The sequence below is a fragment of the Canis lupus genome, chromosome 6 (genome assembly GCF_048164855.1).
Source record: "Canis lupus baileyi chromosome 6, mCanLup2.hap1, whole genome shotgun sequence".
Classification (NCBI taxonomy): domain Eukaryota; kingdom Metazoa; phylum Chordata; class Mammalia; order Carnivora; family Canidae; genus Canis; species Canis lupus.
In genome coordinates, this window is record NC_132843.1 from 16,184,250 (window position 1) to 16,411,932 (window position 227,683).

Genomic DNA, 227,683 nt, shown 5'->3' on the forward strand with positions numbered 1-227,683 from the left:
TGTGTCTCTCCCTCTCTTTCTCTCTCTCTGTGTCTCTCATGAATAAATAAATAAAATATTTTTTAAAAATAAAGGAATAAGGACTTTTTATTATTTTTTCAGATATTTATTTGAGAGAAAAGGAACACAAGCAGGGGGAAAGGCAGAAGGAGAGGGAAAAGTGGACTCCCCACTGAGCAGGGAGCCTGATGGGAAGCTTAGCTGGGCTCAGGACCTAAGCTGAAGGCAGACACTTAACTGACTGAGCCACCTACATGTTCCATAAATAAAATCTTTGAAAAAATATAAAGTTCCAGATATTAGGATGAGACAAATCTAAGAAATTTCGCTTAAGCAACAGAAAACTAAGAAGCAAAATTTTAAACTTCCAGCATCCCCTTGACTAAAAAATTTTGAGCTGGCTAATGATGCATTGATTTAGGTAGAATTATCAAGTTAGCAATATTTGTAAGATGATTTTTTTTCTTTTTTTTTTCCTTCTTTTTTTTGGGGGGGGGGGTCAGGAGTAGTCAGGCATCAAGTGTACAAGAAAAAAAAATTCAGTAATCTGTTATAATATTCCAAGCACAATAAAGAGCAGCTAGGCTAAGATGATGGCAGGAGGAATGGGGGGGAGAATGTAAGCAACTACTTCATGGTTGTAGTTTACTGTGGCAGCTGAGGATACAAAGATGAATATGATACCTATCACCAACTTAGTGCTTAGAAGGGATATCATGAAGTAAGAATCAATTGGACAATGTCTCCCACTGGAAATGAGAAGAGACGCTTGCTCCACATGGTATTTATAATGGTAAAACTTTAAAAAACAGATGAATTCGTCTGTAATTCTGAAGTGAACATTTTAACACATTAAAGAATTCAGCAACAATGACATAATAGATATTTACCCAACAAAAAATAATTTATTGAATCATAGGCCAAAAAAAGAAAAACCCCACAAAATATAGGACAATTTTATTGGGCTGTTAACAGTTGGCTTGGAATATCTCTCCTAATGCATTCCCTAGTATTGTTGTTACTCTCCACTCAAGCTCAGGAGTACATATTATCATCCAGTTGGAGATTTGCCCAAGAGATCTGCCTTTTTTTTCTTTTCTTTTATCCTTTATTCACTTATTCCCTCAGCTAATCATTCATTCACGTTTACTGACTCTGGGCCCTTTTCATTGTCCATTAACATTTCCACCAAAGGCTGGCAGGACTAATAAATGTGAAACTCAGACCAACCTCAGACCATCAATCTATTTTGACAAGATATTTGGGAGAAAAAGTGCTCTCAAAGTATGAAGGATGACTTGGATTTCCAGTGGACCAGGCAATGGCCTAAAAACTTAAGTCAATAATTCTCGGGAAAATAGAGATAAAGGCAAGCTAGAGAAAGTCTCTAAAATTAACTTAGAGAAAGGTATTCAGGTTTCCAGGCAGGATCCATTCAATAAAAATCACTCTTTAAATGCAGTAGAGATCTGCTGAAACAACCCCAGATAGAGATTCTAAGGTTCCAGGGAGAGGAGATCCCTTGAAGAGGGAAGCTGACAGTGTTTCTATGGGATGGGAGGCTGAGCAGTCCAGGCTTCGTCCATCAGAGGAGGCTGAGAACCCAGTGGAACTGCTGGTAGTCTCACAATGCTGGACGGACAACCCTGGAAGCTTTACATTACAACTTTTCCCTCAAGATGTATATCAAATGTTGAAATAATACAGGATGAGAGGCTAAAAGTTATACTGTAATCCTCTTTTGGGGAAAATTATTAAAATGGTATATTTATATTTTACCATAATGAGAAAATTTTAAAAACAGTTTTGACCAGACTCATTCTGCTAAAGAAAGCAACAATAAAGTTCAGGACCTGCCACAGGAAGGTGCCTGGTTAATGCCCCAGACTTCTAATTGAAAGACCAGGAGGGCTATGATGTCGGAATCGGCTAACAAAGGCAGGCTTTGCCTCGCCAGCACTGTAACCCCACTTGCCCTCCGCTTAGTCCCTGGTTGGACTGAGATGCTCAGTCTCCACCCTGCCTGACAGAGGAAAGTGGGAGTCCTCTCTGGAGGAATATAACATCATATCTGGAGCCTCACAGTGTTCAGCATTCCATTAAAAAAAAACTCTAGACAGGTCCCTGGCTGGCTTAATCCATAAAGCGTACAACTCTCCACCTCAGAATCATGAGTTCAAGCCCAAGGTGGGTGTGGAAACTACTTTAAAAAATAAACAAATTCTAGACAAGCCAAAAGACAGGACCCTATAGCCGAAACCCAGCGGCGAAAACAGACTCGCAGGTGATCCAGATACTAGAGTGAATAAAGACTTCAAGATCACTGATGAAAAGAGAGGAAATCTGAGAAAATCAATTTTTTTAAAAAGACAATTTCACCAGAAAATTGAAATCTATGTTAAAAACCTTTAAAAAAAATTCTAGAATTGAAACATATAATACCTGAAATTAAGAACTTGATCACTTTAGACACAGCAAAAGATAAAATCAGTAAACTGGAATATAGGTTAATAGAAAATTTCCAAACTGAAGCAAAGAGATTAAAAAACAAGAAGGGTAGGGGCCCCTGGTGGCTCAGTCAGTTAAGCAGTCTACTCTTGTTTTCAGCTCAGGTCACGATCTTGGGGTCGTGAGATCAAGTCCCACTTAGGGCTCCATGCTCCACTTGGGATTCTCTCTCCCTCTCCCTCCACCCCTCCCGCTGCTCGCTCTCTCTCTCAAATAAAAAATAAATCTTAAAAAAAAAGGAAGATAAAGAGCCTAAGAGACCTGGGACTCATTGAATAATTCAAATGAGCTATGAGAATAATTCAAATGAGCACATGTAAATGGACTCTCAGGAGAGAATGGGCAGAAGCCATAGCATAGTTCTGTTGAGCCTTTCCTAAAACGAACAAATGACACCAACCTTCAAATCCCAAGCAGCAGACACACAAATCCAACCACAGCTGGCCATATAATGGTGAGACACCAGAAATCATGAGAAAAATCTAAAAGCAGCCAGAGGAGGGAAAAATACATTACCTTCAAATAATTCACAATGAGATGGCTGATTTCTTAAACTGGAATCCAGGTTACAGTAGGATGACTAATTTAAATTGCTGAGAGAAAATAAATGATAACTTAGAACTCTATGCTCAAAGCATCTTTCAAAAGTAAAAGACAGTTTCAAAGAAAAGCTGAGAAAATTCATCACCCAGCAGACTTGCACTAAAATAGTGTCCTAAGTCCTTGAGGTCAAAGGAAAATGATTACAAACAAAAACGTGGAAATACAGGTAGGAATGAAGAGCATCGGAAATGATAAATATGAACTTAATATACTGACTGTCAGACATTTTAACAAGTGGATTTTTTTTAAGAGATAGAGGATGGGAGGGGCAGAGGGAGAGGGAGAAGGAGAGAGAGAATCTTAAGCAGGCTCCATGCCCAGTGCAGAGCCCAATATGCGGGCTCCATCTCACAACCCTGAGATCATGACCTGAGCTGAATTCAAGAGTCAGCTGCTTAACCAATTGAGCCACCCAGGACCCCCATCAAGTGGATTTTACAGGAAGTTAGCATTAAGCTCAAGAAAACCACAGATAAAAAAACTGCAAAATGGGGATCCCTGGGTGGCTCAGCGGTTTAGCGCTGCCTTTGGCCCAGGGCGTGATCCTGGAGTCCCGGGATCGAGTCCCGCATCAGGCTCCCTGCATGGACCCTGCTTCTCCCTCTGCCTGTGTCTTTGCCTCTCTCTCTCTCTCTCTCTAGTCTCTCATGAATAAATAAATAAAATCTTAAAAAAAAACTGCAAAATGTCCTGCTGAGCAAGTATCTGATGGGAAGTTTCAAAGTATCATAGGATAGGGGTGCTCATTCAGTGAAGCATGCAAACTCTTCAAAGGCTTTAAGTTTGAGACCTCCATTGGCTTTAGAGATCACTTAAAATTTAGGAAAAAGTATCACTGGATAAAAAGTGAATGCTGGAAATAATCTAATTCAACTGTTCATAAATAATTTGAGGGTATGTGATTAGTTGTCTTTTTTTCTACAGGTGAAGAGATAAATTTGAAATTTGGAGTTATAAATGACAGCTGCAATGTTATGCCAGCTTTATTTAGTATAAAAGTTATTTCTGGGGATGCCTGGGTGGCTCAGTGGTTGAGCATCTGCCTTTGGCTCAGGCCATGATCCTGGAGTCCTGGGATCTAGTCCCCACATCAGGCTCCCCACGGGGAGCCTGCTTCTCCCTCTGGCTATGACTCTGCCTCTCCCTCTCTCTGTCTCAAATAAATAAATAAATAAATAAATAAATAAATAAATAAATATCTTGAAAAAGAATAAAAATTAAGGTTATTTCCATATTTTCATTGCTCAGCATCAAGATTATCTTGATCCACATAGGTAAGTTGTTGTTAATGGAAAACATTTTTAACATCTATTTTGTATCACATAGGACGCTATTCTATTAACTAATCCAAAATCTTGAAGAAGAAGAATAAAGCAATTTCAGGGCAAAGGTGAATCATTTATAATACCAAACAAGGGGGCAGCCCTAGTGGCTCAGCGGTTTAGCGCCTGCCTTCAGCCCAGGGCGTGATCCTGGAGACCCAGGATCGAGTCCCACGTTGGGCTCCCTGCATGGAGCCTGCTTCTCCCTCTGCCTGTGTCTCTGCCTCTCTCTCTCTCTCTCTCTCTCTCTCTCTGTGTGTGTCTCTCTCATGAATAAATTAAAAAAATCTTTAAAAAAAAATACCAAACAAGGGCTTATATTTCTTACATAGATAGAACAAGTCACATAAGTAGCCAAAACTTTCCAAAACTGTGTGTATTAATACCCACTTGTCTAACGGATTATAGGATGGTAACAAATGCAACAGAGCCTTGTTCACTATTGTTCAATACTCGTGGTACAGTTGTGACGGGTACCGTCTTTGTTTTGCTGTTATCTGTGAGCAGACATGACCAGGCCAAATTTTTTAAATGGCTGTGTAAACTTCCTAATTGATTCCACATTTTTTAAAGAACTTCTAATATATGCCCAGAGATAGTAGGGAAAGCTTTATTCTGAGTTGCCACAAAATTTGAGTTAATCTAGCAGTACAAGTTAACTCCTTGCTATCCAATTTATCAGAATTTTATATATAACATGGTTGCATGGCATTTTTTTAAATTACAAGCTTTTAATAGTTTTAAATGTGGTTTTTAAAAATAAAGTAAAAAAAATAAAAATAATAAAGACAGAGTTAAACACTTAGGAGCCTGAATACCTGTATTCTTTTTGAAAACTATTGTTTCTTTTTTATAACAATTTTTAAAATATCAATTAGGGGCACCTGGCTGGCTCAGTTGGTAGAGTGTGCGACTCTTACTCTCGGAATCATGAATTCAAGCCCCACATTGGGCACAGAGCCTGCCTAAAAAAATAAATAAGTAAGTAAAATTAAAAAATTAATTAGGGGCACCTGGCTGGCTTAGTTGGTGGAGCATGCAACTCTTGATCTCAGAGTTGGAAGTTCGAGCCCTATGATGGGTGTAGAGATTACTTATTAAAAATAAAATCTTTTTTAAAAAATAAATAAAATAAAATATTAATTAATTAAAATAAGAATATCTGAAAGCTGAAATTTACACTGAAGAACTTATTACCAAAATGGTGAAAAAAAATCACAACATATCACCTATTTTACTCAGAAGTCCAGGGTTCATTTCTTTTTTTTTTTTTTTTTAAGATTTATTTATTTATTCATTCAGAGAGAGTGAGAGAGAGGCAGAGACCAGGCAGAGGGAGAAGCAGGCCCCATGCAGGAAGCCCAATGTGGGAATAAAATCTTCAAAAGCAAAAACCAAATATTTAGTGGGCACCTGCATGGCTCAGTGGTTGAGCGTCTGCCTTTAGCTCAGGGCATGATCCCTGGGTCCTGGGATCGAGTCCCACATCATGCTCCCCACAGGGAGCCTGCTTCTCCCTCTAACTCTGGCTCTGTGTGTCTCTCATGAATAAATAAATAAAATATTTCTAAAAAAATTAGTAAGTGACAATGTCCCTGTCACTGTTGTAGGTGCTGGTGATTCAGCAGAGAGCAAGCGAAAGCAAGTCCCTGCTATCTCTGAATTACATTCTAAAAGGTGGTGTTGGCTCTTTTGATAGGAGCCTTCAGGGAAGGCTTCAGTAGGGAAATCAGAATGAAGTGAGGCACTGAGCCACAGGAATACCTGGGGGGGGAAGAGGTTTCCAAGCAGAACAGTAGCATAAAGGCTTTAAGGTAGGAGTATGTAGTATGCTGAGCCCTCATTATCTGGAGCAGAGCAGATATCTGGGGTTATCTGGTGGGAAATATGGTCAGAAAGGAAAGCAAGGACAAGATGGTGTAGAGCTTTGTGCCCAGAAAGGACTAGATTTTTAGTCTGAGATGAGAAACCATTAGGGGATGGAATGTGATGTGACCTGACCTGTTAAAAGGATTATTCAAGCTGATGTGAGGAAAGGCTGAGAGGGGGTAAAAGTGGGAGTGGGGCGTCTTAGATGAATGCAGCTGGTGGTGGTTTATGAGGCTGAGCAATGGAGCTGAGCATCAGTAGGAGTCACCAGGCGACTTAAAAGGGTGCAAGGGAAACCGAGTCAAGGATGGCTCCAGAGTTTCTAACTTGCACAGCGAGGTGAAAATGGAGAAGTGAATTTGGGATGGCGTGACAGGAATTGGTCTTGGACATTGAGATGCACAGGCATGAGGCATGAGGCTTGCCAACTGAATGGCTTCCGACTTTGAAGTTCAGGGAAGAAGCTAAGGTGGGAAAAGCCAGCCTGGGAGTCATCTACCTCCAGGCACTATTGAAAGCCTTTGGTGCATGAGGTCACCAATTTTGGTTGTAGATAGAAAAGAGAGGAGTCTGGAAAGCTTGAGTTACATTACGGATGTGTCAGACTGTACCCACGGAACAGTCTGGATGGGAAGGATTACCAGAGGCTTCTAGCAACAGAGACACTAGATTATAGGACAGGATGGCAGGAATCCTGATGGCCCCTTAGGGCAAGTGGATAATTGGTTGTAATTATAGCCTCCTTCTTGTCCCTCTCAGGAAGTTTGTATGGAGGGTGGGTAGGGTTGGAGGGGTGTTGGAAATAGAGGGTGCTCTACCTGGGGCAGACTGGGTTTCCCAACCATGAGGCATAAGAGCTCGAGTCCAAGGGTCAGGCTCCCTCCCCTACAGGCTGAAGTCTGGCCTTTCTAAACCACCATAGGCTGCACCAGCATGGAATGAACAACAGGGAGCCTGTCCCTCAGCTACTGCTTCTGTGCCTGTGCTTCCGTACTAGACACACTTGGAAAAGGCCTGTTTGTGTGCAGTTGGGTCAGACAGCCTTGTTCGGGTGGCATGTGGCAGGCTGCAGTCCAATACTGCTGGCCCCGTAGCCCTCTTTCTCCATTACATCAGTGTGCGTGTCTATCTTTATTCTGATCTAGTATGTGCTGACATTACCGTTTGAATCTCAAGGAACAATGGCATTTCCTTTCCTTCCAAGTTCCTAAACAGGATCTCACTGTGGCCCCCAACTCCTGCTAGCTCACTTGAGAGGGTTTGTTGGGCATTTCCAGGGATCCTTAGACAATACCTGACCGTGAAATAAAAGACAATAATACAGTCAGGTAGTGATGTCAGGAGGGGAGACAGCTAAGACAAGCTTGGTGACTTCTACACACACACACACGCACACACAAGAGCAAAAGAGGGATACAGTCTTTTGGAATTGGATTAGACTTTGTTGGCAAAACTTGGAGTTATGCTTCCTGTTTTCTAATGCTCGTCCTTAAAATAGCTACTTGAACAATATTGAATTATCTTCATGGGATCCCTGGGTGGCTCAGCAGTTGAGTGTCTGCCTTCGGCCCAGGGCGTGATCCTGGAGTCCCAGGATGGAGTCCCACATCGGGTTCCCTGCATGGAGCCTGCTTCTCTCTCTGCCTATGTTTCTGCCTCTCTCTGTGTGTCTCTCATGAATAAATAAATAAAATCTTTTTAAAAAAAGAATTATCTTCATAAGCAGTGCTTTTCTGCACCCTCCACATGACCCTGCAAACACCCTGCCCTCCGGTCTCTAACACACTGCTGCTGCTGAGAGTGGGTCAGACCAAGGACAATGGTACCATGTTGAAGCTGGCAGTGGTGTGTGGCGCTTCTGCACAAAGCCACACTAGGAGGAGGCAAGGGCTTGCTCTTTCTGATCCCATTTTGTTTTGTTTTGTTTTTTAAAGATTTATTTATTTATGATAGACAGAGAGAGAGAGAGAGACAGAGACAGAGAGAGAGAGAGGCAGAAACACAGGAGGAGAGAGAAGCAGGCTCCATGCCGGGAGCCCGATGCAGGACTCGATCCCGGGACTCCAGGATCGCGCCCTGGGCCAAAGGCAGGCACTAAACCGCTGAGCCACCCAGGGATCCCCTGTTTTGTTTTTTAAACATGAAACACTTTATGAATTTGCGAGTCATCCTTGTGCAGGGGCCACGCTAATCTCTGTATGGTTCCAATTTTAGTATTTTATGCTGCCAAAGCGAGCACTCTGATCCTGTTTTAAGACAGCTTTTTGGGAAGGTGGGGGGGGGCACACAAAAAAAAAGACAGCTTTTTGTGTAGATTCATTAAACTCACAAACGGTACAGCAGGAATGATGCTCAGGGCCCAACATAGTGCCTTAAACATAGAAGGCTTTAATATACTTTTGTTGAATGAATGAGTGATGACTGAGTCTGAGAACCAGAAAAACTGGTACTTACTCCGAGTCTGCTAACACTGCACTGTGTTACCTGTTGTCTCTTTGCCTCTTTGGGCTTTAAGATCCTCATCTATAAATGAGGATTAGATAATATGACCTTTGAGGCCCCACCTAGCTTCATCAGCTTCTCACAATTAGATAATCAGCACCTTTCAGGAGGGCAGAATGGAAGGGGTTAAAAGCATGGCTGTCAGGGCCAAACAAACCAGGACAGTAGTTCCAGCCCCATCACTTAGAGTATAACATGGCCAGTGCACTCTGACTCTCCGAGCATTCTGTACTTCCCAGCCACAAAGCTATCATGAGGACTGAAGGAGATGCTGCAGGAGTCTCCTATAGTGCCTGGCACACAGTTACTATTCAATCATTGAGAGTCGTTGGTACCATCATTGTCAATATTGAAGAGACAGTGGTGACGAATCAGAAAGGAGGCTTCTTGGAGAAGTCAGAATTTGAGCTGGGCCTTGAAGACTAGTTAAGGTATATAGACAGACTTGAGGAGCAAAGTGGGAAAGGGGGTTTCATAAGGGAAAGGGGGTCATATGAGCAAAGGCCTGGGAGCACTAGAGGAGGAGGGGTGCCAGGTTGTGATGAGGGCTGCAAGGAGATGACAATTAACCAGGTAGCAGTGTCCAATAGGGAAGTCACAGCCCATGGGACACACAAGAATGCCCCTAAGTCAGGATCTTTAAGTAAAATTGAACAAATGATACTAAAACTCTAAGGCCCTGAAACCTCCCTACATTCCAAATGTTCACACTCTGGAGGAGGGCCACAGAGCAAGTAACACTTGGCCATAGAGTCATTTCATACACTGTGATTTTTTTAAAGACTCCCATCATTTTTTTTAATTTATTTTTTATTGGTGTTCAATTTACTGACATACAGAATAACCCCCAGTGCCCGTCACCCATTCACTCCCACCCCCCGCCCTCCTCCCCTTCTACCACCCCTAGTTCGTTTCCCAGAGTTAGCAGTCTTTACGTTCTGTCTCCCTTTCTGATATTTCCCACACATTTCTTCTCCCTTCCCTTATATTCCCTTTCACTATTATTTATATTCCCCAAATGAATGAGAACATATAATGTTTGTCCTTCTCCAAATGACTTATTTCACTCAGCATAATACCCTCCAGTTCCATCCACGTTGAAGCAAATGGTGGGTATTTGTTGCTTCTAATGGCTAAGTAATATTCCATTGTATACATAAACCACATCTTCTTTATCCATTCATCTTTCGTTGGACACCAAGTCTCCTTCCACAGTTTGGCTATCGTGGCCATTGCTGCTATAAACATCGGGGTGCAGGTGTCCCGGCGTTTCATTGCATTTGTATCTTTGGGGTAAATCCCCAACAGTGCAATTGCTGGGTCGTAGGGCAGGTATATTTTTAACTGTTTGAGGAACCTCCACACAGTTTTCCAGAGTGGCTGCACCAGTTCACATTCCCACCAACAGTGTATGAGGGTTCCCTTTTCTCCGCATCCTCTCCAACATTTGTGGTTTCCTGCCTTGTTAATTTTCCCCATTCTCACTGGTGTGAGGTGGTATCTCATTGTGGTTTTGATTTGTATTTCCCTGATGGCAAGTGATGCAGAGCATTTTCTCATATGCATGTTGGCCATGTCTATGTCTTCCTCTGTGAGATTTCTGTTCATGTCTTTTGCCCATTTCATGATTGGATTGTTTGTTTCTTTGGTGTTGAGTTTAATAAGTTCTTTATAGATCTTGGAAACTAGCCCTTTATCTGATAGGTCATTTGCAAATATCTTCTCCCATTCTGTAGGTTGTCTTTGAGTTTTGTTGACTGTATCCTTTGCTGTGCAAAAGCTTCTTATCTTGATGAAGTCCCAATAGTTCATTTTTGCTTTTGTTTCTTTTGCCTTCGTGGATGTATCTTGCAAGAAGTTACTATGGCCGAGTTCAAAAAGGGTGTTGCCTGTGTTCTCCGCTAGGATTTTGATGGAATCTTGTCTCACATTTAGATCTTTCATCCATTTTGAGTTTATCTTTGTGTATGGTGGAAGAGAGTGGTCTAGTTTCATTCTTCTGCATGTGGATGTCCAATTTTCCCAGCACCATTTATTGAAGAGACTGTCTTTCTTCCAATGGATAGTCTTTCCTCCTTTATCGAATATTAGTTGCCCATAAAGTTCAGGGTCCACTTCTGGATTCTCTATTCTGTTCCATTGATCTATGTGTCTGTTTTTGTGCCAGTACCACACTGTCTTGATGACCACCATCATTTTTCAAAAGTGAATTTAACTCCATAAATTTTATTTCATAGATATTAATTGACCACTACTTATTTACTCACAGTGAATTTAGCAGAGACTAGAGGTAGACATTAAACAGGCTTCCTAGGTCCAGATGAGAACTGAAAGACCAAATCAGTACTTCTAGAATAGTCTAGAACACTCACAAGAGGATTTTCCAAAAAGTGCACAACGTGGTTTCATATTTCAGGACTTGAAAGAGAAGTCAGTTTGGTCATCTACAGATGCAACACACAAAAGGCTGATAGCTGGGAATCCCTGGTGGCTCAGCAGTTTAGCGCCTGCCTTTGGCCCAGAGCCTGATCCTGGAGACCCAGGATCGAGTCCCACATCGGGCTCCCTGCATGGAGCCTGCTTCTCCCTCTGCCTGTGTCTCTGCCTCTCTCTCTCTCTCTCTCCCTCCCTGTGTCTCTCATAAATAAATAAAATCTTAAAAAAAAAACCCTGATTGCTCAGCTGGTGAGTATTTCAGGTACACAGATCTGCTCGGCAGTACTACCCGTCCTCCCAACTTATTTCCTAGACACCCCATTTTTTTCCAGACAAGAGGAAGAAGCCAGGCAAACCTGACACAGCTGCTGAATTATCCAAAGATGTTCCCTGGCACACCCCTTCTTCATTCTCTGCCTAGAAAACTCATGAAAGCCTCCTTAAACCGAACAGTACAGTGGGGAGTCTTGGTGAGACTTGCCCCCTAAAATACCAAAACATTACCTACTTAGTAATGTCCTAACATCAAGGGGAAGCCACATGGAAACATTAGAAATAGAATTATCGCTGAGTGAAGTAAGTCAGTCGGTGAAGGACAAACATTATATGTTCTCATTCATTTGGGGAATATAAATAATAGTGAAAGGGAATATAAGGGAAGGGAGAAGAAATGTGTGGGAAATATCAGAAAGGGAGACAGAACGTAAAGACTGCTAACTCTGGGAAACGAACTAGGGGTGGTAGAAGGGGAGGAGGGCGGGGGGTGGGAGTGAATGGGTGACGGGCACTGGGGGTTATTCTGTATGTTAGTAAATTGAACACCAATAAAAAATAAATTAAAAAAAAAAGAAATAGAATTATCTGTGAAATGAGCTGTATAAACTGAGATGTATATCGTGGCTCTATTTATCCTCTGACAATGTAAACATTGCATATTTTTTACCCATTAGAAACTGAAATAAAAAAAACCATAGCCTTCATCTCTCAAAGAGATAAACCACTGCTATGTGGGTTTTGTCCCCTTCCTCTGATTGTTTAATCATTCGATTCCTCTGACTTTGTCTCAGCTGAGTGGAAAGAGCCTTGATGTAACTTCAGGGGCCCCAGAAATCACCCCATTTACCTATGACCCTAAGCTGAAATGCTCCTCATCACAGAGCTATTTCCTCACGTTAAAGCGTTCTACAGAACTCCAGACCTCTCCTGTTAAAATGTGAGCATGTGGGACCCCTGGGTGGCTCAGCGGTTGAGTGTCTGCCTTTGGCTCTGGGGTTGATCCCGGGGTCCTGGGATCGAGACCCACATCAGACTTCCTGCATGGAGCCTGCTTCTCCCTCTGCCTGTGTCTCTGCCTCTCTCTGTGTGTTTCTCATTAATAAATAAAGTCTTTTAAAAAAATAAAATGTGAACATGCCTACCTGCCACACTGAACAGTGTAAGGGTCATCCTCACCTGGGCAGTGACTCATTTCTCAGGTAATCAATTGCCATGTTGTTAAAGAAGGACAGGGTCTTGGAGAAGGATTTTCTAAAAAGTGAAATGTCCGAGAAAGGAGGGAAGAGTCCAAGACACCACATACTCCCCACGGAGTGGACAGACCAGGCATTGCTCTAAATTTCAACAACTTTTTCATATTCTGCACGGGGATGGTTGTCTTGAGGGAAAGCACTTGTACAGTGGAGTTGCAAGCTGAACTAGCAACTCTGCATGAAGTGGCATTTCAGAAGGACCAAGAGAAATGGTTCTTCAGACTCGACTATTTCACAGTCTCTCTAAAATGAAGTAAGCCTGTGTCCTCAGGGAAAACAACTGCTGGTATGTGTTGCCAATGGTAAAACATGAAGTTTCAAGTCAAAATTAGAATCTTGGGAAACTTGTATCTGCTACTTAAAGACTTCTTGATAGACTGGTGATGTGGCATTAATGAATGTGATTTTTCGCCATATACTGAAATGGGTCAACATCGAGATCTGCATACCTCGTGGGACCAATATTCTGATTGAACAATGATTTGTTACAATCAGGTATGGGGAAAAGATTCAAATCGCAAGATAGACCTATGGATTTTAATGCAAATTTTCATTGATATGGTTTCATATGCTACATTGCAAACGACTTTTAAGAAACTACCACTGGGGGGGCACCTTGGGTGGCGGTTAAGCAGCTGCCTTCAGCTCAGGTCATGATCCCAGGACCCTGGAATGGAGCCCAGTGTCAGGCTCCCTGCTCAGAGGGGAGCCTACTTCTCTCTTTCTCTCCCTCTGCGGCTCCCCCTGCTTGTGTGCTCTCCCTCCCTCTTTCCCTGTCAAATAAATAAAATCTCAAAAAAAAAATTATCACTTGTTCAATAGGTTTGTTGGGGTATTAAAGACTAATACCCACAACTATCTGAAAAATCTGTATAAAGACTGTGATTCCTGATTCCTGACTGTGATTTTCTTTCTATATCTCAACCAAAACAACAAATCACAAACCAAATGCAGAAGCAAACATGATAATCCAACTATTTTCTATTAAGCCAGACATTAAACAGATTCGAAATATCTCTTTTAAGTTTATTGTTTGGTGATAATACATAGTTATTTTTCATAAATATTTTCTATTTTGGGGTGCCTGGGTATCTCAGTTGGTTAAGCATCTCTTTATTTTGGCTTGAAATCAAGATGCCAAAAAGTTTGGCAATTGCCAGTATGGTGGAGAGAGAATGCGCTTGGGGTCAAATCAGCCCAGGTGCCAGTACTGACTTATAGTCACTAGCTATGTGACTATAAGCAACTGGCTGGTCCTCAGTTTTTTTATATATATAAGACAGCAAAATTAATTCTTCCTTGTAGGCTTGTTAAGATCATGAAACAAAGCAAAGGAATACCCCTATGGTCTGGCACATGGTAAGAACTAAAAAAAAATTAAGAAAATTTAGTCTCTTTCCTTTTTTTTTTTTTTTTAAAGATTTGTTTATTCATGAGAGACAGAGAGAGAGACAGAGACATAGGTAGAGGGAGAAGCAGGGTCTCTGCAGTGAGTCCATTGTGGGACTTGATCCCAGGGCCCTGGGAACATGACCTGAACCGAAGGTAGATGCTCAATCACTGAGCCACCCAGGTGCCCCTAGTCTCTTTCCTATAAACAGACTTTATTTCCAAGATATGAAACCTCTATTAGATCAAAAATCATAATCTTTTTAATCTTTTAATCATAATCTTTTTAATCCAGGCATCCCTGGATGGCTCAGTCGGTTAAGCATTTGCCTTTGGTGTGGGTCATGATCTTAGAGTCCTGGGATCGAAACCTGCGTCCCAGCTCAGAGGGGAGCCTGCTTCTCCCTCTTCCTCTGCTCCCCCACCCCACCCTGTTCATGTTCTCTCTCTCTTGCTTTCTCTCAAATAAATAAAATCTTAAAAAAAATAATTGTCTTTTTAATGCTCCATGGATCATCTGTTAGATAATTTCAAGACCTCTAAGAAAGGAAATCTCTTTGGAAGAGATTTTAGGAGCCAGAGAGTAGTTGAGGGCTATAAGTCTCAGAGTCATATTCGCTCCAGGTCAATTCATCAGCATGCAGAGTACCTAAAGTCCAGTGTCAGGCTCCCTGCTCAGTGGGGAGCCTACTTCTCTATCTCTCTCCCTCTGCCGCTCCCTCTGCTTGTGTGCTCTCCCTCCTTCTTTCCCTCTCTCTCTCTCTGTCAAATAAATAAATAAAATCTTGAAAAAAAAAAAAAAAGAATGAAATTACCACTTGTTCAATAGGTTTGTTGGGGCATTGAAGACTAATATCCAGAACTATAATTAGTATGGGGAGGTAGGAGTGAGGACTGTAAAGAAAAAAAATGTTTTAGGGGGAAAATATGTAAATACATCTGAGCAGTGTAGTGAAAAACACAATCTAAGCAATGTGAAGTTCTGAGAAAGACATGTGGCATCCCATAATAGAACTGAAAGTTGGGGCGGGGGCGGGGGGGCGCCTGGCTGGCTCAGTCAGTAGAGCAGGTGACTCTTGATCTTGGGATTGTGAGTCCAAGCTCCATGTTAGGTGTAGAAATTACTTAAAAATAAAATCTTAAAAAAAAGAAAAATAATAATATAAATAAATACATACATACATAAAAGAACTGAGAGTTTGGCCTGGAGTTTTCCCCGACTTAAAGCATTTGAAGGAAAGTGTTGTGCTTGTGATTCATGTTTTTTTTTTTTTTTTTTTTTTTTTGTGATTCATGTTTTTTAATGAGAGAATTATAGATTCACATGCAGGTGTGAGAAATAATACAGAAATAGCTCCTGGATCCTTCACCCAGTTTCCCCCAATGGTAGGATCTTGCAAAACTGTAGCACAATATCACCACCAGGATATAACTTTGATACCACGCCTCTCTTACTCAGATTTCTCCAGTCTTATCTGTATCCATTTCTGTGTGTGCATTTAATTCTAGACAATTTTATCACGTTTGGGTGTCCACCGCAGTCACCATAACAGCCAACAATCTGTCTTCCATTTCTAAAGTTTTGTCACCTCACAAATGTTAGATAAATGGAAGCGTACAGTATGTAACCTTTGGGATTACCTTTTTTCACTCAGTGTAATTTATCCAAATTGTTGCCCGTCTCAGTACTTCCTTTTTATTGCTACTGGTATAGTATGGATCTACCACAGTTTGTTTAAACTGTTGTAAGACATCTGGGCTGTTCCCAGTTTGGGGGCTATTACAAACAAAGCCGCTGTGAGCATTCGTGTAGTGGTTTTTGTGTGAACACACATTTTCATTTCTCTGGGAAATTGCCCAAGTGTCATTACTGGATCATATGGTAATAGCAGATTTCGTATTTGGAGAAACTGCCAAACCATCTTCCAGAGCGGCTGTACCATTTTACATTTTTCGAAGCCATGTATGAGGGATCAGTTTCTCCACATCCTTGTTGGCACTTAGTATTAGCGACTATTGTAATAACAGTCACTATTTTTTATTTTCACCACTCTGATATGTAGTGATATCTCATTGAGGTTTTCATCTGCATTCCTCTGAAGGCTAATGATGCTGAACATCCTTTCACGTGGTTATTTCCATCTGTATATCCTCTTCAGTGAAATGTCTCTCCATACATTTCGCCCATTTCTAACTGGATTTTTTTAGCTGTCGAAAATGGTTTACATTGAAATGGAAATCTGCTTATTTTTGCCAAGAGGAAGTCCATCTTGCAAAATTTATTTAAATGGAAGTCAGCTTTACCTCATAGCAATTTCAGAGGTGCTAAGGCTGTTTATGGCTACCTGGTGAGTACCAGGGTTTTTTTTAAAAGATTTTATTTATCTATTCACGAGAGACAAGGAGAGAGAGGCAGAGACATAGGCAGAGGGAGAAGCTGGCTCCCTGTGGGGGACTGGATCCCAGGACTCTGGGATCAGGAACTGAGCCAAACGCAGATTCTCAACCACTGAGCCACCCAGGTGCCCCTGAGTACCAGTTTTTAAGATAGGATCAGAAAAAAATAAATTGCGTGCACTCCCTGGATACTTAGGATTTTACTCCCTTCTGGAGCTAATGCTTCACACACACACACACACACACACACACACACACACACACACACTTTCCACAGGTCTGCTTGTTCATATCCATTTTTTCAGCAAACGGGTATCAAGCCTATATGAACCGCTTCAGGTGAAGGCATAGACTGAAGTGGCTTGTCTCAATCCAGAGCATCTATCAGCCCCTGTTCCATGGTGAGGACCTTGAGAATCAATCACCTGGGCACAGTTAGAGGGTGAGTCAGACATGACCACTAGATTTTCTCACTTCCAGAGAGTCACTCACTCTAGCAGCAGGGGCTAGCACTCTGGGGCTAGCAGGTGTGCCCCAGAGTCCAAAAAGGGGAAAACAAATGCCTCCAAACTGGGCGTCTGGGGGGGGCGGGTAGGAATCAGAGAGCAGCCGCTGGGGAAGGCCGAGGACTGTCCAGCCTTCGTCAGCAATCGTAAGCTTTCAATGTTCTGCGCCAACCTACCTCATCAAAGCTCTCAACATATCAGCCCAGGCCAGCACTCTACAACTCGCTAAGCTGTTCCAAGCCTGACAAAAGATTTTAAAAATATATCCGAAAGTGCTCATTCCAAGCTTTGATTCCACTGTCTGCACATCCTTTGATGTCACATAAAAACTTTTGTCCCGTTGCCCTTGCCCTTCTGAACACAGTTCTGTTTGCTCAGAGAAACCTAAGATGTCTGTTTTCTCCTTCAAAAAGAAGAAAGAAAGAAAGAAAGAAAGAAAGAAAGAAAGAAAGAAAGAAAGAAAGAAAGAAAGAAAGAAAGAAAGAAAGAAAGAAAGAAAGAAAGAAAGAAAGAAAGAAAGAAAGAAAGAAAGAAAGAAAGAAAGAAAGAAAGAAAGAAAGAAGAAAGAAAGAAAGAAAGAAAGAAAGAAAGAAAGAAAGAAAGAAAGAAAGAAAGAAAGAAAGAAAGAAAGAAAACTTTTCCCATTTCATTTTATATTTTCAGTTCCTTTTAGTCTATAAGCTGACATTGGAGCACACTAATTGGTTATGTTATTTTTAAATGAATTTTTAATGGCAAATAATTTGTTCCATCTGGAAAGAGGCTGATGGTATTTTCAGCAACCAGGCACAAATCAAGATGGATTATTTCCAGCATTTAAAAAAAAAAAAAAAGTTTATTTAGATCCACATCATCCTGGTCGTTCAGTGTCAGTGGCATTTCCTGATCCTAAAGAGGGCTGAGCCCTTGGCTGCTTCTGTCATCCCTGAGGCCACCTGCCTCTCACAGTATTAAAGACTTTTGCTCACCACACTCTTGCCCTTCCATGGTTTCTGTCAGCCAGTTTCAGGTGGTTGCTGGGGACTCCTGTGGTTCACACTGTGGTGGTAGTTCACACTGAGCTCAACCCAACCATCAGCAAAGGCATTAGGTGGTGTTTTGCATCAGCCACTGAACTTGGCTTCTCCGGGTGCTGTTCCCATAGTACACAACCTCTCCTGTAAGAGGAGGGAACAGAAAGAGCCATCAAGCATTTAGAGAAAGCAAAGGATAAGATAATCCTGGGGTCCTGTTTTGATCCATCCAGCTCTCTCATTTGCTGTCTGGGAGCTCCAGAACTAAAGGCATTCATAAAAGAAAGGAAAGAACGGCTGTTTATACACATTCATAGCAGCATTTTTCACAATAGCCAAAAGGGAAACAACTCAAAGGTCCATGGACAGATGAATGGATAAACAAAACGTGATCTATATGTACAATGAATTATCATTCATCCAGAAAAAGGAAGGAAATTCAGACACATGTTACAACCATGGGTGAAGACATCATGCTAAGTGAAATAAGCCAGACACAAAAGAATAAATGTTATTATATGTTTCTTCTTACCTAGGGTACCTAGAGCAGTCAAATTGACAGCAACCGAAAGTAGAACAAAGGTTGCCAGGGGCTGGGAAAGTGGGAAATAGAAAATTGTTTAATGGGTATAGATTTTCACTTTGGGATGATGGAAAGTATGGGAGACAACAATGTGAATGGATTTTATGCCGGTAAACTATACACTTAAAAAATGATTAAAATGGTAAGTTTTGTATGCTTTACCACAATAAAAAAAAGGGGGGAGGGAGGAAAAATGTTTGTGTTCCTCACTGCCCCCAAGTCCTTTCTTAAAGAAAGGCAATGGTTAGCAACCAAACTAGACAGTGGAGTGCTGGTAAGTGTTTATCAACTGGCTTCCCAACAACAAAATATCTGTATGCAAATATGTGTGCAGAAGTTTATTATAAATTTTATTGATATGAAGGATGTCAGTGATTTACAAATGATAAAATATACAAGCTCTTGGAGATCAATTATTTCTCAATAAAACTGAAAAAATAAAAAAAAAAAAAAAAAAAAAAAAAAACTGAAAAAATATATACAAACTTTTCATTTTAAATTCTTCATAGGCAACTAATTTTCACAAAATGATTTCGTTAACTTTTGCTCAACTCTTGTATCCACAGCCAACAGTGGTTGCAACGGATGAACAAATATAGTTCTGACATGAATATTGGTTGATGTTTAATTTAATAAGACAAAAATGAGACAATAAAGACAGGTGAGAATATCACATCAATGATGAAAGCAATTTTTTTTAATGAATTGGATGATAGTTTTTGTACTGTGTTGTTTTTTTTTTTTAATTTTTAATTTTATTTATTTATGATAGTCACACAGAGAGAGAGAGAGAGAGAGGGAGAGAGAGAGAGGCAGAGACACAGGCAGAGGGAGAAGCAGGCTCCATGCAGCGGGAGCCCGACGTGGGATTTGATCCCAGCTCTCCAGGATCACGCCCCGGGCCAAAGGCAGGCGCCAAACCGCTGCGCCACCCAGGGATCCCAGTACTGTGTTGTTTTTAAGTAGGTTCCATATCCACATGGGGTTTGAACCCAGAGATCAAGAGTTGCATGCTCTATCAACGAAGCCAGCCAGGCATCTCTTCCCTCTCTTCTTGACCTAGCATAACAGGGACTTATGCTTACAAGGGAAATTAGACAAGCAGAAAAGAAGGAGAAAATCTACAGGATGTATCTTAGGTGGGAATCTTGGGGTTGCTGCCCATTAAATGGGATTTTTTTTTAATATTTTTTAAAGATTTTATTTATTTATTCATAGACAGAGAGGGGCAGAGACACAGGCAGAGGGAGAAGCAGGCTCCACACAGGGAGCCCAATGTGGGACTCGATCCCAGGTCTCCAGGATCACACCCCAGGCTGCAGGCGACGCCAAACCGCTGCGCCACCGGGGCTGCCCTTAAATGGGATTTCACTAGTGAGAAAATCATATCACAGAAGGTGGGAAACCTAATAAGCCCAATGATAAAATGAGGCAATAAAAATAGTGCAAATTTCTATTTATTTTTTAAAGATTTTATTTATATTTATAAATATTTTAAATATTTATTCATAAATATGTATTTATTTATTCATTTATTTATTCACAATCACCTTTGGCTATTGTGAATTTACTTATTCAATATTTATTCATATTTATTTAAATATTTCATTTATTTATTCTGTGTCTGTGAGAGACAGAGAGAGAGAGGCAGAGACACAGGCAGAGGAAGCAGCAGGCTCCACGCAGGAAGCCCGATGTGGGACTTGATCCCAGGACTCCAGGAACATGCCCTGGGCTGAAGGTGGCGCTAAACCACTGAGCCACCCAGGCGTCCCTATTTGTTTATTTTTTAGGTAAACTCTACACCCAACGTGGGGCTGGTACTCACAACCCTGAGATCAAGAGTCACGTGTTCTACTGACTGAGCCAGCCAGGTGCCCCAGAAAGTATTTAAAAAACAAAACAAAAACAGAAAACTCAGTGACATCTGGTCATCAAATATTATGTAATTCATGGGCCCTTTTAAAGAGGAAAAAATGTTGCAGACTTAGGTTAAAAGAAAAATAATTCTCATGGACCCTCAATATTGCCTTAAATGATTATTATGTTTTTTAAAGAGTATGAACATAAACTAGGCATAAAGTCCATATGCTTATAACCCTCATATAATTGTAAAAATAAATAAAAAATACAAACAAAACCATCCATAATACTTTAATAAACAACATTAATTTAATTAATTTAATGTGATGAATGATATTCTTTTTTTTTTTTGATGAATGATATTCTTAAAAACAAGTTGCCACTGTTGGGGTTTAATTGGCCTGTTGGGAAAAAAAATAATCAGTGAATAAATCTTTTTTTTTTTTTTCAGTGAATAAATCTTGACCTAATCAGTGCCAATAGCAGGCAAATTGTGGCACCCCTGATCCTTCCAGCACCCCCAGCTCTTCCCTGCTATATAAATGTCAGGGGTGGAGAGCCCTAGCTCTCCTATAAGGAAGTTTCTTCTCTCTTATGTTTTCTCACATTTGTCACTATTAATAAACAAACAAAAGAAGAAAAAGCAGGGAGGTCACATTCACCACTTAGCTCATAAATGTATTTGGAATTTAATTTTACAGTATGAAAGGTTGCCTGGGGAAAAATTTTTCACTTGCTTCATTTTCCTATAACTGATTGTATATTGCTTGAGACCCCACTCCTGTCCAGCAATGAGAAATACCTTACCAATACAGTCCCTCCAAGGGGACAATAGTCTCTGGTGGTCTTCCTGGCAAGTAATCCCTCTCTCATTGCCATTCCCCAGCAAGCAGGTGGCACCATCCAGCATCACCGTAAACAGAATCTGCCCTGGGACTGTGTCTGTAGTAGAGGATGGTGCTAACAACAACTCGCACCCCACTTTCTCTTTTCTACTGGAACTATGATGTGCTTTCCTGCAGGCCCCGGGCTGCCCTGGCACCCTGCACTCCCCCCACCACCACCCCCCTACCGGGGTAGCCCCATCTTGCCCTCAGGTCTTTCCTGCCAGCAGAGCTTTGTGCTCGCACCCAGGTCCCTGACTCCCTACCCCCACTGAACCAGAGCCACTTTCTTAGCTCCAGTCTGAGGGCTTTGTCCTCTGCTGCCTGGGTGGAATCTGGAAAGGCAGGAGGTGGGAGGAGGTGTCATAGTCAATGCCCGACAGAGACTGGGCATGGGCATGACTTTGTGTTAAGTATTAGCACTACAGCAAATTCCAGCAAATTCTGTGGACTTTCAAGGGGAGCAGATTTTGCCCACCGTCCCCCCACCCCAAGATATGCCTCTTTGGCATAATTATCTTAAGCTGATTCTTCTGGTTTTTAAAGATTTACTTATTTATTTGCAAGTGGGCAAGGGGCAGAAAGAGGGAAAGGGAGTCTTAAACAGAGCCCGAGGCTGGGCTCGATCTCAACCACACTGAAATCACGACCTGAGCTGAAATCCAGAGTTGATCACTTAACCGACTGCACCACTCAGGCGCCCCTTAGGCTGATTTTTTTTTTTTTTTTTTTTTTTTAAGAAACTGCAAACACAGGGTAAGCTATGAAAACTGAGAAATGACCCTTTTGTAGGAAACATTTACAAGAGAAATCTCCATTTGTAAGGGTGTCTCCAACAGGACCCTGGAAGAGGAGGATATCTAAATCTCTAGAACTCTGTTATCAATGGAGAATGCAAGGACTTCAATCTACAGGACTTTACCTCTGCTTCTCCTGGTCCCCTCCCATAACGCACTCTCCACCCCCCAACATCTTTAGTTTTAAGCGTATTCGCTTTGGCCCTTTTGGGGGGTTCTGTTTTCTTGGGCCTCTCCCTTTCTATACAGGAGGTATATATATCTGTTATTAAACTGTCGTTTGTTTTTCTCCAGTTACTCTCTCATGTCACTTTAATTATTAGACCAGCCAAAGTGCCTGGAAGGGAAGAAGTAAAACTTGTCCACCCCTACGTCCCCCATGACAAACCAGCACTGGGAGTACTCCCTGAGCACCGACCATAAATGTTTCCTTGGTGGCAGATGCAGCTCCGGGGAAACTTTCATCTAGGCCACTACTAATCACAATCGAAGCTAATCGAACAAGAATCAACACAGAATGGGTAAGATCAACCATCTCCAGAAGCAAAGCACTTCAGTCGTCAACAGGAGCCAACAGCTCTGCCAAATATAATCAGGAGACAGAGCACCTCTGAAGCCAATCAAGAGACCAGAGGTTCTCTATTGCGTGGGCCACTGCATCCTTACGCCTGGAGTCTTTTTTATTTTATTTTATTTTTAAAGATTTTATTTATTTATTCATGAGAGACACACAGAAAGAGGCAGAGACACAGGCAGAGGGAGAAGCAGGCTCCCTGCAGAAACCCCAATTCGGGACTCGATCCCAGGACCCAGGATCACTCCTGAGCCTCTGGGGATCACGCCCTGAGCCGAAGGTAGATGCTCAACTGTTGAGCCACCCAGGCATCCCAGGAATCTTTTTTAAAGGTGCTTGGATGGTTCAGTCAGTTAAGCATCCAATTCTTGATCTCAGCTCAAGTCTCGATCTCAGTTTCGTGAGTTCAAGCCCTGCTTTGGGCTCCACGTTGGACATGGTGCCTACTTTTAAAAGACTTCAAAAATTAACCTATTTTGGGATGCCTGTGTGGCTCAGTCGGTTGGGCGTCTGCCTCCGGCTCAGGTTAGAGATTCCAGGGTCCTGGGATTGAGCCCTATGTCAGGCTCCCTGCTCAGTAAGAAGTCTGCTTCTCCCTCTGTCCCTCCCCTCCACTTGTGCTCACTCTCTCAAATAAATAAATCTTTAAAATAAAATAAAAATTAACCTTTAAAAAAAATTAACCTATTTTATCACATTGTGACTGATGACCTGATAGAAAGCTGGTGTGCTCTGTATGCTAGAATCTAGGAGAGAGAGCCAAAGAGTAAATATTTATCAGTGTTCATCCTGTGCTGGAAATACTATATGTTTGACATGTCACTGGATAAAATAAAACCCAACATTTGCAGGACACTTGCTATAAATGCCTAGCCACAGGTAAGGAAGCTTAAAATCCACTCTCAGTTAATCCTGACAAACACATAATGAGGTAGGTTTATTCATCAGGCTTTTGTGAGTTTGATTACTGTGAATCAGTCTCCTTTGGGACTGATTTGCTCTGAGGGATCAAATGATACCCAATATCTGAATTTGCAAAGCTAAAAGTTTGGAACATAGTGACCCCGCCAACATTTAACTACCCCGAGGGTGCCAGGCTGAAACAGATGGCTGGACTGTCTTCAATCATCTTGATTACAAAAGAGATCATCTGTTCCAGCCCTTGGTTGACCCAGGCAGCTTATCAAAGTCATGTTTTTATTGCAAGATGCTAGATTCCAAATATGCAAAACCCAGATTGGAACAGAGACGTGACATGGAGTTCAAATGGGCCAGTCCCTGCAGAAACTGGAACTGTTTTCATCATACATGCTTTACTTCAAGGACTCATAAATAGAAACAAGAATGCCTTTCACTAAAGACAGGTGACGTGTCTAGAATGGCTTTTAGGGAACAAGAGTAGGCACAGAGCGGGAATGCATTGTCAAGGATTCTAAGTGCCAAAAAAATTAAAAAAAAAAAAAAAAAAAAAAAGGATTCTAACTGCCAGGAAAGGAGTGGAACCTCTGCTCCCAAAAAGCCATCTTTTTTTTAAAGATAGATTTATTTATTTAAATATTTGACAGAGAGAGAGAGAGCACAAGCAGGGAGCTGCAAGCAGAGGGGGAAGAAGAAGCAGGCTCCCCACTGAGCTGGGAGCCTGATGATCTGGGGCTTGATCCCAGGACCCTGGTTTCATGATGGAAGCCAAAGACATATGCTTAACCATCTGAGCCACCCAGGTGCCCCCCCAAAAGAAGCCATCTTGATAAAAGATTGAAAACTTGAATTGGGCAGCCTGGGTGGCTCAGCAGTTTGGCGCCGCCTTCAGACTGGGGTGTGATCCTGGAGACCCGGGATCGAGTCCCACATCGGGCTCCCTGCACGGAGCCTGCTTCTCCCTCTGCCTGTGTCTCTGCCTCTCTCTCTCTCTCTGTTTCTCATGAATCAATAAATAAAATATTTAAAAAAAAGAATACTTGAATCATCAACATTATAATCTTACTGCAACATGTAAATATCTAAAAGAGGGAATTATAATTATTCTGACACAGCCTAATGTCAGTCTGAGCTGCTGACTCTAAGACAAGTGATTGCCCTGTGGCGTGGGGAACACCCATCCACTGCCCTCACATAATCTAAACCAGCAGGGCTGGGGAGGACTGGCATGCTGTTATTGCACCAGGATGAGAGTGGCTAAGTGTGCCTGGTTTGGTAATTAGACCCTTTACTACAGCTCTCAAAAGTAAAGCCAGATCCAGCAACTTTTTTTTTTTCCCCAGCAACTTTCTTTGATAACAAAATATTCCTGCCTTCTTCCAGACATGGAAATATACAAAAGTATAAAATATGCATGTGTACGTTTATAAAATATGTATAAAGTAATGTATTGAAAATCAGAGAAAACTTATATATATCTATGATCTGAAAGACAGTGAGACAGCCTCAAATACGTACATACAGATGAATAAATGGGGATCTATGTTGCATCAATGTGGACGCCATGGAGATGTGGGCAGAAAGGGAAAGGAGGGGCGCCTAGGTGGCTCAGTCAGTTGAGCATCCAACCCTTGGTTTTGGCTCGAGTCAATGATCTCGGGGCTGTGGGACCGAGCCCTGCATGAGGCTCTGCATGCAGTGCAGAGTCTGTTTGAAATTCTCTTCCTCTTCCCCCACCCTCTTTAAAATAAATAAATAAATAAATAAATAAATAAATAAATAAATAAATAAATAAACAAACTTTAAAAAAAAAGAAAAAGGAAATAATTTGTAAATATTAAATATATATTTATATTTTATTAATACCCATTTTTTTAAAACACTGCTTTTACATATTATATATAATATACTCCTCTTATATATTATATATAATATATTCATATTTTATTTATACATATATATTTTTCAATATTCCTTTTTCTTCCTATCCATGTCTCCTTAAAGTCCATGATGGTGCAGTATCTTGGGTCCCCATTCATTCATGCCTCCTGCTTTCTCCTATTCTTCCATAATCAGATAAGGGAGATAAGATTTCCAACAATGAGCATAGTATTTGCGGTATTTTAGTTTAAGGATGTGGGGAGTAGTACAAAAAGGCAGCTATTTCCAACAGGACACAACAGTTCCAATGAGTCCAACCATCTCTTTCTTCTTCTTTTTTAATTAAAACAAAAAATATTTTTTTTAAGTAAACTCTATCCCCAATGTGGGGCTTGAACTCATGACTCATCAGGAATTGCATGCTCTACAGAGGAAGCCAGCCAGGCGCCCCTTCAACTGTGTCTTTCAATCAAACCAAGCGTGATCTGTCCATACCCCAGTGAAATCAGAACATCTAATCCTCACAGGTCTCCATGGCTGTGTGGACAGAAAACATTGACCAGTCTGACCAAAAGCTAGAGCCAGGATAAATCTCAGAATTTTCCTATTGCAATTTTTTAAAGAGACAGTTTCAGAACAGTGGCAACGATAAATTGAATGAAAGTTTGGGTGAGCCTGTGGACCAGTGAAAATAATGCTTTTTAAAAGATTTTATTTATGTATTCACGAGAGACAGAGAGAGAGAGAGAGGGAGAGACAGAGGCAGAGGGAGACACAGTCTCCCCACAAGGAGCCCAATGAAGGACTCGATCCCAGGCTCCGGGGATCACAACCTGAGCCAAAGGCAGACGCTCATCCACTGAACCACCCAGGTGCCCCCAGTAAAAATAATTTACAGGCTGAAAATGTTTTTTACAATTTGACAATTTTCTTTTTTTTACTGATTAGTAAAGTAATATAGCTCATTATAGAAAATATAGCAAAGCATAAAGAGACAGAAAAGACTCCAATAGCCCTTCTCCCACCGTGGCTGTGAACAACTGTTTGAACCTAAGAGGTGGAACTAAATGAATCTTTCATGATCAACAAATGTCCTCAAGTATTCTGGTGTCTGCCCCTCATTCTAAGAGTTTCTTAACCACACTCTCAAAGTCAATGACACTTCTTAGGCCAGCCTTAGTCTTGGACAGAGTGGGGAACCCCTCTAAAGTGAATGTTCAGGGCCCTCAAGGAGGCTTCTGCCCAGAAATACTCTGTTCCAATCTGCTCCCCAGAACCAGAACTCAGGGAACAGCACCTGTTATTTCATGGTGAAAGTTGGTTAAAAGTAAATACCCATTGCCTTAAACTCATTCATGCTAAAATGTAAATAAGAACTGTTTGATGTTTCTACAAGGCATCTGTGTTAGGAGCAGGGTGCCAGGAAAGACTGCCTTTCAGGAAGGAGCCCTATTTCTTGGTGACTCTTTTAAAGCCTAAGCGGGGCCCTATCATAACTTGAAGCATGGCTGTTCTTTGAGCAAAAGCCACAGAACTGGTGCTTGTTCTACACTGAAATGGCGCTATGGCACCTCTGTCAACTGGGAGAGAGGCTCTTGCGCACAAAGTCAAAACACAGACATCCTTTCACGTCTACCTTCCCCCCCCCTTTTTTTTTAAAGATTTTATTTATTTATTCATGAGAGACAGAGAGAGAGGCAGAGACACAGGCAGAGGGAGAAGCAGGCTCCCCACCAGGAGTCTGATGCAGGACTCGATCCCGGGACCCGAGGATCACGCCCTGGGCCAAAGGCAGGCACTAAACCACTGAGCCACCCAGGGATCCCCACCTTCTTCCCTTTTGAAAATAGCCTCTTACTCTCACATCTCCTAACTGTTAAAATTAATTTAAAATAGCAGTGAGACTATCAGGCCAAGTTGTCCAGTTTCACATGAGAATTTTTCATCAATCCCCAGGACACAATCTTCCACGGTTTGCGTCCATGTCTGAATTAGACATGGTTCTGAGGTCATTGAACCCCAAATGGGTTAAATCCCTTGAATTGGCTTGTAGAAAGAGTTATCCTGTGTATTTATTAAATAAAATTATCTAGTGTCTTTCAGATTCTTTTACAATGAACTAATTCCCTTGCTTCCTGGGAATTCTTTGATATTCCCAAAGCTTCTGGCACATCTTACATGAGACTCTTCTAGGTTCTTCTTCCTTAGAAACAGGAAGTTGACAAAAAGTCCCAAACATTTATTTTAGTTCCCAAAATTGGGATGGATGTGGAGCGAGTTCCAAAAATAGGAATAGCCGTTCAACATTGAATTTTGCCTTTACCAAAATAGATTTAAATTTAGTCTGAAATTTATCCAAGACTCACCTGACTAGGTTTAGAGGCATCTTTACACTCACAAATATTCTCAGCTCTGAAAATATTATCCCCGGAAAATTGCTTTATTTCCATTCTTTGACAGTATAAATGATTATAATAACAACAAACATCACTGATGATGACAGCATGTTTTCATTGAACTATTCTATTCTCTTTCATAACAGGAAGTGCTTGCTATATTATCATCTATGGGTCGTTACACCTTGTTGCCTCTTTGCTTTTAATAATTTGTTGAGACGAGGGATGCCTGGGTGGCTCAGGGCATGATGCTGGGATCTGGATCAAATCCCACATCAGGCTCCTTGGGGAGCATGCTTCTCCCTCTGCCTCTGCCTCTCTCTGTGTCTCTCATTAATAAATAAAATCTTTAAAAACTTTTTAATAAATAAATAACAAAATAATTTGTTGAGGCGAAATTGTTATAAAATTAAAGTGTTTTCAGGGTCTAGGTGGCTCAGTCCATTTCTGCCTTTGGCTCAGGTGATGATCCCAGGAGCCTGAGATCTAGCCCTGAGGAGGTGTTCTGTTCACCTGGGAATCTGCTTCTTCCTCTCTTTCTGCCCCTCCTCCCTGCTCATGCTTGCTCTCTCTCTCTCTCTCTCTCATTCTCAAATAAATAAAATCTTTAAAAAAAAAATTAAAGTGTTTTCAAGGGAACTGTTTCAAAGTGAACAGTTCAGAGGCATTTATTGTAACATTCACAATGTTGTGCAACCACCATCTCCATCCAGTTCCAAAACATTTCCAGCATTCCAAAGTAAAACCCTGGGCACGTGAAGCAATTTCTCCCCATTTGCCCCGCCTCCCCCCAACCTCCCAGCCCCTGGCAACCACCCAGCTGTGTTCTATTGCTCTGGATTTATCTATTCTGGATCTTTCATATAAATAAAACCATACAATATGCAGTCTTTTGTCTGGCAAAAGACTTAGGGTCATGGCAAGAAGTTCATCCACAATGTCAGTACTTCATTCCTTTTTATGGCTAAATAATTTCCTATTGTACATACATATAATAATTTGTTGATCCATTGATGGGTATTTGGTCAGTCCTACCTTTCACCTGTTATGAATAGTCCTGCTATGAACATGTTTGTACATGTGCCTGTTTAAGTTCCTGCTTCAATTATTTTGGGTATGTATCTAAAAGTAAAACCGCTAAGTCATATGCTAATTCTGTTTAACTTTTTGAAGAACTGCCAACTGCCTTCCCCAGTGGCTATACCATTTTATGTTCCTACTAGCAATGTATGAAGGTTCCAATTTTTCAACATCCTTCCCAACGCTTTTTAAGATAGATTTATTTATTTATTTATTTATTTATTTATTTATTTATTTATTCATTCATTCATTCATTCATTCATTCATTCATTCATTCATGAGAGACACAGAGAGAGGCAGAGACACAGGCAGAGGGAGAAGCAGGCTCCATGCAGGGAGCCTGACATAGGACTGGATCCCGGGTGTCCAGAACCATATCCTGGGTTGAAGGTGGCACTAAACCACTGAGCCACCCAGGCTGCCCCGCCTTTTTTTTTTTTTTTTTTTTAATAATTGTTACATAGAGTACCTGGCTGGCTCCTTTTTAAAAAATTATTGTTATATGGGGTCAGTGGAGCATACGACCTCTGGCCTTGGGGTTTTGGGTTTGAGCCCCACGTTGGGTGTGGAGAGCACTTAAAAATAAAATATTTTTTAAAATAATTAAGAACAGGGATCCCTGGGTGGCGCAGCGGTTTGGCGCCTGCCTTTGGCCCAGGGCGCGATCCTGGAGACCCGGGATCGAATCCCACGTCGGGCTCCCGGTGCGTGGAGCCTGCTTCGCCCTCTGCCTATGTCTCTGCCTCTCTCTATTTCTCGCTCTGTGACTATCATAAATAAATAAAAAATTTTAAAAAATAAATAAATAAATAAAATAAAATAATTAAGAACAACATTTTTGGGATGCCTGGATGGCTCAGCGGGTTGAGCGTCTGCCTTCGGCTTGTGTCCTGATCCCGGGATCCTGGATCGAGTCCCATATCAGGTTCCTTGCGGGGAGCCTGCTTCCGTCTCTGCCTCTCTCTCTCTCTCTCTGTGTCTCTCATGAATAAATAAAATATTTTAAAAATAAATAGATAAAATAAAAATAATAAAATAAAATTATTGTTATAGCCATCCTAGTGTCATCGCCTGTTTTTTCTAAATAAAGTTTTATTGGAACATAGCCATGTCCATTCATTTACACGTCTATGGTACTTTTTTTTTTTTTTAATTTTTTTTTTATTTATTTATTATGAGAGTCTCACAGAGAGAGAGAGAGAGAGAGAGAGAGAGAGGCAGAGACACAGGCAGAGGGAGAAGCAGGCTCCATGCACCGGGAGCCCGACGTGGGATTCGATCCCGGGTCTCCAGGATCGCGCCCTGGGCCAAAGGCAGGCGCCAAACCGCTGCGCCACCCAGGGATCCCTGGTACTTTTGATACAATGGCAGAGAGTGTATGACCCATAAACCTAAAATATTTACCATGTGGCCCTTGAGAAAAAGTTTTCTATACTCTGGTTTGGACGATTAGCCCTTCTTTTTAATTTGTCATTTCATTTGACAGCTCCCTCAAATAAGACCAACTAGTATTACGACCTTGGATAAGTTAACTTATTTTTAGTCTTACATTTCCTTATCTGTAAAAGATACAGTAGGAAAAAAAGATACAGTAGGCCTACTTGATTTCTAAGTTCTCTTTTGGAACTTTATAATAATCTGAAAAACTATGGTACTTCCATGATGGGCAATTAATTTGCAGTTTATATTTTTTGTAGTCTGCAACTTGCTCGGCTTTCTTCTGGCTTAAATTAATGGTTTCCTCCATAATTCTCTTTGATCTTTTCATCATGCAAGCATAGGACAGTAGCCAGTTCCCAGCTCAGGCTGTTCCTTCTCTGTACCAAGATGCAATGATTTGGTGGGATTGTCCAGGAAGGTAAGGACAAGCAAGCAAGTGAAAATTCCTGGCTCCTCTAGCAAGGAGAAAAGAAACCCTATCAAAACCAAATGGGGGGGGATCCCTGGGTGGCACAGCAGTTTGGCGCCTGCCTTTGGCCCAGGGCGCGATCCTGGAGACCCGGGATCGAATCCCACGTCGGGCTCCCAGTGCATGGAGCCTGCTTCTCCCTCTGCCTATGTCTCTGCCTCTCTCTCTCTCTCTCTCTGTGTGACTATCATAAATAAATAAAAATTTAAAAAAAAAAAAAAACCAAATGGGGGACTCCTGGGCGGCTCAGCAGTTTAGCTCCTGCCTTCAGCTTAGGTTGTGATTTCAGGATCCAGGCTCGAGTCCCACACCGGACTCCCTGCGAGGAGCCTGCTTTTCCCTCTGCCTGTGTCTCTGCCTCCTTCTCTGTGTCTCTCATGAATAAATAAATAAATCTTAAAAAAAAACAAAAACAAAAACAAATGGCATCAGGGGCACCTGGTGGCTCAGTTGGTTAAGCATCTGCCTTCGGCTCAGGTCATGATCTGGGGTCCTGGGACTGAGTCCTGCATCAGGCTCCCTGCTTAGCAGGAAGTCTGCTTCTTCCTCTCCCTCTGCTCCTCCCCCCCTCTCGTTCTCTCTCTTTCTCAAATAAGTAAACAAAATCTTAAAAAAAAAAAAAAAGTCTTCATTAATGGTTTCTAAAATACACAGCTGTGCCCAGTTTAAGAGAAAGGGAAGGAGGATAAAGGGAAGGAGGGATCCCTGGGTGGTGCAGTGGTTTAGCGCCTGCCTTTGGCCCAGGGCACGATCCTGGAGACCCAGGATCGAATCCCATGTCGGGCTCCTGCTGCATGGAGCCTGCTTCTCCCTCTGCCTATGTCTCTGCCTCTCTCTCTCTCTGTGACTATCATAAATAAATAAAAATTAAAAAAAAAAAGAGAAGGAGTGAGGGAGAGAGAAAGAACAGACCATTTCATGGTATGTTGCTAAAGGAATGCTTGATGGGATGAGCACTGGGTGTTATTCTGTATGTTGGCAAATTGAACACCAATAAAAAATAAATTTATTATTAGAAAAAGGAATGCTGACATTAGACACCTCATATTAATAACCTATTTACCCCCTTAGAAGGCTGTAAGGAGGAGTGAGATACTTAGCAGGCATCTCAATATGCCAAGAGTTGGGTGTGGATGAGACCCCAGGGAACACTGTAGCCCCGCCCCTCACTTTCAAAATGAAGAAACAGAAGTCAAGTTCCTGGCCCACATTCACTGAGGGACTTGGCTGCAAACCATGGATAAGCCCAGGTGCCCTGACTCCAATCCAGAGAAAGGAGGTACCAGTGTGGACAGAAGAGCGGATGCTTTGTAACTCATCGGATGACATGTATATGGTGGCCAGGAAGTAAGGGGGATGTTCTGCTGGTGTGACCATTCTGACACCAGAATAAGTGTTGCCTGCAGTGGTCAGGAAGGACATACCTGGTCCACGGAGAGCTGTAAAACATACCTGGGCATTTCTTACCCTTGGGTCTCTAAGATGGTTTACATGAAGCCACACCAAGAATTGAGCCCTGTGTTACGGTTTACTCATCAACAAGCTGGAGTGTAATGGGTAAACAGACTATACACACTCCAGAGAGGGCTCAGAAGGTGGGTGTCCAACCTTGCACACACAGAACCAGGTGTTCTTAGCCAAGTACAGCGGGTGTCCCCAGCTTGGCCAGGTGTGACTCAGTTGAACCAACTTCTGTCATCAGCAAGTCCTGCCCAAATGTCCCCTGTGATCCCACCAGCGGCAGCACTGAACTAACTGCTACTTGATATGAAGCTCTTGTTATTATTGTGGAACATCCTCTAGTTCTGAAATTGCTCCAAGTTCATTTTCTCGGGACGCCTGGGAGGCTCAGCGGTTGAGCGTCTGCCTTCGGCTCAGGGCGTGATCCTGCGTGGGGATCCCCACAGGGAGCCCGCTTCTCCCTCTGCCTAGGTCTCTGCCTCTCTCTCTGTGTGTCTTTCATGAATAAATAAAATCTTTCTTAAAAAAGTTCATTTTCTCCCCAGCTCTACTGAGGCATGATTGACAAAAATTTTATCAATTTAGGTTGTATAACATGATCTTTTTTAACGCGTACCATGAATGTGTGGATTGATATATGTGTCCATTGTGAAAGGGTTACCACAATGAAGTTAAGGAACACATCCACACCTCAATTAGCTAACTTTTTTTTTTTCAAACTTCATTTTTAAAATCCAGGGCCACCTGATCCCTATTCAGGTGCCCTGACTCTCTTGCTGGTCCCCCTCCTTCCTCTCCACACTTTTGCACCGTCTCCTCTGCTGGAAGGCACAGGTTCTATATTTCGGCCAACTTCTACAAATCTCCCAGGACTCAAGTCCCATACCACCTCCTCCAGGAAGTCTTCCCTGACCCCATCGCTTTCCCATCTCACATTTACCACAGCATGGATCATACCCTAACATGCTTTCCCGTTTACTTGTCCTCCGTCACAGCGAGTCTGTCTCTGGAGGCCAGACACTGGCTCTTCCACCGCTGCCTCCCTCACATTTAGTTCCCTAGCGACTTGCAGCAGGCACTCCAGGATGGAAGGGATGAAGGAATCAGTGATCACGGGGTACCCGCCTCTCCCTGTGAGCACCTCTCCCTGTGAGCACCCCCCTGATGAGGCTCTGGGAGGGGGCTTCCCTCATGGGTGCTTTTCAGAAGAGGGCAGACTTTTGTCCCCATGACCCTGCTGGGGTGTGAGCCAAAGCTGTCCTCATCTGGCTTTTGTTCAATGGTCACCACCTACGCAGTCCCTCGGCTAGAAACCAGGGCGTGATTCTTGGCTTGAGTTTTCATACTTGCCTCAATAACTTCTCTTCAATTCTCCCACTGTCACCTGCTGCAGAGGGCATGTACCCCCCAGAGATGAGCTGGGGAGCCAGCCTCCTGACTGCGCCTCTTCCATAGCGCCTGAACCTAACTCCGGAGCCAGCGCAGCCACATGGCTCCCCTCCTTAAAGTCTCCCTGGCTCCCCGCCCCAGCGATCTGCAGGCTCCCCACCACCACCACCACCACCGAGCCTCCGTTCTCCCCAGGTGCCCACTGATGCCACCTGCCCACTGGAAGTCCCACACTCTCTCCTGACTCTGGGCCTGTATCTGGTTGTCTCCATTTCCCCCCTCCTTGAACCCCTTGGACTCTTCCCCAGCTCAAAAATCACCTTCTCCGTGAGCTTTCCCAGTCCCCCCACACACTGAGCAGCCCCCTCCCCCTACCACCAGTCTGGCCCCTCTGGGAGCACCTCCACCTACCGGACTACCTTCTCCCCAGTTACCTGTCAACTCCCCAAGGGCTGTCCCTGCTTTACTCACCTCTGCAGCCCTGACAGCTGATGAGCAAGAGAGTTGCCTTTAAATGGGTGTCCAGGCCAACTGGGCCTTGGGGTCCTCCTTAGGCAGGCGGTCGAGGGAGCAGAGGGCAGGACTCCAGCCCGAGGGAGGCGCCCCGGGCTCGCGCTCCTGGTTGGAAGCCAAATACAAACATAGGCAACACCTGCCTTCTACCACCTGAGAGTCAGCTATGGCTCTGCTAATTTTGCATGCAAAACAGCCGCATATCATGCCCGCCCAGACCAGACCAGACCAGGCATTGGTCCTGTTAGCAGAAAAGGGACAGGGCTGAGTGGGGAAGTCTGGGTGACAGCAGCAGCTGGGCAGCAGAGGAGGCCAGTGGCTGGTGATGAAGGGGCCCCAGGCAGCGCTTGGTGGGACTGCTACACTCCTGGCCCCGCTCGGCTGCTATCACCGAGCAGGAGTTCCATCTCATTCTGGCAGGACACATTCGTCTCCCCTTCCCAGCCAGCACCTTCTGGGAAGCATTACGGGTTTCCGGGAAGGCCAGGCCTGGGAGCTGCGGAGACCTGGGCCCGGGTCCCAGCTCAGCCACTGCTAGCTGTGTGTTCTCAAGCAAGTTACTTAACCTCTCTGGTCTTCACACTCCTGAAAAAATTAGGAATTAAAAAAAAAAAAACTTATTTCACAGGATTATTTACTCCTAGAGAAAATATTTTTTGAGTCATTTGTATCATCTCTTATCTAGTCAATGGGAATATATAAGTCTTTAAACATTAGTTCCTTTTCTTTCTTCTATTGATTCCCTAGTCTAAGCCCAGAATCCTTAGAGAAATCCCCTTCATTCCTTCTCTCCTCCAGGGCATGTTATATTTCCCCCAAGGAAAGATCATCTGATAATAATAAAAGATCATCTGATTAGTATTATATATATATTTCTATATTATATATATTAAATATACACTTCTATATTATATATAGAAAACTAAAAAGTGCTCTTATCGCTATTCTGTAATGTTTATAATAAATATAAATATAATAGTAACACATAATACTTGTGAGGTATTTCCTATGTGCTAGGCACTATTTGAAGTACTTACATACATTTACTAATTTAGTGCTCTTAACACAAAGAGGTGGAGATTTTACAGGTAAGGGAAAGGAGGCCCAGAGAGCTCAGTAAGGAATTTGTCAAGGTCACGCAGCCAGTAAGTAATGAAGCTGGGATTTGAACCTGAGCAGCCCAGTTCCAGCCCATATGCTAGAGATCATACAGTTTAGCCCCTCTGGACGATAACTGCGTCTGCCTAGCTGTCTCTCTCCCCAACCCCTTCTTTTCTCTTCTCTCTTCTTCTCCGCTGAAGAAACTAATGGGCAGGCACTTAGGGCAGGGTTAGGCGACATGCTCAACGTTACGCGACTACTATGGCATTTGTCCTGAGCCCCCTCCCTGTGCCCTTCCTATGACATTGGGCAACCCTAGACAATCACTATGAAAGCAAATGGCTGAAATTAGTTACTATATTGAGTAAATCATTTATACGACTTTATAATCATTTGAATGTATCAGATCTGATGGTTAAGAAAAATATATTTCCATTAGATACCACAATGTTTTTGTTTAATTAACACCAATCTGAAATGCATTCTTTGTTTTTGCTAGTGTTTCAATTTCCGCCCCCAGAAATATTTGTGCTGTTGTCTTAGTTTCAATTAGCTTTTGCTGTTTTCCTTGGACTGGGTTGTTTTGATGGGATGGGGGCGGAGTATTTCTAGTCATCTTCGAAGCTCTGCATCCCCAAAACCACAGGAGCCACAGCTCAGAGATGACATCGACTTCAGTCAAAACAAGCCCAGGGTGCTCCGTGAGCTCAGCAGCACTGTGTCTCAGTGGCAGGGTGACCCTAAAGCTGAAGACACCCAGGGGCATCCTGAACACCAGGAACAAACCTTCCCCTGAATCTTCATGAACTTTGCTCTTGAATCGACTGGGGTCCCCACAATCCAGAACCTAAGTCTCCGGACCAATGCTTTCTTGTGTCAAAGGGGTTCATGACCCAGCAGATGAGAGTAAGTGGGTGGCATGGAGAAACTGGGGCTTAAGTTTACAGAGGGCAGGGCAGCTGGTGAGACATGGTGGGAAGAAAACTGCAGATAGAAGAATTTCCCAGCTCACCTGTACAAGTCAATGCATTCTGAGTTTTGATTTCCTCATCTGTGAAATGGGAATAATAATACTTGTCTTGCTTCTTCCCCAGGGACCAAATGAGGAAATTAAGTAAATGGGATCAGTTTGAAAACTATGAAGCGCTCTGGAAATGTGATCAGCTATATTATTGCTCTTCTGTAAGGTTTATAATAAAGGAAGTAGCATTTCCCCAGAATAGCATATATAAGAGTGATTTCCACTAAAATGCACTAGAAAAAAAAATGACACAGCTCATTATGAGAAATATCTATTGCATTTTTAAACCTAGGAAAAGAGGGACAGCTTTGCAAACATAATAACAACACAACAAAACACAACAAGGTAGTGCTGGATGGGGACTTACCCATGGGCACCAGCCCTAAGTGTTCCAGACACCTGGAGGATGGTAAGGCCAGTGACATGCGCGCCATGGAAGAGGCAGCTCCTCTATGCGCACAAGGCTGGACCAGACAGAGTCACTGGGGCTCCTGCCCCAGGGTAAGGGTAACCCAATGTCAAGGCAATGTTAGAGCACACTATGGATATGTTGAAGCCCCAACCCCAAAGTGGCCATATTTGGAAATAAGGTCTTTGAGAGGTAATTAACATTAAATGAGGGCATAAGGATGAAGTCCTAATCCACTAGGACTGGTGGCTTTGTAAAAAGAAGAGCTGTCCCTCTCCTTCCCCCCATTCCCTCTCCCTCAGACAAAAGGCCACATGAGGACAAATCAGCCAAGTGCAAACAAGGAAGAGAGCTGTCACCAGAAACCTAACCCTGCTGGAACTCTGATCTGTACTGCTGGCCTCCAAAACTGGAAGGAAATAAATTTCACCCAGTCTATGATGTTCTATTATGGCAGCCCCAGTAGACGAAGGCAGTGACAATGTCTTCGTTTTGTTTTAAAACTAAAAAGAAAATCAGGTTTTCTTTAAAATACTCTGAAATTGGGGATCCCTGGGTGGCTCAGCGGTTTAGCACCTGCCTTTGGCCCAGAGCACGATCCTGGAGACCCGGGATCGAATCCCACGTCGGGCTCCCTGCATGGAGCCTGCTTCTCCCTCTGCCTGTGTCTCTGCCTCCCTCTCTCTCTCTCTCTGTGACTATCATAAATAAATAAAAATTTAAAAAAATACTCTGAAATTTCTACCCATATGTCAATAAAAACGAGAAAAACACAATTCCAGTGGAAAAGTCTTACTGGGTACACTTTTGTCTCAAGGTGATCGCTTAGAGAAAAAGTGAGATTTCACAGTAGCCTGCCCGCCCTTTCTCCTCAGAATCAGTCTGCTCTCTCTCTTTTTTTAAAAAATATATTTATTCAGAGAGAGAGGCAGAGACACAGGCAGAGGGAAAAACAGGCTCCATGCAGGGAGCCTGACGTGGGACTCGATCCTGGGTCTCCAGAATCACACCCCGGGCTGCAGGCAGCACTAAACCACTGCACCACCAGGGCCACCCAGTCTGTTCTTTTAAAAGTTCACAAAATCAGGGGCACCTGGCAGGCTCAGTTGGAGGAGCGTGGGGCTCTTGATCTCGGGGTCAGGAGTTTGATCCTCATGTTGAGGGTAGACTTAAATAAAAATTTCTTAAAAATTCAGAACATTAGGGGGCACCTGGGTGGCTCAGTGGTTAAGCATCTGCGTTTGGCTCAGGAAGTGATTCCGGGATCCGGGATCAAGTCCCCACATTGGGCTTCCTGCATGGAGCCTGCTCCTCCCTCTTTTCTATGTCTCTGCCTCTCTCTCTCTTTGTGTCTCTCATGAATAAATAAACAAAATCTTTAAAGAAAAACATTAAAAAGTTCACAAAATCAAAGTAAATAAATAAATAAATAAATAAATAAATAAATAAAAATAAAAAGTTCACAAAATCAGAGGATACCAGAGTCGCAGAGGATCTTAAGTGTTACTGGTCTAGTCGTGCAGCAAAGCTTTAATTTTCATTCCTACAGTGAACACACTGAAAACTCACATTTTGGATTTTGACCACCTGCCATCATATCCTGGCTCTCTCGCTTCTTGGCTGTGGGACTGAGAAACTTGAAAAATCTCCAAATCCCAGTCTTCTCATCTGTAAAAGGGGAATCATAACAGCATCCAGCTCAGGCCTGTTGTAAAGAAGAAATGAAATAATGTACCCCAGGGGAGCGTCTGGCACCCAGTGAGGGACCAGTTAATGTTAATTTATTACTATCAATCTTAGAAAAGTCAGACCCAGGATACAAAATCCTCTGCGATGAAGCTAAAGCTACAGACCTCCCATTGGAGAGTCAACCCCAGGGCCTCCCCGCCCGCCAATTAGCTATCTATGGCTCACTAAAGCCAATTAACTGAGTTTCTGCGGAAGGGGAGGAAAAGCATTAGAAGTGAATGAATAGAACTAATTTAATGAAATCCAATTCAGGAAATCCTTTCGCCCAAGACAAGTGAAGCCATTGTCTCCATGACACAGAAACGTATTATTTGTGCAAATGGGCCCGCTGCTCCACACAATGAGCACCCCTGCTGGAGTAGTGTGCAAAGGGATGTCAACAGAGAGGCTTGCAGGGTGCAGGCCACTTCCCAACTTGGAGAATGGCTGGCCCTGGAGGATGCAGAGGATGCACCCTAGGCTACGGGGCATGAATATGGCCCAGCTTCCTGGAGCGCCAATTTTATGGAGCAAAATGCAAACATTTGCATGAATTTTAAGACAATGTCTTGGGACGCCTGGGTGGCTCAGCAGTTGAGTGCCTGCCTTTGGCTTGGGGTCTGGGGATCAAGTCCCACGTCGGGCTCCCTGCATGGAGCCTGCTTCTCCCTCTGCCTGTGTCTCTGCCTCTGTATCTCTCATGAATAAATAAATAAATTAAAAAAAAAAAAAAGACAAAGTCTAATACCAGAAAGAAGAACTTTCTGGCATGTCATATTCTGTTTCTGGCTGAGCGTCCAGTCCCGCAGTTGCCTGTGAACTAGGCTTTGCCAGGGAGCTCTGGGGCAGGGGGAAGAGCCCAGGACCTGGAGGCCAGTGCTTTCTGGACTATCCCAGCAGCCTCCCAGCTGCTTCCTTCTTTCCCACAGAGCGATCTTTGTCAAACTGGACAGGCTCAGCCCCTCCTCCCTGAGGAAACATCTTCCACACCTCCCTCTGGCCTGTGCAATGAAGTCCATGTTTCTTTAACTTGTCACAAGGCCCCACAGCCTCACTCCCCACGGCCTTTCAAACACCTGGCTCCCTCCACACCTCAGCCCCCAGGTCTCCAGCAGGCTTTCCCTGTCCTTCCTGGGCTCCCCTGCAGGCCTGCAAAACCCTGCTGTGGGAGAGTTTGTTAGCAACCCCCTCCCTCCACCCCCTCCTCCGTACCCCCCACTCGTCCCCTACCTCCCCTACCTCTGTCTCCCTCCTGACCCCCCACCCCTGGTGCCCAGAACGCAGAGCGAGGTTTACCACCCTGAATACGGTCAGCACCCAACTCCCAGGATTCAGGGGCAACTCAAATTCCTATTTAACTGGCCAGTCCGTAGGTAGGCGCTATGACTAGGATTCTGTTCTCATTCGCTTTTCCAGTTTGCAGAGAAAGTTTCTTGATGAGGTTTGAATTGCTCTTTTGAAGTGAAATCTCAGCAGATTTCATTTCCAAACAATTAAAACAGGAAGTGAAATTCTAAAGTGCACTCCACTGTGACAAAAGTCACATTACGAAACCCAGATGTCCTTGTCTGGTAAGTGGCTCCAGTGGCAGGGGTGGCATGACTTCCCCGACTGCCCACAGCTGAGATTCCCTTGAAATTCAACCCAAAGAAGTTCTCAACGCGTTTATTTCACTCGAGACCAGCAAGACGTCTGAGGGTCTTGGATGCCAAAGGAAGCCCCTGCAGCCGAGTCGGATGGCGGGAAGAAGGGGCTGCAGCGAGCCAGGCCCGTGGAAAAAAAACAAAGTTTGGGGGAGGAAGTTTGGTGTCCCCGGGCAAGTTCTGACTTCACTAAAGCAGCTGAGCTAAGCTCTGCCCGCGTGTTCCAGAAAGAGGGACAAGAGAGAAGCCTGCCTGCCCGCACAGCAAGGCGGAGAGAGCTGACACCCTGGGCGCTGTCCCGCTCCTGCAGCAGCCCGGCCACCGGCTGGCCCCGCGCTTTAGCGCCGCCTCGGGCCCAGGCCGCGATCCTGGGGCCCAGGAGTCGAGTCCCGCCTCGGCTCCCCCGCATGGAGCCTGCTTCTCCCTCTGCCTGTGTCTCTGCCCCTCTCTCTCTGTGTCTCTCATTAATAGATAAATAAAACCTTTAAATAAATAAACAACAAACCAACCGCTGCCCACTCTTATCCCAAAGAATCTGGCAAAACCTGACTTGCTGTCAGGACAGCACCAGTTCTCAAATGCTTCTGGTTTTGTCTGATCCTATTCATTTCTTTATTTTGTTGTTGTTTTGCTCTTCCCACAACCGGAAGTGAACAATCATCAACAAACAAATGAACTACAGAAAAAGAAATCAACAGCCACACCGGGGGGTGCGGGGCACAGGCGCCTGTCCCAAATGTTGGGGTTTTTTGCTTTTTTGCTTTTTGTCATCCATCTATTCATCTGACAGTTACTAAGCTTTATTGTATGGAAAGTCACTCACTAACACAATGGTATTTTTTTTTTAAGATTTTATTTATTTACTCATGAGAGACACACAGAGAGAGGCAGAGACACAGGCAGAGGGAGAAGCAGGCTTCCAGTGGGGAGCCCGATGCAGGGCTTGATCCTGGGACCCTGGGATCAGGGCCTCAGCTGTAGGCAGACGCTCAACCCCTGAGCCACTCAGGTGTCCCAACAGTAATGGTTCTTTTTTTTTTTTTTAAGATTTATTTATTTATTTATGATAGACAGAGAGAGAGAGAGAGGGGGGCAGAGACACAGGAGGAGGGAGAAGCAGGCTCCATGCAGGGAGCACGATGCAGGACTCGATCCTGGGACTCCAGGATCGCGCCCTGGGCCAAAGGCAGGCGCTAAACCACCGAGCCACCCAGGGATCCCCAACAGTAATGGTTCTTATGCTGTAGTGCTTACATTCACCCCAAGACTTACTAAAATGCAGACATGGGACCAGAATCCCCCGGTTTCTGCTTGTGTAGAGATGGGTTGGGGCACTGCAATTTGCATTTCTTAAAAATTCCCATGTGTTGCAAATATTACCAGCACTAGGAGCACAATGTGAGAAGCCCTGCCTGAATATATCCACCATCAAATCCCTAGAAGGCCCAGAACTTAGGCGATGGTTCAATAATTACTCATTAAACTAAATTGGAGCTACTTTGAAACATTCCTGGACTCTCTGAGATAACAGGTTGGCTTGTGCAAATATTTACACGCGTTTTCGGCTGAGACAGACGCAACCCTGCAAAGAACAACTTAATAGAGCACAGTGCTCTCATTGTGTGTCAAGTATTCAGTTGAGAACAGGGTAATTCGCAGCTGATTTAGTGGTGAGTCGACACAGGTGTGGACATCCTGGGAATTATTGAGAAAAATAGGAAAACTACTTTCTCATTTTTACCACCTGTGCCTGCAGGCTCGTCCTCCTTTACTCTTTTTCATCCTTCCTCTCCACCTTGCCCTTTCCCTACTCTCCCTCTTCCCCACCCTCCCCCCTTTCCTCCATCTCCACAGGGCTATCAGTGAATATTTGTACAAATACTTCGAGTTCTTTGGAAGAGAGAAACTGTATTGTTGCCAAATGAAATAAACAATTCCTCTGTTCTTTAAGAAGGTAGATAGGGCAATAGTATAAAAAAACAAACACCCCAGCCCCCCAAATTGTCTTCCTTCTAACATCTTATGTATCAAACTTCAGGGTAAACAGAAAGGCTCACTTTTTTTATGACTTTGAAGTCTATAGTCAAAGGTGATTTGTAGAGTGGGTTTACCAGTTGGCTATTTTATATAATACTTTTATACTTCTAATGGTGGCTCGTTTTCTATAAATAGTGTCATATCAAATATCTTCTTGTGTTCTTGAGTTCTCTCACTATTTTCAAGTTTTTTTATTGCTACTCACCAAGTGGCAAACCTGGAGAAGTGTAAATTACATAGGCTTATAATTTAGCTTTTGTTCCCTCTTGGTTATCTTGCAAAGAGAGAAAGTAACTTTATAATTCTTACAATTTGAAAAATATTCATCAGCCATTAACTTATTTGTATTTCAGATTACCATTCCAGGTAAAAAGTAAGTGAGCATTTTAAGTGCAATGTGTCTCTTATACTTCAATCTGGTTCTTTTTTTAGTGTTTTGGTAACTTTTTTTTTTAAAGATTGTATGTATTTTAGAGAAAAAATGTGCAAGGGTGGGGAGAGGAGCAGAAGGGAAGAGAAAGAGAATCTCCAGCACACTCCATGGTGAGCATGGAGCCCTACTCAGGGTTTGATCTCATGGCCAAAACCAAGAGCTGGATGCTTAACTGACTGAACTACCCAGGTGCCCCCTTTTTTAAAGCTTTCTTTTCATTAATCTTTAAAAGATGCACCATATATATGTACCCAGTGGGGGAAGCTACAAAGGCACCTAATGAAATGTCTGGTAGCAGATCTTTTTAATATACCTCTGTATCGGAATCACAAATAGCACATTTAACTACAGGAGCTCTAAAGTTTAACCTTAGCTTTAACCTTGTATATAAGGAAAGGTTGACAATATAAACTGAAGCTGTCCTCTCATTAAGCTGCACAAATAATCTAGAGGGTGGCCATCAACCACTCAGAGGCTTAATGGAAAAGAAACAGACCTCCTCTGCTTCCCAATACACAGCATCCAAACCAAAATCAGAATGGTTCATATGAGAGCCAGAGAATATTATTAGCTCTACGGTCCCTACACACTTTCATAATGGTGAATGGGAGATCCTAGAAAAGTGTACAATCTCCCAAAGGTCTTTCTTGTTTTTAAGGATAAAAGATAGGAAGAGATGACAGATGGATAGATGATAGATAGCACCTATCATTTATTGAGCACTTATTGCATGATAGCTGCTGGGCCAATTGCTGAATCTTTTTTTTTTTCAATTGTGGTGTAATTCACATGCCATAAAATTGACCCTCTTAAAATTGTACAATTCAGTACGGTTTAGTATATTCACAAGGTTATGTGACTATCACCACTATCTAATTCCAGAACATTTCCATCACCTCCACAAGATAAAACTATTATAAAATTAATTTTCTATGTAACAAGATAAAGACAATTTTGACCTCTTAGTGGTGGTATAAGAATTCCTTACAGGAAGAACCTTGCTTTTGCTGAGGAGATGTTTTAATAAGGTCAAGTTGCAGAGCAAGCGGAATGTGACTGCATGACAGAGGAAGAACTCACTGTGGCCTCCTGAGAGCAAGGGGCCGAGGGCAGGGAGAAAGGACCATGCTGGAGCAGAGGTTCTATTCAGTTCACTGATATAGCTCCCAAATGTCTGGAACAGTGCCTGGCACATAGCATATGCTCATTACGTGTATGTTGTCTGGTTTCCTTCTACATGTATTAGATTTCAGGCTCTAGTTATATCCATATCTATTAGAGCATGTTTTATTTTATTTTTAAGATTTTATTTTGTTATTATTTTTAAAGATTTTATTTATTTATTCATGAAAGACACATTGAGAGAGAGAGGCAGAGACACAAGCAGAAGGAGAAGCAGGATCCCTGCGGGGAGCCCGACTTGGGACTCGATCCCAGGACCCCGGGATCACACCCTGAGCCAAAGACAGGTGCTCAACCACTGAGCCACCCAGGGATCCCGAGGACAGGTGCTTCTAACAACGAGTGTACAAGCTCTCTTAGGGCCTAAGAGGCAAAGCAGGCCATAGGGGGTATGTCATTTCTGAGACAAGTAAGCAGAAAAGGGGAAAGGGACTTTGATTTGGCTTGGGTACTTATACCAAGTATAATCCAGGTACATAGATAAAAAAAACTATTACCTACTTAAGACATACAAAAATTTAGAGGAAAATACAGGCGACACTGTATATCCAGTCTCTTAGCTTAAGAAATAAAGCAACTTTAGCCCTCCCAGATCCCACACTTATCTTACTCTAGAAGTTACCACCGAGACACATTTTTTAAATCATTTATATGTGTGTTTTAAGATTTTCTATGGATGATAGCATGTATATGCATTGTTCTGCAACTTGTTTTTTTACCCAATATTGTATTTGGGGAACTTATCCATGTTGACGAATGTAGCTCTGATTCCTTTATCTTAGTGGCTAAATAGCACTCCTTTGTATAAATATATCACAATTTTAAAAATTCTCCTGTTGATGACCATTTCAGTGGTTTCCAATATTTTGCTATTATACGCCATGCTGTTAAAATAATCTCTTCTCTCTTTCCTTGTGCATATATAGAAAAAAATCCTAGGAAATAAATTACTTGACTTGAGGGTATATACACTTTATTTTTTTTTTTTTTAAGTAAGCTCCACACCCAGCATGGAGCCCAATATGGAGTTTGAACTCATGACCCTCAGATCAAGACCTGAGCTGAGACCAAGAGTTGGATGCTTAACCAACTGAACCACCCAGGCACTCCTACACATCTTTAATTTTGCTAGTGATAACTCAGTTGCTTCAGTGGTTATATCAATTTATTTGTTTATTTATAAAAAGTTTTTAAGATTTTATTTATTTACTCATGAGAGACACAGAGAGAGAGAGAGAGAGAGAGGCAGAGACACAGGCAGAGGGAGAAGCAGGCTCCCTGCAGGGAGCCCGATGTGGGACTCAATCCCGGGACCCCAGGATCACACCCTGAGCCAAAGGCAGACACTCAACCTCTGAGCCACCTAGGTGTCCCAATTTATTTATTTATAAAATTTATTTATTGATTTAAGCAATCTCTGTGTGCAATGTGGGCTAAAACTCATGACCATGATATCAAGAGTCACATGTGATATCAAGGCTGACAACTGAGCCAACCAAGCACCCTAGTTGTACCAATTCCACTTTCATGGTAGTTTGTTCCCAGAGCTCCATATGGTCCCTAACCTTTGTAATTATCAGCCTGCTTTTTTTTTTCCAATTTAGCAAATGTGAAGTGTCATCTCACTGTGGTTTTAATTTACATTTCTCTGATTACTGGTGAGGTTGAGTATCTCTGCATATATTGGTCATTGTCCTTTTAAAAAATCTTTTAAAGATTCAGGATCACACCGTGAGCCAAAGTCAGATGCTCAACCACTGAACCACCCAGGCATTCCTAAATGGTATTTTTTAGATGTTTATTACTGGCATATAATAATGCAATTGGATTTTTGATATATTGATATTATGTCCAGCAACCCACATATGTTCTTAAAGTTAGAACTTTAACGTGTGATCTTCCTGCCAATTCTTAGTGCTTCTTGGACACAAGGGACTCGTTTCAGTTTTCAAACCTTCCTGTGGATGATTTTTCAAGTCAGTACTTTGCAGAGTGTCAGGCATATTGCAGAACACATTCAATAAGTATTTGTTCAATAAATAATGGTCAAAAGAAGATATTTGCATTTGAAGAATTATGCATTTCTCTATGATCTGCAAGTTCTGTATTCAGCTATGTAAGCATTAAGAATATGATATATGCATCCCCTCTCTTCCAATTTTATATAGGTAAGATCTGCTTGAAATAAATATTGAGGGCAGCCCCGGTGGCTCAGCGGTTTAGCACTGCCTTCCGCCCAGGGCGTGATCCTGGAGACCTGGGATCGAGTCCCACGTCGGGCTCCCTGCATGGAGCCTGCTTCTCCCTCTGCCTGTGTGTGTGTGTGTGTGTGTCTCTCTCTCCCTGTGTCTCTCATGAATAAATGAATAAAATCTTGAAAGAAAGAAAGAAAGAAAGAAAGAAAGAAAGAAAGAAAGAAAGAAAGAAAGAAAGAAAGAAAAACATTGAGGGATGCCTGGATGGCTCAGCAGCTGAGCATCTGCCTTCGGCCCAGGGCGTGATCCAGGAGTCCTGGATCAAGTCCCACATCGGGCTCCCTCCCTGTGCCTGTGTCTCTGCTTCTCTCTCTCTCTCTCTCTCTGTGTGTGTCTCTCATGAAATAAAATCTTAAAATAAGAATAAATAAATAAAATCTTTAAAAAAAAAAAAAGAAAAATATTGAGAGCAACCCTGGAAAGAAGAGAAGAATGGAATACCACAAGTTGATATCTAGGGGGAGGTGAGGAGAGAGCACTGTTGCTAGGCAACCGACTTCATTCCAGGCAGTTCTACCAGCAGCATCTCCTTTCCCTCCCTCCTCTTCGTCATCTCCTCCTCTTCTCAGGTTATAGACTGAGATCTACTTTCCCTCTTGGAGAAGGCATGTTGGCACTAAGTTCAGGTTGTGATATAGTGTTCATTCTGTGATTATAGACCTGGATTGTTCAGACCTAAAAGGAACCTTAGAGACACAGTGGCCCTGTCTCTGAAACCAATTATCCCCTGATGAGGAACTCATAACAGAATGTGGAATCAGATGGGAACTTCAGGGTAGGAATTATGGGTTCTGCTTTGGTATTTGAAGTGATTGTGGAATATCCAACATGCATACCGAGAGTGGCAGCAGCTGAACTGTTTGAAGAAACCTACATTTACAGGTCATCAATTCTGTGTGAGTGGAGGTTGATGTCAAGACAGCAGACAAATCACTGCAGAGGGTTTGTAGTGTGAGAAGAGAAGAGGCTGGGCATGGAGCTCCGAATATACCACCTCTTAGAGGAAGGAGGGCATGGCCAGAGGAAGAGATGCCCGTCAAGGATGCCTACGGGAATGAGCTGGAGCAGTAGGAGATGAAGGAGGGCAAGTTTTTGAGAGGAAGTGGGAAAGGGGCAAATGCCAAGGAGAAGTCAAGGACTATCAGAGAATGGACTTAGTGCAAGACGACCACAGGTAAACATGATTGGTGGATGAGTTCTTTGCTTGTGCCCCTTGTCCTTGGAATGATGAGGCCCTGATCTGGCTGGTTTGGTCAAGCCACTTAGCCTCTATGGGTCTCTGTTTGCTCATCTATCAATCTGGACATGCTAACAACCTCCTTCAGGACTGTTCTAAGGATTACTAAAAAGATGCTCAGTGGGATCCCTGGGTGGCGCAGCGGTTTAGCGCCTGCCTTTGGCCCAGGGCGCCATCCTGGAGACCTGGGATCGAATCCCACGTCGGGCTCCCGGTGCATGGAGCCTGCTTCTCCCTCTGCCTGTGTCTCTGCCTCTCTCTCTCTCCCTCTGTGTGACTATCATAAATAAATAAAAATTTAAAAAAAAAAAAGATGCTCAGTGTGTTGGTGATATCTCTACCCTTCACTCTTATCTTTGTCTTCTCTCACCCAAATCTCACCCTTGGAGCCCATCTGACAGCCTCATATCTCCCAGATCATCTGAGTTTCTCTCTGCAAATTCCTTTCTGCTAATTCCTAAGTGTTTTCTGAAAACCTTATTCTGATTCAAGCATTGCATGGTAGGAGAGGGCTGCACGGCTTCCCTCATCCTGTATTCCCCAACCCTCCTGCAGAAGCACAACCCCACCCCATTCAGACCTCAGCCATCCCTTCTGAGCAACTTGTATTCTCTGGAAGTTGAGGGAACAAATGAGGCAAATGTCTCCTTGAAGATACACTGTCCTTTGAGTGATTCTAAACAAAGATATTATATAAATAAATAAATAAATAAATAAATAAATAAATAAACAGATATTCAATTGACCCTTCTGTTTTCTCCACTGAAAGGATGTATGGTTGCTAGGAAACCAACAATAGGTGTTAACCACACCTGGCAAGAAAATGCTCCGAACCTGAAGAGGAATTATATTCAGAAGAAATATTAGCTGCTGTTTAATGATCATATTTCAGAAATTTAATTTCACGAATACTTATCGAACTTGTATATGCAAGGAACTTGCAAAGCACGGATCTGATCACACCATTCCTCAACTGAAAGCCTTCCATGCCCTTCTATTCACAAAAGGAAGTCAAAACTGCTTGACCTACAAAGCCAGCCTTGCCTTACCACACTCCCTACTCCAGCCTCACCTGGCCACTGCTCACGCTCTTTCCATTCTACCTTATGGGTTTTCCTGAAATCCCATCCTGCTCTTGTCTCCACAATGACTTATCATTGCTTTGAAGATACTATTAAGTCCAAACAGAATGAATTGCTTGTTCCCGTTCACTGATGATTTCAGTGCATGCATTCATTCAAGATTTTCTCTACTATATACTCAGAACCTACTAAGTACTTATTTGCCTTCATTCTTTATAAGACACAGTTGGTTACTGTTCTATTCTTGGCTCTATCATAAGGATTTCCAATTGATGACAAAACTATAGCAACTGGTAATTCTTTGATTTCACAAATTATGGTCCTGACTTAATAAATACAGAGTTGAGAATTTTAAAATTTAAAAAGCAGCTAGTAATTATCCCAGAGTGGTTTTTAAAAAATTAAATACACCCTGTTACCCAATCATGTTTAGTACAGCCATGGGAAATGTCCTCCTATATCAAGGCTTTATTTGGGTTTCATTAAATTTGGATGTCCCCAGAATGTGTCTCCTTAAGAGAACAGATATTGTGTGGGTTTTTGGTTTTTTTAAAGATTTATTTATTCATGAGAGACACAGAGACACAGGAAGAGGGAGAAGCAGGCTCCATGCAGGAAGCCCCATGTGGGATTTGATCCCAAGACTCCAGGATCATGCCCTGCGCCAAAGGCAGATTCTCAACCTGCTGAGCCACCCAGGCATCTCTGAGAACAGGTATTGTTTGATGCTCCCTAGCTCATTCCTAAGGAAAGAAACGGCTTCCCCTCATGATACATAAACAATTCACTAGTTATTAGCCATCAAACCAGGATTATTAAGATAGCCAACTTTTGTTTTTCTTTGACACATGCTGAAAATTCTCTCTAAATCTCTTGGCACAAATGAGCCCCATTTCATGCAGCCCTACATTTCACTGGCTGCCACTGTGACAAAATATCTGATGGTACAGTGGGTCTTTGAATGTCTTTACTTTGCCTCCCTTAGTATGTTCCCTTGAGGTGGGGTGCATTTCCCAGCATGATCCTAAATTACAACCAGTTGTATTGCCAGAGTCTAGTGTGAAAAGCAGAAACCAATTTGAGTATTTTGGAGGGAACTTAATAGAAGGAATCCAATATGTAAGTGATGAAAGAGTAGATAAGCCAAACAGAATAGCAACAGCTGGAAGCTGCTAAAGCTGAGAGGGCAGAAAGGGTTCATGGAGCTCAGGACTTGGCATCACCTGGAAGAAGCCTATACCAAAGAGGAGAAAAAGCCATAACCAGAGACAGCCCAAGGTAGACACCAAGGGAAGAAAACACCATGGCTTCTCCCTTTCTCCCAACTCCAATCTTCCAGGAGTTTCTGTTGGTTAAACGGAAGCTACATCAAACCAGAGGGCATGAAACCTGAGAAATGTTGTTCCCTGAAATAGCAGACTTATCCAGAGGCAGGAAAAGAGCAGGGGAGAGGCAGGGAAGGGATCTGACTGCAAACAGGAACACAATCCATGTCTTGAGCCCCAAGGATGCAGCTCTGCTGCACCAAATGTTTTTTCTGATTACGTTAAAAAATCCTTTTTCTAAGGGAGAAATTAATACCTCTGCATTATAATCATGTCCCATATTTACACTTTAAGTGGTTTTCAAGGAGTTTATCTCCAATTAATAAATGTCTTTCTTTTCAATATTTAATATCCAAATACCTGCTCATAAAAATGCATCTTACTCCTATTTTTGCCAGACTTAGTCCCTAGAGGTTTTCTTGGTATGGTTCTATGTTTAGCAGAACTTTCAAGTAGCACGTTGAGAGCTTTAGGCAAATTTAAATAATCTCCTTTAAATTAGAAGGAAACTCTTAATGCACTGCAGGATCCCTTTATCGAGGCTGAGCTCCAGTCATCTGAAAGTCATTTGCCCCAAACATTCAGCATGTACTCCTGCGAAATTCTGTACATGCTGGGAAGGTCAGAACCATGTAGTGCAAGTAGGAATCTGCTAAAAAGCACCTAGAATAAGGGGAAGCAACATAGAAAGATCATATTTCTATTCACAATTAAATAGGAGTATTAAAATCATATACTTACTTTTGGAAACTATAGTCTTCAGAAACTCTTGCCTACATTTAAGGCACAATATATAACCCCTTTACTATCATCATCCATCTTTTTTATTATAAAAATTATAAATGTTCATTATAGCATATTTGAAAAAAGAGGGAAAGTATAATAGTTAAAATTTTTGAAAACTAATAACTTCAACATTGAAAGTTAACCTCTATTCTCATTTGAATGAAAGTTGTGTGCGTGGGTGTGTATAAAAAAAACCTGTGGACATACTGTACAAGCAGTTACGTATCCTGATTGTCATCCTTTACCATTTTATTCTGAGGATTTCCTCATACTGTAATTTTTCTCATCGAAAAATTATTTTAATTGGTTCATAATATTCCATTGTATGACTGTACTATAATTTATTAAGGTATTTCCCTTTTGGTAGACATTTAGGAACCACGCTGCCACTTATGTCTTGACAAGCCAACATGAAAAGACGTGGGTTTAGTTTATAAAAAGGAAGTACATCATCTTGAAAGAAGCTGGCATTTCCTCTTCTCAGGCTCTGATTATCCCTCTTAGCTTTGGTTCACATTAACTGCTTCCAAAGGCTTCTCTTTCTGTTATTTTGAAGAATAGGGGTGAGAAAAGAGGCCACCATCCAAGGAACTCAGACCCAAGGGATGGCTGTGGATAATTATCTGAGTGATAATTGTGAGGAAGATAAGCCTTGTTCTTGTTTATAAATTGCAGGTCACTGCTGACATACTTTCGAGTTTATTTATTTATTTTCAGATATATGTGTATTTATATAAAATTTAAATGTTTACATGTAACTTCATGAACTAGTGATATAAACATGGACAAAAATATAGACATAAAATTATTTTTTTAATTTTATTTATTTATTCATGAGAGACACAGAAAGAAAGAGAGAGAGAGAGAGAGAGAGGGAGGCAGAGACCCAGGGAGAGGGAGAAGCAGGCTCCATGCAGGGAGCCCGATGTAGGACTTGATCCCAGGTCTCCAGGATCATACCCTGGGCTGAGGGAGGCGCTAAACCACTGAGCCACCTAGGCTGCCCTAGACATAAAATTAAAAAATATTTTACAAACAGAAAACCATTGTGCACGGTTCTACAGACATATAGGCATAAATATAAACAAAAATGTAGACTTAGAAACAAGAGCCTAGCCAGGCATATAGATATGGCTTTTTGTTATTGGCCCATCCTCCTTTTTCTCTTCCCTGCTAGTATTTTACCTTTATTAGGAGAACAGGTGAAGTGAAACTGCTCAAATATGACTTAACTGCTGAGATACTTCAGGAAGGTATAATTATGTGCTGCAGATATGCTGCAAAATCCCGCAAGGCAGTACGTAAATCTTCCTGAACCCCTTGTCAAGTGGCTTGCTTTCTGTAGAGATGAGAGTGATACAGAGCTGGGCGAGGTGCCTTTAAACATTCTGCATTTCTTCTCCTTGTGTGCATGCAGGCCAGAGGAATTGCTCACTCAAATGCTCTGCCTTTGCTAACATGACACACAACCAGATTTCTTGCCCAGATGAATAAATGTTGGCCTTTTCACTTGGGCAAACTTTTTAAAACAAATTTATTTTTTACTTTTTTTAAAGACTTTTATTTATTCATGACAGACAGAGAGGCAGAGACACAGACAGAGGGAGACACAGGCTCCCCACGGGAAGCCCGAGGCGGACTCCATCCCTGGATCAGGGATCATGCTCTGAGACATGTGCGTGGGTGTGCATAAAAAACCTGTGAACATACTGTACAAGCAGTTACGTATCCTGACTGCCAACCTTTACCATTTGGAGGATTTCCTCATACTGCAATTTTTCTCATTAAAAAATTATTTTAATTGGTTCATAATATTCCATTGTATGACTGTACTATAATTTGCTATAACTTTCTCTGGCATTTGTAATTCATCACTCACTTCTAAGCATCGAAATATATATATACTCGTATTTGTCCATCGCTTTTATCCATCGCAAAACACCCTGAGACGAAGGCAGATGCTCAACCCCTGAGCCACTCAGGCATCCCTAAAAAAATTTTTTTTCCTAAAATTTTTTTTTAAAACAGAGAATATATGCTTGGGCAGCATGAATATGCGTCTTCTCCTTGGTGTCAGCTTTGTGCTCTGCATTACTTTTCCAGGGCAGTGCTAGAGGTATCCACACTTGCCACTGTCTCCTGCACTGATGGTATGTGTTGGGAGGTAGCTAGCTGGATGAAAGTGTGTCTCAGACTGCAGACCCAATGACGTCATTCCCATCAGTCCTCTAGTCAACTAACTAATCTTCATATATTAAATGAACCTCAGTTTGAACTCAAGACCAGGTCCCTGGAAGAAACACTACGAGGCAAATAATTTTAGCTAAATTGCTGATCCTCTGGGGGCACCTGGATGGTGCAATAGGTTGATCATCCGACTCTTGGTTTCATCTGGGGTGGGGATCTCAGGGTCCTAAGATCAAGCCCCCTGTCCCGCTCCAAGTTCATCGTGGCGTCTGCTTGAGATTCTCTTTCTCCCTCTCCCTCTGCCCCTCCTGCTTGTGCCCTCTCTGTCTCTCTCTAAAATAAATAAATCTAAATCAATCAATCAATCAATCAATCAATCTGATCAGATGGAATTTCCCATCTTGGGAATTCCTAAGACATTCAACCCAGAGATGCCTGAGAGTTGATTGAGGTGTGTGTGTATGTGCAACAGTGAGACGGAATGGAATGGGAAATGTGTGTTGAAAAGAATCTTGTCATTTGAAGAGTTATATGACAATATTCTCACAGGTAAAGAGCATGCATATCTAAGTGCAAATTAAAAGCGATGGACAAATAAGAGTATATATATATTTCGATGCTTAGAAATCCCCATTGAGTGATGAATTACAAAGGCCAGAGAAAATTTTGGCAAAGTGCCTGATTTGATTTATTTGGGATGTCCATTGGGTTTTTTTGTTCCTTTTGTATTGTTCTAGCAAACATTAATGATTTGGAGTGGGATTGGTCCCGAGTAGTCTTTACAGCACTAAAAAAGAGGAGTAAGTGAGATGATGCATAAAGAATTCAGCTCAATGACTGATACACTGAAAATACTCCACAGATGTCAAATGCCATTAGTATCCTCAACAGTATCTTCATTTGAATAGGACCTCATAGCTTACAAAGACCTTTCACATTCATTTACACTTTCAGTTGCGACAACAACAAAGGGAAATAGGCAAGGATGAGGATCCTTTTTATCTGCAGGTACTTCTACACTGTAGTTCATGATGATGACTTGCTTGCTTGCTCATGGCATTTAAATAGTCACTCAGACCTGAATTATTATAGACTTTGATTTTTGGCAAAAGCAGATAGGCTGAGTGGACAAGGGTGGCAAAGTACTCTTTATTCTAGCAGACCTAGGCTCCAGACTCCTTGCTAATGAACTGTTTGATTTTAGGCAAGTTACTTAAATCACTCAGGGTTTGGCCAATGCCAATAATAATGATAATAATAATCCCTCTGTGCCCTCTGCCCTAGGGTTAACGTTAAAGCACAAAGGAAGATAAAGCAGTCAAAATTATGTCTTTTTAGGAGTGGAACATAGGAAAGTGTTTGGACAAGACTATTCTAAATAATAGTGCACTTGCAAATTAAATATAACAATTTAAGCATTCTTACAGGGTGTTTGATATGAACATTTAACATCCCCTTTCTTCTGCTGGATCTGCTTGCAGTCCGGGTATACAGTAATCCTTCAAAGTGTTCCTAACATAGACTTACTCTCTTTTTAGAACTCAACTAGAGGCAAGTACCTCTGGGGGAAAAAAAAACCCCAAGAGGATAGCCATGATTCAGGACAGACTGGCTGAAAAGTTGCATCCAGGTCAAGGTCATGGCTCCCCATATAAGCTGAAGAGCCAGGGGCCTCAGTGTCAATGGTTTGGTACTTATGATTGCTCCAGATTAAGGTTCATCAATTTGTTTTCAAAGAGCTGCCCCCGAAGTCAGCAAGGCTAATCCGTTCTAAGCACTAAGCAATCAAATAGCCAGCAAACACATCCCACAGGGGTATGAAGGAAGAAAGCCGGACGCACTGTCCTAATCATTTAAGAACCAGTCATAACAGAACTAATCATCCCAATGTTCTGTTGAACATTGGCACTCAACCGTGAATGGACTCAGTTTATATTCCCCTCATTTTCTTTCTTTTCTTTTCTTTCTTTCTTTCTTTCTTTTTTTTTTTTTTTTTTTTTTTTTAGATTCTGTTTATTCATGAGAGACACAGAAAGAGAGGCAGAGACACAGGCAGAAGGAGAAGCAGCTCCATGCAGGGAGCCTGACGTGGGACTCGATCCCAGGACTCCAGGATCAGGCCCTGGGCTGAAAGCGGGCGCTAAACCGCTGAGCCACCCACGAGCCCCTATTCCTGTCATTTTCAAAATATTTTATAAACACAACTGAAAAGCAATCTTTTTGGTTCCATTAAATGCTAGGATGAGGACTGTAACTTGAGGACTTCAGAAGGACACACCTTTTCCAAATTAGCAGGACAAGCAAGGAACAAAATAAGAGGGTTGGTTAAATCATGGGCTCAGGGTTCCCAGCCTGGCAGAGAGCTTTCCAGGGAATGCAAAGAGAGGCAGAAATAGAAGCAATATTTGGATGGGGTTAAACTGTATTTTTCTTTCCCCAAGAGAAGATGTGGCTATCAACTGCCTACTACAGTTCACCAAACTAGCACGTGTATGATACAAACAGCTGCTAAAACCAGAGCATGTGACAAATTCTTAACTTGGCTTGGCATTCTTGTCTCAGAAAATAGAGGAAGCAAGGAAGGTAAACCCGGGGTAAACCCCGGGTTTATGTTTGGTGAGGCAGAAGTAATGTGTGGGTGATATAGAAGGGTGGATGGGGTCCTGGAGAATAAAGCATATGTTTCACCTTACCCTTGTTGACTCAAAACACCCACAAAATATGTCAAAAAATTTATCAAAAAGATACATACAATGAATGAGGTCTGTGATTTGCTTCAAAATCATCCAATGGCGGCAGGGAATAGGTGGAGAATGGGAGGTGAGGGTATAGAAATTACTGGAATGTCTATAAGCTGGTCATTGTTGATATGAAGTGTTAGATCCATGGGGGTTCATTATGCTACTCTCTCTATTTGTGTATGTTTGACATTTCCCATAATAATAAGTAAAACAAAACAAAATAACATATGACTCATTCCAAGGCTAAAAAAAAAAAAAAAACTTTAAAAGGAAGAATGACTTTAAAATATGACAAACTTTCAGAAAAGAAACAGCTTATTGATAGAGGCACAAACAATCCCATTTAGGGAGAAAATGTGTGTTTTTGGAGTGTGGGGTGAGAAGGCAGCATCTAAAGCAGTGTGACTCAAGTAGGAGCCATTTGGAAATTTGTGGGGACATTTTTACTTATTGTAATCCCTGGCAAGGCTGGCTCTCAGTGCTAGAAGGCCAGGAATGCTAAAACTTTCATCCGAGGAGCCCACAACTGTTTCCTCAATGCCAGTAGTGCCCCCACCGAACAGCACTGATGGAGGAGACCAAGGACCAAAGTGATCATTGAGATGCTCTTCTTATTAATCTGATCTTAAAATCAGACTGTGGTCCATAAAATCATGGTCCATGAATGGGAAGGATAAATAGTAAAGGTGGAATGAGAAAGGCCCACATGGAATTGTAAAAAGTGAGTCAAGAAAGCCAAAGACTGAGTGGTCAGCAGTATCTTTAGGTACAACAAGAATATAACATTTACAGGTTTCAGAAAGAGGGGATAATTTCCTCTAATCTAGAAAAGGTAGCACAACCATAGTTAAAAGAGAATTGGAGAGCAAAATAATAAGAGGATGAAAGCCCCACCAGGAATTTCTACCCATATCCCAACAAGGCTGCATCAGAGTCACCCTGGAAGACTCAACACTCACCTCAGCCTCTGGAAGTAATCCTGTCCTTAGTTTCTGCTTTGTTTTTTAAGATTTAATTTATTTATTCATGAGAGACACACAGAGAGAGAGGCAGAGACACAGGCAGAGGGAGAAGCAGGCTCCATGCAGGGAGCCCGACGTGGGACTCAATCCCATGACTCCAGGATCACGCTCTGGGTGGAAGGCAGACGCTCAACCGCTGAGCCACCCAGGCGTCCCTAATCCTGTCCTTATTAAGGAAAAATCTAATAAACTACGGGCCAATGGCTCCATCGGGGGTTGAGCAGACCTGACCTCTGGAAATAGTATGCCTGGTCTAGCCATGCACACTGTTGATCTGGCCCTAGTTTCAAGGAGCTCTTAGAGCTCACAACACACTGAAACATCAATTCCAAATGTCCAAAGACACCAGAAGATCGAGTCCTAAATGAGTTGCACAGACAGTTAATGGCATAAGTCAAAGAAAGGAACAACAGTGGCTCAAGTCGGTAATGGAGAAAAGGGATATAACCCTAATATTAAAAGAGGAGCAGGTTTTGAAGAACCATAGGGAAAAAAAAAAAAAGAGGACGCATTTGTGGAAAGTAGAGAACTGGGGAGAGGAAAGACAACGAACAAAGGCCTCATGCTTTGACCATGTCTTAGTTTAGGACTTCATGTCTACGAACTTTCCTAGCTGGCATGTGACCTTCCTGTCTCTCTCAGCCCTTGGTATTTCTGAGCTCTCCACTTCCACAGCACACCTGCCTCTGACTCATCGCTGTTCAGGCCCTCAGGTTTCTGTGTACGCTGGCCTCACATCTCTCACATCTCTTGGCCAAATGCCCTGATATCTCGACCTCCTACAAGGCGGTGTCACTGGCCACCCTTGGACAAACAGCCCAGACATGTTCCCAAGAAAGGGAATGAGCAGTGTTTCACTATGAAGCAAATTCATAATCTTCGGGTGCTCTCATGTATCATGAGAAAATTTGTCTAAAAATGTTCTCTTTTTCTCTCTAGGGATAGATTCCTTTTGATTTAATTCACATTTTTAATTCCTAAAAATTGGTACCAAACCTGACAAAGAGAAATTCACTTAGACGCATCATGAATGATAGACTGGAATGTTTTCAAATAATATTTGGTAAAATTTCTGATAACTGAATTGGTAGCAGGATGATTATCCGGAATCAGCTTAAAAAGCTTTGATCTGGGACGGCTGGGGGGCTCAGTGGTTGAGCGTCTCCCTTTGGCTCAGGTGATCCCGAGGTTCTGGGATCGAGTCCCACAACAGGCTCTCTGCATGGAGTCTGCTTCTCCCTCTGCCTACTTCTCTGCCTCTCTCTGTGTCTCTCATGAATAAATAAATAAAATTAAAAACAAAAAGCTTTGATCCATCGGCTCCACCCAGAGTTGATACATCTATATGAGCTGTGATACAAACTATGCCCAAAATACCTGCTTTGTAATCTATGTGTATGTTGGGGTGTAGTAATCATGATAACCTAAAATAAATCATCATGATCCTTCTCAACGTGATTTTTAAAAACTGGGTATCATACATCTTTAATACCTTAATTAAATTTCTGACATCCACAGTCTTGTAATTAAGGGAAGATTTTTTTTCTTCTAAAAATTAGAAATCATACTTCCTGATAAAATGCCCAAGTACTAATAAAAATGCATTAAATTTTTAAAATACAGTTCTCTTGGAGGCATATGAGGTAAGGGCCAGCAGAACACTGTTTTTCTTTATTTACTGGCTCTGCCAACACCATGTTTGGGTTCTTGGGTTGGTGCTTATCTGAAATCATGTTGACACAGGCATGAATGTTCTGAATTTTTGAAGTGTGTGTGTATGTGTGTGTGTGTGGCTGTTGTTGCTTGCTGGAGCACATTTCTCTTAATGAGGAGCTTTTGAGAAGCTGTAAAAATTTCACAACATATAGACATTTGATAACAACAGCATGTACTCCTTGGGAAAAACAACTGGAGCTTCAAAGCAGTTGATACTGTTCACGTCCTACTGTTTAGTATAAAACACTTGGGAAGGAGGGGATAGTAGAGAGTTTCAATGAAGACAGTTTTGTAGACGGTTTCTAGGAAGATCACAGCTTAGACACATCTTTAGTGTATTGGCAATTGAGTTTTTAATTAATTAATTTATTTATTTATTTTTAAAGAGTTTGTTCCTTTATTCATGAGAGACACAGAGAGAGAGGCAGAGACATAGGCAGCGGGAGAAGCAGGCTCCCTGTAGGGAGCTTGATGTGGGACTTGACCCCAGAACCCCAGCATCATAACCTCAACCTAAAGCCACCCAGGTGCCCTGGCAATTGAGTTTTTAGAAAGATTGTACTTAGCTCTCTATTTCGAACTTTCAGACTTAGTCTGTTCCACATTTTAATAGATTCAAAAATACTAATATCAACATAAACTGATGAAAGGATTTCTTCTGAACTAGAAAGTTCAGAAACTAGAAAGAATACTTTTCTTTCCCATAGAGTCTGAATAGGACATGAGATCATGACTCTAGCACAGCGTATTGTATATAAAGGGTTTTTGAAGTCATCGCTCACATGTCTGTTGATGGATCATTAGCAAAAAGCAGATCAAAGAAAATATTAACATAAACTATGAAGTTCAGACTTCTTCAAACCCCAAACACATGGAGTCTGATTCATTGAAAGCAAGGATGCTTCTTTCTAAATTCTTATTCTGGTCTCTTAAAATTCTTCAACTATGTTTAGAGAATATGTCATCGGCTCATCTTTGCATAGCAAACACACTTAGGTTCTAAGAAACAAATTGTAAATATGATGTTAATTTTATATAACATAAAATATGTGAAGAATGTTGAATGTTATGCACATACCATTGATTTATGGCCTCCATCTCTGCTGGACTCATCTCCTCTGTTGGCTGCAGAAAGCAGGTCAACAAGCCAGGACAGATGTGCAGCCTCCCTGGGCCAGGCTGAGAAAACATTCCTTGAGTGTGTTGTCTCCAGCCCAGCTGTTTGTCCAGCGGTACTGACAGAGCCAGCAGGTCACTTCTGGATCCCGGCCTGCTGAGTCCTTCCTGCTGTTGATGGGCCAGGCACAGCACTGTGAGTTATGGCTCTGCAATTCTAGGTATCAGTTAGCTTTCGTTTATCTTAACAAAACAAAACAAAACATCCCCCAAAACTCAAATAAACAAATGGCTTCATTGAACAGGCTACTTAAAACCATTTTTTAAATCAGCTTGTCCAACAGTGAAAGAACAGAAACAGCCAAAAGTTTATTAAATGCCCCTCCTTTGTTCCATCCTCACCCCTAGTGCTAATTTTTTCAGTGTTCTGGAATTCTCTGTCCTTAAAAAAGAACACTGGTAATGAGTTTTCACTCATGCTCCTTTTGACACCAAGTGAGGATGCTTTTTTCTCCACATCAACCAATTCTGCAGCTCTCTGGACACCTGTGGATGTCACACAACTTAGTTCTGTTCTGATGCTACTCGGAATTGGTACAGACTCCACAGGTTTAAGGGTTCAGTCCCACAAGACTGTTCCCACTTCAGATGCCAGCCACAAATCCCAATTTGTCGCTGGTACTTCCGACCAACTGGCTTTAAATTCAGTGTTCTCACAACCCCCCTCCCTTAGTTTTGATAATTAACCAGAAAGGTTCGCAGAACTCAGAAAAACACTTTACTTGACTATTTCTGGTTTATTATAAAAGATTCAACTCAGGAACAGCCAAATGAAAGGAATGCACAGGGCAAGGTAGAGGGGAAGGCCCTGGACCTCCCGTGCGCTCTCCAGGCACGCCAGTCTCCTGGCACCACAGTGTGTTTACCAGCCCAGCCGCTCTCCAAACCCACTGTCAAGGGGTTTTAGGGAGATTTCATTGCACAGGCATGATGGATTAAGCCATTGGCCACTGGTGTTTTTTTTTTTTTTAAGATTTTATTTATTCATGAGAGACACAGAGAGGCAGAGACACAGGCAGAGACACAGGCAGAGAGAGAAGCAGGCTCCATGCAGAGAGCCCGATGTGGGATTCGATCCCAGGACTCTAGGATCACGCCCTGGACCAAAAGCAGGCGCTCAACTGCTGAGCCACCCAGGTGTCTCCCACCTTCTGGATCCCGGCCTGCTGAGTCCTTCCTGCTGTTGATGGGCCGGGATCCAGATGGTTGAACTCAATCTCTAACCCTTCTCCCTCCATGGAGGTCCAACTCTTTAATCATGGCTTGGTCTTTCTGGAGATAAGCCCCCACCATGAAGCTATCTCAGGGGCAGCCATGAGAAGCCTAATTAGAACAAAAGAGCCTCCTATTACCCAGGATATTCCAAGGGAATTAGGAGCTCTGTGTCAAGAACTGGTGACAAAGACCAAATACATATCTTTATTGTAATCACACAGGTTTGCTACTTCTATTGATTCAGAATACAGGAGAACAAACCCCATTACTCCCATCTTTTTGCTTCAGTGCCACCAATCCCACCTGGGAAGCTTGCCAGCAGATGCTAGCCTTCACAGCCATGAGAGATGGTTTTGGTTTAGGGAGCATTGCTTTCTAGAAGCCTCCTTCAACTTACCTTCCATTCTGGCTCTTGTGAGTCAATTGTCTGTTGATTGGTCACTGTGCTAAAAACAGATCAAAGATGGATACTAAAAATAAGTTAGGAGGTTCAGGCTTATTCAAGCCCCTGGCACACAGAGTTTTACTCATTTAAAGTGACTCTTGGTCCACAGATGAAGACAGCTTTTCTCCTTATCCTTGCTATTTGCCTTGGTCATGAGCTTCCCTGGGGGTTTGGGTAGGAACCTGTGAGGACCTTCGACCATGGGAAAGTGGAGTTCTGACTCTGTTGGGCCCAGCAAAATCGGGGAGACCTAGCCAAGAGGGAGCAAGGGGGGGAAGACTCCCATCCCCTCCAACTGTTTCTACAGGAACCCTGAAGTCTCCTTGCTGCTCTGTCCCTCCTCCACTCCACATTCCCTAAGGTGTCTCACAGATTCTCATCTAAAAGTGGCTGTTTTTCCAATTTCATTTAAGAGTAACTTCCCAAATGTGTGGGAAATATCAGAAAGGGAGACAGAACATAAAGACTCCTAACTCTGGGAAACGAACTAGGGGTGGTGGAAGGGGAGGAGGGCGGGGTGTGGGGGTGAATGGGTGACGGGCACTGAGGGGGGCACTTGACGGGATGACCACTGGGTGTTATTCTGTATGTTGGTAAATTGAACACCAATAAAAAATAAATTTATTATAAAAAAAAATAAGAGTAACTTCCCCAGGGCTCCTGGGGGGCTCAGTCAGTTAAGCATCTGCCTTTGGCTCAGTTCATGATCCTGGAGTCTGGAATGGAGCCCCACATCAGGCTCCCTGCCCAGAGGAGAGCCTGCTTCTCCCTCTCCCTCTGCTGCCCCCCCTCCCCATTCATTCTCTCTCTCTCTCTCTCTCTGTCAAATAAATAAATAAAGTCTTTAAAAAAAAAAAAAAGAGTAGGGTCACCTGGTGGCTCAGTGGTTGAGTATCTGACTTCGGCTCAGGGCGTGATCCCAGGGTCCTGGGATAGAGTCCTGCATTAGGCTCCCCACAGGGAGCCTGCTTCTCCCTCTGCCTATGTCTCTGCTTCTCACTCTGTGTCTCTCATGAATAAATACATAGAATCTTTAAAAAAAAAAAAAAAAGAGTAGCTTCCTGATATATAACCATGTATTCACAAGTACATTTTGGGATACTCTTTTCTCAGAGGCTCTGAAATATTTCCAGGTGTATAACAACTTGAGTTTTAAGCTTAGGTTGTTGGTCACCTCCTAAAAGCATCAGTGAGAAGTGGCAAGAGGAACCAGAAGCTACAGCCCGGGAACAGATGAGGGCTTTGAACCTCAGCAAGGCTGGGAAACACTCCAAGAGCAGATGTCACAGTTCTTCCCCCCCCAGACCTCCTAAATAAAAAGCACCATGAGAAATCCAGGAACCTCGTAGCCAGGGCCCCCGCCTTACACAGCTCCAGGGGGAGCCATTCAGAGGCAAATAGAGTGAATGACCCTCCCTTCCCCCCTGGGCTGTGCAGAACCGGCCTCTGAGAATGAGAATGGTGACATTCTCTGGAGACACACACCACAGGGAGCTTCCTGGGAGAAGGGCTGTTTCCTGTCCTGGGCCTGGAAGCCCAACCACCACCCTGAGAGGATGTGGCCCTTGGTACATAGGACGGAATTCTGTTCTTCATCCACCCAGAGTCCTCTTGGAAGGCCTCCCCTCCTACTTTGGGAATAGCTCAAACTTTGGGATGAGGGATTTTGAAGCCTGGTTCCGCTACTTGAGAGTGCTGTGGCTTTGGGGAAGTTAGTTAACTTATTCTCCAGGGTCTCATCTGTCAAGGGAGTTAACTGTGTCTAATACTCTGTTATCACACCCAAGAAGGACAGTTTTCCCTCTCCTGGTAGATTCTGGTCCTTTGTTGTGGGGTTTGGGTAGGGGAGGAAAATGAGAAGGGCCAGGGTAAGCTGATTTGACTTATACAGGAAGAACAGAGAGCAGATATAGGAAGAAGGAAAAATCCTTTGGGAAAGAAGGAGCAAAAGAGGAGAGAGAAATGCCAGAGTCGGCTGAGCTGGGGGAAATCTGGGGGGTGTGAAGAGGAAAAAGAGGACAGAGATTCAGGGGAAGCCGAGGACAGGCAGGACATTTGAGGCATGTTTAGAGAGAGAGAGAGAGACATGGGAGGCTTTGTAGGATTATTAAACTTTAGGGATGCCTGGGTGGCTCAGTGGTTGAGCATTGGCTGGGGGCATGATCCCAGAGTCCTGGGATCAAGTTCCTCATTGGGCTCCCCACAGGGAGCCTGCTTCTCCCTCTGCCTACATCTCTGCCTCTCTCTCTCTGTGTCTCTCATGAATAAATAAATAAAACCTTTTAAAAACAAATAAATAAAAATAAAATGCAGCAGGTCAAGGGCTCAAACACACCATGATGGCCCTGGTCCCTAGCAGGCGTGGCTGCAGGGCAGGGAAGCCACCCATTGGATATGTCCCTGAATGTATTGTTCTTTGTGGTGGTTCCAAGTTTCAAGCCTGAACAAGGGTGATAGAGAATTACAGCCTTCTTTGACTTCATGATCAGGGGTCACGGGTCCCATGAGGTACGATACAGAGACGACCACTCTGGGCATCCCTGAGATGGGTCATAAACTTTCTAGACATCCACGCAGAGCTCATTTATGTTATTCAAAGCTTCCTGTATCCAAAAGAAATCTCATAAAAAGTCAACTAAATCACTCATACATTTTAAGACATTTCCTATACTTTTGACACTGGTCAAAATCATACTAAAATGCAAAAAAAAAAAACAAAAAAAAAAACAACCAACTTCAAAGTCAAAGGAAATGTCTTTGCTTATATTTATTTATTTTTTTAATTAATTAATTTATTTATTTATGATAGTTACAGAGAGAGAGAGAGGCAGAGACACAGGCAGAGGAAGAAGCAGGCTCCACGCACCGGGAGCCCGATGTCTCCAGGATCGCGCCCTGGGCCAAAGGCAGGGGCCAAACCACTGCGCCACCCAGGGATCCCGTCTTTGCTTATATTTATGGCCAGGTGGGTATTCTCCATTGTGAACTGACAGGCTTTAATATCTGATGCAAGCATCTGAACACCCATATATTTTAAAACTTTTCCTTTTTCTTTGTTTTTGGTCCTGTAATATTCACTGGTTTAAGTGGTCCCCAAAGTGCCATGGGATAGTTTTATATCGGAATTATATTTGGAAATAGAGTCGGAGGAATTCATAAAGCCTGAACCATAGGCTTATGTTACTTTTTAGTTTTAGAGACAATTCCCATCAGATTTCTTTGTCTGATTTTTGTGTATCCTCATAAAGCCAGGAGCTAAATAAAGAAAAAAATAAGTAAACTTTGTTTCCTTCTTGTGCTCCAACCCTCACACCCATCTCATTTTTACTCTGTTGCAGGATGCTGTAATTCCCTAAACCTCCAGCCCCTTGTGCAGTGCACAGAACAAACTGTATTGTCCCCTTCTTTCTGCCGAGACAAAACAAAGCAAATAAAGTGAATCCCTTGCCCATGAAACAAATGCTCCTGACAGGGTTGACATTTAGATGTCGAAGCCCCCCCACTCACAGATCTCTCTGCATGATGCAGACCCAAGGGCAGAGAACCTGAAGTACATTCGCCAGCCCGAGGGCACACAAAGCACCTATTCCCACAGTCTTAAAAGATTTACTGCAGGACGAGTTACAAGTACAAACATTCACCCAAATTCCTCCCACCCCCACTCTATCCTCAGGAGAGAACAGGCCTTGTAAATGTGTGCCTATGGGGCCCCGAGATGTTTTCAAGGGAAACGGCTAGAACTTGCATTCCCATCTATATTTCAGGGGCAACTTCCACACCACTTACAAGAAATAATTTTTTTTTTGCCCTGAATGGAAAAAAATGTTCATGCAGAAAGTTTAAAAATGCAAAAAAAAAAAAAAAAAAAAAAAAGAGATCTGATAAAGGAAAATCACAGAATTCTAAAATTTTTGGTGGTAAATCCTTCTAGGATGCTTTTATGCATGTTTATATTTATGGAATATATATATGATGGGGAAAAAGTGACTCCACGTTTGCTAGATAAATTGATTTTTTTGAATTAACTATATGTCATGGAAATGTTCCCACTTTATTCGATATTATTTCGTATGAGCATTTGAAATGGCGATTTGAAATGGTTGCATTAAAGGGGCACTATGATTTATTTAACCAATTTAAATTAATCCCCATTGCTGGACATTAATCCCAATTTTCTGTAATTAAAATCAATACTTCTGAGGTATCTTTGTATAAACTTCAGTAATATGTTATTTGGCCTAAGTTAGGGGATGTGGAAATGCCAGGTCACAGAGCATGCCCATTTTAGGGATTTTTGACAACTTTAAATGTCAATTTTCAGTGTTCCTAGTCTTGCTAATATTGCAAATTATTTTAATAAAAATACTTTGCCAATGTGATAAAAGAAAACAATGGTTTCACTGTGTTTTTACTATGAATTTATATGATTGCTAATGAGATTGAAGGGCTTTCTTCACTGTTCATTAACCATTTATATTTTTCTTTTCTTTTCTTTTCTTTTTTTTTAAGATTTTATTTATTTATTCATGAGCCTGATGCTGGACTCCTCCAAGGTCCCTGGGACCATGACCTGAGCTGAATGAAGGCAGACTCTCAACCACTGAGCCATCTTGGTACCCTATTTTTCTTTTTGTTTTGACTATATCCTTTCTTTAGTTTTTTTGCAAATACTTGTCTTTTTCTTACAGATACAGAAGACCTCCTCACATGTTCAGGATAGTAATCCCCCGCCCCCTTTTTTTTTTTCTTGATAGTAACTCTTTTGACAGAACATGAGAGACTCCTAACTCTGGGAAACAAACAAGGGGCAGTGGAAGGGGAGGTGGGCGGGGGGATGGGGTGACTGGGTGACGGGCACTGAGGGGGGCACTTGACGGGATGAGCACTGGGTGTTATGCTATATGTTGGCAAATCGAACTCCAATAAAATAATATACAAAAAGAAGGATGGTAACCCTTTGTTAATATATTGGCAAGTTTTTCCAGGCTTGCCATTTGCCTTAATTATATTTATGATTTTTTTTAATGTACAGAAGTATTTTATTTTTATGTTTTATGCAGTAGAAACTATTAATCTTTATGTTTTCTAGCTTAGCCTGTATAGGCTTACAAAGTCTTCTCTGTAAGTCCCACAGACTTTTGTCAATAAATCATAGCCATGTACTATACTGTCTTGTCATAGCTCTTCTATTTTTGTGCAAGGTCAATAGAGACTCAAGGCCAGGAAGAGCTCTTATGCTTACTTTCTGCTTACATGTCCTGTGCTTAGTCGATTACAATTCATTCACTAAAAACATATTTTAAGGGATGCCTGGGTGCCTCAGTGATTGAGCATCTGCCTTTGGCTCAGGGCGTGATCCCAAGGTCCTGGAATCGAGTCCCACATCCGGCTCCCTGCATGGAGCCTGCCCCTCTGCTTCTCTCTGTTTCTCATGAATAAATAAATTCTTTAAAAATATATATATTTTAATTGACCACCTCCTGTATTCCAGGATTATCAAATGTAGATGACATAGACACCTGTACACAACTACTTCTTTGTGAATTTTACCAGCATGGACTGAGTAATTTGCGTGAGAACATGCAGCGACAAGGGCGGGAAGGGAAGCGGATGAATTTTTTTAAAGTCCCTGCCCCTTGGAAATTTAAAGTTTAATGCACCCTTGAGGTTTTAAAGAAACGAGATTTAGAAGGCATGTGAATAACTGCAATACAAGGGAGAAAATATAAGTAGCTTGGGAGATGGGTAAAACTTCTCAGCACTCCCACACTGGGGATCATGGAGGGCCTGTAGAGAAAGTTGCCTCTGAAGTAAGCTTTCCAGATGGGAGTTAAGGAGAGAGCACTCTCTTCCTCCTGCCCTCATGGACGAGGAAGCAGGCACAGTTGACCCAACCTCTCCCTGTAGTACTATAAAAAAAGGTTACCAGTGAAATATGTTTGTATCAACCCACAATGCCCAGAGGAGGAGCTCAGAGAAAAGAGTTAGCACTTCTTGGTACTGCCTTTGGCATTTACAATTGTTTGTGGTATTGTGGGGGGTGTAGATAATTTTCTTTGTTACATAGTTAAATCTTCTCATTTTGTGTTTTCCAAAGATGGCTGCACTAATATATATCCCACCTCACATGCTCTTCTTAGAATGTGACTGTAACAGGTTTCATTGAGAGATGGAGTCTATGTTCCCTCCCACTGAGCCTGGGTGGGCTTCCCTAATTGCTCAACCAGTAGAATGTGTCAGAAGTGCTGCTGCATGATATCCAAGGCTAGGTCCTAAAAAGCACTCCTAGCTGGCTCTCCTCTCTCTTGAGACGCTTGCTCTCTAAACCCAGCCCAACGTTGTGAGGAAGTCCAGGCCACACGAAGGCCACACAGGTCTCATCAACAACCCCTGCCAGGTTCCTGGTCAACAGCAAGACCAGTGAACAGGAGGAGTTGAGGCTCATGATGTGATTTACATCTTGGAACAAGTCTCCTGAAGATTTGGGGTGGGGGTGAGGGGGGTGGGGGGGTGGGCAACAGATCAGGCAGGGAGGCAGGGAGAAAGATGGCAGGCTATAGCCATAACCCAGCACAGAGATGATGTGGTTAGGGTATAGCAGTGGGGTAGGTGAGAAGTAGTCCTATCTGGGAAATGCTGTGAAGGTAGAGTTGATGAGATTTGCTGATGGATTGATGGGAGTTGGGAGGCAAAGAGAGGAGTCAGTGATAATGCCTGGATTGTTAGCCTGAGCAGTTGAGTATTGGGTAAGTGATGGTGTCATTTATTCAGATGAGAACAGCTGAGGGAAGAGCAGCTTTTCAAGGCAGGATAGTCAATAATTTGATCCTGGGTGTGTTCTAGGAAGAGCCTGTTAGACATCCAAATGGAAAAGCTGACTAAACAGTGGGAATTGTGAGTCTAGGGCTCAGAGTAGTTTAAGCTGGAGATACAAATGTGGGAATCATGGCATACAGATGGCATTCCAGATATTATTGCCGTGTAAGAAATCACCCCAAAACTTGGCTGTTTTAAGTGGGGTCAGGACAGGTTCTTGCATTGACCATTGGCTGGGCCCAGAACCAGGCCTCTCTAAGGGGCACTACCTGGGGGCTCAACTGAGCTCAACTCCTCAGTCCCACAAAGACGATCAGTCAGTACCTCCAGGCTCTCAAGTGCTCAGTCTTCCATAACACAAGGCAGGGGGGATGGTGGTGGCCATAGATGCCTCCTATAGAGAGGGGGTGGCCCCAACCCAGAAAAACCTTCCTTTTAGATTTATTTTATTTTATTTTATTTTATTTTATTTTATTTTATTTTATTTTATTTTATTTGACAGAGAGCACAAGCAGGGGAAGCAGCAGGCAGAGGGAGAAACAGGCTCTCGGCTGAGCAGGGAGCCCAACTCTGGACTTGATCCCAGGAGCTATAGGAGCCTCCATTTTACTCAACTTAAAAGAAAACTTAACATCCAAACAGTAGCATCTCGATTTAAACTTAACCGGACTTCAGTTTCCTTTAAAGGTACTTGGTGAATGTTGTCTTACATCCTGGAGCATTTCCTAAACTAGGAGAATCCAAAGGTAACGATGTTCTCACCTCCAGGAAACGAAACTGCCAGAAGTTCCCTAAATGGCAGGTCCCGGAGAACAGCGCAAAATAGTTAAGTCCCTCTTCACAGAGACCCCACTAGAATAGTTAAACAGTCCGTGTGTTAGAGCTGGAAGGTCCAGGATTGTGTAGCTGCCTCGCTGAAACGGGTTCTAGGCTCTCCGGAGTCCTAAAGAATGAGGCTGTTCCTGTTGCTCCTGCTCATGCAAATGATGCCCCTATTACACCCAGCAGCGCTTAACTACTAAGCTCAAAACAACCACATAGCAATTGGGCCCACTCTAGGGGGTGGAGTAGGTCCCCTCGCTGTTTTGTGGTTTTATGCAATTCGTAGGTTGTGTACAAGAAGACTTGACCTGGGGCAGGCAGCAAGAAATGTGTAATTAGAAACACTTCCCAAGGAAATTACGGTGACAAGTGGAGGCTTGAGGATTTGCGCGGGAGCCCGGAGCCGCAGATCCTCATTATAGGTACTTGGGAGGCGCAGCTGCTCTGCTGAAAACCGTGTCTAATTGCTGAGCGGCTGGATGCTGGACGCGGGCGGGGAGGCCAGCCCAGGGCCGGAGCCGGGGCCAGGAGGGGTGGCTATGGCAACACAACGCTCCGTTTTTAAACTTTTCATTGCATAGAAAGGAATTGCTTACGTTTTTCTTTTTCTCCCTTTCTCCCTACCAATTTCAGAGTTTGCACCGGCGGTGAATCCCCTCTAGGTCTAACGTTTCCTGGTAGCTAATGACTTTCTGGGTTAAATGCTTTTGGCTTTACCTCCAACCAGTCATTAATTAGGGCTCCAGGAAGCAGTTTCCAATCAAATTATTGTTTAACCAAAATAAAAGAAAATGGACTTTTACTGCTGTCAACAACAATTATCAACCCTCCCTCTGAGTCGAAATGGGGATGGCAAAGTTTTCAAATTTCAGAAGTGTCCCTCTGGGGCTTTCTCTAAATACGTCGAAGTTGCTCTGAGTGCCCTTGAGACCGTTCGCTGTGGGCTGGAAAGATGCTGACCCAGTGGCAGGAAGACTCCAGAAGTTTACACGTTCACCTCCCTGGGTCCCCTGTCATTCTTTGTCAGTGTCCTAACTTTGCTGTTCAGCCAAACGCCCTAAATGCTACCATGGGGGTGCCTGAGGGGGAAAAGACTGCTCCCCTGAGCAGTGGATATGCAAAACCCACAGACGATAATAACCCCAACTCCCTGAGTCCCCACAATGTGCCTGGCAGGTGCTCCGCCGCATGGTTTACGCACACGGTCTCCAGGGAGCTCCATCGGCCCCGTGGGGAGAATTCAATCATTATTCCTGTTTCACAGTTGGGGAAACTGAGATTCAGAGAGGCTAGCTTGGCCAAGATGTACCACATCCTGGTGAGCGGCAGAGCCAGAACTCGATCCCCAGTCTCCCCGTCAGAGCCTTCACTTTTTTTTCTCTAAATGTTATTGTCTACATTTCCTCTGATTTGTTACCTATGTCTTATTTGTGGTAAAATACAGATAACAGAAAATTTACCACCTTCGCCGTTTTGAAGTGTGCCCTTCTGTGGCATTAGGCACCTTTGCACTGGTATGAGGTCATCACCACCATCCATCTGCAGATTTCCATCTTGCAGAACCAAAACTCCGTTCCCCTTGAAATACAGCTCGCCATCCCCTCTTCCTTCACATCAGCCCCCGGCAGCCACCATTCCAATTTCTGTCTCTCTGAATTAGGCTACTCTAGGTCATGGGCTTATACAGTATTTATCCTTTTCGGGCTGGCTTATTTCACCTAGCATACTGTCCTCAAGTTTCACCTACAGGTGTCAGAAGTCCCTTCCTGTCTAAGGCTGAATACATTCCAGTGTGTGTATACAGCACAGGTGTTTGCCATTCACCCCCAGGTGGACACTCAGGTTGCCTCCACCTTTTGGCTGTTGTGAATAATGCTGTTGTGTTTAACTCTTAACCACTAAGATACATTGAGACTTGGAGCGACTCTTAAAGGGGGGCACACAATCCTTGGGTTGCCTAACATCCCAAACTGCCTATCGGCCTGGTAGCATGTGGCCCATCAGCTCATCCAGAAGGCACCACCTTGAGGGAGAAAGGTGCCTGAGGCCAAAACCACTTGCAGTTTGGCTACCTGGAGCTCCACAGCTCCTACTGGCTTCTTCCACCTGGTGGCTCCCAGTGGGGTCAGGGGTGAGCAGTGGTTCCCTTTCCCTACCATAGGGGCTTTGTGGAAGTGTGAGGGGCATTCCGGATCGTTCTATGGCCTGGTTTGGGGGCACTACTGATATCTAATGTGTAAGGCCAGAGACACACAATAGGCTCCCTGCCATGTGTGAGGCAGTAGCCCACAACAAAGAACTGTTCTGCATCCTGAATCACTTGCAAATGTCCCATTAAAATGTATCTTGTAAGTGAAAACCTCATTATAATTATCTGAGCCTGAAACCTAATTATGTTTTACAAATGAACACGCAGTAATTTTGCATGGTTTTTATATGATTTTCCAGGAATGCAACTATTGAGTCAATTGAGAGAGACTGCCTTTTATACTTGTAACTTTACCTAGAGTTGTTCACTATTTTGGAAAATTCACTGCGACACGATTCCCGGTATTTTGGTTGCAAAAAAGTATATACAACTTTATCAGTTACATTCATTTGAGTTTTTTCTTTCAAGTTTCTATTTAAATTCCAGTTAGTTAACATCCATGGTAAAATTGGTTTCAGGTATAGAATTCAGTGATTTATCAGTTACATACAACACCTAGTGCCCATCACAGTAAGTGCCCTCCATAATGCCCATCACCCATCTAACCCATCCCCTACCCCCCTCCCCTCCAGCACCCCTCAGTTTGTTCTCTATAGTCAAAACTCTCTAATGGCTGGGATGCCTGGATGGCTCAGCGGTTGAGCGCCTGCCTTTGGCTCAGGTCGTGATCCTGGATTCTTGGGTTCGAGTCCTACATCGGGCTCCCTGCATGGAGTCTGATTCTCTCTCTGCCTGTGTCTCTGCCTCTCTCTCTCTTTGTGTCTCCCATGAATAAATAAATGAGATCTTTTTTTTTTAATTTTTATTTATTTATGATAGTCACAGAGAGAGAAAGAGAGAGAGGCAGAGACATAGGCAGAGGGAGAAGCAGGCTCCATGCACCGGAAGCCCGATGTGGGATTCGATCCCAGGTCTCCAGGATCGCGCCCTGGGCCAAAGGCAGGCGCCAAACCGCTGCGCCACCCAGGGATCCCCAAATAAATGAGATCTTTAAAAAAAAAAGTCTCTTATGGCTTACGTCCTGATCAGTTACATTTGAATTGGCACATTCAGGAGAGTCTACCTTCAGGAGTAAGTGCCCAATTCATTTTTTAGGTCTTTCCAGTGTAGTCCTGCCCGAGTATTTACATACTGAAATATACACTGTATTACTAAAAATTTCAAGTTTTAAAAAAAAATTCTAGTCTTTTACTTCTTCATTATACACTCAAGGCCATTATACCACTTTTATTTTTAAACATATGTGTTAGTTGATTATATTTGACTATAACTCCTCATCCAAAATTCTTGAGGCCAGACGTGTTTCAGGATTCAGAATTTTTCAGATTTTAAAAAAGTAGTGTGGTGCACACACGGTATATTATATAACCCCTCAGTGGGGTCTGAAACAGCATCCTATAATCAAGCACACTAATATTTCTACAGTAAAACATAAATAGACAGCGTGGGATGAGTAAAGTCTATATGTAGCTTTGGAGGTGTTCAGGGCAGATTTTGCTGAAAAAAAAAAAACAAAAACAAAAAACTTTGAGGAGGCCTGGGTGGCTCAGCGGTTGAGCATCTGCCTTCAGCTCAGGGCTTGATCCCGGGGTCCTAAGACCGAGTCCCACATCGGACTCCCCAAGAGGAGCCTGCTTCTCTCTCTGCCTGTGTCTCTGCCTCTCTCTTTCCATGTCTCTCATGAATAAATAAATAAATTTTTTTTTTAAATTTCAAAAACTTTGGATTTTCAGCTTTTGGGATTCTGGATTAGGGATAACAACTTCAATTACATGTGGCTCTCACTTGGCCAAATGAAGAGGAATGAAAAGCCTTTGGCACTGAACCATGGCTCCACCCACCACCTGATGTCAGTTTCCCCCAGGGGGAAACTCCTTCCTTCCTTCCCAAAGCCTCTTCTAGGTTCAAGTGAATGCCAACCTAGAACCTTCTTTCCTGTCTGTCAGCTCCTGGATCTTTATCAAATAACTTTGTCAGGTAAGGCATCACAGGTGGTGCTGCTGGGATGTCTGCCCTGAATCCATCACTGCTCCCAGCCCGGCAAGTGGGAGCCCTGTGTGCTTCCCAGCCGGCCTCCTTGCCTTCCACTCTCATCCCAAAGGTAAGCTGTTCTCTCTGTCTGAAATGCCTGCTTTATCCCCCTTTCCTCTGGGTGAGGGATTCCTTCTTTAAGTCCCAGGTTCAATGTCACCTATTTAGGTGATTTCCCCAAAGCCTCCAAACAGCTAATGGCATCTCTCAGGCAAGATCTCATAACTCTTGGTATGTTCATTCATTACAAAACATATATATATATATATATATTTTTAAAACATTTTATTTATTTATTCATAGAAACACACACACACAGAGAGGCAGAGACACAGGCAGAGGGAGAAGCAGGCTCCATGCAGGGAGCCTGACGTGGGACTCGATCCCGGGTCTCCGGGATCACACCCTGGGCTGGAGGTGGCGATAAACCCACTGAGCCACCAGGGCTGCCCAAAACATATATTTTTGAGTGTCTACTATGTGTCAGGCACTGGACTAGGCTCAAAAATGTGGGCCCTGTATAACCTTGGATTTCACCGGATTGTGTCTCCCAAGGCCTCGCCTCACAGCATAAGACACTCATCAGCCTTCTTTTCTTGGCAATGGAACAGGGGTTCCCTCCAGGGCACCCCTCCCAGGAACAGTTCCGTTCCCACAGAGACAGGAACTCGCATTTGTAGGGCAGTTACTTAATGTGCCAAACACTGCAAAGTTCTCTTCTCTTTAGAAAGGGGACACTTTTCTGGTGTGCCCAGAAGACGGAGTCCCAGAATAAATGTGTCATCTTTCCAGAATGTTAATTTCACTCAAAGATTTGAGAGGGAAAGTTAATCGTGTAAGGTAAGTACTTTAAGACATTTTTTACATGACATCAATTGTTGGAGATATTGTGGAGCAGAGTGCTAAATTAACACATTTTTCTTAATTTAATTTATTAGTGGAAGAGGTAATAATATATGCATGAGACAAAATTTGAAAAACATGAAAAAGAGTTTAGAATGAAACTGTAGCCCTCTGTTCTCCAGCCACCTGGCTTTACTCCCAGGAGGCAACTAGTATTCCCAGGTTCCTGGGAATCCTCCAGGAGATTATCTATAGGTAATACAAGTAAGTGCTTATGTACATGGTTGTCGTTTTGTTTTGTGTAGTACAAATGATAACATAAAACACACACTACTCTGCAACTTGCTCTTTTTAGATAACACTACATCTTGGAGGCCTTTTCATAGCATGTTCATAAAGAATTATGTCATTATTTTAACAGCTGCACAGTATCTCACTGTATGGATGTGCCAGAGTTTCTTAACCAGTTTGATGATGGCTATTTCTAGTAGTTTCCTTGTATAAACAATACCTCAACAAATATGACCCGGAATATTCTTCATCTGTACATATGTTAGCATATCTACAGAAGACTTCCTAAACGTGGATCACAAGGTATGTGGTAGGGTCCAGCTGCCCCAGAAGAGCTTTTCCAATCTCTACTATATCAGAGTCTCTCTTTCCTCATCCCTTAGCCAATACACAACAGACAATAATGTGTTCTCAAACTTTCTGGCCTTGGCCAGTCTGATGTGTAAAAACTTGTATCTCACTAGAGTTTTTATTTGCTTTTCTTAAATTATGTAGAAACTTGAGTATTTTTTTTTTAAGATTTTATTTATTTATTCATGAGAGTTACAGAGAAAGAAAGAGAGAGAGGCAGAGATACAGGCAGAGGGAGAAGCAGGCTCCATGCAGGGAGCCCGACGTGGGACTCGATCCCAGGACCCCAGGACCACGCCTTGGGCTGAAGTCAGGCACTAAACTGCTGAGCTGCCCAGGGATCCCTCTCTCTTTTTTAATATTTGTGATCCATTGGTATTTCTTATTCTAGGAATATTTTTTCATATCATTTGCCTATTTTTCAATTAGATTGTATACTTTTTTGTCAGTATTTAGGAATTTTTTAAAAGATTTTATTCATTTATTCATGAGAGACAGAGAGAGAGACAGAGAGAGAGAGAGAGGCAGAGACACAGGCTCCCCACAAGGAGCCTGGATGTGGGACTCAATCCTGGATCCCAGGATCATGCCCTGAGCTGAAGGCAGCCGCTCAACTGCTGAGCCACCCAGGCGTCCCAGGAATTTCTTTCAATATTTAGGAAAGGTACCTTTTGTGATTTGAATTACAAATATTTCCCTTCAGTATGTTTGTCTTTTGATTTAGTTTGGCCCTTCCCTAAGGCCCTCCCGCCCATATAGTTACTTGTAATTTTTTTTTTTTTTTGGTAGCTGGATTTACCTTTGCTTTTATAGTTTCTGAGTTTTTTCTACCCTCATTCTTTTTTTTTTTAAGATTATTTATTTATTTATTTATTTATTTATTTATTTACTCATTCATAGAGACACAGAGAGAGAAAGAGAGGCAGAGACACAGGCAGAGGGAGAAGTAGGCTCCATGCGGAGAGCCAGGATCACACCCTAGGCTGCAGGCGGCGCTAAACCGCTGCGCCACTGGGGCTGCCCCGTCTACCCTCATTCTTAGAGAGGCTTCTCTCCTACCTGAGATGATTAAAAAAATATTTGCTCATTAATTCATGCCTCCAACGATGTACTGAGGTCTGACTGTGCCAAGCACTGCTTTAGGTGCTGGAGTTGCCCTGCTGAACCAAGCAAACTGTGAATGTGTGTTCTGAGTTCCTAATACTTTTCTTAAGTACTTTCATGGTTTCTTTTTTTTCTTTTTTTTTGCAGTTAAATCTTTCTTCTGTTGGGAACTGAATCTGGTATAAACTGTGAGGGTTCTTTTCTTTTTTATAGATTTTATTTATTTATTCATGAGAGACACAGAGAGAGGCAGAGAGGGAGAAGCCGACTCCCTGTGGGGAGCTTGATATGGGACTCAATCCCAGGACCCTGGGATCATGACCTAAGCCAAAGGCAGTTGCTCAACCACTGAGCCACCAGGTGCCCTGGATCTTTTTTTTTTCCTTCCCAGCTAGCAACCCAGTTGTCCCACCATCACTGACTAAACAATTTAATTTTCTTTACTGATTTGAGATGTCAGTTTTATCACATGCTAAATTCCCATAGTTCGTATATTTTTAAGTTAAAAAGAGGACGTCAAAGAAATGTCCTGCTTTGGAGCACCTGCTTCTCTCTTGCCCATGGAGGGAGGCAGAAGAACCTAATCTGTAGAGGGAAATGAGCGGGAATCAGGCACTGGAGGTTACCGAGCAGGAGAGGGTAAGTCCCCAGGCATTCATGTCCAAGCTTCTCTGTGTGTCTGGCTGGGCTTTAGCTCCTACCCTATTTCCTTGAGACTTTCCTATATCTTTAGAACAAATTCTCCTTAAGCTGTGTTGATAGGGTTTCTGTCATCTGCAATCAAAGGGATCCTAGGAAATGGCTGAACTAGGCCTGATCCTGGAAAGGTTTGTTTCCCAAGTGTTCACTTGGGTGTATCACAAATAGGAGCCAGAAAGCTATTTCAGCTTTGAATTATGCCTCAAAGGGCAAATAGAGTGCGTGATCTTGGCTGGCCTAGGGGCTCCAGTGGTGAGTGTTGCCAGCCATGCACCCTGTGAGCCCATCTGTAACCACATGACTGTGCCCATACCAACTCAATGCCTACTTCCCTTTCAGTGGGATAAAGACAAAAAAAAAAAAAACCTTGTGATTTAGAAAAATAAGATCTTAGGGCACCTGGGTAGCTCAGTCAGTTAAGCATCTGCCTTTGGCTCAGGTCATGGTCCCAGGGTCCTGGGATTGAGTCTCCTGTTGGGCTTCCTGCTTAGTGGGGAGTCTGCTTCTCCCTCCCTCTCTGCCCCTCCCCACCGCTTGTACTCTCTCTCTCTCAAATAAATAAATAATCTTTTTAAAAAAATAGAAAGAAAAATAAGACCTTAGCCTTTCCATGAGGCCACTGTGTGATGGTGTAGGACAAGGACTCATGCCAAAATTTAGCCTGCATTTTCCCCTCTCACGTGTTCTCTTCTCCCTAGAGTACTCTTGGTTCTTTCAGGAATTACAGCTGCACCCCATCCCCCTGCTGTTGGAAATCTGGAAGCCAGTTTCTCCTTAATGTCTCTTGCACTTGACCCTACTTTTCCATTGTCTCTGCCAATCCCAAGTCTTACTGCCTGTTGTAATAGTCCTACATTATTGCCCCCGTGCCTTTGCATGACCCAAAATGTTCCTTCTCACATGTACACTAGAGTCCAAGTTCAAATATCACCTTCTCTGTGGGGCTTCCTTGACCTCTAGGATTTGGCTGTTCCCTGCTGACGCAGACCTCCACCCTGAGATATTAGAGAAGGAACTATGCAGGGATCAGCTGTGTGACCAGAGGCACGTCACCATGCTTAACTTTTCTGAGCCTGTGTCTTTATCCATCAGGCAGGATAAACAGCAGGGCTGTGCTGAGAATTCAATAAACTAGCATGTAGAAATGACTATTTCAGGACTTGCACGTAAAAGGGAACCCACTCTTGTTCCTTTTGCTCTATCTCCCCAATTTTCTCAGCAGGTTGTTAACTCTTTAAGGCCTGGGACTTTGCCTCACTTTGAGTGCCTAGCAGAAAGCATGGCATAGAGCAGCTTAATAAACATATAAATGGAAGAATGAATAAATATCCCTCTTCACTCCTTTAGACTCTCTGTTCAACCCCAAATGCACATTTGCCAAATTAATGCTCTGTCCATTTGGCTCTTGACACGTTACTTCTTGTTTAAAAATCATCTATGGGGGCGTCTGGGTGGCTCAGTCAGTTAAGCATCTGTTTTTGGGTCAGGTCTTTTTTTTTTTTTTTTTAAATATTTTATTTATTTATTCATGATAGTCACAGAGAGAGAGAGAGAGGCTCAGAGACACAGGCAGAGGGAGAAGCAGGCTCCGTGCACCAGAGCCCGACGTGGGATTCGATCCCGGGTCTCCAGGATCGCGCCCTGGGCCAAAGGCAGGCGCCAAACCGCTGCGCCACCCAGGGATCCCTTGGGTCAGGTCTTGATCCTGGTCCTGGGATGGAGCCCAGCAACAGGCTCTCTGCCAGGGTGGGGGTTGTGGGGGTGGGAGGTGCTTGCTTCTCCCTCTCCTTCTTCCTATTGCTTCCCCTGCTTGTGCTCTGTCTCTGTCAAATAAATAAATAAATTTTTAAGAAAATCATCTATGGCTCTCTACTACCTATAGGCCCAAATTCCTTATTTTATCTTATTTATTTATTTTTAAGATTTTATTTTTAGAACACCTGGGTGGCTCAGTGATTGAACATCTGCCTTCAGCTCAGGGCGTGATCCCGGGATCCGGGATTGAGTCCCACATTGGGCTCCTTGCACAGAGCCTACTTCTCCCTCTGCCTGTGTCTCTGCTTCTCTCTGTGTGTGTCTTTCATGAATAAATAAATAAAGTCTTAAAGAAAGAAGATTTTATTTTTAAGTAATCTCTATACCCAACTTGGGGCTGAGACTCACAACTCTGAAATCAAGAGTCACATGCTCTGCTCACTGAACCAGCCAGGCGCCCCTCAAATTCCTTATTTTAGATTCAAGGGTTTCATGATGTGGCCCCTATATTCTGTTTTTCAATTTTATATCCCACTATTCACTGCTACAATTCTTTCAATGTAACCGTTCTGGCCAGTGTACTCATTCCCAGGCACATCCAAAAAGTCCTTTCCTTTCTTATCCTTCATTCATTCTCAGCCCCCTTACCAAAAGGCATTTCCTTCATCTGCATCCTACTCAACAGCAGCAGAGAAAGCTAGATGCCACTTAATATCCATAAAGAAACAGAAAAAAGTCCCCAATAATTCCACCATTTCTTTGGGCACATTTTATTCCAGAATTTATTTCCATGCATTTAAAAATATTTTTAAAAATTGTTAATTGAGAGGCACAGTTCCTACAATGACCACACGCTTATTTATACTTAAACAAAACAAGCAAATAAAAATCACCATAATCCTGCTGGCCAGTGATTTAACTCTGGTCACAATGTAGCCTTTAGATACATATTAGTATTTAAAACAATAATTCGGGATCCCTAGGTGGCGCAGCAGTTTGGCGCCTGCCTTTGGCCTAGGGCGTGATCCTGGAGACCCAGGATCGAATCCCACATCGGGCTCCCGGTGCATGGAGCCTGCTTCTCCCTCTGCCTGTGTCTCTGCCTCTCTCTCTCTCTCTGTGACTATCATAAATAAAATAAAAATTAAAAAAAAAAAAAAAAAACAATAATTCCATTCATTGTTTACAAAGTTGAGATACTGTGATCTCTCTAGTTTCTATTCTGCTTTATTTGGTTAGCATTATTTAAAAAAAAAAAACATTGTTCATGTCATTAAGAAAGCTCAGTAAAGATAATCTTTTCAAAAATAGAGGCACAGTATCCCATTGTTTGAGTAAACCATAATTTACTTAGTGTTTCCAATGTTCACATTTAGGGCTACTTTTTTCAAGTTTCCTTTATGTAAAATAATGCTGCAATGAATATTTTTGTGCATAAATCTTTGACCTTGTTTCTCAATAGCTTCTGAGGATTATTACATTAACTACATTACTGGGAGCCTGGCTGGCTTAGTTGGAAGAGCATGCAATTCTTCATCTCAGGGTCCTGAGATCAAGCCCCACATTGGGTGTGGAGCCTACCTAAAAGAAAAAAAAACAAAAAAAAACAAAAAGCAACAACACATTTCTGGAGTGCTTACCATGTACCAAGCATTTACTGTACTGTTAGTGCACTGAATCCTCATAACAATGCTAAAAAGTAGATAGTATTCCCATTTCACATATGACAACACTGAAGTACAAATCAGTTACATGCTCTATATACTCAAAGCATAATAGTGGGGGCAAAATTTAACCTAGCCAGTATGACCCCAAAGCTCATGCTCTCTCTCTATCATGAACTTTTTTTTTTTTTAAGATTTTATTTATTTATTCGTGATAGACATAGGAGAGAGAGAGGCAGAGACACAGGCAGAGGGAGAAGCAGGCTCCACGCAGGGAGCCCGACCCGGGACTCGATCCTGGGACTCCAGGATTACGCCCTGGGCCAAAGGCAGGCGCTAAACCACTGAGCCACCCAGGGATCCCCTATCATGAACTTTTTTTTTTTTTTTTTATAGATTTTTTTTTATTTATTTATTCATGATAGTCACACAGAGAGAGAGAGAGAGAGAGAGGCAGAGACACAGGCAGAGGGAGAAGCAGGCTCCATGCAGGGAGCCCGACGTGGGATTCGATCCGGGGTCTCCAGGATCGCGCCCTGGGCCAAAGGCAAGCGCCAAACCGCTGCGCCACCCAGGGATCCCTATCATGAACTTTTTAAAGCTCTTCATACATATTGCTACCGGACTTTCCAGAAAGGTTGTTCGAATCGACACCACCGGCAGTATGAGTGTCTATTACTCTTAATCATCTGTCTTTCTTCCTTCCTTGCTTCCGTGCTCTTTCCTTCTTTCTTTTTCTTTTTGAAATATTTTATTAATTTATTTGAGAGAAAGAGAGAGTACACGCAGAGGGGAGGACCAGAGGAGAAAGAAGGAGAAGGAGATAATCTCCAGCAGACACCCTGCTGAGTGCAGAGCCCAGACAACAACCGACTTGGGTCTTCATCCCAGGACCCTGAGATCCTGACCTGAGCCAAAACCAAGAGTTAGATGCTAAATGGACTGAGCCACCCAGGTGCACCATTAATAGTCCTTCTTTCGAGGGATTGCCAGGCATTAGCATTTCACCTTCTGTGAGTCCTCTCTTCATGTCATTTGGGCACTTACCAGTCAAGGTTACCATGGATCACCAATCGGCCCAGCTGAACTTCCCAGTGGCAGGCAAAGTGGTGCTGTTTCTCCCAGAATCTGGGCACATCCAACCCAGTCTGATGTGACAATGACCTAAGGAAATGCAAACACTATAAAATAATGCTGTTATGGGGGTTTGGGGGGGACAGAGAGCCCTGTAGGCCTGCCTGTTTATTCAGAGTTTAGAGGAGCCTTCATCCGAGGCCTGTGCTCGCAGGCCGTATGTCTGTTGCATGTTTAGCAGCTGTGATTACAGGAGAAGTGCTTTCTTCTTTGTTCATGAGCTAGCTGTGCATGCATACCAGTATAATTTTTTTCAAAATGGTTTAATTTCAAAGAAAATGAAATGAAGAGTTTGCTATGATTTAGGTATAAAGGTACTACAACAAAGATAATACATTGATTTTTTTTTTCTTTAAAATACTAATACCATAAGAACTCCTCAGTTGGATGAGGGGTGGCATTATGGGCATGAACAATGCCCTGCTGGAAGCCTGAGGACATCTCATGGAAGCATCTGAAATGTATTTACCTAACACAGTCTGATGCCAGATTTCTATCATGTCCTCTGCCCACTTGCTCAATAGCATGCCTCTCTGGGGTTCCTTGTAGAAAGACACACACAGCCACCACTCACAATCACCCACTATGTGCTAGACACTTGGGAAATGTTTTACACATGCCGTGGGCTCTAACCCGCACATGTAAGGTAGGTAGGACTTGCTTTTGCCTTGAGATGGAGAAGCTGAGGCCCAGGGGTCATGGGGTTAGAGAGAGAGTTGGGATCTACAAATTCAAGCCTGTGTCCTTTGGCTGTGGCCTCCTCCTGTTATGTTTGTGGGATCGGCCACTTCACCCTAGATGGCTCTCTCTTCTCCTTAAGCTTCATTTCTGATGGATTCCTGATGGATTCCTGATGGATCAGAGGAATTTGAAGAGTAAAGACATTTGCACTATTGTCTTTGGATATCTACCCTAAAAACATTGTGGATATGAGGAAGGGTTTTACTGAAACACATCTCTCCAGATTCATGAGATACCTAAATCCATCCTTGGCTTGAACTATTGCCCTTAATAAATTAGTAACACAGGCTTATGTGACTATTCATACAGTCTAAGGACGTGCCCCATCACCTATGTTTCTCAGCTTCTCATATAAGTTATAAAAGCCTGGAGGCCCTACATCATCCGAGGCAGGGACTGTAGTAAAATACCATTCTCCCTCTGTCCTCCGCATAGTGTGAGGGGTCTGGAGGCAAAATGCTCCTATGTGGGCCTAGGTGTGGACAGTGGCAGGGTCTGCAGGTACCAACCACGGAGGGAAGGGCAGGACTTCATGCACGACAAGGAGACTTGGAGGATCGCACTATGGCAGGAAGTCGCAGGAATGCATCTTCCCTGGGCATCTCCTGTGTAGGAAGAGGAGGGTGTCTTAAGTGGCTGGTGGTAGGGGCAAAGGCTGAAATAACCTCTGTTTTAGGAGGTATGCTGGGGTTTAGCTGAACCCCATGCCTACACTCTTTCTTTCAAATACTGATGCATTTTCGGTGACAATATGGACGTAGCTTTCTTTGCCATTAGTTTGAGGGCTCCAGGACAGGATCACACTCCGTTCTCCTTGGTATTCACAGAGCCTAACACAGAACCTAGCATGGGATTGGCATTTAGTAAATACTGAGATGAGGACCATGAGTAAGTCACCTTTTATGATCTGCTATATGTGACTCTATGTACTCACTGACTTCAATTCTTCTTTAAATATCTGAGCTTCTAGTCAAGTCGAATTTAGATGTTGCATTTGGTCTCAGATGTCCTGGAGAAATTAAGGAAGGAAATTAAAGTATCTGTGCCAAATTGTAAAGGGAAAACAGTGACACCCCTCGTAACTCACTGCCCGTCTCCCTGACCAAGAGAAGCGAGAGAAACCATCAAAAATCCCCATGGGAAAGGTAATTGCAGGGAGAAGAGCCGGGGTGTTGAGGGCCATGTCTTGGGCATTCTCCACTTTTACTCTTGGCAACGGAACTTTCATTTGACGAAGGGAAGCAGCAGTTTCCCACAGGCACTCTGCCTGTATTTTAGACCTACTAGCCTGGTGTGAGTTCTCGCCGTGCGCAGCAGCCTGGGCTTTTACGGAACATGCAGTAATAGAATCTGATCCAAACTGAAGGTGGCATCTGAAGTTTCTCGTGGTCTTGCCTCTCTGGCAGGACTAGTGAAAACAACAAAAACGTGGAACCTAAGATACTCTGGTCTTTGTTGTGTGTACCTTTTTTTATTTTGCGTTTTTCTAATAATAGCTGCCTACTTAAGATCCTCTGCTAGTTACATAATTTATATGATCACGAACCCCCACAACTCTGCAAGGTAAAATATTATGAAACCTACCTTTACAGATGGAGCAATCCATGCAAAAGGTTTATAATCTTCCCAAGCTGGGGCCCCCAAAGATCACAAGTCTGAAAGAACCTGAGCTGGCAGCAGAGCCCCTTGTTTCCACAGTGTCAGATGGCTTTTGTTCTGAGCGCCATCCACAGTCATCTCTTTTTTTTTTTTTTTTTCACAGTCATCTCTAAGCTAATCTTCAGACCTCTTGTTCTGCAGAATTATTTTTTTTAAAGGGTCAGTGATTATTTGTAGGTTCTTTTTCTAATTGACTCCCATCCATGTCAATCAAAACCGTTGATGCATGCAGAAAAAGTTTTCAGAATGGGTACTGAAAAGGGGCAATATGAAACAGGGTGGGGGTGGGGGGATCCAAAACACAAAAAACCTTGGCAGATCAAGAATTACATTTCAAGTTCCAGTCCTCTTTGCTTGAAATCCAGGGAGGAATTTGCATGCAGAACTTCCTCTCTCTGAGGTGTCCTTTCCCTTTGCTCCTTAGCATCCAGGTCAGTTGAAATTCTGGCTCTTGGGCAGCCCCGGTGGCCCAGCGGTTTAGCGCCGCCTTCAGACCGGGGCGTGATCCTGGGGACCCAGGATCGAGTCCCACATGGGTCTCCCTGCATGGAGCCTGCTTCTCCCTCTGCCTGTGTCTGCCTCTCTCTCTGTGTCTCCCATGAATAAATAAAATCTTAAAAAAAAAAAATTATGGCTCTTACCTCAGGCCTCCCCCGCAGGACCTCACTTCAAATAAAAGGGTCCTGCCTCATATTTTGATAACCTTCACAGTACTAGTGGGATTGCTCATTTGAGCACTTAATCAGAGTCTGCCTCCCATTTTTATTTAAATGTGCCCTGAGCTTTGGCTTTGTTTTCCACTATTTTTGCTCTAGGGGGCACAAGGGCAAAGGACTGCGCTTTTTTTTTTTTTTTTTTTTCCTAGAGCGGTGGTGCTATGTTTCACTGTTCCACAATAATATTTAATTAGTGATTAAGTAGTTGAAAAATAAGTGAATTTGGAATAAACCCGGGAGTAGGCAGATTGTGCTGGTAGAAATAATAACTGACTTTTTTAGAAACGATTTTATTTATTTATTTAAGGGGGGGTGGAGAGAGAGAGAGCTCAAGCACATGTATAAGCAGGGATGAGGGGCAGAGGGAGAGGGAGATGCACACTCCCCACTAAGCAGGGAGCGGGACTCTGGGGTCCATCCCAGGACCCTGAGATCATGACCTGAACCGAAGGCAGATGCTTTACCGACTGAATCATCCAAGTGCCCCAACAATTTACATTTTTAAAAGTACTTTAAGGTTTACAAATACGTCTGAATCGGTCTCATTTGTACCTCGGGATAACCTGCAAAGGGAACTGGCTTGGAGAAGTTGCTCTTGAAACTCAGATCCTCTTCCTCCAAAGTTTGTACTGCTTCCATGACAGTTGACTTTGAAGTTCAAATATAAGATTAAATCTGGAGATGGACCTCCCCATAAAACATCCTCACCAGCAGAGGGCGCAGGACCACGTATGGGTCTTTGGATATGACAGGTTTGTGTACTGGCTCAGCTATGAGCTAGATGTCATTGGGCAAATTATTTAATTTTACTGAGCCTCATCCGTAAAACATTGAGAATAACACACCACCGCCCCTCCTTGCAGGGTGCAAAGGGTTGGACGTGGAAATATTCTGTGGCTGGCACACAGTAGGTAAACAATAAACCGTATCTCTCATGATCCCTATATAAGAGAATCGATCACAGGAACAGTGTGGAGGTTAAATAAGATATTGATTCTTATTTGATGCTTTAATAAATATTTGAGATTAGTTTGCATGTTTGACACTTAAAATAGGCAAAGAGTTATATGAGATGGAGAAAGAAATGAAGATGGAAGAAAAAAATGACATTGCTGGCAGGAGTGTGAAGAAGCAAATTGGAACCACCTTTGGATGGGAAGCCTTGAAAACATGATGCTCCATTTGCCCCAGCATCTATTTAACCTAAGAAAATATTAGTGGATGGCAGCAAGATTTAGAAAAAGGAAGTCATCACCACTTTCTTTATAACAGCAAAAATGGAAACAACCTAAATATTTATTATAGGGTACAGGTTTAATAATTATAATCTCTCCATCGAACTGAACATCATGCAGTCATTAAAATGATTCTATAAAAGAAAATTCTAAATGAAAAGATGATCACAACATAACAAGCAAAAATCACAAGACGCGAACAGGATGCTTTGACTTGTTTAAAAATACAGGAGAAGTAAAAAGTTGAAGTTATCTCCACAGCAGATGAGATTGTTAGTGATGGGCAGCCTGGGTGGCTCAGCGGCTTAGCGCCGCCTTCAGCCCAGGGCCTGATCCTGGAGTCCCAGGATCGAGTCCCACAATGGGCTACCTGCATGGAGCCTGCTTCTCCCTCTGCCCCCCTCTCTCTCTCCTCTTTCTCGGTCTCTCATGAATCAAATAAATGAAATCTTTAAAAAAAAAAAGATTGTTAGTGATGCTTTTTTATTAAAGCTCCTCTTTACCTACCTTATTCTCAAAATGTTGTACAATTAACATTTATCATTTTTGTAATAAAAAACGGGTATTTAACATGAACAGAGTTGGTGTCTTTCATTTAATACTGCCTGCCAGCACAGCCAGGCCAGTGGTCACACAAATTAAATTAATTGTAAGAAAGCCACTTGGAAGTTTCAAGGTAGTTAAACAAAACAACTAAACTCCTAATGAAATTTCACAGAGCTGGTCACCGAGTTTTGACTTAGCTGCTATATAAGGCTGCTATAAATAGATTCCCATTCTCCACTTTTTCAAAAAGGCCTAAAAATGGCATGAAATGCCTAAAAATGCCTAAAAATAAAGAGCCACACGCTATGTTTGTCCTAAGCAAATGTAACCTGAAACTCACCCATATCTCATATACTCCAGGTTGGCTGCACATCTCTGGACAGGGTGTATTTGCTCTACATTACTCAATTTACTTTCCTGAACTTGAAGTGGAGTGGAATTTCAATGTAGTGTTACCCATTAGTTCCAGGGCTAAATTTAAACCTTTAATTAAATTAATCCCTTGATCTTAAACACATTGCTTCTCCCTCTGAAAAGTGTAGAGAGGTGTCTTAGATGTCGCACAGCTTAATAAAGTGCATTTGGTAGTCATCTCAAACACATAGGGAAACAGGTACTCGTTTTCAGATCGCTCCCGGTGCCCCCCCACCCCCATCCCGCCCCAACATACTCCTCTGCCAACACAGGCATTTGTTGGGGGTTGGGGCCGAGGTCCAGCATTCTCTGCCTCCTCCCAGTCTGCTGCTCTGGAACATCACCGAATCCTTGGGCAGGTACACATCTTAAGATATGGTAGGTGACAAAGGGATGTTTATTTTAAAAGATGACAGAAAGTAGCGGTCCATATCTTCCCCAGTTTATATGGGATAAAAAGAGATCAAAATCCACTAAATATGCAGGGTGACAGGGGGAAAAGGGTGTGAGGCCATCATAGCTTATCTCGGTCTTCACAGTAAAAATTGATGTTGGCCTTTGCTAAGAGATGAAAAGTGACAACACCATCGAGTGGGGATGTGTAAATCAGCCCGCCCATACGGGAGATGTTCAGATGCGCCTGGGCTCTTATGCACCGAGGTGTGTGTGTGTGTGTGTGTGTGTGTGTGTGTGTGCGCATTGATCCCCGGGGCTGTACCCTGGGCCCCTCGGCCTGGGAATGAACGAGACACAACCGTAATAGTTCAGCGACCGCTTGGAGGTGGGGCTGTCCACGTAAAGGGCTGTGGATCCCCGCGCCTAACTATTAATAAGGACCTACTTCTCAGCGCCCAGGGGCAGCGCGGGGTCCAGTTAACAAGCTCGTGGGCCAAATCCCAGCGTCCCTCCAAGCACCCACCCTGCGCACCCACAGCTCTCCCGGACCGCATGCTCAAGCCCCGACCCCGGGCTCCGCTCGCACCACCAGCGCCCCCAATTCCCAGGGCGGGCGCGGCGGCAGAACGTGCTCGCCTCCCTCCGCCGGCCCCCGCGCGCCCCTGGAGCCACGCGCTCCCCCGCGCCGCCGCCGGACCCCGGCCCCGCCACGCGTTCGGCTTTCCCTTCCTCCTCCTCCCGCCGCCTGCCTCCGCGGCCGCCGCCTGCGGCTTTGTTTTCCTCCCAGGTTCCATTCCCCACACGTGATACCGTGTTATTGCAAGGAGCGCTTCGGAGCGCGAGCGCAGGGCGCGCGCACCTATAAATACGGGCTCCCGGGCCGCGCCGCCAGAGCCCGCGAGGCGGCCGCGGAGGCGGGGAGGGCTCGCACCGGGTGGCCGGCCGGCGGCGAGCTAGCGCGCGACTCAGCCGGGGGCCGGGAGCCGGGGGCCGGGAGCCGGGAGCCAGCCGCGCGCGTGGCCCGGGGCGGCCGCGTCCCCCGCCGCAGCACCGAGGGCCGAGCATGGCCCGCCCGCGGGGGGGCCGGGCCGCCGCGCACGCCGCCCGCGCCCCGCGCCCTGCCCAGCCCGGGTCACCGGCGCTCGCGCTCGCCGCTTAGCACTCGGGCGCCGCTCGCTTCTCCGGGCATCGCGGAAATATCGCCGCAGACGGACACAATGGCGGCGACTGCCGCCACCACGGCCGCCACCGCCGGCACGGCCGCCTGCAGCAGCGCCAGCAGCAGGGGCAGCAGCAGCAGCGCGGGCACCGACGCCGCGGGCACCAGCGGATTGCAGCCGCCGCCGCCGCAGCCCCAGCCCCAGCCCCAGCCGCAGCCCCAGCCCCAGCCCGCGGCTGCCGCGCCGGCCCCGCCGCCGCCCGAGCCCCCCAGGAAGCCGCGCATGGACCCGCGGCGCCGCCAGGCTGCCCTCTCCTTCCTCACCAACATCTCGCTGGACGGCCGGCCGCCGCTGCAGGACGAGGAGTGGGGCGGCGGCGAGGACAGCGGCGCGGCCAAGCCCGGCGCCGGCAGCGCCTGCGGCGCGAGGACTCGGCTCAGCCTGCTCGCCGCCGCCGAGCGGGGCGGCTGCAACGCGCTCACGGCGGCGGGCACGGCGGCGGGCACGGCGGCGGCGGCGGGATGGGGCCCCTGCCCCCCGCAGTCCGCGCCGCTGCCCGCCCTGGCCCCCGGCGGCCACGCTGCGGGGCTCGCGCCCGGGGCGCCCCGGGGCTTCCTGAGCCCCCTGGGCGCGGGCCGGGCGTCGGGGGAGCAGCCCCAGCCGCCCCGGCCGGCGCCTCCCGCCTCCTGCGCCCCGCCGCAGCTGCCCGACGCGCCCGGGAACGCCGGGCAGGAGGAGTTGGAGGAGGACGATGCCTTTTGCAGCGTGCAGGTGCCGGCGGCCGCCTTCCTGGGCTCCGGGACCCCCGGCAGCGGCAGCGGCAGCCGGGGTCGCCTCAACTCGTTCACTCAGGGAATCCTGCCCATCGCCTTCGCCAGGCCGACTTCGCAGAACTACTGCGCCCTGGAGCAGCCGGCCCAGGGGGCCAGCGCCAGCGCCTTGGAGCAGCTGCAGAGGTCCCGGTGAGTTGCAGGACGCGACGCGCACCCCCCCCCCCCCCGCGGCCCTCCGGCGGGCTCTCGGCGGCGGGACACGGGCCGCCCCCGCCTTCCCCGCGCCCTGCGGGATCCGGGGGCTTCGGGCCGGGACCCCGAACCGGGAGGGCGCGCGAAAGAGGCCGAGTCCGCAGGGCGTGTGCGGTCGCAGGTGTGTGCGCGAGTCCCCCTCGCGGGGCGGCGGCGTCACGCTCGGGCTGGAAGGTGCGGGAGTCGGTTCCAAAGCCGCACCCGGACCTCCCATTTGCAAGAGAGAGATCCCGAACTTCCAGAAACCCGGTCGGGATCCGGAGGCGCGCCCTCCCCGCGCCAGGCAAGACTTGGCGGGGCGCAGAGCCCGGCGGAGGGTCCGGCTGGTGGCGGCGCGGCGCGGCGCGTAGGAGCCCGAACTCCTGGAAGACACGCGGTGAACCCCTCCAGAGGGGAGTTCCTGCCTGCGCTCAGAGTTGTCCCGTGTCCCAGGAAAACGTGGGACTTTTCCTCTTGCTTTCCTGAGAACTAGAAAAGCCTTACATTTCCTAGCACCGGGCGGGCCTTCCGAGTTTGGGGACTGGGAATAATTGGGCTTGAAGGTGTTTTTTTTTTTTTTTTTTTTCCCCCATCCAAGATGAATTTGCTAGAGCTCGTTTAAAGCTCGTATTTGCCAGTTTAAGTCATCTGCAGGTTTTAGGCATCTCAGCAAAACTATGAACATTTGCTTATTTTGAAGGAAATAGCTGGAGTTTGTCAACACATGTTCAGAGGACAGTTGGGAATTAGGTCTGTGTAAGGAGCGGGACCGAGTTGGGAAAAGAAGCGAGTGGGGAGCAGTGGAGAAATGCAGGCCTGTTTCCTGGGAGGGAGTATCCTCTCGTTAGTTAATGAGGCCTCCTGTGAAGTCACTTCTAGCCTGGGCTCCACCTTGGCTCAGTTATTTTAACCTCTGGGGGCCTTAATTTCCCCTTCTAAAATGGAAACATTTTGCAGGCTTGGAGGGAGGAGAACATTTTCTGTTACAGCCTCTCTCCTGTACTGCTCTCCCCAAAAGCTCGGGCTTTTTCTGGCCTAAGTAAGAAGGTGGCCTATTGGAAAACTTAACTTCCTCCCCCAACGGACAAATGGGGAAAAACAAGACAGGCTCATCCAGAAATTTGCTCTTGAGTTTCCTTCTTCCACACGGTGAAATCTTGACCCTGCCTGGTGTGTAGCCTCACGGTGTGATTGCTCATGGTTGCAGGGAGGCGCGTGGAATGGAGAGGCAGCGTGGTGATTGCATGGATGAATTAGCGATGCTGGCCACAGGTGACAGTCTGGCCCTGGCATTTCTTGTCAGAGCACGCATCTCCCCGCTAGTGGGCAAGTGCACAAGAGGGGAATCCCTTCTGGGTGATTGGTGCACACTCAGCAGCTTCTGGGCAGTTTGCTGTTACCGCTTGATACCACACACTGGTTCATAATGACTCTGTAGTTTGAGCGTAAGCCCAGCCAGGCCAGGGGGTCATGACAAGAATTGTACTAAACATACATGTTATTCTAAGCCAGTATGCAAGGCTGGCCTGTGTCTCATGGTTAGACAGATGTGTTCCTGCACTAGAAGCAGCTGGAGATCAGATTACCTCACACTTTGTCTCCAAGAATCTCATTTCTGGGGATATGGAAGATTTTGTGTTGCTTTTTTTTTTTTCAAGATTATATTTTTAAGTAATCTCTACACCCAACATGGGGCTGGAATTTAGAACCCTGAAGTGGAGAGTTGCATGGTCCACCAGCTGAGCCAGCCAGGCGCCCCAGTGTTAGTATTTCTGATCAAAATAATAGCCAGAATTCAATCTCCAGTCTCATAAATATGAACTCCTTGGATGTTGTAGTGATCTCCTCACCCTCCCAGCACACACATTACGATGAGTCAGTCAGTATAAGGTGCTTCCTGACAGTCACATTCGTCCTACTACTTAGGAATTATCCGTATCTGGCAACTTGATAAGAGGCTTTTTTTTTTTTTTTTTTTTATTACAGCTGTCAACAGAAACAGCATGAAATTTAATGTACAGAGAGGTGGTAAATGGGTAAAACAGGGATTTAAGAAAGGCCTTGAAGAGCCTTGCTTGGCCACAGCTGTTGGAGTGGTCATGAACTTAATCTTCTAGGATGCTTTGTTTCCTACACCATGCTGCTTTTGAGACTTTTGTCAGAAGCGTGCTGCTTTTATGATCACTACAGCCTACTTCCACCTGCCTAGGCTGTGTGATATAGGGTACAAACTCCTTGAATAGGGCCCAGGGCCAATTTACAAGAAAGCCATTGGCTTTTCCTGGTGGTCCTCCTTCAAGAAACCCTGCTAGCCAGGGTGGTTCCATATACTACTTCATGGGTGTTCTCTTGGGATGTCCTTTTTAAATCAAATTAAACCTTCCTTGGATGTGTCTCTTACTATTTAAGGAATTCCATAGAACCTTGCTGCTCAAAAGCGTGGGCTCTGGAACTTGAGCTTCACCAGAGTTCTTAGAAATGCAAACTTCTCAGGCCCCACTCCAGATTACTTGAGTGCAAATCTGCATTTTCACAAGATCCCCAGATGATTCATATACAAATGAAAGTTTGGAAAGCATTGCCATAGTTAACCTGAAATCTGCCTTTTAGAATGAACTTGAGATGTCCTCTATTGGGTGTGTTATGATTATATAAAAATCAGAATTTCTCAGTCTAAAATCGTGAAACACTTTGTGTTCTTTCTGCCTGGACACTTGTAAAAACCAATCATTGCTTGTACTTGCAGACTTTAAAATATGACAGAGGAAAATTTCTGTGCCTAGGCCTGGGGACTATTTCTGTGCTTAGGGCTGGAAATTTGACATACATGTCATTGACTCTGCACAGCCACCCTATGTGTAGATTGTGCCACAGACCCAGTGTTGGCCGAGAGAGGAACCCGAATCTTTGACATCCAAGTCTGGATGGTGATACCTTCCATGTGGAAGGCCCTAGAACAGTTTTGGAGCTGTTGACTGTAAATGTTTGGAATACAGCAGGTCAGTCATTCTAGTGTGATTCTCTATTCTTTAGCCATCCCTCCCCACCCCCCACATATTTAATCTTTGTTTGGGCCCCTACCTTTTGCTCCTGTCTCCGTTGGACCGTCTGGGGAACTGTGTCCTGCAGGCCTGGGCATCTTCCAGCCTGGTGGACAGGGCTCCAACCCTGGGAAGCCAACATGCTGGGGTTTGCTCTCTGGCTAGGTGTCAGAGGTGGGAAGCCAAAAAGATGCCTTCTAGCTTGACATCCCGTTGTGTTCTCTGGGTGGTGCCAGCTGCATGGGGAAGGTGTTAATAGGTGAAAGGGAGTGTAAATTTATAAGGTGTGTTTTAAGGCTTCCTTTCACTTTAGAAATTTCATCTCTGGCAGCAGTCCTGGGTTGCTCCACCTCCTTGATCTTCTGAATGGCAGACAGCCTCCCAGAAGCACAGAGTCGAGCCTAGGTGAGCCAGCGGTGTGCCACCGGGCCTGACAGAGGACCCTGCACAGTGATCTGGGAATTAATTTAGAAAAACATGAGGGTTTTGCTTCTTCCAGCACCTGTGTTAGCATCGTGCCTTATGGGTGGAGAGTTAGCTCTTACATGGGAAAGAGGGTGCGTGGTACAAAAGAACTCCCAAGTCTTGGGTTCAAATTCTGAAGTTACTGCGTGATCCTGGGCAAGTAATCAACCTTTCTGATTCCTCTAGAAAGCCTTGGCCTGGTCTTTGGCCCTTTCATGTGTGAATTGGGCTTACATAATTGCTGAGGGCTGACTCCGTGTGGGCGTGTCCTAAATGCTTGATATCCAGGCTTCTCAAATGTAAATATTTTTAGAATCATCTGGGACCTTGAAAAAAAAAATAGGGAAGATTCTGATCCTGCAGGTCTGGGAGAGCCTCAGTTCTGTATTTCTGACAGCTTCGTGGGATGCAAATGAGCACAGATTTTGAAAAGGAAGGCTTTACTGGGTACTGTGATTGTCCCGGTTGGTTGTAAAAGCAAGGAAACCAGGTGTCAGAAATATTAAGTAACATACTCAAGGTCACTCAGACCAGTTGGGGCAGAGCTCAGGCTGCTTTGGATCTTCTAACCGCCCCTCCCTCTCCTTTGCCCCATTGGGGTGAAGGTCCATGTGCTGTAACTGTAGTCCTTGTCTTCACTGAAAAGAAAAACACATGTGGGCTCACCAGGGGATGGACGTTTCCCCTCAACTTTGTCACCTCCCTGCTTTGTGACATGAGGCACATCACCACTCCATGTTCCTGTTGTAAGCCACCTGACCTGTCTGGATTTTAGAAATCCGTACAGGACTTTGTTCTCCTCCGGCAATAAGCAAACCCAGGTTATTAAGCCATCTTTCCAGCAACATGAACTGTAGAGGCCAGAGCTGCAGTCCCAGGCAGGCCAGGCCCTGGTCTGGACGCTTACCCAAGACTCTGCGGAGGCTGTGCCCTGTCGGGGTCTGAGGTCAGTGGCCCGAGGTTCACCCGCTGCCCTCCCTCGTGCACTCACAAAGCCTGTAATGTTGTGGGTGAACTCAGAAGGGGAAATAAATCGGAAGCCTGCTCACCGCTGGCAAATACCCAGAAAGGGCAGCTAGTTCAAGTGTGACCTTTTGCCCTTTGGAAGGGGGCTGGGCAGCGGCAGCATGGCTCTGTCCCATGTCCCTACAGCTGTCCTGGGGAGCTCCGCCTGCATGGACTTTTTCCCATAGGAAGGAGAGCTGTTAGGTGGGGAGAGGGGCCCAGGGCAGGTGGCCTCTAAAGCACACTGGGAAGGAATGGTGGGTGAGGCCAGGTGAGGTGACCTGTTGAGCATCAGGAATGCCAGTCCGCCCTTGGCAGCTCTAGATTCTGGGTCAGCCCTGGCTGTGCCCAGTAACCCTGGATGGGGTCACTTTACACCTTTAGCCTCAGTTTCCTCATGGACTTAGAGGGCTGGGTTAGATGAGCTGCCGCCCTTCCTGGCCTGGGGCTCTGAGTGGTTCAGCCCTGGGCCTGCCACCGCCGAGGCCGGGGTATAGGTATGTGTTTAGCTCGGGATGTGTAGGTAACCTAACCTTAGAATCGGCTGCAGAAGTGGCATCCACTTTGTCCAACGTGGGCGCCAGTTGGCGGGATGTGTGCTGACGAATGAGGGAATGAGTGGATTCCCCCCAGTGTAAGGGAGAGCTTTACAAACCCCTTCAGCTATACTCCCTCTGGCAATGAAGGTGTCATAACTGGACTGGTCACTTGAAGAGACCAGCCAAGCTGGAAGCCACTGCCTTATGAGTTGGTCAGTCTGCAACTGACACCACCCCATTGAGAAAGAGATCTGTACTAATGTCCTCTCTTGCTCAGGGGGGGTCATCAGGTTTGCAAAGCACTTTGTAGACCTTGATTCCAGCCTAACGACATGAAGGGGCAGGAATCCATGGTCACAGAGTGGGCAAAGGGTGACTTTGCAGGTGCTCTTGTCAGGTATGTAGTAGAGGAAAATTCTAGGTTGGATACTTACTGCCTTGTGTCATTTATTCAACAAACATTGAGCAGCTCTCACTTATGAGCTGCCAGTGTGCTAATCATGGGAGATAGAGACCTGAAAGGTGGTCCCTGTCTGTTGGGAGACGTAAATAACCTAAGTGGGCCAATGAGCACTTGGTGAGAGCTGAACCTGTTATTCACTAAACGCCCTCTCCCCTGGGACCTGGCTCTGGGCCTTGACACAGTATTTTTATTTACCAAACATGTCCCAGGTGTTCTCCTAAGCGCTTGATGAGGATTAAGCAAGTTGGTGTGTATAACCATCCGCCAGCACTCCTGCCTCACCTCCATTGTGAGGCGGAGGGTCCCTGGAGCCCGGACACGCAGGCCAGGGGGCCAGGTTCAGAGGCAGGCGGCCTGGCCCCGGGGTCTGTGCCTTCACTGTGGCTTGACGCAGACTCATGAGCGCTTGTTCACCTGGGCTCAGCCAAACTGGGCAGGAGGTGTGTGTGCAGAGGGCACTGCTAGCGCCCTGTGGCTTCCTCACTTAGGTTTTTGGCTTTCTGGCCTTTTGGGGGGCTTCTGTGGGTGAGGGCCCAGAGGATGGGCCCGGGTGGACACAGATTCCTGAGACCCCAGCAGCCCAGTCCGGCCCAGAGCTTGCCCTGCCTCCCAAACTCTTCTCAGCCACATCTGGATTTCTCTCACTTCTGTTGCTGTTTTGATGTATCTGCTGCTTTACCAGATGCCTTACGTTGTTTACAGCGTGGAGGGAATAGGAGTGAGCCTGGCACTCCGGCACTGTTTGTGGCCCCAGGGCCCTGATGTGTCCTTTGTGACCATGACCACCAGGCTCCCACCTGCGAGATGGGAATAATACTACCTCCGTCTCGGTGTGTTTCCTTTGTTTGGACCCTCTGTATCTTCTCCCTCTGTATCTCTTTCCCCTAACTCAGGGGTCCCCTGACTGTGGCCCAGGGGCTGTTTATAAATAACATCTTCTGGGAAGCAGCCACACCCATTCATTTTTGTATTGTCTTTGGCTGCCCTGTTGCTACCAGGCAGCACTGAGTCCTTGTGGCGGAGACCACATGGTCCACAAGCCTAAACCATTTATTCTCTGGCTCCTTACAGAAGAAGTGTGCGGACCCCTGGCCCTCGCCCAGCACTCTGGACCTCGGAGGTGTGCATTGGTCCCTTGGCCCCTCCCTGGCCGCCCTCACTGCCCTTGCCGTCTGGAGGCTCCTGGCTTCTGTTTGGACTCACCCACTCCTTCTCGTCCCTAGGCTGCTAGAGGGAACTTTCTGAAACCCATGTCTGACCCTGTCAGGTTTAAATTCCTTGTATTTCATGTGTGGCCACCTTCTGGCAGCCACCACAACCCCCCTGAACCAACCCCACCCCCATGCTGCCTGTCATGTCCATGCTGTGCTGGCTTTCCTCAGGACACCCCAGGCTCTGACTCTTCTCCATGGGAAGAGTCCCCACTCTCCACCCCAACCCCCCCAGAGGCCTCTTCATTTCTGACCCGTCACCCTGCAGAGCCCTCATGTTTGGCACCAAGGGCATTGTCTCAGCATTGACTTTCTGTCTTCCCTGTGGGTCTGTACCTGCTTGGCTGAACCCCTTTCTGGGTGTTGGGGGCGGGGGGGGGGGGGGAGCTTGTTGGTGATGACCTGGAGCTGGCTCTCAGCAAGGTGGAGGAGCTCCCTCTATAGAGTAACCACAGAACCAAACAAAACCCACATTCCCTGATTGTTGGTAAGGTAATTTGATCCCAAGACACTGACAGATCCTCTTAAAATTCTATGGGGCACTTTTTTTTTTTAATAATAAATTTATTTTTTATTGGTGTTCAGTTTGCTAACATACAGAATAACACCCAGTGCTCATCCTGTCAAGTGCCTCTATGGGGCACTTTTATCCTCAAAGCCTCCCCCTTTCCCCAGCAATCCTGGTGACCCCTCCCCCCCACAGCTTTTTTAGGTCTTTTTATTTTAATAGCAGCGGTCACCCCCAACCCTTTATTTGGTAAAACCGCCTCCCCCACCGCCTCCTTTCTCAGTTCTGCAATAAGTAACCTCAGCACGTGAATGTTGTGGGCGTGAGTCAGGTGATGTAAGCTGTACCCCCATCCCACCCACCCCACCCCTGCCTGGGGGGAGGGGAGGGAACAGGCATGGAGTTCTCAGTGCCTTTCAAAATCCTGTGCACTTAGCAGGCATCATTTTGTTTCATTTATGTAGCTATCCTGTGGAATAGGGATGCTATGTCTTAGAGCTATGGGGGCTGAGGTTTGGAGAGGGTAAAGGAAACTTGCCCGAGGCCTAATTGGGGTCTAGAGTTGGGACTTCGACTCTGGTTTCTCTCTGGCTTCTAAGCGGGTTTCTGCTATAGACCCAGTGTGTGATAGCTGGCTCCTATACCGTGGTAGGACAACCAACTGGGGGATCTGAGCTGGTCAATACCCTGAATCAGTCCTGCTGGGATTATTTCCACCCTGGGAATCCATCAACTTTACAAGTCAGGGATTCCCCCCAACCCCCAAGCTGGTTTACTAGCACGTGTATCAAGGCCACACCACCACACCACACATCGTTTCGTTCCATTCTCCCCCTGGGGGCTGTGCAGAATGTCACCAGCAGAGAAAGTGTTGAAAACCAGAGGTTTTTTTTTTTTTTGTTGTTTTGTTTTTTTTTAAAATAAGAATCTGTTCCTTCATACGATTTTGTGAATTTCCCCAAAGGCCACCCCCCCACCTACTTTCCACCTCAAACACTGGACCCCCCTCAAGTTTCAGCCTACTTGCAATTTAAAAACCAAGCCTTATCACAGACACAGTGGAGCTCAAACAGACCATTTAGCATTACGTGTAGGAGTCACAAAAGTATCAGGCATTCTTCCCTTTTACAAACTTTGTGATGCTGTATTTTTGTTTTTGTTTGGTTTTTAAAAGCTTCCAAGAACACATAACTAATCAGAGTTTCCTGGGGTTTTTTTTCCCCCCTTTTTGTTTGTACTAGCATTTTGGATAATTGCATACTAGTTTATATTTAACAGGGTTATCATTAATGTGGTTTGGAGTTTATTGCTGCACATTTAGTTACAAAGGCAAAAGCTTGTAAAGCAGCACATGCAAATACTGGAAGTTTAGGACTTGGACTATTATGATATGTGTATGTGTGAAAGGGCCTGGTCTTATGCTTGATGATTAAGATCTTATTTATTTATTCATGAGAGAGACACAGAGGCAGGGACACTCCCTGTGGGGAGCCTGATGCGAGATTTGATCCCAGGACCCCAGGATCACGACCTGATGCTCAACCACTCAGCCACCTTGATATAAGGCCAGGGTGTACTATCATGGAATTGAACCTAAGTTCAATCTTAGGTTGAACTTAGGTTCAATTCCATGATAGATGACAAACCAGGAAGAAAATAGTAAAATATCGAGAATGCCAAAGATGCATAGCACATTGGCTTTTATTTTATTTTATTTTATTTTTTTTTGGCTTTTATTTTAAAGCACTTTACTCATTAACCCGGTGATTTATAAAACCAATGTTTATTACCTGGTGTCTCCTTTGATTGTCTTAGGAAGGGGGTAGGGAAGGTCAGGAACTGGAGGTCAGGCAAAGTCTCTAGTTTTGCTTAAGGACAAACGTTGGCATGCCAGAGGACAAATGGTTGGTCTGATGTTGAAAGGTGGTTCTCATTAAGTATTACATTTAATGAGTTGAATAAGGTTTGCTTTTGGAGGGAGAATAAATAATGAAGAAGGAAGATTACTGATGTCCAAGGTCATGTGGGGGTAATTGGGGGACTCGATTTTATCCATCACAAAACAAAACATCTGATGATGTAAGTTCTATTTGCTTGTTCAGGGCTCTACAGTTTACAGAATGTTTTCATATATAATATTTTCATCCAGTTTAAAAAGGCAATGTGGTAGCCGCTTTTATAAAATAGGAAGTCAAGCCTATTAAGAACGAAGAGGTCCATGGTCATGAACTGTGTGTGTGGCAGAGCTGGAATTTTGTGTTCAGTGTGCTGAAGTACAAAGAAATATTGTGCCATAGTTTTGGCTAGCCAGTGCCTCTCAGCAGGCGGGGGTGCTGATTTTCACGTGATAACCTCTGGGGCAGGCCCAAGAAGCCTGGTTGTGGAATATTTCCCCAGTAACAACCTCTTGCTCCAACTCCTAGTTTGGTGGTATTCCTGCTTCCTTGCCCCTTGCTGCTGGGCCTCCTCCTAGCTCACTGGGTGAACGGAGTCCAGACTGGAAAGACCAGCTTTGGAGTTGGACGGCTCTGCAACGTACAATACTTTGAGGCACCTCATTTCACCCCTCTGAACCTCAACATCCTCATCTGTAGAATGGAGATAATGCCTTTGAGATATTGCAAGCACTAAACTAAGAATGCAACATGAAGCACCTCACAGAGGTTTGGCTCTTGGTAGTCGATCAGTGAAAATAAGAGCTGGTAATTCCACTCAGAATTGCCCTGTGCCTTTTCTGGTCTGTTGAGAAGTAGTTGAGCCACTTGACAGGGTCTGCTAAGATCATCTGGAACACAGTTGTTTGCCTTGGTGGAGCTCATGCTATGGTACACTGAACAGATAATTTGCGGCGTTGTTTTAATTTCATAAATAGTAGTAAAGTAAAATCAGAGCGATGAAGGAAAACAATACCCTTTCCATTAGGGCCTGCATTTTGCCTCTGTTTACACTGGAGTCTTGACAGTTTCCATTGCCAAAATGTCTCAGGGACAGGGAAGCAAGGAGGGCTGAATTCACATATTCAGTGTTGTACCCTTGGAGCAGCAAAGTGGCGAGGTTAAGGGTGACAGCTGATCTGGCCTGCACGCAGGAAGATGCTGCCCGGGACACACACGGGACTGCTACCTCCAAAGACAATTCTAGAAGATGCACCTTTGCTCGCTCCCTTTGCAGAAGCCATAGCCTCATTCTGTGGTCTGTGTGTTGCCTGCCCAGCCTCCTTTTCTAAGCAGGATATCCTCTTGAGTGTGAGGGACCTTGGGGCACCCCTGGGGCCCATGTGGTCATGACCATGGAGTCAGTTGGGTGCTTCTCTGGTGGTTTGGCCTCCTCCCCTTCCCCTCACTGTTCATAGGTCCCTTTGCATGTGGCCTCAGCTCCTTTCTTTGAATAGAGTTAGAGTTGAGCCTTTGTCTATGGCTCCCAGTGTGGCTTGGCATTGGGTTGGCAGCAACCCACACCCGTCTTTGTGCTAGGTTGTTCGCACGCCTCTGTGTGGACAATCAAGTGGGTTCACTGTTCATAGATCAGTGGGGCCAGTGCCTGCCTTCTAGGAGAGAACTATAGCCCAAGGCAGCTGGGCTCCCGGGTAGCAAGAGAGGTCAGAGTCCGGCAGCTGTTCCTACAGGGGGAGCAGAGGACCCTGAAGCTGGGGCTGCAGGCAGTGTGATGGCACAGCTCACTAGTACTTAGTTGTGGACATGAGCTTTATTTCAGAGGAAGGAGGGAGGCTTTTGAATAGGGGCAGTGTGAGCAGAGCTGGATTTTTGACAGCCGGAGGCAGGTCAGGAGGAGGAGGATGGATACAGAAGTACCTTATGTTTTTAGCCCTTTTTAGAAAATGTTATTTATTTGACAGAGCACAATTAGGGGGAGCAACAGGCCGAGGGAGAGGGAGAAGCAGGCGTCCTGCTGAGCAGGGAGGCCGATGTGGGGCTTGATCTCAGGACCCTGAGATTATGACCTGAGGTGAAGGCAGATGCTTAACCTACTGAGCCACCTAGCTGCCCCGTCTTTAACCCTTTTGGCATCCTAGTTGTCACTTCAGAAAGACCTAAGGTGTGTGTGTCCCAAAATTTTCGTCTTTAGGGAGTTCATCTGCTTTTTACACTTGCAGAATTTTAGGAAGAGTATCAGGAGGTTCATGGAAGCTTGAAAATTTCTCCCTAAGGGAGGGGGGTGAGATCAGTGATGAAACTGTTGGAGGGGTCCCAGAGGACAGTGGGGGCCTCTGACCATCACAGATACATGATGCTAGCCTGTCATCGTGACATGGATGGAGGGCATGCCCCTCAGTGGCAGCATTACCGGTAATCTCTGAGGTCCCTTGGGTCACCTGCCTCTGCAACCTTTGAAATGTGTACTGGGTTGAATAATGTCCCCAGCATTCATGTCCACCTGGAGCCTCAGAATGTTGACCTTGTTTGGAAGTAGGGTCTTTTCGGCTGTAATTGGTTAAAGGCCTACTGGAGTAGGGGAGGCCTCGAAGCGGGGGGCTGGTGTCTTCATAAGAAGGCAAACATGAACACAAGAGACAGAGAGGAGAACACCAGGGAGGATGGAGACAGAGACTGAGCAAGGCATCTATATGCCAAACAACTGCCAGCAAGCACTAGAAGTGGGAAGGAGCAAGGAAGGACTCTTCTCAAGAGCCTTCAGGGGTAACCAGCCCTGCCGATACCCGGATTTTGGAGATCTAGTCTCCTGAACTGTGAGGAAATCAATTTCTGTTTCTCGAAGCTGCCCAGCTTGTGTTACTTTGTGATGGCAACCCTGGGAAACACCAGAATGGCGGTGTCTCAGAGTCAGACTTGGATCCGGTTCTCTGCATGCGTGGACCAGCCTTCCTCTTCCTGGCCAGTGGGAAAGGACAAAAGTCCCAGTGCACAGCCCGAAGGCATGTCTCTACGTGGCTGGGGCACTGTGGAATTTGGGGAGGAAAACCTAAACTCTGTGGTGAACAGTTCTAGTTTTTTTTTTTTTTTTTTTTTTTTTAAAGATTTATTCATTCATGAGAGACACAGAGAGGCAGGCTCCATGCAGGGAGCCCGATGCGGGACCCGATCCTAGGACTCCAGCATCATGCCCTGGGCTGAAGGCAGACGCCCAACTGCTGAGCGATCCAAGTGTCCCAACGGTTCTAGTTTTGATCAGTTCTTTTGTCATAGCGGCGGACCAGTCGTTCTCAGAATGTGGTCCCTGGGCATCACCTAGGATCTCATTCGAAGCGCAGCTTCCCAGGCCACACCCCAGCCATCCTGAATCGGACATTCTGGAGCTGAGGACCAGCCGTTGCTGTGGAGAAAGCCTCTTGTGTCTCGAGCTTTATTGTACCTCCTGGAAGGTGTAAACAGTGTCTGGTGTAATGGGACCTCTTTTTATTTTGCTTCAACACAGTTATCCTAGTGTGAATCAGTGGAAGTTCTCTCCTGGTGCCAGACTCTGTTGAGAGCCCAGGTAATTCGGGTTTGAAGCTCCACACAAACTGCTTTAGCCTCTGCCCCACCCCCCCATCTGTCTGGTGAATTCTACACCTGGCTCTTTCGCATTAGTTTTCCCTGCCTCCTCTGGCATCTCATTTTGGAGGTCTTAGCATTTTTATTTATTCATGAGAGACAGACACACAGAGGCAGAGACACTGGCAGAGGGAGAAGCAGGCTCCATGCAGGGAGCCTGACGTGAGACTTGATTCCAGATCCCGGGATCATGCCCTGAGCCGAAGGCAGACCCTCAACCACTGAGCCACTCAGGCGTCCCCATCAAGCAATTCTGAAGAGTGCTATGGAGGGAGTTGTTGTGAGTCTGTCTGCATCTCTTAAATCTAGTGGCCGGGAAAGGTTTTTCTAAGATAACAAAGCAGTTAGCCAGTCAAGATGGGACATAGGGGTTTCAGGCATCGAGAACCATGTGTCCTGGGGCCCATAGATGGAAACATGATTGATGTGTTTAAGGGATAAGGCGGCCAGGGTAGTTGGACCATGGTGGATGTGGGGCCAAGGGAGCTCAGGCCCCAGAGTTGGGCAGGGATTGTAATCCGCCAAACCTTGTAGAACATGGTGGGGAGTTCCCACTGCCCCCTTTTTTTTTTTTTTTTTTTTCATGAGAGGGAGAGAGGGGCAGAGGGAGAAGCAGGCTTCGTGCAGGGAGCCCAATGTGGGACTTGATCCCGAGTCTCCAGGATCAGGCCCTGGGCTGAAGGCGGCGCTAAACTGCTGCGCCACCCGGGCTGCCCAGTTACCACTGTCTTACAGCTGCAGTTGAAAGCTGTTGGAGAACCAGATAGGGGAGTGGTGCTCTCTGGCTTCTATTTCAAGGGCCCACTGACACCTGTGTGGCAAATGGATTGAAGGAGGTCAGGCTTGGATGTGGGGAGACATTTGGGAGCCTCTTGCCTTCAGGTGAGTATCCTGCCAAGAGACATGGTGGCCTGGCCGAGGGTGGAGATGGCAGGGGTAACGGACTCCAGATGGAATAGAATGGACAGAACTTGCAGGTGACTTGCTGGTCCCTGGTGTCATAGAGCTTACGTCCAGTTGGAGAGAGATGTGGATAATCTCCCAGCAAGTGTAAGACGGCCGCCGTGGTTGCATGTTAAAGCAGGGAGGTCCCTGGTCCTGTCACAGCCTGCCATCAGTGCCACGGTGTGTCTGACCCAGCTGTGGTGGGGAAGGCTGGCTTGTGGGCGTGCCTGCTGAGCTAAGGTCTGGAGGGTGAGCAGACATTGGGGCCGGTGAGCAGTTGGCGGGGCGTGGAGGACTGCGCAGGCCCCAAGACCAGCCTGGGAGCCCCAGAGGAAGCCGACCAAGGGCCAGTCTAGAGCACAGAGAGTAAGAAGGGCGAGTGAACTCAGGGCCGCGCTGGGGATGTTGATTGTCACCGTGACACTGGTCGGGAAGCCATCAGAGGGTTTCCATCAGGGTGGAATCATTTCCAAAACCTTGGTTTGGAAATGATTATGCCGCTGCAGTGTGGAGGAGGATGAGATGAGGGGAGCCTCAGGTGGGAAGGAGGAAACCAGGGTCCACCGCTGGGTTTGATCGAGGAAGGAAAGGAAGTGGTGGCCACTTTCGTGAGGGTGATGGTGATGGGGGGGGTGGGGTGGAGAGGTGGGCGGGTTCCACAGGGTTTAGGACTTGGAGGTGGTTTGGCTGTGGAGGGTGGGAGAGAGGGGGGCATCCAGGGCCACGCCCAGGCTTCTAGTGGCATCCCTTCCGTCTCTGGGACGGGGTAGGGCACAGACACGACCCAGTGCTGTGAGATTAAAGGGAAAACCTGTAGACCTGAAGAGGACCTTCTTTCTTCTTCTTTTTTTTTTTTTTTTTTTTAAGATTTTATTTATTCGTGAGAGACACACAGAGTGAGAGAGAGAGGCAGAGACACAGGCAGAGGGGGAGAGAGAGAGAGGAGGGAGGGAGGGAGGGAGGGGCAGAGACACAGGTAGAGGGAGAAGCAGGCTCCATGCAGGGAGCCTGACATGGGACTCGATCCCGGGTCTCCAGGATCACACCGCGGGCTGCAGGCGGCACTAAACCGCTGAGCCACCGGGGCTGCCCAGCCTTCTTTCTTCTTACTGTCTCTGTGCTACCCTCTCCCTCACCACCCCAGCTATGCTTTTACTCTCCAGAGTTTGAAGTGACCTATCTGTAGGATCATAAATAACTTTTTGAGTGAAGATGCATACATTTCCTTGTTCTTCTGACATGGAGAAGGATAGTCTGCTTAGGCAGAGATGATCTCAGGTTTAATGCTCATTCCCAAGTTTTTTGACCTAAAAATTCTAATCCTCTTTTAAGGTAAATGATGAACATATCAACTTAAAAAAATACCCTAAAGCAGATTGTATTCATTTAATTTCAGTTAAAGACTTGAGTTAAAAAATTTTTTTTGAGATTATATTTATTCATTAGAGATACAGAGAGGTAGGGACGTAGGCAGAGAGAGAAGCAGGCTCTCTGTGGGGAAGCCCTAGGTGGGACTTGATCCCAGGACCCCGGGGTCAAGACTTGAGCCAAAGGTAGATGCTCAACCCCTGAGCCCTTCAGGCGTCCCTAATTGCTTTTTATTAGAGAAGAAAATATCCTTGGGTGAGATAAGATTTTCCAAACAATTCCTAGTTCAGCTTGTGCCTATTGCAGTTTGTTACCAGGTGCTGAAATCCAGATGATCTGAACGTGGGGGATGGGGATAAAGATACATTCTTCAGGACTAAAAGAGCCACCACTTGAGAATCTGCATGATGGCCGGCTGCAGGGATTCAGTGTCGGGGTGACTTCGTACTTGCTCCGTGATTCAGTGTAAGGCCAGGATGCTGTGTTAATATTTCAGCACAATTGTGTCTCTTTCTTGTTTTATTGGTGGTTTTTCATCATAATGGCATGTTTACTGAACACTGACATTCTGAGCTGAACATTGACATATGGAAAGCACTTCACATCCCAGATCTGCCGTTTCCTGGGTGTGACCTTGGGCAGATTCTGTAATCCCTGTGGAACCCAGTTCTTATCTGTAAAGATGAGGAAATAGTATTTAATAATCAGACACCTCACGGTATGACTGCCAAGATTAAATCCAGTGATTTCTGTAGAGCACTTAGCACAGCGCCTGGCATGTAGTTAGTTCTCAGTAAATATCCAATGTGATTATTGTATCCCATATACTCTGCTGGTGCTCTGCATATCTTGTAGGGGCTGACATCACCCTGTAAATGAGGGAACTGAACTCTAGGGAGCTTGCTTTTCCCGCCAAGTCACGTAGAGCTCGGCAGAGCAGGGATCCTGTCTAACCTATGAGTCCATACTCCTGCCACTGTGCATTATTGGCTGTGACACGTGCATACTTTTATCCAAACACGTTTTGTGACCTTCCTGACCAAAATGGGTTCTGTTTGAGAATTCAGGTGGTGTTTCTTGACGCTCATACTGCTCGACACTTTCACTGTCTAAGAATATATGCTGATGTTTGAGTCATTTACCGATTCAGCCCATGTTTGACTATGGATGTGTCAGTAGGGAGCAACTATGAGTAGATAGTGACGAAACCAGATTGTTTTAATTCAGCCCTGTTTGCATCGAATGCAAGTGAATAACTGAGGCCAGGCAGATTGGAAAAGATGGAAATGATATATTTCAATCCAGTCTCCCAATCTAGATACACCCTCTCTGCAAGCTGCATTTCACAGAGCTGGAAAGAATTTAGCCTGTAGAGCTTATTAAGAGGTGTGACATTCGTTATGTGTGACTCTAGTTCTTTCGGAGCCAGGAAAATAAAAGTCAAGATTGGAATATTAAGGAAATGGATAAGATACGTGCAGACTGGTGAAATCTGGGCAAAAAAAAAAAAAATATTTACACGGGAGTTCAGCTTTGATTTTATATTGTCACAAATTGTTACCAGATGCCTGCATTTCAGACAGACTCCCGAGCTGATCTGAGAGTGTGAGTTGGAAAACAAATCGCTTTGCCATTTGGAATGCTGATTGATATTTTAGAAGTTTCTTTTTGTTTTCAAAGGGAAAATAATGCATATTCCAGGCCTAGCAAACAGAACTTTTATAAATGGCAATTAACAGAAGATGCCCAAGGGAGGAAGTCTCCAGTTTCTTTTTATAACCCTGGCAAAAGTAATTGAGGTGACATTTTATTAACATTGGCATCTCCCACTTGCGCTGGGAGCTAGCTCAGCCTTGTATAACCATGTCTAGAGCTAGTAGTTTCATTTCCATTCCCTTCAACCTCAGGTCAGAGTTGAAGCACAAGAGAACTTCTGTCTGGGGCAGCTAGCCTCATGTGGTCCCCATGTGGCAGGACCCCAGGCTCGTGGGGTGGCCTGTACATTTTCCCCTATGTGTTTTTTTTTTTTTTTTTTTTTTAAATAGCTTTTAGTTTTGGGTCTTAGGTTTGGACTCAACAGTGTTCCCTTATCCTACAGCCCGTTTTTCCTGCTGGCATTTGAATGACTCATAAGATGAATTTTGAATGGCCTGACACCTCTCCCGTGTTCCCTGAATGCTTTCTAAAAGGTTCTGCTGTGTAAGAATATATGCTGATTTTCTCATTTTGAGTTGTTGGAGAGTTGCCGGGATGACTGAGAGAGCCGAGTCTGAATTCTGGCTACACACCTTGGATGCTGTCAGACTCTGGTGAGAATCACTCTCTGAGGCTCAGTCTGGAAAAGGGAATATCAGATCCGGGTAGTTAGAGGACTATAGGGGTGGAGTAGAGTGAGGTCACTCCATGGCTTCCAGATGAGCCTTGGTATTTCCTATAGGGGCCAAGCTGTAGACTTTGAGATGGACAAGAAGGGACCTTGAAGAGGCCCAGAGGGGTGAGGCTGCCATGCAGTCCTGAGCATCATGTATGTTGGAACAAAAGGATGGCACCCCGTGCCCTTGCACCCTGGGGCTAATGTTGGTCAAGGACTTCTGAGCTATGGACAGAGACCTAGAGTGTGCCTAGACTGGGTGAGCCAAGTACTTTGACATTTCTTCAGAGTTCAGCCTCCCATCTTTGTCTTCCTATGTTAATGCCTCTACTCTAAGGGAATGAATTTTTAATGTAACATTTTTGGCTTATACATTGACCCTTGAACAACATGGGGTTTAAGGGTGTGGATTCCCCACATAGTCAAAATCTATGTATACTTTGACTCCCTAGAATCTTTTTTTTTTTTTTTTTTAAGATTTTATTTATTCATTCATGAGAGACACAGAGAGGGAGGCAGAGACACAGAGGGAGAAGCAGGCTCCCTTCAGGAAGCCCGATGTGGGACTCGATCCTGGGACTCTGGGATCACGTCCTGAGCCAAAGGCAGACGCTCAACCCCTGAGCCACCCAGGCGTCTTGACTTCCTAAAATCTTAACTAATAATAGTCCTCCATTGACTGGAAGCCTTACTGATAACATAAATAGTCAACTACCACGTATTTTGTATGTTATATGTATTATATACCAAATTTTTTTTTTACTTTTTTTATATACCAAATTTTTAAAATAAAGTAAGCAAGAGGAAAGAAAATGTTATTAGGAAAATCATAAGAGAAAATAAGTTTATAGCACAGTAACGTAAAAAAAAAAATCATGTATAAACAGACACCCCCCTCCCCCCATTCAAACCTGTGTTGTTCAGGGGTCATGTGTATAGTCACTCCCATTACCCACAGTAGTTGTGTTGGGTCAAGTCATCAAGTCTCCCGTGAGCTCTGAGTTGGCTGCAGACACAGTGCTGGACCATCGCTCTGAGGGGACGGACAGAGTTGGGCTCCCGTGAGCCTCTGGTCATCAGTCAGTTGATACATAACCTTGTTTTATTTGTGTTTCTGTTGGAAGATACTCATTGACATTGAACTCACAACCAACAATAACTCAGGCCTGAACAAAGCTTCTCTCATACGCGTCTCTCCCGTGGGTACATTGCAGCCTACTTGCACTTAACACCGAAGAGCACTTCAGTTCTTTGCCTGAGGGGCATTTTAAACAGCCAAATCAACAAAAATGCAAAAAATGTGGCACCAAAAGTACATTGAGAAAGACCCTTGTGTACAGTAGGAGAGCAGACAGGAAGGCAGAGCCTCGCCCTGTCACCTCAGCTGTTTAGAATTTTCCCTGCTCTGCATGTGCACAGGGCTGTGAGTGACTGCAGAAGCATTGGAAGTATTGATTTGGGGGGTTACAAATACATCTTATTCTAGCAAGTAAGTGAATTCATGGCTACGGAATCTGCCAATAAGGACAATCAACTAGTCTTTTTTTTTTTTTTTTTTTTACAGGTGTTTATTAAGTGCGTGCTGTGTGCTGGAGGCTCCCCAAGACTGGGATGTCTTGGAAGGCTGTGTTTTCTGTTTTACAGAGGCCTGCCCCGTGTGTTCTCATATTTATTCCTGATAACCCCCTTGATAGGAGAAGGGCTGGCTTTACTATCTTCCCTTTATTGACCAGAAAGCCAGAACCAGAGAGCTGACCTGACTCTGGGTCACAGCATCCCCACTAAATCTGAGTTTCTGGCTCTGAACCCTATTTTCTTTCCACTGTGCTGTGCAGGGAGATATAAGTACAAGATAGGATGAGTGCTTCAGAGTTTGAATGCTGACATTTTTAAAAAAGTATTTGAGACAGCATGAGCAGGGGTGGGGGTAGAGGGAGACAGAGAAGCAGGCTCCTGCTGAGCAGGGAGCCCAGTGCAGGACTTGATCCCGAGATCCTAGGATCATGACCTGAGCCAAAGGCAGATGCTTAACTGACTAAGCCACCCTGACGCACCTGCTGACATCATATTTTAATACTGTTTAAAAAATTCTCTTTCTAATAATTTCTCTATGATCTCATTAGATAAAGGTGGCAGACAGGATGCCTGGGTGGCTCAGAGGTTGAGCGTTGGCCTTTGGCTCGGGTCATGATCCCGGGGTCTTGGGATTGAGTCCCGTATCAGGCCCCCCACAGGGAGCCTGCTTCTCCTTCTGCCTGTGTCTCTGCCTCTCCAATGAATAAATAAATGAATCTTTAAAAAAAAAAAAAAAAAGGTGACAGCATAAATTCTGAGGCCAGACTCTGTTTGAATCCTGGCTTTGCTACTTACTCCCTGACTTTGAGTGACTTAGAGTACTTTATAAGTAAAGGAAAACCTTTCTGACTCTTGGTTTCCTCATTTGTAAAATAAAGATAGTATTAACACCTGCTGTGTGGGGTTAAGGTGAGAATTATGGGAATTAATTCATATTTAGTGCTTAGATCTGGGCCTGGCATATTGTAAGCCGCTGTGTGTTAGCCATGATTATTATTTAGCGTGATGGGTACTCAGGAAATCCGTGTCGAGTCAGTCAACGATGACTCTAAAAATTAGGCAAATGGTAACGTATGGTTGCAATTGCACGGCCCAGAGCCAGGAGGAAATTTTGCAATTTTCCAGTCCTTTTGATCCATTTGGGTAACATAGTTCAGACCTGGAAAATCTGTTTTAGAGCTTTATTTATCCAGTGTTTGTCAGCAGATTAAACGGACTTTTGTCAAGTCTATGTCATTTTTGGTGAGTGGACAGCTAATCAGATGAACAAATATTAGTGGGCACCTGGTGGGTGCCAGGCAACCTGCTGGGTTTAATCGTCCCTGCCTGTGAATATTCAAGTAATAGAAGACAAGAATATAAGATGTCGTATGGTTAAGGCATATAAAGAGCACATTTCCATGTTACCCTAAAATCTCCATCTTTATAGCTACCAAAGTGTATTTAATTTTTTTTTTAAGATTTTATTTATTCATGAGAGACACACACAGAGAGAGGCAGAAACACAGGCAGAGGGAGAAGCAGGCTCCCCACAAGGAGCCGGATGTGGAACTCAATCCTGGACCCCAGGATCATGCTTGAGTCAAAGGCAGATGCTCAACCTCTGAGCCACCCAGGCATCCCACCAAAGTGTATTTAAAACTGCCAGTTTCTCTTTGCTTCCTTCTGCTACTCAGCATCTGGTAGAGACCTTAGCAAAAAGTAGTTGTGTGCCCCATACAGATGGCGATACCACATCATGTGGAGGGTCCCCAAATGGAAGCCATCCCTGGACCCTTCAGACCTATACCTTTCTAAACAGACATCAGGCAGCCAACCCATTTCCTTGTTTTAGTACCTTTTGTGCCACCAGCAGAAGGTAACTGCAAAGGATGCAGCATCATTTCCACATCTGTGCAATTACAATATGGTAGTCATTTGGAAAATTGATTATTTTTCTTTTTCTCTGGAAGGCCCAATTTGGGGCATTCAGATTACTTTCTGCATTTCTCTGTCCCCCCTCCATGGACCCAGGTCTCACAAAATTAAATCTTTTCCGAGAGATGCTTTAGTCAGGAGCAAGGGCATAGGGCAGTAGACACTGAGAGCAACACAGTAGGTTCCTGTTTGCTCTCTGGAAATAGGGTTTGGAAGTTTGCATCCCTGGAGGGTGGTGGTGGGGCCTTTCTGATTTTCCTTACCAAAAAATTGCAGACCCTGAAGTCCTATTTGTCCTACTGTCTAATAGTAAATGTAAACTTTGCTTTGCCTAAACTGCTTGCATTCATGATAGAAGCTCATAACATAGAGTTCTCTTGTTTGAAAATTCCTATTAAAAGGGTACCTTTCCTATAAGCAAGTGTTTTGTGACATGTTTTAAGTAGACCTTTTACCCTAGTATAGTTTCTTCTACTGTATACTTTTTTTTTTTAATCAGCGAACAAATGATTCTTTCTTCGGAGTCTGTGTTTACTCAGCCTGAGGCGACGGTGTGAGATAACACTGCTAAATAGATTCTAGTCAGATGATCCTGGCTGTGCGAGTTTATAAAAGACATCTGTTTAAGTTCAAAAATAAATAATTAAAACACATGCACAGACAAAAGGTTGTTGCTCCTAGCAAGATTAAAATAAGTCTGCTGTGTTACAGAGGTTCTTTATATTTTTCTCGAAAGAACTTGATTTTCTTCATTTCATTGAAAGAGCTGGGTAAAGAAAATGATAAAGGTTTAACTTTTTGTTTAAACTCATTGTCAAGTTAAAATATCTTCAAGTGGCAGTAGGATACTTTCGTGTCTCTGGAGAATTGGAGGGTAATTCTTAGCTATGGCCCTTTTGAAATGACCTAAATAAGAGAAGATTCTCCCAAGCAAGGACTTTCAAAAAGATGTGTTGATTTTTAAATAGGTATTTTGGTGATGGATTACTAGAGCCTTTAATTGAGACATGGGAAAAGACTCAGGCAAAGGCCTCTCCTAGTTTTCTTTTGCCAGCCCTCTGCCCGGGGTGCGGGGCCAGGTACACGGTGTGTGGTGCAGGGGATGCCACGCTGCTGTGTGCTGCCCTGGGCTGCTGCGGTGGTCACCCCGTCTGTCCAGCTGGCCCTTCGTGGAGGACCTCCACCCATCTGTTGTTCTACAGTCAGCAGAGGGCCCAGTGTTGGGGGGAGGTGGTCCCAGGTGTTCCCCCCAGATGGTTCCGAACATGCTTTGCAGGGGTCATATGTCCTGTCTGGTCTTCATCCTGACATCCTTGTCAGTAAAGGCCTCTTCTTCTAATTTTTTTTTAAGATTTTATTTTTAGGGTCGCCTGGGTGGCTCAGTTGGTAAAGTGTCTGCCTATGCTCGGGTCATGATCTCCAAGGGTCCAGGGATCGAGAGCTCCTTGCCCAGAGGAGAGTCTGCTTCTCTCTCACTCCCTCTGCCCCTCCCCCTGCTTATTTTCTCTGTTTCTCTCAAATAAATAAAAACCTTTTAAAAAAAAGATTTTAAAGTGATCTCTACACCAACTGGAGCTTACAACCCTGAGATCAAGAGTCGCATGCTCTACCGACTGAGCTAGCCAGCCAGCCCGGTGAAGGGCCCCCCCACCCCTTTTTTTAAAGATTTATTTATTTATTTATTCATGATACACACAGAGAGAAAGAGGCAGAGACACAGGAGGAGGGAGAAGCAGGCTCCATGTCCGGAGCCTGACGTGGGACTCGATCCCGGGACTCCAGGATCGCGCCCTGGGCCAAAGGTAGCCACTAAACCGCTGAGCCTTGGATCCCAAGGGCCCCCTTCTTAACACCAACTGGCCTGGGGACTGTGATAAAAATTTTGCTTTGAAAAATGGGAAAAAAAAAACCAATCCTCACTTTATCTGTTATGTTTTGCCTACATACTTTCTGATAAAACACTTTACTGATGCTTTTTGGGAATCTTCTGTGTCAGAAAAGTTGTATCTAAATGATATAAATAAAAACACCTGTGATCCCATTACTGCTAACACTTTGGTCTTACTCCTGGGGTAGGGTTCCAACTTTCTTCCATTCTCCATCCCCTGTTCCTCAGGCCTGAGCTCTGGTGACAGGGATTAGAGCAGGCATAGCATGTGGACACAGACTCTGCTCTCAGAGTTTGAGGATGTGTGCGTGTGCCACACTTTTGTTAAGTGGTAGCATGCTTTACATGTTGAATTGCCTTTTTCCTTTTCACTTAAAGCAAAAATGAACCACATTTGTATCAAGAAGACTCAAAAGAAATAGTTGTGATAAATCCTTTGCGAGCCAATTTTTATTACTTAGATAATCACTTCTAATGATCGCTGGGTATGTTACGTTCTTTTTAAGCAGGATGCTGTTAGATAGCCAGCTGCTTAAAGTCCTGTTGTCCTTCCAGAAACTTAGGTGGCATAAGGGAGGCATGTACTTGACGTTTGTTTTCCTTAGGCTCATTCTTCCCACAAGTGTCTATGGAGTAAACATATTTGCTGGGGGCTGGGCATAGAACATTGAACAAATTGTCATTGGTTCTCACCCTCAGGGAACTTAGAGTTCTAGACAGGATGCAGACAATTAGAGAAGTAAATAAGTACAAATTTGGGTAAAGATGTGATAAGTGCCCTGGAAAAAGAGAATGTGGGCTGTGGAAGAGATTAATGGAGGAGGGAGAGCAGCTTCCACTGGGTGGAGTCAAGGAAGGCTTCTTGAAGGAGGTGTCTTCAGCAGTTGGAATAGAAGCCTCAGGTATACAGGGAATGTGTGGGAAAGAGTTGAGGACAACAGCAGGAACGATGACCTGTTCCAAGGCCACGTGGCTGAGAAGATCCCATTTGGGGGAAGAAATGAAAGATGGCCATTGTGCCTGAGAATTATAGGGTCAACGGGGAGAGATAGGCAAGACTTTTTGTGCCTTGTGGCACTTCCTGAAGGGTTTGTAGTTTCCCTTAGTGCACTCAGTGGGTTTGAAGCCCAGAACAACAAGATCCAGCTAGTTCACGCTGGCTACTCAGGAGATGAGATGAGCCCTGATGACGAGGGTTCAAGGCTAAGTTCAGAAGTGTACTGGGCAGTACTTACGGCTGCTGAATGTGGATGTGTTGGGGACGGGAGTCAGAGATGAGTCCTGGCTTTGTGACTTGGCTTCCTGCTACCACAGACTGAGCTGGGGCAGCCCAAGGAGAACTGGTCTAATAGGGGAGGAGGAGGACGCTGATATTGGTGCTGCCCTGGAGAATGCCACATGGAGGCTTAAGGAAGGCAGATGGGCACACGCGGGCCTGGAACTCCAGAGTGAGGCAGGTTGGTGAAACAGATTTCTGCATCATCAGCATGCAGATGGTGTTCAAGGCCAAGGCAGAGAGGGTGGACTTGCCTGGGGAGGAGGTGCAGAGAGATGACAGAGTGATTATTTAGCTCATCTAAGATCCCAGGGCTGAGAAATTGTAGAGCTGGCAATTGAACCCAGGCGGTCAGGTTATTGAGTCTGGGGTTCTTATCTGGCATGCCATGCTGCCCTCAGGGCTCTGCAGCACCCCTCCCCAGGGGAGGTCTTTTGCTGCACTTCTTTGGAGGGGCCAGGGCTATAATAAGGAAGTGGAATCGGTTGAGAAACTTCTGTAGTCTGGAATACCACTTTCCCTGGAAGTATCTAATGGCTCTTTCAGTTTGGATATGAATATGAATTTGGTTATGAATGGCCAATTTCACCTTGCAAGTTAGGGCGAGACTGTCTCCCTTTTGTTGTTGGCTAGCCCCTCTAGCCCCAGGGTCATCATCACCAGCCTACCACAAGTGTGCCGCCTGACCTCCCAGGGTCCCCACATCAGCCAGCAGTGCAGGCCAGTGCATGGGCCACTGGTGGGCTCTGTGTTTTTCCAGGGTATTTTTTTAAGCATCTATACCTGAGTGGCGGGTTGCAGAAGCAGGAATGAGCTTGTTTTTTGTTTGTTTTTTTTTTTTTTTTCCCCATGTTGGGTTTAACTACAGGCCCAGCCTCTGCTGAAAGACAGGTATGATGTTGGGAAAAGATGGGTTTCTCTGCATCAGAAATTGCTCCCTCCATCCGTAAATCAAACTTAACAGAGTGTACCATCATGCTTAAGCCTCACATAACATAGCATTCACCATCTTAGCCATTTGCAAGCGTACAAGCCAGTGATAGTACACACATTGTTTTGTGATTAGTCACTAGAATTCTTTTCATCTTGTGAGACTCTAACTCTGTACCCATTAAATAACTTTGCCTTGTCCCTTCTCCCCAGCACTAGAAAATAAACCACTATTCTGCTTTCCGTCTCTGAATTTGTCTATTCTAGGTGTCCCGTATAAGTGGAATAATACAGTATTTGGTTGTTTTTTTTTCTTTGATTTTTTAAGTGAGAATGAGAGCAGGTGGAGGTGCAGAGGGAGAGGGAAAGAGAGAATCTCACATCCCAGTGCAGAGCCTGACTCGAGGCTTCATCTCAGGATCGTGAGATCATGTCCTGAGCCGATATCAATGAGTTGGATGCTTTAAAAAAAAAAAAAAAGAGTTGGATGCTTAACTGAGCCACCCAGGAGCCCCTAGTAGTTGCCCTTTTATAACTGGTTTATTTCACTCAGCATCAAGTCCATGTTGTATATGTGTTAGAATCTCCTTCCTTTTTAGGACTGATTAATATTTCATTGTGTATATCCATATTTTGCTTATCCATTCATCCATTGATGGACATTCAGGTTGTTTTTACTTTTCCACTATTGTGAATATGGCTATGAATGTGGGCATAATAAATCACACTAAAGATTTTACTCCCCCCCCCCCCCCCCCCCACACACACACACCCATCTAGAAGCAGGCTCTCAGGTGATTTACAAAGGAGAGGGGAAGGTTGGTTTGAAGGCAATGATTTCTTATCAGACTTGATGCTTGAAAGTTCACATTTTAAGGGAAATGACTGATTTCCTGTCTACTGGAAAGAAGCAATTCTAGGGATTTTTTTTTGTTCATATGTGTGCAAGCAGTTGGTGAAGAAATTAATCATGATGGGCTCTTTTATCAACCTTTTGTTTTATTTCTTGCCCTCCCGCCCTATTTTTTTTTTCAGTAATGATGCCAGTTGATATTTTAATGCTACCCAGAATACCATAACAGTAAAAATTTAAATCTCTCTATATAATATGAATACATCTTTTTCCAAAACTATTTTTTTTCTGATAAGAAAGAGGAATAGCTGTGTGAGACGTTTAGAAGAAACAAATTCAAATTACCCCTAAAACTATCACCCAGAAATGACCGAGATGATGAGATGACGTTATTGTTTTGGTGTAGGACATGCACGCCTATGGACAGGTTATTATCTGTCAATTGTTTGTTACAGTGTATGTAAATGTTCTCTCTTTTTAAATACTAGAGTCCAAATTGCACATACTGTTCTGTAAGTTTACTTTTTTCACTAAGATGTTGTGAACACACATACACACCCCGCCCCCCTCCCCTTGTCTTTAAATCATATCCTGCATGTGACTGTTGCTGCCTGGGTAGCACTCTGTTCTCAGAAATGGACTGAGTTCTCTCCCTGGTGCCACCTCTGGAGCCAGGTGTCCCCCAGGTTCTGTGTCAGGCCTGATTTCTCTGCTGAAGATCTTAATGGCGGAGGAAGGGTGGCATTTCCCTCAATTTACAGTAGGAAAACAAGGAGAAGTTAGCTCTGAATGACCTAACCAGAACTGGGGGGAAGCTACAAATAGAAACCAGAGCGCTCATTCACTGCCTGGTGCTCCAGTAACTCTATAAAACTAATCTCAAGATCGCTATCTGCGGAAATTATTTTCCCTAATCTCCTGGGAGTATGCTTTTAATATTTATGTTTGCTTAATGGTAATTTCAATTCCACGTCTAATTTTTTTTTTCTTCACTTAAAAAAACCCGAAAACTTTCCAGGCTTCTTTGGGAGACTTGGGGATGTTTCCTCTCACATGGCTGGGAACCTGTGTGTGCCTGGGACCGGCCTCCCTCCACCCCCACTGAGAATTCTCAGGCCAGCAGCAGGCCAATTTTTTCAAAAGCTCTTTGGAAATTTGGGGTCTGTTTTATTTACCAGATGCCTCCGTTTTTGCGATTTTATTAGCTCTCTCAAATACTAGCCCTTAAAAGGGCTAGCAAGGTGCCATCCTTAGGGAAATCATATTGGTTAGATTCCATCGGTTGTCATTTGTATAGTGCTAATTTGGTGCTAATTGTTTTGGGGGGGGGTTTGAGGTGCTGATTATTTTGTTCATTTAATGGGTGTTTATTGTGCACCTAATGTGAGTTAGTCCTGGACATTAGGGACCTCTGAATTACTTAAGAGAGCCAGACCAGGAAATCCACCAGAACAGTGCAGGGCTGCAGTGACAGCAGTGCTTGGGATGCCATGGGAGCAAGCAGGGGCTGTGCAGAGAGGGGCTAGAGGGAGGAAGGAAGGGGCCATTCCAAGCCACAGTGCCCCTGCAGCCTAAGGTATGCCCTGGCTGGGGGCCTCTGCCTCCTTGGAGGGAAGGGGGTGGAAGGATACTGGGGCCTGCAAGGGCTTGTGCCCTTCCGTCCTTTCCCCTGCTTAGAAGCAACAGGCAGTTTCTCATAAAACACCATAGGGCAGCTCTCTGGGTGACCCCCATGGCTGTGTGCTCAGGACAGACCTTGGCAGCTCTGGGAACTCCTTCTGCTTCTTCATACCTGAGACTCCTCAGGATCACCCAGAGGCAACCCCTGAAGCATCTAATGGAACTGATACTAGTTTGCCTTTTAGGAGTAAAAACAAAACAGAGGTGGAACTCAAACAGGTATTTGCCTACTCGTGTTTATTGCAGCATTATTCACGAGAGCCAAAAAGTGGATGCAGTCTACATATCCATCAACAGATGACTGTCTCAACCAAATAGTGGTATATTTTATATTCAGCCTTAGGGACGCCTGGGTGGCTCAGTGGTTGAGCATCTGCCTTTGGCTCAGGTTGTGGTCCTGGGATCGAGTCCCACATCAGGCTCCCCGCAGGGAGCTGGCTTCTCCCTCTGCTTGTGTCTTTGCCTCTCTCTCTGTGTCTCTCGTGAATAAATAAAATCTTAAAAAAAAAAAATTTCTGACACACATACAACATGGATGAACTTTGGGGACATTGTGCTTAGTGAACAGGCCAGGCATAGAAGTACAAATGTTGAATGATTCCAGTTACGTGAAGTACCTAAAGTAACCAAAATCAGAGACAATAATAGGGTGGTGGTTGCCTGCGGGGAGGAGTAGTATAGGAAGTTAACGTTTCATAAAAGCATAGAGTTTCAGCGTGGGATGAAACATTGGAGATGGATAGTGCTAATGGTGGCGCAACAATTTGAATGTACTGAATGCCACCAAATTGTGCCTTTAAAAATGACTAAAATGGCCATTTTATGTTATGCATATTTTATCGCAATAAAAAAAGTGTTAATGGCAGAAAAAAGCAAGGCATAAGGACGCCTGGGTGGTGCATCAGTTGAGCGGTTGACTCTTGGTTTTGACGGGGGTCTTGATCTTAGGGTCATGGATCGAGCCCGGTGTTGGGCTCCAGGCTCAGCGTGACACAGAGTCTGCTTGAGATTCTCTCTCCTTCTGCCCCTCCCCCTGCTCGCCCACTCTCTCAAATAAATTTGAAAGGAAAGAAAGGCATAGAGCAAAGCTGAGCTCTGGGCTAGGGCTGAGTGTTGAGTCTGCAGGAAGAGTGCCTGGCCCCTCTGCTTCCTTCCTCAGGAGGAGCTCCCCCTCCACATTGCCTCCCGTGATGAGGACAAAGACAAGGCCCTCCATGCAGCAGAAGAGCAGTCAGATGTTTGCACATGTCCATCCGTGCTGGAGGGTTCCCCCTATGGGTACCCAGGTTGCAGGGTCTCCACTAGGCTCTGGTCACCTAAAGACCTGGTCTGGTGGCTAAATACATTAAGCCTGTAATTAATGTTGGACCTTTTACAAAAAAGCGTCCTAGTCTTGTTAGGAAAAAGTTATTCTGTTAATGGAGTCTTAGAGGTCCGAGAGCAAAGCTTGCTGTGGCTCAGTCCAAGGTTCCAATTTTTTTTTTTTTTTGTAATGTACAACATTTAATTTTAAAATGTTGATACTACGATATATAAAAATAACTATTATAAATGCACATAGTGTATTCTATAGCTGCCAGGTTTACTTTTTTTTTTTTTTTTTAAAGGAAACTAAGTTACACTGTGGTTAAGACTTGTTATCTTCACCCTTGAAAAAGCCCACATTCTATCATAATGATGTATGGTCAGACTTAACAGCTCCAATTGTTTAAACACTTGGATCAAGTCATAACCAGTTTTATTGCAAAAGAACTCTGCCCATTGATCAGTTCTAGTATGTGAATCTCTACCCATCAAGTCATTAACATCCAGAAACACACATCATGAGAAGCAAGAAGTATCCCCCGTTCTTCTGCATATTAACAACTTGTTACTCCTGAGCGACTGTGATCACATCACTGAGGCCTGTGACAGTCACTTTTTGCGTTCATCCTGAGGGAAAGATGGGATGATTTCAGTACAAAGGCAACACATTCTAAGCAATTGCTTACCAAAAAAGTCACAAATTAAATCAAAATATTTCATAGAATTTACTACAAAACACCAAAAAAAAAAGTGCCTTCACTTAAGTTCTCCCTCCCTGTATCCAGCGAGCCAACTGGATATCTTTGGGCATGAAGGGGACTCTTATAGTGTATGGCACCCACGTTAGTCTCTTCAGATGAGCCTATCAGGTGCGCTTCCCTGGCCTCCTAAAGCATACCACTCAAAACCTAGAGTAGGTTTTGAAATCCTGGACAGTCTCCCTCATCAACCTATAGAAAGGCAGCTTCCAGGTGGATTTCTGGTAACCACAGACCTTGTGAAGCTCAAGGGTCCTGGGCCTGTGGCCTTGATTTTTTTCACCCCACCAGCAGAGGGGGCGCTTCTCCCGGGGGCTTTGGTGGCCAGCTATTTGCAGGGTACCATTCCAACCATGGGTTTACAGGCTGTCTGCTTGGCTTGGAACATTTTTTTTTTAAAAGATTTAATTTATGAAAGAGAGTGGAAGGAGGAGCAGAGGGAAAGAGACAAGCAGATTCTGCACTAAGCGTGGAGGCTGATGCGGGGCTTAATCCCTTGATGCTGAGATCATGACCTGAGCAGAAACCAAGAGTTGGATGCTCGGCTGGCTGGGCCACCTAGGTGGCCCAGGACCATTTTCTTTTACCCCAATGTCTGAGATGGCTTCTCTACACTGAGCTGCTCTTGCTGCCCAGTGAAGAGCTGCAGTCACCAAGCAAAGACAAGACCTCCAACAAACAGCCTAACTCCTCTGTGCTCCAAAGCTAATTTTTTAAAAGCCCATCATACCTCCCCAGTTGGGTAAAACTTTCTTTGGTAAAAGAGCTCTCATTGGAAAATAAACTTTGAAGTTGTTTGAAGCTTCCTTTCAAAGGTAGCAGAAACAGAAAGAACTTCATTTCATTTGAAACAAACTTCTGGAGAACTCATCAGAATTTGAAAGGACTGTGGGACAGATGTGTTGCTTGCATAAATAGTGAGGGGGGTTGAAGTGGTTGGTGCAGAGGCTCTCCAGAGACTCCTTGGAAATCCCAGTGGGGTTTCCCTTAATTGGAGCCAGCCGCTGGTGGGGTCACAGGTGGCCTCAGGGTAGTGTGGCTCCTTCCTGGGCGTGGGGGTGGCCCTGAGTGGGTCAGCTAGCCCTGTGGGAAGGAGGGATCTCTGGGCAGCCCTCTGTCCTTCCCAGTTCTCCTCTGGAAGACAGCCCCATTCCTTCTTCTGTAAGAGACACTTGTTGTGAGCTGTCATTCTGGAAAAGACGAGACAAAAGAATGCATCTTCCTTTTCAAAGTGCCACCTCAGACTGTCATATAGACACTGCCCGGTTCTTTCTCTACCACCTCCTGGCTCTGTGACCTTGGGCAGGTTACAGAACATGTCAGGACCTCGGTTTCTCTATCTGTGAAATGAAAGAGTAGCACCCACCTTACAGGGATATTGTGAGAAGTAAACACAAAGATGTCTATAAAGCTTTTAGCAGAGTTCTTAGTATGTAATGTTCACAAAATGAAATATAAATGTGTGGCCAGGACCTGCCGGGTTTTTGATCTGGTATGACGTCCCTCCTGAGAGCCTTAGTGCAGTTGGAAGGAATGTCTGAGCATACACAGAATGACTGTCCCCTTTCTCCCACACCTTTGCCCTGGGCCTCTGGAGGGTTGGGTGGCAAGGATACTTCTGACCTTTATGTTCAGTGTTTGTGGCTTCCAAGACCACACACCCACGGCTCCTCAGGCAGCATGTTGGTGGGCTTTGCATCCCCTTATGCCCTCATGCTTTTTTATTAGTCTAAAACCAGAAGCCAGACTGCTGGGGTTTTTTATGAAGCTGAGAAAATGGGCACTTGATGATTATGAGGCATTAAATCTTGGAGCCACTTTAATAGGCACAGGCCAGCCTCAGAGTGAGTCTCATTTGTCCTGATGCTTGACAAGCTTCAGTTTCGAAGAACACACATGTCAGAATCCAGGAAAAGAATGTCTCAGATGGGGGGGGGGGGGAATGTATGTCTCAGACTGAGCAGGGAACAAGGACAAATTGGAGGGGCGTTTCAAGTTGGAAAGGTTAAAATCTTTTTTTTTTTTTTTCCCATAAATGTCAGCTGCAAAGAAGGCAAGAGTTTACTCCAGATGAGCAGATAGTGTTGTGAATGATTGGAGTCTCGTGGGCTTTGGTAGCACGTGACTTATGCAGCTGGGCTGTGCATGGTTCCCTCCCCTGGATCAGTGATCTCCTGGGTCCCTCCCAGCGCTGACACCCAGGAAGCCTTCCCTGGTTTGCTTCTCCTTGGCGCCACCTGGCCAGAGCTGGAATCCTCCCTCCTCCTTGCTGCCATTAACACCTTGAACACACCTGTTGGTGCACCCTCTACTTTTATCATTCTCTCTTAATGGGTCTGCCCACCGATTTTTCCTTTTTTTTTTTTCTTTAAGATTTTACCTATTTTTTTTTTAAAGCTTTTATGTATTCATGAGACACACATGGGGGGTGGGGGCGTGGGGGGGGCAGAGACACAGGCAGAGGGAGAAGCAGGTTCCATGCAGGAGGGTGCCTGATGTGGGACCTGATCCCAGGATTCCAGGATCATACCCTGAGCCGAAGGCAGATGCTCAACTGCTGAATCACCCAGGGGTCCCAAGATTTTATTTATTTCAGAGATTGAGTGAGTGTATGCATGAGCGAGGGGAGGGGCAGAGGGAGAAGCGGACTCCCTACTGAACAAGGAGCACCCCCCCCTTGGCTCCATCCCAGGGCCCTGGGATCGTGATCTGAGCTGAAGGCAGACACTTAACTGACTGAACTACCCAGGCACCCCGAACCAGATTATTCTTGAAGGCAAACACCATGCTCTTTTCATCCTCGATTGCCTAGCACCTTGTCATGGGTGCATAATGAGGGATGCATGATTGGTTGAATGCACATAGTTTATAATTCTGGTGAGCTTTGTCCCAGGTGGTGAGGGGAAGTTTTCTGTGCATTGAACCTTCCCGTCATATATCCTCCTCTTTTCAGCCCTGCATACCTTTGTTTATGCTTCTATTTCATGGTAAAGCTTTACAACGACTTTGTTTTGTTGCTATTTAACTTTTGACAGATCAAAGTGTTATCATTTTTCCTTGCGATTTTTAGGAATCTACTCAGTTTTCAGAGAGGTCTCTGACTTCTGTCCTAGTGTTACTTTGGTCATCCCTCAGTTTCTCCCTAGATAGTTGCCATACCATGGAATCCCAGCTGCCTGGGACTGATCCCCATCAGGCACCCAACCACCACGTGTGCCTTCACTGAAGTTCTGGTTCCCCGTGATTGCATTGGCCTTGTGTCTATGCCAAGCAGGCACAGCTCAGAGCTCACCTGCATCCCAAGCTCTGTCACGTGAGAATCTTTTTTTTTTTTTAAACCAGGTAGCTCTTTATTTTTTTAAAAAATATTTTATTTATTCATGAGAGACAAACAGAGAGAGAGGCAGTGACATAGGCAGAGGGAGAAGCAGGCTCCATGCAGGGAGCCCAATGCAGGGCTTGATCCTGGGACTCCGGGATTACGACCAGAGTCAAAGGCAGACACTCAACCGCTGAGCCACCCAGGTATCCCTAGCCCATGAGAACCTGACTAAAGTCTGGAAGTTTTTTTTTTTTTTTTTTTTTTTTGTTATTGTTCCCAAGACTTTATTTATGTATCAGAGAAAGAGAGAGAACATGCACAGCAGAGGGAGGAGGAGAGAGAAAATCTTAAGCGGGCTCCATGCCCAGCAGAGCCGGATGTGGGGCTCCTCTCACTATCCTGAGTTCATGACCTGAGCTGAAATCAAGAGTCGGACTCTTAACTGACTGTGCCACCCTGGTGCCCCCAAATCTTGGAAGTTTTATTAGAGTTGTGTTTGCCCTGTCTCCATACAAGGTCTTGAGCCACCCAGAAGGAGGGCCACATCTTAGTGTTTCTTTGCTCTTCTTTGTATCCCGACGCCTAGGACCATGAGTACTTGTGTGCATTTGGTGGTGACAATAATATGACAATGCCATCTTGCTTAGGGTCACATAATAGTGACAGTTGAATCTGGAACCTTGCCTGTTACTCCTGCCACCCTGTTAGCACTATCCTTTGCTTGGTAGCAGTGGTTTTAGTCTTTTCTTGGGATCACATAGACTCTTTCAGGAAAGAAGTGGATGTATACACATATACATGCTTTACATCTGGTTTTAAAACTGCATAGAACCCCTGTGCTGGGAAGTCAGGCACCCCAGTTTAAGGATCCTGTACTAAAGAATGACACCATTGAACATCCTAAGGGAAGGGGCACCTGGAGTGCTCAGTCGGTTAAGCGCCTGGCTTTGGCTCAGGTCATGATCTCAGGGTCCTTGGATCAAACCCCACATTGGGCTCTGTGCTCAGGAGGGAGTCTGCTTTTCTCTCCCTCTGCTCCTCCCCCTGCTCTTGTTCTCCTTTCATATAAAAATAAATCCTTAGGGAAATAAAAAGGCGGCTGATTGCATTTATTTAGCCCATTGCTTTCCGAAAACACTGGTTGAAAACCATGTATTCCCCACCCCCCCAGGTTGTTAAGAATATATTATTTTCCACAATAACCATGTGGTATCCTACGGAAGCCCTGGCATAAAGAGGCCATTCAGACCTTTGGGATAGGCTTTTGCAAAGAATCTAATAAACAGTTGAATCCACATTACATCTAAGTGAATATTCATGTGGTTTTAGGCAGAGCTCTTATGCCGCAAATTCGCTTTGGAAACCTTTCCTGAACAGCCTGGTAATTAGAACTGTGGTTGCTAATTATGTATACGGTGAGGCAGATGCGCTAATAGTATATTTTCAAAGGGCTCGAAAGAGCTGTTAAAAAATTAAACTCCCTCCCCAGACGCTGACAGGAGCACAGAAGCACCTCAGAGGGGGGATGGTCTTCCGCCTTGCTTCTTGGATGCCTGAAGGTGCTCTGGATTGTCTCCTAGAAAACAGGATCAGCCTTTAATAAAAAGGGAGTCCTTTGCCAGGGCAGCTTACACTAGAGGCTAGGGAAATGAGGAGTTATGGAAATTGAAGTCTCAGAGCTCCAAACAAACAACACTTTGATGTGTGCATCAAGGAGGTTGCCTGTTTGCCCTGCAGGGAGAATGGGGGGGGGGGCTGCGGGGTGGCGGAGAGCTGGGGGGGCAGCAGGTGTTGGGTGATGTAGTGCTTGAGGCTGGGTGAAGGTGATGAGCCGGTTTCGCTTTGCCTTTCCGGGGTTTGCCCCATTCACCTTCGCTTCGTACCTGCTGCTCTGGGCTGGAAACAAACCCCAAAAGACCAGTTCAACCCACCTTCTAAAGGAAAAGAAGTCGCTCTGCAGTGAGGCAGCCTTGCCCTCCTGATGTCTGGCTCGGGCCTGGGCGGTCGCCCAAGCTCTCAGTCTCTATAGTGCTGGTCGAGGAAAATTGAACCAGATTTCTAGTTTGAAAAATTGTGTGATCTAGAGCTCTGAGGATCTCAGCGGGAGCTTTAGCAGTTCCACAAACACTTGACTTATTTTTCACTATGTGTTTTTCCTCAATTTTTCTCTCTCTATAGCATATATAGTTTAGCATTTATATATCATGTGTAAGTATTTTAACAGCTTGATTGAGATATGATTCTCACCACCATCCATTTAAAGTGTACTATTCAATGGGTTTAGTATATTCACAAAGTTGGGCAACCATCACCACTGTGTAATTTTAGGACATTTTCGTCACCCTGAAAAGAAGCCCTGTGGCCATTAGCAGCCATTCCCTATTCTCTCCACTTCTCACGCCCAGCACTGGACAACCACTAATGCACTGTCTCTATAGATTTGCCTGTTCTGGGCGGTTCCTATCATTGGAATCCCATAATATGTGGTCTTTTGTGACTGGCTTCTTTCACCGAGCGTCATGTTTTCAAGGTTCATCTATAATATAGTTGGATATAAATATTTTTAAAACTGCAGTTAAGATATAAGCCCATTAGTATTCTATAGCAAACCCTATCACATGGGTGACCATGTATGCATTAATTAATTTGTGCTGCCAGAGTAAGTTGGTTTTGTGCAATCAAGCTTCACCTGCCACATCTACTTAATTGAACTGGGTCCTGAGATATTTAAAACCAATTACCATAGGCACCTCCTTATCTGTATCAATTGAAATTGTACTGTACAACCAAGATCAAAAGAAACAAATTAGATGCTGAGATTGATCTTAGACTAGAAATGTCATCCATAATTCCTGGTTTTGTATTGTCTGTCCATCAAAATGGCTTCACTGCTGTGGTTGAGTTATAAGTAGACATCTAATTTGTAAAATTTATGATTAATCTGTTTTGCATTTTGGGATATGATATAAAATTGGTTTAAAAAAACATTTTGCTGCTCAGAATAATCAGAAATCTGACCATCTCCATAGTGTTACTTTGGTTTGGGACCTTGTTCTCAGTATGGCTTTGGCTCCTATTGGCTTGCCTGAGGGTCTCTCGGAAGCAGGTAATATCCATCCTTGCCCTCTATGGGCTTATGGTAGCTGCAGACAGTCATCTGTGCTGCTGTACTTTAGGATTTTTTGAGCACTTACTATGACAAGATAATGTCGGTATTGAAGGGGTTTCAAAGAAGGGAAGACTTACCTGGTCAGGGTACTTGCAGTCTGGCTGGAGATACAGAGTACAAAATAAGAATAAAACCAATCATTCTACAAGCATCTAGATATGAATATTTCCTAATACAGTAGATACCAAACGTAGGACTTCAGAAATAGTCAGGGACAGCTTCACAGAGCAAGTGGCTCCACACGGTGCCTTAGGAGGAGAGGGTAGGATTTGGATGGCTGAAGAGCAGGTGAAGCAGATTCTGAGTTCTCTTTTGAACTAAGATGTGATCACCCTTGGGGGCATTCCTTGCCCCATAGACCCTGTATGAAGCCAGTGATTCGGAAGTCCTCGTCCTCCATTCAGCTTCAGTAAAGGGACTTAACTGTGGGGCAGGAGAAACAAGGCATTTTGAAAAGGTCTTCTGGAAAAGAATGAGATCACCTGGGTCCCTCCTTAGGAGAAAGGATGCTGTTGCTTGAAGCCAGATGGACAAGGAAGCATCAATCTTTGTTTCCATAAGCTGCTATTGAGCGTGGGCTGAGGTTAATCTGAAAAACTAGAAAATAAAGATTGATGGAACCCCGTCAATCCTGAATTTGCTATAAATAATTGCCTGCTGTTTCTGAGCTGTCAAAATCCATTTCTGCTAAAGGCCCTTTAGAACAGAGAAAGGTCAAGCTGAGAACCAAGGGAGAAACTCAGGGGAGCGATTATGCTGGAAGGGCAGCCTCCCAGAGGCCCCTCTAAATACTGATGTGGAAGTAACCAGCCTGCCTGACTCCCTGCTGGTCCTAATTAAATTAGCTCCCGTTGACCTCTCACCTTTCCAGGACTGGGGATCCAGGGAGAGGAGCACACCTCCTGTCAGAGTTGGGCTTTTTGCTGGGGCTGGTGCACCTCGGCCTTTGGGTGGCAAACCCCATAGAGCTGGGCATAGAGAGCCCTCATCTTGCTTTTGAACTGAAAGTAAGTGTGTATGTGGCAAAGGCCTTGCAAAGCACCAGTAAGTCCTCCTAGTAATGGGGAAGGGAAGTGCGGTCATCCACGCTCAGGCCCTTGTCAGGATGGGGTAGTTAAGAGAAGGCCCCGTTGTGAGGACAGAGAAGAGGGTCCAGGATGAAACACGCTTCCTGAAAGGCTTGAGATCAATGGAAACCACGCATCCATCAGGTACAACTCAGTGCTCGTCAGCCTTCACCAGGCTCAGGAACTGGGTGCAGTCAGCCTCTTTATAAGGAAGCATTCCAGCCTACTGCGCCTGTACCCTCATTCCCCGACAGAAGCCCCTCAGGTGTTCTGCACCCCTTTTGTTCTTCTGCTGTCAGACCAACAGGACACGCTGCAGGAAGGTGCACACACGCACCTCCTCCTGGAACCAACCCTGTCCGTTTTATTGGAGGCCTGACTCCTTTTAGACTCTTCCCTGACTTTGCTTCAGAGGATTCCTCTGTGTCTGAGACCTGCCTGGTGTTCCATCCTGTTCAGCTCTGGTAAGGCAGGTGTAGGAGAAATCCACCCCGCGTTTTACCTTTTGAACCTCCCACGCTAGCCTGGTTGCTCCTTCTCCTTGCCTCTTCCCAATTAAATTGTGTTTCTCCTCTGAGCTCACTCATGCCCTCCTCCCCTGCCTCCCACACACTCTGTACCTGGTCGGTCCTGGCCTTAAACTCTGGGTCCAGGTCTGAGATTCCCAGTTGCCCTCCCCCACCTGGCTCAGGGAATCCTGAGCAGAGAACACCTGGATTTGATTGCTTGAATTCTGATGCCCATCCAGAACATACATGAGCTGGCTCCATACTTCTTGCACTGGTTCTGTTAGATTGACCGAGCTCTTTTGTCTCCAGGGTGAAGCCAACCCTTTTATTTTTGAGTTGTTTTCCATTGTTCATGTCTCTTTCCCATTCTCGCTCTGTCCTGGCTTGGTACCCACTCCCACCCACCCCCAGCCCCCTGGTTGGTATCTGGCATGTTTTGTAGCAAGGATGACATCATTTATCTCTTAGCTACACAGAACCAACCTTTCTGGATCCTGATTTTTTTTTTTTTTAAACCATTATACCTGCTTTCGTTTTTGCTTTTCTGTATATTTGGTCAACTTGGTTCTCAGCTCCAGGGCAAGGCCCTTCCCTCCAAGGTGAGGCTGAGCAGGTCTTGGGATGCAGCACTGTCCCCCAGCCTGTGGCGCTGGCTGGCCCCTTTACTTCCTGATACCCTGTGGATGTCCCAGGACCTGAGCAAGGGCCTTTGCAGTGGCCAAGTGTGCTGTGTGACACTGCTGTCTTCTGGCCATTCCATCTAGTCCCTTTGTCAGAGGAGTTTGAACTTGTTTCCACAGGGAATCCTTGTGGCTCTTCATGCTGGGGAATGATATGATGGAAAAGGTATTTTGTAAGATTAGCGGGGTGGTGGTAGGCAGGATGGCTCCAGGCACCTGAGGGGTGAATATCTGGTCGGTTACTAAATCCTGCCAACAAGTCCATTTCTGAACAGCCTAAATACCGAGATGACCTCACACCTTAGTTTTCCAGGATTTGGTGAGTCTGATGAGAACTTTGAAACGAAAGTACACTCAGGCAAGCCAAGTGCCTTTGTATTCTCTGTAAACATTTAAAGTTGCATTCTTGACCTGCATATAAAATTGTAGGAACAGAGGCATCTCGGTGGCTCATCTGTTAACCGTCCATCTTTGACTCTGGTCATGATCCTGAGGTCCTGGGATCAAGCCCCACATGGGGGTCCTTGCTCAGCTGGGAGCTGCTGCTTCTGCCTGCTGTGTGTGTGCGCATGCGCTCTCTCTCTCTCTCTCTCAAATAAATAAAATCTTTTAAAAAAATGTAGAAACATCTTATTTGAACAAGCTGATTGGCAACTCTTAGTGTATTGATTTTTATTTTTTATTTTTTTTAAGGTTTTATTTAATCGAGAGAGAGAGACAGAGACAGAAGCAGAGACACAGGCAGAGGGAGAAGCAGGCTCCATGCAGGGAGCCTGACGTGGGACTCGATCCCGGGTCTCCAGGATCACACCCTGGGCTGTAGGCAGCGCTAAACCGCTGAGCCACCTGGGCTGCCCTGATTTTTAAATTTTATTTCTGCCTGACCCATCAGTTAAACTTTTTAAAAAAATTTATTTAAATTCAATGTGCCAACATATAGTACAACACCCAGTGCTCATCCCATCAAGTGTCCTCCTTAGTGCCCATCACCCAGTCACCTCATCCCCCCACCCACCTCCCCTTCCGCAACCCTTTGTTTCCTAGAGTTAGAAGTCTCTTATGGTTTGTCTCCCTCTAATTTTTCCCACTTAGTTCCCCTCCTTTCCCTTATAATCCCTTTCACTATTTCTCATATTCCACATGTGAGTGAAACCATGTGATGATTGTCCTTCTCCGATTAACTTACTTCACCACGGATAATACCCTCCAGTTCCATCCACATCGAAGCAAATGGTGGGTGTTCGTTAGAAACGTTAAAACATAGCCACTTTCACAATCCGTTTCCATCCCTCCTTTTTTTCAAAATTTAAAAAAGATTTTTATTTGAGAGAACGAGCAAGTATGAGCTGGAGGGTGGGGCAGAGGGGGAGAGAGAATCTCAAGCTGAGTCTGCACTGAGCATGGAGCCCAATACAGGGCTCAATCTCAAGGCCCGGAGATCATGACCTGAGCAGAAATCCAGTCAACTGACTGAGCTACCCAGGTGACTCCCTCCTTTTCTTAAAGATGTTCTCTCCTCCTCCTCCTCCTCCTCCTCCTCTTCCTCCTCCAGATTTTATTTATTTATTTGACAGCACAAGCAGGGGGAGGGAGGGGGAGACGGAGAAGCAGGCTCCCCACTGATCAGGGAGTCCAATCTGGGATTCCATCCCAGGACCTTGGGATTATAACCTGAGCCGAAGGCAGATGCTTAACCAACAGAGCCACCCAGGGACCTCTATTTTCCTTCTTTTACAAGGAAGATTTCCATGACCCGCTGGGGGGTTTGAATTGTTTCCATCTGCGAACTGGGTATGGAGCTGGCTTTAGACATATAAGCTGCTCTGGGTAGTGGAAGTTTTTCCTTGCACAGGCAAGCCAGCTGTGTGTCCTTTGCTCAGAGGCCTAGCAAGGGCTGACTGGTCCTGTAGGGAGGGCATTGACTGATTGCCCCAGCCTCGTGGCCTTGCCCAGCTGGTCTGCCACTGCAGTGTTAGATGCCACGGCTCTCCTCTGGGATTTCTTCCGCAGTCTGACAGGCAGCCGCTGCCAGGTGAGCAAGTAAGGACTGTGCTCCGATGCAGCATCACCTTTGCTGCTAGACAAAGGTTTAGATCCGTGCAAAGAAGAATTAAGCATGAATTCTTTTTTTTTTTTTTTTTAAGATTTTATTTATTTATTCATGAGAGAGAGCGAGGCAGAGAGAGAAGCAGGCCTGAGGCAGGAAGCCCGATGTGGGACCCAATCCCAGGTCTCCAGGATCACGCCCTGGGCTGAAGGCAGACACTTAACCGCTGAACCACCCGAGCATCCCTTAAGCACGGATTCTAATACACACATCTTCATGCTGAAGCTAAGGTTGATTTTGCTTTAAGACTGACTGCCTATGTATGTAGCTTCTGTTGAGAGGTGACAGCTGACTTCTTTCTTTGTCTGTGATCACCTGTGCTTTGGTGCAAAAACCGTCGTTGTCTTCACTGGGCACAGTCTAATTTGACTTCTGCTAAAGGAGCATCTGGAATCTTGGCTTTAACTTTTGCCAAATCATGAACAAAGTTATCAAAACTTAGTTGCTGCATCTGTAGAGTAAGCTTATGATGCTGTGGTGCCAATGACTCGGAGCTATGTTGGAGAAATGAAGGAAGTAAAAATGCACATTAGATGTGCACTTGGCCTTCAGAGAACCTGGGATTTGAAAACTGGCATTTTCACAAAAGGCATATCAATAAAGGTATACTTCTTGTATATATGGAGGTTCTTCTCTTTAGGGTTCCTTTAACTAGTAGACTTCTGGGATGCCTGGTTGGCTTGGTGGTTGAGCATCTGCCTTTGGCTCAGATTGTGATCCCAGGGCCCTAGGATGGAGTCCTGTATCAGGCTCCCTGCAAGGAACCTGCTTCTCCCTCTACCTACGTCTCTGCCTCTCTCTCCTTGTGTGTCTCATTAATAAATAAATAAAAATAAAAAAAATAGGTTCCCATAGTAAATAAGTTTACCAATTATAGATTTCTACTCTGCTTTCCAGGAACACCTTTTGTGCATGAGTTGAATGCTGTTTTTAGAACAAAAGAATAGGTCTGTGATGTGGAAATGCAAGAGATGCAGGCTGGGACCTCAGGACATTTCACAAAGAGATTTTCTACTAAAAAGGCCAGCCCTGCTAGTTTCTAGGTTAGTGGCCTCCGTGTCTTTTCTTGGAAGCTGTGAACTCTTAAGTCAGAAAAGGACTCTTAAGAGATGAGGCTCCTCCCTTATTCTCTTGGCTGAAGTGGGACTTCTTTGTGGCCAGCCCTGTCTCCTTGCCCACAGCTCCATAGCACCAGCGTTACCTGGGGAAGGGAGTCAGCACCCTGATCATCCTCAGAGTTTTCTGAGACCCCAGCAAGGTCTCGGACCACTGCTCCCACACTTGCAGGTTGACGTTGTGAACCTGCAGGCATTGGACCCAGGCCTCATGGTGAGGTTGGTGCCCTACTCCTCTTGGTGGTCCCCCTCCTCCCCGCTCTGCTGACCTTCTTCCTCACTCGCTGGTTCACAGCCAGAGAACAGGGTACCTGGGAGAGAATCCTGGATTCTCTGTTGGGCCCATTCTAAATACCCTGCTGAGGTGCTGTGAGTGTCTCCAGTGGTGGAGACAGGTTGCAGCTTTATCCCAAGGTAGGGTGCTGTTCCCAATGCCCCTTGCTTTTATAAAGTCAGCTCTTTTTTCTTTTCAGTCTCAATCACAGACAAATATATATATATATATTTACATTCATAAGTAGATATGGAACTAGGAAAGGGTCTGAGAGGACAAATACCAAACTCTTAAAGGGTGCCCCTGGCCACTGGGTTTGTAGGTCATTTCTCAGTTTCTGCTGCGTATGTGTCCTGATTTGAAATTCTTTTATGGTGAGATTTATTACTTTAATAGTCACAAAAGCAGTAAAGATTCCACTTGAAAAAATGAATGTGTAATAAACTCAAACAGAAGAAAGCCATTTTTTAAAAAGATTTTATTTATTTGACAGCGCGTGCAAGCATACAAGCACAGGGAAGCGGCAGGCAGAGGCAGAGGGGGAGAAGCAGGCTCCCTGAACAGCAGGGAACCCAAAGTGGGGCTCTATCCCAGGACCTGGGGATCATGACCTGAGCTGAAGGCAGACAGACACTTGACTGACTGAGCCACACAGGCACCCTAGAGGAAACTCATTTTAAACATCATGTCTTATACCTGTGACTACTCAGCTGTCCCTCCCTTTTCGCCCTCCCTCTACTCCTTGCTGTAGTGTGGCACTGGGGAGCTTTCTGAGGATGATTTTGGGGCTTCTAGTGGACCAGACTGGGAACTCGTATACTGAATAGAGAGAGCCCACTCACTGATAATTGTGTATAGAAAAGCACTGAGTGAAAGGTCAGGTGCTTCCTGGGAAAAGTCCACGAGAACCCACCTGCCTGATGATGGAGTTCATCATTTTATTCAGCCAGACTTAATTGTACACCTGCTGTTTGCTAAAACATGCTCTATTCTTAGGTCACACAAGTGAGGAAGGCATGGAACCTCACTTGAGCCAGCCCACTGTCTAGCGTGGTTTACTTTTATTTGGGGAAGAGAGATGGTTCAGTGGGTGAAAGACAGATACAAAAGCGAATAAACTGCAAGTATGTGTATGTCTTACGACTATATTAATGGGCTATTTTTGTGGTTGTATTTTTCTTTTTTTGGGTCATAATAACTGAGCAGATTTAAGCCATGACCTCAGCTCATCCATCACTGGTGTAACTGAGGAATCCGTGATGCCCTCACACCCTCTGCACCTGTGAGGACATAACTGTGCCCTCCAGTAGCCTGGCTTGTAGGGGGCTTCGTACATGGGGAGAGCTGGAGCCACAGAGGAAATTGCCTTTTTGTGAGGATAGTGATGGCTGGCTCAGATGGTCCAGGTTCTTCCTTGCTGAAAGCTTGTGTTTTGCTCTGAGACTTTTTTTTAAAGATTTTATTTATTCATGAGAGACACACAGAGAGAGGTAGAGACCTAGGCAGAGGGAGAAGCAGGCTCCATGCAGGGAGCCCGATGTGGGACTTGATCCCAGGACCCAGGATCAAGACCTGAGCCAAAGGCAGACGCTTAACCATTGAACCACTCAGGTGCCCCCGCAGAGATTTTTAACGGGCCCCAGGGGTTCCATTGGGCAGCCAAGGGAGAGAGTGTTGATCCAGCCTTACTTTCTTGTTTGACACTGAGGCTAAGGCCAGGGGCCGCTTTTCTCAGCGCTTGCTGGTCCTGTCAGTGTCACATGCTGTCCCCAGTAGTACCCACCGCCTAACATTGGCTTTCAAGTCAAGCTGCTGCTTTAGGTCACCCCTTAAGGGGACTGGCCTTGGCCAGCTGGCCCAACTGGACCCAGGATGATGCCACCTGGCCTCACTGATCAGTAGGGGCAGCAGCGAGCTTAGAGTCCAGCTCTGGCAGTTACACCCCTGTCCACACCAGCGCTCTCTCTCTCTGAGACACTCTGCTTTCTGCGCTGAGAAGAGACAGCCCCTTTTCAGAACCTCTGATGAAGAAGCCCTGGGCACAGCTCCCACCTTGCCCCTCACGTTCCTGGGATCCCCAGAATCTCTGGCATCTGGGCTCACAGCGGCTGTGGCCAGGCCTTTCGGGGTGGCCACCCTCAGTTTGTGTGGATAGTTAGTTGTTATTCCTTCCCTGCAAATGGAGCCAGTGACACTTTGTGCCTTAAAGACACTTTCAAAATACTGGCCCCAGGTCTTACCTTGTCCAGTCCTGTTACCCACTCACATGTTTTTCTGTGTGATTTTCTTCTCCCTTCTCCCAGTGACCTTTCCTTAGGTGTTCAATGTAAATGGGTTCATTATAACCAGCCCTGAGTCTCAGGAGCACACAGTGACTTGCTCTGCAATGAACCATCAGCTGTAATGATAAGTGGCTTAATTTGGTCCAGGTAGGTATATCCAGATAAGCAGTCTTGTCATAGATTTGCACCTTCCTTGTCTAGACAGAGTCCAGCATTCAAAAGATAATGTTCTCAAATGAGTCTGGGTGCTTTGAGGAAGCTGATGTGTACAGTCGTTGAATGTGAGCCACACTGGCCTCAAAAGCATCAAGGGACAGTGTGGAAGGGCCCAAATTGTAACTGTCAGACAAGGCAGGGAACCCTGACGACTTGATCTGAGAAACCAGTCGCGGCCTCTTCCCACTTAATGATGTGGACACATAATGCTTGGGCTTACTTAATGTCTGCTTGCTTAATAAGAAGGCTATGTATTCTTTGTCAGTCATTAAAACATGCAAAGACCTCTGCTTGGTAACTGCCGCATGATGAGGACTTTGCATAGTAATGGAATTAGTTTATGAGGTAGACTGCAGGGTGAAAGTGCCAGGTGAGGGTTGGCCACCTGCCCTGAGCCTTCTCTTCCATTTTGGGCTTTCTGAGGCTAGAAAGCAAAAGAAGAGGTTATTATACACCTCAGAAGGATCTAGCAAGTGGCAAGGAGCAGAGATGAGCACCACTGGGATCACACCACAGGGTGTACCCTTGTGGCAGTGAACAAAGTTTATCCTATGTGGGAAGGGTAGGCACCACATCTTTGTTTTCATGGTGCTTTTTGACTGAAATGTTCTTTGCCAAGCGCTGCATGTCCATCTTGAAGAATACAGTTGACCCTAAACAACATGAAGGTTGACCCCCCACCCCCACCCTGTGTGCAGTGGAAAATCTGCACGTAATTTCTTACTCCCCCACAACTACTAAGTAGCCTGCTGTTGACTGGAAGCCTTACCAATAACAAATAGTCGATTAACACATATTTTGTACATTATATGTGTTATATACTGTATTCTTACAATAAAGGAAGCTAGAGAAAAGAAAGTGTTAAGAAAGCCATAAGGAAGAGAGAACAGACTTGTAGTACTGTTCTGTATTTATCAAAGAAGTTCACATATAAGTGGACCTGTGCAGTCAATCCCACGGTGTTCAAGGGTCAAATGTATATTGCTTGGTTCCATCCATGAAAGAGGGAAGCACATCCACTGACTTTAAAGGAATAAGTGGGTATTTGGGGTTTGGGTTTTCTTTCCTTTAAGGATTCCAGCCTTAAATCCATGTAGGTGTGTATGAATCTATAGCTGTTCAGCTCATGAAGAAAGTATCAAATATACTGGCCTTTTTTTTTTTTTTTTTTAAAGGTTTTATCTGGGGAATCCCTGGATGGCTCAGCAGTTTCGCGCCTGCCTTTGGGCCCAGGACGCGATCCTGGGGTCCTGGGATGGAGTCCCGCGTCGGGCTCCCGGCATGGAGCCTGCTTCTCCCTCTGCCTGTGTTTCTGCCCCTCTCTCTCTATGTCTATCATAAATAAATAAAAATAAATCTTAAAAAAAATAAAGGTTTTATTTATTTATTCATGAGAGACAGAGAAGAGAGAGAGGGAGGAGGGAGAGAGAGGCAGAGACATAGGCAGAGGGAGAAGCAGGCCCCCCGCAAGGAGCCCGATGTGGAACTTGATCCTGAATCCCGGGATCACACCCTGGGCCAAAGGCAGACGCTCAAACCACTGAGCCACCCAGGTATCCCTGCACTGGCTTTTAGAAAACAAACCCTGGGCACCGGGCTGTGACTCTTGAACTTGGGGTTGTGAGTTCAAGTCCTACCGTGGGCATGCAGATTACCTTTCTTTTTTAAGATTTTATTTAAATGAGAGAGAGCACTGCGCAAGTGAGTGGGGAGAAGTAGAGGGAGGACAAGTAGACTCCGTGTTGAGCACTGAGCCCGATGTGGGGATTTGATCCTACGACTCCGGAACACAACCTGAGCCAAAAGAGTCGAAACCCAACCGACTGAGCCATTTAGGCTCCCCCATACAGATTACTTCTTAAAAGTCCTTATAAAGGTACAGAAAAATACATTCAAATTTGGTTCTCTTTTAAAAGATACTTATTTTTAAGATTTATTTACCTTTAGAGAGACAGAGTGAGCACGGGGAGGGGCAGAGAGAGAAGGAGAGAGAGAATCCCAACCAGACTCCCCACTGAGTGTGGAGCTGGAAGCAGGGCTTGATCCTGAGACCCTGGGACCATGGCCTAAGATGAAACCAAGAGTCATTTGCCCAACCAACTGAGCCACTCAGGTGCCCTGTAAGATTTTAAATAATCTTTCTACACAGTATGGGGCTTGAACTCACAACCTTGAGTTACATGCTCTACTGACTGAGTGATCCAGGCACTTCTCAAATTTGGTTATTTTCCAAATAAGCACCTTTCTTTTCCGGTGTGGGAAAAGCTGGATACAGCTTTTTCAGAGGGAAATTATCAGATTATGTGCTTTTGTGAATAGACCTATTTTTCCAGGGTGGGCACCCTGGTCTGAATGTTAGATGAGAGCCTATGGGGTCCCAGCCTATGCACCAGGGCCTTGTCTGTTTACCATGGGATTCACTTGGCATTTGCAGCTGGAGTGCCAGCCCTGCCGTCCTTGGAGGGGATGAGAGGCAGCCTGAAATGCTGGAGGAGTTTGAGGGATTATTAACGAGATTCCTTGGAGATTGTCTCATGGACTCCCCCTGGAATATGAGCTCCTCAAAGACAGGAGTCAAGCCTGGGTTGGCTTTATGTTCCCCACGGGTGAGGCTCATAGTTGGTATGGTTGAGTGTGTTGGCACAGGGTATGTTAAGAAAATGCACATGCCTGGTCTTTGCTGGGGCCTTCGGTTGTATCCGTGCTCCCCAAGGACCCAACCCCAGAACTTCTCGGTGGATCTCTGTTAGGATCATTGAAGGAGGGAGGCTTTGAAGTTGGTCTGTCACCCACCCTGGTGGCAGATTGAATAGAAGATTAAAATGTTATCTGAGAAATGCTCTTCCACAAAAGAAGGCTCAAAGTTTGACAGAATTTTTGAGATTTTCAGGATCTGAAACCTATACTTTATGTCTGCCTATGGCTAAAAGTTACGTCTAATGACAATTTAGACTGTGTACTTAAATTAATATTTGACTTTAAAAAAAATGGACTTTTAAGAATTCAGAACACTATCCAGAGATAAACAGACTAAATATTTTAATGATTACCTTCTAGCTCTTGAGGAGACAGTGGTATTAAGTGAGAACAGTGCACAGAGGCCTGAGGGGACTAATTGTCTAGGTGGCCAGTGCATCAGCAAAGGTGGCATGCAGTTCTTAAGAGGGTGTAGGTGTCAAAGGAGCATGTGCCTCAGGTGGGCTCAGGCACAGGGCATTTCGGGGTGACCTTGCTTGCTATTGGCTGGGTTTGGAGGAAGGGCCAGAGCTAGGACAGCCAGGCTGATCCCAGTCAGTTGACCCGGGATGAGGGAATGGTGGGGGAGGTGTCAGGTCAGGAGGCAGCCCCAGTTGGGGGAATTAGAGTGTTGTCCAAAACCCAGTAGCTACCAATCATTTTTTGCCCTGTGAGGAAATTGAAGCTCAAAGATTAAGGGGTTTTCTAAGATTCCAAAGCAATGCATGGCCCTTATGGAATTCACCTGCCTCTGGATGGGGAACATGGGGGCCCTGGTCCTGGAGAGCTATGATAGATGAGAATGTGACTGACGGGGTGTTTGCCCTGTCCCAGCCTGAGTACATGGAAGGGCTATGTTTCAACTGATGGCCCAGACACTTCAAAGCCACAGCTGCAAGGTGTTCTCATGGGGGTCCTGGTGTAGCTGAGTCCCTGGAGTTATGGGGCTGCACAGGACAGTATTACTTACTAATGAATTGGCCACCTATAAAATCAACACCTATAAAATCAGTTCCCGAGAGAGAGAGATGTGTGTGATGACTGTTGTGGAAAGGATTTGATATCAGAAGATTAAGAAAGGCTCTTAGAAATTGATGAAGCCAAAAAAAAAAAAAAAATTGATGAAGCCCTTGAATCATTTGCAAAAATGACCTTTCTGATGGTCTTATTGAAAGTAACAAAAGGTTCAGGGTAGTTGGTCAGGAAAAGGTACACACAAAAGGAAAGAACACTTGTTTCATTTTGTTGTTCTTTGGGGACAAATTAGAACATGGTTACAATTGCATGTTCTTAACCTACTTTTTTTTTTTTTAAGATTTTATTTATTCATGAGAGACACGGGGGGGGAGGGGCAGAGAGAGAAGCAGGCTCAATATAGGGAGCCGGACGTGGGACTAGATCCCAGGTCTCCAGGATCACGCCTAGGGCGGAAGGTGGTGCTAAGTCGCTGAGCCACCCAGGCTGCCTCTTAACCTACTTTTATTGAATGTAATATAAAAGACTTATCTTTCTCATTATAGTGTCCTTTTTTCAAGATAAAAACCCAGTCATATTTTTTTCTATCTACCTCCCTCAACCAAACCATTTACTATGAAATGATATTCTTTGTACAAATGGATTGATTGTAAAGTTACCAGCCTCTCCATGCCACCCTGGTCCCTATACCAGATATTCTTAGTTAACTAGGACCTGTTCTTATTTTATTTTATTTTATTTTATTTTTTATTTATTTTATTTTATTTTATTTTATTTATTATTTTACCTTATTATTTTTTAATTTGGCAAAAGGAACTTGATTAAGGAGATTTTAGCTGGTGGTTTGAGATTCTTTAGCAGCCCGGAAAAAGAGTCCCATGTCTTGTCTAATCATGCTCTGAGTGAGGTCTATTCTTACTGGTCTCTGAGAAACTTTCCCAAAGGAGTCCTGTCTTACTTGTTCATAGTTGCTGTTTAAATCGTGGCCATCAAGAGACTATAACTTTTTTATTGCATCCTAATGATTTTGAGATTTTATTTAATATGATTTTAAAATTTAATATTTATCAGTTAACCTGGTTCAGACCACAGGGTAGTGGAATACTTAATAGTATTATCTAATGCTTTAGAAAAACTCCACACAGTATCCAAGTGCCCAAGGGGCACCTTGTCTTTTTTGAGGAAATTGCAGCATAAAAGGATCACTTAATTCCCTGATCACCGTAAAGAGGTCTTATTGACTGGAGAGAATGCTCAGGATTCAGCAAGGCAAGATGGGCCTGGCATTCAGGGTGCATGCAGGCTGGGAGCATGGTAGCTTTTAGAGACAGCTTTTGTCCAATCTTTTTTTCCCCTCTTGATATACTTTATTTTTTCGAACAGTTTTAGATTTACAGAAATGCCTGCTCCATTATACGATGTGGTTTTAACTACTAAAAAGGATTTTTCCTCCCTCTTTCTGCAGACGTCGCCTCATCTCCCAGAGATCATCCTTGGAGACCCTGGAAGATATTGAGGAAAATGCCCCTCTACGGAGGTAAGTTTTTACTGTTGCACTTATGTGTATGTAAATAGCCTGCAGTGCAATATGACAGCCAAAGGTGGTGGTGGTTTTTTAAGTCCTTGATCCACAGAATTAAATTGTTTTAAATGATGGCCTGATCCCCGGACCCATCGTTTGGAAACCCCAAGCCTGAGGACCGTGAGAGCAGTATTAAACTTCAGTTATGTGTTTGGAAAGCCCAATTTGCATGGTGGCTTTGGGTGCTGTCTTCCTCTCCAGTGTGAAAGCTGCTGCTTGTTGGAGACGAGCCAGCCCATCGTTGTCCCAGTTTTCTTAGGTGCAGTGACACAGTCATGATCCTGAGTTGCATTAGCAGGTGCCCGCCACGTGACTGCATCACCGGTTGCTGGGGAGAGTCGATGAGGATAGCTGTGAGGGCCTCCCAGGAGCCGAAAGGGATTTCTCCGTTGGGGTCAGAAAGCCACCTGTGTTTGGGTGACAGCAGCTGCGGAGCTGTGCCCTTCTTCATCCGCCGCCCCCCATCTGCGCCCACCCCCCACCCTCCACCCTCCACCCCCCCCTTTAGTGGAGGAGACCGTATTCACACAGCACACCTCTGTTAGCCCTCGCGGTGGCTCAGCCGGGTTGGTGGCGGAGTGTTCCTTCTGCAGAAGGAACTGAGGCAGGGTGGGACCCAGGCGCTTCACCGGGCATGCGCGGCGGCTTCATGGGGCATGCGCGGCGGCTTCACGGGGGGGGGGGGCATGCGCGGGCGGCTTCACGGGGGGGGGGCATGCGCGGGCGGCTTCACGGGGGGCATGCGCGGCGGCTTCACGGGGCATGCGCGGCGGCTTCACGGGGCATGCGCGGCGGGTGACGCAGAGGGAGCCTGGAACCCAGGTCTGCGCACCTCGTGCTTTGGCCCCTGGAGCGGACTCAGGGGCGCAGGTGCCTGGTTTGATCCTGGGAGGGTGTTGCTGTGGACCGAAGCCTCTCACCCTGGAACCTGCCTGCCCCTTCCCCGGCTGGGGCTTTGCTCCCTGGTTAGTCCTGTCCACAGACCAGCTGGATGGAAGATGCAGCATAGACAGGTGATAGATCTGATCGAAAGTATTGGGTGGGGGATCCCTGAGTGGCGCAGCGGTTTAGCGTCGCTGTCAGCCCAGGGCGTGATCCTGGGGTCCCGGGATCGAGTCCCACGTCGGTCACCCTGCATGGAGCCTGCTTCTCCCTCTGCCTGTGTCTCTGCCTCTCTCTCTCTCTCTCTCTCTCTCTCTCATGAAATCTTTAAAAAAAAAATTGGGTGTATCAAGCCTCGCTGCTGATGTCTTTCCAAAGACAAAGTCAGCGCCAGCCTGTATTTCCACCTTTGAAGTCGTTTTTGGAAACGTACGTAATCTCCGGGACCAACTTCGGGTGAATGGCGTCTGGCTGTAATGTAGCTTGGGTGTTGGGAGAGGGCTGTTTCCTTAGATAGGCCTACAAAAAGCGGAGCAAAATGTCCACTTAGCTGCCTCTGGTCCAGAATCATCCTGAGAAGGGAGGAAAAACGAAAAACGTTCTCAGGTGGCACTGAGCGGCTTTGGCATCGGAGCAGGTAAGGTCACCCTTGCCACAAATGGGGAAATCAGTGACTAGAATTCAAAGAGCTTCTGGTATTTGAGATGCCTCAGTTAAGGCAGCGCGGTAGCTGCAAGTCAAGGAAAAAAACCAGGTAAAAGAATGTCATTCTGTCCTCAGGGATTCCAGGTGGTTAACCGAGAAAGGGTGAGGAGCTACGTGCAGGGTTTCTGATCGCCTGCGGCCTGGTCACCTCTGTCCTCTCCTCCCAGAATCCACCCAGGCTGGTCTTCTGACCTCTACCCCTCAGTCGTAGGATACCACAAATGAGCACAGTAAAAAGGGCTTCAGCCACTACTGAGCTACTACTTATCCAGCTCTTACTTACAGAACAATATACTTAATTTCCAAGAAATCTTGTATAAATGTAAAATTTTAAAAACAAGTCTGAAACCGAGGAAATTAAGCCAATTTGGCCAGTTTGAGAAGGCTTTATTTTCCCTAATAGACTTTTTTTTTTTTTTTTTAAGATTATTTATTTATCCATGAGAGACAGAGAGGGACAGAGACACCGGCAGAGGGAGAAGCAGGCTCCACGCAGGGAGCCCGATGTGGGACTCCATCCCGGGACTCCAGGATCACGCCCTGGGCGGAAGGCAGGCGCTAAACCGCTGAGCCACCCAGGCTGCCCTAGACTTTGTTTTTTTTTGTTTTTGTTTTTTTTTTTAATTTTTTATTCATTTATGATAGTCACAGAGAGAGAGAGAGAGAGGCAGAGACACAGGCAGAGGGAGAAGCAGGCTCCATGCACCAGGAGCCTGATGTGGGTTTCGATCCCGGATCTCCAGGATCGCGCCCTGGGCCAAAGGCAGGCGCCAAACCGCTGCGCCACCCAGGGATCCCTAGACTTTGTTTTTAATTTAGAAAAAGTTCTAATATTTATTTAGGCAGAGCACTGGGTACTTTGCAGAATTGTTAAATGACTGTATTGTACACCTAAAACTAATAAAAGGCTGCATGGAGCTATCCTAGAATTAAAAATAACAGCTAATTAAGACATGTACTTATTCCTAGGAAATAAAAGTAGCATGGGCACACCAGAACAGATATTCATTTGGGAGTCTAGGGGCCTGAATCCTTGGCTTGGTTCTTTTACTAACTGGTTACATGGCCTTAGACATTTTATGTAGCTTCTCATTTTTCCCATCTGTAAAATGGGAGAGCAAACTGTGACTGCCCTCTGAGGTCTTTTCCAGCTCCCAATTTTGTGAAATGAATGTACCAGTAATGACACTGAAGTGTTTTGGGAACTGTGGGGGCGGAAGGGTATTAGCCCAACTTGCTTTTAAACTCAGCACGGTGACTAAATGGCTGCAAGGCATCTATTAAAAACCTTTTGCATAATTAAGTGTATCCTGTAATCAGTGCTAACAAGAAAGAGCTAATCTTTCATTAAATTAGTTTTTAATTTAATTCTATCCTAATTTAATTTTGCATCACTTAAGACGTATGTTTTTAAATGGATACTGAAATTAGTTCTTTGCTTAACCTGCCACAAGCTGAGTGCTCAGTCTTCCAGTTTCCTTGGCAATTGTTGCTAATGCCACAGTTCTCTTTTAAAACATTTCTTAGATTCCCTGGTGGTTTAGTTGAAAGCTTTAAAAAATGCAGGACAACAAACAACTGTCTGAAGGAGGGGCTAGATTAGTAGCATATGCCCTTACAATTGGGTGCTGCTCCATTCTTTTTTTAAAGTCTTGCCTTTTTCCTGCATCTCAGTTTACTGGTGAGTTAGTGTCCTGCACCTACCTACAACTCCTGGAGTTAAGCATTCATAATGAGAGGCTTTAGATTAAGGAGTTTTCCATCTGCCTGGTGGTTATCTGGTATCCTAATATTTAAGGACCTGAGACATTGCTACGAGGTGTCCAGAAGAACCTCGGTTTGGTGGTGGCAGATGTGCCAGCCATCTCCACCTGCCCCTCTTTTCCAGCCTGTCTGGGTTGGTGGGTGCTGGCTGCTGCACCATTCAGTGATTACTGGCTCCTCTTCCTTTCCATGTGAGTGCCAACAACCACCTGTGGCCCTTTTGCAGCCTTCCAGTTGTAGCAGAAGGCCAGGGAATTTTGTGCTCACACCCGAAGGGTAACAGCTCTTCTTTTTGCAGGCATGGGAAGCAGAGAGCAGCTCAGGTCTTCCCTTTTCTGGGCTGGGATCGGTACCAGCTTCCTGCTAGTGGGGGCAGGCATACCTACCCTCTATCCTCATAGTCCATTTCTTGGCCCACTAGCTCAGGAAACTACTGTTTGGGGGGAAACAGGGTAAGAGTATGAGGACACTTCTGGACACTTGGCCCTATCCAGAAACCAGTGGAAGCATAGCCTTAAATCAGAGATTCTCTTCTCTCCAGTGGCTGCATGTGTCTAGAACCTTCTGCAGTGTGTCTGAGAAACATTTGGGGACCTTGGGTGGCCTGCAGACTCCAGTCATTTTGGAGGTAGAACTGCGGCAGTTTGGGGTCTTGGATCTGCTTCCAGAGAGCTACCCAAAGAAAGCAGAGTGAGGCTCCCATCCCCTTGAACCTCAGTAAGACTAAATCTGGGTTTGGAAGCTTGGAGTGGAAAAGGGGGATTGATGGGTGCCTTCTGCTCAAATCCTGCCTGAAGGCCACAGGAAACATTGACTAAATACAAGTCTTTCTTTAAAAGACTCTAAAACCAAGAATTCAGGCTCCTTAGTGACAGTTAAAATTTTAAGAAGATAGGAAGCAAATAGTAACAAAATCTGCATGCATTGTAGCTGATGGGCCGTTAATAATCACAACAGTGAGATTTGTATACAAATATTTACATGTGTATATACCTGTGTGAATGTGAATGCTTGTATTTGATTGTGTCACTTGACAGTTTATGAATTTCTTGTGTATATCATTAAGTTTAATCCTGATAGCAACACTAGGAGGGATCTGAAATAATTACTAGTGATAAGTCGGGGTATCAGTTGTAGTGAGTTTGAGGCTGGAGGCAGGGAGGATGGTGGTTTCTGCTGAAGTGTCTTTCAGGGCCACGTGGGCCCAGAGCATGGTCTGTGGACCCTGCCCTGATGTGGAGGACCTGACTTGAAGTGGGGGGCTTTCCCTCCTCTAGACCCAAGGACTGGGGAACCCTGTTTTCCTGATGAAAGCTGCGAAATGTTTGCTACTATGTCTTTGATTTAGCCTGCGCTCAATTGAATTCAGTAAGGGTTTTTTTTCCCAGCTGGAGAAAAAAAAAAACATTCTCAGCACTCTTAGGGAATGGCTTTTGGGAAGACTGGTCCTTACTGGGGGAGGGGTACGGGGGTTTGAAGGGATGTACCACCTGACATCTGCCAGGGACATCACCTGGTTTCCCTCAAGCTGGGCCCTTGGAGTTGCTGTGCAGGCCTGTGACCTTGCCCATTCCCTAGTCCTGAACCCAAAAATGCTCCCAAGCCCACTTGCCCTCAACTGAACCTTCTTGTTGGGTCATCTTGTTAGTCTTCCCTGAAGCCTCCAAGTTCAGAACTGACTGAATTCGGGTGGTGGCTTCAGCCCAGAACTCAGTATAGCAGGCACTGCTGCTCCAAAACTCACTCTTTGAAGCCTAAGAGTACGAAGGTACCCACGCCCCATGGCAGGAGCCAGCCCTTGGGGCCAATGGTCAGAAAAGTTTAAGTAGACCAAAAAATTGGTAACAAAAACACAAATAGAAACATCCCAGCTCTCTTTCTCAAGACAAGACCAAACTTCAGACTCTTATTTGATTTTTTTTTTTTTCTTGCCCTTTCTCTTATTCTTACGGTTGTAAAACTTTAGAATTTGCCAGGTAACTTTGGAGAAAAAAAAAAGAAAGAGACAAACAAGATCTTTTTAGCCTTATGGTGTATTCTGTTTGCCCTGTAGTACAAGTGGTGTCCTATATTCCAGGAAAAAAAATAATTTGAATCCAAGTCATTTTGTTCGACAAATATTCACTTAAAAATACATCTTGGGGGGAAAAAAAGAAAGAGAACCAGCCGCTCCTTCAAAGTAAAGCCGTGACTTCCAGGCGTAGTCAAGTTAAGCATTGAAGCAGCTGTCCAAGTTGTTCAGGCCAGAGTCCTGCTATGGAAGAAAAATGATTTGGCATTGCTCTTAAACTGAATTTTCCAGTGTTTTTCTTCCCTCTGTAAATTCTTTAAATTTACAGTTTTCTGTTCCCGTTACCGGTGTTGATACAGGAGGATTCTTTTTAAGATGACAAGAAAGAATAATGTCTTTGGAATCTATGCAGGTTCTGTTATTGTAACTGAGGACAATAGTTTTCATTAGCTGGCTTTCCAGAGACCCATATAAATGATTATCAGGATTATCAAGGAAGTTGTCTTTCGTTGGAGGTTTTTTTTTTTTTAAAGCTTCCTTGCTTCCAGCCGTATTGTCCTCATTATCCTCAGGGTGATTCAAACCATTTGTCTGGTCTTCCTTCCTGTCTTTGTGTGGAGATGTCTCAGCTGTCTTGTGGGCAACTGACCCATGTTTTTGAAATGACTTTATTTTTCAGATGTCGAACTCTCTCAGGTTCGCCCAGACCAAAGAACTTTAAGAAGATTCATTTTATCAAGAACATGCGGCAACACGATACCAGGAATGGCAGGTACCACACTAACTGAAGCCTCCCCGCCAGCCTCCCTGCTGTAGGAGGGGGGTGGTCCAGTGAGGATGGGAGGATGGGGCTGTTTGTGTGGCCAGATCTCTGCACAGCGAAGCCCACACTGTTCAGATGAACAGGACCTCATTTAACCTTTCCAAACAGATTGTTTCCACCCCACTCCCACTAGCACCATCCAGAGAAGTCTACAGAAAATAATGCTCCCTGATAGCGACCAAAGGCTTGGTGAGATTTCCAGGCTAACTACAAATGGAATATTTAATAGCACTCAAATATATTTTTATAGAAAACCAAGCAAAAGTGCATTTTTAAAAAATTGCTTTGTTGGGTTTTATCTTCTTTTTTTTCACTAGGGTTATATGCTCTGGTCAGTAAAGATCCCACCAGGTCTGTGCTCACACTTGGCTTTGTTGCTAGCTTTGACGACCCGGCAGGTTCTTTTTGGGCACCGATTCAGATTCCTGGGCCTGCTGACAGCTAGAGCACGTGTTTCTCCAGCTCTTCCATTGCTTTTTTGGAAAATGCTATTCAATGAAAATTAGTGTAACTGAAATTTTTATATAACCATGATAATAAAACTCCTGGCAACAAATAGATCAGGGTTGTTTGGCATGCATACATTTGTCCAAAGGGCTAAGTCTGTTCATGGCAACCTCATGGCAGCACAGGAACAGAGTTCCAAGACCTCTTCTTGGTCCCTGGTGCTCTGTACCCGTTGCTCCTCCCCACTGACCTGTGACCTGCAGGGTGGTTTCCCCATGATGCCACCCTGGAGCAGAGGTCCTGTGACAAAGACCATTTTGTTTTATTCCCTCCAGATGCACAGAAAACTCTATAGACCCTACTAACAATCTCTGTTCCATACCAAATGAAGATTGCCAGAAAGTGTGTTCTTTGTTTTTTTTGTTTGTTTGTTTTAAAGATTTTATTTATTCATGAGAGAGACAGAGACACATGCAGAGGGACGAACAGGCTCCATGCAGGGAGCCTGACATGGGACTCCTGGGTCCCCAGGATCATGCCTTGGACTGAAGGCGGCGCTGAACCACTGAGCCACCCAGGCTGCCCTGCCAGAAAACCTTGAGTTAGGTGCACAGACTAAGGCCTAGCGTACCTGTCTGTAATTTGGTAGGAAATACACTGTACAACCCTAAAGATAACACTAGTGATTACAGTTTTTGAGGACTTGTTTTCTTGAAGCTAATGCCTATTTTTTAAACTGACTTAAACAGGGAACATAATTTTATAGCTGTTCAGTGATTTCAGAATAGGAGAACTGAGCTCCCTCATCAACCAGTGTTTATGTAGTTGGTGTATATTCCTAAATACAGAGCTTTTAGTTAAAATGTACCCAGCTGTCATCTGTTAAAGAGAATATTCTGAATTTCTCTCACTTAATCTTACTCTCACAGTTATTGTGCCTTATTCCCTTAGCCATCCTGTTTTATTTTTCTTTTGAGGCTCATACTGAACTTAACCTTCACTCAGAAGCCATTTTTAGTATAATTACTCATCGTTTATTTACATTCGTGTCCTTTTAATCTCCTTAACCATAAAATAAACCTAGATAGCCTTTAATACCTAAATCAAATCAAGACAAAGCCAGAGGGAGTGGGCCAGACTAGTAGCACTCCCCACCTCTGGTGGTACTGATGCTGTGGAGGATGCAGAGGCAGCTAACTACCTGGCCTGGTGTGGTAGTGAGAGGATGTAGCTAATAAAACATTTGGGCTGATGGGATTGCCAGCATACAGGACAGAGTCCGCCTTCCCGGCACACCCTTGACCCAGGGACAACACAAACAGTCCTGAAAGCATGCAGTTGCTAGCAGTTTTGCTGGGGAATTTTCAGAGGGAGCCAGGAAGGATTATTAGCTTATCTGAAGATCTGAGAATTGGAATTTAGGGCAGGAAAGCAAGCTAAGAGCTGTTGTGGGAACCACAGGCTGTGGGTTGTGCCATAGCCAGTTGTGTCTGCCCCAGTGAGAGCTGCTTCTCCGGTGCCAGAGGAAAGATAAAAGGGCTGGAGGTACTCTCCCTTCTTCCTCTGGGTTAGTAGCAAGGATGGGTTGTCCTTAGGTAGATGAAAAGAAAGAACTTGAGAGGACACCAAGAAGAAAGTATGGTTTCTGAGGCAACAGAAGGAAATTGTGGTCAAGAGCTGATGAATGGGAGGATGTGACCCAGCCTTTTGAGAAAAGAAAGAATTGGCCTCATCATAGCCAGGCAGCATTAGGCTGTCCTGACAGAGGGACATGTGGATGATCTATAGTCCAGCAGTGGTGGGGAGGAGGGATCTTGATCATGCTCGGAAGGGAGGGTGGCTGGTGCATCGGCAGGGGTGTCCAATTCTCCCACCTGTGGTGTACCGAGGTGTATGTGTACCACTATACCAGATGGTGCATTCTTGCGGCGAGGATCGAACTCAGGTTTGCCTGCGGGTTCTGGGAAGGAAGGAGGCTTTACAGAGAAGGCTGAAGATGTTCATTGAAGAGCTTGAAAGTCTGTACTGAAAATGGAATGGTTGGAGTACTGATATCCTGCCTTTTCTTGTACCTGGGGAAGGGGACCGAGAAGGGGCCGGAAGAGTCCCCCAGGTCCAGTCCCACAGTGGCTCCCACTCATGGCTGTGCCAGCTTCCAAGTGTCCTTGTGATCTGTGACTAGCACACACCAGGCTCTCAAGACTGCAGGCCCACTCTGGGGCCCACTTGCTGCTCTGGAACTGAAGACCTCAGTGTCGAGGCAGCTCCATGCCCAAGCCTGCTGACTGGGTGACAGAAGCACCACCGTAGAAGGGGATTTGGGCTCCAGGCTCAGCGAGAACTAAGTGCAGCTGACACCAGGACAGGGGAGCAACTGTTCTGGGACTCAGTGCCCAACCTGTGAGTATGAGAAACAGTTTAAAATAAGGAGAAAACTCCAAAAAACTGAGAACCAAATATGGTAAAAAGACAACACTTGCATCAAATTCAAGTGGACATAACAATCAGGAATCTCAGGGTAACTGCTTAGAAACAAACATTGGGGTCTTCAGCAGCTTCATGTTCTCCCACTTCTCTCTGTGACATTAGACGAATCTCAACTACCGTGAAGTAGAGATGAGTACCTTCCGTAAAAGGTGTGGTTCTGTTGGAGAATGGAATCTACTTGAAGGAAAACCTGTCTTCACCTTCTTCAAAATCAGTGAATTCTGTGTGATTGGCCTTGAGGACCTGCTGGAAGGCTTTGGGTGTAGGTAAAATACAGAACACCAAGCTCAGGGTGTTTTGGGGTAATGTTGCAGACCCTCGAGCCAGTTGGGGGTAAAAGAAGTCTACAGCCTGGACACAGGTTACAGATCCAGTGATGGAAGCTTCCACTACACTGTTGGGACCAGATGGGCATCGTGTTCTTTTTTTCTTAAGATTCTATTTATTTATTCATGAGAGACACAGAAGCAGAGACATAGGCAGAGGGAGAAGCAGGCTCCCTGCAAGGACTCTGATGTAGGACTCGATCCCGGGCCCTGGGATCATGCCCTGAGCCAAAGGCAGATGCTCTGCTGAGCCACCCAGGTGTCCTGGCATCATGTGTTCTTGACCAGCCCTGAGTAGTGCTTCATCTCCTCACAGGTTGGGGAAGTGGTGAGGGGTGCTGCAGTGCTTTGGTCCCACTTCTGTTGTAACAAAGACAGGTAGGTGATGGGGAAGTTATGTTGGACTTGATGGTTGTGAAAGGAAGCAGTACTTGGCTGGGTTTTAGGAAGACATCTCAAAACGTCAGACTACAAAATGGATTCTTGTGGCTGCAACCACATTGGCAAAGTGGATTATAAAATGTAAGTATCATAAAGTGATAATGGATAACATGTATTGAGTACTTACTGGGTACTAGGTTCTAAATACTTTATATGCTTTGTTTCATTAACTCCACTCAGTGGGTATTTGTTGAGTAAGCGAGTGGGGAGATCTTTTAAATGACTTCTGGTCTTCAGAACTATGTATCTTGAGGAATGGAAAAAATTTAGAAACAACCTTGTGAGGAATGTTTTGCTGTTGTTGTGGTAGGTAGAATGACGGCCCCGAGAGATGTGCATGTCATATCCCTTGGACCTGTGAATATGTTGGTTCCATGGCAAGGGGGAGTTGAGGTTGCTGACCAGTTGGCCTTGGAGTAGCAGGATTATACTGGGTTATCTGGGTTTGCCCAGGTAATCACCAGGATTCTTACAGATGTAAGAGGGAGGCAGAACAGTCAGTGTCACTGTGATACAGCATGAGAAAGACTCCACTCCATGCTGACTTTGAAGGTGGAGAAAGGGGCTGTGAGCCAAAGAATATGATGGCCCCTAGAAGCTAGAAAGGGCAAGAAAACAGACACTTTATTCAAGCCTTCAGTGGGAACTGGCTCTAACCCCTTGATGTTAGCCCCATGAGACCCATTTCAGAGTTCTGACCACCATAGTTATAAGATAATAACTCTGTTGTTTTAAGCCATGGACTGTGGTAATTTGTTACCGCAGCCATAGGAAATGAAAACACTCATCATCCCAATTTACAAAGGAGGAAGCTGGGGCACATGGCTGGAAAGCAGGGGGTGGAATCCAGATCCAGGCATCAGATTCAAGAGCTCGTTCTCATAATCAAAAAGGAAGGTGGGTGGTAAAAATCCAAATATTCTAAGACAGCATATCATGGTAGGTTTTGAGAAAACCATTGAATTCTGATTTTAAAATCCATTAGACAAAGGGCAAAGACTAATAAAAGAATGGTTTAAGTAAACCTATAAAAATAGTTTGAGGAGCTCTAAAATCCAGTGTGAAGTAAAGAGTGAAGAGAAAGAAAAATTGACACCCTCATACGTGGCTGTGGGAATATAAAATGGTACAGCCATTACGGAAAACAGTTTGGCAGTTCCTCACAAAGTTAAATATAAAATTATCCTGTGACCTGCAATTCCATTATTAGGTATATACCTAAAATAATTGAAAAGAGGAATTCAAACAGATAGGTGTATGTCAGTGTTCATAGTAATGTCATTTACAATAGCTAAAAGGTGGAAACAGCCCAAGTGTCCGTCAGCAGATGAATGGATACACAAAATATGGTATATCCAAACAAAGGAATATGATTCGGCCACAATAAGGAATGAAGTGCTAATATATGCTCCAGGATCTATGATGCTAAAAACATCATGCTGGCTGAAATAAACCAGACACAAAAGGTCACATGGTGTATGATTCCATCTGTACAAAATAGCTGGACTAGATAAATCTATAGAGACAGTAGTAGATTAGCAATTCCCCGGGGGATAGAGTTTCTGTTTGGGCAGTGGAAAAGATCTGGGAATGGTGATGATTGCACAGTGTCATGCATGTACTTGATGATGACAAATCATAACACCTAAAAATGGTTGTCAGTTTTATATTCTGTTTTATATATATTTAGTGACAATAAAATGCCAGCAATAGCCAGGGGGCTTTTAAAACCATCGTCAGAAGAGGGAGAGAAGGGATAGTAAACTTCTTGGTGTTGATGATACAAGGACGAAGCAAATGTTAGCTGCTGGCCCCGTTTTCACTTCTTCGACAAGCAGAACTGTGAAACGTAAGACTCTAAACAAGGTAATGTGCTCTGCACGCCGTAGGCACCCAGGAAATAGATACCATTTCGTGTGGAATAAGTGAAGACAGAAGCCTTACGTTTTGAAATAATTGTTAGTCTTTAGGATTAGATCCCAGGAAATGGAAGGAATTGAGAAACACAAATGGTTTTTTAAAATGCCACAGAGAATGAAAGAAGTTCTAAGTTGACTGCCAGGCAGATATTGCCTTTAAAAAGCCAAAGAGACCAAGGTGGTAGCAGAGGGGGAGTTCTAACAATCATAGCAGCCTCGAGCAGATTGCTGGGAGAGCCCCAGAAAGGACTGTTCAACAGATGGTTTGTGTGCTTTCAGAAAAGAGTGGAGGTTGCTAGCCGTCACGTTAGGTTAGCTTCGTCTCTGTACTGATGGAATGACTAGGTTAGGAAGTTAAAGGAGTCATGACATTTCTTGATCTCAGCGAAATGTTAGACTGTTCCTCATTATCACACAGCCCAGCGTTCACTTGGTAATGTGAAGCTAGAGCACCTGCCAGCAGCTGAAAGCTGTGAGCCAACCACAGTCCACCCAAAGGGGACTCGAAGAAGCATGGCACATGGTATTCTCTTGAGCATGTTGCCCCCTCTGCAGAGCCAATGCCAGTAAGCCTCACTTGGGCAATACAGGAGACCAAAGACAGGAGAGGGGCAATGTGTTAGAGATAAGAACCATGTACCTCGGTTCCCCAGTGGCTGGAAATGGTAGGCCTAGCTCAATGAGGTTAAACTCAGCAGGCATAAATGCAATGAAGGTCGATGGGCATTCGCTGTACAGGATAAAGGCTTTTCAGAAGTTCGTGGGAAACATATCTTGGAATTTAGATGGTGTTTTCCAGAAAGGCAGTGTGTCATAACTACAAAGTAAGCTATTTTAGCTTGTCCTAGTGGAGGGAAACGTATCCCTTTCATACCTAGCCAGGGTCAGTCCCATCTGCCCTGTAGTGATCAGCAGGACTGTCGTGTTTTAGAACACCGGATTTGTATTGGGAAGGCCTCATTGCAGGGGCCTAGGATTTTCCAAGCCCCTTTCCCACGGAAGGATGGATGACATGTAGTGAGTGAATAGGAACTGCCAGAGTGTCCATTTCATTGAACTCCCTGTATATAAACAGCCCCTTTTGGGGGAAGGAGATGTGCATCCAGACAGTAATGCCCAGCAAAGTAGTTCCATACCTACATAGAATGCAGAATGATAGGTGTAGTGGTACTGGCACCTGCCCTGTGCCCGGGACCGTTTTAAGTGATCCTGCTTCAAGGACTTAGAGGCTAGCTGCGGAGGCAGACAAATAAATACATCCTGTCAGATGGGATAGGTGTGCTATGGAGGAAAACTGAAGCAGCTGAGGGGTTTGGGGTTTGGAGGTGGGGGTTGGGGCAAGGCCTCAATGATGGGGGACTTTTTTTTTTTTTTAATTAAGTGGGCTCTACACCCAGCTCGGAGCCTAGTGCAGTGTTTGTTTGAACTCATGACCCAGAGATCATGACCTAAGCTTAGATCAAGAGTCGGTCACTTAATGGACTGACGCACCTAGATGGGGAGACTTTTAAGCAGAGATCTGAAGGAAGTGAGAGAGCCAGCTCTGTGCTGTCCCAGCAGGGAAGCGCATTCAGAGTGGGTGGAATAGCACTGCAGAGTCACTAATGCTGGAATGTGGCTGAGGGGTGTGCCTGAGGAACTGTAGAAAAGCTGGCATGGGAGGAGTAGAGAGAGGGTGAGAGGAGGAGATGAGCCCTGAGAAGTCCTGGAGGATGGATTGTGATGATGTCTGTTTTTATTGTGAGCAAGTTGAGAGCTGTGGCGGGTGCCAGGCAGAGGACCAGTGTGGTCTGGCCTGCATTTGAACAGGAGCACTCTGGCTAACCAAAAATCAAGGGCAGGCATTGCAGGACTTTCTGGTAACGTTTTCCTTATAGAAAATTAGGGGATGTGTATATTGTGTATCACCTTTAAAAATGAGTTTGTTTTGATAACGAAGTTTTAAAATGACTTGAAGTCTTTAAAAAACAATTACAAATGTATGAGCAAACCCTCTGTCATGAGAGAGAGATGGCCAGTGATCCCATGCCAGAGCATCTGGCACAAGGCCCCTGGACATCCTGTGAGGAGGGTGGTTGGCAAGTGGGAGCTATGGGCAGCTTAGTCAGTAGAGAAAAGCCAGTCACCGTTCGCTCTAATATGCATCTGTGCCAAGAGCCCCCGCTGTCTGCTGAGGAGGAGAGGCTCAGCAGAAGTGAAGACAAATCTCAGTCTCAGGGATAAGATACACCCTTGGAAATGACCCATCATCGCCAGGCCAGCTGGTGCCGGGGAGAGCCAATTGCTGGCCAGGTAGAACAGGGCCATCAGAATGAAAGGTGGCACTTTTGAGCATGAAGATTGAAGACTAGCAGGTAGCCTAGTGACCTTTCGGGACATCTCAGTCTAGTGACCGTCATGGTCCTATTAGGAAAGGACCTTTTTTCTTGGTACTTCCAGTTCATGAGCCACAAACGTTTGTCTTTGAGAATAAGAGGAGATAAGAGCCCTGACTTCCGGTGGGTGATGCCCTGCCTCGGGCATAGAGCTGTGGGCATCCATTTGGAAATCATCTGGTTTTCAAACATCTGCCTGGTACACAAGTGATAGCTGTCAAGTACCCTGGAAGTAAGTGCCCACCGCTTGGGTCTGCTTTGAGAATCATTTCACTCTGCACAGGCAGAGAAGTGTTCTTTTCAGTGACTGACTGGGCCGTCTCATCCTTTGGGAGGAATTTTCAGAGACGTTTAAAGGGGTTTGAGATGGAGGTGGACAAAGAAGTGAGCTAGAGTGTTGTTTCTTTCAATTGTGGACTCACTCAGCAGGAAAGAAAAGATGTAAAAGATTTCCACTTCCTTTATCTGCTTTCCAAAGTCAGGTGGTAAAAGTATGGTAACTGAAGTCAAGTTGTAGCCTTTCCTTTTTATACTGAAAATTTTGGAGGGAAGGCAGGGGATGGGTAATAACTAAATTAAGACCTTGCCTGTGATCTCATCAGTCCCAATCTGTCAGCCTAGTTTAGTTTGAAAAATGAGTTGGAGGAAATGGCACATCTCAAAAAAATAAAATGAAACCACTAGTTAAGTTCTGGACTGACCTTCTTGAGAGAAGAAAAATGTCATTGCCTTTCTCCCTGAATTGAATACATCTGATGTGATAGATGTCAAGCATCTTCTGTGAGGCTCCGTGCAACATCTGCCTCTCCCAAGCATGCTTTTCCCATCAAGCAACTTTTCGTCCTTGTCAGAAGACCAGAACCCGCCATCCCATGTAGCACAGGCTGGCAGGGAAGCATCTTCATTTGCATCCACTAATGTCTGTAACCAGCGGTCAGGAAAGCTCGGGCCTAGGGGTCAAGAAGCCTTCAGCAATCCCCAGACCTCACTTAGACTACTGGCCCCAAACGGCCCTGGACCTGCCCTTCGCATGCTCACCCAGCGACTTTCCTTCCCATCTTCCCTGGTAGTGGGAGGAGCCAAGTGTGTCTACCACCTACTAGGGATGCTTGTGCCTTGGGGCCAGCACCCCATACTAGGTTTTATTTTTATTTTTTTTTTTTTTAAAGATTTTATGTATGTATTCATGAGCAACACAGAAGGAGAGGCAGAGACACAGGCAGAGGGAGAGGCAGGCTCCATGCAGGGAGCCTGACGTGGGACTCGATCCCAGGACTCCAGGATCAGGCCCTGGGCCGAAGGTGGCGCTAAACCGCTGAGCCACCAAGGCTGCCCCTATGCTAGGTTTTATTATTCGCACCTTTTTAAGAAGCCTGGAGGTTAAACGGGGACTCTGCACCTTTGGAGCTTTGGAGAGAGATGATTTTCTGTGTTTCACATGTGCAGACATATTTGAAGTGTGTAAGCACTTGTTGCTTCTTTTCAACTAGTTTGATTTACAGAAAGTAAAATGAGTCATAGAGAAATAGTTCGAAAGTTAGAACCATCTCTTGGTGGTTCTCCCTCAATTCTCTGCTTGGTGAGAGGGCCTGGGAGCCCCGAGGTGGACCAGGTCATGGTGCCCACCAGTGCTGACTTGCGCAGCAGTCAGAGGAGAAGACTGATGCAGACGGCTTCAGTCTGGGGTCCAGGACACAGCTACCAGTGCTGCCCTGGAAGCACATGAGACCAGGTAGCAGGGGCTCCATGGCTCCAGGGGAGACTTCCTAACTCTGCTTTTCTTCCTACCTCCGTTGCTGGCTGCTTTGTGTACTTCCTGCCCGCCCCCCCCCCCAATCTTTTGCTGAGTCCCAACCCCAATACTTGAGGATGTGATCTTATTTGACTAGAGTCATTGCAGGTGTAATTAGTTGAGATTAGTTGAGGGGGTGAGGTGAGCCTCTAATGTGATTGGCGTCTTAGTTAAAAGGGGAAAATTTGGAGACAGACCTGCTGCGCACAGGAAGAATGCCATGTGGCCGCAAGAAGGTTGGTGTGATGTTGGCACCTGCCAAGGTGCTACCAGAAGCTGGGAGAGAGGCCTGGAGCAGACCCTTCCCTAGCTCCTTCATCAGAGGGGAGCATGGCCCTGTGGACATGGTGGGCTCAGACTTCTGGCCTCCCAGATGAAGAGACAAGCAGTTCTAGGTGTAAGGCATTCAGCAGGCGGCCCCTCGTGCCGGCAGCCCCCACAAATGCATTCCCTTTCTAGCTCACAACTGTTAGGAGCTCCGATGCCTGTCTTGTTTTAGGGCCTGTTTTAGGGAGCTCGTCTAGCCACCGCTTTGGTGACTGTCACCGTTCCTCTAAACGGCTCCCAGGCTTCCTGAGCCCCAGGACCCACTCCCTCCCCAGCTCAGGAGGCCTTTCAGGAGCAGGCCTGCAACCTCACTAGTTTCTACTGCTCTTCTGCCACCAAGCCACCATCCAGCTATGCAGAATTATCTATAGTAATTGTGTGGTTGGAGGAAGAGTTTAGTAACCCGTGGAAGAAACATCCGTAGAAATTATGTGTGTAGCTTAAGCATTGTGCTTTAATTTAAGGCATATTTGTGGTCATCTGTTCAGTTTGTTTTTTGATGCCAGGCCTTTTCTTTGCATCTGGGCCTGTGGATCGGACTCTGTCTCTGGCATCAAAACCACATACCATTATTCCCACCTATTGCTGCTATGTCCGGATTGGGCTTCTTTATTTATTTTTTAAGATTTTATTTTTACATAATCTTTGCACCCAACGTGAGGTTTGAATTCATGACCCTGAGATCAGGTGTCATCTGCTCTTCTGAGTTGGCCAAGTGCCCTAAGATTTTAATTTTTTTTTTAATTTTTATTTATTTATGATAGAGAGAGAGGCAGAGACATAGGCAGAGGGAGAAGCAGGCTCCATGCACCGGGAGCCCGATGTGGGATTCGATCCCGGGTCTCCAGGATCGTGCCCTGGGCCAAAGGCAGGCGCCAAACCGCTGCACCACCCAGGGATCCCAGATTCTAATTTTTTAAAAGTAATTCTTCTACCCAGCATGGGACTCAAACTCACAACCCTGAGATGAAGAGTCATGTTCTCTACTGACTGAGCCAGCCAGGCATCCCCGGATTGGACCTCATTAAAGTGACCCAAGGATTTTAAGTGCAAAATTCTATTGGGTTTTCATAGTGTTTTCCTAATCTTTTAAAGTTGTTTCTAGCACCCAACCCCTTTTTTAGTGATTTGCCTTGCTTGAATACTTTTTAAAGCATTTGGTGCTTTTTGTAGCATTTCTCCTTGTTTCCTTCACATTTCATCAGTTTGTGCAGTCTTTATTGAACAAGTACAAGCAAAAAGTGCCGCTGGCATAAACAGGTTGTGGATTCCATAAGTAACTCTTAGTAAGTGTACAGTCTAGTGTGGGTATTCTAGCCTGAGCTTTAAGTATGCTGTGGGTGTTGGACAAACTGCCTCACAGAGGGGTGGGGAGATCCTGGTGGATCAGGTACGTGAGGTCAGCGAAGAGTTTTCTTGCATAATCAGAAGAGTTTTCTTGCGTACTCCGTTCCTCCAATAGGCTTCTCTCTGCTCTTTCTCCTCTCGGCCTTGACTCATGCAGTCCCTCCACCAGCTTATCTTCTCCTTGCCTGTTATCTCTCAGGTCTTAGGCGTCACTTCCTCCAGGAAGCTCACTTTGCCTCTCAGGCCGGGTTAGCTGTCCCTTGGATAGCAACCTCTATTTCTCAATCTGGGCACTCCCACCCCTGTGTAAGTGTATTTTCTACCCAACCATAAGCTTTGTGAGGATGGAACTCCTGTCTTTGTTTTTCATCATCAGATCCCCAAGGTCTGGCATAGAGTAAGTGCTCAAAGTATTTGTGGGAGGCAGAAAGGAGAGGCAGATCACACACCGCTGTTTCTCAAAGGTCCTCCACCATTCCTTCCGCTGTAGGATAAGGTCCGTGCCCTTACATGGCAGTGAAGTCCTTTGCTATGGTGGTAGCAGTGCTGGCAGTCACAGGTGGCAGTGCAGATTGGGGTGGTGTGAGTAGTTGTGACAAGTAGATGAACACAGCTACTGATGATGATACCACCATCTTGTATTTGTGGGCTACTTAGCACAGCCCTTCAGATGCTTTCTCTCATCTAACTCCTGCCCACTCTGTGTCCCCCAGTTGTTTTCACTCACTACCTGGGAGCCTGACACATCATGGCAACTGTCATGTTTCCCTTCATCCCAGCCTCTGCGTTGCCTGTTCTTGCCTGTTGGACTCCCACTCCTCCACTAGGACCAAGCCCAGAATCCAAACATCTGCCCCTGGCTTCAGCCCTGCCTCTTGCTCAGGCTTCTAGGTCCCTGTTCCCCACGGGTTCCTTCCTTTTTCCTACTCTCAGAATTAGGAGATTGTCTTTTTTAAAGATTTTATTCATTTATTCATGAGAGACACAGGCAGAGGGAGAAGCAGACCCCGTGCAAGGAGCCCGATGTGGGACTCATCCTGGCACCCCAGGATCACGCCCAGGGCTGAAGGCAGGTGCTAAACCGCTGGGCCACCCAGGGATCCCAGGAGATTGTCTTTATCCCACTCCAGGAGGGAAGAGACAGAGCTCTTTGGGGGAGAGTGGGCTTGGAATGCCCTCAGGTTGTCTGCTCTTGCCCTCCGCCCAAATACAGCACAGGCAGGGGCGGGTGTTGTGTGTGTGTGTGTGTGTTTTTTTTTTTTTTTGAAAGATTTTATTTATTTACTCATAAGAGACAGAGAGAGAGAGAGGCGCGGAGACACAGGCAGAGGGAGAAGCAGGCTCCATGCAGGGAGCCTGACATGGGACTCAGTCCCGGGTCTCCAGGATCACGCCCCCTGGACTGAAGGCAGTGCTAAATTGCTGAGCCCCCCTGGGCTGAGGGGTGGGTGTTTCTAAGGAGGAAAAGTATCTCCACCCCCACGACTAATAAGAGTTTAAATAGAGGAAACAAGAACATCTTGATTTTGGTTTAATTTTCATTCATCTGCTGTATAATTGTCAGCCCTTCAGAAAGCAAGGAAGAAAAAAAGAGAAAGCAAGGGAGGGGGGTATCAAGGCTCCCCACCTTCCCCAGCTGCCTAGCTTATAACAAAGTACTGTGGGAGGAGGAAGCAGTTGTGGGGGTCCAGGGGCTAGGGAGAGAAAGCGCCCGTCTGGCTCTGGTCCTGAGAGTTCATAATAGTGGTTCGTTTTCTGGCATCAGTCTTAACAGCTTTACCTTCTCCATGCACCAGCGACTGGCCTGCCGAGCGGGAGGTTTGTGTGTAGCCGTGGGAACAAAGTGACTGAGCTGGATTCACTTTCCAGGGCCACCCTACAAATCATCATGGACTAGGTGGCTTAAAACAATAAAAATGTGAGCTCTCACAGTTCCAGGGGCTGTAAGTCAGCAGTCAAGGTGTCAGCAGGGCTTGTACCTTCTGAAGGCTTTGGGGAAGGATCATCTGTCACTTCTCCCAGCTTCTGGGGGTGGCTGGTGGTCCCGGGCGTATTTGGCTTTTGGCTGTACTGCCTCTATGGTCACATGGCTTTTCCTCTCTGTGTATCTGGGTGTCTCCAAATATCTGTCCTTACTAAATCCAGCCACTGGGTGTAAGGCCCATCCAAATTCGGTGTGAATGCATCCCAACTTGATTACATCCGCAGAGGCCTTGTTTCTGGCCACATTCATGGGTGACATGGACTTGAACGTGTCTGTTTGGGGAACACAATTCAACCCAAACCCCAACATTTGGAAGTGTGTTTTTTTCTTTCTTCCTGGTCATGTAGGAAATGAACTACAGAATTGGGGAATGTCACATACAGGCTCCTGGACTGTGTTCATGCTCACCCATCATTGTTGCGAATGTGATTTTCTTTGTTCTAACTTCAGATGTTAGTAGCTTGGTTTTTGTGTCCTTAGGAACATATTTCTGCTCTCAGGAAATATTCCACCTGGGAGGGATTAAACTTTCTCACAGCCAACAGAAGCGTCCCAGGGTTCTGGAAATAGAACAAAAAAACAGTTTTCGGCGTTAGAGGGAACACATGAGAGTCCAAGATAGCATGAGCTACTGCCTGGTCAGACATTGCTGCCTCTGGGCTAAGGAGTTGAGAGCAGATTGAATGACTGTGGGCAGCAGTGCTCTGTCAGCCATCTCCTGGCTACTGGGAGCACTCCATATCTCAGAGGCAGGGTGTGCCTTTGGAAGCTTTGTGGCCTGAAGCCCTAGCTCCCTCCTACCAGAACTTTCCTAAGCAACTAAGCAAGGAAATGAAGCTATGTGAAGAAGAAAGATGGTACTCTTAATGCGTCCTGGAGAGGTTTGGAAAACATTGTGTATCCAGAAGCCACTCTGCCCAAGTGGGCTGCAGCCATGGGAGCTTTTTCCTTTATTTTGTTTTGTTGTGTTCTCCTTCTCTGGCAGATGTTTGTATGGAAATGTGATCTTTAGTTCCCTAAAGACCTACTTCTCTGGAGTTAATTCTTTTGAAGTTACGATCTTTTGTGTAATGCTTTCTGGTCACCTTGATTCCAAGTCGAGTGTTAAGCATCACAGAAAGGAAAATTCTGCGGGCTCTGCATGCAGTTTGAGCACACAAGAAATAACTACAGCGAATGTGGCTGTCTTGTGTTCTTGAAAACTACCGTCCAATTTAATTCTTTCACAAATACAGAAGCACTTGAAGAAGGCAAACGAATCTGGTTTCCTTGGGCATCATGATGATGGATATTTATTTCCCCAGTACTGACAAAGAGGAAAGCTGCAAATTCACAGAATCCTCCAGGTTTGGGATACAGCAGTTGGTCATGACAGGCCTGTCTTGAGGTTCCCATTGCTCAGCCTTCCTTGTAGATGAGATAGAACGTGAGAGCTTGCCACTTGTTGCCTGCTCTGGCTAAAGCCTGAAGCCCCTCCTGGATTCAGAGCTACTTCAGGAAACATGTTGGATGCGTTCTTGGGAGCTCTTAATGGCTATTTCCAGTTCCCCAGGGCTTGAACAGCCACAAACCTCTGGAACTGCTGTCTGGGTCTCCACTCTGGAATCCTCTGAACCCTGCATATGCATAATGTGGGAATCAACAGGATGGTTCCACCCAGAAATGGAGGGGAAGTACCTAAAGCTGCTGTATTCCTTTCTTACCTCCTCCCTACTCCAGCTGCTTGAGAATGACCAACCAAAAAAAAAAAAGGACCACCTTACTGGATTGTTGGAAAACATTCTGCATTCATAATTGCTAAACTTGACCTATATGCATTAGAATCACACGCTTTTCTGAATGAGACTCAGGCTCAGCCTCTTCTAGACCTAAATGGTGAGGACCACACCGATGAGCACTCAATTAGAGAATAGTGCAACCCATTTGCTAATAGGCATGTTGTGGTTGGGAATTTGGAAAGAATATTTAATTTCACATGCATTTATGTTCTATTAAAAATGTCCAAACAAACTCAGTGTGTGGGAAAGAAGCACATATTAGCACTCAATAATGAAGAAAATGCTCAAACACTAAGCCAGTTGAGTTTGTTTGATACATTCCTTCCTCTGTGTTGCAGAAGACATGGATGTTGAATGCTACATGGAATGAGTAGTTCCAGGTTTTTCTCCTGGGTGGATGGTAGGGGTTGTTTAGAGAACCTCTACCCTTCTATCTAGAAAGTTGCTCAGACTTTCTAGACTCTCTAGAAGAGCAGAGCAAGAGAGTGAGGCACCATTGGTACCAACAGCCCTGATGTTAGGGCTCTTATGATGAGTCACCCACTGGCCCTGCCCATTCCCAACCTGGTCACCTGCAGGCCAGGCTGGAAAGCCACTCTAGAAACTGTGGATGAAGGCAGATTTGGTGTCCAGGGGGTCCATGGACACCCAGTAAATCCCTAGGAGCAGACTTCTCCTCCTCCCTCCTCCTTCCTCCTTTCTTCTTTCTTCTTCTCCTCCCTTCCTCCTCCCTTCCTCTTTCTTCTTCTTCTTCTTCTTCTTCTTCTTCGAGAGAGAGAGAGAGAGAGAGAGAGAGAGAGAGAGAGAGAGGGAGGCAGGCGCAGAGACATAGGCAGAGGGAGAAGCAGGCTCCATGCAGGGAGCCTGATGCGGAACTCGATCCTGGGACTGTGGAATCACGCCCCGAACCAAAGGCAAATGCTCAACTGCTGAGCCACCCAGGCATCACCAGCAGACTCTTCTAGTAAGTCTTAGAGAAGGCAACGCATCAAGGCACATAGTGGTAAAGAGCATGGCTTTAGATCCCCAACTGGTTTCATCTGCTAGTTTGTCACCTTTGGCATGTCACTTACTTGCTTTCATCATTTGAAGCATTTAGAATTGAGCATCTGATGGGTACCTAGTAAGTAGTAATAATGTCCACTTACGTAAATGTACAGTCACTATACTGTCAAGATCTGTCACTGGTCACCCTGAGTGTGAGAGCCCAAGGAGGCTGGCTGGGTATGTTCAGCAAAGTGGTATGCTTGTGATTTATTTAGCTCTTAGCCCTTGAGGCCTGGTGGCCCACTCTGGATGTGGCAGTATCATTCTTGGAGCAGTGACAAGGTTTAGGTGTGTGGTATCTCATGAGAAACCTCTCCCTCGAGAGAAGAGAGACACCTCTGTATGAGTAATCCACATCTGTAGGTTACGTGTGTCATCCTTCAGTTGCCCTTGGACCACACCTTTGATATCTTAGCAGGCTTTTGTATTTTAGCACAGAGGTCTGAAGGGGTTCAGAATCCAGGTACCATGCAGGTAAAACTTCCCTCAACCCAAAAAGGCAATCCCCAGTAAAACTAGTTAAATTTATTGAGTGTTGTTATTTGCCAGGCATTGTTCCGAGCAATGTAGTTAAACTGAGGCTCAGAAGGGTTAGTAAGAGGTCCAAGGTCATACAAAGGTGATACAACCGATATTGGAACCTGTGATTATAGGTTTAGTCCTATTAACCACTGTTGACATGAATCACTGTGGGGTGAACAGACAGCCCTGGTCCTGCCTTCCCAATGACGGGGATTGAGGTGCTGCTCTGAAGCATGGCAGCATCCTCACTGTTTATGGAGGGCTGCCATGTGCTCAACCCTTAGACTCACCCTCTAGAAGAGGAGGGAGGCAGTGGTGAGCAGCCCTTTGTGATTGGTGTCTTCCAGAAGTGAAAATAAGGAGCCATTGACAGCACCAAAAAGGGAACGAGTAACTCGGTGAAGGAGAAGGAAGTGCTTCTCAGGGCAGTGACATCTGAACCAGGTTTCAAAGAATAAATAGCTCACTAAGCACACTAAGTTGGGCATAGCAGGCAGAAGAAATAGCATGCAAAGGACAGGGATATGAAACGGCAGGGATCTTTTAAAGGTGGAGGACAGCAAGTCCCTTAGCATGGATGGATGATCAAGTGCAGGGGTGAGGGGATAAGGGGATGTCCTGTTTGTTGAGCCTGGAGAAGCAGAGAGAGCCAGAAGACAGGAGTATGCTTTGCCATGCCAGGGAACCCAACTTTATCCTGGGCAGGTGGATAATTTAATATTACAGTTCTAAAACAAGGTCATAATCTCCCAACCTTGATGCAGTTAGTAGTATTTTTTTCCTCTGCTTTTATCATCATAATTATTGAAGAAAAAGATTACAAGTCCGTAAGTTCCATATCTGATGTGTGTTGCTACTGTGTTTAAAAAAATGTTAGTTTTTAAATCTCCTCCACTTGTTTCTCTCTTTTTTTTTTTTCATCAGCAATTCTCTTTGGCAAAAGTTATTTTCATATGCCAGGATAAGTACTTTTGAGTTTTTTAAAATGTTTTCTTAAGTGGACTTTGATTGCATAAGAGCATCATGCAGAACTGTTTCCAGTAGTATCTTTATAGCAGGAATGGAGGCTAAGACTGATTATGTAATTGTTCCCTTAATTTATTCTCAGAACCTAACATGCTGCCAGCATATAAAAAAAAAACAACCTAATGATCACAATGGTATCTGAGTGTCTCTTGCTCACGGTTTCTGGCACTATTGCTCTTGCATTGTTCACTGCAGAGTAGAAATGGATGGTTTCAGCGCAACATGACTGTTTGCAGCACTGGGCACCCCAGACTCATGACTCTGTCCATCTTGCTGTGCAGCCCACAGCCAACCACTCTCACTAGAGAGGATTCATGTATACTCCTTAGAGACCTTCACCAGTGTCTCACATGTTAACCTTTGGATAAGGAGAGGCAGCATACTTCTGCTGCGCTGAGGTTGCATTTTGCAAGGAGCACAGAATACCATCTGTCAGAGGAGGCGGCGGCGGGAGTGTGCAAATATTGCTGTGAATTCCATGAATGCTTAATTGCTACGGTTGGGTGTTTTGTTTTGTTTTGTTTTTGGTTTTTTTTTTTTTGTTTTTTTTTAATTTAAGAGTCTTTGCATTTAGTTTGTTGTTTGTTCTTTTTTTTATTTATTTTTTATTTTTTAGAATAGTCCTTATCAGTGGCAGAAGATCCTTCTGTAGTATATTTTCCGTGCTGCCCTATCGTGACAGTGCCCAAGTTGGGTATGTATATGCATGCTTGCTTTATAGTTCTCTGGGTGAAAAGCTGTGACACTGTGTGCATAAGGTGGCTACCCTTTCCATTTCAAAGAACTTGCCTTGCTTTGACACTGCAAATTCAATACTTGTAAATATGGGGGGGGAAAAAAGCTCCACTTTCTTTTCAGCCAGAAAGCTTTCTTGTTACTTTGTGTGTGTGTGTGTGTGTGTGTGTGCATGTGTGTGTGTGTCCCCTCACCTTATTACCTCCTGTTTCCAAATGTACATTTTATTACCTCTTTCTGTAAAGCAAGAGCAATCCAGGGACCCATCCCATTCCTCAGGGCCATGTCAACTTTTTGGAGAAAGGTAGGTGAAGAAAGGAATCAAGATAAACCATATGAACACCCTGCCTCTTTGCGTCTTGGGCTTGGGGCTGGAAACTGATGAGCAAGCTGGAGCAAATATCAAAGCAAAATGGTACCAGGAACAGACCTATGTGATTTGCACAGGCCAAAGGAACACTTACTTCTCTAGATCAAGAAGCCCCTCCTTTTGCTCTGAAGAAAAGTAGGTAAGTGAGGCTCTGTCTTTCTGTCCTTGCAGAGCCTTCCCTCTTCATTTTCCATGCCAAACTCTGCTCTTGTCCACTGAGTCTTGACTGCCTTGCCCCTCACCTGTCACTGCGTCTGGGATTTGTCATCAGGGAGCTGCTGGTATTTAGAGTAGGGATAGCTCACGGAATAGGATGCCAAGAAACTTGCAGGATGTTGGCTGTGACCTCTACAAACTAAATGCTGGACTTGCCCTCTAGACACTGTCATAATGACACACTACCCATTCATGACCACTGTCCCGGGGGAGGGCATTGTGGCACCTGGTGCTGATTGACCATTTATTCTTCTTTCACCATACTCCACGAGCTCTCCCTGGTCCTCCCTGGTCATGGACCAGCTCTCCCTGGTCCTCCCTGGTCCCACCCTAATCCCCCAAGACCTGTCAGACTTCCACCTGTTCAGTTCACTGTGGTCCTTATTGTACTCTATGCCATAAGTGTCATGGGACAGAGAGTCTTATTCATGAAATTCTGATTCCATCATTTATTTGATGTATGCCTTAAAGAGTAGCAGTAGTCTTACTGTTTACTGAGCACTTAACTTTGTGCCGGTCCTTTTCACTCCTTGCATCCTTACAACAACCTTGCAAAGTAGGTGTTCTTGAGAAAGTAACAGCAAATCCTTCAGCTCAGAGGTTCAAGAATCACCTAGGTGTGGCCAGCAGAGTTGCCAGGAGACCTCAGGAAAAGGTGTGCTTTACCAGCCTGCTGTGGTCCCAGGTTTGGCTGCACCTGAGAGCAGGCTTACCTCCCTGTGGACACTAGGTTGTACCAGCTCACAGACCTATGCGTGACCCAGAAGGCCAGTCCTTTCATCTTATTATGCAATTCATGGCCCCAGGGCCCAGATTATTTCAGTGTGACCAGCCTGTGAGCCCATTTCCAGGGAGTTCTAGAATCAGTGGAAGGCTGTCTGCAAGTATGTCCTCTCATGGCCAGCTTGATGGTCACTCTGGGGTTGTCCTTATTTTAATATTTTCCTGGGCTTCCATTGCTAACCTTTTTGATTGATGTATTCTTCCATTGGCTATGTCCCATTTATTCATTTACTGAGTGCTTATTATGTGACTAGATACTGGGATAAAGATAGTGAAAGATCTTGGACCTAGTTCCTGCCTCCTGGAACTTACAACCAAGAAGGGGTGGGAGACACATTAAGATTTCACACACGATTAATTACCACTTTTAATTAAGGCTAAGGATATTCAATCAGGTGACTGCCAAATCTTCCTGGTTCAGAACTCATTCGGTTTCTTTAACATAATCTGACTTCTCTGTGCTTTTGTTTTAGAACTGTTCATGTTTATTTCATTCTGGAACGGTGATCTTATTTCCCAGTTCTGGGACTCCTTCGTATAGTAGCCAAGTACTTACCCTGTTTTGTAGATAGGACCACTGATCCTCAAGAATTTTTTTTTAAGATTTTATTTATTGACAAAGAGAGAACACAAGCAGGGGGAGGGGCGGGCAGAGGGAAAGGGAGAAGCAGACTCCCCTCTGAGCAGGGAGCCTGATGCAGAGCTGGATCCCAGGACCCTGAGAATATGACCTGAGCCAAAGGTAGACAGTCAACCATCTGAGCCACCCAGGAACTCTGTCTGATCCTCAAGAATTATGGTCTCAAACAGCAACTTTGGGCCAGAATGGGAATTTGAACCTAAGTCTGTCCATCTGTCCAACTCCAGAACTTTTGTGAGTCACCGTGGCCCACAGGCAAAACAAGTTCCATATTCACAGAAGGCCGTCTGTGAAGTGGAGCTTCTATGAAAACTGCCTCACAGAGATTAATAACTAAGACTCCTAGGGCAACTGACTATGCAAGGTCCAGCACGGCACCTCACACAAGGTGGTAGATGGGGCCAACTTGTCAAGGACCCGACATTTCATAAAAGTGTTGGGGGTCAATGAGAATTTGAGAGACTTGTAGTTTTTTGCGGGCGGAACACTTGCCTCTGAGCCTCTGCTTGTTCCTCTATACAATGGGCATCTCACATTACTACCTACCCATGTCGTTACTTTGAAGATCACTGTGTTGTATGCAAAGCTCGTGGGAGCACATTTTACCTTAAAACTACCTAGGAAGAGAGGACCCAGACTATGACTATGGCGTCCTTAGTAGACATATATGGCCCTCCACATCTTTGACATGTGGAGGAAATACTAGCTGGCAGCCAGGGTGCTGGGAGGAGGGCATCCATGACTGCCTAGGTCTCCTCGACTCCTGCTGGGAAGGCCCCGTGGGTTACAGGAGGGTATGTCACAGGGTTGGCAGCACATCTAGCTGTTCTGCTGGCTGCCCCAGGGGAAGCAGCAGAGTGTTTGTGGGATCATAGGATGTAACGTTTTACAGCTTTGACATGAATAAACTCTCCTCCTTCAAACTTTATGAATAGGGAAACCAAGGTGCAATAAGGTTAATTTTCTATAACAAAAAATTATCAAGTCCATTGCAATGCCTGATAGAGAAAAGAACATATTTCTGTAGCATATTTTACTTAAGTGCTCACATAAGAAATTATGAACACCATTTAGAATACTGTAATTTTAGCAGCAGGATGAAGCAGCACTTCTCTTTTTTAAATTTTTTGATGAGCAGACATTCTGTTAATGAATAACTGCCATTTAAAATTAGGATTATTTTTACTAATTATTGGGAAACTGCTATGCTCAAATAATAAAAGTATTTATACTAGTAAATTATATACCTCTATATTTTATAGTTCATGCCTGTATTAACTAATAGCTTTCTGCTGGAGTTCTCTGATTGGGACCAAATCATAAAATTTCAGGGGTGGAAAGGACTTCAGAGATGGCATGGCCTGGTCTCCTTGCTTCATAGCTTGGGCCCCTCAGGTATACGGGTGGACACTTAGCAGCACCAGAATCCGGTACCCCCAAGCCACCTTAGCCTGCAGATTTTGTTCTTTCTGGTCACCATTTTTCTGTTGCTTATGCATGTGGACTGAGCCACAGGCGCCTGTTTATTCCAGACAAGTGTAAACTGTCCCCCCTACCCCTCTAAAAGGGGTGATATACAGCTCCAAGTCCACCACAAGGAAGTTTTAAAAACAGGAAACTCAGAAGTTCATCCAGTGTGTACTTGAACCTCTTTTACAAGGAAAGCATCTATCAGGATGGCCTTATCTCTTTCCGGTTCTGTTTTCTGGCTTCTCATGCTGCACTGGAGCTTCCCAGTTCTGGCTCCCACATCTGGGCTGGTCCTGCCTCCCACCCTGACCCCAAAGCTTTGTTCTTGGTTTTAAACTGAACTGAGCACTTACTTTGGCTCCTGACATCAGTTGACCAAAGCAGACAGACCAGTCTCACGAGAGGTTTTACCATTTATTTGTTCAGTTACTTAATCACTCATACATTTCTTCTGCCCGAGTCCCTAAGCAGTGTGCAGCTGTGGCACAGAGGAAGGTAGGTGTTCAGTGAATTCAGACGGAGGGATCAGGGAGTGCTCCCCAGAGACAACAGGTCTTCATTGAGATGTAGAAGTGTGAGGTCTTGGAGAAGTGGAAGAGGGTATTCCAGCCTCACGGTTGCCTTCTGAGGATGTAGAAGGTGGTCCGGCCCCTTGTGAACTTCTTGGGAGGCAGGATGGGGAAGATTCTCTATAATGCCTGGAACATTAAGAAAATTGGGTAAATTGCCATCCAGGAGGGGCTCCCATTGCTAACCCACACTGCAGCAATGAGCCCTAGGTAGTGAGGGGAGTGGGTAGAGACAAGTGAGCTGTCCTGGGACACCAGGTCCTGAGATGTCACTGCCACAGGCCCATCACTCAGCTTGCCCCAGGTCGGTTTCATACAACGTGGAGCTTTGACTAGACCCTCTAAAGATCTGCACACTCTGTTCTCATCCCTGTCAATTTTGCTAATGTGGAAGCTGTAAGTCTGGTTGAACGAGGAGTTTATGAATGAGGCATGCTGTTCACACTTTCCATCCACCAACGATCAGCTGCTTCTAGAGCTCCTATCTGAATAATTATTCTCCATTCAATTTTTTAAAATTTGAGGGTTTTTTTTTTTTTTTTAAAGTGCAGGTCTGATGACTGCAGTTTTATTTGATACATGGTTTCCTGGTGTGGGCTTAATCACCCCAGGGTTGACATGCAGTGTCTGGAGTCCTTTTACATGCCATCAGGTTTAGACTTCTAACAGTAGAATCATTCACCGTGATTTCTGGAGCTTCCACTTGAAGCAGACTGCCCTGGTTATTTAGCAAGTACCGTACTCTTCAAACTATTCTTTCCTGCCTTGATTCATAGGTAAAGATATTTGAGAAGAGAGCATATTTCCTTAAGGTTAGCTGATTAGATAGACCCACATGTGTGTGAACATGATAGTGGAAGGAACGCAAGCTGAAGCGTAAATGCTTATAGTATGCTGGGTGCTGTGCTAAGGGCCCTTATACATTTGCTCATAGAATCTTCTCAAGAGCCTCATAAAGTAGGTTCTGGGATTATCAGTTTGGATACGAGGTTGGGGCAGAGACTGGTGTAGCAGTAGTGGCTGAGTTAGAAGGGAGGGTGGGAGGGCGGGCAGGCCAACTCCAGGCTCTGTGAGGTGCTGTGTTCTCTGCTTTGGGGCAAACAGACCCCACAGGAGCAATTCCCAAAGCACTAATGCACAGCTGAGAGCCTAGTGTATTTTTTTTTTCACCATCATGCCCTGGGGCTCCACCTGCTAGCTCGGGACCAATGACCATTGGGTAACACTGCCTGGCAGTGGGCATCTGGGTATTGGTGGAGCTCTGTGTACGTGCAATAGGAGGGCTACCTCCTGGGGACCTAGTGGGTTTGGTGCTAGGTGGTGACTTTCCAAAGGCTTTGGAGGTTGCCAGTTTACACTGCAGGCTGGGCTCCTCCAAGGGTAAACCCCAGGCATCTTTGGGTGGAGTCTTGTGTGAAAGTAATCTGTCTTAATTCCCCCGGAACTATTTGTTGACTACAGAATAAGAGGGTCTATAGAGAGTGGGGAGGTGGTCACACAGTGCAGGTATCAACATGGTGGAGGCACCCTGATTCATGGTCCTGAAGTGCTGCTGCTCATGTCTCCCCAGCGCCTACCCAGCCATAGCCGGGTCACCTTTATACCTTCCTTCTCATTACACCACAGATGGAAAATGCTTCTCTTTGAGAAAATGTGTCAAATAGTTACATTAGCACCAAACATGTCTTCACTTCACAAAAGCATTCGTGACAGGGCTTTTTTTTTTTTTTTTTTAAATGCTTTCTTGCTTGCTAATAAGCTCTCTTATTTCTTAAAATGTCATTTGACTTACAGAGTTCTCTCACATATAACACTTCAAGAAATCATCCGTTAGATAAAACAAGATGCGTCTAATAACTGTTCTTTGTTTCTGCTCTTCCAATTTAAGAATTCAGACTCTTGGCCTGTCTCATGAACCCACAGTGGCTCTGATGGGCATGGGGTGGGGGAAGGTGGAGTGCAGGGTGGGATACACTCAGACAATAGGATGCTCACTGACTGTTGCGGGGAGGCTGTAGATTTGGGGTGGTTCACAGAATGTCTAGGGAAGACAGAAAGCAGGATAGACAATGCAGCTGGAATAAACATGTGGCTGTGTTGGCTGTTGATGCCTCCACCCCACAATTGGCCATAGCTCAGTCCCTCGGGAAGTGTGGATCCCTTTCTTACCGCTGGCCCCCACAAACATGCTTTCTTGAATGAAGAAACTTTGTGTTTTCAAACAAGCCTGTAGTTTTTAAAGAAATAGAGGAAAATGGCAAAAAGAACAAAAAGACCTTGCATTTACCCAGATAAATAACCCATTCCAGCATTCATTCTTTCCTGAAGTTCTAAATTTTCCATTGGCTATCTTTCGGTTTCATCTTGAAGAACTTTATCTTCTTCCTTTACTATTTCTTGGAATATGGATCCATTGCTTCAAGTTTTTTTTATCTGAAAATGTCTTTGTTTCACTTTCATTTTGTATTTATTGGTTTTTTGTTTTTTGTTTTCAATTTTATCAAGAAGACAGTATCCATACATACCCAAATCCAGGTGAAAGCAGCACCACCAGCCCTGCAGCCTCCCAGCCCTGTGCTTGAGACTGGTGCTGCTGGCACCCCTCGTTCCTGGCCCAGCCCCTTTGGCTCTCTCCAATGCTGGCTCCTCTGTGACTCATCCATGACTAGTGAGTGCTGAGTTGAGGAAAACAGGACCGAAGTCAGATGTGTGGGAGCCCTCACACCCTGAATGTCATTTTTCTTACTCTAGGTGTCTGACCTCTGCTGAAAGCCCCTTCATGCTTTTCTAGACTAATGAACCCAGAGACTAGGGCTTGGGCTCTACCCTCAGTTCTCCTCAAACCCATCTTGTGGCCTGTCTTGTTGGCCTTATTAGCAAAATGCCTGGCTTCTTCTTGCCTTTGGGACTTCTAGACTTGGTGTAGAGTTTGAAAAACTGGTCTTGCCCCTCATCCCATTGGAGCTTCTTATGGATGGAACTCAGACCTCCCCTCCAAGTCCCTTTCTCAGGCCACTTTCACAGTCCCTCTAATGCCCCACTTCAAGGTTCTACTAAGAGTCCACTTGTATTTCATGGTACCCTTAGACCTGTCATCGATAGCACCTAACAAACATTTTAACATCTCTGTTAAATTTGTCCTTAACCCTCCTTGAGGGTGTGGATTGTGTCTTAGTTCTCAAGGCATCACTTGCATTGCAGTGTGCATAGTAGACACTATTTGTTGAATGAATGAGTACAAACAGTATTTTTGAGGATCGTGTCTCTAGACCTTGGAGAATGGCTAATTTTATGCATATGTCACTCCCCCCCCCCCCCCCCCGCCCCGAATGATGGCCAAACCCTTAACTTCAACAGGAGCAAGTACTCTCTTGAGTCCTCAGCCTGGCACCTCATACTTGTGGGCATCTTGATAGGAATGGCAGCATTGGATGGGTGGTCATGAGGAGGGGTCTGGATGGTACCAAGAGGATGATCTGTCATGGACCTCTGTACCCTGTTTTTCTGTAAATTACTGTCACATCCACAATGAAGGTTGTTAAGCCCCCCTGCGGGGGGGCGGAGGGGTGTCAGGCTGCACGTAGGTGCAGGTGCTAAGCTTTAATTAGGTTCCCTCACCTGACCTACCCAGCCAGGTGACTCCCCAACATGTTAACTTCACCAGCACAAAGAATCACTCCTGCTGTGCTCCTTGAGTTGCTTATAAATACTAACGCCCTGAATGTTAAGAATGCCAAGGGCCTTTTTGCTGATGTCACACCTGGTGTGCCCAAGCTCCATCAGAATTTCCTGGCTTTCAGCTGGCTTGGTTTTCTAGCCTTTGATCAACATGTGATTTTTCCCTTTTGTGTATACTGCTTTTGCTTAAAGCAAGGGACATCTTTGAATTGATTTTTGCATGGAGTTCGAAGGGGTTGATTTTCCCAGAGCCAGTATTCCCCAAGCAGTGGGGAACTTTATTTTGTCACTGGTGCCCTTTTTGTGTTGGGTGAAGTGAAGCTCTTGCCTTGGTCTTTCTCACCACTCACTCATACTTTCACACACTCATGTGTGTTCTGGTCCTCGCTGTCTGGTCTTTCCTGGGGCCCAGTGTGGCCATGTCTAATGAGGTGCGTGTGTTGGGAAGATGTCAGGATTTACCAGCATGCTTAGATTGAAGGCTGGCTCCTACTAAGCATTAACAGAGGTGAGTTGTCATTCATAATGGCAAGCCTGTGGGCTGTGCTCAATGAGCGAGGGTGTAGAAGCTCCTCCTGGACATAAGGGCATTGCCACTTCTCAGTGTATCCCCAGGCTGGCTCAGTAAGGACACTAGACACAGAAGATTTGCCATGTGACGTCACACTGTTTCACGTGAGTTCAGTGGTAAGGAGCACACTTCAGCTCCAAAGATAGACCTTTAGAGCCAGAAGAAATTTGGAGATTATTCAGTCCTGTGGTTTTCAGACTTTTTTTTTGCTGAAGAAACCATTCCTCCAATACAAATTTACACAGAATGCCATAAATAAAATGGCTAACTGCAGAGTTATTCCAGAAAAGTGGGTGGGAATGAGAAGCCCACTCATTTTCACTCCATCCTTCATGGTCCCAGTAGGAAAACCACAGTCCTCCATCCCTGCCTTTGGTGCTTGTGGGCATCTGAAGCCAAGGACGTAGGTTGCGTGGGATAGAGCTGGTGCTCAGGCCGAACCCTCAGTCTTAGCAAATTAATTAGCTTTGCTGGTTCCAGGCCTACTCGTCTATAAAACTGGCTGTGATGTCAGCCTCAAGAGTTTTGAGAGTATTAAGTGAAGTGTCATGTATGAAAGCTCTGAGCACTCTGCCAGGCTGTACATAGTAGGTATTCCTCAAACGTTCCCTTTGGTTCCATTTTTGTCCAGTCACAGAGCTATTTCATTGTTCTTTCTAAGTTTGCCCCAACACAGCAAATCAGTCCGATTCATAATGAGTTAGCCAGCATGGTGTTTCTGCAGACACGAGAGATTCATCTTCAGATCTGCTTTTATCTGGTCTTTATTTTCCTCAGTGGTATGTGCATATTTTAAAAAATCTAGGATGTATGTAAAAATGAAGGTCATTTCTCGAGCCTTACCTCCTGAACAAAACCTTCATTAACACTTTGGTCTATTTCCTTCCAGTCTTTTTTTGCCCCCTTACCCCTAGTGCATGTGCTTGTATGGAATATGAAGAGATGATTGTTTTGTTTTGATCTTTCTTGCTGGTGGGAAGAAGCTTTGCCAAATCCCACCTTTCAAAACAAGCTATTGGAAGCTGGTCACTGAAAAGAGGAACAGATGTTGCCCGTCTTTTTCACTATAACTGTAACATCAAACCTTCCCATAGCTGTAAACACTCTTCTCAGATTAAGCTTGTAAATTATACTATTTTCTGGGAAGAGTCCCAGCCTTAAACCAGCTCCTCTTCTCTCAACCAGCAGTTTGCCAAGGCTCAACTGAGTCTCTTTGCCTTTTATCCACATGAGTCACTGCCTTCTCTTTTCTAGTGTGGATCTGTGGTTTGGCTTGGCAACCCTTTGCTTACAAAATACATTGCAAGCAAGTTTCCCGACTCTCTTAAGTAGGCAGACCCCGTTTGCTAAACAGCTCTTCCGCACCTCTACCTAAGACCACTGCCCCCTCCTCTTGCACTCAGCCTTGTCCTCTGGGACAAGGAGCTGTGCCGTCACCGTGGGACCAGGAGCTGCAAAGCAATTTATGGGTTCAGAAGTAGAGGGCGGGGAGAAGTTGTAAAAGGAACATCTTAGGAGTGAGAATCTTAGGGTCCTGAGAAGGAAAAAGAGGTTCAGAGAGGGAGGTAGAAATAATGCAAACCTGACCCTCCTTAAAATGTTGCTGAAGGTCAGCCCCAAACCAGGAAACTCAGAGTCCACTTTTTTCCTATTTCTTTGCCCTCTTACACCCTCTGACCTGTTATTCCTACAACCATGGCTCTTGCTTTATTGTGGGGCTAGTTTAGTGATATTATAGGCTAAAAGAGCATTGTGTGGGCCTAATCTCCATTTGTAACATCGTGTCAGTAGGAAAATGCATTTTGAGTTACAGACGGCCAACTCAAAAGCTTTGGAACATAACCCACTGGAGTGAGAGACTGCCCACATTGTATTGAGGTCAGTCCTAGGGCTGTCTCTGCATACGGGGACTAACCCGTGCCCAGATGCACTTTATTTCTTGAAACATACAGACATCAGTGGGTATTTCTTTATATAGGGATCCAACCAGAAGAAAGTAGCAGTTAACCCAGTTAACTTGTGACTCAGGGTTAATGTAAAATAACCAGGCTGTATGATTCCAGCTTGATGATGTGTGTGTAGAAAAGGACCCATTCAGATAACCAGACCTGACTGAGTGATAGTGACTGAGTTCACTTACTACGGATGTATCCACGACTGTGTCATGAAGAAAATGGCCTCTCAGTACAGCACGAAGTAGGAGCATGTTTTAAAATAGCAGTGTCCGGGGCGCCTGAGTGGCTCATTCAGTTAAGTGTTGGACTCTTGATTTCGGCTCAGGTCATGATCTCAGAGTTGTGAGCTCAAGCCCCTCATTGGCTCCTTGCTCAGCAAGGAGTCTGCTTGATGTCCTCTCACTCTCCCTCTGCCCTGCTCCCCACTCACGTGCATGCTCTTTCAAATAAATATCAAAAAAATAAAATAGCAGTGCCCACATGGTATTTGTTGATGTCCTTCTTAGCTTTCAGCATGGGGGCATTTCAGATGAGGTCATCCTCTTGGGTCCATTTCCCAAGTGTTGATCATTTTGTGACACAGAAAATGGCTTTTTCTGAGAGGGGGCCTCAAAGCCTAAATACCCCCTGCCACCCCCTCTTCTTCCCTTCCCACTATCCCCCAGAACATCTCTTCGTGGTGGGAAATTATGCATTCGCAAGTTGTGTTTCTTTCCTCACACCAACCATGTTCCCACACAAAGACAGACTCTGTAATGATCTCATGGATGAATCATCCCGTTATCCGGCTGTTGATAGGAGCTGCCTTTAGACAAAGATTTTGGTGTAAGCTATATTAAGGCCCCTTCATTGTCTGCCAGTTACCCTTGGGGGGATGGCTTATCGATGGAGTGTTGTAGACTAAAAGCTGCTTTGATGTCACTTTTTCCTGTCAGCCCTGAGCTTTGTTCCACTGACTGAACTGTGTAACGTTCTGCTCTGGTACAAGTAAGCAGCCCCAATCCAAGATGGCAGCTGTGTTGTATCTGAAGAGGCGAGAAATAGGACTTCATAAACTATGATAAATGCTTGCTTATATCACTGAGTTCCAGTAGATGCATAATCTCTTAATTAAAATTAGCTCACAAGTGGTATTTCCTAATCCAGCTTGCAAGCTTTGCTCTCTGCAGCAAATCTGTTTTTTGAAAGATCTGGAAATCCTATTAATATTTAACTGGCTTTAAATTATTTATGTATCAAAGCGTTTGACCTATTGTTGTCCCTTAAAGAGCAAGAGCCCAGTGGTGCTTCCGGCTGGCATTACGAGGTCTCAAGTTTACAGCACCATTAAATGATCGCAGGTGGAAGGCAGGCCATCTTGGAAGCTGAAAGCCCTGGAAACTAGTTAATGGATTATGCACACACAGGTCCATCTACTTACCAGGTGTTAAGTATTTAAATGTTACTTTTTTTTATTAGTAATATTGGTTCGCTAATTACGTGCTCCTTTAGGAAAAGATCTTACCTTGAACTTCTTGTTATCTAATACAGCATCTTGTTTGATCAATTCCATGCATTATAGCTCTGTGAGCAGAAAAGGTAATGAAAGATCATTCTGCCTGTTACATGGGATGAAATCAGGATTTGGTGGTTGTGTGGTTAACAGCGACCTAGGTAATCCCCTTTGGGCACCAGGATATCTAGATTGGCCATCTGCTCTGACCAGATGATTCCACAACTTCAAAATCATGTGTATTTGCTCTTTGCTGTGGGAGCCGAAACTAAGACAGGTCCAGGGAGTTTCCGACCACCAAGTCACAGGCTTTCAAGGAGAGCTATATTCAGTGAATTGTGGGGCAGTCCTATGAAGAATAGAGTTCCACTCCACAAAGAACCAGCCTGTGTTTCTGCCCCTTTAAATAAGGGTATAATTGCTGCTTGGCTATCTCCCCAAATGCATTCTCATCCCCTCCTCCATCTTCTGTGAGCCCCTGCACTGTCCCCCCCCTTAAACATCTCATATCCACCCCCATTGGCCAGACTTTGTAAGAAAACCTTTGTGCTGGGTTTTCAAAGTGTGTCTGTTGCTTACAGCTTCTGCAAAAGAACCTTGAATAGATGAGAAATGAACTCTTGGAGCTAAGTAGGTCTGAGCTATAGCGTCACCCGGGCCTGTGGAAGAGAAGAAAACAGACCCTTGCATTGTCCGTGGTTCCTGACCACTGGTTCTCTTAGTGCCTCTGTCCAAATGAGATCCTTCCCTGTGACGCGGCTAACCATGTTCATCTCTGAGTGCAAGCTACAGCGTGTAAACCGCAATGCACACAAGTTTGGACAGTATCCACATATGGTATTTGAACTTGCCTCCATTCCATTTTTAGGAGGAGGTGGAACTTAAATAAATTAATATTTGGATGCTACATGTATCTGGGAAAAAAAAATCTTCCAGGCTTTTCAAAGAAACTGGAAAGTCCAATTTCTGTCTGCTTTCAATTACTTACAGCTGCAGTTCCACAGTACCCAGTTCTGTCTCCTGGTCTCGAAGGGTTAATGTTGGCTTTGGTGCCAAGCAGATATTTCTGTTTTCATACACCATTTTAATGAGAATTCAGAACAATGATGTTAGAAAGAAAACATCAAGATTTTATCAGTACTCCCCAGGGACGACTTCTTATGATCCTTTTTCACTGGAGTTTTTAAAAGATTATTTCTGGGTGAACCAGCAATATCATTCAGAGGTCCTCTCTGTAGGCAGCTCTTCCTGGCTCCCCAAACGCGGGGGCATCCTGGGCCATAGGTCTCTCTTGCTTGCTATACACTCACATGTAAGTCCTGAGCAATTAACGTATCTATAAATTAGGTGGTGCGATGTGAAACCACTGTGGGCACCTTAACAGCATGTTCCATTATGGCTTGTGTTAACACAAGGTTTCAGCAACTCTTATGAGAGCACTTAGCTAAGGAACCTAGAGAAGTTTGTCAGCCTCTTTGTGAAAGATTGCCTTTTTCAGATGCCTAGAGTCTTAATATAGAGAAATTAAAAAGTAAGAAACTAACACACTGACCTAGCTTAGACAAGATCTGTGTCATGTTGCTTGGACATGTGGCTATGCAAGCAGATGTGTATGCAAGTGTCCTCTTAATTCAGTGCCACCAAAATGACAGCCACGAAGTTAGTGACAACCTCTTCTTGAATCTAAGGCAGAAAAAAAGGAAAGCGTGCCCTTAGCTGTTGCCACAAACCTGTCAATTTTCTGGAGCAACTGTGCTATTACTGTGTAGATGACGTTTTGAAGTTCAAATGGAGCAGATAGGAGTACACCAGATGTGGAGTGCAGGAAATGTCTCATTTCTTCTTTTAAAAGAACCCTCTAAACATGAACTGTTAGCCCCTACCCCCAACCCCACCCCAAGGCTGAAGGGAAATTAAAACGTAATCATCACTGGGTATTCTCCTTTCTCCCCAAGATGTGCAAAGGACCTGGAGTCTTCCATAATGCCTTGAGTTTGAAGAGCTGTGCTGCTCTGTGCCTCATGTAGGCATATCCTGTTCCCAGAATGCTAAAGGGATGCAGGGCATGAGTCCTCTTTGAACCTGAGTCCCACAGTGATCCTCTTCCTCCCCAGTGAGGATAATCCTCTGCTGGTTCCATCTGTAGGGTCCTGCCTCTCTCCCACCTCCTCTAGGACACCTGACACAGTCTCTTCTCCAGTGAGCTGGGGCTTGGGAGGTAAACATCCCAAGGTAGTGGCCAGGCCACTTGGGGGAAGGCTTGCTTGGTCCATTACAGTAGCTGCTAGCTGTGTTACTAGCTTGCTAGCTAGCTATTTGAGTTAACTAAAATGAGGGAAGCCTGGCTGGCTCAATCAGTAGAGCATGGGACTCTTGATCTTGGGGTTGTGAGTTCAGGCCCCATGTTGGCTATAGAGCTTACTTAAAAATAAGATCTTTAAAAAACATATATAAAAAATAAATTAACTGAAATGAACAATTTATTTCTTCAGTCAACTCATCACACTTCAAGTGCCCAGTTGCCACACAGCTAGTGGCTGCTCCATCAGACAGTTCAGATGGAGGAAAGTTTCCATAGGAAATGGTGTTGAATAGTGTGGGTCTCTAATGAGCAATTACGTGTGTTTTCTAGAAGCGGTTGAGCGGGGGACCCACTGCTCTTCTAGCTTGTTCTCTGACTCAGCTTGGCCTTAGTTTACTGAGAAAGGAGAGCGATACAAGTGAAGGGCCGCGGGAAGTGATGGCTACAGTGAGCCGACCCACACAGTCATTCTGGAGAGATGGGTTCCTGTGGTTAGGTGTGGTGGAGCTTAGCCCGTCGCCCTTTGTCTTCCATGTGGTCCAGTCCTGAAGGACTGGAATAATCACTGGAGCTAAGAATTCCTGTTTCTTTAAATGTATTTTGAGATTTATCTGTGAAGCGGAATCTTGGGCTTTATGTGAACGCATAAAGTTTAATGCATGTTATGGCTCCATTTCCCTTGGGTCAGGCATCAGGAAGCAGAGGGGATTGTGGTTTGAGCGTGGCTGGTTTGGTTCTGTGGATGGGGTGGGTACATCCAGCAGGGAGGGTCCCCCTGGCCAAGACAAGCCTTCCCAGGGAATCAGGAGCCTGTGAGCCCATGGAGTCTGATGGGACGGTGCATGCTGGAAAAATACCCACGTCCCCTGCCGTCGGTATAAACCAGCACTGGTGAGACAGCGAAGAGCCAGACTCCCTGGCTTCTTCCAGTAAATACTACACAGCAGACATTGTGTAGATGGGATACAAATGTGGAATGAGCCTCCGTCCCTGCCTGCAGCCAGTAGTTCATTCAAGAGCACTCTTAAAATGGGCATATTTTAATATCCTTATTTCTTTCGATTTTCTCACCCCATGAAGATAGGCTGTGCTTTTAAATTAGTTTCAGCCCTAAGTCACATTCTGTGTCTGGCAAAATGGAAACAAGGAGACGGTTGTTTGGGAGTTGGGAATTTGAGGCACGTGCTTGCTGGGGTGCGCATTAGGCGAGGAAGAAGTCCCGGAAGTGCACCGAAGATCCTTTAATGAAATGCAGGCACTGCAGCCTTTATATCTGCTCCCCTCCTGGGCTGCCATGGCCATCCCCTTATTCGTTGCCTGGTTCAGGTTCTTGCTCTGTTGGCATTGCCCTTTGTGAGTGCAGGCATCCTCTCTGCCCTCCGTTGCTTGAGGAAGCCTTTTAAGAGGCAGGCAGCGGGGTGGGTGGTCTCTGGCATGTGTCACCCTCAGGTTCCGGTGGCCTTGCTGAGCCCCACTCTGCTCCCAGCTGCAGGTTTGAGGTCACTAACGAATGCAGGTCTCTGTTCACATGTTTTATAAAGTGACGTGACTTAAATCATCCTGGATCTCACGGTGCCTCGCAGAGGAGGTGCCCCTGGGAGAACGCACGAATGGCCTGAAAGTACCCCATTGCTCAGAATGTTTGGAGCTCTGGAGGGGATGGTGTGCACCTTCTACCAGAGTGCTTACAGTTCTGAGCTACTGTCCTATTCTGCACCATCCCTTAGGGTGAGCTTGATGTCTGGAATTACCTGAAGTCTTTTACAGTCAGATCTGGTCAGTAGGATATGGTAGTGGGTGGGAGGAACACTGATTCTAGTAATAGCTTTCAGAGCAAATAAATACATATAAATACAAAGCTTGCAGACTGGGATGGGTTGATTGTTTGCTGCTTTTGTGTGACTGGACTGTTGATTGCGGAAGGGACTCCACAGAGAGTTTTGAGCATGACCATAGATAGGATGGTGTCCCAAGGAGACTACTTTAAACAAACAAAAGTAATACTAGATGCAAATTTTGGCTTTTTTTTTTTTTTAAGATTTACATATTTTAGAAGAGTGCGTGCATGCACAACCCTGGGTGGGGGGCTGGGCAGCTGGGCACAGGGAGAGGGACAAGCCGACTCTCCCATGAGTGCAGAGCCCATGCGGGGGGGGGGGGGGGGGCTCGATTCTAGGACCCTGAGATCATGACCTGAGCTGAAATCAAGAGTCAGATGCCTGACTGAGCCGCCCAGGTGCCCCTTGGCTGTTTCTTTTAAAACTGTCACACTTCTGCATTATAAATAGGATTATAGGGCCAGTGATTGCTCAACTAAATCAGAGAATCCCTGTTTTTTCCTTCCTAGGTGGAGAGGCTTCTTGTCTCTTTTCCCCTCACTCACCTTGCTCCCTCTCTTTATCTTGGGCCTGGAGAGTCCTGCCTGTACATTTTGTTTGTTCCTGCTTAGGTTGTGGGAGCCAGCCCCTGAATTGAATATGGTGCCTCCCTCCAGGCCATCCAGCAAGGCCACTGCCAGTCTGAGATGACTTTTTGACTAACAAGCACCACGTTACAGAGAAAGAAACTGGAAGACAGTCCTTCCCAAACGTGGCAAGGGTTAAAAACTGACAACCCAGGTTGCGCTGCATATCAACTGAAACAATGTCTATGGATGGGGTCCAGGCCGTGGTAGTTTGTCAGAGACCCCCAGGTGATTCTGATCAGCAGCCAAGTCTGAGGACTACTGTAAGGAGGGGGATTGTCCTTGACAATGTGAGCAATTACACCTGAGCTTAAACACAGCCAGCTCAGTCTTCCATCTCTCAGGCAACAGGATGTGCTAGAAACGGTACTGGATGCGATAACAGTCTATAGCCTACTATTCTGGTGACTTTGGCAAGCTACTTAGCCTCCTATGGGGTTTTTCATCTATAAATAAGATAATAATCACAATACCTGTCTAATAGGGTCCTATTAAGAAATCAGAGAGACAATGTGTGGAAGGCTTTGTAAATCGTGAAGTGCTGTATAAATGCTTGTTAATACTGGAGATCATTCTTTTGTAGAAATATACTCATTTTCTAGGTCCCCTGGCGAGATAGCTGGGATGACTCTGGCGGCAGTAATTCCTTTGTTACCAGCAGTAATGCTGGAAACTGTTTAGGACCAGAATTCCATTCTCTCAGCTAATAAAGGGGGCAGCGAGGAGAAGTGGTCTCCCTTAGCTTTAAAATGAAACCAATGGCCAGAGCCTAAGAGCCATTGCCCCATAATGCCCCGGGAATGCTTCCTGCCCTCCTGTTGGCTGACTAGGAGCTGAGGGGCCTGGCGGAGAGGAACATCAGTATTCCATGGGCTTCTGAGCCTGACTTTCATCTGCAGGCTTTCTGTTTCACTGGATTTCATCTATATCAGAGTGGATGAAACAAAGTAGAATTGCCCTCAGAGTGTTACTGATGGGCCGCAAAGGAAGCTCAAAGGGCTGTTCTGTTGGCCAGGGCCCGCCCCTTCAGTCATTTTCATCAGTATGACTGTGGTGTCTTTTGTGGGAAACGTCATCATGGCTCTTTTGAGTACAGACTGAAGTGTTTTTTCTTGGGCCTGTCCTCCCCAGGGATTTGAAGTTGGATGGAGGGAAGCAGTCATCAGGTGCTGTGAGCTTGAAAGAGATCATTGGACTTGAAGGCGTGGAGCTGGGAGCCGACGGGAAGGTAAGGCTTCCTGGCTTCCAATCGGCAGGTTCGTGCCCACACCACCGTGTCAGGATGCCGAGGCAGCATGACACACTGTGACCCTGGCTCTTGGTACAGGAACCAGGTCTGCAGCCCATCCCTGCTCCCCTAGCATGCACCCAGAGATCCACCAAGCCAGTGAGGAAATAGCACGAGTATTTCTCTACCAGTGCTACTCATAATGGAACGCAGGATGCTGATGAGTATCTCACACCCACATGTGCATGCTCTGGAATCAGAGGACCGGTGGTTTGAATGCACATTGATTCATGGTGTCAGCAAACAATGTTCCCGCCACTAGAAAGTTTGTTTTGAGTGGGAGGAGGTTGGGGAAAGAGGCTTCCCACGGTCCTAAAAAGCTGAGTCTCAGCCTTAGTGAGCACCTCACAGGAAGGCTGTCACAGTTCTCCTTATCCACAATCCAGTGAGCTGCTGGGTGGAAGTCCAGCGAGTGAGGTTGAAAGATGAACTTTCTGTGCTGGATCCAGTCAGTCTTTGCAAACCCTTCAAAAGCCTGTTTATGGAGATGATGCAGGTATTTGGAGAAGCCATCCCACTGTAGTTTGCTTCCAGCTGAGGCTGCTGGGGCAGCATATGACCTCCTCACCTCCCCTCTCCCAGAACAGCTGGTCACCACTGTGTCTGGGTGACATCAGCCCCAAGCTCACAAGCAGGGGTGCATGAGTGTGCTTCTCCAAGCAGGTGAAAAGAAAAACTTGTTCTGTGTCCATTGCCGAAGGTTGAGCGTTCACCTAACAATGAGGGAGGTGAGCTAGAGATCACATCTGCCAATGAAACATACAGGAGGCCCCAACCCCTCATCAGACACTCTTGGGGCCTGATGTATTCTGGGATTCTGCACTTGGTGGATTATAAGGCTTGTTCGGTGTTTAAAAAAAAAAAATGTAGTCTGTGTGTCATGTATTACACAACATCCCAGCAGCTTCTGGGATAGTTCTCAAACACACTAACATTTCTACCACATAACATGAGTATTCACATGAAGTGCAATATTAAAACTATATATAGCTTCAAGTCAGTTGAATTTAGGTTTTGGCACAAATAAATACCAAAATTAGTTTCATTTCTGATCTCACTGGATTTTAGAAGTACAGATGTAAGAATACGGACATGAACTTGGTGTGGTAACATAGCTTGGTTGGTCAGGATGCATAGCTAACATTGCCTGGGAATAATCTATTTTGCTCATTTTTGTTTTCACCTTTTAGACTGTTTCTTACACCCAATTTCTGCTACCCACAAATGCCTTTGGAGCCCGGAGAAATACCATAGACTCCACCTCCTCCTTCTCCCAGTTCCGTAACCTGAGCCACCGCAGCCTTTCCATAGGACGTGCAAGCAGCACCCAGGGGAGCCTGGACACAGGTAACCTTGGGTGGGGGCTAAGGCCAGGCAGTGCATGGCAGAAGGTGCCTTGGTGCACAGCATGTGTTGGGTCTTCCTGTGTGCAGACTGGAGGATGGGTGCCTCTGGATGGCGTGTGAGCCCATCCCACGGGGGGACATGACTTTTGGGCAAATCTAATTTCAGGCCATACAGGTTCACAGCCAGGCTACAGGGGGACCTACCTCATCAGTGAGATGTTTCAGCCACCAACACCCAAGCTCCCTCAAGGAGAAATGCTAAGGCCATCTGTACTGTGCAGATATGGTGGGACCACCTCCCCTACCCCCCAGCCTCTCTGCACCACTCGGCTCCTTATCTCAGCCTGGGTCTTGCCTGTATTTTCATAGTGTTCAGATTTGGATTAGGTGTGGGAACGTTTTGTGACTCTCATAGCAGGTGAGCTAACATGGCCAACAAACACGAAGGAAGGCTTGCTTGCTTTCAGCCTTGCCTCATCAAACCTTTGTAAACCTGAATAAGGGAGAAAACTATACAAAGCAGTATTATTTTTATTCTCAGAAAAATTCCAGGGGCACAGGAAGTTCCTCATACCTGTCCAGGTGCTGAGTCTGGATGCACTGTCCTTATGTTCCCGCCATCTCTGGTCACTTACAGCTGTTTGCCCTGGTGCCTGCTCTGATCTGTGTTTGTACAAGACACGGTAGCCAGCCCAGAAGCATTCACTCTAGAAACCTGCAGCTCACATGGCCGAACTTGAGTTGCTAATTGGATCTACAGGTTTAACGAATGCACATTTTTGGTGCTACATTTTGTAATCCCGGTGCTCGCTGCATCTTTTGTGCTCTGGGAGGTTTTGTGCTCTCCCAGGTCAGAGGGAGTGATAAATAATTTTCCAAAGTGGAAAAACTGTCCAAATGTTAAGTATTTGGTGATCCCTTGTGCAGGGGAGATGCTTCATCAACAAGTAGAGCTATCTCCTGCAGTGTGACTTTTTCGGCTCCATTCCCTGGGGCCCCTATTGATTATTTTGTGTATGACCCTCAGGTAGCGACCTGGGAGACTTTATGGACTATGACCCAAATCTCCTGGATGACCCCCAGTGGCCTTGTGGCAAACACAAGCGAGTTCTCATCTTTCCTTCGTACATGGTGAGTAGCGGAGGAGAGATGGTCTGTTTGCTCACTCCCTCAGCCTCACCCCTCAGGCCCCTCAGGCATGCCCATCCTAACAGGTGGCTGCTCTATGGAGTCTAGGGGGCTTGTTCACACACTGCTCAACCTAGGGAGCTTCTGGAGGCTCCCCAGTGTGGGTTGCTCACAGAGTAACCAGCATGGGCTGGTCCTGGGTTCTTCTGGGCACCTGACCTGCATCAACCACTTTGCCTACCAGACTAGCTCAGGGACCCTCACCTGAGCTTACACACATCTGTAGATGCCCCCACCTCCACCCCAGGGGAGAACCAGTTCCATCAGATTCAGCTCTGTCTGGAGTTCCCTGGTGACTGTAGGCTTCCACGTGCACTCCAAACAAACAATTGGCACTGGGCTCCGAATGACAGAATTATCTTCTGGGAGAGTGAAGGTAGGCCACTGTGGGCGTTAAATGCAAAACCTTTCCTTGCCATTTTTACTTCATGGACTCTTCCTGTTTTTCCCTTTGTGGTAATCTTGGTTTCTGCTTTTGGCTGACCACCATTTCCCACCACTAGGTCTGCCATTTCTCCAGACCCCAGCGGGGCCTGGCTGGGTCCTTGTACTTTCTTGGGGCAGACTTGCCCGGACTGAGCGGCTCGCAGATCTCGGGCAGCTGTGGAGGGTGGGGAGCGCTGGGCTTGTGGGAAACCTGCCTGGCCAGGCCTGCCCCACACGGCATCAGGCAGGAGAGCACTGACCCGGAATGCTCCCACCGCCTCCCTGACTGGCCCTGGGGGGGGAGGGGCGGGCACAACTCAGAACATCCCGCTCCAGTTCCCTTGCTCCTGCCCAGCCCGTGCTGTTCTCAGCAGCCCTGGCCTTGGGAATGAGCACACGGTCCCTTTTTCTCTTCTGGGTTCTTGTGTCTGCAGAGGCCAGAGTGGGATTCTATTTACTCAAAGGGCCCCTGAAAGTTCACCCTGAGCTGAGAGTTCTCAGCCCTGGGGATCCACCCTCCAGCCTCTCTTTTTCTTCCCTGAACATTTGGCAAGTGGCTGACACCAAAGAAACACCAGGAGGGACTCAGGTCCTCGCTACTTGCTCCCAGCATATATCCTATTCTCCCATGGCATGCTGAGTCAGAATGAATTACCAAAGGCACTGAGTTTAAAATTGCCCCTGCTTCTCATTCTCCCGTCCTCATTCTGTACCTCTTAACTCAGAAAGAACCAGAGCCATTTATAATTTTTTGTCCTGCTCTGTGACCTGTAAAGATTATTTACTTTTACAAAACCAGGGCTTATTCATGTAAGCTAGCACGTAATAAGTATTTAATAAATGACCAGAATCACCACCCTAATGGAAAGGGAGCAACTGAAACGTCATGCCTTGTGTAGGAATAGGATTCTTTATGTTGTTCATTGCTTTATTTACTAAGTAACGGGCAGGAAACTGTGGCTGGGGGAGTCTGAGTGAGGCTGTCACCGTTGACAGACAGGAAGTGGGGGCCAAGGCTAGAGCTCCTTCCCTGGTGCTCTTCTCACTTGGCCTGTGACTCCCATATCCCTCAGCAGTCAGCGGCAGAACTGCCAATCTCAGGGTAGGACGTGACAATGACTCTTTAGGGCCAACAGTTTAAAACTCCTGTGTGACCAAGAGAATAAGAGAGGGCACTCTTTTTGATCGACTGGGATTTGGCCGGGAGCTCTTCTGTAGGTCATGTTGTGTCTGGTGATAACATTGACTCTCCTTCTGAGGCCTTGTGTCAGGCTGGTGCCAGATCTTATTTTTTTCTTTAAATGGTTTCACTGTGAGCTTTGAGGTTCTGGGCTGCAGTCTTCGTGTGCATGCCTGTGCACACAGGTAATTTTTCCTCCTTGGACAGTGTGCTAGATGATTTGCCAAGTCAGCATATATGTCCTCTCCTCCTTGCTTTATGTTCCCAACTGGCTCATTTTTCATTTTACCATGTTGAATCTGCAGCCCCTGCTTCCTGTAGTAGTACATGTTTTAAAGAATGAAATGGCTTGTGAACTGCATTTTCTGGTCAGCCCCATAAGATGGACATCTATTCTGGCTGCAGAGATTGGTACTTTGATCAAATATGGGATGTCCACTTTTCAACATTGTTCTCTGTCACTGATATGCATGTCCTGTGTTATTAAGAGCCTCAAACTGGCCCCCGGGAGACTTCTTCTCTAGAAGCAGGCATGGAGTTTAGGGCTGTTTCACATGCAGCTGACTTGCACGAGTAAGTGTGTGGGTTTGGGTTTTGGTTGGTTTGCTTGAAGATACACAGTTTGCCCATTCAGCCAGTGTTGACTGAGGCCCTACTATGTGCCAGACCAAGTGCTTCCTTATATGGTGGAAAACAAACCAGCTGCTATCCCCATTTTCCTCAGCCTCACAGTGGGTAGAGAAGTCAGACAGTGAACAAGCAGATAAGTCACTATAGTCGTTAGGAGAGGGAAGAAAAGTGGTAGGAGGTTATGGGGGCAGGGTAGGGGGGTGGAGGTGGGAGGTCAGCCTCAAGGAAGGTTTCCCTGAAGAAATAACATTGAAGGTGAGTGTAAGTGGTAAGAAGGAGTAGCCATGCCAGGCCCCAGTGGGAAAGGCCCATGTGCAAGACTCTGTCTTGTGAAGGGATGAAAGAGGGTGAGTGTATAAAATCAGTATTTTTAACAAAGTCACTGTCCTTCCCTCTACACATGTGCACACACACGTGCACAAGTGGAAAAGGCAAGCCCATAGACTGATGATCCTGACAGATCTTCCATCCTTGACCACAGGCACACAGAGCTGTGCTAGTTATAGGCACTAACTACAAGGTAGACAGAGCTACAGGGTTACTTGATTTAAGCTATTGAAAACCTTTGAAGATCTGGGGCCATCTTGGTCTGTGGGTGGGTGGGAGATGAGCCCTCATCATTGGCAGGGTGCCCCTTGCAGACAGATGTCAGGCCTCTGTGAAGTCTGTGCACCCCCAGCTCATCTGTCCCCCTTCCTGGGGGCTTCCTTTCATGGTCTTTGCTGGAAGATTGGGAGGGAGGCCAGCCAGGAGCCAGGTTTGACTGTATGTGCAGTACTGCCTGCGTCCCTTCATACTGGCTGCCAAGGCCTGTGGGGTCCTGCTGCCTATGCCTCTTCTCCTTAGGTCACCAGTGCAGCTCGAAGGAGGCCAGCTCAGTGGTGGCCTCAAGCCTGAGAACCAGGGGCTATTGTCCAGGGTTTTGGGGTGTTTTGCTCCTGTGGAATTCCAGGGCCTGAGATGTTCATGTTGCCTCTGCAGAATCAAACAACTCAGAAAGTGATGAGCTAAACCTATCTTATCTCCCAGCTACCATTTTTTTTTCTTTTCATATTAAGGTGTAATTTATGTATGGCCAAACGTACATGTTTTAAGTGTAGAGCTCCATGAATTTTGTCATCTCTGCTTTAATCAAGATAGAACATTTCTTTCCCCTTAGTTCCCTCCTGTTCACCCTGTCCTGCCTCCTACCTGCAGAGGCAGCTGCTGTTCTGACTCTATCACCGTAAACTTATTTTGTGTATTTTGGTGCTGGTGCTTATAAACATAGTGTATGTGTTCCCCCCCCCCCCCCGCCGGTGGTCCTCCTTTCATAGAATCTAATATGTGAGACTCGCTTATGTTGCATGTGTCGGTAGGTTTTTTTTGTTTTTGTTTTTTTAAGAGCTTCCCCATTCCTTGTATGGATACACCCCAGTTTGTCTATCTACGGTCCTGTTGATTGACATTTGGGTTTCTAGTGTAGGGATACCATGAATATTGCTGCCATGGGCATTCTTCTACAAGTCTTTTGTGAACATGTATTTTCATTTCTCCTGGGTAGATACACCTAGGAGTGGGCTTTCTGAGTCCTAGTGTTGGCAATATTAATCTGCTAGGATGTAGTTGGATGTGTATTTTCGTTCACATGTGTTCTAAGTATGAGATAAATGGGCCACTCATGGCCACAGTTGCCTTGCCTTCAGAAACGGGAGAGTTCTAGAGGTGAATGTTTCCTTGAGGCCTAGAAAGAAGCCTGTTATGTACAAAGTTCAAGCGGCAGCCCTTTACAACTGGCCTTGCATTCATTCAGAGTTAACACTGGTTTTTAACTTTGATCTCTGAGAGTCACTCCCACTATGAGCCACCGTGAAAGGGCAAAGGGGAAATTTTGAAGTTAAAAAAAAAAAAAACAACTTCTGGGTCGGTCTGGAAAGCCAAGTCGCAGCTGCCTCTGTGGTTTTGGCCCTGAAATTTTTAGACGGTGACCACAGAGTAGGAAAGTCTGGTGAGCCTGCTGGCTACACTCAGGTTCTCAGAGGGCCAGCGCTTAATGACGGTGTTTCTCGGTGTGGCGAGGGCGGGCCCGAGGCCTCAACTCAGAGCCCGCTGTTTCCTGCCCCATGGGCCGCCTGGCTTGTAATTAAAGTTTCACCAGAAAGTGGTTGTTTATCATTAGAACCTGGCAGCTGAAGTCAGTAGTGGTTTTGTTTGTTCTTCCCCTTTATGGGTGTGGAGAGCAATTAAGAGGAGAAAGTAAGCAAAAGAGCTGACTGAGATAATGCCAACACAGTCAACGTTATTTGAATGCATATCTGGATCCTTTTCCTATCCCTCTTGAACCATTTTGACATCAGAAGGAAAACTGACTATACTAATCTTTATGACGTCTATAGATATATAAACCTGGAGAGGACATCTCTTGGATTGATCTTGATAAAGTGTCTATTCGTGTATTAGTATTACGATCTAACTACTCATAGAAAAGCCCCTCCTGGGGTGCCCAGGTGGCTCAGCAGTTTGGCACCTCCCTTCCTCCCAGTGTTGTGATCCTGGGGACCTGGGATCGAGTCCCACGTCCAGCTCCCTGCATGGAGCCTGCTTCTCCCTCTGCCTGTGTCTCTGCCTGCCCCCCACCCCCGTGTGTCTCTCATGAATAAATAAATCTTTAAAAAAAAAAAAAAAACCCTCCTTCCTATCCCAGACCTCCCCAGTGTTGTGGGAATATGTCTTAGAACTTTCTCGGCACGATATGGGATTCTGAGCTGTGAGAAATTGGAGACTCGGTTAAAGGAAGACTAAGTCAACCTTCTGTATGGTAGGCAGTTGGGCTCTGGTTTCCCTCACCATACTTCTCTTCCACTGAAAGCTCTCTTGATGACAGAGGTACTTACCAATCTGCAGGGTGGGTTTATACAGAGCCCTGGGGCTCTGCCTTGTAAGGCTCCTTCCAGGGCCCTCAGGTTTCAAGGTGCTTGAAACTCCTTCAATTCAGGAGATCCTCCTTAGGAAAAGGAAAAGGAAAAGTAAGGAGTCATTATGCTAACACCTTTGCTAGGCCTCCTGAGACCTGCTTGAGGGGAAAATCTGCTGGGTACCTGCACAGGAGCTGAGCAGTGGGGTCTTTGAGACCCATCAGCTTTTGGTGCAACTGTTAAGAATGCCTTTGTAATTGCCCTGTTCCATTGTGGTAGGTTTCGTTTTCTGGCTTTTAGGGTTTTTTGGATTGAGTGTATGTGACAGCTTTATTAGCTGTAATTCACATATCATACAGTTCACTTCTTTAAAGTATATTGGGGTGCCTGGCTGGCTCAATCGGTGGAACGTGCTACTCTTGGTCTAGGGGTTGTGAGTCCAAGCCCCACATTGGGCGTGAGCCTACTAAAAATAAGAAATGATAAAGTGTATAATTAAGTGGTTTGTAGAACATTTACAAATTTGTGCAGCCATCACCATAATCAAATTCAGGACATTTTCGTCATCCCAAAGAGAAGTCCCTATGCCCTCAACCCTCCACCCCCTCACCCCATGGCAACTACTCACCTACTTGTCTGTCTCGGTAGACTTGCCCGTTCTGGACATTTCATACAAATGGAATCCTACACTATGTGGTCTTTTGTGTCTGGCTTTTACTTACATAATGTTTTCAGGGTTCATCCACATTGTAGCATGCATCAGTATGGTGGTTTTCTTTTAATCTTTTTTTCTTACAAAAATAATACAAAATCAAATATTCTACATTTTACCCACCATGCTGTTGCATCTGCTCCCTTTCTATTTATTTGTTTCAGATTTTCAATGACCATTTTGTGGTCTTTAACATGATACTCCATTCACAGTTCATCAGCTCCTGCTCTGAGGCAACTGCTGAAGAAGCATGTATTTGGAAGTGTATCCGAATATGTGTGTGTGTGTGTGTGTGAGAGAGAGAGAGAGAGAGAGAGAGAGAGAGAGACTGAATTCCAGGCCACATCCACCCAATGTCCTCTTCAGTGAGTTGAAGACACCTTTCAAAAAGTTTTTCTGTATTACCAGATAAGCATTTGACAAGTATCTGAAACTGGACCTGCTTTGTGCCTTCTGGCAAATCCACATGGCAGCTTAAACCTGGAGCCAAAGTTGTTTTTCCTGTGTTTCTCTCGATGCTTTGTAAACAATTTCATTTTGGTGAGGAGCTGTTCCCCTCAGGGCAAGGGAGGGAGAATAAATCTAGGGTTATGGATGTGGAATCCAGTGGGTAGAAATAGCAATAAATGCTGCCCCGGGCTACAGAGGCCCTCCACTCACTCCCACAGTTTTCCTTGTGATTTACTGGCCTCTTGAGGGGAAGGGAAAAATTCATAGAAGAGCTGAGATGCCCATTTGTTTGTGGTTAGCTAGATCCAGTGAAGGCCACTGGTCTACCTTAGCGGGCATAGAATATCTGCTTCCCAGTGTCCGGCGGAGCTTGGGGTGCCCACAGATGTGGGGCATGTGCAGTCAGGCAGGCTAGGTCCCGTGATGCAGTGGCCTTTGGAACTGGAAGGAGCTGCAGAGAGCAGGGCCCATCAGCCCTCCTTCCTTTGGAATGTTCTGCCCCCAGGGGCTCCTGTGACCCAGAGGGGAGCTTTAGCAGTGTCTAGGGCAGAGCCACATCTGTTCAGAGCTGCCTGGGGAGATGTGGAGGGCAGGAGAATAGGGAACAAGGAGGGACTTATCAGGCCCTGAAGCAAAAACACTTCTCTGTTTCTGTGGAAACCAGACCAGCAGCGAGCCCCCCTTCACTCTCCAGCATTGTTATCGGGGTATCTGTACACCCCCCCCACCCCTCCAGACCTGCCTCCACTCCCTGCCTCACCTACCCCCAGCTGAGGCCCTCACTACACAGCACTATGACTGTGATGTGAGCCAGGTAAGCCCAAGGGCATTTCCCTCGCTGCTATCCTGATAAGTCAATCTTTGTTTTTTTAAAGCAAAAGATACCAGTGTGTCCACAATAGACGGTAGACTCTTCCAGATAGATGACTAAGTTCTGGTCTTACCTTCTCTTCCTGTCATCTTGGAAGGTAGTTATGGTGTCAGCCCCAGGTGGGCCCTCCTGACCTGGCCTCCCATCTCTGACTGGCAGGCCCCTTTCCAAATTGCACCTCTGGACATTCTGCATTCTGGATGGTCTCCCCACAGCCGACCTTCCTCTCTTCCCTTCTATGCAGCTGTGTATACACAGCTTCCTTGTAGGCAGGCAGCTGCAAGAATGTGCACTCAAGCTCCCTCTCGTTCCAAGAGTGGAATGGCCGTTCTGCAAAATCACAAGCACCACAGAGAACTGGAGCTAACTGCCTGCCACACTGCCTGGCCCAGCTGTCAGCCTCTGCTGTGGGCCACAAGGAGCTCTACATCTGGCCAATCCCATGGCCTGGAATTAGGTGGCATTGAAAGCATTGGTCACTCAGTCTGTCCCAGGCCAGGAAGGAACCACAGCCTGTTTATTAGCACTTTGATTGATTGTAATGCACGCTGACAAAACCTGCGCATTGAGTCTATATATTAGACTAGTACATAGGAAAGTACATAGGAAATGTAGCACCTTTAATTCATTTTCTAGTACATAGGAAAGTATAGCACCTTTAATTCATTTTTCTCTCAAGCCAGAAGGACTGAGTAACTGGGGGCCCGTAGTAACCCTGTGCATGCATCTCAGCCTCCAGTGCTACCTCCTTGGCTCATCTCTATCACTGAAAAGAGGGTTGCTGCCTTCCAGCTGGTCGAGAAGTCCCACCTCTCAAGACGTTGTAAGGTACCTCAAGACAGGACCACACAGGAGAATCATGGCTGCTTATCTTCCAGAGAATAATTGTGAACAGGAACTGGAACAGAGGACAGCAAAGACGATCATCCCCTCTGGAAACTGCCTAATGTGGCGGCCCTGGGCTCAGGGTGATTCAGCCAATACCCAGAGTCTGGGCTGTGTGGGGTCAGTATGGAGCGGTGGGCTCAAGATGCAGTGGGTGAACAAGGGTCTGGGAGCAGATGGCCCTGACTGGACTCCGAGCAGGTTTTTTTTTTTCTTTTTTTTTAATTTTATTTATTTATTCATGAGAGAGACAGAGAGGCAGAGACACAGGCCCCTTGCAGGGAGCCCGATGTGGGACTTGATCCCGGGTCTCCAGGATCACGCCCTGGGCTGAAGCCGATGCCAAACTGCTAGGCCACCGGGACTGCCCCAAGCAGCTGAGTTTAAGTAGGACCTGAAACAGCCCCACAAATCTCGGGGTGCCTTGCCGCAGGTGATGGGGAAGCCAGATGGAGACACCGAAACAACAGAATCCTGAGTGGTTTCCCTAAGCACCCCTGCATGGTGGAGCTGGGGTCCGACCTGGGGGTTCTGGCTCCAGAGTTTGTGATTTCCTCCTGCAGACCACAGCTCAGAGAAGCAGAGACAGAAGGAAGACTGAAGAGAGAGCCTTATCCCAGCAAGCACAGGAGGTGGGAAGAGAAGAAAGTGGGAAGTGCTCCCATACACTGTGGCCAAGGCCAGCAGCACCTGCTGTTTGGGTCAGAGCTGAGGCCAGTGGAGACAGCTGGGATCAGCACAGCAAGGCTGTGTAGTAGCATCATTATGAGCAAGCACCACTGCCCTGGGATGAATGGTGCCCCTGAAAAACAGGTTGACGTCCTAAGCCCTAGTACCTCGGGTGGCCCTAAACCTGTAGGACTTGATGTCATTACAAACAGAGACCCAGAGAGAAGACAGCCATGTGAACAGACACATGGGGAGAACACCAGGTGATGAATGGCAGAGACCGCAGTAATGTGTCTACAAGCCAGGGGATGCCTGGGACCAGAAGCAAGGAGAAAGCAAGGAAGGATTCAGGCCATAATTATAGAGAGAACAGAACCCATCTGACACCTTGATCTCGGACTCCTGGCCTCCAGAGCTGAAACACTGTAAATTCCTGTTGTTAAAGCCCCGTGGCCTCTGGTACTTGGTTATGGCAGCCACAGGAAACTGATGTGACCACTTTGGCATTATCTCCCTGCCCAAGGTGCTCAGCCTGACCTTTACATTTTACTACCATCCTCCTCCTGTCTTGAGTCTGGAAGGCCTTTCATCGCCCCAGAAGCCAGCCTGCCTCACCGACATTGATGTCAGCAAACCCACTGAGATGATGGCATTGTTGGGCCCCTGCCTCACACACAGTGGCCACAAATTTCCAGTAGTCCGTGTTCTCTCCTTCCCAAGGTGCCTCTGGACTTTCCGAAGTAGCCACCCGGGAAGCGCTGGGCCCAGCTCTCCCACGTCCCTCCTGTGCCTTCCTCCAACAGAGCCCCTCCCTCTGCCACACTGCCCTGAAGGCTGCCCACCCCCTGGGGGTCAGGAAATGGGCCTTGACAGAGATGGAGATCTGCAGAGATTCCCCCACCCAAAAATGTACCATATCTATTTTAGAAAAGACCCAAAGAGTAGCCCAGTGAAAGCCAAATAAGTGGAGGATGCCAGCAGGCTTTCTACTCCATGCTGGGAGCAGTGGCAAGGAAAGGCTGGAAAGTCCACATAGGGAGAGTGATGCAGTGTAACCCTGGAAGGCAGGGCTCTGCCCCCGAGAAGATGAATTCGAGGGCTTGGCTCTCCCTGTAGCTGGCGTGTGCTGTACTCACTGGGGCCAGGTGCTCAGTGTCTGCTCTCTGGCCCCCTTCTGCCCCGCCTCTCCAGGACCAGCCTGGAAATAAATGTATGTGTCCACTGCTCTCAGGAAAAGTAGGCCCCAGCTCTTAACCCAAGAGCTAGGACAGGGTTGCTTGTGAAAACAAGAGTCTCTCCTTCAAGGCCTGAGTCCAGGGTTGCAGGCTAAGCAGGATTTAGTGTTTGTGAAGTCATTCTGAAATTCGAACTAGTCAGGAAGTGGTGTGTGAGGTTCCTCTGGGGTAAGACTTGGTGCCCTGATAGGCCTTCTTGCCCACAGACCCTCCCCATGGGCTCTGCCCTTACCCTATGTCTTCCCAGGTGAGATTTGCTTATGACGGCAATCCGCGCCATCAGGGAAAGGAGTGAGTGCCTCCTCAGTTATGGTTCCATGGTGGAAGAATGGCATCCATGCAAGCTAGTTTACAGAGGAAGGGGTTTAGCATGGGATACTCAACAACTTATGGAGGCACTGGAGAGGCTGACCACACAGCCTAAGTTGGGGTTTCAGGGATGATCCCAGACCCACACTGCAGAGCCAGGCCACCCCTCACCTCTTCCTTAATCAGGGCCCGCGTTGCTGGTTGGGAACTCAGAGCGGCTGCCAGTGTCAGACCTGGTGCTGCCACTGCCACCCTCGAATGCCTCTACTGGTGAAATGGGCACCCAGGCAGGACTCCTGGACTCCTGCCGACACTTGGCAGAACAGAAGCATGGCTTCCGCGTCATGGTGCCCTCTTGGGCCGGTGCATTGATGGAAGGAATTGGAATCGTATTTGGAATCCTAGCTGCAAAGGAGTCAAGAAGTACAGCCAAGTGGGTCCTGTTTGGGGGGGAGGGGGTGTCGGATATCCGGACCACTGCGTATAATGCAGCTGAATCGCTGAGGAGTGCCCCGACAGCCAGGGCTTTAGGGAAGCCGGTCCAGCAGGAGGTGGCTCCAAGCCCAAGTGTGGATGGGTGCTGCCGGGTGAGGAGACCCAGGTGAGGGGAAAGTCTCCTGGGAAACATCACGATGTGGATCCAGGGCCCCACCCTCGCATGCTGACTCGCCGCGCCTGGAGCAGAGCCCGGATTTCTGCCGTCTCCCATTTCCATGCTCTTGATAAAATTCTCCAGTGTCCTTTAGGTACATCATGTTCTTGTTCAAGCTTCAGGAAAATCCCCTGAAGCAGCCTCACCAGGTGTTCTTCCTAGTTTCAGGGAGGGGAAGCTGAAGCCTCAGGAGGTTGAGTATCTTTCCTGGAGTTGCCACGTGGCTGGAGGCAGAGCCGCTGACAGCAGTCAGCCCTTCCTACCTGCTGCCGGTCTCGAGTTGTCTCCACTGCTCATTTTAGCCTGATGAATGGAACTGCACTGAGACAGTACATGTGGCGAGCTGGGAGACCCGGCTCCAGTGCCGGCCCCGCCCCATCACCCCTCTGAGCCTCTGCTTCCATACCCGTGAGACGAGGTGGCTAGCACACACCTGCAGGCTGCTCTTCTGGCAGTGGGAAAGCAGAGCTGCTGTGGTTGCCACAGGGAAGGCTCCAGACCACCCTTCCCAGTCCAGGATATCCTTGCTTGGGGCTCACAGGGCTTCAGTTTCCAACAAGAGCTGGCGAGGGTTTGCTTGAGACTTTGATCCACCAAGGAAGAGCAGGAGAGGCTGGCTCTGGGAGTTAGGGATGCCTGGTGTGGGGCAGAAGAGAGAGGGAGGGAGGGCTTGGGTATTTAGGAAACAGAAGTAGTAGCTGATGGGCCAGTGGGCCCAGCATGAGGTAACGGTGTTAGATGTAGTTCCCCATTCTGCTGCCTGTTTCCTAAATGAAAAATCTTACATCCTGTTCAACCCGGAGGAGACGTCTGTTTGGGATGATAAACGCATCTTGGAGGGCTGCCACAGGGGAAGCATCCACTCTGCCAGACATTGAGTGGCCTCCATAAGGTCTCATACTTCCCTCCTCTTGCTGCCCAGCAAAACGTCACTGCACACAAGTGTGTGCCTGAATCTGTTTGCACCCTGGTGCCACACTGCCACTTACTTGTTCCTTGCCAGCACTTCACAGGTGCATAGAGTGGCTACCAGAACCAGCATGTCCTGGACCACCTAAGGGAGAGCCTTCTTGATTGGGCCAGAAAGACAAGCTACCACAGAACTCTTGGCATTGCACTGAGTCTGTTTTCACCCAGAATTTGAGAAAGTTCCATAGGAGTTTGGTGGAACCATTTGAGTTCATCTTGCTATGGTTTGCTTTTACTTGCCAAGCTGTTACAAAGGTGCTAATATCAATGTGAATTTGGATGTGCTGGCTCTTTGTCTCCTCTCCGTTATTAACGGACACCAGAGGCCTTCCACGTGCCTGTACAGCCAAGCATCTTCTGAATGGAGGTGTTTACAGATAGCTACCCACTTGTGCAGGAGCCCTGGAGGAAAGCTGTGATGCCTCCACTAGAAGAGGCCAGGCCACAGCAGCCGTCCACGGGACTGTTCCCTACCCAGCAGAATCCAAACTTGCTCTTTTCTCGGGCTCTGCCTGGTGAATATTACTGCCTACAGTCAGCCAGAGAGGCATCAGGCATCCTTGTTGCTCTTCGAAAGTAGGATCCTGAGGAGGAGAAGTGAGGCTAACCTGGTGAGACCCAGCCAGAGACTGTTACGTTCAGAGTTAATAGCATACGGCACAGACCAACCAGGAAGACCCAGGTCCTCAGAAGGACCTCGAATGAACCAGTCTTTAAGGATGGATAGGATTAGAAAGGGGGAGGGGGAGGGCATCTGACTGGCTCAGGCTGTGGAGCCTGCAACTCTTGATCTTGGGGTTGTGAGTTCGAGCCCCACATTGGGTGAAAAGCCTACTAAAAAAAGGAGAGGGGAAGAGGAAGAACCCCAAGGTTTCCAGGATTGTTAACAGTAGCTGACACCATGTACACATGATGGAAGATTATCTAGCCATTAGAAGGAAGGGAATTCTGGGCAGCCTGGGTGGCTCAGTGGTTTAGTGCTGCCTTCAGCCCAGAGCCTGATCCCGGGGATCAGGGATTGAGTCCCACGTCAAGCTCCCTGCATGGAGCCTGCTTCTGCCTCTGCCTCTGCCTCTCTGTCTCTCAAATAAATAAAATCTTAAAAAAAAAAAATCTGACACCTGCTACACTGTGGTTGAACGTGGAGAAACATTGTGCTGAGTGAAACAAGCCAGCCACAAAAGGACATACTGTATGATTCCACTTGGATGAGAGACCTAGAGAAGTCAGAGACTGCAAGCAGAATGGTGTTTGCGAGTGAGAGCTGGGGTGGGGGGAACAGGGAGCTGTTGAGTGGGGATAGAGTGATGAAAGTTCTGCAGATGGATGATGGTGATGGCCACACAGCATGAATCGACTTAATGCCACTGAACTGGATACTTTAAATGGTAAATTTTATGTGGTGTATATTTTCCCACAACTAGGAAAATAATAGCTAACATTTATCAAGTGCTTGCTGTATGCCAAGTGCTGCTCAGAGCACTTCTGTAGTTCTCAAAATAGCCACGTGAAGGTAGACACTGTTAGCTGTTCTCATTTTACAGATGGGGAGCCTGATGTGTGGGGTCATTAAGTAAGTGTCCCAGGGTCAGATGACTCGCGATGGTCACATGTGGATTGAACCCTCAAGTGTGCACGTGCACACCCCATGCCCTCACCCCTGTGCTCAGTAACAGGCTGAGGCACAGGACCTGCAGGAGGGACTGGAGGCTGCTGTTTCCAGATGTCACCCAGTCCTGCCGTAGCAGGGATTCGTGTTCTCTCTGCCTCCAGAAGCCATGTGCTGTTCAGACGCTCAGGCTCAGCGGGGCCCTTGATGTGGCTCTCTTCCGGGCTCCCCATTGCTCGGTGGTGTCCAAGATTGTCGTTGGCCATAATATGCATGTAACCGTTCACCCAAGACCCCTATATATTAAAGAGTGACCCAGGGTATACCTGGGTGGCTCAGTCAGTTCAACGTTTGGCTTGGGTCTACCCTGAGATCATGACCCACGTCCAGCTCCCTGCTCAGCGGAGTCTCTACTTCTCCCTCTCCCTGTGCCCTCCCCACCCCAGGCTTGTGTTTTTGTCTCTTTCAATTAAATAAAATCTTTAAAAACTTTAAGAGTGACCCGAGTTGTCCAATCTGTTACAGACCACAGTAATAGACTATGTGAAGCCCTCAGATCTCAAGAAGGACATGAATGAGACCTTCAAGGAGAAGTTTCCCCACATTAAGTTAACACTCAGCAAGATAAGAAGGTAGGTGAGGATCAACATCCACTTGAACTTCCCATTCAAACCCTTTCCTGGTGTGCATTAAGCTCATGCTTTGTATGGCTGGTTCCTCCTGTAGTTCCAGGAAAATCATTTACACAGGTGCATGCAGCAAGGTGAGGCTCATCCGATGCTGGTGGATGCTTGCTTGCATGAGTGAGAGCCAAGGAAGAAGGACAGAAGACCGAGCTCTTGACATGAGTTAGTTGACAGGGGTCTGGGGGGAGCTTCCTTAAGTGAAAGAATAATTACTTCATACTGTCTGAGGCTTAACAGTTCAGTAAGGGTTATGATACAGAAAACTCATTCTCTGCTTTCTCAAATGTAGACAAAACAGAAAACGGTTGGATAACATTTGAGATAATTCTTCACCCACAGTCATTCACCCAAGAGTTGACAGCCACACCTTACCTTTAAGCATTTGGCAAAACAAAGCAAGATCAGACCCATCTTTTCCCTGCAGCTGATTGGATTGACTTCGTGGTGACCCACATGTGCCAGCCTGGAGAGAAGTGCCTGGGGTTGTGTGTGTACACCAGGACAGATTTTCAGTGCATGTAGTGATGGAGGCTAGACTATGCGCCAACACGGCGTTGGAGTAGGTGCCAATATTTACATGCTGTGTATTCCAATTCTGACTTGATTCTGGCATGTTCCAAGCCAGAGAAGTGTGAGAAAAGTGATGTATTCACACTTTGTCCATTTGCTGGGTAGCATTCCTAAGTACACTGGCTGTTTTGCTGTTAGCCTAACCCCTCTTCTGCCACAGTTTCTGAACATGACTGATACTCAGCAGAGTTGATACCAAGCACCTAATTTAAATCTATAGGTGTCTCTCTGGAATGATCATAATTCCCCTCTGCAATTTACCTCTTTTCCCTTGGACAGCTTTACTTCTAGTTTCTAGAGACCCTCAGACACCACCTGGATTCAGTGTGGTCTTCTGTGTCCTTGTTGACATGGTCAGTACAGTTTCACCAACAGAGAAGAGCCCTAGCAGCTTAAGTCTGTTGCCCACGTATAAAGGAAATTTACCCTTTGGGATTTAGTCCCATTCCACGTCACCCTTCTGGGAATGAGAAAAAGGAAATGCTTTGGGATGCACTAGTCTTTTTTTTCTTTGGGGTCCTCTGAAACTCCCGAGTTCTAATAATGTTCCTTTCTTCCTGTCTTTCTATAGTCTGAAGCGAGAGATGCGGAAGCTTGCCCAGGAGGACTGTGGCTTTGAGGAGCCCACAGTGGCCATGGCCTTTGTCTATTTTGAGAAGCTCGCCCTCAAGGGAAAGCTAAACAAACAGAACCGGAAGCTTTGTGCCGGAGCATGTGTACTATTAGCAGCCAAAATCGGAAGTGACCTCAAAAAACATGAAGTCAAGCATTTAATTGACGTAAGTGACCTGAGTCCTGTTGCCTGAGGAAGCATGTGGGAAGAGCCTGGTTGGTGATCCTGCCCAGGAGAATTGCTAGTACCCACTGAGAGACCAGGGCTGTGAGGTCATCCTGCAGTGGAGGTCAGGCCCCGCATCTCAGGCTGCTCTAGAACAGAGGGATGATCCACTTTGACAAGACCAAAGATCCCCAGTATTGGGTCAGGCCATAAAAATCCATTTTCAGACACCCTGAGGGGTGAAATTACTCTCAAGCCGCAGAAGCCACTGCAGTGGGAAGGGGACAGGGGCTTGTGGGCAGTGTGACCACAGAATGTCCGTCAGACACATTGACTCAACAGACCTTGGCTTCCTGTGGCCTTAGTTGTCTCTTCTTTAAGGAAGGGCATGGGTTTGATTGAGTGGTACCTCTTCCTTCTAAAGGAGAGCCCCATCAAAGCAAGGAAACCCAGATCTTGGGTGCAAAATGCCTGTTTTGAAATATACTGTATTCGTAGAAGACTTGAGATGCAATAAAACCAACAGATCAGGAGACAGTTGCCATTGAAAAGATAGCTTCCTATCACGGTTCCCAAGAGAAGTGGCTTAGCTCAGTCTGCTGAGCAAAATCACATTGACAGGGTGGCTTCAACAGCAGGCATTGACTTCTCACAGTTCTGGAGGCCGGGAGTCCAGGATCAGGGTGCTGGTGGCTTCAGGTCCTGGCAAGAGTGCTCTCCTTGGCTTGTAGATGGCCTCCTTTCATTGTGTCCTCACGTAGCAGGGAAAGAGGTAGGCTCTCTGCTCTCCTCTAATGGCACTCATCACATTGTGAGGACTGCACTCATCAGCTCCTCAACCTGACCACATCCCGGAGCCCCCCAGTTAATATCTTGCTGGAGGATAGGATTGGTGGGGACACCAAACCATGGGGAGCCACGTGGGGAAGTACTGTGGTTGGTCGTGAGGCAGAGGAAGAAGGGGGAACTGTGGGCTGGATGGAGCCTCCTGTTTCCATTAGAAGGAACAGGCAAGGCAGGGTAAGTGGGCTTCAGACTGGCTAGCTAGAATCATTCCAGTTGACTCTGGGGCAGAGGAGAGCTGTCCTTACTGGTTCCCCTGGCCCTGTGTGAAACATTTGGGCAGGTGGAGAGTGGTCTGGAGTGTGAGAAGGGGATTGAGGAGATGGTTGAGGTACGTCTGGGCCTTGGATGGGTTGGTTTTGCATACAAAAGATGTACCCACGAGTAGTTGGCTAGCCCTAGAAGGGGGGTGGGCGCGCCCTCTTGGGTCTGCGAGGCTCCAGATGGCCAAGCGTCAGAATACAGAAACTACAGAAACTACAAGTTGTGGTCACTACGATACCCTGTGGGCTAGTTGTGCGGCTGGCTCAGGGGCACAGGAGGAAAAGCAGAAAGGGAGCTAATGTAGGTACTTCCCACCTAAGAGCATTCTTTTTGCTTTATCATTTTTATTTAATGTTTACAGTTCAGGGGATCCCTGGGTGGCTCAGTGGTTGAGCGTCTGCCTTCGGTTCAGGGTGTGATCCTGGGGTCCCGGGATCGAGTTCCGCATCGGGCTCCCTGCATGGAGCCTGCTTCTCCCTCTGCCTGTGTCTCTGCCCACCCCCACCCCCACCCATCTCTCATGAATAAATAAATAAAATCTTTAAAAAAAAAAATAAAGTTTACAGTTCACTGGTATTAAGTGCATTTATATTGTTGTGTGGCCATCACCATGTCTGTCTCCAGAACTTTTTCATCTTGCCAAACTGAAACTCTGACCCCCTTCACCACTAATACTCCTTTCCCTCTCACCTCCCAGGCCTTGGCCACCATTCCTTCCATCTCTGAGTATGACTTCAGCTGTCTTGCATAAGTGGAATCATAAACTATTTGTCTTTTGTGACTGGCTTGTTTTTCTTAGCATTATGTCTTCAACATGTGTCAGAATTTCCTTTTTAAGGCTGACTGTATGTATAGTCCACAGTCCACATTTTGTTTATCCATTCATCCATCGATGGAAGAAAGTGTTAAGTCAGTGCTTTACTGTTTCTTTTCTTTTTCTTTTCTTTTCTCTTTTTCTTTACTGTTTCTAAGAAATGGTGCATAATTGTCTAGCTTGTAGAGTATATACTTCTAGGAACATGGAGGGCATCTTTGGTTATCAGATCTGAGCGGAGAATCAACAGGTTTACATAGATACTCCCTGAACTAATCTTTACAAGCACGGTGTTAACACACATGTAATTGTAGTTGAGTAACATACCGTCCAGCAAAAGCTGATAATGTCCATGCAGAACGTACAGTTCCAGGCAATGGTTTGACATTTGCAGTAGCAATTACCCTGACTCGCGGTCCCATCCTAGTTAAACAGTCTGAACGTGGCCACTAATGTCTCTGCTGGGGAGTTGTTTTTATTAAGCCAAAGCAGAATGTGCCCTGGCGAAAACAAGGCCTTTCCTACCCACCTTCCCGCCAGGTTCTTCGTCTCTACCTCTGCAGCCCTCACAGCTGGGTGGAGTGAGAGGCAGTGCCCGAGGGGAGCCTCAGGCATGAGCTGAACACAGCTGTGTGCTCAGGCCGTCCACACCCACACGCCCCAGCTGTGCGACGCCCTGAACAGGGGTGATCTCAGCAGGCCTTGGGTCCTCGTGTGAAATGAAAGGACCAAACTACACAGTCAGCTCCCCTAATCCTGAGCTTATCACATGGTCACTACTGTCGTAGGCGATCTGCTCTCTTTTTAGTCTTCTCTCCAAGCCTCTACTTGAAACAGGTGTTGAGTTTGGAGCTCAGCATTGCAGTTTACACCCCATGTTTTCTCTCATCTATGAAGTGGGCATAAAAGTAGCATTGACCTTGCAGGATTATTGAGAGTAGTAAATGGAGTGATGGGATGGATATTGGGCTCCAGGCAGACCGTGGGTCTTGGGGGCGGTTGGATTCCTTCTCCACTAGGTCTGAGAGCAGGAAGTACAGCTGATGGGCCGCTCCCCCCCGCCCCGCCCCTTCGGCTGCATTCCTGCCCATAATGGGTTTCTCTGTAAACACTCCTTGGTGGGTGGATAGAGAGCTTACACGAGCAGAAGCCTAGGATTTTGATTTCAATGCTAAAATGCTCTTGGTTTCCTTTCATTCTGTTGCAGAAACTGGAAGAGAAGTTCCGGCTGAATAGGCGAGAACTGATTGCCTTTGAATTCCCAGTGTTAGTGGCCTTGGAGTTTGCTCTTCATCTGCCAGAGCATGAAGTCATGCCCCATTACAGACGCCTGATCCAGAGCTCCTAGCACAGGCCCCAAGGACGGGTAGGGACCGCTTCCTCTGAGCTTGTGGAGCAGCACTTACTACTGGAAATGCAGAAACAGAACTCGACATACCAACCTGTTTTCCTCTCAACATGTTTTTGTGGAGAAGCAGTACCGGAAACTTTTCAGGAAGTCCCGGTCTGGCTAGCCCGGCATGAGCCGTGAGCGGGTGATTACGCGGCAGCTGAAGGGGAGACCCGTGCAGGAGGTGGCCAAGGGCCTTTCAGCTTTCACCTGGCTGGCATTCCCAGCTGTCCCCGCCCTGCTGTTCTTCTGGGCACAAACAGACCTCGCAAGCATGGTCCATGGTCTCCCCTGCAGACCTGGCCCCACTCAAGAGAGCAGAGTTCTAAAGCAGAAGGGAATTTACAGTGGCTGGGGGAAGCTTTTAAAGGATACCCTTACTGTGTCAAAACAGTTTGCCAATCTGTTTTTGTCTCCGCTCTTAGAGGTGTGCGCACACACCCAGGGGGGAGGGGGACGTGAGAGTGTGAGAATGTGTGTGTCAGAGCTGCCACCTGCCAGAGCACGGACCTCTGCCTGGGGGTGAGAACCAGCCCGACCTTCAGCAGTTCTAGACCATCTCTGGGCAACTGCCCCTCTCTCTCTACCAGATTGTCTGACATCCTCCGCCCTTAGGAAATGCCATAGTTTCTGTTACTGCTCCTACCACCAATGGGACAAAGAGGACGAGTCCTCGATGCTGGACAGGCCACGTGGAAAGGCATGAAGTGTGGCGCTCTATGCCTTTCTGAGGCCGCACCGCGTGCTTATGGTTGACCTTCGCACTTTCCCGCTGCGGAGACGGCTGGGGCTGCTCCGCGGTGTGTATTCTGTGCTCTATGTTAGAGTGCATAATAAGCACATTGATTGTGCTCGCTCTATATACATGTTTTCTAGAAATCCAGAGTAGGTGGGAGACACATGATTGGTGTTTGGAGGCGTCTGACCGCTGGGACAGGCTGCATCTGAAGCTGAGGTTCGGTGGACGGGAGAGGCAGCAACTTCTCATTGCCCCATCCACTGTCTGTGCAGAACTTCCGCTGTAACTCGTCCTGCCTGGCTGGCACGTCAGGGGTCCCGGGGCACGTCACAGCCACAAGAGCTGTGCCTGCTGGACTTCACTGGACAGGAGGCGGCCCGGGGCCCCGTAGAAAGAAAATTAAAATATTTTGTTTCTATATACATGTATGTGTATGTGTAGACACACATGTCACCGGTCACCCCTTGCCCAGGATTACTGATCGCTGTGCCACCATCCCCACTTGCACACAGATGGGAGCTCCTCACATCAGCTCAGAGAGCAGGTGACAGGGAAGCCGAGCACGCGGCTTTAGTTAGCGGAGCCGGAAAGAATCCCGACAGTGGCACAGGATGGAGGGATTTAAGGAACAGCTGGGGAGGGAACAGATTACTCCCCTTCCCCAGACTCCTAGATTTCAACCAAATTCAGTACTAAATATTTTGCTAACAAGTATCCTGGGCTGGATTCAGTTTTAAGACCATGATTTTGTTGGGGGCCATGATGAACACGACCTCTAAGTCAACTGACATTTAAGGGGTGCCAACTGTTGGAGAGGCGTAGTGTTCAGAGCGTCTCTACCGCCTGAACTAAACATGCCATTGACCTTCCTGTCCTGTGGCTGGCACGTGCTGCCCTGATGAGCCACCCCAGGGTCGCAGCCTGCTCAGCTCCCTGGGGAGTGCCTGGCAGATGGGAAGCCTTTACAAGGAGCAAGGCCACTGGCATCTAGGAACTGCCCACAGAGCTCCCCACTGTCCATCTGTCTTGAATCTCCTGCCAAGCTCAGGGGGACATCGGGTGGGTGACCCGTGCCACCAGGGTCCTTCCTGTGTTTCAGAAATCAAGCTAATATTCTTGAATTTGGGGCTGTTTGGTTTTTAGCATTTATCAAGATGAACTTAAGTTGTTGGTCCATTATTTAAAAAAAAAAAAAACTAATTTTAAACTATTTTGGCCTGTGGATTTGTTGAGTTGGGGAATTTTATTGGGAATAAAATTTTATTGGGAATTTATTTAGTTGGGAGAGGGCTCAGAATGAAAGATTTTGTCAAGAGGCTGCTTTTGCTTGTCCTTAACATGGGCTTTCTAAAGGAGGGGGGAGGATGAGACGGAGGGTCGGGGACGAAGACCACTGCCAGGGCCACCCCTGTGAAGTGCGCCCCACACACTGCTCCAGCCTTGGGCCTTGACAAGGAGTCAAGGAGCCTGAGCTTGTGTGGAGAGGAGGCGTGCCACTTGGCAGACTGTTCTAGAAGACCTTGAGGCTCTGCCCTTTTCACCCTCCACCACAAGGGGCAGCTTCAGCCCCCCTGCCAGTCCCACTTCCTCAGACCCGCCCTGAAGCCTCCCCAGCTCTCCCTGTGCACACACGTCTGTGGGGAAGCCCTGCCTGGCCGCGTGCCCCACAGGATGGCACTAGCGGCTCTGCCTGACTCGGTTTCCCCACATTGGACTTGTCAGGCGTGACTTGTCAGACAGATACCAACCAAGCAGACAGGCTAGTGCAGCCCCCTGGGGAGGAAGTGGCCGCTGCTGCCCTGTCCCAGTGTAGCTGCCCCGGGGCCGGGGCCGGGGCCTGGGCCTGCGCAGGCACAACAGAGGTCACCACTTTCCCTCCATCCCCCCGCTTCCCGCCCCCCGTCAAACCTACACAACGGGAACATACCAACTGCAAAGCTCTTCATTTTTGTGTCTTTTTCCTTGTTTTTAACTAAGAATTCCCCTACTGCAGCTGGCGTGGTCTTCACCCAGTGGGCCCATTTTGGGGTGGCCCCTTACTGCACATGAGCCCCTCCGTACTAGAGGCCCTGCCCTGCGGCTGCGGCAGCAGGTGACGCTGGAGACCCCTGCCCTCCTCCTCAGTCTGTCCCCTCATTCTCCCAACAGCAAGAAATAAAACTGTTTACAGCCCCTGCTGCCGGATTGTTCTTTCTCAGACATTTCCAGCTCCGGCCTCTCCCTCCAGCCTCCCCCTCCGCTGCCTCCACAACCCATCCGAGCCTGAGGCCGCCTTGGCCCCCTTGCAATCTGCCTCTTTACAGTCCTGTTGTGGGTGCATTGACGGGGAAGGCTTCGAAGACAGCTTGTGAGGGGGCGGCCTGAGGGCCTCCTGGGGGCCGTGCGGTCTGGGACAGCAGGGCCAGGTAGGAGAGCGCTGGCAGCCGGAGAAGGGAGGAAACCTCACGACTATAGACCCGGAGTCCTGTGTCCTCAACACCAACTTAAAAGGTGGCCTCCGGGAGTGCAACTGTGAGGCACAACTGAAGTAAAAAGCTATTATAAAAGAAATAATCGGTGAAAGGAGTGGTCTTCTTGCTGCCAGGGGAACTCCCCGCAGAAGGCACAAGTGCTGGCTCAGAGCCCCCGCCCCATAAAGGACCATTCAGACTCCTAAATAGATATTCCAGAAATTCTGCAAACAAGCCTGGTTGCGGCAGGAAAGCAGGCCTGGCGAGGATGGCGCTTCCTCTCTGCCCTCGCCCGCTGCCGTCTTTCTACTCCAGGTGTGGTCCAGGCACCAGCAGCACCCGGGGGCTTGTTACAGATGCGGAATTCGCATCCTAAGATCTCATGAAGATTTGTGTACACTAAGATCTCAGAGGGACTGTTCCTCTGATAAGCACAGGAAATAAAGTTCTTGGTCTACAAAGACTAACCACTCATAGAGTTGTCTAAAATAGAAAAAAAAAAATGCAGAGACTGTAGATGGTTTTTAATACCAAAAACAAAACAAAAGAACAGCACCAGGCTCTCACCGAAAGGTAGTTTCGACTGTCAGATCATGTAGCCACTGCCCCTAACATTTTCCGGATGCACGTGGTCAGATTGAAACCGGACTGCGCTACAGCTCAGGTGCTGCAAATCCCAGCGGGCTCCCCGTGGATGGCCTCATCCAGGTTGGCCAGGGTCGCCGTTCAGGTGAGGCCTGTGTCCCAGGTTGTCGGGCCCAGGGTGGAGGGTCAGGGCTGCTGAGGGCGCTGGAGCAGGGGTCCCCTCTAGTATGACTGCGGGCTGCACGCACACAACCTTGGCGACCTCCTGGAGGAGCAGACTTCTCAGTTTGCTTTTTCACTGGGGTCCACCTACCATATTAGGATTTTATTTGAGGGCAGCCCAGGGGGGCTCAGCAGTTTAGCGCCGCCTTCGGCCCTGAAGTCCCAGGATGGAGTCCCACATCGGTCTCCCTGCATGGAGTCTGCTTCTCCCTCTGCCTGTGTCTCTGCCTGCCTCTCTGTCTCTGTCTCTCTCTCTGTCTCTCTCTCTCTCTGTCTCTCATGAATAAATAAAAATTTAAAAAATTAAATAAAAAAAAAGGATTTTATTTGAGAGAGGGAGCACACAAAATGCGGGGAAGGGCAGATGGAGAAGCGGACTCCACGGAGCAGGGAGCCCCACGGGGCTTGATCCCAGGACCCTGGGGTCAGGACCCGAGCCAACACACCGACTGAGCCACCCAGGCACCCCTACCTACCATTTAAAAATATATCTTATATTGGATTCTGTGTGTGTCAACAGGGACTCCCAGGCCTGCCCGGGAGGGGCTTCCAGAGCTTGAGGAAGGAGCCCTGGGGGTGGGCAGAAGTCATCTTTGCCAGGTGCCAGGATCCTCATCTCCAAGGGAGCTCTGAGTGCAGAAGCTAGAAAGGGCAGTGCCAGGGGTGGGCCAGATTCCCCCGCATGGGCCAAGGCAACGGGCTGGCAGTTGCTACTCAGGTCAGCTGGGTGCACAGGGGCAGGCCAGGTTAGAGCCATCGTTTGGTCCTAGGAGTAAAGGCCAAGAAGACCAAGAAGATGGACAGACAAGTCCAGGCCACTGGACCAGGGCGTCTGGCCAGGTTGGGGAGAAGCCAGAGCCGTGACCTGTGGTAGGAAGGCCACCCCTTGGACGGGAGGGCTGGTGGGCAGCCCGGGGGGCCGCGTGTTCACCGAGGAGATAGCACGCGCCCCGGCTGTGCTGTACACTCCGAGCGCGAGTTCTCCCGGGACCCTTACACGAAGTGCACAGTTAGGGATCACGGCTCCCATTTCAGAGCCCAAGATGCAGCCTCTGAGAATCACCTCCCGGAGCTCACAGTTACACAGTGGTAAAGGCAGGATGCAAGTCCAGATGGCTGAGGCCAAAGCCCAACCGGCTCTCCCGCCTCAAGCCGGGTCAGCAACGAGACGCTGAGAACGCGGGAGCCAACGTGGCCCAGCAGTTTAGCGTCGCCTTCGGCCCCGGGCCTGATCCTGGAGTCCCGGGATCGAGTCCCGCGTCGGGCTCCGCCTGGAGCCTGCTTCTCCCTCTGCCTGTGTCTCTGCCTTTCTCTGTGTCTCTCATGAATAAATAAAATCTTTAAAAACAAACAAACAAACAAACAAACGTGGGCGCCCGAGCCGGGCTGACCTCAGATGGCCCCGACCTGCCGCCCCAGGGCCCGCGCCAGGCGGGGCCTCCCCCAGCTCACGGCGGGGTGGGGGGGGGCGAGGCCGTGTCACGACGGGGCCCAGAGAACGGCCGGGGGGTTGCGAGCCGCTTGAGACTTCACACCCCCGACCCCAAATGTCGCTGGCAGGACACAGGCCCCCCCAGGTGCTCCCGGAGACCCTTTCAGGCTCTCGGCCACAGGCTTCCGGCCTGGAACACTCCACCACCCGCAAGCGCTCACCAGGTCGGTGTTGCTCAAGTCTAACGGGCGTCATCACGAGGCAATCCCCCGTGGGCACATGACCCCGGTCCTCTGCTCAGGCCTTGCTCAGCTCTGACCCCGCAGACCCCCCCATCTCCCCTGCCCTCCGGCCGCTGCTTCGGTTCTGCCACCGGTGAACAAGAGCAGCAGGAGGAGGCCAGCTCGGGGGCTCCAGGGCCCACCCCGCCCCACCCCACCCAAGGGACCCTGCTAGTCCTGGGGTCTCTCGGCCTCCTAGGTCCCCTAACCTGTCCACACCTCCACAGTTTCCGCACTGAACTCACTTTCATTGCCCCCCGTTGCCAGGGCCCACCCCACCTGGCACAGCCAGCTGGCGGTCTAGAACAGCGTTTCATCAAGCATGAGCAATCGGGAAAACGAGCATTCTATATTTCCAAATCATTCTGGAAGCAAACAGTGGAAATCGTCCCACAAAACCATCAAGAATGAGTGAGAACAGGCGAGAAGATCACGTGCCTTTAAAAAAAGAAAAACAAAAAAAAAAAACAAAAAACAAAAATAAATAAATAAATAAAAGAAAAAAAATAAAAAAAATAAAATAAAATAAAATAAAAAAGAAAAAGAAAAAGAAAAAAAGAAAAACAACAGACAAAAGGCAGCTTGGCTACAATGAACCTGACCCTAAAATCAGCCCTCCTTGGGGTGCCGGCGGTATCCAGGCCTCCTCCCCACCAAATGGTCATTCCTTTGGAACCTTAAAGTTCTTCGTCATTCCCCTCTGAGGGGAACAGGAGGGGCTTTGAACAGGAGCTGGTCATGCAAGTTGACCAAAAAAGAAAAAAAAAATTCATTGCATCCAATGGGGAGGCTGCTGACATCTTCTGCTAGAACTACTCACTCTAAATTAGTTTTTAAAGACCCTGAGTTCCCGGGACCCCTGAGTGACTCAGCGGTTGAGCGTCTGCCTTCAGCTCAGGTCGTGATCCTGGGGTCCTGGGATCGAGTTCCACAGCGGGCTCCCTGCAGGGAGCCTGTTTCTCCCTCTGCCCGTGTCTCTGCCTCTCTCTGTGTCTCTCACGAATAAATAGAATCTTTTTTTTTAATTTTTATGATAGTCACAGAGAGAGAGAGAGAGAGAGAGAGAGAGGCAGAGACATAGGCAGAGGGAGAAGCAGGCTCCATGCACCGGGAGCCCGACGTGGGATTCGATCCCGGGTCTCCAGGATCGCGCCCTGGGCCAAAGGCAGGCGCCAAACCGCTGTGCCACCCAGGGACCCCAAATAGATAGAATCTTAAAAAAAAAAAAAAAAATCTGCATTCCAGGCCCCACCCACCATCTCAGCCCCAGTCCTACTGGGGTGCAGTGGGGTGAGGCAGGGAGCACTGAGTTGGTCCTCCCAAGGGTACACCTCGGGGACGATGGGACACTGATGCTGCTCAGGCCACTGGGGATTCCAGCGCAAACAGGACATCCTAAGTTTTTAGAGTAAAACTCCAGGAGGCCCAAGGGGCCAGGCAAGTGTATAAAGATAGAAAGAGAACAGAAATAACTGTTGGTGAGAAGCCTATGACCCCCGAGCCCAAGGACAGCTGGGACGAAGAGCAGTGGGGAGCCACATGGTCAACAATGGAGCAGGGTCCCCACGATGCTCTCCTGGCTGAGTGGGAGCCCCAGTCATCTCACTCCGGAGGACAGACACTGAGCATGGCCCCATGAGGGTGGCCCGGGCCTTCTGCTCGCTCACCCAAGGCCGGCAGCTGAGCCCACTCATCCGGCTGGCCAGGCCAGACGGGTCCTCCACTGGGACCAGAGGCTCTTCCTGCCTCCACACACTGAGATACACACACAGTCACATTACACACATGCTCACACACACATGCTCACACACACACACACACACACACACACACACACACACACAGCATTTGCTGTCATTTTCTCCTGACTCAAACCATCCACTTGCACATAGTCAGGTGGGGCAGGTGCCAGCAGTGGGGGCGGGGGGAGCAGGAGACCGTGTGTGCCCTCCCTGTTCCCCCAGCTGTCAGCCGGAGCTAACCCCCAGGACGTTCGTGTTCCCCTTCCACCTCTCCCGAGGGAGGCCGTGATGTGTGGCAGTGCGCAGGCCGTTTCACTCAGTGACTTGAACCCCGCCCCCAGAGGCACCCCCCATTCTTGCCCCCGCAGCTGGGTGGATGGAGGTGCTGGGTCCAGCGCGGGGACCCAGGAGCCGGGCGGGGCACGGTGACAGCCTCCATGACGAGGTAGCTCCTGCACCTGTTGGCCCGCTAAGGGGCCCTGGGTGCCTCGCTGCTGCCTTAAGTCCAAATTACACTCTGCCCCCCACCCATGCTGACTGTAGGGTGGTCCTGGGGAGACTATGAGGCCCCTGTGGCATCAGTGCTTCCTCCCGGGGCCCCCACCACCAAAGGGGTTCCACAGCCCCAGCTGGGCTCACCTGGACAGCTGTCCTGGCAGGTGTCACCCCACCAGCTGGGGCGGCCTAGGGGCTTCTCTCGGCCAGTCTCCTCCCTTCCAGAGGCTTCCCACGTGCAGGACCAGGGAGCCTTGGGCAGGTGGGCCGGGCTGCCTGGCCTGCTAGCCCGGGTCCCCCACTGAGCCTGCCCCCCCACTCTGGTGGAGGGCGTTGTGACAAAAGGCCTAGAGAGTGGGGGGCCCGCTGACCCTCAGCCCTGCGGCGGGCCTCCCGCTCTCTCCCCGCTCACCCTGCGGAAGGTGAGACCAGCTCCGTAACTGCGACCAGCCAGGGCTCAGCACAGCACCCCAGCACCCCGGGTGGGAAGACGGGCTGCTCTCTCACCCTTCCCTGCCGTCCCCGCTCCTGCCTCCCCGCCGCCCTGCGGCCCAGCAGGCCGCCCAGGGCACACGGAATGTCACAGGTGCGGTCCCACATGGCCAAAGCCCCGCAGCCCCACAGCCCCAGAAATTCAGGTTCTCACAGTTCTTGAGGCTGGAAGTTCAAGGCTGAGGTGCCATCAGGGTTGGCTTCCTCCAGGGTCTCTCCTGCTGCCTCTTCTTCTTGTCTCTGTGCCTGAACATCCCTAGTGTCTCTTTGCGGGTCTGAATTTCCTCTTCTCAGAAGGACAACTGTCAGACAGGTGAGATCTCTCCCACATGGGCCTCATTACCCTCACCTCCCTCTTTTAAAGGCCCTGTCTCCAAAGAGCATCACATTCTGACCTCTGGGGGGTTGGGCTTCAACACAGGACTTTAGGGGACACATAGTTCAGCCCATCTCGCTCTCAGTGGGCATTCCACGCCACCAAGTCAAGGCCGTTCACGTGTCCACTCGGGTTCTGCATACATGTCAGATCAAAGTCTAAGCAGCCTCTTCTGGATGGGATGGTTCCTGTCCTCTACCCAGCCCTGCTGCCAGCATCCAGGTGGGTCTCCTGAGGCCCTGGATTGTTCTGTGGTCTTTCTATCTCAGCCCACCACCAGCCCCTAATCTTCTGCTCTCAGAAAGGGTTTGCTTTCCAGGCTGCACATATACTATAAAGGGGAGGGGAGGGGAGAGGAGGAAAGGAGAAAGGGAGGGAGGGAGGAGTTGCCTTCCTCTTCCCTACCAGGACACTCTGCTTCCCAGTCTTTGCAATGCATTCACTTTCCTCACTGGCTCATCTCCCAATTGCCTTTGTCACAAGCTCTCCAGGCTGTCCTACCCCTTGCAGTCAACCCAGAGCCTCCTGCATTTCCTCCTTCCTGTCTGGCTGACACCCCTCTGCACCTCTCCTTCACATCTGGGATCTCCTGCCCCATCCGAACCTCAAAGCCCCCTCTGGTCCTTGGCTGCCACCTGTCCTCCTGGCCCAGTGAAGGGCCTCCTGCTGCCCAACTTTGTACACAGTCCCTCTCCCCCTTGCCAGGCTTCCTCAGCATCTTCGTACACATTCCTGCCTCACAGCCACTGAACACAGGTAATCTCTCCAAGCGCATTGAACATCCCACAGTCTCAATTTCGCCGAAACCTCTGTGGCCATCCCAAGTTTGGGAAGTCCCTTTAATTCCCAATCACCTTTTGGGGATGAGGATTTTCTGTAGCTATCTGATCATCAAAGTCCCTGAGGTCTCACTTTCGAGAGAGCTTATTTGCTCTGCAGGATTCCGAGAGCCCACAGGCCACAGCAATTTGGTCTCACCAAGTGATCCAAAAAGGTGCGCTAACTCAACCATCCCGAAAGAGCACAAGCTTTTTATTTTTGCAGAGTAAGTAAAATGACTCTCAGGAAGTCTCTAGCCTAGTTCTAAACCAAAGCATGAGTCTCAGCTGCTGAGAACTGAATAGGAATCAGACCTGTAAGGGGAGGCAGAGAAGGAGAATTAGATATTTATTATATAGACTTTCCCAAACTGAAACAGTTCTCTTGATTCCATTTAAGACAAGATCTGGGCTTTTGTTGTTGCCCAGGGAAGTTTCCAGAGCCCAGTTACTATTAAGGACAAATTTTCTCCTGGAAAACTAGAGATCTGATGAGTGCTTGTCAAAGTACAGTGTCCCAGTAGGACCAGATGCATCAGAATCACCTGACATGACTTTTAGAAATGAAAAAGCCTGGGAATTCTAGAATCTCTGGGAGTGATAGCAGGAATCCATATTGGCAACAAGTTCCCCAGTGAATTTTCTACATTGAGAAGTTTGAGAGTCATAGCTGTTAGTGAGAGGGGCTGTGGCAAGTAACAGATGGAAGGCAAAGACCGATCTGCAGGGCTTCTCAAACTTTAACAAGCATGTGAGGTTGTTAGCAGGTGCTGCTCTAGATCTAGGAAGGAACTCGAGATTTTAGGGAGCTGGGGTTGCTGGGCCAGAAATCACATTTTTTTTTTGTAATTTTAGTAGTAAGGATCTGGAAGGCATGTTTCCTTCCCATTATCTCTATGTGTTTTTGTGTGTGTACAGCAATTAATAGCATAGCATATTCACATGGTTTATCTCCCCTAGTGAAAGAGGCTATTGGTTTTTTGTTTTTCTTTAACAAATGTATTTTTTAAAGATTTTATTTATTTATTTGAGAGAGAGAGTGTGGGCTTGAAAGCACAAACAGGGGGAGCAGGAGAGGGAGAAGCAGGCTTCCCCATGAGCAAGGAGCCCGGTGTGGGGCTCAATCTGAGGACTCCAAGATCATCATGACCTGAGCCGAAGGCAGGCACTTAACTGACTGAGCAACCCAGGTGCCCCGATCTAAAACAATTAAATCCTTGTTTTAATAATGATTCTAAGCCTTATTTAAACAACCACTGCCCTCTCAAGCAGCCACTGGGGACACAGCACACAAGAGTGGTTTAAAGAAAGGCTCTGGTGTCAGAGGTGCAAGTTCTCATAACAGGTTCTCTCTGCCCCTCACTCCCTGAGTGAGCTGGGGACAATTATGAAACCTCCCCAAGCTTCAGAACCTACCTATAAAATGGGGTTGACTCTGGCTTTTTCTCTCAGGAGGTGGTGAGGGGTAAAGAAGATCATGAATATAAAGTATACAGGTAGCACCTGACACATAGCATGTATTCACACATCACCCATTAGCAGTAGGGCCTAGTAGAACCACGTGGGGGATTCCTCTTCTGGGTCTGGCTTTGAGGGCCAATTCATAAGTAGGGTAAGAAATTAGTCTCTTAAGATACCTTCACCTCTGGTTTGACCTGAGACACTATGATTCTGAGCCATCACCTGTTCTAGTCACTTTTGGCATCAAATGACTTCTGATATGTTCAAGAAATAAAATCCAGCTTTGTCTAAGTCTGCTTGGGCTGCAATAACCAAAATACCATAGAGTGAGCAGCTTAAATAATAAATGTTTATTTCTCAGTTCTGGAAGCCCAAGATCAAGGCAGCTGCAGACCTGGTGTCTGGTGAGGGACCTCTTCTCTGGTTTACAGATGGCCATCTTCTCATTGTATTCTCACATGGCAAAGAGAGGGGCAAGTTCTCTTGTGGTTTTGTTTTTGCTTTTTTTGCAAGAGTGTGTGTATGCATGAGCTGGGGGTGGGGTGCTCAGGGGGAGAGGAGGAAAAAGAATCTCAAGCAGACCCCACATTCAGTGTGGAACCCAAACCGGGGCTCGATTTCACGACCCTGAAATCATGAACTGAGCTAAAATCAAGAGTTGGGAGACTAAGCACCCAGGTGCCCCTCTTGTGTTTCTAATCCTCTCATGGAGGCTCCACCTTCATGACCCAATTACTCTCAAAGGTTCCATCTCCAAATGCCATTGCTTTGGGGGATAGGGTTTCAATTTTGGGGGGACACAACAGTCCATACAAGCCTTAAAGAAAGAAAATGGGTAATTAATTTCAGAAGATTTATTCCAGTGATGCTCTGAATGATGTTGGTGTCCTTGGAGCAATTGTGTGGCATCTGTCCTGACTTGCCCCCAGCCTTCCTTCTGCCTTCATTCTGATTGGCTGCCCTTGCTGTGGAGGTGACAGGTCCCCATAAAAGAACCCCTGCATGGAGGCCACTTATTCTTCGCCTGTCTCTTCCCCCTTCCCCAATCCAGCCTGTCTATCACAGCTCTGGATCATGCCTGGCATGTGTTCCAAATAGATGTTCCCCCCACATGGTAGCAAAATTCAATCCACATATTTTTTGGCCCAGCACTGTGCCAGGTACTGGGGCCCAGTAGTGAGTAGTAGTTACTACATACATGATAACTATCTTGGTGAAGTTCACAGGCTATAGAGAAGACAGACAGTCAAATGGCTGCATAACTTTGACAAGCCCTACAGTAGAAAGGTTCATGATGTGTTAATGAGCATCTAGTTTGGAGCTTTGACCTGATCAAGGAAAAAATGGGAAGAAGTGATGCTTGAACTGAGATAGGAAAAATGAATAGCAGTAAAATGGGCAAGATGAGAAGGAAGACATTTTCTAGGTAGACAGCACGTGGAAAGCCCCAACATCAGGAGGGATTGTGGTGTGTAGTTCTCAACAAGACCACAGAGATATATAGGGTCAGTGTATTAGTCAGGGTTCTCCAGAGCAACAGAACCAAGAGCAAGGAAAGATGGATGGTTGGATAGATGGATGGATGGATGGATGGATGGATGGATGGACAGATAGATGGATGAAGAGAGGGAGAGAGAGATTGAGATAGAGTTAGATAGGCTTATATGACTATGGAGGCTAAGAAGTCCCCAGATATACAATCAACAAACTTGAGTCCCAGGAGAGTTGATGGTGTATTTCCAGTCCAAGTCCAAAAGCCTAAGAGCCAGGAGAGCCAAAGGTGTAAGCTCCAGCCTGAGAGCCAGCAGGCTCAAGACCCAAGAAGAGTGGATCTTTCCATTTGAATCTGAAGGCAGGAAAGACCAATGTCCTAGCTCAGATAATCAGGCAGGAGGATTTCCCTCTTACTCAACCTTTGTGTTCTGTTCAGGTCTTCAAATGATTGGATGAGACCCAGCAACATTAGAAAGGGCAACCTGCCTTAGTCTACCAATTCAAATGTTGATCTCATCTAGAAACATGGCCACATGTCTGGGCACCTCATGGCCCTGTCAAGTTGACACATCAAGTGAACCTTCACAGACTATCAAGGGCCTTGTTGACCACAAGGAATTTATCTTTATCCTCTGGACAATAGAACATCATTAGCACATTGAAACAGGGTGATAAAACAAGCAGATTTGTGATTTAGAAACTGAATTTGGGCAGGAGTCTTGGGGGAAGCTCAACAAGGAACAAGCAGAAGCAAGGGCAGACCAATCAGGAGGCTTCTGTAATGATCAGAACATGGGGTGTCAGCTTGGGGGTGGGTGGTGATTGACACAGAGAGAAGTAATAGACCTCAGACATATTTAGGACTTGGTAATGGATATGGGAGGCAAGGAATAAAGAGAGGTCACAGATGAACCCCACTTTCTAGCCTGGACAATTACAAGGAGGCCAGTGCCCACACGAAGGTGAGAAGCACCCGAAGAGGTCCAGGATTGGGAGGGAAGAGGGTAAGTTCAGGCGTCCACATTGTGACAGAAGCCCTTCAGCAGGATAGAGTTTTCACTGAAATGTGGGACTACATTTCCTCTTGTATCAGGGTGTGGCCAAGTGTATTGTTTTTCTGAGTTTGTAGTAACAAAGTACCACAAACTGAATAACTTAACCTACATGTGTTGTCTCATAGTGATGGAGGCTGGGAGTCCAAAGTGGAGGTGGTGGTTGGGTCAGTTCTTTCCAAAGGCTCTGAGAGAGAATTTGTTCCCTAGTTCTCTCTCGGCATCTGATGGTTGCTGGCAATTCTTGGTGTCCCTTGGTTTGTAGACGGACCCCTCCAATCTCTGCCTCTGTCTTCACAGAGCATCCCCCGACCCCCGTGTCTCAGTGTCTTCACAGAGATCACCTTCCCCTCTGTGTCCATCTGCATGCTCAACTTTCTAACATCTTGTAAGGACACCAGTCATGTGATTAGGGCTTGCCCTAAACCAATATTATCTTATCTTAACCTGATTACGTCTATAGAGACTCTATTCCCAAATAAGGTCACATTTACAGGTACTTGTTAGGATTTGAACCTATCTTCTGGGAAGGATGGTAGGCAATAATTGAACCCATAATACCACGTGACTGTTTGTTTGTTTGTTTGTTTTGTCAATGGAACATTAGTAGAAGGAATATGATTTCCCAGGCCAAAGCTTTTAAAACTCAGATGTGGCTTTTACACTCCCCTTTTTCCTACAGAAGGACTTTGGGACATGCCACCCTAATATGTGCCCTTTGGCATACTGGTTATTTTGAGCTGAAGGCACTTGAAAAACAGTAGGTGCAGTGGGAGGCTTTCTCTGCACTCTCCTTACCTGCCTAAAGTCAGATCCTCCAAAAGAAACTTGGTTGTCATAGGTTCCCTCTCTAGGGAGTTTCATCAACCAGGGAAGATCAATTCTTATTATAGGAGAAAAGATTAGAAGCCAGCACCACAGCCTGACAAACTGTCACATACTGTCCTCCCTCCTGTCTGTTCTTTCATTCTTCCTAAAAATCATTTCCTCTTTCTGGGGTTGCTTTACCTCTCTTTCCCTTCCCCTATAAGACAGTATATAAGCTCTCAATTCTCATCATATGTTTTTTTTTGGGGGGGGGGGCGGATATTCACTTTGTTTTTTTCTGTGATGCCCCCAAGCACATAATAGTAAAAATGAATGAATTTTCTATTCTCCTGTTAATCTGCCTGTTGTCAGTTTATTTCACAGACCCAGATATTAAAACTAGAAGGATAGAGGGAAAGCATTTCGTTCCTCCCCTACACTACCCGCTGGATAAGTGCAGAGGACTCTGAAGATACTGCAGGTGGCACAGCCATCAGATGGAAGAAACCCAGATCTTTGATTCACCATGTGGGAGAAACAACCAGGAACTCCACTCTGGACCAGTGTATCGGGGAGGAGTAAGCTCTTACTATGCTAAGCCCCTGAAATTCGGGAGTTTGTCACAGTGCTAACTTTACTTTCCAGAGATCTTGTCTTGCAAAGGCTTGCAGACATTCAGAGGAGATGCCATGCAGACATCTAGCCCCAAAGGCAGGTCGGGCTGGAGATGTACGTTTATAAATGATGTGTGCGTAGCTGGTAGCTGGGCTACATGAATGCATGGCATTGCCACAGGAGCAAGCCTAGAGGGAGGAGGGAAGCCCCAGGCTCAGGCCTGGTGGGGTGATAATGTTTAATACCTGGATAGACTAGAATGAGTCTGCAAAGAAGAGAAAGAGTGGTGTGTGAGAGAGGTGGCAGGCCCTGGGGTGTGTAAGGTCACGGGCACCAAGGAGCCGCAGACCCAGACCTTGGGAGGCCATGTGTGAGGAAGCTTGCAAAATATCAACCGGATTGAAAGACAGGAGGGTCACTGAGGGTGAGCATTGTTTTAGAAGGTGCCTGAGATCAGGTTGGAGGGCTGAGGAGTGAGAAGGAAGCGAGAAGCAAGCAGAGAACATTTTTGATGAGTTGAGATGTGAATGTGAGGAAGTCGCTGGGGCTGAAGCTCGAAGCTGGGAGCCAAAACCTCCTCGCCCACACTCGGCCTGGACACAGAGAAGTGAAACCACCCCTTACTGCCCAGTTAGCGCAAGGTCGCTGTTCCACTGGCTTCATTAGCATTTCTTTACTCTTTGGGGACTGTCCTCCCAAGCGAATGGTGCAACTGTTTACTACAGAAACTTCCCGCAAGAGCCATCAACTCTTCAATGAGAAGCAAGCCTGGAGATGCTTTGAATCCCTCCCCTGCCAGCCCCACCGATCCTGGGCTGTGGGATGGGGCCTGTTACTCACTCCTTGATCCCCCTTGAAAGACTCACCACCAATTCTTGATGCATGCCCAGCTTGTCGCCCCCCTCTGAAAACCAAGCTTCTCTGGCTCCCCGATGGCCCTCCGCAGCAAGGCGCAGTGGCTCCCTCTCATCGGTGGCTGTGTTGGCCGTATTTGGGGAGCCAGCTCCTGATGATGGGATGAAGAAAGAAGTCAAGTTCGGCATTTTCTGTTTCTGTTTTGTTGTTGTTAAGGAAGACTCAAGGGTGTTTAAAGCCAGTTGAAAAAGAGGGGTCTAATAACCCAAAGAGGGTCGTGGTCAGGTTCCTGAGGTCGCAGGAGAAGCCAAAATCAAAATGAGCTGAGAAAGAGGGATTCATGCTAAGCTGGACAGGAGGCACTCAAAGTAAAAGCAAGGGGAGCCCAGTGCCAATGGAAGCTGGCTCGTATGGATGAGATGGAGGGTGAAGTTCACATCATCGGACAGCTTCTATTTTCCCTTTCAGTAAGAGCTGGGGCCATCAACCCGGGAGAGGGGAGGGCAGACAAGGAGAAAGGGGTTTGGGGAGAGTGAGAGTGTTTGGAACAGTCGTGGAGATCCAGGAGACTGAACCAGCCTGAGAAAAGGACCAGTTGGTTCTGTGAGTACAGAGCTGCCGTTTGAGATTGGTGCTGGGGCGTCTGGAGGATGTAATGTGCCCTCCTGTTCTATGACCCCTGAATGAGCACTTCGGGGGTGACTGCATGTTTCATGCTCACCTGGATATGTAAGTGCTAAGAGACCTAAAAGTCACTTTACTTCATTGCCACATTCCATTTATTCCAAGTCTACTGTCACCTAAAGCCAACCACTGCAGAAAGCCATCGTGGATGAGGATAAAGATATTGATAGTAATATCTACTACTTATTATGTGCTGGGCACTGTGCTAAGTGCCATGCATACATACATACAGTATATGGACACGAACATATGTATAGACACATATGGTGAATGTACACAGTCTCACACACACACATATATATACGTACACACCCATTTTGCCCATTTAATTATTTCAACAAAACTATGAAGGGATTATTGTCCATTTTATTTCATTTTTTAAAGATTTTATTTATTTATTTATTTGAGAGACAATGAGAGAGAGAGAGAGAGAGCATGGGTGGGGTGAGGGGCAGAGGGAGAAGCAGACACCCCACTCAGCAGGGAGCCTGATGCAGGGCTCCATCCCAGGACCTACTTCCCCTGCCCTCTTGGGTACCCAAAGTCTCTCAAGGCAGCCTTCCCACCTCCAGTACTGCCCTTGCCCTGCCTGCTGGCCCCCAGGTGCTGTCCCTAGATCGCCAAGGGGCCAGAGCAGTGCAAAGTTCCCAAAAAAGGAAGAGAAAAGTCCCCCTCTCTGCTTCAGTTTCACTTTGATCCCACTGCTCATGGCCCCCAGGGTCTTCTGGAAAATACTTGTGACTTATGCCTGGAGCAGCCTTCACATCTTGAGCTTAAAAAACGAGTCCCTGAGGCAGGGGTGTGTGTGTGTGTGTGGGGGGGGGGGGCGAATATGTCAGTGTGTGAAAGAGTGCGTGTGAACAAGCGTGCATGTGCATATGTGTGTGCGTGTGTATGTGCCTGTGTATGAGCATGTGCATGGTGGGGTTGGGGCAGTAGTGGGTAGAAACTTAGCAATATTCTGCATGTCCCTCCTCATCTGTACCTCACCAACTTGTGTAAACAGGCTGCCCGCAGACGTCAGGCTCCACCACGTTGCTCTGGCCCCATTGGGTGGTCTGATTCCAATTTACCTCAAGCCAGGGCCTCTGCTATTGAATTGTTGAGCTTTTGACCTAAAACTAAAGGTGGAGAGCCTTGGGGCCACTCCCGGAATACGGACCTTGTCCTCTGGGGGTTGCTGAGGCAAACCTGAGGCCCATAGCTCCCTCAGGGCACCATGGCTTCCCCATCTGACTGGAGGGGGAGCAATCTGGAAGCTCAGAGTGTGTAGGGAGACAGGCTGGATTCACAAGGCCAAAAGGAAAATTCAGGGTGGGGGTTCCTCCTGGCCCCCATTCAGGAGCTTGGTCAGCAAGAGTGATTTGTTTTGTTTGGGGAGGAGATTTGATGAGGACACGGATACCCGTACCCCAAGGTCATGGTCAGGGAGCCCAGCTCTTACACGGGGTCGGAGAAGGGGGCATGGGTGTTAAAGAAAGTGCCTATCCCAGGGAAGCTGCTTTTAGATGTCTGAAAACAAAATTTTTGGTGTTGATGGGGTGCCTGGCTGGCTCTGTCAGAAGAGCATGCGACTCTTGATCTTGGGGTCGGGAGTTCAAGCCACACGTTAGGTGTAGAGATTACTTAAATGAATACATACATACAAACTTAAAAGAAAGAAAGTGCATATTCCTGGGGAGCTGCTTTTCAGATGTCTAAAAAACAAAACTTTTGGTTTTGAGAATAAAGAGCTGAGAGATGCTAAAGAGAGACACAATGTGAGAGACACAAATGTAGGATTCCACTTAGATGACGTGCCTAGCAGAGGCGAATTCATACACGCAGAAAGTAGAATGGAGGTTTCCAGGGGCTGGAGGAAAGAAGGAACCAGGAGTCATTGTTTGATGGGTCCTGAATTTCCATCTGCGGTGAAGGTTGTACAGCAGCGCGAATGCACTTAATGCTGCTGAAATAGATGCTGAAAATGGTCAAAATAGTAAATTTTATGATAGAGGTATTTTACAATTCTTTTTTTTTTTAATTTTATTTTATTATTTTTTTTTAATTTTTTTATTTATTTATGATAGTCACAGAGAGAGAGAGAGAGAGAGAGGCAGAGACACAGGCAGAGACAGAAGCAGGCTCCATGCACCGGGAGCCCGACGTGGGATTCGATCCCAGGTCTCCGGGATCACGCCCTGGGCCAAAGGCAGGCGCCAAACCGCTGCGCCACCCAGGGATCCCGTATTTTACAATTCTTAAAGAAAATAGAGAAATGGCCCAGGAGGCGAGACGCCGTGTGGGAAAACAAAAGGCCCAGGGCAGGGTGGGCCCAGACCAGGAGAAGAATGTTCCAGAAGGGGACTCCAGCGTGCCGTGTGTTGGGTGCCCACAGTTCAGAGTTCTTCAGCCCGCTATTAATAGCATGGTCCCGCTGCGTTCACTTGAAGTGATGTGGAATATAATATAGGACCCAGTTGTTCCCTTGCGGGCTCAGGGCTCAGGCTGGCTAAGGCACCCCAGCACCAGCCGGTCCCTTCCTGCCCGGGCTCCACCCTCCCTGGCCTCTCTGCAGTTGCCTCCTGGGTGATGGCAGGACCCACACAGTCAGCAGCAGCCACCTCCTTCAGGGGGTGGTAGCCAAAGAGATAGTGCTGTCCCTCCCCCCTGCCGTGGGACCACAAGAGAGGAGCTCTGCGTGACCCAAGGGGCTCAGGGCAGGGTTTCTTTCAAAAAGTCCTGCTCCGCTTCCCTTATCTTTTCCTTCTCCGCTGCACCTGACCACACTTTGGCTGCAAATCGCACCTCCCCAAGTGTGGGGGATAAACCAACAGACATTTGTGATTTCTCTGCCTCGGGGCAGGTTGGACACTTCCGCTTACCTAAGCCGAGCTCAGCTGATCTCAGCCGGGCACACTGATCCCAACCAGTCTGCAGTCGGCTAAGGGCAGGCTGGTCTAGGATGGCCTTGGCGGGGGCACTTGGCTCTGCTCCACATGGTCTCTCATCTTCCAGCAGGCAAGGCTGGACTTGTGCTGGTGGTGGAAGCTGTCAAAGAAAACACGCACTGGACGGAGTTAAGCGGGCAAGGGAAACTACCCTAGACTGTTGCAGGAGAGGTCAAGACTATGGCTACAGGGCAGACACTGCACTCAACTCTGAGTCCAACAGAGAGCTGGGGACCTATAGCCAATGGGCAGGCTAAGGGAGTCAGTGGATGGAAAAATACTGAAAGGAACTTAGTTAGGGATGGGGGAAGGGTGGGGGGAGGGATGCTTGCTAAACTGGCTTGGCAGGAATCTTGCTGAGCTGAACCCAGCCGCCAAGGAAAAGGCCTCGTGGAGAAGAGGCCTCAGAGAGGAGTCCAGGAGAGCAAGTGGAAGAGTACAAGGCTTCTTAAGGCCTTAGCTCAAAGTTGGGAGTGTCCCTTCCACTGCTTTTACAGCCAAAACAAGTCGCAAGGCTGGCCCAGACCCAAGCAGTGGTGAAACAGCTCCATCGTGCTGCAAATGGCTGGGGCACCAGCCCGGTGGAACCCCGGGGTCATCTTTGCGATGCTTCCCTACTCTTTTCACCGGAAGACCCTCTTCACCCACCAAGACCCTGGGGCAGAATGAAGCCCCCACCGCTAAACCCCAGCGCTATGCCACATCCTGTGCTCTGACTTAGCCCGTAGCCTGGCTGGGCATGGAAGGCTTGCCTGCCCTGGAGCCTACAGACTGGAAAGTGCCAGAATCGGAACCGAGGCAATCTAGGGGCTCGGACTGGTGAGGTTCTTGAGACCAAAAGGAGAAAGAATAAGATGGGAAACTCACGAACACAATGAATATAAATCAGAGGCTTGGCCTTAGGGAAAAGTAAGCTCTGGTTTGTCAGAAATACGTGGAGCCTCACACGGGGACTCGAACAAGACTTTTTACAGAAAATTGTAATACTAATAATGGCCACCATTCCTTGGCCATCCAACACGGCGCTAGGCATTGTGCTAATGCTATACATTTAATTGTGCTTCGTTTTTATTTTATTTTTTAAAAAGATTTTATTTGAGAAAGAGAGAGAGAGAGGATGAGCTGCGGTGGGGAGGAGGGAGAGGGAGAAGCAGACTCCCCGCTGAGCAGGGAGCCCCCCACGTGGGGCTCAATCCCAGGACCCTGGGATCATGACCTGAGCTGAAGGCAGGATGCTTAACCGACTGAGCCACCCAGATGCCCCTGTGCTTAATTTTTAAAACAGTCCAGGTATTATACATTTTTATTGTTATGCAAATGAAGACTCCCAGTCCGAGACCCAGTCTCACCCAGTTAAGTGAGAGGTGTAAGACCCATCCGGGCCACCACGCACAGAGCACCGCCAGTGGGCACGGTCTGCGCGACGCTCTGAGGAAACACTGATAACCAGACGTGGGCCCCGCCTCCGAGGAGCTTACCTAGAGGGCAGAGCAGACAGCAGGGTGGGGGGAGAACTTATTTTCTCCAAACTAAAATGGTTGCAGGTGGAGGGCACCTAGCTGGCTCAGGGGTTGAGCATCTGCCTTCAGCTCAGGAAATGATCCTGGGGCCCTGGGATCGAGTCCTGCATCGGGCTCCCTGCATGGAGCCTGCTTCTCCTTTTGCCTGTGTCTCTGCCTCTCTCTGTGTCTCTCATGAATAAATAAATAAATAAAATCTTAAGAGAAAAAAGTTTGGAGGTGGGCAGCCCATGGCTGCCATGGTGGCTCCACTGTCTCGTCAGCAACTCAGGCTCCTTCCAGCTTCTGCTCCACTGCCCTTAGGACAGTTTCCAACCTGAAGGTTGTCTCAGGGCCCAAGAGAGACGCTGAACTCCAGCTATCATGTCTTCCATCCAAGAAAGAAGCTGCAAGAAGGCAAGAGGTCTACCCACGTGAGCTCTTTGAAGGAACTGTCCCCAAGTGTCACCCACCAAGTTCTGCTCGGCCTGTACCCACTCAAATAAACTATACAGGCTGTACAGGAGGCAGGGGTGCACCTTTTAGCCACATATACAGCCTCTCAAGTAAAACTGACTGCTATCACTGCTACTGCGAAGCGTCAGGGGTTGAATCGTGGCCCCCACATAAACGTATGCTGAAGTCCTCACTGCCAGCACTTCAGAATGTGACCTTCTTTGGAGATAGGATCTTTACAGAAGTGATCTGGTCACAATGAGGTCTTCAGGGTGGCTCCTAATCCAGCATGTCTGGTGTCTTTATAAAAAGAGGGAATTTGGACACAGAGACATGCATAGAGAGGAGACCATGTGAAGAGACACGGGGACAAGACGCCCGGAACCGACTGTTCCCTCTCAGCCCTCAGAAGGAACCAACCCCTTCAAAACCTAGTCTCTGACTTCCAGCCTCCAGAGCTGTGAGGCAATATATGTCTGTTGTTTAAGCCACTTGGTCTGTGGTACTGTTACTGTAACCCTTGCTAACAAATACAGCGAGGAAGAAGGGATGCACGCTGGGTAAGCAGTTAGCGGTCTCCACGCCAGCATCCTAGAGCTGTGCCTCCCAGCTCCAAGGCTCCAGTGGGGGAGGCAGACCATGGTGAGCTTGAACAGGGGGTGAAGACAGGGATGGGGGTGGGGGGCTGCAGAGGTGGGAACCAACCCCAGCACAGGCCAACAGCTTTCCTCCATCAGGTCCATTCCCCTCACCTGAGGGGAGGTTACAAACAAGCCTCTACGGGGCCTCCACCAAGGCTGTTGCTGGGAACCTGGACGTGGCAGCTCCCAGGGATGCTCTCCATTCCCTGCCTTCCGGTCCATGTCCTCACGTCACATGCACATGAATCTGTTCAGTCAGGGCGCAAACTCCTCCATTGGCCATGTTTGTTTTTCCCTCTTGCCCAGGACAGGGGGCTTCACTTAGACATGACTAGCAGCTGACAGAAACACAAACATAAAGCACAGGTTTGACTTGGTTGTACCTTCAAGAGCCCCAGAGTGAAAGAGAACAGTTGCTGGGAGCTCAACGGTTAAAGAGTCACCACCTGCCCCGGGAGTGGTGAGCCCTCCTCCACTCCCCTGTCCAACTCCACCACACACGGGAGACCCGGACCCTTTATTCCCCAAAGCACAACCAGCACCAGAATGTCTTGCAATGAGAGACTTGACTGAAGGCCTGAGGATCAAATGGGGCATCACTGAAAAATAAACTAGGACCGGCGCTCCCAGGGCTCTGGAAGTGTTGACCCACCATGACCCCTGCTGCTACCTGTCTCCTGAACTCTCTCACCTACCTCCAGGTGCCGGGGACCCCCATTCCTACCCCCACTCCCAGTTTTTCCATGCCCCATGTTCAGGTCTCCTACCCCAGGCAAAGATGTGGCTGCTCTGGGAAGCAGCCTTTGATAGGAGTTTATGAAGTACTTAAAAACCTGAGTCTAACACAAAAGGCCACGTATTGCATGATCCCTGTTCACATGAAATCTCCAGAACAGACAAACCTGCAGATGTAGAAAGTGAATTGCCTGGTCATCCGGAGCAGAGTAGGGAGGAATGACAATGAGTGCAGGGTTTCTTTCTGGGGTGATGAAAATGTTCTAAAATCAGATAGTGGTGATGGTTGCAGAATCCTGGGAACATACTAAAATCCACCAAATTGCACATTTTAAATGGGTGCATTTTGGGACATGTGAATTATATCTCCGAAAAGCTGCTTTTTTAAAACAAAGCTCTGTCGGCGGTCTTCTTGTAGGCTCAGCACCTCTGTGAGAACAGGGAATGGATATAGTGACCCATGAACAACTAGGTTTGAACCAATCGGGTCCACTTGTACCTAGACTGTTTTCAAAAAATATACCTAAAATACTACGAATGCATTTTCTCTTCCTTATGATCTTAATAGCATTTTTCTTTTTTCTAGCTTAAATTATTATAAGAATACAGCATATAATACATGTAACATACAAAACACATGTAATCAACTGTTTATGTTATCAGGAAAGCTTCTGGTCAACAGCGGGCTATTAGTAGTTCAGTTTTTGGGGAGTCAAAAGTTCTACGTGAATTTTTGACTTGCAAGGGTGGGGGAGTCAGCACCTCATCCCCTGTGTTGGTCAAGGGTCAGCTGTATTTGCTTTCCACCTACAATCACATGGAAAGTCACAGGGAGGGATCCCTGGGTGGCGCAGTGGTTTGGCTCCTGCCTTTGGCCCAGGGCGCGATCCTGGAGACCCGGGATCGAATCCCACGTCCGGCTCCTGGTGCATGGAGCCTGCTTCTCCCTCTGCCTGTGTCTCTGCCTCTCTCTCTCTGTGACTATCATAAATAAATAAAAAAAAAAATTAAAAAAAAAAAAAGAAAGTCACAGGGAGCTGCTCCTGCCAGAACAAGGGAGAATCTGCCCGGGGACAGCCTCACGCTTCCCTTTGGGAGGAGGATCTGCGTGGGCCTCACGGATGTGAGGAGGCAGGCCTACCTTCAGCGACGTAGTCCACGTAGTCGCTGGTGCTGGAGCAAACGGAAGCACCTGCAACCTAGCCGAGCCCCCCACCCCTCACCCCGCCTCGGGGAATTCACTGTGCGAGTGGACTGAGGGAAGGGGTGAGGAGAAAGTGAAGGAATGATTGGGGAATGATTGACCTCACTTGCCAGGACACAGAGAGCCTGGAGAGCCCCTAGGATTCTACCTCGGACTTAGCGCCCTCTTCCCCAAGATCCCCGAAACTTCCAGGGGCCCAGCAGACCCACTGGCCCTGGGGACGGAGGGGGTGTGGGGGGGCCGGATTAAGTCCCTGCACTTCCAAGGCTCCGCTGCACTCCCTGAGGCTCCTTCGGAGTGACGGTGTGAAGACAATGGGCACAAAAGCCTTGCCTTGCCAGCCCTGTGGGCCATTTTGCACCGCAGGCAGGAAATAAATGACTCAAATGTTCCTTTTGGCTCAGGCAGTTGTTGAAATGGGATTCCACTCTCAGCTGCCAAGGGCGGGGAGCGGAGGGGGGGAAGGGGGCGCGGTTCCTTCAGACCCCTCCCCAGTGGATCGTGGATGGAACCACACAAAGCTCCATACACCACTGTTTGTTTTACTAAGGGCAGGACGCTGCTGGTCAGGCTGCAGAGAATCAGCTCCCTGCAGGAGCAAAGAATCCCTCATTTCACGGGGAGCTTGGGGTGTCCGCTGCTCTGAAAGGTTCCAGGACAGAGAGAGCCTTGTATAGGTTCTGGAATGCGCTCGGCCTTCCTGGTGGTTTGGAGGACCCAGGAGCTGCCCAGCAGGTGGCTTGCGAGGGACCCGGGTGGTGATGCCTGGCAGTGAGGGCCACCAGTTGTGGGGAGAGGGGAGCTTGTCTCCTCTGGTTTGCTCAGAATCCAGTGATCTGGGGGGGGAGGATGAGGTGAGTGGGCAATGCCCGTGGACAACCCATAGCATGGGCAGGGGCCACGGAGACGGGTGGTGAAAACATTCTGGAGCTCCTCTGGTCTCCTCTGGGCTACGGAGCAGGGAGCCCGCGGAGGTGTCCTGTCCTGTCAGAGTCTCCGAGGCCTCATCTAGAGGCTGGACCTTCAGGACTGTAAAGAGTTAATGATAAAACATTTTGGGAGCACCTGCACCTGCACCCCCTACAGAGCACCAGGAGCACTTCCTTCCCAGCATTTAAATCACAGCCGGGCAGACCCAACCTACCTCCCGGCCTCTCACAGGCTTCGGCTTTGGCACTGGGCTGCCACTCCCCAGCGTGGTCAGGCCTCCCTGCCTCCGACTCTGCTCACTGGTCCCTGCTCCCTGGCCCCTCGCATGGGAGGGGAGGGCCCACAGGTGGGCTGAGAGCTCAGGCAGCCTCCTGCGAGTCCTGCCACCCCCTGGAACTGGCCTCGGGGAAGTTACTCACCTTCTCTGTGTCTGCCGCGTCCTCTGCAAAAAACGAGGCCACAAGCAGTTCCTCTACCAGAGGCT

General features: G+C 46.3%; 1 protein-coding gene, 1 long non-coding RNA gene and 1 other non-coding gene across 9 annotated transcripts; 1 reads left to right on the forward strand and 2 right to left on the reverse strand.

Moving 5' to 3' along the window:
- Positions 1 to 8,436: 8,436 nt before the first annotated feature.
- On the reverse strand, positions 8,437 to 8,541 carry LOC140636094 (U6 spliceosomal RNA). Its single transcript, XR_012033420.1, has one exon. It is a non-coding gene; the product is annotated as a U6 spliceosomal RNA (small nuclear RNA).
- Positions 8,542 to 17,697: 9,156 nt separating this feature from the next.
- Positions 17,698 to 88,096, reverse strand: LOC140635062 (uncharacterized). Of its 5 annotated transcripts, none has more exons than XR_012032408.1 (8): positions 87,973 to 88,089; positions 82,458 to 82,532; positions 82,033 to 82,128; positions 80,696 to 80,812; positions 61,016 to 61,064; positions 59,306 to 59,514; positions 38,423 to 38,521; positions 17,698 to 18,218 (listed from the first exon to the last, which is right to left on the reverse strand). It is a non-coding gene; the product is annotated as an uncharacterized lncRNA (long non-coding RNA). The 5 variants fall into 5 exon arrangements; XR_012032410.1 differs by lacking the exon at positions 82,458 to 82,532 and adding an exon at positions 86,350 to 86,460; XR_012032407.1 differs by lacking the exon at positions 82,458 to 82,532 and having other exon boundaries at positions 87,973 to 88,096.
- Positions 87,678 to 204,153, forward strand: CABLES1 (Cdk5 and Abl enzyme substrate 1). Of its 3 annotated transcripts, XM_072829020.1 has the most exons (10): positions 87,678 to 88,611; positions 138,182 to 138,253; positions 144,340 to 144,432; positions 162,918 to 162,995; positions 180,678 to 180,774; positions 182,025 to 182,181; positions 183,208 to 183,311; positions 197,385 to 197,491; positions 198,687 to 198,894; positions 202,022 to 204,153. In XM_072829020.1, the coding sequence occupies exons 1-10, from the start codon at positions 87,707 to 87,709 to the stop codon at positions 202,160 to 202,162; spliced, it is 1,962 nt and encodes a 653-aa protein (XP_072685121.1). In that variant the 5' UTR covers positions 87,678 to 87,706; the 3' UTR covers positions 202,163 to 204,153. The 3 variants fall into 3 exon arrangements, with proteins under 3 accessions (XP_072685121.1, XP_072685123.1, XP_072685124.1); XM_072829022.1 differs by lacking the exons at positions 87,678 to 88,611; positions 138,182 to 138,253 and adding an exon at positions 139,039 to 139,311 and having other exon boundaries at positions 202,022 to 203,363; XM_072829023.1 differs by lacking the exons at positions 87,678 to 88,611; positions 138,182 to 138,253 and adding an exon at positions 139,539 to 139,817 and having other exon boundaries at positions 202,022 to 203,363.
- Positions 204,154 to 227,683: the final 23,530 nt, after the last annotated feature.

Excerpts from the sequence above, each read along its gene's own strand:
- CABLES1 (XM_072829020.1), top strand. The coding sequence starts at position 87,707 with ATGGCGGCGACTGCCGCCACCACGGCCGCCACCGCCGGCACGGCCGCC. Across the intron at positions 138,254-144,339 it reads GAAAATGCCCCTCTACGGAG|ATGTCGAACTCTCTCAGGTT; the intron begins GTAAGTTTTTAC and ends TTTATTTTTCAG. Across the intron at positions 182,182-183,207 it reads CCAGGGGAGCCTGGACACAG|GTAGCGACCTGGGAGACTTT; the intron begins GTAACCTTGGGT and ends TATGACCCTCAG.